Source organism: Peromyscus eremicus, chromosome 8a (genome assembly GCF_949786415.1).
Source record: "Peromyscus eremicus chromosome 8a, PerEre_H2_v1, whole genome shotgun sequence".
Lineage (NCBI taxonomy): Eukaryota > Metazoa > Chordata > Mammalia > Rodentia > Cricetidae > Peromyscus > Peromyscus eremicus.
Window position 1 is genome coordinate 69,998,155 of NC_081423.1, and position 288,358 is coordinate 70,286,512.

Below are 288,358 nucleotides of genomic sequence, written 5' to 3' on the forward strand. Positions count from 1 at the left end.
AGAGGAAAGACAGAAACACAGGATAGCCTTGGAAGGGCCTGGGTCAAAACCCAACAGCCCAGAACTTTATTCCAAAGGGCTTTTTATAACAATGCCAAGGGGCAAGGCAAAAGACCTCCCCCTTGCTAGATACAGCCAAGTGTAGACCCTTCCAAACACCTGGTACCCAGGCCTGTGGCCCAATCACCCTCTTATGCAGTCCTGCTGGGTAAAGCCACTAGGAAACCTTGGTGGGCTCCAACAACCGCCATACCATGATGCCTGCCCTTAATTTCTTTTACAACATGACATTCCAACAGGAGAGCAGTATTCAGATGCTATCTGGTAATGAGTATCAAATCTTCTGTCATAGATATTAGGCATGTGTGGTGTTCATGCATGTGCATGTCTGTATGGGTGCACATGTGAATGGAGGCCAGAGGCTGGCTTCCAGGATCTTCCTCTGTCACTCTCCACTCTATACATTGAAGAGGTGACTCTCATTTGAAGCCTGAGCTCCCACTGGGGTGATCTAGCTAGCCAGCTTGCTCCGGAAAGCCCATCCCGAGCCTGGGATTAAAAGCAGGCCACCACACCCACCTGGCATTTACATGGCTCTGGGTATCTCAGTTGTACAGCAAGATTTTTACTCATCAAGCCATCTCCTCAGCCCAAAATCATCTGATAGCCTAGCATCGTTTAAAAATAATTATTTTTAGATTTCTTTATTTTATGTATATGAGTGTTTTGTCTGCTTGTCTGTATATGCACCATGTGCATGTCTGGTGTCTTGGAAGGCCAGAAGAGGACACTGGGTCCTCTGGAACTAGAGTTATGGATGGTTGTGAGGCAACATGAGGGTGCTGGAAACTGAGACCAGTGCTCTCGAGCACTGAGCATCTCTCTAGTGCCTTGAGCATGACTTTTAAAAACATGGTTGTCATTGTGGGTAATTTCTACTGAAATTAAATGAAATGATTGACACAAAACATACACTAGTTTTACAATATGACCTGCTCTGAATCATAATGAAGAAAAATTTAAAAACAAACCATAGCCAGGCGGTGGTGGTACATGCCTTTAATCCCAGCACTTGGGAAGCAGAGGCAGGCAGATCTCTGAGTTCAAGGCCAGCCTGGTATACATAGTGAGTTCCAGGACAGCCAGGGCTACACAGAGAGATCCTGTCTGGAAAAAACAAACCAAACAAACAAACCATAAAAAGAATAATTTTTTAAAAATCAGCTGCTGGACCTAGTAGTGTAGGCTGGACCCAGTAGCACAGGCCTGTAACTCCTATAATCCCAAAAACTGGGGAGGTTGGGGCAGAAAGACTTAAAGTTCAAAGCCTAACTGGGCTATAGAACGAGTTCAGGATGGCCTGAATAATTTAGTCACAAAAATAAAATAAAAATAAAACAAAGAGAGCTCTAGAAATACAATGGCAGAGGACTTGCCTCTCTTGTGTGAGGTCCTGGGTCCAGTGTTCAGTATGGAGCAGTGGGAGATCAGCCTAGCCTGGTGGTGCAGGCCTGGAGTTCCATCACTCAAGAGGCCAGGCCCGTGAGATGGCTCAGCAGGTACATGGAACATCCCGAATTTGATCCCTGGAACCTACTTAAAGGTGAAGGGACAGAGCCAACTCCACAAAGCTGGCCCCTGACCACCATATGTGCAGCATATGCTCGCTCACACACACACACACACACACACACACACACACACACACACACACACACGCTCACTCACACACACACACACACGCATACACACACACGCACACACGCATACACACACACACACGCTCACTCACACACACACACACACACGCTCACTCACACACACACACACACACACACACGCTCACTCACACACACGCTCACTCACACACACACACACACACACACGCTCACACACACACACACACACACACACACGCACACACACACACACACACACACACACACACACGCTCACTCACACACACACACACACACACGCATCATGCAAACACACAGAGACAATCACACGAACACACACACATACAAAATAAATTAAAAAAAAGAGGCTGAGGTAGGAGCATCATGAGTTCAAGGCCAGCCTGAGCTACAAAAATGAGACCTCAGAGATAAAGAAATAAGATAAAAATGATCTCTAAGCACTAGAATTAAAAATTATAATACAGAAGAGTAAAAGTCTGCTCTAGTAGACTAGTTTACACAAGTTGTCTATCCAAATGTCAAGAAGTAACTTCCTAATTATTACTCTGTTTTCCTTTACTCTCTTTATGCTAGTGAGAAATCCCAGGTTTACTCATTTATTGATTAATTAACTGAAAAAATATGAAACACACTGGAATTACAAATGTAAAAGAAAATCAAGCCCCTTGTTTTATTCTTGGAAAACTTTATTACAGTTTAAACAACAAAGCCACAGACGGGAGATCTCGTAAGGCCATCCATACATCACAGCTGTATGTGGCAAACCCCACACGAGAGACATAATTTAGGCAAAAGACATTTATTAGTCCATATTATACTTATCTCCCAATCTGAGATCATGAAAATTTAGTCAAAAAGGTTAGAAACAGATTTACATGGAGTCACATCAGAAAGCAGAGGAAGTGATGTCTAACATTGGGTAAGTCTGTCGGTAGCTAGTCCTCAGCAGACTGAGTTCCTGAAGGTCAAGGGCAGGCTCACACTAAAAATACCCGCGATGGTGCTGTGCTCCCACCAGCTCAATTGTTACGAGGACTGCAATGTCACTTACAATCTGATGGAGGCTTAAAGAGTCAAGTCAAGCCCAAAAGATAAGAATCGTGTGTTTCTTTAGAGGAAACATAAAAACATGACTAATTGGTTCTTGTTTTAATTTACAATTAAAAAGTCTATTTGTGAAGACATAAAAAAATAGACACGGTGGCATTGTCACGCACCTGAAAAAAGACTCCATACAGAAGGACATAAGGGGACACCGTTAACAACCACAACCGCGAAGTCTGTTTCAGCCCACAGATTTGATTTCTGAGTAAGTCACAAACTTTACTTGGATTGACCTTCTATCCCCAGCACACACCTTGCCGGCTAACGATTAAACATCTGCTTCCTCCACTGTATTTTCCCTTTCACTAAAATGCACCTAGACATAACCAGACAATTCAAAGAGGCTGCAATGGCCTTCAATAATTTTTTTCCTTTTTTAATTACAAAAATTTAAAGACAGGGGAGCTCACTATGTAGCCCAGGCTGGCCTGAAACTCATGACCCTCTTGCCTCAGGCTCCCAAGTGCTGGGATTATAGGCTCACATCACCATGCCCAGCTCAATAATCTTCTTTTTCCTATATCTGATCTTGTTCTCCGTGAAGGCTAATGCCTGATTCGGCCTCTAGTCTTTGATTTCAGATTTTCAATAGAAGACTACTGCAGCACATATAGCCATCTTGATCAATGATCTACTTACATCTCATAGCCAGTTATCTTTCAAAACAAGTTACCAATGTAAAATATGCAATATTGTTGAAAAATAAATATACAGTATAGAGAAGTTTCTACATTCCCATACAGGCTTTAAAATGAGGTAATAAGAACTTAACTGATTAAACCTTTTTACCATTCTGCAAATCTCAGGGAAACAATGGTGCCACACCTTTCCTCGGATCTTTTCACGTCATGTCTCCTTTGAGTAATTCTGAGACCCTTTCTTACGCAGGAAAATTATTGAGGAAATCCTTAAGCTTTGTTGGGTAGTCTGTCATCACTCCAGTGGCTCCCAGATCAAAAGCTCTTTTGTACTCGTGTTCTTCATTTAAAACCCAAACGTATACCTGGGAATTGGGGTGTAGGAAGTATCAGAAGAAATGTTAAACAGAAAATGATTTTATATTTACCCACTAGGATCTCAGCACACTTACAGTGAACCTTATGAAGGTTGTCATTTTAAGAAATTATTAAGCTCTTTTAAAAAAACATTCCATTTCCTCATTAGATATGCACTATCCCACCCCTGACTTCAGCTGCCCTCATTTACATAAGAATCTAGCTAATGCTTTATTACTAACTGCAAGGAAGAGCATACATTTGTCCTCATTACAGTTGTCGCATCAAAGTCAGAGCTCAGACAGAGTAATAAAGACCCTGCACTGTGGCTTGTACCAAATGGGTGGGCGCTGCTATTTCAAAGGACACCAGTGCCCAGACTTACTTGGATGCCCCGGGCAGTGAGGTGGTCAAATAAAGCTTTCCGCATTAATAGGCTAGAGGGGAAAGAAAACAGAGCAGAATCAAGCACATCTTCATCCTTAGGAATAGAATTAACCTTTGTCTTCTCTGACAGCTTATAGTTTAATAATTGCTAGTTTAATCCCAGCGCTTCAGCAATACAAACGAACATCTCAAGTAATAATGGGTATTACAAATTGATTTTCTCTTTCTTTCTTTTTAAGATTTATTTACTTTTATGTACTGATTTTTTTTTTTTTTTTTTTTTTTTTTTGCCTGCATATATGTTTCTGCCAAGGTGCCAGATCCTCTGGAACTGGAGTTATAGACAGTTGTGAGCTGCCCTGTAGGTGTTGGGAATTGAACCCGGGTCCTCTGGAAGAGCAGCTGGTGCTCTTAACCACTGAGCCATCTCTCCAGCCCCCTCTTTCTTTCTTTTTGGACAGACTCACTATGTAGCCCTAGCTGGCCTAAACTCCCTATGTAGACCAGGCTGGCCTATTTGACCTCTGATCAACAGAACTCTATCTGCTTGTCTCTCTAGATGCCACCACACCCAGCTGGGTGAATCTGCTGACTGCTGGCCACCCAGAGCCTGCTCTCGGCTGCCACTGGATGCTCACAAAACCTTTCTCCTTGCAGCGCCTCAGTGAAGTGGAGGCTCCTCCCTCACTTTGCCTGCTGGAGCTGAAATGAGAGTGAGAATGAGCTAGAAACCTCTGTTCTGTGCCCAACTTTCCAAGATAAATAAGGCAGGGCATTCGACTTAAGTTCTGTGCCATCGTAGTTCCATCTTATATATTTCTGTATGTCTATTCATTGCAATTTTCTGTATCTATGAAAAATGAGCCCGGCGGCGGTAGCACACGCCTTTAATCCCAGCACCCAGGAGGCAGAGCCAGGCAGATCTCTGTGAGTTCAAGGCCAGCCTGGTCTACAGAGTGAGTTCCAGGAAAGGCAAAAGCTACACAGAGAAACCCTGTCTCGAAAACCAAAAAAAAAAAAAAAAGAAAGAAAAATGATTTTTTAAACTACAAATCACTTAAATAAGATGGGAACTAGTCATACTGGGAAATCACAAATATTCTTTTTTTTATTTTATTTTAAATTATGTCTTTATGTGTGGTGTCTGTGTAGATAGATATGTGCACACATGAGTGCAGGTGCATGTGGAGGCCAGAAGAGGGCGTCAGATCCTTTGGAGCTGGAGTTACAGGCAGTTGCAAGTAGCCTGACATGGGTTTTGAAAACCAAACTCTGCGCTAGGGCAGTCTGCATTCTTAACCACCGAGCCATCCCTCCAGGCCCTACAGATCAATCCTATTCCTATCCATTTACATGTAGCACAGTGATTAAATATACAAAAATCTAGCAATCATGAGCTTTAGCACCAATTAAAATGTATTCTTGAGGGACTGAAGAGATGGCTCAGAAGTTAAGAGCACTGGTTGTTCTTCCAGAGGACCTGGGTTCAATTCCCATCGCCCTCATGGCAGCTCACAATTGTCTGTAACTCCAAGATCTGACACTTTCACACAGCCATACATGCAGGCAAAACACCAATGCACATAATAAATTAAATTATTTTTAAAAATGTATTCTTGAAAACTAGAAATTAACCCAAGAATAAAATACAAAAAGAACACACTCCTGTGTCATACAGGAAAGAGAAGACTAATTTTCCAGGACTCCTGGACATCAGGCATCAGGAGCTTGTATGCAGAACTACACTTGGGTGGTTGTCAGGGTTCGGAGCAAATATTTCCAAGAAATGTGCCAGTAGACAGTACCCACATTTACACACCCTGTATTGCCACACACACTTCTTCTCACCATGTTGAACTGTGGGTTTGTGGAAACAGCAAGGAAGTAGAAGGGAACAGTTAGTTTTTGCAACCTTGCTAGTAACTAGCTCCGTAACCTTGAGTAAATCATTTAAGTGAACAGGCAGGTGCTTGGTTTTCTCATGAAGGTTGAGGAGATTCTCTCTCTAGGTTCCCACTAAGGTTTTGTGACTGGCGACTAAGCCGGTCCAGATGGTTCACTGGCATCCACTTGCACAGTAGGCGCTCAAGTCCTGCGTACAAATGACATGTGGACAGACTGCACCATGTTCCAAGGGTAGCACCCAATAAATACAGCTCCAGGGCCAGTGAGTTGGGCTGACAGGTAGAAAAGCTTGCCGCCAAGCCTGCCATAAGCTCTACCCCCTGGTACCCTTGTGCTGGAAGGAGAGAAACAACTTCTCAGAGTTGTGCTCTGACTTCCACACTATGCAGCATAGGCTGCCCACTTCCCACTGCACACAAAACAATTTTATTCTTTTTTAAAAAGCCAGGCATGGAGGGGCATGCCTTTAATCCCTGCATTGGTTGGGAGATCTCTGTGACTTCAAGGCCAGCCAGCCTGGTCTACATAACAAATTCCAGGACAGCCAGGGCTTTACAGTGAGACCCTGTCATGAAAAAACAAGACAAAACAAAACAAAAACAATACAAGCACACATTTATATATAGATCTCTCTCTAGAGATGTCTTGGCAGTTAAGAGCACTTGCTACTTTTGCAGAGGACTCAGGGTTGGTTCCCAGAACCCACATCAGGCAGCTCATAGCTGCCGGTAACTCCATCCAGTTACAAGAGATCCAATGCCCTCTTCTGGCCTCCTCAGGCACAAAGCATGCATGTGGTACACAAACGTACCTGCAGGCTTGCACACATATACATGCAAAAAAAAAAAAAAAAAACTTCAAAAAACATTATATATATAATATTATATATATATATTATATATCATATATCATTTATCTATATCTATAATCTCCACAGTAATAACTAAAATACTTACGTATCAGAAAGCCAGATGAGAAACTTATGACCTTTGGACATAGTGTGTGGTTCTTTTAGCCTAAGGGAAGTCAAAGTAGTACGAATTAGGAACGCAGGAACGCATCAGTGTGATAGAACAAGACAAATTCAAACTGAAGACAGTGCCTATAGATAGGCTGGGAGGCAGAGGCAGGAGGACTGTTGTGAGTTCCCAGTCAGTCTGGTCTTCATAGTGAGTTCCAGGACAGAGAGAACTACACAGTGATACCCTGTCTCAAAAAATCAAACAAACAAACAATAAATAAATAAAACTTAAGAACTAGCAATTATTAAACTCTATAAGCAACAGAGAAGACAAAGGTTAATTCTATTCCTAAGGACAAAGATGTGCCTGATTCTGCTGTGTTTTGTTTAGTTATTATTTTTGCTTTTGTCTTCTTCCAGTTTCTGAGGTCTGGAGCTGCACAGCCATCTGCCAGGAAATCTCTGCCGCACCTCTCTCCTGCCAAGGCTTCTCGGCTGCACTCTGAGTTTGTTTGTCATTTGTCAAACAGGCTTTTCATGCTCCCCAGTTCTTCATTTCTTGTTTCTTTTCTAACTTCTCCTGCCCTCGCTCTCTTCTTCCCCGCCTCCTTCCCCTTCCTTCTCTGTGTGTACTCACATATGGGCTAAGCGGGCTGAACTCCGGGACCACCAGTCTGTTTCCTACGAGCCCTTAGGTTACTGATGCAGACTGCCGCATCTGGCTTTACATGGGTACAGGGGACCTGAACTCAGGTCCTCATGCTTCTGCGGCAGGCACTTTCCCCACTGAGCCACCTCCCTAGCCCCTGCATGTGGCACCCCACTCAGTTTATGCAATTCTGGGATAAAGTTGAGGGCATCATGGATACTAACCCAGCATTCTAACAACCAAGCTGTATCTCTAGTTCCAATTTTGTTTTGTTTTGTTCTGGTTTGGTTTTTCGAGACAGGGTTTCTCTGTGTAGCCCTGGCTGTCCTGGAACTTGCTCTGTAGACCAGGCTCACCACAAACCCAGAGATCGGCCTGCCTCTGCCTCCCCTAAGTGCTGGGATCAAAGGCGTGGGCCATCACCACCCAGCTTGATTTTTGGTTTTAATAGAAACTCCGAATAAAGTTTTCTCTAACATTGGCCCAGATGGGAAGTCTTGGTCAAAATTTCAGGAATCTAAGGGATTCATACCTCAAATATTAATTATCTCACTAAATGCAATTCCTAATTATTTTATTAAGTGTCCAGTGTACTGCACACAATATCAAAGCAAATAGAAATAATATTCTATGAAGTCATACTTACTATATATGTGTGTGTGTGTGTGTGGTACATGTTCATGTGCGTTTGTGCAAGTGTGTGTGTGTACACATGTGGATGCCAGAGGTTGATGATGTGGAATCTTGTTTGATCATTTCCAACCTCTTTTTGTTTTTTTCCTTTGAGACAGGGTCTCTCCCTGGACCTTGAGTTCACTGGTTCGGCCTAGCTGGCTGATCAGTGAGTTCTAGGAATTTGCCAGTCTCCATCCTACAGTGTTGGGGCTGCAGACAGATGCTGCTGTCCTGGATTTTACATGGGCTCTGGGGATCCGAACTCAGGTCCTAGTGCTTGCACAGCAGGTACGTTACCAACTGAGCCGTCCCTTTGGTCCTTGTCATCACCTCTCAGAGTGTTCTGCTTCCTGTGTTTGTATTACAACAACATCCGCTTCCCTCAAGAGTGCACTGTGCTGTCTAGAGGACATGGTGCTCTAGTCTAGGCAGGAAAGAGCCAAACACTTCAGTAATAAATGGTTAGTCTTTCTAGTACAGCAAATGAAAACAGCTTCTTTGCAGACAAGTGTTTTCTGAGCAGAACAGGTTGGGGCAGCACATGCCTGAAATCCCAGCACTCTAGAGGCTGGGTAATGGGGTTGCCATGAGTTTGAAGTCATCTGGGCTACACTAATAAGATGTGTGTGTGTGAATGAAATGGTATTTTCAGCTGTTTTGTCTAAGAAATGTCCATGAAGACTTTTAACAAATATAATTGAGAATTGATAAAATAAACAGCTTGTCATTAAGAATTTCAAACAGTCAAAATAGCCTGCAGCAGGAGCTAATCATAAGAATACTGAAAATGGCCGGGCGGTGGTGGCGCATGCCTTTAATCCCAGCACTCGGGAGGCAGAGGCAGGTGGATCTTTGTGAGTTTGAGGCCAGCCTGGTCTACAGAAAGAGATCCAGGAAAGGCGGAAAGGCGCAAAGCTACACAGAGAAACCCTGTCTCAAAAAAACCAAAAAAAAAAAAAAAAAAAAAAAAAAAAAAGAATACTGAAAATGGGCTGGAGGGATAGCTCAGCCGTTAAAGGCTAGGCTCACAATGAAAAATATAAGAATACTGAAAATGGGCCATCGAGATGGCTCAGCGAGGTGCTTGCTACCAAATCTGATGACTCATGTGGTAGAAGGAGAGAACTGATTGCTGAGGGTTGCCCTCTGACCTCTACATGTGCAGGCACACTTAGACTGCACTCATGCACACACACAATAAGGAACTGTAATATGTAGTTTGATCATATTAATCCCCCACTACTCTTTTTTTATCCCATTCCCATGCCCTTTGGATCATTTCTTCCTTCCAATAACCCCCATCTTATGTTCCATAAACTCAGTTGAATTAGGGTTGCTTACCTGAGCACAGGCATGGAGTTACTAGAGCATGGGTGAGGTAATAGTGGCTATACCATGGGGGAAAGCCGACCCTCTCCTCCAGAAGATGTCAACTGCCTACAGCTAGGGGTGGGAAAGTCTATTTATTTTATTGCTGATATTTGCTTTAGTCTGTTTTTCCGCAGCTATAATAAAGTGTCTGAGGCTGGGATGTTTACAAAAAAAAAATGTTTACTTAGATCACAGTTCTAGAAGCACAAAAGCACAGCACTAGTATTGGTTTGCTTCTTTCCCCTCGCCCCCCCCCCCCCTTTGGTTTTTCGAGACAGGGTTTCTCTGTGTGGCTTTGCGCCTTTCCTGGAACTCGCTTTGTAGCGCAGGCTGGCCTCGAACTCACAAAGATCCACCTGGCTCTGCCTCCCGAGTGCTGGGATTAAAGGCGTGCGCCACCACCACCCGCCTGGTTTGTTTCTTGTGAGGGCTTCAAGGCAGCAGGAAAGCAGTGGGCACTGGCAGAAGGGAGGCGCTTGGATGTGAGAAGCAGCAGGAAAAAAAAACAAGAGAAAACTCATTCCCACAGGAAAGGAATTCAGCCCCCTAAATCATCTAATCACCTCCTAGGGATCCTACCACGACTCAGCACAGATGAAAACAAGCCCAAGTTTAGTGAGGATAAACCACGTGTGAACTACAGCAAAGGCTGAGGGTTGAGCTGGGAGAATCCACCCACACCCAGCACTCGATCCCTAGCACCTAAGAGTGATGGGGATGAGCATAAGCCATTTTCATTACGTGACCATTCAGTAGTAACAGGTAACTGGTAAAGAGCAGAAGGACTTACTTCAGTATGATAGAAGGCATTGGAATTTCAAAGAACTGTTCTCGAATGGGCACAAAGGGCAAGAGGCCAGTGAAGAAAAGACCAAGGATGAGCAGAACACGCTGTAGGCTGAAGAGTATAGGGATGTCTGAGTTCTAAAACACAAACAACATTATATGTTACTTTAATAGGCAGGATCATCTTATAAACCTCAGGATATATTTCCCAGACTATATGCTGACAACTCTTGCAAACATTCTCTGAATTATGAATATTCATTACAATAACAACTCAGAAATAGGTAGTCCATAATCCATAAGTAATGATCTACTTTGGAGCCCATGGAGGAATGAATTCCACTGAAGTCTCTTTGGTGCTTTTGTAACACGTGGGTCTGTTGGTTATGTATGGACAACTAGAGACTAGGAGAAACACACCAACACAACAGCAAAAAAGACAATACACGAAATGTCTGGTAATTTGGCTCCTGCTGAATATACACAGCTCACTGGGCGGTGGTGACTCATGCCTTTAATCCCAGCACTCGGAAGGCAGAGGCAGGTGGATCGCTGTGAGTTTGAGGCCAGCCTGGTCTACAGTTCCAGGACAGCCAGGGCTACACAGAGAAACCCTGTCTTGGAAAAAAACAAAAACAAACCAGAGTCCCTAGAGTGCACACATGCACATCAATACTGCTGCAAATACGTCATTGTTCTGCTGTTACAGATCATATGCAGAACATAAAGTGTGACCGTACACACCTGCACTCCCAGAACATGGCAGGCTGAGGCAAAGGGATCTCAAGTTTGAGGCCAGCCTGGGCTACCTAATAAGACCCTGTTGTAAAATGAATGAATGATAGAATTTTGTAAATTAGAACAAGAATCTAGCTCTGATTTAGAAATAACTATAGACTCACAGAAAGTTATAAAACCAGTGGAGTGTGACATGTGCTTGACTTGGCTTCTCCAGAAGGCGATGTGTGATGAGGCTGTACTAGAGGAAAGCCAGTTGACAATGATGTATGACTGCTGATTAGATGACAGATTTTAGTCAGTTTGCATCATTTTCCCTTTGTGTCATCATTTTTAACCTGTTTCCATCTGTGTGTGTGTGTGTGTGTGTGCAAGCATGTGTTTAAATTCTGTGCGATCATGTACAGATTCCTATAACCACCACAAACGAGACAGAATATTCTATCAACACTGTGCCCACTCCCTACCCGCTCCAGTGCCTGTCTCCTGGCAGCCACCAAGCTGCAATTCACATCTACAGTTTTGAGAATGTTATATAAATGGAATCATACAGCATACAATTCTTTTTTAAAGAAGGGTTTTACTTATTCATCTCTCTCCTCTCTCCTCTCTCTCTCTCTTTCTCCTCTCTCCTCTCTCTCTCTCTCTCTCTCTCTCTGTACATGTTTGTTTGGGGTGGCCGTACTTGTGCCCATGTTTGGAGGTCAACCTCATGCCTGTTACATGGATGCTGGGACTCAAACTTGGGCTTAAAGCTTGAGCAACAAGTGAGCCATCTCTCCGGCCCCAGCACGTAACTTTTAAAGATTTATATTTATTTATTCAGGGGTGGGGGGTGCTGTGTGGTGGTCAGAGGATGACTTGCAGAAAGCAGTTAGTTCTCTCCTTCCACAGCCTGGGTCCCGGGGGATTGAGTGTAGGTCATTAGGCTTGGCCATAAGTACTCCTACCTGCTGAGCCATCTTGCCACCCCATCAGTATGTAACATTTTGAGTGTGAGTGTGTGTGTGCATGTCTGTGTGTTCAAACCCAAAGCTTTGAGTATTGCTAAGGAAGTGTTCTACTGCTGAGCTATAGCTCCACGCCTCTTTTTACTTTTTATTTTGAGACAGGGTCTTGCCAAGTTTCCCAGGCTGGTCTTGAATTTACTTTGTAGCCTGGGTTTACCTTGACCTTTTGATCCTCCTGCCTCAGCCTCCAGAGTAGCTGGGATTACAGTCCTGCATTGCAGCCTGGTTTAAGGTTGAGTTTTTAATTATTTTGTTTTTGTTTTGTTGTTGTTTGTTTTTGTTTTTGTTTTTGAGACAGGGTTTCTCTGTGTAGTTTTACGCCTTTCCTGGAACTCACTCTGTAGCCCAGGCTGGCCTCGAACTCACAGAGATCCGTCTGGCTCTGTCTCCCAAGTGCCAGGATTAAAGGTGTGCACCACTACCACCCGGCTTAATTATTTTTCTTATAGTAATTTTTTTTTTTGAGACATGGTCTCTCTTTACAGACCAGACTGACCTCAAACCCAGATATTTGCTTGCCTCTGTCTCTTGAGCACTGGGATTAAAGGCACATGTCACCAGGCCTAGCTTCATTTTTAATTTATTTTTGGTATATGCATGTTGTACGTGTGGGTGTTCACGCCACGGTTCACAAGCGGCCATCAGAGGACAACTCTGTGGAGTCAGTTCCCTCCTCCCACCGTTGCCCGGGTCTGGGGATAAACGACTGAGATGAAATTGCTGATTCATACGGCGACTGTGTGTTTAGTTTTATTTAAAACAAACCCTCTTCAGCTACTGAAGAAAGCGGCTGTACATTCCCCACCAGCGACTCCAGACAGATGCGGCTCCCCAGCATTTTAATCTCGTTATCTTTTGACAGGTTGTGTGATGATGTCAAACATGCTAGCAGGTGGCCTCTGGTACATTCTCTCCCCGTGCTGACACCTTAAAGTGCCATTAGACGATGACCAGCTATGAGGGAAAACATTCTAGTTTTAAGTTCTTAAGCTCTGAAGCCATGTAGCCAGCACACGAGCTCTGTGGTCTCTCTCCTATTGTTCACAGCTACCTTGGGCCCTCGTGGCCTAGAGCGCTTAAAACACTCAGCTTAATGGGCCTCAGCTGTACTCTGAGTCATGCCATGCTGAACCCTGAGTATTTTGGTTTTTTTTTCTGCTGAGAAGGAAGAACTGTCCTAAGAGATCTTTGTATCTATCTGGAATTTCTATGTGTCATATTTTCCCCTACACTTTGATATCCTTTGTGTCCTTAAAAAAGGGCCCCAAGCTTAGGCTATAACTCAATGGTAGCATGGTATGAACCAACAAATGTATCAGGCTTGGTTGAATCCCCAGTACCACAAGTAAATGAATTAATTCTCTAAATGAAAATAAAAAGGAATCTTTAGTTCTTAAGACTTTTTTTTTGGTATTTGAATTCCAAGTTCTATGAGCTCATGAAAGTTGCTGGAGGAAATGTGGGAAATCATTTCAAAAACAAAGCAAATTTTTACAGACACATTTCCAGCAACCAGGAAATTTTCAAAGAGTGAATGTCCCAAGGGACATACCATGCGACACTCATCACCTTGGCTTGAGTATGTGTGGAAGAGCAAAAACAACTTGGAAAACAAAATAATTTGTTTTGAAATTACACACAGAGAAATTTAAAGGGCCAATAAAACAGACATTACAACACAAAGATTTTCTTTCCTGTATGATGCATACAATATTGATGGACAAATCTTTTTTTTTTTCCCTTCAGAGCTGAGGACCGAACCCAGGGCCTTGCGCTTGCTAGGCAAGCGCTCTACTACTGAGCTAAATCCCCAACCCATGATGGACAAATCTTAGTAGTATGTGATGCAGTTCAGTGAACCATATTATAACTGAGAGACTCCCTGTAGGCAGACAGACAGACAGATAGGGAAGAGAGGGGCCATGGCTAGGTAACAAACCTGTTGATTTCCAACATGGCCAGCTTCTTCTTCAACCTCCTGATTTGAGACAAAAGCCTGGCAGCTTTTGTCACCCACCAGGCCCCCTGCAGATGGACTAGCTCAAAAAATTCAGGGCCTGATCAGGACATGTCACCCAACAGCTGCAGTCTAAGCAACCATCCTGTCTTCACACTGACCAACCCTGACGGAGGGGACTGACTCTTCAGAGGCTTTAAAACCCCCGAGCCTCGAGAAGACACTGGATTTTCAGCTTTCTGAGGCCCTGCCCCCGACTTTGCAGAGGGTCTTCTTCTCTGCACGTCTGCTGTGTGCGTACTTCCTCACGCCCAGTAAACACCTTCCTTTAACTGCTGGTTCTGTCTCGGTGTTTGAGGCTGTTTTGCTGCTCCCTGTGGACTTCAGACTTTTTCTGTTTTTAATCCTTTAACAGGCAGAGGAAAATGAACCCAATCAAGACCCCCTAGACCACGTCACAACCAACATAAGCTGCCAGATGCAGTCCATCATCTCTATGAGCAACGTCTGGCTAGTTCCTTCCGTTCCCATGTGAGCTAGGAGACGAGTGGGCGTTGCAAACTCCTGTGACAGTGAGCTGTACAAACAGAGCCTGCATCCCGGGTCACTTCTGAAGCTTACCTCTTTGTAACACTTCTCCACAATTTCAGAGCTCGCATTGCCCCACACCGTCAGGTGCTCTCTCTTATACTGCTTCACCAGTTCTGAGACCTACATGGGAAAATTCAACATTTTTTTTTTTTACAGGTTCAAAAGGTTTATTTATTTAAAAAATAAAAATAAAAGTTTACTTGGTTCTCACTCCCCATCCACATATCTTTTTTTTTTTTTAAATTTTATTTTACAATACAATTCGGTTCTACATATCAGCTACGGATTCCCTTGTTCTTAAGCCTCGCCCTGGAAAAACCACCTTTGTGATCATGGTATCTCCCCTGCCAGGTAAGTATGAAAATTCAAAATTTTATGCATAGGCCTATATGTAAATCCAACTATATCGTTTTACTCTGAAAACAGGTTACAATCAATTACCTGCTAACAGATAGTATAAAACTGTGGAAAAACTGGTAAGCAAATTGGGATTATTTTATGAAATGCAAAATTATTTACCTTTACCACTCTAAAACGTATTAGAATATGACTACTCAGAAGTTGACATAAAAATAGAATATGACTACTTAGTAATTTGACATAAACAAACCACGAATGAACAACTTAAAGCTGGTAGTCAATTACAGAAACGTCAGGATGCCTGGAGCCTAAGAGAGCTTACTTTAGTCATGACCAGGCTAGGCAAGTCACTCGGAAAACGGGACAGAGGAAAGTTTGCTTTGGTGACCTTTATGGAGCACTACTTTAAATAATGCTGAGTCCCGGCCTATCTAGTTTCCTTGATCTCTATCAGTCTCTTACCTACCCAACCTCACTTAGTTTTTGAAATCAAACAATGCTGGTCCCCAGAATATCACATGTCCTCCTCTGCACACTGTCAATCTGTCACCTACTCTGGCCTTACTGAGACAATGACCCGAATGACCCTGTACCTTCTTAATCAGCACGTTGTTGTTGACTTTGATGTCGATGTTAATGGGGGTCTCAGGAAAGGCCTCAAACACTTCCTTCAGCAATGGAATTCGGTTATCTTTTCCTTCACACTTGCATGCTGAAGAAAATAAGATTTTTAAACAGTAACTTCCATTCTTAAAGGATAACTCTTACTTCTTTAATGGTGGAATTTATAATACATGTGCATTATAGGACAATGACAAATGAGGCCAAGTATAAAGGAAAGTCATGTGAAATGCATGACTCAGACGTCATCATGAGCACACGCGGGTTTCCTTTTTCCCTGTGCATTATTTGACACAGTCACAATACAGTGTGCCCTTGGGTTTTAGCCTGTTAGTTTTATGTCCATAAAAATATTTTTATGTTATACATTTATAATTTTTTTTTTTTTTTGGTTTTTCGAGACAGGGTTTCTCTGTGTAGCTTTGCGCCTTTCCTGAAACTCACTTGGTAGCCCAGGCTGGCCTCGAACTCACAGAGATCCACCTGCCTCTGCCTCCCAAGTGCTGGGATTAAAGGCGTGCGCCACCAACGCCCGGCATACATTTATAATTTTGATTTCAATTTTTATCTTATTTTTGTTTTTCAAGACAGGATTTCTCTGTGTAGTACCGGTTGTCCTGGAACTTGCTCTGTAGACCAGGCTGGCATTGAATTCTCAGAGATCTGCCTGCCTCTGCCTTGAGTGCTGTGATTAAGGGCATATGCCACCATGCCCAGCTGTGATTTCATTTTTTTTAAGTTTTCAAGATAACTAGAGTCAGATGAAGACTGTAAGAAATAATACACAGATCTATACACTCTTTGTCCAGATTTCCCAATGGCAACATCTTGTAAAACCATGTACCATATCACACCCAAAATACTGACATTGATACACTGGCTTATTTCTTGCCTTTTGGTTTTATGCTGCTTGAGATAAACTTAGGGTCTCACACATTATAGTCGGCACTCTACCACTGAGCTACATACATCCTACTGATTTTAACATTTTCTTTGTTTTTGGTTTTTGAGACAGTATCTTATGTAGCCCATCTTGGCCTTGAATGCATTACATAGGGAGAGTTGACCTTGAATGATTGTTCCTCCTGCCTCCACCTCCAAGAGTTAGGACTACACAATATAGGTGACCTCATTCAGCCTGCCATTTATATTATGAAGATATCTAAAGGTCTCAAAATACTCCCTCAAGTAGATATACAATAATTTAATTACTTTATTAATTAGAAACAGGGTCTCTCTCACTCTACAGCCCTGGCTGCCCTGGAACTCGCTATGTAGACCAGGCTGGCCTCAAACTCAAGAGATCCGCCTGTTTCTGCCTCTGCAGTGCTGGGATTAAGGATGTGTGCCACCACCGCCCAGCTAATTATTTTAATTTAACCATTCATTAGTTCAGACTGTTTTGCTATGAGATTATCATCGAAGTTTTCAGAGACTTGAGAATAATTTTCAAGCAAAACAAGTACACAAATTCAATAACTTGTTAAATTATTTAAAAATAAATTTTCAAAGAAAGATTTATTTTAGAGATGGAGAGATGGCTAGCAGTTAAGAGCATATACTGCTCTTCCAAAGGACTAGAGTTCAGTTCCTGGCACCCGCATTGGATGACTGACACTACTTATAACTTCAGCTCTATGTACTCACATGCGTGTATCCACACAACACACACACACTTAAAAATAATACAAATGGAAAAAAAAATAAGCCGGGCGGTGGTGGTGTACACCTTTAATCCTAGCACTTGGGAGGCAGAGCCAGGCAGATCTCTGTGAGTTCGAGGCCAGCTTGGTCTATAGAGTGAAATCCAGGACACAGGCTCCAAAGCTACACAGAGAAACCCTGTCTCAAAAAAAAAAAAAAAAAAAAAAAAAGAAAATACAAATGAATATTTTTTAAAGATGTATTCAGGGACTGGTACCTCTCAGCAGTTAAGAGGATTGGGTGCTCTTTCCAGAGGACCCAGGTTCAATTCCCAGCACCCACATGGAAGCTTACACCTGTCTGCAATTCTAGTTCCAGGGCTTCTGACACCCTCACACAGGCACATATGGAGGCAAAGCATCGCTGACCATAAAATAAAAATAAAATTAATAAAATGATGTATTCATTTTACGTGTATGAGCATTTTGCCTGTATGTCTATATGTACACCAAGTGTGTGCCCACCAAGGCCAGAAGAGGTTGTGTGATGCCCTGGAACCGGACTTATGGATGGTTTGCAGTCACCATGTGGGTGCTGGGAACCAAACCCAGGTCCTCTGCAAGAGCAGCAGGTATTTTTAACCACTGAATCATCTCTCCAGCCCATATCTGTTAAATTATTATCATCATCAATGTAGTTATTCAAAGAAAAGAGTAATAAAAATTATGTGTAAGGCCAGGTGTACTGGTGCACACCTTTAATCTAAGCTCTCAGGAGGCAGAGGCAGGCAGATCTCTGAGTTGAGACCATCGTGGCCTACATCGTTACAGGACAGCCAGTACTAGGTAGAGAGACTCTGTCTCAAAAACAAAAAACAAAAAAACAAAATACAAAAAACAAAAAAAAGTCAAACGATGTCCCTGAGGGCCAGTAAGATAAGATAGTTGAGTGTATAAGGTGCTCGCTGCCAAGCCTGAGGACCCGGGCTATTTCCCAGGACACACGGAACGGAGGCAAATGACTGACTCCCACATGATCTCCACACACACAGATATGACCACCTAGTCCTAGCCCCCACAATAAATAAATGTAATAATAAAAAAAACCCTTTAAAGTCCTTGAGAACAAAGCTAATAGATAAAACACAGACCCAAGAGATCAAATAGAAAGAAGCTGATTATCATATGATTAACTGGAATCAGCCATGAAGGAAGGTATATAACCCTGGGCTTTTTACACATTAAGTTCATCAGTAAATTCATTCTGTATTTACTGTTTTAAAAAATTTGAGCTGGGCGGAGGTGGTGGTGCACGCCTTTAATCCCAGTACTCAGGAGGCAGAGGCAGGTGGATCTGTGTGAGTTTGAGGCCAGTCTGGTCTACAGAGTTCCAAGATAGCCGGGATACACACAGAAACCCTGTATCGAAAAACAAAAACAAATAACAACAACAACAATAACAATAAATATAAGCTTCACATCTGCCAGTTGCCATGGTGCATGCCTATATCTCAGTCCTTGGAAGGTGGGTAGGATCAAGAGGTCAAGGTCAGCCTGGGCTGCTCAAGATCCTGCCAAGGGACACAACAGAGGCAGGTGACGGCTGCTGTGACTCCCAGTAAACATGCCTGCCAGAAGAACAAGAAAAAGCGGAGCAACTGGGTTAAGGGAAAGCGCTGAGGTGGTGGGCTTTCTGTTGTCACCAGCAAGCGGAGGGAGATGGGGCAGAGTCAGGAAGGCAAATGAAGAGGAGGAACCTGTGGCTTTGTGTCCCACCCTCTGCCCCTGGCTGTGTGCCTGGAGCCAATCCCCACTATGGGTGAGCAGCACTCACAGGCCCCAGCGCGGATGGCATTCCCTTTGCCCTGAGTCTGCGGTGGGTCCCTTTAGTGCTTTTTCCCCTTCGAGGAACCATCCCAAGCGCTCTTGGGGGTGTGTAGGGGCATTAATCTTTCCCTGTGTTTTATTCCTGTGAGGCACACTCCAAAGTAGCTTTGTAACCAAAAAAAATATTTTTAGATTTGCTTTATGTGTGTTAGTGTTTTTCCTGTACATATATGTGCTCCACATGTATGTCCGGCTGCGCTCGGAGGTCAGAGGTTATCTGATCTTCTGAAACTGGAGTTACAGATGGTTGCAAGTCAACATATAGATGCTGGAAACCGAACTCGTGTGGCTACTGGCTGTCTTATATTACAACAGAAATACAGAATGTTCCTGTCACTACAGAAGGTTCTATTTGGATAGTGATATCCTAGTTTGATAAAATAACTGTTCTCTTCTAAGTAATCAAATAAATTGCCATGAGGCAGATAGCTATCCACATCCAAGTAAGATACCCTCAAGGGACACAGGAAACGGTCCAACAAATAAAACTAATGTTAGACAGACAAATGAGACGTAGAGCCGAGCACCAGAACATTCCAGCACTCGGCAGGCTGAGGGAGGAGGATCTCGATTAAAGTCAGCCTGGGCTGTACAGAGGGACCAAAGAGCTAGGAGCCAGTGAGATGACCCAGCAGGGTCTAAAAACTTTGGCTGGTTGGCACTTGCTGTGTAGACCAGGCTCAGCGACCAACCTACCTCTGCCGGGCCCAAACTTACAATACTCTAAAACCAATCAGGAGTCAAACGCAATATAAATCATTGTTTGTGTGTTTGCTTTAGTCTTGAGCTTGGTGGCCCAACCCTTTAATCCCAGCGCCAAGCAGGCAGAAGCAAGTGGATCTCTATGAGTTCGAAGCTAGCCTGGACTACATAGTAGGACATTGACTCAAAAACTATAAAGCAAAGAACAATCAGACTGCAACCCACAGAACCAGAGAAACCATATAGCAGGGGGGACCCTAGGATGACTGTGGCTTAGAATAAGTTTTGGGTTTACTCAATCACTGGGCAAGCCTCAGTGAAACATTTCACTATTAGGATAAGAATTCGTACTGTATCAAGCTGATAATAGAAAAATAAACAAACAAACAAACTTTAAAAAATCGTTACAGTTGTTTGAAACCTGAGTACCTGCCACTACTTTTTGACGACAGTCAGGGACTGCTCAGAGGGAGGGAGAGGACAGTCTATTAGAGCACGGGCCTGGTAACTGGAAAGGGTGTCAAGTTCTAGCTCAGTCATTCACTTGTTATATGACCTTGATCAAGTTAATCTCCTCTGTGACTTCTGTTTCCTTCTCTCTCTGTAAGGGAGAGCGGGTTAGATGGCTTCAGAGGTCTCCACATTCCCAAGTTTAAGACTTGCTAAGGGGACAGAAAACCAGGAACAAAATGAAAGGGTCTTTTCATTTTGTTTTGTTTTCGAAACAGGGTCTCATGTAACTCACACTGGCCTCCAACTCACTAGGTAGCCAAAGATAACCCTGAATTTGTGGTCTTCCTGTCCCCCCCCCCCCCCAGTGCTGGGATTATAAGCCTAGATCCTCACATTCAGTTTATTCAGTGCTGGGCAAGCGCTCCACAGGCTGTGAAATTCCTAATCACAAAGGGTTTGTGGAGCCTTGCCAAGTGTGATGGTGTACTACTTTAATCCCAGTACTCCAGAGGCAGAGGCTAGTGGAACTCTGTGAATTTAAGAACAGCCTGGTCTACATAGTGAGTTCTAGGCCATCTGATGATAATAATAATAATAATAATAATAATAATAATAATAACAACAATAACAATAATAAATTCGTGGAGTTGGCTGTGCACTATAGAGGAAAAGAATAGTGCCCAGGCAAAGGCAGGCGGATCTCTGTGAGTTCAAGGCCAGCCTGGTCTACAAAGCAAGTTCCAGGACAGCCAGGGCTGTTACACAGAGAAATCCTGTCTCAAGAAAAAAAAAAAAAAAAAGAGCATTTCCTCAAATCAACACAGATTAAAGATACTTAGGTGTGGCCAGGCAGTGGTGGCACATGCCTTTAATCCCAGTACTTGGGAGGCAGAGCCAGGCGGATCTCTGTGAGTTCAAGGCTATAGAGTGAGTTCCAGGAAAGGAGCCAAAGCTACACAGTGAAACCCTGTCTCAAACAAACAAATAAACAAACAAAAAGATACCTAGGTAAAGACAAATCAAACACACGTTAGATTGAAACATGCCTTACAAATAATGACTTTCATTTTTATTTGATTATTATTTTTTATTCTATTTTAATTTATTTGTATGTCTGTGTGTCTTTTGTGGGTGCTGGAGGAAGCTAGAAGAGACATGGAATCCTCTGAAGCTAGAGGTAGGCAGTTGTGAGCAAACCAATGTGGGTGTTGGGAACCAAACTCAGTTCCTCTGGGAGGAACAACAATCACTCCTAACCACTAAGCTATCTCTCCAGGCCTTTATTTTTATTTTTTGAGACAAGGTGGCCCTAGCTGGCCTGGAACTCACAGAGATCTGCCTGCCTCAGCCTCCCAAGTGCTGGGATACTTCATCACATCCAGTAACTTTAAGTTTTTTTTTCCCCCTGGCTTTTATTTACCTTTCTTTCTTTTCTCCCCTGAGCCTCACCTGTCTTTGGTGTTTAAAGAGTATTTTAAAATGTAAAATTATGAATATGTGTGAGTGCCCGAGTGTATATATGTGTACTGCATTCCTGCAGGAGCCTTTGGAAATCAGAAGAGGGTATCATACCCCCTGGAATTGGAGTTGTAAGCAACCACGTGGGTGCTAGAAATTGAACCCAGGTTCTCTGCTGTGGGGGCCTACAGAGACTTCATAGTGAAGCCTTATTCCATCTTGACTCAGGGTCAGAGAGACTGAGTTTGCCTTGCCCCATAAGGCTGCATAATAGGATGTTTTGGCCAAAGGTGTGGTTACCAGGTGTTTTGAAAATTAAGGGTCTACACTTGTTTGTACTTTGTACCTTGATCTTGAAAGAGGGAGGGGTCTTTTGCCACTCCACGAGCTGGTATATAAAAAGTCCATTAGGAATAAACTTGAGGCGACTGTAGTATTGACCCAGAGCCCTCCCAAAACTATCTTGTGTCTCTGTCTTTTTCTTTTATGTCTATTACACTATATATGTATAGTGTATGTCTCTATTTTTCATCTCTATTATTTTTAATCCTCACTTCTCCCCTCAAGAACTGTTCGACAGGTCGGACTGGTCTCCGACACTCTGAAAGAACTTTAAGAGCTCTTAACTGCTGAGCCATCTCTCCAGCCCCAATCTTTGCTGTTTTTGAGAGTAAGTCTCCCTTTGTACTCCAATCTGGCCTTGTACTTGTGGTGATCCTCCTGCCTCAACCTCCAGTGCTGGGATTACAGGTACGAACCACTACACTAGGCCTTCAACTCTAGCTCAACAAGTACTCTACCACTGAGCTATATCTCCAGCCCCATACTGGCTAATTTAAAATCTATCTCATTTGGTATGCACAGTATTTTTAAAATGGATCTGAATAAATCCCTTGGGGCCTGTGAGATAGCTCAGAGTAGAGGTGCCTGCCACCAAGCCAGAAGACCTGAGTTCAATACGATGAAAGGAGAGAATCAACTCTCACAAGCTGTCTTCTGATCTCTGAATGTACTGTACGTCGTGACAACACACGCACACACTTAATAAAATTAAAAAATATATCACAACAACAACAAAATAACAGGGTGACTGACAGCCTATAAATCACAGAAAGTATCTTCAAATTATATAATTGACAAGGGATTAATATTCCTGGTGGAGCACAGAGGAAAGGAAGGTCTTCAGTTTGAGGTCAGCCTGGGCTAGACAGCAAGACTGTCTCTGTGAGCTGCTGAGTGTCTCCGTGGGTGACTCTGTGGGTGATGGCAATTGTCACTAAACCTGATGACCTGAGTTTGAACCCCAGAACCCACAAGATGTAAGGAGAGAACCAAATAACTTCTTCGATTGTCCTCTCAAGTCCACAAGCTCACCATGGCACAAGTATACGAGTGAACACACAGACATACACACAAACCGAAATAAACAAATGCTACTTAACAAATGTATCAGCTAAATGACAGAACCAAAAGTTTCAGAATCAGACAGGATCTACAAGAGGCCCTTCCCATTTATTTATTTATCCTTCATTATATTTATAATGGACAACTACTATAAGTAATGGTAATGCTGTAAAACTTGATGCTTTAGAAGTACAATGGGAGGAGGAGGAGGAGGAGGAGAAGAAATAGTAGTAGTAGTAGTAGTAGTACAAAGTAATCAAGTATGGTGGCTTGATTCTACAACTCCCACCACTCTGAAGGCTGAGGCAGGAGGATGGCTGTGAGTCTGAGGCTAGTCTGGGACACACAAATTCAAGGCCAGCTGACATATAGACTGAAACTATCTTAAAACACACACCCTGCTTCCTACCCTACCCCCTGAAAAGTATAAAGTATCTCCAAGAATCTAAATTCATATAATTATTATGGTATTCAGGCTTCAATTAATTGTCAAGTGAGTTTAAGCTAAGTGATATAGTTAAATCTTTAGGCCAAATAGTCTCAGAATCTCTCAGTATAAATGAATATACTTTAATGTCAGTGTTTTAAACCATAAAAAAAAAGAAGTATTACCTCTCTGAAATGGGACATCCAGTTTGCAAAGGTAAGGTGGGAGCTCCTTAAAAAGACATGATTAAAAAATGGTTAGGTCTCAAATCAAAAAGACCTTAGCGTCTCACACTATGACATAAAGATTTTGTTTCTTTAAAAAAGATTAAGACGTAGCATACATTTAAACACAGCATCCTTTAGCTTTCCAAAGGCAAAGTCATGATATAATTACTTATACACCACCTACAAGAAATCTGTATTACTTAAATTTATATAAGTTTTTAAGTTTTTGCCTCCTCACTTTTTTTTTTTTTTTTTTTTTTTTTTTGGTTTTTCGAGACAGGGTTTCTCTGTGTAGCTTTGCGCCTTCCCTGGAACTCACTTGGTAGCCCAGGCTGGCCTCGAACTCACAGAGATCCACCTGGCTCTGCCTCCCGAGTGCTGGGATTAAAGGCGTGCGCCACCACCGCCCGGCGCCTCCTCACTTTTTAAAAAGATTTGTTTGTATTATTTTTAATTATATGTAGGTGTGTGTGTGTGTGTGTGTGTGTGTGTGTGTGTGTGTGTGTATAAGTGCAGATGACCTTGAAGGCAAGAGGTGTTAGAGCCCCAGAACTGGCTGACGGAGGGGCTGGAAACTGAACTCAGACCCGCCAAAAGAGCAGTATACACTCCTAACTGCTGAGTCATCTCTCTGGGCCTTAAATTTGAACTATTGTTATTTTGTTTTGTTGTTGTTGTTTTGAGACAGGGTCTCTCGGTGTAGCCCTGGCTGTCATAGAACTTGCTCTGTAGACCAAGCTGACCTCAAACTCAGAGATCTGCCTGCCTCTACCTCCTGAGTGCTGGGATTAAAGGTGTGTGTCACCAGGCCAGGTAGAGACACAACTTTTGAGTGCTGTACTTACAGGCATTCACCATCACACCCATTACATTGCAGTATTTGAAACACGATATACATAATTAATAGTGAGCACGAAACTGCAGAAAAGCAATCGAGCACACCAACCGACTATAGCATGTTAATGTCACTTTTCTTCAGGGGACAAGAGCAGACGCTGGTTTTTGCTTCCGTTTAGCAGTGTTTACTGTTGTGAACATTGATACATTATATGACTTCAATTGTTTAAAGTCACTTCTAGTTAGCACGCCTGTGTGAGTCTGCATGTACCACAGTGCGTTCAGACAGCTTAGAGGACACAAAGCAGGAGTCAGTTCTCGCCTCCCACTAAACAGATCCCAGGGATAAAACTCGGGATTGGCAGGCTCGCCTCAAAATGCCTTTATCCACTGAGCTATCTTGCTAGCCCAGATTCTTCCCCCCCCTTTCTTTAAATTTCTTTCATATGACCACATTTTAAAAAGACTCTGTGTGTGTATGTGTGTGTGTGTGTGTGTGTGTGTGTGTGTGTGTGTGTCTAAGCGTGGGCGCCATGTGTGCCACAGTGGACATGGAGGTCAGAAGAGAACTTCTGGTAATTGGGTTTCTCTTTCCACTTGTTTTGAAACAGGTCTCTCTCGGTGCTTCTGTTGCCCTGTGCACTCTGGGCTAGCTGGCCCCTGGGCTTCCTGATGATTTTCCTTTCTCCACCTCCCATCTCATGGTAGGAGTGCTGGGACCATAGACACATAGCACTTTATTTTTCCTTTCCTTTCACCTGGCTTCTTGATCTGGGCTCTGGTGATCAAACTCGGGGTGTCTGCCTTTCCTGGCAATCACCTTTATCTGCTCAGCCATCTCAATGGCCTTTGAACAGACTTTTAAATGATGCTTTCCTACACTGGAAGGCTAAAACTAACTCCTATATTAAATGTGAGTTAAATAAACAACTTGAATTGTAATGTAATTTCACATTTGATGATGTATAATTTTATCAAAATATTTACAGAAGGAATTTTGGGGCTGGGGATAAATATGGCACAGTTGGCAGAGTGCTTGAGTAGTGCGTCTGAGCCCCTGGGATCTATCTTCAGCACCCCTGTAAACTGGCACAGTGGTTGTGGTAGTTTGAATGTAACTGGCTCCCATAATCTCATAAAGAGTGGCACTATTAGGAGGTGTGGCTTTGTTGGAGTGGGTGTGGCCTGTTAGAGGAAGTGTGTCACTATGGGGGTGGGCACTGAGGTTTCCCATGCTCAGAATACCACCCAATGTCTCAGTTGACTTCCTGCTGCCTGCAAGATGTAGAACTCATAGCTACCACTCCAGCACTGTGTCTGCCTGCATGTTGTCATGTTCCCTGTCATGATGATAAAGGACTGAACTGTAAAACTGTAAGTGTGCCACCACAATTAAATGAATTCTTTTTTTTTTTTTTTTTTTTTTTTTTTTTTTGGTTTTTTTCGAGACAGGGTTTCTCTGTGTAGCTTTGCGCCTTTCCTGGGACTCACTTGGTAGCCCAGGCTGGCCTCGAACTCACAGAGATCCGCCTGGCTCTGCCTCCCGAGTGCTGGGATTAAAGGCGTGCGCCACCACCGCCCGGCTAATGAATTCTTTATAAGAGTTGCTGTGTTCATGGATCTCTTTACAGAAATAGAAACCTTAACTAAGACAGTAGTGTGTACCTACAGTCCTAGCATTTGGGAAGTAAAAGCAGAATTATCAGAAGTTCAAGATTATCCTCAGTTCCACAGGGAGTTCATGGCCAGCCTGGGCTACATGAGACTCTTTCTAAAGGGAAAAAAAAAACGAAGCAGGTCCCCACAGATGCGTTTGAACTATACAAATTCCTTGCTGGATGCCAAGATATTTTAACCTTTTTTTTTCCTTTTTCATTTATTTTAATCACTGTCATTCTTTAAGGATTTTGTTGGTTTGGGTTTTATTTACTTGTTTTCTATTTTATGTGTATAAGTATTTTGCCTGCATGTATGTTTGTGCACCACTTACATGTCTCATACCTACAGAGGCCCGAAAAGTGTGTTGGATCACCCAGAATGGAGTTACAGACAGTTGTGAGGTACCACGTGGGTACTGGGAATGGAAGCAGGGTCCTCTGGAAGAGTACACAGTGCTCTCAACCATAGAGCTATCTCTCCAGCGCCTATTTGTTTGTTTGTTTTGAGACAGGAGCCCAGACTAGGCTCAGGCTTTGGAAAATCATGCTTCCCAAGTGCCAGGATTATAGCTGTGAGCCATTACACCAGCTTAATCATCATCATTTCCAAAAGTATTTATTGTAGTGACATCTGGCTCTTTTCTGCCTTAAAAATATTTCCCCTAAATATAATGATATTAGTTTATTTTTACTTACACAATATTTGAGATCAGAGACATTTACATTGATCCCAGTTGACCTCTTCAGATTTGCGTCATGTGACACCACGACTTGTTCATCTTTTGTGATATGGCAATCCAGTTCTAACATATCAGTTCCAATGGTAACTGCACTGAAGACATAGAGAAAATGGCCTTGGAAAACTGGTAAACACTTACAGGTGTCAGAGATGAAAACTTTGGTTTTAAAATCCAGGATACCCCACAACCACATTTATCATCATTCATCAACGTGATGTTGTAATCTTAGGACAAGCTATTACAATGTTGTGGCTTACAGTAAGTGAATCATGTTGTCTCTTCTAAAGCAGCTACGGTTAATTCTGACATTTCAATACAGTGGGAAAAAATATTTGACCAGAAATTAAGAAATTTGGGTGTGCAATTCCTGACACATTAGCATAACTTAGAGCAAGTAGATTTGCCTCTTATGGTCTGTATTTCCATACCTATAAAATGAAATTATCAAGAAATAAGACAAAGGTGGCTGCTTTTATCATCTTGATTCAACATGTTGTTAGGCGGTCTGGTGGTATATTCCTGCGATCCCAGCACTTGGGAGGAGGGAGGAAGACAGCAGAGTGAAAAGTAAAAATCAAACTCCAACAATGGATTCCAATGAAAGGGGGATCGAGAAAATGACAGGAAGGAGTAGAATAACCAGGTGAGCTGGTGCATGCCTGGGTAATCCCAGGACTCAAGGAGTTTCCTCAGCTACATAGGGTGAAGTTCAAGGACAGCTTGGGATATATGATGTTCTGTCTAAAAACAAAACAACAAAAACAAAAACAAAAAAATGAAAAGGAAGAGATAGGAGGGAAAAAAATGAATGGATGGATTTGGAAAATAATGCATGAACCAAAGAAGTATGTCAGAGACATAGAAATGATAACAGTGAAAATAAATAGAAATCCTAGAGATGAAAATGAATCACTAAACTTAAATGTGTAAGAGAAAGTTTCAGAGCCACATCAAACTGGGGAATCATAGAGGAGACTGTACACAATAGGGTATTTCACTAATTAGGATTTACAAATGGCTAATAAGTGTATGAACAGACGTTCAACAGCAAAACTCACTAGGGAAAGGATAATATAATAACTCACACCTGAAATCTTGGGAAGCTGAGGCAGGAGAATGCCTCCAGTTGAGTCCAACCTAGGCTATATAGTGAGTTCAAGGTCAGCTTAGGTACCTGTTGAGGCAGCTTGCATGGGGAACAGTTTAGTCAACACACTGAACTTGGCTTAGGTGAAGTACAGCACATCCCCCTCACTCTTCTAATTCATTTGGAAGCCTAGCTCCTTTGCCTGAAAATCACACACACACACACACACACACACACACACACACACACACACAACCTCTGAATAACACATCTAGTATAGCATTCTTCATCCCCTACTTGCATTGGGCTACGTGTATAACCCGTGCGAATAAGTTTCTCTTCCCCTTAATGACCATCAAACGTGGGCGGTCTCTATTCAAATGTATCCCTGATACATCAGGATACAGGGGAGACTGAGCCTGAACTTGTTTTCAGTGCACGTGCAATAAGGCAAAACTGTATCATCAACTTAATTTTTTCAGGTGAATCTCATATTTATCATCTGTGCATATGATGGAAATCAGATGCATTAGCCAGACATGCTAATCCCACACACCTTTAATCCCACCAGTCCATTCAGGAGGCAGAGGCAGGAGGATCTCTATGAGTTTAAGACCAGCCTAGTCTATGTAAGTGAGCTACAAAAGAGCCAGTACTACATACAGAGACCCTGTCTCAGAGAGGGGGGGGGGCGTTAGGCATGATGGTGCACATCTGTAACTCTAGCACTTGGGGGTGAAAAACAGGATGATTAGGAGTTCAAGTCCAGTTTCAGCTACATGGCAAGTTGAGGGTTATATGAGTCTTGGTTATATGTGACCTTGCCACAAAAATAAATAAATAAATAAATAAAAGAAAGATGTGAGAAAAAAAAAACCGAAACAAAACAACAACTCCACTGGAGCGATGCACAAGACTTCCTAGGCCCGAGGAGATGGCTCAGCAGGAAAGAACATGTGCTGCTGGTACAGATGGCCCAGGGTTGGTTCCCAGCACCGCTGTGAGGCCAGAAGAGGATGCTGGAGCTGGAGCTGGAGCTGGAGCTGGAGCTGGAGGCGGGCAGCCGGGAAGGTCTTCTGCAAAAGCTGTTAACTGTTAACTCTTGAGGCACCTCTCAAACCCATAACTAAAAACATAAACAAAAAACATATAAAATAAAAACTTCCCAAAAGATCCTGTTAAGAAATTGATTTGAGCCAGGCGGTGGTGGCGCATGCCTTTAATCCCAGTACTGGGGAGACAGAGCCAGGTGGATGTCTGTGAGTTCGAGGCCAGCCTGGTTTACAGAGAGAGTTCCAGGATAGGCAGAGCTACACAGAGAAACCCTGTCTCGGAAAAAAAAGAAAAAAAAAAAAGAAACAGAGAAGCAGAGACTGACAAGATGGCTCCATGAGTTAAGGAGCCACGTGGAGAAAGGAGAAAACTGACTCCTGCCAATCTACACACACACACACACACACACACACACACACACACACACACACACGAGCGCCAGGACAAACTTAATTATTTTGACTATATGCCAAATTATATAAGTATAATAAGGATTACATTGTCCTCTTCATATTTACCTATGTGGCCCAGTTTAATAACCTAGTTTGATTAGCTCTTAAGAAGCAGGTTTTGCAGGGTGTGGTGGTCCATGCCTGGAATCTTAGCACTCAGGAGGTGGAGGTAGGAGAGTCAGTTTGGAGTTATTCTTGGACACATGTCCTTTAGGGGCAGCCTAGTCTATGAGAACCCATCTCAAAAAACAAAACACCAGATTTTATATACCCAAAGACTTGGCTAACTCTGCATGTGCATGCAGTACAATTCTTTAGTCTTTGGTTCTATGCTCACTACGAAAGGTGCTGTCTTCTTTACTAATTTTTGTTTTTTGTTTTTTCAGGCATGTTTTTTGTGTAGCCTTAACTGTCCTGGGACCATTTTGTAGACCAGGTTGGCCTTGATCTCACAGAGATCTACCTCCTGGGTGCTGGGATTAAAGGCGTGCGCTGTTGCCACCCAGCTTTTTTTTGTTTCTTAAAAAAAAAAAAAAAATTATTTATTTTACATATCAACCACAGATCCCCCTCTCATCCCTCCTCCTGCTCCCCCCTAGTCTCTTCTCCCACCTCTCCTACCCCCTCCTCCAAAAGGGTAAGGCCTCCCATGGGGAGTCAGCAAAGCCTGGTACATTCAGTTGAGGCAGGACCAAGCCCCTCCCACTGCATCAAGGCTGAGCAAGGTGTCCAACCACAGGTAATGGGCTCCAGAAAGCCAGCTCATGCACCAGGGATAGATCCTGATCCCACTGCCAGGGGCCCCTCAAACAGACCAAGCTACACAACTGTCTCCCGTGTGCAGAGGGTCTAGTCCGGTCCCATGCAGGTTCCACAGCCGTCGGTCTAAAGTTCATGAGTTATCTTAACTGCTGAGCCATTCATTGCTCAAGCCGGGAAAAACAATCTTTAAGATGTCACTGAATGGTGAAAAGCAGAAACTTAGACCAAATTCTGCTGGGCTGTGGGAGTACCTCGGCCACAGAACACGTTAGCACAACAGGACGCCCTGGCTTCAATCTCTAGCACAACGGACAGACCAATCCCCCAGATTGGTTCTAATTACAAACAAAATGTTTCCATATTGCCTAGGAGTATGGGACCACCCTGGTGAACAGAGAGAGACACCCACCCCATCTTAAAAAATGGCCTAAAATTGTATTAGAATTCTTTTCTCGCTAAGTATGAGTAGGTAATGTCTTCCTTTCATTGACCTTGATTCATATCCTGTCTCTTTATTCAGAGAAGGGAAAACAGGCTGATGGTAATCATCGGGCTCCAAGACAAAGAACAAGGGCCCCAATCAGTGTCTCCTGCAGTTTCTGCCACTATGACAAAGCCTGGACAAACTGTGAATCCATTACAATAGAAACAATTTAATTCATCTTATTAAAAAAAATAACATCGGCACACAAGAGGGTCCCAAGGAAAAGCCTGCTTACAGGTTCCTGCTGAACAGAAACTACCTGGCACAAGGACACACAATCCTATTCATAACGGCAGCCACTGTAACAGTTGGCTCATTTGCTCTTTCTGCACCCAACCAATTAGCATTACTCACAGTCTGTCCCTTGTCACAGATGTCTGCTTCCAGCTCTGGAAATGGAGGCATTTTGGACTACTCAAAACTTGGACTACTTTTACAATTACACAGAAGCCAGACCCTCAAACTATAAAAAGGACATTCTATAGAGACGGCTATCATAAGTGAGTGGCTTGTAAACACCATCTCCCTTCACCTCAATGGCATCTCCCCATCACTTCAATGACAGGTAGAAGAGGCGCCCTTCTTATGTACTTACTGTTGGAAGGCAGCCATTGTGTTCTCCAGGTTTTCTCCAGCACCTGTAGAAACATGGAGTTTACATTTCATTTACTTGCCGGGCGGTGGTGGCGCACGCCTTTAATCCCAGCACTCGGGAGGCAGAGCCAGGTGGATCTCTGTGAGTTCGAGGCCAGCCTGGTCTACCAAGTGAGTTCCAGGAAAAGGCGCAAAGCTGCACAGAGAAACCCTGTCTCGAAAAACCAAAAAAAAAAAAAAAAAAAAAAAGATTCATTTACTTGTCATTTTGAACATTTTATTTCTCTAAAAATTACAATGAGCCTTTTTTTTTTTTTAGTGTGTATATGTGTGTGCATGTGTCATGGGTGAATTGGATGGAATCCTTCTATTTTTCATTTTCCATCCCCCCCCCCCCAGATAGGGTTTCTCTGTGTAGCCTTGGCTATCCTGGGACTCACTCTATAGACCAGGCTGGCCTTGAACTCAGAGATCTGCCTGCCTCTGCCTCCCAAGTGGTAGGATTAAAGGCATGCACCATCACTGATTTAGGTCAACAAGTATGTATTTAAGGGATTTCAGATAATGATTCCTTCACTGTCCATGGAGGTCACTGGTATTCCTCCAGAGCTCCTTTTAACGGCTGGAGATTATAGCTCAGTTAGTAGGGTGCCTAATGTCTACAAAGTCCTAGATTCACTCTCCAGTACTTTGTGGTACTATAAACCAGGCATGGTGGCCCATGTCTATAATCGCAGCACTTGGAAGGCAAAGGCAGAAAGACCAGGAGGTGGAGGCCAGCCTGGGCTACATCAGACAGTCTTTAAAAAAACAAAAAAAAACCCTCTCTTTCAAAGACCTGTTGTTTAATTCAGTTGTGCTCTCAGCCCACAATTCTTTCATCTGAGCTTCTTTTATGTCCACTTGAATTATGGCTATACTTACAACAACTTTAAAAGTTACCCTCTTAAGATTTTTGATGTCTAATTTTTTTGAAAGATTTATTTATTTATTATGTCTACAGTGTTCTGTCTGCACGTGCGCCTGCAGGCCAGAAGAGGGCGTCAGATCTCATTATAGGTGGTTGTGAGCCACCATGTGGTTGCTGGGAATTGAACTCAGGACCTCTGGAAGAGCAGTTAGTTCTCTTAACCTCTGAGCCATCTCTCCAGCTCCCCTGATGTCTAATTTTTAAAGCAGTTTATTCCAGGATCCATTTTAGGATAAAATGGTTTTCAATTGCTGGCTACTAATAATGCCTATTAGCTTCCTAGTATAAGAAACTATGGAGACCACGGAGGGTCAATATTTCTACTCAGAGCTCATCTACCCCAGGCACCGTATGATATTCATCCACAACCACCACAAGGTGTTCAGATTCCGGAAACCCAAAGGTCATAAAAACCGTAAAAAGCACAATCCTCTCACGGTCAGGTGGCCTTCCAGAGGGCAGCTCCTAAGAGCACACAGTAGACAGTTCATTTGAAAAGCACAGAAAGGAGCCTGTGAAACTAGGAGAGTTACAGATGCTACTGTACTGATGCTACTGATGCAATGAATCATCGAAATCACTGAAGAGATCAACCAGAAACGCCAAGCTGAATTTATATTGAACAGGCTGAAGAACAGTGAGAGGTACAGAAAGTTCGGGACACCAAAGTCAGCAAATGCTAGTTGTTTTTTTTGTTGTTGTTGTTGTTTTGTTTTTTGTTTGTTTTTTGAGACAGCATTTCTCTGTAGCTTTGGAGCTTGTTCTGGACTAGCTCTGTTGACCAGAGCTGGCCTCGAACTCACAAAGATCCGCCTGCCTCTGCCTCCCAAGTACTGGGAATAAAGGCGTGCACCACCACGGCCCGGCTAAGCAAATGCCAGGTTTAACATGTTAACAGCTACAAGGCCCAGAAAGCCAAGAACTGCATTTCTATCACACTGTCCTTTCAATGTTCAGGGTTCGTTTTTTGTTTGTTTTGTTGTTGTTTTGTTTGTTTGTTTGTTTTCTTCGAGACAGTGTTTCTCTGTGTAGCTTTGGAGCCTGTCCTGCATCTCACTCTGTAGACCAGGCTGGCCTCGAACTCACAGAAATCCGCCTAGCTCTGCCTCCCGAGTGCTGGGATTAAAGGCGTGCGCCACCACTGCCCAACTTTTTTCTTCTTTTTTTTCCTTTCCTTTTCCTTTCTTTTCAGACTGGTTCTCATGTAGTTTAGGCTGGCCTCCAGCTCACTATGTAATAGAGGAAACACTTGAACTCCTGATCCTCCTGCCTCCACCTCCCAAGTGCTGGGATTATAGCATACTTGGTAATTCTCAGGGGTTATGTTTGCAAGCCCGCATGCCTGTATGCGCATGTTTGTGTGTGAATAAGGGGATGAGGGCGTACGGCACAGCATGTGTGTGGAGGTCAGATGACAACTTCAGGTCTGCCTTCTACTGTGTTTGACGGTGTCTGTTGCTTGGCCACTGCTTATGGCAGGCTAGCTGGCCCTTTAGAACCTATCTCTGACTGCCGTCTCCTCCAAGGAGCGCTGGGATTACAGATGTGGTATACATCTGGCTTTTACATGGGTTCAGATTCACATTCTTACAACTTGCCCGGCGAGCACTTTTACTCCTGGAGCCATCTCTTCAGCCCCAACTTTCAGGTTTGGGGGAGGGTTTTTTTTTGTTTTGTTTATTTATTTTGAGATAGGATTTTAGCTGGATGTGGTGACACTCACCTTAAATCCCAGCACTGGGGGGGGGGGGCAGAGGCAGGAGGATCTCTGTGAGTTCGAGGCCAGCTGGGTCTATAAAGAGCGTTCCAGAAAAAAATAAAATAAAATAAAACGAGAGATAGGGTTTTAGCCCAGGTAGTCTGAAACTCACTAAGCAGCCTAGGCTGGCCCCCGAATTCTTAGTAATCCACCTGCCTTAGCATGCATGAGTTACCATGCCTTACATAATTGTAGGTGATACTGACCACCCCCCGCCTTTTTTTCTGAGATCTACCTGCCTCTGCCTCCCGAGTGCTAGGATTAAAGGCAGGAGCCACCATTGCCCGGCTCCCTAAGAATTTTGATGGCAATGCAGGGTGTGGTGGTGACTGTAAACTTAGCTTTATAAAGCCAAGGGATAATTGTGAGTCTGAGGCTAGCCCAGACTACTACACAGTGCGATCCCAAAACAAAATAACAAAATACCACCATCCAAAACAAAACATTAGCACTTGAGCCACATAAATTAGTATTTCTGAGCCTGTCTTTTTAACATGAACTTTGCTACAGACTTTTATGGTGCCATGTTGCTATTCAGATAACCTCTTATTTTCAGTTTTACAGGTAAATGATTTCCACATCCTTCTGTTTGCTGTAAAATTACGAAGTAAATTCCAGGAGGACTATACTTGCAGATTACTCGGACTCATATGGTGAAGCTTGCAGAGTAACTAAGGGACTAATTAAGAAACCTAGTGTTCCTCTCCAAGGAATCATTTAGTGGTAGTCCTCCCTCATGAACTTGCTCGAATTTCACTTTCTCTCAAATAATAATCACGTGACTCATAGAAACAGCCTAATTAATTTTTTGTTTCTCTAATAAGTAACTACAGTTTTCAGAGCTACAATTAAATAATTCTGTGTTTTTGAGACAGGGTCTGGTGAATTCCAGGCTAGCTCCGAACTCACTATGCAGCTGAGGATGACTTTGAAGTTCTGATCCTTCTGTTTCCACGTTTTAGTGCTGGGATTACAGCATGTACCACCATTCCTGGCTTACGTGGGTCTGGGGATGGAAACTTGGGGCTTCATGCATGTTAGTTAGGCTAGTTACCATTTCCTTAGCTCCTCCCAATTTTCATTACACATTACTTCACGTGAGTGGGGTGGGAGTACACATGCCACAGTGTGCATGTGCAGGTCAGAAGACGAGTGTCTGTGACAAAGGCCATTGCCAAAATCAACATGAAAAGGGAGGGGTTTGTGTCAGCTGTCAGCTTTCACTTCCAGGTCACAGTCCATCGCTGAGGGAGGACAGGACAGGAACTCAAATGAGGCAGGAACCTGGAGGCAGGAACCGAAGCAGAAGCCATGGTGGAGCACTGCTTACCGACTTGTTCCTCATAGCTGGCTTAGCCTGCTTTCTTACACCATCTAGGACCACTTGCCCAGGGGTGGCACCACCCACAATTGACTGGGCCCTCCCATATCAATCATCAGTCAAGAAAACACCCTACAGACTTGCCTGCAGGCAATCTGAGGGAGGCGTTTTCTCAGTTAAGATTCCCTCTTCTCAGGTATGTCCAGGCTTGTGTCGAGGTGACAAAAACCAACCAACACATCTACCATGTGAGTCCTATGGGTCAAATTCAGGTTGTTAGTCTTGGCAGCTGACATCTTTATCTACTGAGCCATCTCACCAGCCCTATTATTGGTTTATTCAGATGGAGTCTTATGTAGCCCAAGGTGGCTTCCAACTCACTATGCATCCAGGGATGACCTTGAACTCCTGATAGTCCTGCCTCAAGTGTGTGTTTTAGCCATCTCACTATATAGACCAGGTTGGCTTAAAACTTACAACCTTCCTACCTTAGCCTCCCAGTTGCTAGGACTACCCTATCATTAATTTTATTTATTGTTTCACTGTATACTTTTATTGTGTGTGTATGGGTGGGTGTTTATATCCAGAGGAAAACTTTGAGTGTCATTTTTCAATTGCTAACACTTTTTTTTTGAGACAGAATATCTCATTGGCCTAGAGCTCACCTGTTGTGAGATATTTGTACACTGTGTGAAGATGTATTGCTGTGATTGGTGTCATAAAGAGCTGAATGGATAATGGCTAGGCAAGAGTGGATAGGCAGGATTTCTGGGGAGAGAGAGGAAGAGGAGGAGAAATCTAGGCACACAGATTTCTCAACAGAGCAAGGCAGATGTGCCGCACTAATAAGAGGCTGGTGGTCCTGATGAGCAAGCCAACTATATATGGTACCCAATATGGGGCACCAGATGAAGCATTTATCTAGTTATCTTTATCAATAAAAACTCAGGAGTTAGATATCAGGGTAAGAACCTGATTGATCAGAGAAACAGTGGAGAATTAACCAGTAACCTCCCCTCTCTCTCCTTCCTCAATCCAAAAGGGCCAAGAACCTTTCTAAGCCCCTCCCTACCACTTCCTGTATCTCTCTATATGTCCTCAGTCCTCCAAAACCTCTATGGCTACTTTGGTCAGCTAGTAGCTAGCTGCACCCTCTGATTCAAAGTAAACTTTATTGACAGTCTTGGGTGTATCAGTACAATCAGAATATCCCACAACACTCACCACATAGATTATGCTAGCTGGCCAGAGACCAAAGGACCTGTCTGTCTCCACCTCCCCAGCACTGGGAATACATGTACATTCCACTCACTGTACCCAGTCTCTTTTTTTTTCTTTAATTAATTTATTTTTTATTTTATGTGCATTGGTGTTTTGCCATGGGTGTTGGGTCCCCTGGAACTGGAGTTACAGACAGTTGTGAGCTGCCATGTGGGTGCTGGGAATTGAACCTGGGTCCTCTGGAAGAGCAGTCAGTGCTCTTAACCACTAAGCCATCTCTGCAGCCCCAGCTTCTTTTACCCAGGTTCTAAGAATCAAACTTGGGTCTTCTTACCAACTGGGTGATCTCCCAGCCTCTTCTGTTTTCCGTTTATATTAATTTCCCGCCTTTATGTAGTGCTTCCTAATTACTTTCAATCAGTTAATCTTTGATAGGATAAGAAAAGGAAACATTGCACTTTGCATTTTTACATAAGTTTTTTCCTAAAAAACTTTATCTTTTTTTATGTGCATTGGTGTGAAGGTGTCAGATCCCCTGGAACTGGAGTTACAGACAAGTGAGCTGCCATGTGGGTGCTGGAAATTGAACCTGGGTCCTCTGGAAGAGCAGCCAGTGCTCTTAACCACTGAGCCATCTCTCCATCCCCTACATAAGATTTTTTTAAACATTTAATTATTTTACACATGTGCACACATATGCATGAAGTCAGACAAATTGTGTGAGTCAGCTCTCCTCTCCCACCACGTTGGGTCCCTCAGATTGAACTTGGATTGCCAGGCCTGGCAGCAGGTGCCTCTGTCTACCACCCTGCCAGTGATCTAGATTTAAATGCTATGAAAGAAAGCAATATTGGTCCATCTCCTTCTATAATATTTCAGGTGTTTTGTATATGAATCTATGTTTACTTTTCTGGTAGTTTTTGTGTGGCCACCATTATATTATCATTAACATCTCATATATAAGACATACAATGTGCTGGTGTGTTGTTTATAAAACCAACGAAAAACTATGACAACAGCTTCAGCCACAAAAAGAATCATCCTCAAAAGGAAGATTGGTGGTGACAAATACCTGGGGTGCCAGCACTCGGAAGCTGAGGCCGAATGTTCAAAGCCAGCCTGAAGTCTACAGTCAGACTATTTAAAAAACAAACAAACAAAAACACACACACACACACACACACACACACACACACACACAACTGGCAAGGGCTAGACTGGACAGATAGCACAGTAGATAAATCATTTGCTTCAGATCCCTAGAACCTGTGCACAAGCCAGAAGCACAGAAGCAGCAGAACCCAGAACCCATGCATAAGCCAGAAGCACAGAAGCAGCAGAACCCAGAACCCATGCATAAGACAGAAGCACAGAAGCAGCAGAACCCAGAACCCATGCATAAGACAGAAGCACAGAAGCAGCAGAACCCAGAACCCATGCATAAGACAGAAGCACAGAAGCAGCAGAACCCAGAACCCATGCATAAGACAGAAGCAGCAGAACCAGCATCTGGTGTGTAATCCCAATGCCCCTACTGGTAGATGGGAGGCCAGTCAGGAGACACTCCGACCCCCAACTCAAGTTTACTGGTGAGTCCAAACATAAACAAGAGGCTCCACTTCAAACAAGGTGAAAGATAAGGACCACTATCTAATGTTCTCTGACCTCCGCACACCCATACACAGACATATTAAACAGCCATCACCACCAGCTGGGCACACGCCTTTGATCCCAGCACTTGGGAGGCAGAGGCAGGCAGTCTGAGTTCAAGGCCAGCCTGCTCTACAGAGATAGTTGTTCCAGGACAGCCAGGACTATACAGAAAAAAAACCCTGTCTTGAAAAAATAAAATAAAATAAAAGTGGAAAATTGTGTTGAACTGATAAAATTATACAAAAGAATGATAATGTATTTCTATGACATAATAGAAGTCATGGTCCCAGCATAGTGGTCCAAGACTTTACTATAAACCCAGCACTGGGAAGGCAGAGGCAGAGTTCCAGACCAGCCTGGTCTACATAGCAACTTGCAGGCCAGCCCAGCCCAGCACTCCATAGCAAGACCCCATCTTTGAAAAATCTAAAACCAAAAAACATTATACTACATCAAATTTTAGACTATAGAATTTACCATTAAACTGTACATGACAAGCAATTTTCTTTCTTTTTTTTGGTTTTGTTTTTTGAGACAGGGTTTCTCTGTGTAGCCCTAGCTATCCTGGAACTCACTCCAGCTGACCTGGAACTCATTCCAGCTAGCCTCAAACTCAAGAGATCTGCCTGCCTCTGCTTCCAAAGTGCTGGGATTAAAGGCGTAGGCCACGAAACCCGGCTCCATTTCAAGCTATGTAAACCTGGTGTCACATTCACTCCAAAAGAAAATTTTAAAGCGACCGAAACAATTTTATATTTTAAACATTATGATTGAGATGTAATGAAGTCACGTTATTAAACAGTAACGAAGAAGCAAAGACGTGGCCTGTTGTAGGAAATTAGAGTGGACTCCCTTCGATCCTTATAGCAATATACTTTTGCAAGAGAAAATTAACATTTTTGAAAAATAGTACTGACTAATAAGCGAAATCATGTTTTAGTCTTTTAGAAACCCACGAACCATTGCTGGGGTAAATAGCACTGTTCAAAATGAAAAACAAAACAAAACAAAAAAACCAGGTACTAGGTTTGGATTCCTCGGAACCAGAACCCTCCAAGTTCCCTGTCCTACTTCAGTCCAAGCTCTAACTGTGACCTTGGAAAACGTCCCTGGTTTGGAGACATTTCTCTCCAGAGCTCAATTACAAAAGCGTGGAGGGTGGGCCAGGTCACTAGGCATCGCAGACGGCTCGGCTCGCTCCAGGTGGGTGACTCGCGGATCCTCAGTGCTGCCTGAGCACAAGCTCTTCCCTATGGACTCAGCCACCAGCTTGTTCCAAGCAGTCTGTGCCTGGTTCCCCCTGCGGGTGTCTCCTGGATCTGCACCGGCTTTGTGCCTGGCTGCCAGGAAGGGTCCTCGCGATCATCCTTCCATCGGCAGAGAAGCGCCCCACTTCTCGCTCCCATCCTGTGCTTCCCCTCCTCACACAAGCCCTGCCACCTTTGCTCCCCAGAGACGCCCACCAGGACTCGGACACCAGACCCCTTCCCTTTCCTCCCCTCCGGACGACTCATCCGAGGAAGCTCTCCAGCCGCTGGAGCCCATTCTTCCTCTCCGGTATCCCCATCATCTCCCTCCGAGGAAGCCACCCCCAATCTCCGCCATCGGGTTCTGGGGACCCCTCTCACCTCCGCGGTGAGAGATGTGCCTACTGATGAATCGCTGCTTCTTTTTCTGGTGCAACAACGTTGGGTATTTAAGCAACAAGAACGACGTGACCAAATACCCTCCCAGGGTAGAGAGAAGGCAAAAAGCCGCGGTGGACGACATCCTGGGTCACCACCTTCTGGGCCTCTGAACCCCACTGCGCTGCGGCGGTAGCAACGGCTGCGGCGCCAGCCGGCGGCTGCTCGAGATCTGCTCGCCCCCAGCCGGTGCCCTCGGCGCAGCGCACTTGTTCGTGCGGGCTCAACACGCAGGCGCAGCCCGACCCCAGCGCCGGAGCAACAAAGGGGCTCCGATACGCAGGCGCGCTGCGGCAGGCAGCGTTTGTCGTCCGGCAGCTGTAGTCCCATGCCTAAGTGCTTCTCACAAGATCCTGAGGCAAGAGGTTGGAAACTCGCCAGTGTTTTTATTTGTTTGGTTTTTGTTTTGGCATCCCTCAAGCAGGGTAGCCTTCGGGAAAATCTGACGTAATTGGGAAGTGTACATCAAAGGAGGATTCCAGGGCAAGTCCTAGCCCCTACTCTAGGAAATGCAAAGAATTGTTACTAATGCCTCGAATTCGTTACGTACTCGAGAAATGTTGACTCATCAGTTCGTGTAAGAAACTTGGGACTGGAAGGCGTAGCCCAGTTAGTAGAGCGTACCGATTCAAGCTCCAGCACAAAACAAATATAAATAAGGGAACTGGCAACTGAGTCGTTCCCTATAAAGACTGGCAACTACATTTTCCATTTCCCTTTTTCATCTCACACATTACAAACTCCGAAAACGCTAGGAACTACGTTTTAAGGGGATAGGGTGTTGGTTTTGCGAGATAGGGTCTTACCTAGCCCAGTCTAGATTTGAATTCACTGTGGAGTAGAGGATAGAGCTTTGAACTCCCGATTCTCCTGCCTCAGCCTCCAGTGCTGGGATTATAAGCATGCCCAGCTGTGGATCAGATTTCATACAAAGGAACTAACCAGAAAGGTTTGTAGCCGTGGCTTAATGATAGAGCACTTTCCTAACATGTTCAAGGCCTTGGGTTTGTTTTAATTGAGACAGGGTCTCACTGTGTAGACCATGCTGGCCTCAAATTCACAGGGCTCAGCTTGCCTCTGCCTTCTAAGTATTGCGGTTATTATTTTTGGAGACAGAGTCTCACTGTTCCCTTGGCTGACCTGGAACTCAATATGAAAACCAGGCTGGAGATCCACCTGCCTCTGTCTTCCAAGTACAAAGCCCTCAAGGCCAGCGGTTTGATTCCTGGTACAAAACAATCCACAACAACAAAATGACCGTGTTTAGCTCAGGCTGGCTTCAAACTCCTAGGGTGAAGTAGTTGTCTTCCTTCATCTTGCTGATTAGCTGGATCTTCTGGCAAGGGCTGCTGCACCTGATCTCATTGTTTATTTTTTATATATTTACTTATTTTGTGTGTATGGGGGTGCACATGTAAAGGCCAGAGAAAAACCTATGGGGGATAGTTCTGTCTTTCCACCATGGGAGACCTGAGGAGGCAGTTCCTTTTCCTACTAAGCCATCTTGCTGGGTCAGGTAACAGCTTTTGGAAATGCAATAAACACTTTATTTCATATACATTGACACTAGAGTCTCTAATTCTGTTAGTACAGTATTTAAAATGTATCTGGGAAGATAGAATCAATTACACTACTTTGGGTCTCAGTTTATTTTGCACGTATCTAATTGAGGGCATAGCCACAATGGTGATACGGTGGTATGTTGAGAAAAGTTACTAGAGATTGGTAAGATTTAACCACTTAGCAAATTATTTCATAATTAACATTTATGCCAGGACTGAGGGTACAGGTCTGTAATCCCAGCTACTCTGGAGGCTGAGACAGGAGGATTTTAAGTTCTAGGCCTGCCTGGGCTACAGAATGAATTCAAAGCTAGCCCCGGCTAGATACTGTCTCCAAATATTAAGAACCAACAGGAACTGGATGTAACTCAGTGGTATGCAGGAGAACTGAGGTTCAATGCCTAGTACTGAATAAAGTTTTTATTAGCACACACCTATCCCAGTACTAGACAGGCTAAGGCAGGAGTTTTGAGAGTTCAAGGCCAGGGACTAGAGAAACGGCTCAGCCAGAACACTTGGGGTTTTTTTTTTGTTGTTGTTGTTGTTGTTGTTTCACGCTGGCCTCCAACTTCAGAGCCCCGCCTGCCTCTGCCTCTGCCTCCTAAGAGCTGGGATTAAAAGGTGTGCGCCACCACCACTGTCCATCAAGAGCGCTTGTTCATTTGTTTTTGTTTTTGTTTTTTTCAACAGCTCTGGCTGTCCTGGAACTTGCTCTGTAGACCAGGTTGGCCTTACAGAGATCCACCTGCCTCTGCCTCCTGAGTGCTGGGATTAAAAGTATGCCCCACCACTGCCTGGTTTAAGAGCACTTGTTCTTACAGAGGACCTGGGTTCAGTTCCCGTACCCACATGGTGGCTCCAGTTCCAAGGTATCCAATGTCCTCTTTTGACCTCAGTGGGCATCATGCATGCATATAGTACATATACATACATATGTACACTCATACATATAAAAAATAAATAGGGCTGGGCGGTGGTGGCGCACACCTTTAATCCCAGCACTTGGTAGGCAAAGTCAGGTAGATCTCTGTGAGTTCGAGGCTAGCCTGGTCTACAGAGTGAGTTCCAGACAGGCTCCAAAGCTACACAGAGAAACCTTGTCTGAAAAACCAATAAATAAATAAATAAATAAATAAATAAATAGGACCAGGTATAGTGGTACGCACCTTTAATCCTGGCACTTGGAAGGCAGAAGCAGGTGATCTCTGAGTTCGAGGTCAGCCTGGTCTACAGAGTGAGTTCCAGGATAGCCAGGACTACAAAGAACCCTGTCTCAAAAAACCAAAAAAAAAGAGAAAGAAAAGAAAAGCATGATCTTAAGGAATATCCCAACTGAAACATCATTTTATCAGAAAGATGAAACACCAAATTACAATAAAAATATGCCTTATATTGACAATGAAATATAAAAATATGCCTTATATCGACAATGAAACAAAACAAGACAAAACAGAGCTATCAACTATACATTTTTATATCCATTCTTTTCTAGAACAAACTTTTATTAATTTTACAATAAATATCAATATAATGAAATAATGGAACAATTACTGTCCAAATACTGAACACTTCTAACCAAAACACATGTTGGTTTTGGGCAAACACAGAACACACATTTAAAAACAAAATCTCACACACACCCAAACATGACAAACGTCGGCTCCAGGCTCTGGTCAGAGACTGCCCGCGGGGAGAACCTATTGTGTCACGGCTTTCAGGATGCCCCGAAGCACCTTGTAGCTCATGAGCTGCACGTTCTCCTTGGGAGGAAAACAAGGTCCCCTCTCAGTCACATATGCATAAGGAAATCTCAAAACCCACAGGCCATCAGGTGGGAGAGTGATTTCTTGTTTTTCTGGGTAAAATACTGGACATGGTGGTGGGCCTGGTTGAACCTGAAAAACACAGGTAACAGAATTACTTGTAGATTTCTCAGTAAGAAACACCTAAACGTTGAGTGTCAACAAACAGTGGGCTCAAACCCACTGCAGACAGAGCAGCCAGACTCAACAGGAAGGCGGGAGCTGCTGGCACTTTCTTGGTCCTCACTTTGTCCCCTTGGTGTCTTACTCCCTCTGCGTTCTTTTCCACTTCCTGTTGACCAGGTTTGTTTGTTTGTTTGGTGTAGTTTTGGTGGCTGTCCTGGATCTCACTCTGTAGACCAGGCTGGCCTCGAACTCACAGAGATCTGCCTGGCTCTGCCTGGGATTAAAAGCGTGCGACAACACTGCCCAGCTGACCAGTTTTTTTGTTTTGTTTTGTTTTTTGTTTTTTAATACAGAATCTCTCTTTCCATATCCCTGGCTGTCCTGGAACTCACTCCGTAGACCAGGCTGGCCTCTAACTTACAGAGATCCACCTGCCTCTGCCTCTGGAGTGCTGGGATTAAAAGCATACACCACTTCACCTAGCTTGTTTTCTTTTTTTTTTTTTTTGACTGCACTTCTAAATCAGTAGGTGTTTGGAAAACTATGGTTAAACTAAATTCTTACTAATGGTTGTCATAGTTAAATCAATAAATATCTTGGATTTAAAAGAAATTAGGTACTGGGAATATAACTTATTGGTTAGAGGGCTCACCTAGCATACCAGTGTGCACACAAACAACAAATTAATAAATGATAGATAAATAAATAAGTGTAAACAAAAATATTTAAGCAGATATGGGGTTGGAAGGCAATTCAGTGATACAGCACATCTGGTGACCTAGACTTCTGCGAGTTCTAGGTTAGCCTAGTCTATATTTTGGGTTCCAGGATAGGCAGGGCTACACAGAGAAAGCTTGTCTCAAAAAAACCAAAATAATAAATAAATAAAAATGATCAGAACAGGCCGGGCGGTGGTGGCGCATGCCTTTAATCCCAGCACTCGGGAGGCAGAGGCAGGCGGATCTCTGTGAGTTCGAGGCCAGCCTGGGCTACCAAGTGAGTTCCAGGAAAGGCGCAAAGCTACACAGAGAAACCCTGTCTCGAAAAACCAAAAAAAAAAAAAAAAAAAAAAAAAAAAAAAAAAATGATCAGAACAAAGGGCAGCGGATGTAGCTCAGTTGGTACAGTGCTCAGTACATGAAACCGTCACTGAATCCCTAGCACTGCCTAAACTAGGGTGTGGGTATGTACCCTGCCATCCAGGCACTGAGGAGGTAGAGACAGGAGGTAAGAAGTTCAAGGTTATCCGTAACTACACAGTGAGTTTCAGGCTGGCCTGGACCACATGAGACTCTCTCAAACCAACAAACAAAAATCAAAATAATCATCATGGGCTTGGGATACAGCATAGTTAGTAAGGAAGAGACATGCCTAAAATCCCAGCACTTGGGAGGCAGAGACAAGATGATCAGAAGTTCCAGGTCACTGAAGACTTCACATCTAGTTCCAAGGCAACATGGGCTACATGGCTTGCCCCATGAAGACCACCCCCAAGAAAAGCATTACTTTTTTTGTCTGTTTAGGGGAGCGGTTTTATTTCTTACCTGGGGCATCAGGATTATCTGCAAAGGAGCATCAGGAACCACCACAAAAAGCCTCATCAGCTGCGCATAGTGTGGCTTGAGGCCTCTGCCCTGAGATGAGGACAGGATGTACAGGGGCATATCGCTGTTGAGGGCTTTTAGAGCTGACTCCTTTGGCCCACTTCCCATCACTTTCATGACTTTGTCAGGCCCTGAGCACATGAATCTCCGACCTCGGGAGTCTTCGTACTCAAAGCCAACGAAAGCTCTAGCTATGTCATCCCGCCGCCTTCCTCTGCCCATGACAACGGCACTTCTCTTTCCAGGAATGGCTTTATTTGGAGCAGGCCAGGAGTTCGTGTCTAAGTCTCCCTCATCTTCGGCTCTAGTCCTGATGACAATGTCCCAAGGCATAAGATAGTTTGTTCCTGGAACGAAGCCCTGTTGGTCCAAACCTGTATGGAAGTTGTAAGACTTGGCTGGGCCGAGTTTAACCAAAGACCAGCTGGAGAATTTGGGTAAGAGACCTTTGGGGCAATTTGAATGTAGCATGCCTGGGAGATATTCCACTGTGGATGCCTGCCGATCAACCAAGTTTGGTCTCTTGTCAGATTTGACTTCTCCTTGACCGTGAACTTCTGCATTGTCTCCTCCTGCTTGTGGGTCAGCTGGATAGGTCCCTAGGCTATCTGTTGACTGGCCCAAGCTCAAAGCTAAACTCAGGCTTGTGCTCTCCCCTTGGGTTTGAGGTTCTTTCTCTTTAAGTTTCTCGGCATCTGAGTCAGGTGGGGCAGGAGACGGTTCGTTTTTAGCAGGGGCAGGATCTGGAGTACTTGGTTCAAATACGGGGAAAGTGATATGATCCAATTTTCCACAACACTTTTCTTCCAGGAGCTATACGAAGAAAAAAAGAATATATTTATTTCAAATAATATATTCTTCTTTGTATGCTTACATAAGTAAAAAAACAAACAAACAAACAAACAAACAAACAAACCAAGCATATCACTGAGCAGAGGGCGGGTAGTGCATGCTTATAACAGTATTTGGGAGGGCAGGCTGGGTGAAGTAGAACAGAGAGTTAGTTAGCCTGGGCCACAGAGCAAGTTCCAGACCATCCTGTGCTCATCTGTCTCAAAACAAATACAACAACACACACTTTGCTCTAACAAGCAGGGTTAGCAATCAATGTATGATCAAAGAAGAACACACAGTTTTTTTCTTTGACAGTAGGTATGTGAATACAATTTTCTGGGTATTGAAGTAGTAAGAACTCTTTTTGTATTCCAAAAGAATCCAGTATGAGTTATTCCTTTGAAGCAGTGATTCAAGGCATGGCTCTGTTTTCAATCCCAGTGACCATTAGTTCCATAAGAATTAGACTCAAAGAGTCATTGGACATGTTTGCTGTACTGACCCACTTAGAAAAAGTGATTTAAAAAAAAAATTGTTTTGGCGAAGTGGTTTTTTATTTTATTTTATTTGAGACAGGGTTTCTCTGTGTAGCCCTGGGTGTCCTGGAACTCAGTCTGTAGACCAGGCTGGCCTTGAACTCACAAGTGCTGGGATTAAAGGAGTGTGCTGCCACCACCAGGCTTGGGGGAGTGGTTTTATGACCACACATTTTCCCTTTTTACTTCTGTTTAAAACCACATGAATGGAGATCCAGAGAGATGGCTCAGTGGGTAAGAGCATCTGCTGCTCTTGCAGAGGATCTCGCTTTGATTTTCAGCACCCGCATGGTGGCTAACCCCATAACTTCAGTTCCAGGGGATCCATGCCTTCTTCTGATTTCAGTAGGTACTAGGTACATGTGTGGTGCACACAGGCACATGCAGGCCAAACACTCAGACAAATTAAGTAACTGCAGCTCCAGTGGGTCCAACACCCTCTTTTGATCTCCACAGGCATGTAACACAATATACATTCAGATACATATATACTTCAATAAAAATATTACTGATGACAATGTCCCAAGGCATAAGATAGTTTGTTCCTGGAACGAAGCCCAAGATAGTTTGTTCCTGGAACGAAGCCCTGTTGGTCCAAACCTGTATGAAAGTTGTAAGACTTGGCTGGGCCAAGTTTTAACCAAAGACCAGCTGGAGAATTTGGGTAAGAGACCTTTTGGGCAATTTGAATGTAGCAAGCCTGGGAGATATTCCACTGTGGATGCCTGCCGATCAACCAAGTTTGGTCTCTTGGTTCATTTCAGTAAAAGGAGTAACAAATAAAATTGTGATTAATGGATTTTTTAAGCTAGATAATAAAGGCCTCTTTCCAAGTCAGGCATGGTGACTCCTGTTTTTAATTCCAGCACTCGGGAAGCAGAGGCAGGCAGATCTCTGTCTATACTGGCAAGCTCCTGATCTACACTGCAAGCTCCAAGTCAGTCAGGATTACATAAAGAGATCCTGCCTCAAACATAAATAAATAAATAGATAGCTAGATAAATAAATAGTGATTTGTTTATTTATTTATTTGTTTGTTTACTTATTTTTTGTTTTTCGAGACAGGGTTTCTCTGTGTAGCTTTGGTGCCTGTCCTGGATCTTGCTCTGTAGACCAGGCTAGCCTCGAACTCACAGAGATCCACCTGGCTCTGCCTCCCCAGTGCTGGGGTTAAAGGTGTGCGCCACCGCCGCCGCCGCCACCACCACCGCCACCACCACCCGGCTTAAATAGTTTTTTAAAAGGCCTCTTTTCAAATAAGTAAGTAAAAATAAATCTTTAAAAAAATCCTCTAGCTGTATCATTCTAATAGTTCATATACTAAATATATATATATATATTCATAAAGTATGGTTAAGAAAAAAAACAAACAAGAAGTGCATGTCACGAACTTGCCCTTGTTTTTATGCCACTGCCATTGCATTTCTAAGTGTTCTGTTTCTGAATATGTATTTTTACTGGATAATATTCCGTAACAAAGAGAGCTTCAGAGTCTACCTGGTAAAAGTCATAGTTAGCGGCCTTGATATCAAAGGGGTCGTCTCGAGGAGCCTGTTTCCTTCCACAGTTGCAGGCTCCAGTAGAGCGGGCTCGGCTATTGTGGTAGAGCACAGGAGGGTTCCTGTCCGCCTCTGGTTTTTCTCCTGGAAGATGCAACTGTCATTATTACTCTCACAAAGACAAGTTTACCTTGCGGTTTACAACAATCAACTCCCCACATTCTCCAGATAGTTCTCTGACATTTAAGAAACACTCACACACACACACTCACACACACACACAAATCTTAATTAAATACACAAGCCTTAAGTTTTACCCTTTTATTCAGCACAGATGATGAGACCTGGTGCCTCATTTATATATGCAATGCAAGTACTCCGTCTCCTAGCTACACCCGCTGTCTTAACCTCAAAAGGCTGAACCAGCCAGAAGTGGTAAGGCAATCTGGAGACAGAGGCAGAAGGATCTCTACAAACAAGGGCAGCCTGGTCTACAGGGAGACCTTGTCTCAAAAATAAATAAAAAGTTGAATTTCCAAGTGAAGTTTTTCCTTCTGTGTCACATCATGATGACCTTTCATTTCATTACATTCCTCTTAATTCAACAAATACTCTAAGATGAAAAGTGAACACACATTTTCTGAAACCTCATGCTTTTGAATAATTATCTACCAACTCACTAGAGTTCATTGTTTAAATACAAAAAAATGAGTGATGGGTGAGATTTTCCTTTTAGAGGTAAAAGATAAAATTTAAAGCTGGAGCTGGCAAGATGGCTCATCTGGCATCTGAGTTCCATCCCCAGGACCCACATGGTAGAAGGAGGGGACTGACTCCTGCAAGTTGTCCTCTGACCTCCACACAAATGTCTTGACATTCACGTATCTATAAACACGCACAATCTATTTATCTACACACACACACACACACACACACACACACACACACACAGACACAGACACAGACACACACACACACACACACTGAATTTTAAAAACAAAAATAAATAGATGGTATTTACTAGTTGGGTGTGTTGGCACACACATTCCAAAGGCAGAGGCAGGAGCATCTCTGTGAGTTTAAGACCAGCCTGATCTACAGAATTTTGTTTCAAAAAATCAAAAAACAAAAAAACCAAAACAATAAAAGAACAAAAACAAAGAAGGAAGAAAAACAGATTTTACTGTTAAATTTCTGCAGGGTTCTTTAAAAAACAAACACATCGCTGGGCGGTGGTGGCGCACGCCTTTAATCCCAGCACTCGGGAGGCAGAGGCAGGCGGATCTCTGTGAGTTCGAGGCCAGCCTGGGCTACCAAGTGAGTTCCAGGAAAGGCGCAAAGCTACACAGAGAAACCCTGTCTCAAAAAACCAAAAAAAAAAAAAACAAAAACCAAAAAAAAAAAAAACCCAAAAAAAACCCAAACACATCAATACATACCAAACAAGTCATCTTAAAACAAGAGTAAAAACAGTTCAGGTGCAGTAAGACCACTCAGCAGTTAAAGTCCTTGCTGTACAAGCCTGACTCCATGAGCTGGTTCCTTGGAACCCATGTAAAGGTAGGCGGGAATCCACTTCACATTTCCTCTGACCTCCACAGATGCGCTCTCTCTCTCTCTCTCTCTCTCTCTCTCTCTCTCTCTCTCTCTCTCTCACACACACACACACACACACACACACACACACACACACACACACACCATACAAGCACACAATAATAATAATAAAAGCACAGCTCAAGTTTTCATTGCAAAATGTTGGGAACTTTGTAGGTACCTGATTTAGGTAAGGAGTGAAATTTGTGCACACAGTGCTGGTCCGTCAAACTTCTCTCTTCGCAGAGCTGATGGCCGTTGCTCCAAAATTTGTAGCAGTCCTCATGTAGCTGCATGGCGTACTTGTGAAAGGCGGGACCTCTAGCATGTTGACTGTATACTCGAAGGGCCTGAGCAAGCTGATTCTTGTGGACTGTCATAGTGTAATTATGAGGCAAGTTGGATTGGTAGGCACTATGAGCCATGGGTAAAGCTTTTTGGCACCGGTTTTCTGAGAATTTCGTGTCTATATCCAAAAATCCTTCTAAGACTTTAATACTGCTTAAAATCTTAGAGGTTAGCTCTCCAGTAGGGGAGCCCAAATCCTCTTCCTTCCCATCAATAGCCACCTCATACAGTTTTGCAGCTGCTGAGATCCACTTCTGATAAGTGGGAAGTTCAAAATGGGAGGGCTGTGGGTTCCTGCCCACACTGTCATCAAAACCTTTTTTGCTCAGGACCAGCTCCACATGCTGCCACAGGAATTCTCGAAGAGTGAAGTCCACCAGCTGGCCTGAAGAACCGGAAGTGCTGCTATCGATGTGGAAGGAGAGCTGTTGCCGGCTGTGTTGTCTCATCACTTGATAACGCCTAGGTCCAGAAAGGGGTGCAGGCACCAACAAAGACTCGGGGTCCTTCACCGTACAATGACTCCTAAGTTGGTCCAGCAACATGCCGATTGGGTCCTCCTCCTGACTTCCTGGAACTATGTACACAAAGGCTTGGTTGGCAGGTACCGTAAAGAGGCAGTTGATACTCTGATTGGTCAAGACTCGACTCTTGCGGAAGATTCTATAGATCTGATCCTCCAGAGCATGCTGCAGTCTTCTTTTGGGAGAATGCTTCTTGGGCTTATCGGGATGAGCCGTATCTTGGCTCCGAGGGGGTTCCACCTTAAGGGCTCCATTGAGTTGAAAGAGGAAAAGGAGTCTAGGTGGGCAAGGTCGGCAGTTTAACTTCCAGTCTTTGCCAACTGGACAATCCTTAATGGCTGTTTTGAGTAGGGGTAGTACTTTCTGCCTCAGCCCATCCAGGGCTCGGAATACTCGGTCATAAGTGATGTCAAAGGAACAAGTCGGATGGACCAGGAGCAATATATGACAGACAGAGAAAAGGTAAAGGAGACTGAGGCACTGCAACTTCTCCTGATGCTTCCAGAACTCGTGTGTTTCTGCATGAGGTAAAGAGAGGCCTCCACCAGCTTCTCCGCTCTGGAGAGCCCGACAAGCACGCAGAAGCTGTGAATTGTCACAGATGGAAGTGAGAATAAGGTACAGAACTTTACTTTCCTGGTTGTAATAGGCCTGCAGAAGGCTAAAGTCCTGGGGACCTGGCTCGGCGTGGTTACCTTCCGCCGTAGCCATACCTCCACGAAGTGCATCCCCGGCGGCAGCCCCCGGGTCGCCGGCTCCTCCGGCCTCTCCGACGGCGACCGCTTCCGTCTTGATTCCAGGCCCTGGATCCCCAGGATCCTGATGGTGGAAGAGAGGGAAAACCTGTCGGTCGCACACAGTGTTCACCAGAGAGAACTTCTCGGAGTTCAGGCGCAGAGCCGTCTTGCCGAAGATTCCCACCACGCAGATCTCATCCTCCCTCCACGGAGGCTCGGGCGTGGCCGCCGCGTTGCCTCCGCCTTCAGCGGGGGGACCTCCGGGACTCTCGGAGCCCAGCCAGGCCGACTCTCTCATCAGAAGTTCCCGCAAACTGACCGGCCCCGCCATGGCGGAGAAGGAGATTCCTCCAGCCTCCTTCCTGTCCCTCGCTAATCCCAACCGACCCGGTCCTACTGTGAAATACCTCCTCCCCACGTCAGTCCCTGCTTTTCTCTCATTTTAGTTCCGGTGTCGTGTTCCGTGTGGTGTGTCATCTTGGCCATCCTCTGTCCTCCCACCCCGCCCCCCTCCCCCTGCCTTTTCTACTGTCCTGCTAAGGTCTTACTTAGCCTTACATTTGCTCAGTTCGAGACTATAGGGATTGAGATGTCAAAAACATTGGATGCAGTTTGCATTTTAAAGAATATGTCAAAAATAAAATCCAACTGATTCTTCTAACAGCTCAGCGGGGGTGGTTACTTATACTTGCACTTTCTTTTTAAGCTGAGGCACCAGGATTCCTTTTTTTTTTCCGAGACAGTTTCTCTGCGTTGCCCTGGAACTCACTTTGTAGACCAGGATGACCTCAAACTCATAGAGATCCGCCTGCATCTGTCTCCCCAGTTCTGGATTAAATGAGTGTACTACCACCGCCCAGCACTTTCTTTCCTTCCTTCCTTCCTTCCTTCCTTCCTTCCTTCCTTCCTTCCTTCCTCCCTCCCTCCCTCCCTCCCTCCTTCCCTCCCTCCCTCCCTCCCTTCCTCCCACCCCACCCCCCTCTGTCAAAATTGGTTTTTCGAGACAGGGTTTCTCTGTGCAGCCTTGGCTGTCCTGGACCTCTCTCTGTAGACCAGGCTGGCCTCGAGCTTACAGAGATATCCTAACCTCTGCCTCACAAATGGTAGAATTAAAGGCTTGCACCACCATCAGAGAGAGAGAGAGAGAGGGTATGTGTGTGTGTGTGGGGGAACCAAGCATATTGTCACACCCCTGTAATCCCAACATTCAGAATGGTGAGGCAGGAGGATTGCCTTGAGTTAAAGACCAGCCTTGAATACAGAGTTACGTACTTGCTCCAAAATAGGGGGAAGATCTCACATTTTATTCTATCATGTGAGATCCCAGGATGGAACTCAAGTCATCAGGACTGGGCTGGAGAGATAGCTCAGCGGTTAAGAACTTGCTGCTTATGCAGAGGATCGGTTCAGTTGCCTCATAATCACCTGTAGCTACAGGCAAAGGATCTGAAACCCTCTCTGGCCTTCTTGGGGACTAGGCACACACATGGTGCATATACCTACAAGTAGGCACTCATCATACATGCATATAAAAATGCTGTAAATAAAAAAACAAGGGCTGGAGAGATGGCTCAGTGGTTAAGAGCACTGGCTGCTCTTCCAGAGGTTCTGAGTTCAATTCCCAGCAATCACATGGTGGCTCACAACCATCCTTAATGAGATATGGTGCCCTCTTCTGGCCTGTGGGGATACATGCAGGCAGAACACTGTATACATAATAAATAAATAAATCTTAAAAACAAAACAAAACGAAACAAAACAACAGCAAAACAGTTGCTGCTCTTCCAAAGGACCAGGGTTCAATTCCCAGCGCACACACATGGCAACTTACAACTGTCTGGAACTCCAGTTCCAGGAGATCCAATGAACATAAAAATTTAAAATGAAAAAAACAAAAAAACAAAAAACAAAACACACACACACAAAAACCCTTAAAACAAAAGTTGTCAGGCAGTGGTAGCACACACCTTTAATCCCAGCACTCAGGAAGCAGAGGCAGGTGGATCTCTGTGAGTTCAAGGACAGCCTCCAGAGTGCTGGGATTACAGGCATGTGCCACCACCGCCCGGCTGGAGTAGACACTTTTACACATTGAGTTTACCTACTGAGTTACCCTAGTGGCTCCAATCTTTTTTTTCCCCCTGAGTCCTTGGCTTATACTTTTTTGTTGTTATTGTTTCTTGGGACACGGCCTCATGCAACTCATGCTGGTCTTGAAATTGCTATGTGGCTGAGGATGACCTTGAGTTTCTGATTGATCTTCCTGTCACAACTTCCTAGAGGAATACAATACCATTCCTGGCTTTTCTTAGATGCTAGGGATCAAACCAAGGGCTTTGTACGTGGTCTATCAACTGAGCTACATCCCAAGCCCCAGTACTTTTCTTTTCTTTTTTTGGACAGGGATTCACTATGTGGCCTGGGCTGGCCTCATACTTGCTATGTATACCAGGCTCACCTCAAACTCACCCCTGCCTCTGCCACCCTAGTGCTGGGATTAAAGGTATGCATTACCATACCCAGGTCTTCTCTTAGAAACAAAACAAAACAAAAAGGACAACTTTTATTATTATTATTATTATTATTATTATTATTATTATTATTATTATTATGTGTATATGATGTATGTGGAGAAACATGCCACAGTAAGAATGTGGAGGTCAGAGGACAACATTGTGGAATTGATTCTCTCCATCCACCTTTATATGGGATCCAGGAATTAAACTCAGGTCCACCAGGCTGGCTAAGCAATCACCTTTACCTGCTGAACCATAATTTTTTTTTTGAGACAAGGTTTAACTGTGTAGTCCTGGCTGTCTTGGAACTCACTATGTGGACCAGGCTGACTTTGAGCTCACAGAGATCTGCCAGTCTCGCCTCCCCAGTGCTGGCATTAAAGGTGTATGCCACCACTACCAGGGTCAAAAAAAATTTTTTTTAAGTTCAAAATGTAGTGTGGAGGTGCACGCCTTTAATCCCAGCACTCCAGAGGCAGAAGCAGGTGAATCTTTGTGAATAAGGAGCTCCAAGCCAGCCAAGACTACATAGTGAGACCCAGTCTCAAAACAAGCAAAACAACATAAATACGGGAAGCATTTGACAAGCAGTAGTTTAATGAAATTATATAATGTGCAGAGTATTCAAATTGTTACAATGAAAAAGTATACAAATTCTAAAATAAAAATTAGTAAACAATTTAGGGTTCATTTTAATACTGATACAACAGCAATAGCAGCTTTGTAAATGTTTTACCTATAAAATTTCTGTTTTATTGAGACAGGGTCTCACCAAGCTGCCCAGTCTGGCTGGTGGCCTTGAACTTACATTTCCCTCCACCTCAGTCTTCCAAGTATCTGGGACACCTTTCAGAAGCCACTATGTCCAGCCTAGCTTTTATTGTATTAAATGAACCTTCTGTGCCATAGAATGATTAAGTTATTTCAGTCACTCTGGTAAAGTGTATATTGGTTTATTAATATTGTAAACATAAGTGTCCCACAAAATACCATTCTATTATGAATCCTTTACTTTCAGTAATCATTTCCCTTATTTTTACATAATATCACACTAGCTAGCATTTTTCAAAAAAAGTTCTGCTGGACTTGGTGGTGCATGCATTAATTTCAGCATGTAAGAAGTGGAGGCAAGATCAGAAGTTCAAGGTCATCACTGATTAAATAGTTCTGGGACAGACTGGGCTACATGAAAACCTGTCTCAACAGGCCACAAACAAACAACCGTCTAGCTGGTCCTAGATATATCTTTTCTGTATTATAAACATAATGTGGATCTCATAGTCAGGACTGCCTCAAGGTGCTCAAACACTGCCCCTTGGAACTACTTTACAGTCTGATGACTCTGACAACATGATTTGGCATCTCAAAGTAATATCATTCAATGGAAATACAGGGGGGGCTGGAGAGATGGCTCAGTGGTTAGGAGCACTGGCAGTTCTTCCAGAAGACCTGGGTTCAATTCCTAGCACCCATATGGCAGCTTACAACTGTCTATAACTCCAGTTCCAGGGGATATGATACCTTCACACCAACGTACATAAAATAAATTTTTTTTTCTCAGAGCTGAGGACCGAACCCAGGGCCTTGCACTGGCTAGGCAAGCGCTCTACCACTGAGCTAAATCCCCAACGCCAAAAACTCATTCATTTTTTTTTAAAGATTTATTTATTATGTATACAGTGCAGAACACCAGAAGAGGACACCAGATCTCATTACAGATGGTTGTGAGCCACCACATGGTTGCTGGGAATTGAACTCAGGACCTCTGGAAGAGCAGCCAGTGCTCTTAACCTCTGAGCCATCTTGCCAGCACCGCTAATTTTTTTTTTTTTAAAAAGGGAAATATAGGGATTTGACCTGGAGCTATAACTCAGTGGTAGAGTTTCTTACCTACCATGCTCAAGGCCCTGGTTCAATCCTCAGAACCAAAAATATTTAAACAGAACCCTCCAGGAATTTCTAGGGGACTGCTAAATTATCTTTTGGGGTACAGTGAACCGGAAGATTAAGATTTTAAGGCTATTATCTATGTGGCTGCTTCCCATCAGACTAGAAAGTTCAGTGAACATCTGAAGTCTTGAGGGGGGGCCTTTTGTTTTTGTTTTTAATGGATAAGGGGGCCATTACATAGGGGTGGATAACAGCATCAGAGGTGATCCTGGAACTGAGGGTATGGCTCAGTGGTAGAAGCACTTGCCTAGCATGCTCTAAGCCCTGAAACCCCTCTTTACCAGAAAAAAGCGCAGTTACTCCTGCACCTTGAGTCACACTCACTTGAATGGGAATTATCCATCTATTCTACTCAGAACAGATGTTAAGGGATCCTGGCTGAAGCTATACAGTGTTCACTGCCAAGAAGACATATGTAATAAAACTATGGGACCCCAGAAACAAATTGTAATTTTTTGAGCATGGTCAAATAAGGTAGCTAAGTAAAATATAAGGTTCTCAGTTCAATGTGAATTTCAGACAAACAATAACACATATATACTCTTCTAGTTGCTGTGATGAAATACCTGAGGACAGCAATTTAAGGAAGGAAGGGTTTGTTTGGCTTATAGTTCTACCATACACTCTGTCTGGAGGGAGGAGATCAAGACAGCAGAAGCCTAAAGCAGCTGCTCACATTGCATCCACAGTGAAGAAGATCCCAGCTTAGGGGATGGTGCTACCCACAGAGGGTGGGTCTTCCCATCTCAATTAACCTAATCCAGATAATGTCTGAGAAAGTCCATCTCCCAGGTGATTATAGATAATATGAAATAGACAACTCTGTGTGTGTGTGTTTGTGTGTGTGTGTGTGTGTGTGTGTGTGTTAGTACTAGTGATTGAACCTGGAGCTATGAACATTAGACAAGTACTATATTCCTCCCTGCAAAGACCTAAATACACTTTTTTTTAAAAAATGTAAGTGGTTTTCATTTAATACTAAAGAGATATTTCTACTAGCTTAGTATGTATGTATATGGCCTTGAGTTCGATCTGTAACACTCAAATATTTATAGTTTAGTAGGACAGATTTATAAGCTTATTTGTGGTTTATCTGAAATTCAAATTTAATGGAGCATCTTATATTCTTATTTGCTAAATCTAACAACGCTAGACTGGCAAGAATGAATGAAGTCCAGTGAGAGACACAACACTACTGTCAGCCAATACACAGGCTGATAAGGACCAGGAACCGGGCTTCTCAATAAAACTGCCATGGACCACAGAGAGTCCTTGGCAAGGCATTCTGGAAAACTGAAGTTTCATGCTGAAATCATGAAAATTTTATTTGACTGCAGGAAAATGGACAGCAGATATAAAAATACAAGGCTGAGGTATAGGCTCAGGGTACATGGACTTAGCAGGTGTGAGGCCCTGGGTTCAGCCCCAAAAAGAAAAAAAGAAAAAAAAAAGGTGTCTCAGTGAGCCAGATCAAACCACCTATCTAAGTTGCTAAGTCATTTTAGAAATGTGTCATTACATTCTAGCCAGATTTGGCTCACACCTGTAATCCCAGCATTTAGGAGGATGAGAACAGAGGATTGCCAAGAATCCCAGGCCAGATTGGGCTATAATGTAAGACTCCATTTCAAGCAAACACAGGGTACTTTTGAATTTTTCAGGTCACATGGAGTTGTTCTGTGTGTTTTTTTTTTTCCCTCTAAATTAATTGTTTATTTATTTTAAGACAGGGTCTCACTGTATAGTTCTGGCTGATATGGAATTTACTATGTAGACCAGACTGCCCTCAAACTCCCTGAGATCTTTGGGCTTCTGCCTTCTAAGTGCTGGAATTGAATGCATGCATCACCATGCCCAGCTAGAGGGTCTTATTTCACGAATCAAGTGTGTAGCAATGAATGAATCAGCCTGAGATGAACAGGAACCAGGCTCTGTTCTTTATTTTCTTTTTAAAATTTTATATTTTTAGTTATGTGTTGGTGTATCTGTGTACACGTGAGTGCAGGTGCCCGCCTAGCCAGAAGAGGGCAGTGAATGGCTTGGACCTGGAGCTATAGGCACACATAAGCCACTTGAAGTGAGTGCTAGGATCTGAACTTGGGTCCTCTGCAAAAGCAGCAAGTGCTCTTAACTGCTGAGCCATTTTTTCTAGTACTCAGATTATTTTCTTAATGTCATAACTATATTTACATAATAAACTAGTTATACCATGAATATTTTTTAACGTGTTTATTAATTTTGTGTGTTGAAGGGGGCACATATAATAGTGTACATGTGGAGGTCAGAGGACAACCTGTGGGATTCAGTTCTTCCTTCCCTCCATTTGGGTCCTGGGCACTGAACTTGGGTCATTAGGCTTGGGGGCAAGTGCCTTTACCCATTGAACCACAATCACCAGTCCCTATGGAATTAAATCTGAACAGCCGCTCTAACCTAAATTGGGTAATTCCAGGATACACATTACATTGCAGATTGCACCTTCCCATCGGGTCCCCTTAACATCACGATCACCAGAAAGCATCTAAATGCTCTCTGTTTGCCACAGTATGTGTAGGTTCCATACATACTCACTCTGACTCTTCAAGCAGAATTACATTCGTAGAGCTATACATATTTTAGTACATGAAAATTTAGGGGGTTTGATCTGTCATTGTCTGGATCTCTCCATGGAGTCAGGCAGAGTTGGCCTCAGTTTTGGTCATCAAAGCTGCTTGTAGGAAGTGGCAGGGACTGAGTAGGGCTTTGAGGATGAGCCAGCTATGAAAACAGAAGTCACAGGTATAACATGAATGATGCTCCTATGACCACCACAAGTCTCCTTATTAACAAAGCCTTGATGCTTTTTGCAAGGCAGCATTGCTTTCCTAGTTACCCTCCCCAGCTTTCCTGATACAGAAGCTAACAAGCCTTTTGCTCCCGGTCTTTCTCCTTTTGCCTGAGATGTGACTATATGGGGAGCACTGCCACTGTGCACCATGAGGATAAAAGCCGTGCATTAAGGGTGAAAGAGGACGAGAAATGGTGGCTTGTGTGTGGAACCCCAGCACTTGACAGTCTGAGGCTGGACTGCTACAAGTTTGAGGCCAGCCTGGGCTACATAGTGAGATTCTGTCTCAAAACCAAAACCAACCAAACAACCAAACAAGAACAACCAAACTAAACGAAAGGAAATGGGTAAAGAGCAGGAAGGGCATGATAAAGCAGCTGCACCAGCCATGGATCTCCATTCCCCAGGGAGATTCTCAGGTGAGAAACCCCCGGAATTCCAGCTGGGGTGGTAGCCTATGCTTTTAATCCCAGATAGGAGTTTAAGGCCAGCCTGGTCTAGCTAGCAAGTTCCAGGTCAGCCAGGGTTACAAGGGAAGACCCTGTCTAAAAAACAAACAAACAAACAAACAAACAAACAAACAAAATGATTCTAGTGGTTGGAGATTTACTTCAAAGAAGAGTGCTTGCTGAGCAATTATAAGGTCCTAGGTTTGGTCCTCAGTTTGAAAAAAAAAAAAAAGACAAACTTAAAAGAAAAATGAATTCATTGTAGGCCAGCCACAGTTACATGGCTACTTGAGACTCCTGGGGGGGGTATATTTATATAAAAATATGTATATTTTCCTTTTTAAATTTTTTTCTTTTTTGTTTTTCTAGACAGAGCTTCTCTTGAGTAGCCTCAGCTGTCTTGGAACTCACTCTGTAGACCAAGCTGATTTCAAACTCACCGAGATTTGCCTGCCTCTGCCTCCCGAGTACTGGGATTAAAGGCATGCGCCACTCCCCCACACTATACGTTTTACATACATAAATGAACTGATATTTTGTCACTTGTGGCTGGGTGCAAACTCTGGGTAGACTTGCTTTACAGTTAATGGGAGCATAAGGGCTCAGTGGGAAAAGTCATTCTTCCTACTAAGTGGATTTGTGGTAACACAGCATATGGCAGAATTTCATCTGTGATTTTTGCTATAGCACAACACGTGGGTTTTTTATTATTATTATTATATTTTCATCTGTTTCCATGGTTCCTGGTACACTGTACTAGCTATTGTGTGGGGTGAGGGTAGCAAGGGTCCCAGCACTAACAGAGAAAGGAAGTGGCTAAGGCCTTCTGTGAGGCTTCTTCCCTTTAGCTCAGGAGTCTGTGGCGCTTCTGCCCCACAGGAAAGAGGAACTAGTGTTCAAAGCCACAAAGGTCAGCAACCAAGTGCAGCATTCCAGCAGGGGAGGCAGGAGATGGCTTCTCTTCAGAGCCAGTAATCCAGGAGATGAGGAAGACTAAGACAGACGGGGGTGGAAAAGAGGAGACAAAGACCAGCAACTCTTCTTGGTTTTCATGTGGCTCATCAGGCAGGTGATCATGGAGAAGGCTGTCGGACCTTTTCCCATTAACACTCGTTAAATGGAGTCTGCTAGCCAGACTTGTATTTCCATTCTGTCTGTCATCTGTCAGGCTCCCGTTCTAGAGACCACCACATTGTTATTTTTCAGTTTGTCATATAGGTCATTATGCCTCTCAGAATGGGACACTTATAAATGCTGCTCTTTTGTTGCCTAGGACTTTCTCCTCTCTGACATATATGGTAGGATAACCCTTTCCTTGTTAATTCCTATTTATTTTTTAATTGTCTCTGCCCAAAGCATTACCTTCTGAAATCTTCTAGGCTAGGCCATCTTGGCTAGATCATTTCCTGTTTTCTTGCTCTTTTTCTTCATAGCACTTACTATGGGATGAGACAATAAGGAATTATTTGATTCACATCTATATTTTCCACTAGACTGAAAGGTTCAGGGCAGCAGATCTATGTCTGCCTTTTCTAATCAGTCTAATCCTGGTACTCTAGCACAGTGCTTACCATACAGAAAGCACTTGATGAATTCTCATGAAAGGAAATTAAACCACCAGACATTTATTAACAAAGGGGAAATGATAATCCTAGCTGTATATTACAATAATTTTTCTTCACAGGTTTTTTTTTTTTTTTTTTTTGGTTTTTTTGAGACAAGGGTTTCTCTGTGTAGTTTTGGTGCCTGTCCTGGATCTCGCTCTGTAGACCAGGCTGGCCTCGAACTCACAAAGATCTGCCTGCCTCTGCCTCCCAAGTGCTGGGATTAAAAACATGCGCCACCACTGCCCGGTCTTCACAGAATTTTATACCAAATAATTAAAGCATTTTGCAAAGCATACAGAATGAGAAAAGATCATTCTTTGATTTGGTTGTTTGCCTCTGCAGCATTAGAGGCTGATCCCAGGGTGTCCCATGTGCTAGGTAAGGGCTACAACATGGAGCTACATTTCCAGCTTCTTTCTGCTGCTGCTTCTTCCTCCTCTTTCCTTCTCCTTCTTTGAGACACGGTTTCTCTGTGTGCTGCCCTGGCAGTACTAGAAATCACTCTGTAGACCAGGCTGGCCTCGAACTCAGAGATCCACCAGCTTCTGCCTCCCAAGTGCTGGGATTAAAGGACACCACCTGGTGAACAGTGTGCACTCTTAACCACTGAGCCACATCTCTGGCCCCTATTATTATTATTGTTGTTACTAAGAGAGCTACTTTGGGTAGTGGGACATGCCTATTATCCTAAAACTAGGCAAGTTGAGTCGGGAAGATTATGTACTTGAGGTCAGTCTGGTGGGGTACATAGTGAGACCCTCTTTCAAAATATATAAATAAATACTTTAGACTGTGATTCTAAATAAATTACATTATTCTCCCTCCCTCCCTCTACCCCTCCCTCCCTCTTTCCCTCCCTTTTCTCTTTTCCCTCCCTCCTTCCTTCCCTCCAATGCTTGGCTCTGAGCCAGGCCCTCATGCATGCTGGGCTACATACATTCTCAGCACTTACATAAATTATTTTTCAGGAAAACAAGCCAGAGGACTTAGTTTGGATTTTAGGTTTTTCACAGACTCACCAGAAACTTTCTCCTTAAGGCCCGAGTCATGACTGGAGTCAGTCCAGTTCCTGTTTCCATATTTTCTTTATTGATGAGAGGGGTCCCACCTGGGCTCCTATAAAAGTGTGAAAAGGTCAGAGCTGCGTTTTATCCCCACTTTTCCAACTGCCTTAGAAAGCACAGGAGAAGTGATTGTTACCTGTCTACATCGACCTTTCTCAGCAGTTTCCGCAGATCTATCTGGCTTTTACCAGGAGTACTGAGAATAAAGACATAAAAATTATAACTTTCAGATTTCACCACTTTTCCAAAAACAGGTCAGTTTTATAGACAATCTCCTAGAAAGTAGTTCTTTTTGCCACATTAAGAAAATAGAAGCTGGGCAGTGGTGGTGCACGCTTTTAATCGCAGCACTTGGGAGGCAGAGGCAGGCGGATCTATGAGAACAAGGCCAGCCTGGTCTACAAAGCGAGTTCCAGGAAAGGCAGGGATGTGATACAGAGAAACCCTGTCTTGAAAAATAACAACAACTGGGGCTGGAGAGATGGCTCAGAGGTTAAGAGCACTGTTTGTTCTTCCAAAGGTCCTGAGTTCAATTCCCAGCAACCACATGGTGGCTCACAACCATCTGTAATGAGATCCGGTGCCCTCTTCTGGCCTGCAGGGACACATGCAGACAGAACACTGTATACATAATAAATAAATAAATCTTAAAAAAAAAAAAAAAAGAAAGAAAAAAAGAAAAATAACAACAACTGCCAGGCGGTGGTGGCGCATGCCTTTAATCCCAGCACTCGGGAGGCAGAGCCAGGCGGATCTCTGTGAGTCTCCAAAGCGAGTTCCAGGAAAGGCACAAAGCTACACAGAGAAACCCTGTCTTGAAAAAAAAATAATAATAAAAATAAAATTAAAATGGCCCCAAAAGGGGCCGGTGAGATGTTTCAGTGGGTAAAGACCCTTGCTGCATAAGCCTGACAGCCAGTGTTTGATCTGTGAGAATCCATGTAAGGGTGAAAGAAGAAGACCAACTACACAATGTTTGTCTGCTGACCTTACAAAGGCAGTGGCATGTGTACATGTTCCCCTCCCCCATCATACACATACAACAATGATGAACTACTTTTAAATTTTAAAAAGAAGCAAAGGAAAATCAGCATTTTCAGTAGCAGCAGAGCATAATAGTGTGCAGTTCCTTACATTAAGACATTTTTAACTCGTGTGGCTAACACCTTGTTGTTGGGTTTCAGAGTAACACGTTGCAGGTCGGAGATAGTAACTAGTGGACTCCGTTCCTCTGGTGGTGATGGTAGAAGCTTTAACTACAAAATGAGACATTAAAGATATATATATTAAAATAGCATTCTAATGCAAATACCCCCAAACAGCAAACGTTTGACTGCCAGAGGGTACATTTTCCATGATTCAATTCTTTATGTCAAAGGGTCAAAGGCTCTCTCTCACACTCCCCATCTCTCTCGGGTTTTACTAGCTGGATCCTGTTGGTCAGACCAGGCTGGTATGGAACTTGAATAGTGTGGCCTTGAATTCAAAGAAATCCTCCTGCCTGAGTCTAGGTGCTAAGAATACAGGTGTGAGGCACCACACCCACCTACTATGTTTCTGTCTATAGTATGTCTCTCAGGCTGGCCTCTTGACTTCCTGTGTCCCTAAGGATGACTTTGAACTCCTGATTCTTTGCAGACACCTCCCAAGCGCTAGGATCATTAGTGTACACTATTGTGTATGGGTGTACATGATAGATGTGTGTGTATGTGTTTTTGTGTATGTGTGTGTGAGTGTGTGCATGGAGGCCAGGGGTCAATGCCAGGCATTTTCATTATCACTTACTATCATGTTGAGACAGGGGCTTTCACTGAACCTGGAGCTCACTAATTGACTAGACCTGCTAGCCAGTGAGTTTGGGGGTCTGACTGTCTCCCCCTCTCCAGGGTTAGGAGTATAGGTGGGGCCGCTTTTTTTCACATGGGTGTTGGGGATCTGAACTCAGACCCTCATGCCTGTGTGGCAAGCACTTTTCCAACTGAGCCATCTCTTCAGCCTGTTTTTGTTTGTTTTTTTTTTTAAGTACTGGAGAGTGAAACCAGGGCCTCATACGTGTGAGGCAAATGCTCTGTCATTAAACTGTATACCTAGCCCCAACAGAAGAACTTCTTCTATATATAAGGTTTACCATATTTTCCCAAAGGAACAGCCAGGTTTAAAAAGGAAGAAGCAAGGCGTGACACTGTGTTTCTAACACTTGTGAGGTTTAGGTGTGGTGCATTCAAAGATTTGAAGTCAGCCTGGGTTAAGTAGCAAGAAAAACATACCCGTGAGCTTGGGAGATAGCTTAGTTGGTACAGTGTTTACAGTGCTAATTTACAGTGTTAATCCTAGCACTTGGGAGGCAGAGGCAGGTGGATCTCTGTGAGTTTGAGGCCAGCCTGGTTTACAGAGCAAGTTCCAGGACAGCCAGGGCTACACAGAGAGATCCTGTCTATAAATAAATAAATAAATAGGTGTAAGGTGGAAAGTGATAGAGGAAGACACCCCGTATTAACCTCTGGCCTCCACATATGTATCCACAAACACAGAACTGTAACACTTATACAAAACACCCCCAGCCCCAAAGGAAGAAGGCCTTGTGTGTTCACGGTGACATCTTACCTTCTTCCTTTCTTCAATACTCTGTGTCTTTTTTAGTTTTACAGTGAGTAGATCTTTAACAGTTATATGCATAGGTCCATCTTTCTTTAATGGTTCAGTCTTAAAATACACGGAGAGGTTAGGATTAAAATTGGCATCAGGACATCAGTGAAATCCAAATCCAAGTTTACTTTGTAAAGATTCAGAGTTGAAAGTTAACTTGTTATCATTATTTATTTATTTATTTATTTTTTTGCTTTTCCTCTACCATTATTTTTGAGACAGGGTATTGCTATCTAGTCCTGGCTGTCTTAGTACTCCATAGGTAGCTTAAACTGGCCTCAAACTCATGGCAATCCTTTTGTGTCAGCTTCCAAATGCTAGGATTATAGGAATGTACCACCACACCTATCTCAAGTTAACTCTTTTTTTGTTTGGTTGTTTTCGAGACAGGGTTTCACTGTGTAGCTTTGCGCCTTTCCTGGAACTCACTTTGGAGACCAGGCTGGTCTCGAACTCACAGAGATGTGCCTGCCTCTGACTCCTGAGTGCTGGGATTAAAGGTGTGCGCCACCATCGCCCGAGTTAACTCTTATTTACCCTAGGGATTAAACACATTCTCTGTGAGCAAGCAAGAATGACAGGGGTATGAGTGGGTAGTGGTGGGGTGTGAGTGGATGGGGTGGTGCCAGAGCACCTTAAATTTTTTTTTTAATTTGGAGCTAGAGAGCATGGCACAGTGGTTAAGAGTACTTGCAGAGGGCCTGAGTTTTGTTCCCAGCACCCATGATGCACAACCATCTATAACTCCAGTTCCAGGGGATCCAACACCTTCTTCTGACCTTTTTAGGCACCAGGCATGTACACGGTACACAGACACACAAGCAGGCAAAACACCCATTCACATAAGATGAAATAATTTTAAAATTAAAAAAGTGTATGTATTTTAATGTATATTCATGTTTGGACTGCATTTATGTATGTGTACTACATGTATGCTTGGTGCCTTTGGAGTCTACAAGAGGATGTCAGATCTCCTGAAACTAGAGTGATAGAGAGTTGTGTCCTACCAAATGGGTGCTGGGAACCAAACTCTGGTCCTCTGCAAGAGCAGCAAAGTGCTCTTAACTGCTGAGCCATCTCTCCAGCAACTCTACATCAGAATTTTCTTTGTATGTTTGTTTTGAGACTGGCCTCAAACTCCCAATATAGCCATAAACTCACTATGTAACCAAGGATGACCTTGAACTCTGGATCCTCCTACTTGTACCTCCCAAGTGATAGGATTAGATATGTGTTTTAGCCTTGTGAATATAGCTTTCAAAATATATAATAATGGAGCAAGGCATAGTGCTGTGTGTGTGTGTGTGTGTGTGTGTGTATTTTGTGGATTACAGTCCAAGCTCCTCAAAAGTTGAAGCAAAAGATCACAAGTTACAGGATAGCCTGTGCTACATAGTGAGTTCTAAGCCAGTCAGGGCTACAAATCAAGATCCAGTCTCAGAGAACAAATAAATAAAAGCAAAAGCCTAAAACAAAACAAAGGAACAACAACAAGAAAACCCCAATAATTATATTACATTGACATATATCCGCAATGCCAGCTACTCAAAGGCTAAAGCAAAGGGATGGCTTGAGCCCACCAGTTCAAGACCAGCTTGGACAACATAATGAGACTATATCTAAGACCAAAAACAAGCCCCAACCCCAACCCCCCAAAAAACCCAACAAAAAACTTATAACTAAAATCATAATAATTAACAAAATTAAGATATAGAATCAGGCTGGGCGGTGGTGGCACACGCCTTTAATCCCAGCACTCGGGAGGCAGAGCCAGGCGGATCTCTGTGAGTTCGAGGCCAACCTGGGCTACCAAGTGAGTTCCAGGAAAAGGCGCAAAGCTACACAGAGAAATCCTGTCTCAAAAAACCAAAAAAAAAAAAAAAACAAAACCAAACCAAAAAAAAAAAAAAAAAAAAAAAAGATATAGAATCAGAACAAAATACAGTCTTCACATCTAGGCCTTTGGCTCAGCTTTGAAAGGCCTCTTGGCTTTATTCCTGTATTACAGTCTAACTAAAACACACTGTTACTGATTATTTCTTACCTGAAGTGCTTTAGCAGTACCAGATTTTCTGAGCAGCAAAGGTGCTAGGGGTGGTGGAGGTGGAGGAAGGGGAGGAGGAGGGGGAGGAGGAGGGGGAGGAGGAGGGGGAGGGGGAGGATGACTGGCTGGCTGTGGCAGTGTGGGAGGAAGTACAGTTCTGGATTCTCCATGGGTTGTTGGAGCACAGGCAGGCACGTTTATGAGTTTATCACTCACACAACACTTATGACAACAGCTTGAATAAGAAGAATTTTCTGAGATGGTCTGGAAGATACCATAATTGACAAACAATAGATTAATTTGGTGGTGTGTATTTGGTTCTTTCTTTCTTTCTTTCTTTCTTTCTTTCTTTCTTTCTTTCTTTCTTTCTTTCTTCCTTTCTTTCTCTCTCTCTCTCTCTCTCTCTCTCTCTCTCTCTCTCTCTCTCTCTCCCTCTCTCTCTCTCTCTCTCTCTCTCTTTCTTTCTTTCTTTGAGACATTTCCCACTCTGGCTCAGGCTGGCCTGGAACTCACTCAGGCTGGCCTTAAATTCAAACTGTTTCCTCAGTCGTCCGGGCATTAGGATTACAGGAATGCATGACCACTCCTGACAATAACAACAAAGTTTCTTCTATGATTCCATTGTTTATTGGGCTAGAGAGAAGTCTGGCAAGTACAAGCTTGCCGCTCTTGCAGAGGACTGCATTTAGTTCCCAGAGCAGATGGGACAGCTCAAGTCTAACTCCACTTCCAGGCGACCTGACGCCCTCTTCTGGCCATCATACCCACCCCAGCCACACCCAGGCTTTGTTTTATGTTTTTGTTTCCAATGGTGAGGATCATACAGCTAGAACATATATGTGTATAATAAATTTGTATGTATGTTCCTATATATAAGGAAAGTATATGAATATCTGTATCTCATAAGGATACTTCCATTGGCTTAATGAACTTGTTAGCTGATTAGCTATTTTGAGATGAGGATCTTGCTAATTAGCCAGGCTGACCTTGAATTCCCAGGCTCAGGTGATCCCTTTGCTTTAGCTTCCCTAACAGATGGGACTATAGGCACACATCACCAGGCCCAACTGAAAAACTATCACACTATATGTTTTAACTATAGATGAAGCATCCTATAGAATCCGAACACCATCTCTTTCTATACCTCTGTATTTAATTTATTAAATGGTATGTTCTTTTTGTTCGGGTTTTTGAGACACAGTCTCTAGCTCAGGGTGGTCCGGGGCTCACTGTGTGGTCTATGTTGGGCAATCCCCATGCCTCAGCCACGCACCACCACACCTAAAGAAAAGTGTTGACATTGACTACAGGGGGTTCTCAGCGTCCTTCTGCTTCGTTTGTTGACTTCTTCCAGGCTGAGGACTGAACATATGATACTGTGCGTGATAGACAAACACACTACCCCTGAACTACACCCCCAGGCTCATAATTGTTACATTTGCACACTCACGGCACTTTGGTATTTATTTTTTGCAAACTCTCCCTTCCCTCACATTGGGGATTGAACTGGGAGTCCACATGGCAGGCAAATGCTTTATCACTGAACTATATCCCCAGCTTAAAGTAATTTTTGTGAGACAGGGTCTCCTGTATTCCAGGCTGGCCTTAAAGTCCCTATGTTATTGGGGATGACCTTACTTTCAGTTCTTCAGCCTTGACCTCCTAAGTGCTAAGATTATATGTGTAAGCCACCATGGCTGATTCATGTAGTGCTGGGGCCTCCTGCATGCCAGTGGAGCGCTCTACCAACTGAGCCCATCCCTAGCTACTTTCTGCTGAAAACAAAAGAAGTGTTAAAGATGCATTTATCTTATGTTATATCTATGTGTATGTGCCTGCTCGTCTCTATGTGGACCGTGTGTGTAAATGCCTGCAACGTTCCGAAGAAGGCATCAAACTCCCTGGAACGAGAGTTACAGGCAGTTATGAACCACCCAGTGTGGGTGCTTGGAACTGAACCTGGTTATCTGCAAGAGCAGCAGGTGTTTTTAACCACAGATCCATTTCTCCATTCCCTCTGGCCCCACCTGAAAATTCTGATAGCCATTTCCTTCACTATTCCCCACAAAAGTTTTATTAGTTTATGTTCTTCTCAATAATGTAAGAAAGTATCTATTTTTACAAATTTTTAATTTTTTTTTGCCAATCTGATTAAGTTCAATGTTGCTCATTGAAATTCCCTTAATATTTCTATTTTGTTTGTGTGCCCAAGACCATTAATTGTCCTCAATATACATTTAAAAATAGTTTTTGATTTTAATTATGTGGTTGTGTGTGTATGTGCACACAGGAGTACAGGTGCCTACGCAGGCCAGAGGGGTTGGACTCCCCAAAGTTGGAGTTACACACAGTTGTAAGACACCCACTGTAGGTTCTAGGGACCAAATTTGATCCTCTGCATGAACAGTGCACTCTCTTGACTGGGGAGCCATCTCTCCAGGGCCCCCATTATAGTTTTGTCTTCTTCCTTTGCAAAAGGAAGTCTCTCTGCCTGACTTTTGAGGTAATACCCAAACTCAGATCCAGAGTCTTTTCCTATCCTAATAGTCTTTTCAGATAACATCTCTGGACTGGTTTGTTTGGCAATACCCACCTTCAGTGTTTCTTGGAGCTTGCATAATTCACTTTTCAAAACACAAACTTGTTGTTTTAGACTGTGAAGTTCTCTGTGGTAGACTCGGGAAGGGAAGATGGCATCTTTCAGTACTTTGAAACTCTGAAATTCATAAATAAACAAGCCTGAATCTAATGAGCAGCATGGTAAAGAAAGTGGTGTCACATACGGCTTACGTAAGCAAAGACAGGCGTGATCTCACAAATTAATCTTTTTTTTTTTTAAATATTTATTTATTATATATACAGTGTTCTGGCTGCATGTTTGCCTGCAGGCCAGAAGAGGGCACCATATCTCACTACAGATGGTCGTGAGCCACCATGTGGTTGCTGGGAATTGAACTCAGGACCTCTGGAAGAGCAGCCAGTGCTCTTAACCGCTGAGCCATCTCTCCAGCCCTCACAAATTAATCTTATCCAAGCTCAGCCTCAGGGATCTGTCAGGCCTAGGAACCATACAAGAACATACACACTAAGTATGGCCGAACAGAAACTCTATTGCTGAGAACAGGTTTATGAAACCTCTACCTGGGCTGCACAGGTCTGACAGCAACTGTATATGCACCATGCTCTGTGCGTCCAAAGGTTTACTGCATCTTTGATGCTGGGAAACCTGAAGTTCCAAGGTCGTCTTAGCCAGTTTCTGCTATGGGGTGTATCTGTTGAAGAGGTAACCACTCTGTGGAAGAAACAGTAAACAAAACAAATAAAAAACCATAGGTCGTGCATGGGCATGGTGGTGCACACTCAGAAAGCAGACGAAGGAAGATAGATTTAAGTTCAAGGGAAGCTTGTTCTACATAGTGAGTCCCAGCCCAGTCAAAACAACACAGTAAGACCTATCTCAAAAAAGAAAGAAAGGATGGCCCTGCTTCAGAGTCACACTTATAAAACCAAGTAGATCTCTGCGAGTTCTAGGCCAACTAGGGCTACATGGTGAGACTCTGTCTCAAAAAAAAAAACATCACCCCCCAACACACACACCCACACACAAAACCCAACTTAGGTCAGACTAAAAGCTTCTACTTAAATAATTAGTTGGGCTTACTTATTTTAAATTAAATGAATTATTTTTGGTGCTGGGGAGTAAATCCAAGGGTGATGCTAAGCACACATTCTAGCAGAGAGCTATACCTCTTATCACAAATAGCTAGTTTATAGTATGACTCAGAACCAGGGACTGAATGACTGAATGACTTTCTTTTCTGTTCCTTTTCTTGAGACAGGGTCTCATTATTTTGTTCAGACTGTCCTGGAACTGGCTGTGTGGACCAGGCTTGTCTTGAACTTAAACCAAACCTCCCTTCTCTGTTTCCTGAGTGCTGGGATTACAGGTATACACTAAACATACCTTTATTTATTTATAGATTAAAAAATAAATAAATGTATGTGTATGCATGCTGCACCTGTGTGACTATGTACCAAGTGTGTGAGAGCCTGCAGAGGCCAGACAGGAGGAGAAGAGATGTCTGGCAGCTGGAGTTTCAGGCAGCTGTGAGCTGCCTCTAAGTGCTGGGAATCAAACTGGGCTCACTTGGAAGAGCAGGAAGTGCTCTTAACTACTGAGCCATCTCTCTGGCCTATATATTTTTATGTTTTGAGACAATGTCTCATGTATCCTATGCTGACTTTGTTAAACATGATATGTAGCAGAGAATAAATTTGAACTCTGGTCTACCTGCCATTAGCTCCATGTGGTGGGAATATAGGTGTGAGCTACAAAGCCTGGCTCTATTTTATTTATTATTTATTTATTTAATAAAAAGAGCTTTAGAGTTAAGGATGTATAGCTCAGCAGTTGGTTTTGTTTGTTTGTTTTGTTTTTTGTTTCCATGTTTGATACCCTGAGTTTAATCTCTAGCACACAAAAAATAAATTAAAAGAAGCTGGATGGGGGTGGTACATGCCAGGCAAAGAGAGGAGACAAGAGAGGGGTTGAATTAGAGGACTTCCAAAAGCTCAAGGCCAGGGTGGAATACAGTCAGTTCCAGGGTGGCCAGGACCAGAGATAGAGAGACTTTCATACAAAAACCAACAAAAGAGGAACCTATCATCCTACACAGAGAAACCCTGTCTCCAGAAAACCAAACAAACCCAAAACAAAAAAAGAACCTATCATCAACAACAAAAGAAAGTGGAGGGGGAGGCAGGACACCAGAGGGGTATACAAAGTGTGAGTTTTCAAGAAAACCAGCACCTGGGCCGGGCGGTGGTGGCACACACCTTTATTCCCAGGACTCGGGAGGCAGAGGCAGGTGGATCTCTGTGAGTTCGAGGCCAGCCTGATCTATAGAGCGAGTTCCAGGACAGCCAAGGCTACACAGAGAAACCCTGTCTTCACAAAACAAAACAAAGCAGGAAAACCAGCACCCTACAATTCCTGGAACTCAGCTGTTCTTTCAATAATCCATTTAACTTATGGGTCTCAAAGAATAAATGACCAACCTTATTAGAACTAAGGTTTCATTCCAGTTCTATGCCCCTCTCTCATTACTTAGTTGCTAGAATTATACAATTAAAATCAACTGAAAAAGAGAAAAAATATACTTTGGGTTTGAATACAACTCCTTCTGATTCTTATTTCATTTGAATACAATTTATTTTTGGTGGGGGTGGGGTGGGGTTTTGAGACAGGGTTTCTCTGTATAACAGTCCTGGCTATCCTAGAACTCACTCTGTACACCAGGCTGGCCTTGAACTCACAGAGATCTGCCTGCCTCTGCCTCCCAAGTGCTGGGATCAAAGGTATGTGCCACCACCGCCCGGCCCAGGTGCTAGTGTTCTTAATAACTTATACTTTCTGTACCCCACTGGGGTGTGTGTGTGTGTGTGTGTGTAGGTGGACATGTGCTATGGCATGTGTGTGGAGGTCAGAAGACAATCTCAGGAGTTGGCTCTCTCCTTGCACCATGTAGGTCCCAGGGATTAAACTCAAGCAGTTGGTTTGGAGGCAAGGTTCTTCACCTGCTGAGCCTTCTCGCTGGCCCTACTTACTTTTCTTTTTTCTTTTGGGAGACAGGGTCTCCCTATAAATTCCTCAGCTGGCCTAGAACTCACAGAGACCTGCCTGCCATTGCCTCCTGAGTGATGCCATTTAAGGTTTTTACCGCCATGCCGCCCTGCTCCTTTTTTTGAGAGAGAGAGAGAAAGAGGGTGTCTCACTCCATAGTCCAGGCTGGCCTGGAACTCAAGACAGCCTTCGACTCTCAGCAATTCTCCTGCCTCAGTCTTCTGAGTGGTGAGGTTACAGTTAGCATGAGCTTCCGTGGCCAGCAATAATTTTGGTATAGGCACATTTCAAATTTTACATGGGACATCCTAAAAATGATCTATTTGGGGGCTGAAATTCAAATTTCTCTGGCTGTTCTATGCTATCATTGGCTACACTGGTAACTGTACACTGATAAGCTCTAATGTTTCCTGTCTTCTCCACTACACCTTACCTTTCTGGTGTGGGTGGTGGAGGTGGAGGGGAAGGTGTCAATAGCTTAGGCTGGACCCGAGAGGCTTCTTTCTTCTTAGATAAGTGTTTGGCTCTGGCTCTTAGCTTTCTTCTTCGCTGTTTGAATTTGGGCATGATTTCTGTAGAGAAAAATTTGAAGTAAAAAAAAAAAATATGCATATGAGTGTTTTGCCTGCCTATGTATCTGCCTTTCCACCATTTGCATGCCCGGTGCCTTCAGAGACCAGAAGAGGGCATCATGTCTCCTGGGAACTGGAGTTACAGATGGCTGTGAGCTGCGAAGTGGGTGCTGGGAATTGAATGTAAGTTTTCTAAAAGAGCAGCTAGTGCTCTTAACCCTTAGGGTCATTTCTCTAGTACCTGGAATATATGTTTTATTAAAGAATGATGTGTACATATAGAAAATATATAAACCTTCAGCGTATAGTTCAACGACTTATGATATAGGAACTTTATATACCCTCAGATACATCATCTTGGTTATTTTTGGTTTACTCCAGTTTTTTTCCTTCTTCTCCAGCCTTGGTTAAGAAATACATTGTAGTTGTGGGCATGGTGGTGTGTACCTGTAATTCCAGTACTGGGGATGGGATTTGAGGCAGAAGGATGACTGAATTGGAGAATACCTTAAAGTGATCCTGTCTCCAAAACATCTGTACACACCTGTAATCTCACCACTTGGAAGGTGGAGGCAGGTATATCAGGATTCAAGGATGCCTTCAGCTACCCTGTGAGTTCAAAGCCAGCCTGGGCACATGAGACCCTGTCTCAAAACTCTAAAACAAAACAAAAACCAGAGAGAAGAAAAGTCACCAGCATTCTAGAAATCGCTTCCCAGGGAAGAAAATGTAAACTCAGATTTAAAATGTCTCTGGAGTCTTCCTTTGGCTTTACTTTAGTCTCTCACTCTGATTTTGTTGCATTCTTTGATGAAGTCAAATGAATTTCTCTTTTTTTCTCTGCAACCCCCTCTTCCCCAGCTGGAGACCAAACCCAGGGCTTTGCATTTGTCTAGGCAAATGCTCTACTACTGAGCTAACCCCCCTCCTATTTAAAAAAGTCATTTTGAGACAAGATCCTATGCATCCCAGGCTAGCCTTCAAACTCCCATATAGCTAAGAATGACTCCTGCCTCTACCTTGACTGCTGGCGTTATCTTGAGACTAGCAATATCACATTGGGTTTTTTTATGTGCTGGAGCTTCAAGCCAAGGCTTCTGGATGCTAGGCAAACACTTTACCAACTGACTACAGTACTTAGCCGTTGCTTTCCTTATAATAGGAAAATGGCTGTAGTGGATTATGGTTTGATATTAAAAAGATAGGTTTGTGATTCAGCAACATATAATGAGCATCTACTAGATAGGCAGATGTCACAGTGGGAGGAATCATTTATAAAGTGCCCCCTTAAATGTGGAGTACATTCCACTTTTCCTCTGTCAATCTTCAATGGCCTCAACCGACAAGGAGCATTTTAGTCCCAGTTTTATACAAAAATAAGCTGAGGGTTAGATTAGATGTCTGCCTAATGTAATACAATAAAGTATTAAAACACAGACCTGTAAGTCTTCAGACCATGACTTTTCCTAGTAGACTATGGAGCAACAGTAACTTAAATAGGCTATATACAAGTACCTAAAACCAAAGACCTGTTTTAAGACAGTTATTTTGAAGCACTTAGATATTATTTAATATATTTATATTTTAATTATATATCCTTTTCTGGGAAAAAAAAAAAGTCTGGGTTAGTTTGATCTGAAGCTCCAAAAGGGCTTTGCTAGTTTTAGGTGTTCATTTCTGAGGAACAAAGATGTTGTTACTCAAGTAGCAGAAAGGAAAATGGTCTGCCTCAAACTTACAAATTTGAATAGGAAAAATCAGCCTTTGAAACACACATTTAAGGACCTGAGTGGTGGTAACAACTTTAAAAGCAACACTTGGGAAGCAGAGGCAGGTGGATCTATGTGAGTTCAAGGCTGAGCTGGTCTAATACCTTCTTCCAAGCCACCCACAGCTGTACAGTGGGACCCTGTGTCTGATAACTTAACAAACATCCATTCCACTTCTGTTCACTTGGTAACCTTTTGGAACTAGGTATTTGCATATACTTCCTCAGCATTCAGATTATCAGGACACCTCCCCACTTCCCTTTACAGGTTATAAAAACTGGGCACACGCCTTTAATCCCAGCACTTGAGAGGCAGAGAGAGGCGGATCTCTGTGAGTTCGAGGCCAGCCTGGGCTACAGAGTGAGTTCCAGGACAGGTTCCAAAGCTACACAGAGAAACCCTGTCTCTAAAAACCAAAAAAAAAAAAAAAAAAAAAAAAAAAAAACCCAAAACCAAAACCAAAAACAAAACCAAACCAACCAAACAACCAACCAAATAAACAAAAACAACAACTGGGAAGTGCCTTGGTATCAGTAGTCTAGTTCCAGAGGCTAACTCTCATGCCAAAAGGTTGTGGCAAAAGTGAATCGAAAGCATTTGATTGGATTAGATGTCAGTCAAATTTATAAGATGCATTTTTTTTTTTTTTTAAGACAGGGTCCTGTTATGTAGCACAGGATGGTCTGCAACCCAAGATCCTCCTGCCTCAGCCTCCTAAATGCTGGGATCATAGGCACAAAAGGCATACAAATCACGACTGGCTTCGAACTAGCTACAGCCCAGGACGACCCTGAACTCCTGATCCTTCTGTCTTCATCTTCCAAGTGTTAGGGTTGTGTAATTTCTTACCTGCCGACATTTCACTCATGTATTTCCTTAGCTATAGCAGCATTACATGTTTTATCCAATAAAGGAATGAAAGATACCATCACTTTCCAGTATCAGTCAGCAACGATTCTCTTTTTGCTTAAGCAATATTCTTTTTTTTTTTTTTTTTTTTTTTTGGTTTTTCGAGACAGGGTTTCTCTGTGTAGCTTTGCGCCTTTCCTGGATCTCTCTCTGTAGACCAGGCTGGCCTCGAACTCACAAAGATCCACCTGCCTCTGCCTCCCGAGTGCTGGGATTAAAGGCGTGCGCCACCACCGCCTGGCTTAAGCAATATTCTTTAAGTCTAACGAAATTGAGTGGTAGGTATCTTTGAGTGTGTGTGTTGGGGGGAGGGGGGAGCAGGAAGGTCGGTGTTAGTTATTCAAACCAGATCATATCTTTATGTTAAAGGGTGGAACAAAAAAACACAACAAAACAAAAAAACCTTCCAAGTATGAAGATTCAACAAATAACAGGACAAGAATTACATTGGCTGATCTAGCTTAGTTGGTAGAGAGCTGATCTCACATAACGAGAGACCCTGAGTTCAATAATCTCCAGTGCCACATCAATTGTCATGTTGGCACACAGGCGGGTAATCCCAGAACCGCAGAGGTGGAAGCAGGGGGATTCAGAGTTCAGGGTCATCCCTTGCCAACCTGGGTTACATGAGCCGTCTCAGAACAGTAATTAGTCTTCTGCACGAGTTGACCCCTCTGCTTCTGTTAAAACGACACCAGTTACATGAAAAGTTCTTTGTCTGGGGACTCATGTAAAGCTGTGGCAGCAGCGGAAATGACAGTTGCCATTTCATCACCAACGTTCTAAAACACATTTTTACACCCACACAAATCGCCTCTAGTCCATTTAATTTCCATTACCAATTCAGTTGGTTCACCTTGATTACTGCGGTGTGATTTCTGCCATTTTCCTATAGTCAATTTTGTTTTATTGTGAAGTATTGCTTTTTTTTTTTTTCCTGGTTCTTTCCTGTGTCTTTCTCAGAGTGACCACAGGTCTTTAGTGTCACCTAGCACAGTACCAGACATATGGTCAAAAGGTATACTTTTAAAATCGATGTCGGAAGTAACTCTGCATCAAGGAACATTGTAAAACCCCATGTCAAACATTCCTCCACAAACTTAAACGTGCTGAAGTACCGCGGGGGAGAGCATCTGGTTAAATACGTATTCTTATTCAGTAAATTTGGATGGACACCTATAATTTGCATTTGTCACTAGCGACCAGAGAAGCCAAAACCGCTAGTCTGTGGACCCACTTTGAGAGGCAATGAGTAACGAAAAAGACTGAGCAAAAGGCAATCGCTTCAAAACATATATTGCAGAGTGTTAAATAAAAATGTAGTTCGGAGCTGGGCGTGGTGGCACAAGCCTTTAATCCCAGTACTTGGGATGTAGAGGCAGGCGGATCTCAGTGAGTTTGAGACCAGACTGGTCTACACAGCGAATTCCAGGACAGTCGGGGCTGTTACACAGAGAAATCCTGTCTCGAAAAAAACAAAACAAAACAAAACAAAAAATGTGGCTCGGATGTTGCCAGCAGAGCTCTTGTCTTGCCCCAGAAAAACCTTCCCTTTTCTGCTCCATCTCCCCTACCAGTCCAGCACAAGACCCACCTCCTTTCAACCATAAGAACCCAACCACCAACAGTCCGAGCAACGGAAGATGGGACCAGGTAACAAAGAAAGATTCGTCACTGCACTTACTAGTCTAAAAGCCTGAAGATTAGATGAAGTTCGGGCTGGAGCCTCTTCCACACCTTAAAGAAAAATTCAAAATTAAATCCTTGCCGAGGAGCGACCAATCGTAGACGTGGTCTCTACAAGGTTTGTCGTCTTGAAAGGAGCCAAGCGCAGCCTGGATTACGATTGGCTGAGAGCGCATCACCTCCTGGCCAATCGGAACGGAGGCGCTTCTTGTATGAATAAGGGAAGGCGGGCGAGAAGGGGCGGGGAAGCCGGAGAGAAAAGAAGGTGTGTCACGTCGCCTAGGCCGGCGGTGGAAGCTCTTATGTCATTGGCTGCTGCTGCTTCCGAGTACACCAATCGTAAACGGCTTCCCAAGTATGAACTTGAAAGAGGAGAAGAGAAGGCAGCCAATGAGAATAATCACATATACAACAGCCAATCCTCCTACGGCGTTTTGTGTCTTTGCCCAACAGGAAAATGTGTTTCATCACGAGGGGCGTTACCCAATCGCCAATGGGCGGGCGCCGGCGGAAGGGACGAGCCAATGAGCGCGAGATGTTGAGTGACAGCTGTCCAATAGAGACCCTCAGTGCTAGCACGGCTTGCAGCTTAAGCGCCTCCGCGGTCTGAGGAATGTCAACTATTCAACATGGAGGCGGAGGTCGATAAGCTGGAACTGATGGTGAGTGGAGAGTGAAGGAAACCTACTGGGTGATTTGTTTCCTCCACCAAAGGCCTAGAGGGTGAGGCGCGATTTGGAGCCGCCGGAAACTCCGGGTGGTGGAGCCTGGGATCTGAATCGAGTTCCCTCCTGCTGCATCGAAGGGAGCCACCGCCGCCTTGGTCTCTTAACCGCCGCGGGGGAAGGGGTTACATCCGGGGAACTCGTGAGGGAAATGGCGGGAGATGTTGAGGGTGTGGGCCTTTGTAATTCCCTGGTCTTCGCTTTCACCTCCACCGGCCCCGGGAGCCGCGCCCGGTACAGACACCGTCTCCTGTATTTCCACCTTTCTCCCCCAAATGTGCCTGGAACGGTCTGTAAGAGCTCTGCGGTGGAGAGAGGTCGTTCACGTTTCCCGAAAGGGGCGATGGAGGATGAGGTGGGGCAGAAGTCCAGGGGCGCCGAAATGGGGGCTCCACTCTTCACCTCCTCGAAGGCGAGCTGGGACGGTCTGAAAGAGGACGCTAGACCTGCCCGAAAAACTTGCCCGCGGTCCCGCAGCCCCGGCTCCGTGCGGCTCGGAGGAGAGGGGCGAGCCGCGGGCACCGAGCCTGGAGCTCCTTCCTGCGGCGGGCGCGGGCGGCATCGCGCCAGGCCAGGCCGGCTGCTTTCCAGCTGCCCGCTTTCCCTCCTCTGTGCAAGTGCAGCCCGGGACCTCGGACCTCGGTGGCCGCTAGCGTGTTTGGCGTGCACTGGGCGCCCAGCCCAGGGGCCTTCTAGTTTTCTCTGTGAGGGTTTCCCCGTTACTCGTTCTCTTTATTCTCGCCCTCCCATCTTTGCACTGGACGCTTGATCTCCGCGCCTTTTTTCTTAGTTCCCGTCTTCTGTCTTCGGTCTTCTTTTGCATGATCCCTTTTCTTCCAGATTGGAATAGCATCCTCAAAAGTACAGAATGTGAAGGGATCACTGAGTTCCCCCAGGTCCTTAAATAACCAGATTAATATGAAAAGTAAAACATTTCTTCCTTCGCTCGTAATTTGTCCTTCTTCCCTCCGCCTAGGTATCCGGTGTGTCTGTGCTACTCTCTCCAAGGAATATCTTGAGTCTGTAACTTCTGCCTTGGAAAGGACTTTGGGGTGATCCTGGAAGATAGGAAGTACCACTCCCTACTCCCATTCTCACCCCAGAAAGTGTGAGGCCTCAGTTTCTTTTCTCTTGCGTTAAGGAATTCAGGTGTTTCACATACATTTTATTAGAGGGCTTTCATTAACATTGTATTTTAAACTTTGTGGAGGAGTATGGGAAGGGGGGGAGAAGAATTTTCTGCAGCTTTCATATATATATATATATATATATATATATAAAACGTGTGTATATCAATATAGTAATGTATTAATATTAACACACAACGTTAAGTATTGTTAAATATTGTGGTTTGTCAGCAGGCATGTAAATTCTCTTGATGCTCTCCCACATTATGAAGTCCTTCCTTTGGAGTAGGTGAAGATAGTTTTGCCTTGTTAGAGGCTAATTCTGTCTTTAACGGGTTATTTTCTTTAGTTGGTTGATGAATTTCAAAGCTTATCTAGCCTTTCCAGTACAATCAGTACTCAGACTTTTAAAAAATATTGAGCAGATTATCTTAAGGAAAACACAAACAGCCAGCAAAAAGTAGATTTTAGGAAGTTGAACTTTTTTTTTTTTTAGATGTTGTCTAAATTATGAGATAGCTTTAAAATTGCTTTTTGCAGAGAATGAAAGGAAAGCAGCTTTTCCCTTTGTGAGATTTCTTGAAATATACTTAGCACTTTAATTTTCCAAGTTATTTTTTCATAATCAAGGGCTTAAAAAGCAAAATCAATTTTTTAATCATGATTTTCAATATTAACTTTAGCTTTTTACTAACCAGACAGCAAAAGACATTTCATCTTCAAATGTACTATGTTCTCAAAAGAAAAAAATGTATCTATTGAAATTGTCTTTTCTAAGCCAAAGGTAAATGGTGTAAAAGTCTTTACATCACTTAAAAGATTTTCTAAGGAGCCCTTGGATGTATAATAGGAGTGCATGATGTTGTAAAGGTAATAGTTATTCTAACTCTGTAAAACATCTAATCTGAATGAATTTTTTTTTGTATTTTTCTTGTGTTAACATCAAATTCAGAAAATTAAATTTGCCTTTTAAACACATATCTTTCAAACCCAGTGCTTGGTTAGCATAGTTAAATATATTCCCAAATTTGAGTTTTGTGGCCCAGGAGCTGAGGATAAGTATCCAATGTTTCAGCTCTTTTGAGTCCATTTTTTAGCAGGTTTAATCTGTCTAAGTAGCTGAACTGGACCATTTAAAGGAAGGTCAATGAAAACAATGGGAATGTATTTTTGCATCAATCAACATTACTAATGGTGGAATAAGCTCATTGTAGGGTAACCTTTGTTCTCTGACATTCTCCCTTCACTAACTGATTGAGTGGCGTTCGTCTCCTGCCCTCCTTTTGTGATACTCCCTGGGATTGTTCACAAAAGGAGTGTAATAGGATGCTTGGATTCTATTTCTAATAGGATGCTTGGATTCTGTTTCTTGGTTTACATTTGACTTTTAGGGAAACTTATTTTATCCCTCTCATTGTTTTCTTGATATTTCTAAGTTTGAAGGGAATGGATATGCTTTTCTTCACTTCATAGGATATTTTAAGAGTTAAACTGAAAGATTAAAAATCCTCTTGCGAAAAAAAAAAAAAATCCTCTTGCCTAGTGTTAGGTTACGTTGGGTTAATGTCCTGTTAAGAATAAGTTGGTTCCCTGATACTCTTCTCCTTTATTGTATTAGCCCTCAATAAACTCTTGTGTTAAAGAGGCACAAGATTTAAGTGCTGTGTGTGTGTATTAGATTCCATAAAGATATATTGGGTATATAGTCATTTGTTTCCTTCTTTTTTTTTAAAATGAATATGAGACATGTATGTATGTCTGTGCACGACATGTGTGCCTGGTGCCCAAGGAGGTCAGAAGAGGACATTGGATCCCTTGGAACTGTTATGGATGATTTTGAGCTGCCAAGTGGGTGCTAGGAATCGAACCCAGGACCTCTGCAACAGGTGCTCTTAACCACTGAATCATGTCTCCAGTCCTTTGCATTTGTTTTCTTTGAAGTAATTACCCAGGGGACTTGCTTTCTGTGGTAGGCAACCAATTGCTTTGGAAGGAAGAGGTAGCCAACCTTACATTTCAGCAGAGAACAGAAATATTTTTTTCATACATTTGCCTCAGTAGTAATCATAGCTGGTTTTGTTAATTAGTCCTCAAGTATTACTGGTGCCCATGTCCATTACTAAAGGCTCAGGACATACTACAAAATTCCTTTACATCTGCATGTTTATGCTTGAATGCTGCTACTTACTTACATGTTAGTTGTCAGAAAACCAATTATCACTTGGGCTTTAAGTCTTTTACTCTTCAAAAAAAGAACTTCGGTAAAAATGGTTTTAGGTTTTGGATGTCTGCTGACCCAAACTGGCCACTGCACTCTGAAGTCTTTGCACGCTGAAACTTGCACTCCTTCCCTGCTCACTGCTGCTGGCGGATGCTCTGACTTTATTGCACTACTGTACCTTACAGCTAGCAGTGCAATAGTATTGTCAAAGCATCCGAAAGCAGGCCGCACACCTGCTTTTCTAGTTCTCGTCATTCAGCTTTACCGTTTATGAAAACTTTTCCATAGCTTTCAGTGCTGAAAACTGTGTAATTTTGTTACCATATATATTTTTATTTATTTATTTATTTATTTTGTTTTTTTTCGAGACAGGGTTTCTCTGTGTAGCTTTGCGCCTTTCTTGGAACTCACTTGGTAGTCCAGGCTGGCCTCGAACTCACAGAGATCCACCTGGCTCTGCCTCCCGAGTGCTGGGATTAAAGGTGTGCGCCACCACCGCCCGGCTTTTTCTCTTGTTTATTTTATTTATTTATTCCATGTATATTTTTAAAAGTCATTTGAAAAAAATAACATTAAAAATTCATTACTGTATTGCACTGAAAACTCATTACTGTATGTTTACAATCATGGCTTGTCTAAATGAATAGTACTTTGTAATTTGCTTCTTTTTGTAACAGACTTGGATGGGTTCTGGCGACTCTTAGGTCTCATTAGATTGTATGAGTTGGTAAGTGATAAATGGTCTCACGTCTGTCTACTATGGGAACACGGTGTCTTAGTGTTAATTTTGATAATATATAGGAAATGCTTAGATTTAAAACTTAGGAAAGGGGACTAGAGAGATGGTTCAGCAGTCAAGAACACTAGAGGCCCTGAGTCCCCTTCCCAGCATCCACATCTAGTAGCTCACAGCTCACAGCCATGTGTAAATCCAGCTCTAGTGGATTCGATGCCATCTTCTGGCCTCTGCAGGCACACAGATGCAAAGTCACACATTGATACAAACACAATAATAAAATCTTTAAAACTTAGACATGCTTGATTATTGTAATTACAAAATAGAAACCATCATTTTTTGGTAATGCTTAATGCACATTTTATGGACGTAAAACTCAGGATTTTAAGTGTACACTGTGATGAGTTTTGGCAAATGTATACAATCAGGTAACAACCTCCACTACTAAGATATAAAACATTTTCATCATAGTGAAAAGTTCCTTTGTGCTGTCTGCAGTTTCTCCTCCAACAGCAGTTTTCCAAACTTTCTTATGAGTGGGCTAATACATTAACTGGTCTGGTATGTTTGTTTGCCTTTTTGCACTTACTGTAAGTACTTTTGTCATTTTATCTTGTTGCATGCATTGACAACTGACTCATTTTTATTGCTGAGTAGTATTCCATTGTATAAAGTCTGACAAATTGTTTCTGGGGTTGTTTCCAGGCTTTGCCTATTATGAATAAAATTGTTGCAAGCATTAAGTGTTTTTGTGTGGACATAATTTCTTATTTCTTTTGTGTAAATACTGAGAAATGGGATTACTAGGTACTGTGAATATATGTTTGATTTTGTAAGAAATTGCTAAAATCACCTGGGCAGTGATGGCACACGCCTTAATCCTAGCACTTGGGAGGCAGGGACATATCTCTGAGTACGAGGCCAGCCTGGTCTACAGAGCTGGTTCCAGGACAGCCAGGGCTACACACAGAAGCCTTGTCTCAAAAAAATACAAACAACAACAACAACAGAAAAAAAAAAACAAAAAAGGGAAGAAATTGATAAAATCTTTTTCATAGTCTCCTTAATGATACTGAACATTTTTCGTGTGTTTATTTTCAACTGATGTATCTTCTTTAATGTCTTTCTTAAAGTCTTCTGGCATCCATGTATACATACATGTACATACATGCATCCATGTAAACTACAAACAGACACATGCACATTTTTTTCTCAATCCAAGGTCACTAATATTATTTTTTAATCCTTGGAGATTTGTGGTTTGGGGGCTGGTGATTCTTAGTGGTTAAGGGTGCTTCCTGTTAAACCAGAAGACTGGAGTTTGCTTCTCAGCACTAAGGCAGCTTGCAATCATCTGTAATTCCAACTTCAGGGGATCCTACACCCTCTTCTGGCCTCTCTGGGCTCCTTCACCCATGAGGCAAAGACATAGACACACACAAACACATAAATTTAAAAGTTTTTTTTGGGTAAATTTTAAAATATTTTTATGTGTATGTGTGTGTGCTTGCTTGGGTTGTTGAAATCCACCACATGTATACAGGAGCCAGTGGAAGCCAGAAGAGAGTATCTTCTGAAACTGGAGTTATAGATGGTTATGAGCAGTCATGTGGATGCTGAGAGCTGAACGAACCTAGATCCTCTGTAACTCTTTTAACCACTGAATCATCTCACCAGCCCCCAAGTTAAATCTTTTTTTTTTTTCTTTTGGTTTTTCAAGACAGGGTTTCTCTGTGTAGTTTTGGTGTTTTGGTGTCTGTCCTGGATCTCACCCTAGACCAGGCTGACGCAGAACTCACAGAGCTCTACATGGCTCTGCCTCCCAAGTGCTGGGATTAAAGGCATGCGCCACTGCTGCTCATCCCCAAATTAAATCTTAACAAAAAGATTTAACATGGCCCAATATTACACAGCTTATGTATATGTGTATGGGTGCTCATGCATGGTGCATGTGTTAAAGTCAAATGAGTTCTTTGGGATGGATGTAGCTTGGTGAAATGTACAGAAGGCCCTGGGACCAGATGCTGGCACTGCCTGATATAGGATAATGGAGGCACATAGGCCTCCTCTAACCCCAGCCACTCTGGAGGGATAAACTGGAGGATTAAGATTTCAAGCTCAGCTGGGCGGTGTTGGTACACACCTTAGGTCTCAGAGCTCGGGAGGCAGAGGCAGGAAGATCTCTGTGAGTTTGAGCACAGCCAGGGCTATACAGAGAAACCCTAAAGATTTCAAGCTCACTTTCTGCTGTAGCCAGCCCTAGGTATACCTGGTTTACATTAAACCCTGTCTCAGACCAACAAAAGCTTAAGTCCTTCCTTCCACCATGTGGATCCTGTGATTGAACTCAGATCATCGGGCTTGACTGCAGGCATCTTCACCTGCTGGGTTGTCATGAAATCAACGTAGCCCTAGTTTTAAGTTTTTAATGGAGCATAAATATTATGGATATTATTTGCTTTATATACTACAAGTTAAAATGAGTGTCATATATTAAAATATTCAAGAATGTGAGAATGAATAATTATGCTTACTAATATATTTTTGTTAACTAAATAATATATGTGTGCTAATTTTTAGTTCCAGAAAGCTGATTCTGATTTGGATTACATTCAATATAGGCTGGAATATGAAATCAAGACTAATCACCCAGATTCAGCAGGAGAGGTAACTGGGAAATAAGTAAAATTTTTTTGTTTTGTTTTTTTCAAGACAGAGTCTCACTCACTAAGTACCTGGCTGTCCTGGAACTCACTATGTAGACCAGCCTGACCTCAACTTCACAAATATCTGCCTGCCTCTGGCTCCCGAGTGGTGGCATTAAAGGTGTACACCACTATGCCCGGATAGGTAGATCTTTTTAATAGAACGCTTTGTATAAACATTTTCTGGTAATGCTCTAGTAGTAATACATTCTAACAATTATTAAGCACCAACCTTTTCTTGTAAGTGCTAGGTTTGTGGAGTCACAAAATCTTGTTTTGATGGAAGATTGCTCATACTGAAGTGATTATACTTCTTCATATTTTCCCAAGAAAAATAGGAACATATGTTAACAGAATGACATGTATTAAATGTTTTTTGTTTGTTTGTTTTTGCTTTTGAGACAGGGTTTCTTTGTGTAGCCCTGGCTGTCCTGGAGTTCGCACTGTAGACCAGACTGACTTTAACTCACAGAGATCTGCCTGCCTCTGCCTCCCGAGTGCTGGGATTAAAGGTGTGCGCCACCACCCCTGGCTTATGTGCCAACTTTTAAAAACAGTTAATAAACTCAGGTGTACAAGTCAGGAGGAAGCCTCTGAAGTGACAAGACAGAATATTTCTACTTCTAGAATAGTGGTTCATAATTTAAAGGGAGAAGGGCTAGTGGTCATGATAGTCTCTGGGGAAGATGATATGCTGTTAAGTTTACTTTATTATAGATATAAACTGTGATTTTTGAATAAAGTTATGTATTTTTACTAGTCATCATCTCCCCCCCACCCCCCTTTCTTTCTACTTAACATAATCCATGGTCATCTGGGAGGAACTTCACTTGAAAAAAATACCTTTGTCAGACTGACCTGTAAGCAAGTCTGTGATCATTTTCTTTTGTTAATGATTGCTGGGGTATGGCCCAGCTCACTGTAGGCAGGGCCTCCCTGGGCAGGTGGTCCTGGGTTGTATAAGAAAGCCAGCTGAACAAGTGATGAGGATCAAGTGAGGAAGCAGCATCCTCCATGGCCTCTGCTTCCATTCCTGCCTCCAGGTTCCTGCTTGAGTTCCTGCCCTGACTTCCTTTTAGGATGGACTGATTGGGATGAGGAAGCTAAATAAACCCTTTCCTCCCAGAGATGGTTTTGGTCCGTGTTTTATTACAGCAATAGAAAGCAAACCAGAGCAGTATTTAAGGTTACATTGCTTAGAAATCACTAACATTATCTATTTAATTTTGAGAAGGAGTCTTATGTGGCTTAGACTGGTCTTGATTTCTGGGCTTAAGTGAGATCCCCTTGTCTCAGCCCCCTAAGTAGCTGGAATTACAGATACATGGCCACTGCATCAGAACTCTGTTTATATACCATAAATTCATGCCTTCTAAGTATACGTGTCCATGGGAAAGAGGAAACAATGTCCATGCATCGTCAGTTGATAGTATACTTGACAGGAGACAGGAAATAGCACATTCGAATTGTAAAAATATCTATACATTAAAGAAATTAGGCTGGGCATGATAGTGCTCACCCATAATTGTCAGTACTTGGGGAGACAGTCAGGAGCATTGCTATACATTTTTAGCCAGCCTCTATCTGGGTTTGGGGCGTTTGGGTCTGCATAGTGAGACTATCAAAAAAAACAAAAAATTAAACAGCAGAATCTCAAACAAAACTTTGGTCTTTGTAAGTTCAAGGCCAGCCTGAACTTTGAACAAACAAATGCAGTAAGGTATACAATACAGTGTAGTCCTGTAGCTGTTCCCACAATAATTTAAAAAAAAATGTATTACTACCCTGGATGGTGGTGTTGTATGCCTTTAATCTCAGCACACAAGAGACAGAGGCAGATGGATCTCTGTGAGTTCGAGGCCAGCCTGGTCTACAAATCTAGTTACAGAACAGCTAGGGTTTGTTATACAGGGAAATTCTGTCTGGAATCCACCCCACCCCCACCCCGCCCCAGCCCCCAAATATTATGTGTGTGTGTGTGTGTGTGTGTGTGCCCACATGAGGTTAGAGGACAACTTTTGGAGTCAGATCTCACCATGGGTTCCTTGTATTGAACTGAGGTCATCAGGCCTGCAGGGTGAGCACTTTGACTCACTGAGCCAGATCACAGCCCCTGCTTTTAAATCTTAATTTTTACAATTTACATTGCCATACTTTTTGAACATCTTTATCACCTGATTTCTTTCCCCATTACCCTATTCCCACTTCTACCAGTTCATGGCCTCAATTAATTTACTTTCTATTCCCATAGGTGTGTTACTGTAAACATTTGACAAAAATTGAAGTATAAGTATGTGGTTGTCTTACCTTTCACTTAGCATGTTTTCAAGGTTCATCTATGTTGAAGCATGAACAGTACTTATTTCCTTTCTATTGTTAAAAGGTATCTATGGCCGGGCGGTGGTGGCGCACGCCTTTAATCCCAGCACTCGGGAGGCAGAGCCAGGCAGATCTCTGTGAGTTCGAGGCCAGCCTGGGCTACCAAGTGAGTCCCAGGAAAGGCGCAAAGCTACGCAGAGAAACCCTGTCTCGAAAAACCAAAAAAAAAAAAAAAAAGGTATCTATGTATAACTATACCAGTTTTGTTTATCCACTCATCAGTTAGATATCAGGCTGTTCCAACCTTTAAGCTATAGTGAATAATGCCTCTGAACATTCATGTACAAGTTTGGGTATACCACATGTTTTCTCTTCTGTGGCTATGTATCTAGGCATGAAATTACTGGCCATAGAAGCAGCTCATACTCTGAATATTTTGAAGAAACATCAAAATGTTCAAAAATAGTTGTCATTAAACTGATCCTTTCTGAGGCCGGGCGGTGGTGGCGCACGCCTTTAATCCCAGCACTCGGGAGGCAGAGCCAGGCGGATCTCTGTGAGTTCGAGGCCAGCCTGGGCTACCAAGTGAGTCCCAAGAAAGGCGCAAAGCTACACAGAGAAACCCTGTCTCGAAAAACCAAAAAAAACAAAAACAAAAAAACTGATCCTTTCTGTAGTTTTGAAACAGTTTCAGTATATATTCTAAGATAGCCTTAAACTTACAAAGCCCAGGCTGGCCTCAAACTTGCTGTATAACCCAGGATGGTCTAGAACTTCTTATCTTTCTACTTCAGCCTTCCATATACTGGGAATACAGACATCTGCCACTGTGTTTGGCCATGTGAATGTTTTTGAAGTGTACCATTCAGGTGGTGTTGCACACTTACCTTGTTACACAAGTATCTCTACCATCCATCTCAGCGGATTTTCTTGGCTTTTTTGTGTGGGTTTTTTTGTTTTTGTTTTTGTTTTTTGAGAGAGAGAGGGTAGCCCTGGCTGTCCTGGAACTCACTCTGTAGACCAGGCTGGTCTTGAATTCACATAGATCACCTGCCTCTGCTTCCCAATTGCCGGGATTAAAGGTGTGAACCACCACTACCTGGCTATCAGCAAATTTTCATCTTTCCAAGCTTAAAACACTGTATCCATTAAACAGTAACCTCCCATTATCCTCCCTACCCAACTCCAACCCCCAACAACTACCATTCTACTTTTAGCCTTTGTGAATTTTACTATTCTACATTTTGTATTTGTTCATTTGTGATTGGCTATTTCATACATTTATTAATTTCCTCCAGACATCCAGATTATGGGCTTTCCAAGCAGGGGCTAACAACCTGAGTTCAAATTCCTGAACCCACAGTGGAAGGAGAGAATTTACCCTTGAAAGTCATTCTGTGACCACTTGTCCACAGCATATTGGAGTTTTATTTTTTAAAACAATATTCATAACTCAAACTTGTACACACACAGACACACTATTCATCTATATATCACTGTCAGAATTTCTTTTAAAATTTTTTAAATATTTATTATGGTGAGTGTGTGTGTGTGTGTGTGTGTGTGTGTGTATACACAAACAAGAGTAGGTCCTCTGTAGCTGGGTATGGTAGTGCATACCTTTAATCCCAGTGCCTGGGAGGCAGCAGGTGGATTTCTCTGAGTTCCAGGTCAGCATGGTCTACATAGCAATTTTTAGACCAACCAGGGTTATATAGTAAGACAGTAGTAACCAAACAAATATGTGGTAGAATGTGTTGTACATATTAATTTTTAAAAATAAGCTTAATTTTCCCACTACATCATTTAACATATATTAACCTTATTTTTTCTGATGTAGAAAAATGCAGTTGCAATTTTAAAGGAATTATCAGCAATAAAGTCTCGATATCAAGCTTTGTGTGCACGCTTTAAGCCACTTTCTGTTGAGCAAAAAGAGAGTAAGAGCCGCATTGGTGCTACTCTGAGCAAGACAATGACCATGATACAGGAACTACAAAAGCACACAGACCTGGAGGTAATGTTTTTAGTTAACAGACTGGACTTGTGAAGTTTTAGTTGTGAATATTGTTTTGTTTTTTTAAAGACTTATTTTATTTATTTTGTATATAGTATTCTGCCTGCAATGTGTCCTTGAAGGCCAGAAGAGGGCACCAGTGGTTGTCAGCCACCATGTGGTTGCTGGGAATTGAACTCAGGACCTCTGGAAGAGCAGACCGTGCTCTTAACCACTGAGCCATCTCTCCTTCTCTCCAGCCCCCGTGAATATTGTTTTAAAAATAAAACCCCAGTATGCTGTGCTACATCCATGCATGGCTTCCAGACACTTGGATGTGACTGAGGTGGTGAGGGAATGAAGAAAAGACACACAGACAGAAATGCTGGGATTTGGTAGCCTGGACTACCTTAGCATCCGAGCAGCACAGTGTGTTTATTATATAGAGTTGAGCAGTGGCAGGGTAATCGCACAGGGCTGAACAATGAAGTGGGGTTTTTACATACAGAACTTATGGTGTACAGTGGGTCAAGAAGGCAGGTTTAGCTAATGGGGAGGAGCATCTCTACAGGGGAGCAGTTCTCAGGCCACATAGATCTGGGGAGAGGAAGCTATGGTGGACATTTTCTGCACACACTATCAACATCCACACTCAGACCAGGGGAAGGCTTTGCCATTCCTCCAAGGGTCTGTGGCTCTAGGGTATTCTACATGGCTGGCTCATGTGAACAACACAGATTCACTCAGGACTACAGTGGAATGTAAAATTTAGTAGTCAGTTTAAACTATTGATAGAAATCCAATTTTTTTGATTCCCGAAAATTTAATTGCTTTTCTTTTTAGTAAAAGAAGAGAAAAAAGGAAAATCATGTTGATTTGACTTGGTTAGTGAAAAGGTGTACTGTTTTGGGTGTATAACCATGGCAGAAGAGAAAACTTAAATTTACTAAACTTATAAAATGAAGCATTTCTCTTTTTTGATTTTGGAGATAGGACAGTCTCATTGTGTAGTACTATCTTGGACTCAAACCAATCCTCCTGCCTCAGCCTCCTGAGTGCTGGATGGATTATAGACATGTGCCACCACACTGGGATTCTCCTGGTTCATATAGGAACTGGTAAGTGTTTGATGCAGTCAGGCCGGGTGGTAAACATCTAATCCCAGCACTTGGGAGGTGGAGGCAGCAACAACAAAAAAGTCCTCCCCCCACCAAAAAGAGTTGTAGGCCCATCTGATCTATATGGTGAGTTCCAGGGCCAGGCAGTGAGACTCTTTCTTAAAGAAAAAACTCAACAACAAACTGTTGAAGGCCAGCCTGGGCTACAGAGTAAGATCCTGTTTCAAACAACAACAAACCAAAAAAACAAAACAAAACCAACCAAACAAAAAAAAAACCCAGAAAGGGCTGGAGATGTATAGTGCTTGCCCAACATGCATAAGGCCTCTGGTTCAGTCCCTGGAACATGGTGGGCTACATGTATTATCCCAGCACCTGAAGCAGGAGGATTGGAAGTTTGAAGTCATCCTTGTCTACAAAAGGAGTTTGAGGCCAGTCTGATATTCATGAGATCCTGTCTCAAAAAATGGAAGGAGGGGAGTGAGGGGCAGGGGAAGCATCATAACTAGTAAGACATCAAATGTTGATGGTACACCCCTGTAATCTCATCTCTTGAAAAACTGAAGGACTGTCATAATTCCAGGCCAGTTAGGGCTACATAGCAGGACACTGTCTCAAAAAGCAAAAAAACCAAAACAACAAAACACACGTAGATGATTTCTTGATCTAGTTTTTGTTATTGGTTTTGTTTGTTTCAAATGCATATATCCTTGGCTGGTCTGGAACTCAATATGTAGACCATAGACCAGATTGATCTTGAATTTAGAGAGATCTGCCTGCCTCTGCCTTCCAAATGCTAGGATTAAAGGCATCTACCACCATGACTGCCCTGTCTCTAGACCTTTCAGTGTATGTGTTGGGGGATCAAACTTGGTGCCTTGTTCATGCTAGGGAAGTACCCTACCATGGAGCTGTATCCTCTGGGTTTTTGTTTGTTTTGTTCTGTTTTTTTCTTTTATATTTTATACAAATGCTACTAAATCATTCAAGTCTCAGTAAAAAATCTTAGTGCCTAGCTCAGTACCTGATGTTTTTATACAACAACATGTGAGGAGTCTGTACACATCAAGTCGTAAGTTCACAATCACAAGGATTCTTAAGTCAAGTAAGATGGAGATGATGCTTGGAGAGGATGAAGAACGAGAAGAAGGATGAAGAAGTAGATCCATGCGTACTCGTTCCAAGAAAGGAACAAAAACCCCCAAAATAACAGTTACATCAAACTTCAGACTGATAAAGTTGGCCTTAATTCTAAGAAAAAGCCTTTGAGGACTTTTTTTTTTTTTTTTTTTTTTTTTTGGTTTTTCAAGACAGGGTTTCTCTGTGTAGCTTTGCGCCTTTTCCTGGAATTCACTTGGTAGCCCAGGCTGGCCTTGAACTCACAGAGATCCGTCTGGCTCTGCCTCCCAAGTGCTGGGATTAAAGGCGTGTGCCACCACCGCCCGGCTTTTGACGACTTATTAAATTTATGGCCTGAGAATTCTTCCCTAGTAAGCTTAAGAATAACAGGGATTTATTGAGAATATGTTTTGCCATATTAATACCATTCCCTTGGAGTAGATTTCTGCACTGTGTGGGTTGCAGAATGTGTTTATAATTTTATATTATAGATGTTGGGCCAATGTTGATCTGTCAAACCAGCTGTATAGAAGAGTAGTGGGGTTCTGAGATGTTGCAGAATGAGGCTATCCAATAACCACATGTGGCTATATAAATTTAAAAGTGGTTACATAAAATTGAAAATTCAGTTCTTCATTTCCTGTTCAAACTGCAGATACAGATTATTTCCAGCATCATGGAAAGTTTTATTGGATGGTGCTACCCTGGAGATGCTGATTCTGTAGTTCTGTCATGTTCCAGATTTGGCAGTCTCTCTAGAGATGACCTATATAATTAGGCCAACTTGTAACTATTTCAGAGGTTTGAGCTGTAGCTTGTGTTATTTTCCCATATAACCCTTTTCTCAGCCAACCTGTTGGTGTTCTGTGAAAATCCTTTATTGGTTATCTCATTCCCTTTTGTTTCGGCTCTTGCTCCCGCCTGCTTTGAGTGGATAGTTACTTGTTTCCTCATCTTTCTTATTACCTATCAGTACTTGCTTTGCTTTTCTTTTTCTGTCTCCCCCCCCCCCCCCATAGGGTTTTTCAGCCCTGGCTGTCCTGGAATTCACTCTAGACCAGGCTGTCCTCAAACTTACAGACCTGCCAGTTGCTGCTTCCCAAGTGCTGGGATTAAAGGTGTTTGCCGCCACCACCGAGCTTCTTATTTTTTAAAATGTTTTTTGAGATGAGGTCTTCAAAATGTAGCACAAACTTATTTCTCTGGGGAAAGTGTCATACTGTTTTGGTCCAAATCTCTTCCAAATATGGTATCCAAACATTAATTTAGTTCTATTAAATGATAGTCTTTAATTTGTTTGATTTCTTTTTTTTAACAAATTATTTATTTATTTGTATTTTATGTGCATTGGTGTTTTGCCTGCATGTGTGTCTGTGTGAGGATGTCAGAGCCCTGGAACTGGAACTACAGACAGTTGTAAGCTGCCATGTGGGTGCTGGGAATTGACCCCAGGTCTTTTGGGAGAACAATCAGTGCTCTTAACTGCAGAGCCATCTCTCCAGCCCAGTTTGTTTGATTTCTTGATTTTGTTTGTATAGCCTAATTGCAAATTCTTTGAAAGCCCAATCATGGTGTATAAATAGCTAAACAGCTATTGTTTTCCCTTATCTTTCAGTTTCATGATTACATATATAGTATAAGCTTACAAACACATCTGTGCAACAGAGCAACGGACGTTTGACTCATTTAACAACCTCTGGAGGCTTTTGAACTAAATACTTTGTCATTTGTTTTCTAGCTAACTCCACTGACTGAAGAAGAGAAAGCTGTGACAGAGCAATTAAAATCTCACATGCCAGACTTATAAAGACATGGGATTTTAAAACGGACTCTAATGGAGAAAAGATCAATTCCAAAGAGATTCAGCAAGATGTCTTGTTCATGCTTGATGTCATTAATCCATTGGGGGGGGGGGGGCTGATGAGGAAGATTGAGATTTTCCTTGAGTGTCAGGATCGTGATGCTTTTCATAGGAGAGAAAATTGTTCGAAGGGTAGATATCATATGACTAAAAGCCAAAAAGGATGGAATGGGAAGAAGATTGAAATACTGATGCCCATAGTTAGTTTTGTGGGTTCAGGTAATGAAATCTCTTAATACTATTTTAATCTGTTTTCTTTTTTATAGTTGGGATAATTTTAGACGTTTTGGGATTTTGTATAAGAATATTTATGTACATTTCAATCAGTGTGTGAATGGAGAAAATACTTGTATATTATAATTATTCAGGTGTTGTTTACTTTTTTGAGACAAGCTCTCACTATGTAGCTCTGGCTAGCCTTGGGGCTCACTATGTAGACCAGACTGGCATGAATCCTAGAGATGCCTGCTCCTGCCTCCTGAGTACTGGGAGTAAAGGCGTACACTGCCACACTGGGCACTGTTTCGTTCTCCCTCTCTCTCTTTTTGAGACAAGGCCTTATATATCCCAGGCTGGCTTCCGAATTGGTGTTGCCAAGGATAATCTTTTACTTTGCTACTTCCAGAGTGCTAACTAGAGCCTGAGCATGCTAGGCTAGCTCTGCACCAGACGATCTATATCTCCAACCCTGTAATTTCTTTTTTGAAAATGTACATTATAGACGATAGCACATTTTTAGTTGTGTGTCTCTGATGTCTAGTATTTCCCTAACTAATATAATTCAAAGACTGTTTTTTGTTTTTTTTTCCTTCCCATTGTTTGTTAATAATAAATGAACTTGTTTTCAAATGCTGTTTTAGACTTTCCATCTAGTATTGCAGTAATGTTTGTTATCTATCTTTCAGTCTAATTTTGTAGTTGTTCTTTCTATATGAAAGGTAAAACACTGAAATCACTGACTTATTTGCTACTATCTATTGTGTGTGTGTGTGTGTGTGTGTGTGTGTGTGTGTGTAAATCAATTTCACTATATTTTTATGGTTCTTGAACCTAGGGTGTCACATATACTTGGGATGCGGTCTACCACTGAGTTATAGCCCTAAATCTCTTTATTTATTTACTTTTGAAACAGAGTCTCACTTTGTCCAGACTTGCCTAGGGTATCTTGGTGAGCTGGCTGCCTCAGTGCTTTAATGGTGGGATTACAGGAAGAAGAAACCATGCCCAGTCTTTTTTTTGAGTTAGAATTTTACTGCATAGCCCTGGTAGTCTGAAATGTGTTATGTAGACTAGGCAGGCCAAGAACTCATAGATCCCCTGCTTCTGCTCTGATCAAAGGCTGGCCCTGTTTTTTTTTTTTTTTTTTTTTTAAAGATTTACTTTTATTTTATGTACATGGGTATTTTGCCTGCATGTATGTCTGCCTGTTCATGCCTCGTACCCAGGGAGGCCAGGAAAGGGTGTTCATATTGGTGAACTGCCACGTGGGTACTGGGAATTGAACCTGGATCCTCTGGAAGAACAGCAAGTGCTCTTAACTACTGCGCCATCTATTAAGCCCTGTTTTTGTTGCTGGCCTCGAACTCACAGAGCTCCTCTTGCCTCCTCCTGAGCGGTGGGATTAAAGGTGTGTGCCACCACTGTTCTGGGACTGGTTTTTTTTTTTTTTTTTTTTGAGAGGCTCTCACTGTCTAGGCCTTGCTGTTCTGGAACTAGAGATAATCTTACTCAGTCTTCTAAGTGCTGGGATTACAGACATGAACTTTTATACCTGCTTTAAAATTTGTTACAAGCACAGAGATCTGCCTGCCGCTGCCTCCTGAGTTCTAGGACTAAAGGCTGTGTAACCACATCCACCCTGACAGACACTATGTTGAGAGCAGGTCCCAGAATATGGTGCATGATGGCCTGGAACTCAAGATCTTCTTGCCTTAGACACTTGGGAATGAGGCTGCTAGCACCACAGCCAACCAGTTTAAAGAATACACTGAAAATGCATAGAAAACCATTTTTAGTAGGCAGAAGATCAAGAAGATAACTATGATCAAGCTGGTCATGGGGTTTCAGGTGAGCAAGAATTGGTTTCAAACAAAACCAGCAAATGTGTATTTTTCCCCCCTTTACATTTATTTTCCAATCCTTAAGACTTTATGACTCTCAAATATAACTTCTAGCCCTAGGCCAATATTGCCAGTAAAATTCTCAACCTGAACATTTAATGAATATGTTCAAACTGCTTGTTCATTTGTAATTTTGTTAGTGTCCACTCTTCTGTTAGCTGGAACTGAAACCATTTTAATGCATTTTCATCCACTTATCTATATAATAAAACCTAAAATTGGTCATAGTTTCCAACCTCCATGTTATATTACCTTAATTTTTACTACTCTAATTTAGAATTATTTCTTATCTACATGCTAATTTTCTATTACTGTAGTATTTTTCTGTTTTAATTTATAATAGTACTCTTAAGATATTTAGAAATACAGGTATAATGTATATTTTCCAGAAATAATCTGCAGTCAATTTATTCTTTTCTATATGTATTCACATTGAAGTTTTAAAAAACAAAAAAGGTCAATAATCATACATTGTATTGTAGCTGTATATAGTTTTGACATTTAAAATATATTTTTTCATGACATAGATCATATATTCAATATTCTCTTAAATGTTTATAACTACTGTATGGCTATACCATGATTTTGCTCAGATTTTTTTTTTCCGAGACAGTATTTCACTGTAGCCATTGCTCAGTTTTTTATTGACAATCTGTATAATTATAAATTACAAAAGCAATAGCATTTTGGGAGATGTGTCTTATGGAGAAGGGCAGAGAAAAGTCAGCCCCTAAGTGCTGCCTCAGTTTTTTTGGTTTTAGGATGTAGCCCTGCCTGGCTTCATGCAGATTCTCAATCTTCTGCCTCAAGTTCCCAAGTACTAGCAGACTTCCTAATCTAGGTTCTGACAAATGACCTTTAACTTGGCCAACTACCAATTTCTTTTTTTGCCCAAGTTAACTACAACCTCACTGTACTTGGGATCAAAGACCCCTAATGAGTTGCAGATTTCGCTAATGTTTTATTTTTACGAACTGTCCTGATAACTATTAGTTTTGGGGTTGGTAGGCAAATATATCATAATTTGTTTTTATTGTGTATCATATAGTTTCATCTGATATACTTAAGGGCAAGGATTTCTCCATATTTTGAGAATCCCAAGTGCCATACTGTTTTCCACAATCAAATTTCTTTTTGATTGATTTTTGAGTTTGAATATGGAGCCCTAGCTGGCTTGGAACTCACTATGTAGACCAGGCTAGTCCTGAACACTGAGAGCTCTGTCTGTTCTGCCTAGTCATTAAAGGCCACGATTCAAGGATAAAGACATGCACCAACACACCCGGCCCCTACAATTTTTTGAGGTAAAATTTAAACAACAAAATTAGTAATTTTAAAATGTAAACGGACTGTGGTGGCACACCTTTGTAATATTCCAGCATGGAGAAGGTGGAGGCAGGAGTTCAAGACCAGCATCTTCTACAAAGCAAGTTTCAGGTTAGTGCAAGCCACATGAGACCCTACATGAGAACAAAAACAGAAAAGGTACAATTGAGGACATGTTAATACAAATAATTGTGCAGCTATCAACCTGCATCTAGTTCCAAGACCATAAATGATTTGAAGTGAAAGCATTTTCGGCCCCTGCTTAATTTTCTTAAATTGTGTGTGTGTATAGATTATTTTGGGTTATGGTCACATGCGTGCACATGATCTCTGGTTTCTGAGGTGGCTGGAAGAACACGTCTGATCTCCTGGAGCTGGAGTTAAAGCCTGTGAGTCCAAAGGTGAGATTAGAAACTCTGATCCTCCCCAAGAGCAGCAAGTGCTCAACCTCTGGGCCATCTGTCTAGCCTCTGTAAATCTTTTTTATAGTTCATGTGATTTAAAAAATTGTTGCTAACCACTAAAAGTTTCTAGAGTATTCTCTAGATTGGAGTTTATAAATAACTATGTAATGAACTCAAAAGAAATCGTAAGATTTAAGAATTTGACCTACACCTATTGTCTCACACACCCTCAATTATTAGAGGCGATAGCCTAGGAAAGCTGAATACAGTCTTTTTATGTTAGTCCCAGGCAGCAGAAACAACTCGAGCAGCAAGAAAGGAGTAGTGGGTGGGATGTGGGTCCAGTCATCTCCCCAAAATGAGCCAGCAGACCTGGTAGCTCGCCTGCAATCCTATATATCCAGTCCAACACCAGCTCCAGACACCTTGTTTCGAAATAAAAAATAAGCCAAAACAAAAATCGCCTGTCCATCACAATCGGGGCTTTCGAATAGAGGAAACGAAGTCTAAGAAAAAATACTTGAAGTTTGCTTTTCCTCTCGGGCGGAAAACAAACACCCTAACCATGAGCCCGCGACTCCAGGGTCCCCTCAAGTGAGCCACAGACCACTGAGACCCGCACAGAGGGAGCCTGAGAGCGCAGATAAACCTCCCGGTCCCTAACGCTTGGGGGCGTGGCTCCAACTAAGGACCCCAAGCACACGAGGTGGCCGCAGTCTTCCGGGCGGTAAAATCTGAGAGCCCCGGGGCCTCGCGCCGTCTCCAGGCACGCCTCCCGGGCGCACGGCCTCCCCAAGTCTCGTGTGCCGCGCGCACCGCGGGAACCGGGGCCCGCCTCTCCTCGCCCGCCCCGCCCCTCCTCGCCCGCCCCGCCCCGCCCGCCCCGCCGACTGCGCGTGCGCGCCGCGCTCGCCCGGCTGCCGCGCCTCTAGCTGCCCTGGTTACGGTTGGTGTTTGCGAATTCTCCGCAACGCCGGTTTTGCCGCGGACCGGGCCGCGGCCGTTCCACACGCGCGCGCCGCCGTCACGTGGGCCGAGGCTTCCCACGCGGACACTGGCCGGTGGCTGAGGCGGGAGGAAGGCGCTGCGGCTACCGCTAGCCCTCCCTCACCGCCCCAGGGCTGGCGCGCGGATAAAAATGGCGAAATGGGGGGTAGCCGGCGGGGAACCTGACGGGATGGGGCACGGAGGTGGCACTGTTGTGGGAGCCTGCTGAGGTGGGCGCAGTTGACCTGGCCACCTCGGGCCGGCGGCGGACAGCGCGGACCACGGACTCCGAGGGTCGCCGAGGGCCCTGCCGAGAGCTGGAGGCAATGGACGAGCAGAGTGTGGAGGTGAGGGGCGTTGCGGAGGGTGGTGGCTGGGCTCCCCTCCATCGCCGAGCCCTTCCCATCCGGGGCGCCATGCTCTCGCCTTCCCTGGGGGAGGCAGCCTCTGCTGGTCGCCAAGAGGGAGGCTGGCCCCGTGGTTCTGCTGCCCTCAGGCTGCCAGGTGCTGAAGCTGTTCCGCAGTCAGGTGCTGAGAGTTTGCAGCGATGCCTTGGCACCTCGGCTCGTCTCGGTTTGCAGGTGGAGCCTCTCCAGAGCAAAATTGCAAATTCATCGGAAGGGCTTGCCCCGCTTTCTCGCCACGACTTGCTCAGAATGATTAAACATTTTTCACCCTCAGCGGTACATTTTGTAGGATACACACGCACCTCTCCAATATTCTACTGTCTTAATGGCTGGTTTCCAGCACTGATTCTTATGACTGCATGGTTGGGATATTTCTATAAAGGCTAGAAGCATCAAAAATGATTGCCTTTTAGGGATACAACTATGCTATGTAGTAATAATTAAAACTTGAACCTTTCAGTCACTAAAATACTATATAATTTGCTTATAAAAAGTAAGGGGGTCGGACATTGGTGGCGCATGGCTTTAATCCCAGCACTTGGGAAGTAGAAGCAAGCGGATTTCTGTGAGTTCGAGGCCAGCCTGGTCTGCAGACTTGAGTTCCAGGAGAGCCAAGGACAGCCAGCTAAGGCTACACAGAGAAAACCCTGTCTCAAGAAAAAAAAAGGGGGGGGAGAGGGGAGCGTAACTTACTGAGCACTTCACTTGAAATTAACCCAATTCACCCAATGGTTTTTTTTTTTTCTTCCCAGAGCCATTTAGAGTCCACATCTCTCAGGTTCCGGCTTGCAGTCATGATTAGCATCATGAGTAATTTTCTACTTAATTGCTTTTGTGAAAGTTGTATAAAGGTTTTGTAAACTTTTCTTGATTTTAGGAGGGCTTAATTCTTATGGGATGGAGTAAAAACAAACGTTGTACTGCAAAAATAAACTTAAAAATACAGTAACAATATATTTAGCAGTATTTTTAGTTCTTTTAAAATTTTTAACTTGTCAGTTACTTTCAAGATAGATTCCTCTGAAACTTGTGGAGAAGAATGGTGTTGTGATTTTTTTTTTCTGTTTACAACTTTTAAAAAAGTTTTCTGTTTACATTTTTTTTATTGTTCACTAGATGTCATAGAAATGACACTAAAATTTTTAGTGGATGCAGATTCTCACATATTTAGTTGATTCCATCAGGACAGAAATTCAGATTCTAAATTAGTTTCTCTTTGGGCCGGAGTACTTTGCCACCAACCTAAATATCTTTATAAATATTTATTTATTTTGAGTGTGTGTAGATAAGCATTCATTGATGTGCTTATGTGGCGGTCAGGACAACTTGGAGTCAATTCTCCTATATTGGGGTGCCTGGGATGGAATTCAGATCTTCGGGCTTGGTGGTAGGAGCCTTTGCCTGCCGGGCCACCTTGATAGCTCCTCTTATCTTTTTAAAAATTTCCTCTTGTTTGGATGTCATGGCATACACCTTTAATTCCAGCCCTTGGGAGGCAGAGACAGGTGGATCTCTGTTTTCTAGGCCAAGATGGTGAGCATAGGGAGTTTTCAGGCCATCCAGAGCTATGTAGTAAGACTGTCTATCTCTTACAAACAACAACAACAAATTCTCTCTTGTAATTACAGAAGCCATCCCTCTCCTTTGTGGAGAAGTGAAAAGTTGTCATTGTGTATTTAGTCATGGAGTCTTCCTTTATTTCGGTTACACGCACACCTCTTTTTGTACTATTAAGTATTTCTACATGCTATATGTGTAATGGCCATAATTAACCTAATGTACTCCAGTGAAAGTATTCCTATATAAAATATATGTTTGCGTTTCTTTTTTCTTTTTTCTGGTTTTTCGAGACAGTGTTTCTCCATGTGTTTTGGTGCCTTTCCTGGAACTCACTCTGTAGCCCAGGCTGGCCTTGAACTCACAGAGATCCTCCCAAGTGCTGGGATTAAAGGTGTGCTCCAGGCCCCTTGGCACATTTTGTTTTTCTTATTGTGTGTGCGTGCGCGCGTGCACGCTTGCTTGCTTCAGGGTGCAGGTGTGTGTGTGTGTGTGTGTGTTTATGGTGCACAGATGGAGGTCAGAGGAGACCCATTGGTGATTACATTCCACCTTTAGTTTGAGACTGGGTCTCATTGGCCTGGAGCTTCACCAGTTAGCCAGGCTAGCTGGCAGTGAGCTTCCAGGGATCTGCCTGTCTCTGCCTTCTGTCTTGCCATAGCTGGGATGGCACACACCACCACCACATTGGATTGTACCCTGATTCTGGGGATCCTAGATTCTTATGTTTTCAAGGCAAGCACTTCACTGACTTACCCACTTTCTTAGTCCATATGTTTTTCTAGAACCATCATCAAGCTTATTAAAAGACAAGCATGTTTTCTAGATGTTCTGACTCACCAAAGTTCTGATAGGGAGTATAGTTAAAACTGAGGCCTTATCAGCCCCAAGTAAGTGTAAATGCTGAGTGAATTTTCTTTCTCTTTTCTTTTTTTTTTTCTTTTTCTTGAGACAGCATCTCACTGAGTAGCCCAGGGATACCTGGAACTCACTGTGTATAGTCTCAGAGTGACAGAGATCCAATTGCTACTGCCTCCTGAATGCTGGGATTAAAGTTGTGCACCACTATGCCTGGCCTTGATTGAAGTCTTTTTATAATGCTCTTTACTCTTGACTTAGTGTAATGTGGGCACCGGATGTCTTTTGTTTTCAGAGCATTGCTGAGGTTTTCCGATGTTTCATTTGTATGGAGAAATTGCGGGATGCTCGGCTGTGTCCTCACTGCTCCAAGCTTTGTTGTTTCAGCTGCATCAGGGTAAGTTGTATTTCTTTCTATGTGCGTTCAGTTCTTATTGTTAACTGTTTTGTTTTGTTTTTGTAAGACAGGTCTTACAGTGAGTGTAGCTCTGGTTGGTCTGGAATTCACTATGTAGACTAGGTTGACCTCAAATTCAGAGGTTCATCTGCCTCTCTCCTGAATGCTGGGAATAAAAGAGAGCGCTATCGTGCTTTGTGTATTTGATTTATATATGCTGTACTGTAAGTATTAACCATGTTCCTTTTTCTTATTGTGTTTGCATCCCTTTAAAATGTTTCTTTAATAAATGTTTCTCAATAGAGCATGATTTTTTAAATGTCAATTATGTGTATATGTGTGTTGCTTGCATATATGTCTGTGTATTATGTGTGTGCTGTGCTCTTGGAATCCAGAAGAGGATATTAGATTTCTAGGGAGCAGAATTACAGAGAGTTGTGAGCTGCCATGTAGGTGGGTAGAGATTGAACCCATTGGGTCCTCTGGAAGGGCAGCCAATACTCTGAGCCACTGAACCATTACTCTAGCCCAATAGCACCAGGTGGTTTTTTTTTTTTTTTTTTTTTTTTTGGTTGGGGAGGAGTGTTTCGAGATGAGGTTTCTTGTGTAGCCCTGGCTGTCCTGGAGCTCACTCAGTAGACCAGGCTGGCCTCCAACTCAGATCTGCTTGCCTCTGCCTCTAAAGTGATTAAAGGCATGCACCACCAATTTGTATTGCTTAAGTATTTTAGAGGTGAATAAACAATAAGTTATGACATCTAAGAAATGTTCAAAGAAAATGAGTATGTCTAGAAGCAAAGCTTGCTGTAATTTTAACTTATTTGCACTTTTAAAAAGTACTACACTTATTTTATTTTTTGACAAGTCTCTTTTCTCTTTACATAGGCCAGTCTAGCCTGGAACTTGATACGTAGACCGAACTGACCTTGAACTCACATAGATCTGCCTGCTTAATCCCAGCACTCAGGAGGCAGAGGAAGGAGGATTTCTGAGTTGGAGGCCAGCCAGGTCTACTGAGTGAGTTCCAGGACAGCCAGAATACACAGAGAAACCCTGTCTACAAACAAACAAACAAACAAACAAACAAACAAACAAACAAAAACCCCAAGCAATTTTTTTCTCTATTTTCTTATTTTCCTATAAAGGACAGAATAGGGCTGAAAAGATAGCTTAGCAAGTCAAGTACTTGCTTCCAAGTATGGTGATCTGAGGTCAGTTCCACAGCAGAAGAGGACCGACTAGTTCAGGGTGTCCTGACCTTCACAAGCACACAAGGAAAAAGAAAAATAGAGAGAAATGTCCCTTTGTCAAAATAGTTTCTGTAACACTTAAACGATTTTCTTCTAGTCACAGGACTGGCAAATATTGGAGCTGGAGTAGAATCCAGTGAGTCTGTTTTAGAGCCTGCATTGCTACTAGTATGTGCAGGTCTAGGTTACATATGAAACTAGTTCTCACCTTGATTAAGCGGGAAATTTAATCTTTATTAGTGTTGTTTCCTTAGCTATAGCATTTAGATGTGTAATTGGCCTCATGACTAGTTGGGAAATAAATGAAACAAGCCAAAGATAATTGAAAAATTAGAAGATATTATCCACTTGTGAAGTTTTATTCTAGTAGTTTATCACCCAGTCCATGGTAGTTTACATTATGAAACTGCAGCTACAGAGATTAATTGGTTTCCATCACTATGGTGAATACTTAGTGGAGTCTATCCAGACTGGATTTCTTTGATGAAGGGTTTGAGGGTGCTTGAAAGTTTTGCAAGTGAATGTGACCTCTGGTGATTGTGTTGTACCTGGTTGATTGTTTCTTTGTTATCTGTTCCTTTCCTTTCTTTCTAGATGCATTTACTTACTGGGAGAAATTAGATTCACTTTTGCAGCTCTAGCTATCATCTATATATGAGTCCTGCATCTAGTCCTTTAGCATTGAGTTTATTTATTGTGTGTGGTGGTGGTGTTTAAACCCAGGTCCTTGTACATGGTGACCAGCAAGCACTCACTTTACCACTGAGCAATGTTTTTAGCACAGTATTGACTTTTAGATGTCTTACTTCATTTCCTTCCAGAATCTTGAACTTTACTCAAGATAAATTGTTGATGTTATTTTTTCAAACTGACCCTGCTGTCTTTTGTTTTGCCTATCATTCAGACTGGAAACCTTGGACAGCAGTGATTTTTATGTCAGTTACTGTTAGTGTCCTTTGTATCTGTCCTACAGCTTTCCATTAACATTTGGGAGAGAGAAGTATATCTCTTCATCTGTAGATGATTTATTTTCTCTTTCTTTCTCTTCTTTCTTTTCTGTTTTGGTTTTTTTTTTTTGTTTTTTCGAGACAGGGTTTCTCTGTGTAGCTTTGTGCCTTTCCTGGATCTCGCTCTGTAGACCAGGCTGGCCTCGAACTCACAGAGATCCGCCTGGCTCTGCCTCCCGAGTGCTGGGATTAAAGGCGTGCGCCACCACCGCCCGGCTTGTTTTGGGTTTTTTGAGACAGGGTTTCTCTGTAGTCCAGGCTGTCTTGAAACTCGCTCTGTAGACCATGCTGGCTTCGATTTCACAGAGATCTGCCGGCCTCTGCTTGCTGAGTGCTGGGATTAAAGGCGTGCACCACCACTGGCGAGTTATTTCTTTACCTTAAGTCCTTGCTTATCTCTAGTTCACTTTATATCCTTTTACCATATTACTGTCCCCATAAGTGTCATTTTCTCTGTCAGAAGCCTTGGAAAGTTGAAGGGTAGGGTAGTTGCAGAATATTAGCCTTGTGTTCTGGCTCTCTGGATCTGATCCCAACCTTTTTTTCACTGTGTCATCACCTTACTCCAGAACCTGGGCTAGCCTCAGACTCAGTCTTCTTGCCTCTACCTCACCTCCCAAGTTCTAGGATTGTAGGCAGATATTCCTACACAGGATTATCTTGGCTTTTTTTTTTTTTTTTTTTTTAATAAATTTTGTATATGTGTGCTCACAGGTATGTGGAGATCAGAGTCAACTTTGGAAGTTGGTTCACTGTGTTGAGGCTGATTATCTTTTGTTTTTGTTGCTATGATCCAGGCTAGCTGGCCTGAAAGCTTCTGGGCAATTGTCTCATCTATGCCTCCCATCTTCCCATAGAAGTGCTGGGGTTACATAGTTACAACCCCACATTCAGATTTTTACATGGGTTCCAGAGGGTCAGCTCTGGTCATCCAGCTTGTGTGGCTCATGCTTTACCTCCTAAGCCATCTCCCTGGCCCCTATCCTGGTCCCTATAAATGAATGTAGTATTCATTTATTTATTTATTTATTTATTTATTTATTTATTTATTTTTTATTTTTTTGGTTTTTTTTGAGACAGGGTTTCTCTGTGTAGCTTTGCGCCTTTCCTGGAACTCACTTGGTAGCCCAGGCTGGCCTTGAACTCACAGAGATCCGCCTGGCTCTGCCTCCCGAGTGCTGGAATTAAAGGCGTGCGCCACCACCGCCTGGCCTGTAGTATTCATTTATAACTATTAGTTGCTTGCCTTTTTGACATGATTCATTGACTTCCCTTGTATGTATGTGAATATAAGTGCTATGAAGAAAAAAAATAAACAGGGTTTCAAAATTGCCCTTTTGTTAGCCATTTTAAATATGGTAGTCTGGGAAGTTCTGAGGAAATAATATTACAAAAGTGATCTAAATGAAATGTGAGAGGAAATTATGCAAATATCTGGGGTAAGAAATCGCAGATAAAAAAGTTAGAAAGGACAAAGAGCAGTCAGAAATATTGTTGATGTGTTGAGAAAGAGTCAAAAAGCTGCTATGGCTAGAGCAGGGTAGATTGTGAGAGGGTTAGGGACAAACTTAGAGAGAAAACAAAGGGGGTGGGTAGGGAATTTGGATTTTGTTTTTGTTTTTTGAGTCAAGGTTTCTCTCTCTAACCCTGGCTCTCCTGGAATTGGCTCTTTAGACCAAGTAGGCCTCAAACTCAAGAGAGTTCCACCTGCCTCTGCCTCCCATGTATAGGGATATTACTTATCCATCAATTCAGTATAACTGATTCTTCTCTTTAGCTATGAAGTATAAGTAAAAACACCTCAAGTATTAGAGAAGGGATGTTTTGTAGACAAAGAAGTTCCTGTGTGATAGGGCATGGAGGGACCACATAGGTAAATACACAAATAATGATTCCAAGAGTGTAATATGTTGCAGCAAGTGGCTTGTTTTACTGGGAGAAAGCAGCATATTACAACACACACACACACACACACACACACACACACACACACACACACAAAGAAAAAAATAATAAAACAAAACAAAACCCAGGGCTGATAAGATGGCTCTGGGTAAATTCCAAGCCTAATAACCTTAGTTCGACTCCTGGAACCACATGGTAGGAAGAGAGAATGTACACATACATGCCCAAAATAAAAAGTATAAATTTTAAAAAATGGTCTAGTCACTTCTTATTAACAAGGCTATTGCCTAGCTATGTAGTATATACCAATAGATAAGTTATAAAATGTTAGAAATACAGTGAAAGGGGAAAGTATGGCTTGCTGCAGGAGAACTTGGCAGTTATCCTGGTTAGGGTTTCTATTACTGAAGAGACACCATGACCACATCAACTCTTATAAAAGAAAAACATTTAATTGGGGTGGCTTACATTTTCAGAGGTTTAGTTAGTCCATTATCATCGTAGCAGGACAGGCAGCATGCAGACAGACATGGTGCTGACAGCTGAGAGTCCTACATTTTGATCAGCAGGCAACAGGTAATGAATTACTGAGATACTGGGTGTGGCTTGAGCATATATGACATCTCGAAGCCCGCCTCCACAGTGACACACTTCCTCCAACAAGGTCATACCTATTCCAACAAAGCCAGACCCCCTAATAGTGCCACTCCCTGTGAGGCTTATGGGGACTAATTACATTCAAACTACCACAGCAGTGGTATGTAAAATAGTGTAGCTAAGCGTGGTGTTTAAATTCTTGCCCACAAAAGACTGAGTTAGGAATCTGTAGTGTTTGGAGTTAGCCTGAACTACATAATGAGTTCAAGACTAGCTTGGGGTATGTAGCAAAATCCTGGCTGAAAAAAACCAAGGAAAAATGTGTGGACTTCCTGGAAAGCTCAGGACGAGAAGTGTCATAGAAACTAAAATCTAAATGGTGAGTGGGATTTTTCTAGTTGAGCAAAGTTTGATGAATATGGTGAATAGAGAAGGAAACATTTAAAGGCTTAATTTACTGGATCATAGGATGTGACTGAAGAGGTGTAGCTGGACCACTTCTTGAAGGGAGGTATGGGAAGCTAAGTTTTTAGTAGATGAGTGGTCTGCTCAGAGGAAGAAACCTGACCCCAGCTTCATTTGTGTTTGAGGGCCAAAGAAACTTTGTTCAAGATTATTAAGATAGAAGGATTCTTTTCTGTTTGCTCTGCCCTCTTCCCATCCTAGCTTTCTTTGCTAGGGTCTCACGTAACCCAGGCTGGCCTCTGACTCACTATGTAGCCAAGCTGACCTGTTTCTGTAAGTTTCTCCCGTCCTAACTCTGCAGTCCCGTATTTCTCCGGTCCTGCCCAGCCCCGAGGTCCTCAGCTGCTTATAAAGTAATTACACAGAGGCTTATATTAATTACCTATTCTATGGCCTGTTGGCTCAGGCTTCTCGCTAGCTGTCTCTTACAACTTAACTCAACCCATGACTATTAATCAATGTATCACCACGTGTTCTATGGCTTTACCTGCATCCCATTACATGTTGCTCCTTGGATGGATGGCGGTTTGGTGTCTCCTCCCACTCTCATTCTCACTATCTCTCTTGAATTTTCCTGTCTGGCTCCATCCTGCCCTGCCATAGGCCAGTGCAGCTTTTTTATTAACCAATGGGAGCAACACGTATTCACAGCATACAGAAAGACATCTCACAGCACTTCCCCTTTTCTAGCTAATCAAAAAGGAAGGTTTTAATTTTAACATAGTAAAATTATATAATAAAACGGTTATCAAGCAAGAATTACAGTTACAATATCTAGTCTATTTGTATTTGGCAAAATTAAAGAAAATTCTATTATCTGTCCTATTTTGTGAGTCTAAAGTTTTATATCTAATTTATCTTTTATCATGACTAAGGAAAAATTATAACTAGTCTTCAACTCCATCAAAGACCCCAGAAGGATATAATATTACCTAAGGAAAGAGGAAGTTGCATTGCAAGCAACTTCAATAATTCTAAAATGACAGAAACATCTGGCTACCTGGACAATCATCCAAAGTTCCTCTGTAACATTGGGGCATCTGTCTTCAGCCTACAGGCCTAGAGTCTCTGGCATAGCTTATAGTGAAGGCAGAAATTTTAAGGACCGTTTCACCCATTTTGGCAAAGTTCATCAGTCGCTTCTCCCTTGTCCTATACAATGTCTGGTAGTTTCTTCTGTGAAGCAGGAACCTGAAGGATCATCTCACCTTGCAAAATTTAGTGGTCACCTTCCTAACGAGGACTATGGGGGTCTAGCCCCTCCATAGTCCCCTCCCAGGGTCCAGGAAGAATCTGCAACCAGCTGATAATCTTTGATGAAAAGAAATGAATCTATGTACATGAAACACCTTAGTCCATATACTTTATTATTCTGTGTCAGTTACAAGCTTATATTCTGCTCTCATATTTAGCTCATTTCTTGCCTGATTTCTCTCTACACTTATCTGCGGTCCCCTCTAGGTTCTATCTTAATTCCTTCATCTAGTTCTGCCCCTTCCAGGTTCTCATCCATCCTTGTTCTTTCCCATGTCATCTCCTCTCCCATCTCCTTCTCTCTCCTCATCTCCTTCTCTCTCATCTTGTTCTTCCCATCTGGCTCTTCCTCATCTTCCATCTTGTTCCTCTAGTACTCTCTTCTAGCCCTTCAATCTAGTTCTTCCCCATCTCAGTTTGTTCCTCTCAAGTTCTTACCCCATCTAGTTCTTCATTCTCTTTTCTCTTCTCTTCTCTTTGCCCTGGAAGTCCTGGTATATATACACTTACAAGCAGTATTCCCCTTGGCAGTGCAAAGCCAGGCTTCCAGGGTCAAACAGAGGGGTGATAAGAATCACATAGAGGGGCAATAACCGTTAATTATCATTTTGCAACACCCAAAGGGAAGTGACCAGTGGGGAAATGAATTAACTAAAGGCTAAATTCGGGTAATAACTAAGAAGAGGGATCTTATGTGCTCAACTATAGTCTTAAATGTGATTAGTAGAAAATGTTAAGAATCTATAAGTTGGGTCTGGAGAGATGGCTCAGTGGTTAAGAGCACTGACTATTCTTCCAGAGGTCCTGAGTTCAAACTCCCAGCAACCACATGGTGGCTCTCAACCATCTCTGGCGCTTATAATAAATAGCTAAAATCTTAAAAAAAAAAAAAAAATCTATAAGTTGCTAGGTCAATGGGAGAAAATAAAACTGTCTTCGTTTTTCCCTGTGGCTCATATCTGTCAAGCTATCTGCCATTTTCCTGCAGGGTGGGGGAAAGTGTGCTCAGTCACTAGGCAACCTGTGTACAGCTAAATGCCTCTGGTGATAGTTAAAGGGAGATCTGGAACTAGAGGTAAGGTTTGGGAAAGGAGGAAGTAAAGCTTAATTGGCACATCCGCCAGGCCTTCTCAAACAGGTAGCCTGGATGCTTAAGTCTGTTCTTAGAGAGTACAGAGGTATCTCTGATAAGGTACTTTCCTCCATCTGGGCATGGACCTGGCCAGATGCTGCCAATGATGATAATTACAGGGAGGCTTGAACTGGGGTTCTGGCTGAGCATAGACTGTCAGCGCAGAAGGTTATCTAAATATTCCTAGAAGTGGTTAGGTAAGGAGTTAGAGGTCTATAAAGTTAATAAGGATGTAAGAAAGGAGGGTCCGAGCTAAATTGTGTAAAGCTATTACTTAACATCCACCTGACCTAGGCGCTGTCTCCTTGTGGAATTTATCTTAAATCAGGAGACCTGCATGTGTATAGTTATTACTGCTAGTCCTTGAAAGTGGCCAAGGGAGATACCTGATTCAGAGAAAGCCTTTCCTGAGGCTGTTCTCCAAATACCTGGAATGTGTATGTCCAGAGAGTGATCAGTCCACACTGTTAGCCCTTCTTAGGGAAAAGTCAATTGGGAAAAACTATGAAGGCACACATGATTTTCATAACAGAAGACAGCTGATATATAACAAGCCAAGTAACACCAAAAACTCCTTGGAATTTGGCTTCCTCTGGAGGAATTCCCTGATCCCTCCAGGTAGTGACTTTTTCCATAACCAGCTGAGTTCTTATGATATAATTCCTGCGGCCCGCAGCACCTTCCTATGGGTCCTGCGTCCTTGTCAAGCAGTCTAGGCAAGACATTTTCTTGACCAAATGACTAACTTTTGCCATAAAGAAAGCAAACTCCATATGGAGTTTCTTCGATGCCATCATCCCCAGCCATTCTAATTGCTTGAGTGTTTTTCTTTTCGGTTTTTTTTCTTTCTTTTTTTTTTTTTTTTTTTTTTTTTTTCCAAGACAGGGTTTCTGTGTAGTTGGGTGCCTGTCCTGTATCTCGCTCTATAGACCAGGCTGGCCTCAAACTCACAGAGATCTGCTTGGGCTCTGTCTCCCGAGTGCTGGGATTAAAGGCATGTGCCACCACCACTTGGCATTTTCTTGTTCTTTAAGGTTTTCTTAGGAATCTCACTTAATGTTAAAGCGCTTATCTTTTATAGGTGATCAAAGTGAAAGTAGGCTGTGTAGGATTGTTTACCTCAGATTGTATTTACCAGATAAAACAAAGTTTGAAACTCTTACATTAGTGTTTGTTTTTTTTAAATACTGTGACAGCACACCTGACTTAAACACCTTACATTGGGAAGGGCATATTTTTGGCATCCTGGTTGAAGATACAGTCCATCATGGTGGGGTAGTTATTGTGATGGAAGCAGATCCAGCCATGTCAGCAGGAATGTGAGGGAGGTGAATGCTGGTGCCAAGCTCACTGTCCTTTTTCCTTCTTATTTTATATAGGGTCCCTGTCCATGTGATTTGTGCCATCCCACATTAGTCTTAGGTCTGTCTTCCTTAAACCTCTCTGGAAGTACCCCTCACAGTCATAGCAGAAGTGTGTCTTCTCAGTGGTTCTCAGTTTAATCAAGTTAATAATTAAGAACATCCGCTATAGCCATTAACAGGTTTATAGAAATGTGTTTATATAGCTGGGCTGGTGGTGGTGATGATGCACGCCTTTAATCCCAGCACTCGGAAGGCAGAGGCAGGCAGATCTCTGTGAGTTCGAGGCCAGCTTGGTCTACAGAGTGAGATCCAGGACAAGTGCAAAGCTTACACAGAGAAACCCTGTCTTGAAAAACAAAAAAAAAAAAAAAAAAAGAAAGAAAAAGAAAAAGAAATGTGTTTACAGTCTTAATATCTCTCTGTTTTAGATGTATTCTTTTTAAATTTATGTATATGGATGTTTTATCTGAATGTACATCTGCACATCAGAAGAGGGCATTGGATTCTATAAGACTACAGTTATAGATGGTTGTGAGCTGGCATGTGGGGCCTGGGAATTGAACTCCAGGACCTCTGGAAGAGCAGCCAGTGCTCTTTTTTTTTTTTTAAAAGATTTATTTATTTATTATGTATACAGTGTTCTGTCTGCATGTATGACAGCAGTCCACAGTCCAGAAGAGGGCACCAGATCTCATTACAGATGGTTGTGAGCCACCATGTGGTTGCTGGGAATTGAACTCAGGTCCTCTGGAAGAGCAGCAGTGCTCTTAACCTCTGAGCCATCTCTCCAGTCCGCAGCCAGTGCTCTTAACTGCTGAGCCATCTCTCCAGCCCAAGTGTATTCTTTTATTTTAAGTATATGAATGTTTTTCATGCATATATTTCATGTGCACCCACTTGCATGCTTGGTATCTGAGGAGGCCAGAAGAGGGCATTAGAGATTACAGTTGTGAACCACATTTGTAGGAGCTTGGACTCGAGCCTGGGAACTCTGGAAGAGCAGTTAATACTTTTAACTGCTGGACCATCTCTCCAGCCCCCAAGTATTTGTTTTATGTATGGGTTACAACTGTTTCCATTCAGTAATAATTTTTGTTGATGTCTTTGAGACAGAGTCTTGCTGTGTAGTCCTGGCTGGCCTAGAATTCACAATGTAGAAGACACTGGCCTCAAACTTGTGATCCTACTGTTTCTACATTCAGGTTGCTAGGATTAGGGGCATGTTGTCACCACACTGAGCCTCAGGAGTAATTTAAAAGATGAAATTATGGGCTGGAGAGATGACTCAGCTGTTAAGATAACTTGCTGCTCTTCCAGAAGATCTGAGTTCCTAGCATCCCTCTTCAAGGGGCTCACAACTGCCTGTAACTCCAGCTCCAGGGTATTCAATACCCTATCTGGCTCCCTCAGTCAACCCATGAAATTAATAAAATTTGGGCTTTTTATTACATCTATCTTAATGGTGTGTGTATGGGAGGGACAGCATATGGAAGTCAAAAGACAATTTATGCAAGTCAGTTTTCTCTTCCCACCATGTAGATGAGGAGAGTTGGGATTCAAACTCAAGTCTTCAGGCTTGCCAGTAAGCTTCCTTACCCTGCTGAGTCATCCAGGTTAGGGTTTTTGTAGAGATGTTATTGTCTCCAGAAACTTTTGTTTTTGTTGTTTGAGACAGGGTTTCTCTGTGTAGCTTTGTAGCCTGTCCTGGAACTCCCTTTGTAGACCAGGCTGGCCTCGAACTCACAGAGATCCGCCTGCCTCTGCCTCCTGAGTACTGGGATTAAAGGCGTGCACCATCACACCGCCCAGCTTGAAACTTTTTTATAGTTGTAAGAAAAACCAGAATTTCTGGGTGTTTTAATTACCAAACATTATATATAAGACTTGAGGAGGACCGGCCCTAGTGCTTACTCGTGTTTTTAGGTCTGATTTACATGCCCATAATATGTACCTTAGAATTAGTTTGCTTTTTACAAAGTAAATTTAGTACTACCTTAAACAACGTGGTTTGTAATTAGTTAGGAAAAAAAAATCATTGTGGCTTATTTTTTGAGGGTAGAGTGACGGCATTACTTTTTTTTTTTTTTTTTGGTTTTTTCGAGACAGGGTTTCTCTGTGTAGCTTTGCGCCTTTCCTGGAACTCACTTGGTAGACCAGGCTTGGCCTTGAACTCACAGAGATCCGCCTGCCTCTGCCTCCCGAGTGCTGGGATTAAAGGCGTGTGCCACCCACCGCCTGGCTGACGGCATTACTTTTATAAAGATTACATCTTTTGTGAGATCTAGCTAGCTCTAGAATCGCTTGCTTTCCCTATGGGAGAGTAGCCTGTTAACTATTTTGGGATAAATTCTGTCCCTTTGAAAATTTGTTCCTGTAATGATAATGATGAGAGAGAGAGAGAGTAGATTGCCTGTTTATTTCTGTATCTCTAAAATAAATTTAGGCACTAGAGAGTTAAACTCATTAAATGTAGTTTGTAATGATTAGATCTATAAAGTAATGGTGTTTTTGTAATCAGAATTTAATTATTTTGCCTCCTTAGCGCTGGCTGACAGAGCAGAGAGCTCAGTGTCCTCATTGTCGGTAAGTGTTTTTGCTGTTGATATATATGGAAAATGGTAAAAGAAAGGACAAGCCACGGGGGCAGTCAGAGGATGCCCTGGGATGTCCAGAGGCAAAATTCCCCCTTCCCCCTCCACCCCTGCAGTTCTCCACATTTCTTTTCCTTAGGGGATAAAGTTGAATAAAAAATGATGAGTAGATTTGGAAACACAAGTGCAGAAACTGTCTGTATGTCTGACCAAATTTCAGGTTTGAATGTAATTTCAGGTTGAATGTGTTATTTGTGGTTGTAGTGCTGTGCCCTTGTTTTTCTTACATAGGTTATTGTGTGACTTCTTAACTTTTGAATTTAAACAAAAAGTGTAATTGGGGCTTGGTAGCTCACACCTGTGATCCCGAGCACTGGAGGCTGAAGCAGGAGGTTTGCCATGCATTTGGGGCTAGCCTGAGCTATAGTGTGAGACTTGATCTACTGGACAAAAAGAATCCTTTCAGAAAAAATGGACAGGCGTGTTATTCTTATATGCAAGAGGTGGTGTATATTCTTACATACCTTTTTTTTTTTTTTTTTTTTTTTTAGGTTTTTTTGAGACAGGGTTTCTTTGTATAGCCCTGGCTGTCCTAGAACTTGTTCTGTAGACCAGGCTGGCCTCGAACCCAAAGAGATCCACCTGCCTCTGCCTCTTGAGTGCTGGGATTAAAGGCACAAACCACCATCGCCTAGCAGTTATATACCTTTTCTTAAAGCAGACAAATATAGTAACTTACTGTTTATGATTCTCTTGCTTGCCATTTGTTTACTCTTTGGGATATGTTCTCATGTAGCCCAGGCTGGCCTCCACCTATAAGGATAAACTTGAACTCCTGACACCACGTCCTGAAGTGATAGGATTTACAGGCGTGTGCTCCATACCTGGCTTTATAATTTGCTTTTCCCCCCTCCTAAAATCAGTGGAAATATTTCACTGATGGTGTGTGTGTAAGTCATTTAAGCATGTGTTTGATAACTCTATAAGATTATGTTGATATTGAGAAATGTTTAGCTTGTTTCTATTTCTCGTTATTTAGGCAATGGTGCCAGACTGCCACCTTTTACTCTTCTGTTTGCTTTTTCATATTAGTTTATGAGAAGAGCAGCACTGTAAATGAGAACTTGCTGTAGTGATTGTACTCTTCTACATATAGTATAGTGTGGCCACCAGCTGCATGTGCTATGGGACATTTCAATTGTGTCTAGTGTGACTAGTGACATTTTATTTATTTGTTTATTGAGACTGTTTTGCTATGTAGCCCAGGTGGGCTTTGAACTCATCCTCTGGTCTCAGATTCCTGGATGTTGGGGTTATAGGCATGTGTTACCATTTTTTTAAATGAAATAGCCATATTTGGCCAGTGATTGCCATTTATTTATCATTGTTTTGATGGTCTATGACTTGAATCCAGGAATTAACTCATACTAATAGCATTATACGCTGCCACTGAACTATGTACTCCAGGTCCATGGCTATCATTTTGTACAGTCCAATTTAGGCTAAGAAATTAAAAATTTATCATCTAAATTATCATTGTTATTGTTTGGATAGTGCATTCGTCGTGTGTGTGTGTGTGTGTGTGTGTGTGTGTGTGTGTGTGTGTGTGTGTGTGAGATGTATGAATGTGATAAAATAAGTTACAAAGCATATTTTTCATTGCCTCTTTGCTTTTTTGACAGAATGCCTCACTGCGTAGCCCAGGCTAGCCTGGAGCTCATTATTTCACCCAAACTGGCCTTGTACTCTTCAGTTCTGTAGCCTTAGTGATAAGATTACAGATGAGCTTTTTCATACCTGACTTTTATTATTGTTTTAATATTGTGCTCTCTTTTGAGGAATACCTACTTTAGAAAAATCTTGGATGTCTGTGCTGGAACATATACATGTATGGATTTTCTTTTCAGTGCTCCACTCCAGCTACGGGAACTAGTGAATTGTCGCTGGGCAGAGGAGGTGACACAGCAGCTTGACACTCTCCAACTGTGCAGTCTCACCAAGCATGAAGAGAATGAGAAGGACAAGTATGTGCTCGGTCCTTTGGTTCAGGAATTAATAGGTTATGCCATGTGCTGTTTTAATGACGTTTTATGTATCCGTATGCATACACTTCTATAATTGGCTTGGTGTGTACTTGCTCAAGAATGTCTGTGTATGTATTGGGTCCTGGGGATTGAACCTAGGGCCACATGTATGTGAAAATACTCACTGACTTCAAGATCTAATGACACTATATTGATAGTGTTCTCTTTTTTCTATAAGTGAGAAAGTTAATGTTAGTTAACCTTCTATATGCTTTCATTTGTTGCTCAATATCTAAAGTTTTTCTTTCTATGTTGTTTATTTAACATCTATTTCATGACCTCTCGCCCACAGAGGCACACAAAAGCACTGTGCTAGATTATCGGATACAAAGGCAAATGAATAGGTTAATTCTGTTTAACTGATTAACAGGAACACAGCAATAATACAATGAATGGTACGGTCTTGTTAGAAAGTACAATGGGAGCAAATTGTGGATAAAGAATGAGTCGTTTTATAGTACATGTTTACAAATATTGGTCATATCTATAGGGTTATTAGGAACAGATCAAAAGTGGAAAGTTAGGAGAGATTCCAGGAATGTCATATTTAAAGTAACTATTTATACACAGTGTGTTAAACTACTAAGTTTAACATTATTATTATTATTTATTATTATTATTACTACTACTACTACTACTACTATTACTACTACTACTATTTTATAGAGCTAGGACCATGGGGCTAGAGAAATGGCTCACTGGTGAAGAGTGCATACTGCTTTTGCAGAGGACCTAAGTTGTATTCCTGTAGCTAGAGTTTTCCTGCCTGGCCCACAATCAGGACAAATCTCTTTCACCTGCCAGTCCCATAGCCACTCAGACCCGACCAAGTAAACACAAAGACTTATATTGGTTACAAACTGTATGGCCGTGGCAGGCTCCTTGCTAACTGTTCTTACAGCTTAAATTAATCCATTTCTATAAATCTATACCTTGCCATGTGGCTCATGGCTTACCGGCATCTTCACATGCTGTTTGTCATTGTGGCGGCTGGCAGTGTCTCTGAATCAGCCTTCTACTTCCCAGCTTTATTTTCCTCCTTGTCCCGCCTATACTCCATGCCTACCCACTGGCCAATCAGTGTTTTATTTATTGACCAATCAGAGCAACACATTTGCCATACAGAACATCCCACAGCAGATTCCTATCACCCACATCATGTGGTTCATAACTCCCTGTAACTCCAGCTCCAGGGGGATCCAATGCCTCTGTCTTCCATGAGCACCTGCATTTAAATGAACATACCCACAAACAGATACATGTACACGTAATTTAAAGTAATAAAAAATAATGAGTCATTTTTTTAAAAAGAAGAAAAGGAACTGACCCACAAAAATGAGAGGTAGCTAAATTGGATTATTCTTATTTGTTTGGCTCTTTTTCTTTCTTTCTTTTTTTTTTTCTTTTCTTTTTTTTACTTTTTAACTGCAGGCTTTTGCTGTGTATCCCAGAGTGACCTTAAACTAACTTTGTAGTTTCACTTTGTAGTTAGCCTTCCTCTGCTTCAGTCTCCTGGGGAGAGATTACAGGTTTGTGCCACTTTGCTCAATTGATGCCTCGCTAGTCCTTAATTAAATAAGACTGGGTGTTATTTCTACTACTGTTCTAGCTAAACTGTGCTTTTTTCCCTTCTTTTTTGTTTTTTTTTTGAGACAGGGTTTCTCTATGTAGCTGTCCCGGAACTCAGAGCTCTGCCTGCCTTTACTCCCAAGTGCTGGGATTAAAGGCGTGCGCCACCATGCCTGGCTTACTAAACTGGACTCTTAAGGCTGTTACTTTTAGCGTTGTGGTGGTCATACCAAAAAGTGATTTAAATATAATAACACATTTCATCAGTGACCTCTCGAATATTTTTCCCTGTAGAATGATGAGATATCACTATTTGGAAAAGGTTTTTTTTTTGGTTGGGCTTTTACATTTTTATTAGTGCCTCTCATAAAAGGAATAAATGTCCTACAGTTTCCTAATCTGGCAATCTTCTGTTTTGTTGTAATTTTGAGCCTTAGCTTCTCAAATGTATTTCAGATATGTGCCACCATACCAAGATTTTGGTGTTATGTAATATACCATGTAAAGGAAGGCTCTATATTGATATGGTAGATGACTGCGTGGTTTAAACAGTGGGAATTTTTTTCCCTTCTGTAGTTTTAGAGGCAGGAAATCCAAGATCAAGGTGCTTGATGAAGGGTTGGTTTCTGGTGAAGCTTCTATCCTTGACTTGTAACTGGCTGCCTTCTTTCTGAGTCCCTTTGGAGGTTAAGGCTTCAACATAAGAATTTGTTGGAGAACACAGTTAAGTCTGTAGCAGAATTGAACTTCATTGTTTTATATGTGAACATCTGTATTAAGAGAAAGTTTTAATTGAATTGTTCATTTATAGTGGCGACCTAGTATTGACATTGTGCAGTTGATATCTCTCGTTTGTTATTATTGGCCAGTTGCAGGAAAGTACTTATGCATATACATACATGTGCTCTTGTCCGAAGGTTAGTCTTTGTATTAGGCAGTAATGGGATAGCATTTATTGTATATAGTGATGACAGGAAGTGGGGCATGTAGTTTTTTTAGAAAGGAATCTGTCATTTGCTTGTTTAAAGTTTAATGAAAAAAGTACTTTAACATTTTTGTCCATGTGTAATTATTTAGCCTAATTCTTAGAAGCTGTTGAATACCTTTTACCTTTTTTATGATGCTATAACCATTTCAAATTGAGTGATCTGTTTGCCTTAGCTTAGAAATTTCTTGGAAATTATATTTCAGTTTTAATTTATAACTGCCTTTTCTTTTCATATTGTATAGATGTGAAAATCACCATGAAAAACTTAGTGTATTTTGCTGGACTTGTAAGAAGTGTATCTGCCATCAGTGTGCACTTTGGGGAGGAATGGTGAGCAGAACAAATTCAGCATGTTCTCTTTGGTTTAGATACTAGAAGGAATTGATAGCATTAGTTGATTTAGATGGAATAAAGTTATCATTTTACTTTGATGAAAAATGTACCTGTTTTATGCATTTTAGAAGTATTGTGCCTCCTGCTGTTCCAGAAGAACCTCTTTGGTCAAGAGTGTTGATATAGGATAAATACGGCTTTCATAGCTTAATGTATATAAAATATATATTCACATTTAACTTTTATTTTTCTCCTTTCTTCTTTTCTCCTTCCTTTTTTTGTGGTGTTGGTGATTGAACCCAGGGCCTTATGCTTGCTGGGCCAGTGCCATACCAGTAAGTTACATCCTCAGCCCAGGACCAGTGTCTCTGATTTGAGTACTGGTCAGTTGATCTTCAGACTTTAGACGCTTCTGAAGTAATGAAGTATTATTTAGTTTGTCTTTCTAATCTTGTTCAGAGGCCCTCACTGTTCCCAGGGTTGTTGCCTACCCCCACCTTAGCCTCCATCCAGAGGTGACTACAAGCATGCAATTCCTTGCTTGGCTTAAAAGATGTTTGATTTTTTTTGAGACAGAATCTCACTATGTAGGCCAGGCTGGCCTTAAACTTCAAGTCCTTCTGCTTCAGCTTCCCTAGTGCTGGGGCTATAGGCGTGTAGTATGTCTGGCTAAAAGATTTTTTTTTAGATTTTTAAGATTTATTTATTATGTATACAGTGTTTCTGTCTGCATGCCAGAAGAGGGCACCAGATCTTCTTATAGATGGGTATAAGCTACCATATGGTTGCTGGGAATTGAACTTGGGACTGCTGGAAGAATAGCCAGTGCTCGTAACCTCTGAGCTATCTTTCCAGCCCTAGCTAAAAGGTTTTTAAACCAACTTACCTTTATCAAATCTGAAGTATTCATAGTAGCCTCCTAGAAGTTGCTTAATAGCCAATTAAGTCATTTATATTCAGTATAACAACATAAATAGGTTGAGATTAAACACAATAAGAGTTTTTGTTTTTGTCAGTGCTGGAGATTCAGAGCCTCCCATATGCTAGTAAAGGTGTTCTATCAATGGGCTCTAACCCTAGACTAAAACAATAGATTCTTAGTGGGAGAAATGAAAGTTTATCTACATCAGTAATTGCCTAAGTCTCAGGTTAACTATGAGACCTGATCATTTTGTGTGGCTATTGGGCAGTGTATTTACAGAGAGTATGGCAGGCTGAGCTGGTTGAGTAGTGCTCAGTCCAGAGAGCTTTGTCTGAGTTTGAATTCTAATGTACTGACTGGAAAAAATTTAAGTTACCACAATTTGATGTTGAAGCAAGTTTTATAAGAGGCTCAAGAGACACTCTCAGAATCAGCATTTAAAAAAATCCACATCAGGCAGGGTGGTGGAAAAATATCCACATCAGCCAGTCGTGGTGGTGCACGCCTTTAATCCCAGCACTCAAGAGGCAGAGGCAGGCGATCTCTGAGTTCAAGGCCAGCCTGGTTTGCAGAGTGAGTTCCAGGACAGCCAGGGCTACACAGAGAAACCCTGTCTCTCTACATCATATAGTTGGAGAGTTGGTTCAGCAGTTTAGAGCACTTGTTGCTGTTGCAGAGGACGTGAGTTCAATTCCTAGCCCCACCTGATGACTTATAAGCATCCATAACTCCATCCATGTAACCATCTGTAATTCCAGTTCCAGGGTATCCAAAATCTTCTAATCTCTCTGGGGTACCAGGCATACATGTGGTATACATACATACATACATACATACATACATATATACATACATACAGGCAAAACATTCATGCATATAAAATAAAATCTAAAACAAAAAAGAAATCCACATTTTTATTTTTTTTTTTTTGTGTGTGTGTGTGTGTGTGGAGACCATGGTGGGATGCTTATGCTAAACAAGATGCCTCTGTCAAGGTTTGTCTGTGGGTTGTCCTAGAATTCTCTATGTAGACCAGGCCAGCCTTGAACTCAGAGATTAATCTGTCTCTGCCTCCCACGTGGTGGGATTAAAGACATGTTTTACCATAGCTGGCTCTGTTATTTTCTTAATGTCTAGTATTTAGATTCTTGATGGCATTGCTACATTTTCTAGATAATTTTTTGCAATCACTGGCTTATTTTAAGAAAATAAAGGTGATATTAAAAGATGAAATTCATTTGAAAATAATTTACCAGTTTATCATTGTCCATAGAATATTAAAGAGGAATGTAAATGTAATTGGAGTGTATGAAACCTCCTCACACTACTCATATTGATTTCTGTAGCATGGTGGACACATGTTTAAACCTTTGGCAGAAATTTATGAACAGCATGTCACTAAAGTGAATGAAGAGGTAGCCAAACTTCGTCGACGTCTTATGGAACTGATCAGCTTAGTTCAAGAAGTGGTAAGATTACTTTTACATGAGATTGATAACCTTTTTTTTGATTCTGTGGTATATATTCTTATATAACTTCTGTGTTCAAATCAAGATTTTCAAAGTTTAAAGATTTGATGGGGTGATAAACCTCAAGTCTCAGTCAGCTTCAAACAGGAATTTACACCCAGAGCTATGGCATATAGGGATCAGCTAAAGCTATAGAATTGCCTCTTTCTTTCTTTCTTTCTTTCTTTCTTTCTTTCTTTCTTTCTTTCTTTCTTTCTTTCTTTCTTAGTTTCTTTCTTTGAACAAATGTATTCTTTGTATGTTTCTGTGCGCATGTGTGTGAATGTGTGTGTGATGTGTGGGCATTCTTTTGCTATGGTGCGTATATGGAGGTCGTGGACAACTTTGGGGATTCTGGGGAGTGAACTTAGGTCGTCAGTATTGTACAGCAATTCCTTTAAGACACTGAGCCATTTCCCAAGAATTGTTTTTTATAGATAGAGAATCAGTAGTGAATTCAAAAAGTGGACTTGTTACAGAGTTAAATTTACATCTAAGTAGTGTTATTATTGACACTATGTGTTTTTGTTGGGGTAGTGGTACATGCAAGGCCTGAAGTCATCCTCAGGTGTCATTCCTCAGGAGCCATCCACCTTGTATTTTGACATGGGTCTCTCAGTAGGAATTGGAGGTCAACAATTTGGCTATGCTGGTGGGTCAGCAAACCTTAGAGACCCTGTTTCTGCCTTCAACAGCAGTGTGGATGCTGGGGCCAGACTTAGGTTCACATGCTCATATAAAAAGCATCTTACTAACTAACTGAGCCATCTCCCCAGCCCCAGTGTTGACTTTTATAATCATTCAGGTTTTAGATCCTCAGCTTTTGGGAGGGTTTCTGCTACCAGTGAGGGAACTCTCTTTTTTCTTTCAGATTTATTTTTTGTTTCATGTGTATGAATGTTTTGCCTTCTTGTATATATCTGAACTATGTGCATGCCTGGTGTCCTTGGGTTCAGAAGTGGGCTTCAGATTCCCTGGAACTAGAATTACAGGTGGTTCTGAGCCACCATGTGGGTGCTGGGAACCAAAACTGGATCCTTTGCAAGTGCAGTAAGTACTCTTAACTGCTGAGCCATCTCTAGCTCCTGAATGAACTCTTTTGTGTATGTTGAATTAGGCTCCATAGAGTTTAAAGAGTTATTATTTAACTATGAAGATGTCATATGTAGGGTTGGGGAAATGGCTTTGGAGATGCAGTATGTTGGGATGGGGAGATGGCTCAGGTTGCTTGATGCTCTTTCAGGGGACTGGAGTTCAGTTCATAACTGCCTGTAACTCCAGCTTCTGGCCTCTACAGGCATTCTCAACATGTGGCATATACCCAGATAGACACAAACTCATATGTAAATAAAAACTGAAAAAATGTTATCTGGGTCAGTTTTAGTAAGTTATTTGTTATTTATAATTTTTCTTTGGAAAAATGTGATAAATTTCAAACAAGTACTAAATATCCTTTTGGAATATATTCTGTTTAAAGTTGCCAGAATGGTTTTTTTTGTATATCATTACTAACCTACCAGCAAGTATTCTTTACCTTTTGGGAATCAAGAATGAAATCATTTGTAACATTTTTTCAATATAAAATAGCATTACTGCATTGCATGCATGCTACAAAGTCCTTTTGAAAAACAAGCTAGCTGAATTGATTTTTTGTTTTTTTTTCTTTTGTTGTTGTTTTTTGTTTTTGATTTTTTTCGAGACAGGGTTTCTTTGTGTAGTTTTGGTGCCTGTCCTAGAGCTTGCTCTGTAGACTAGGCTGGCCTTGAACTCACAGAGATCCACCTGGCTCTGCTTCCCAAGTGCTGGAATTAAAGACGAGTGCTACCGTTGCCCAGCACTAGCTGAATTGATTTTTTTTTTTAAAGATTTGTTTGTTTATTATGTATACAGTGTTCTGTCTGCATGTATCCCTGCAGGCCAGACGAGAGCACTAGATCTCATTACAGATGGTTGTGAGCCACCATGTGGTTGCTGGGAATTGAACTCAGGACCTCTGGAAGAATAGTCAGTACTCTTAACCGCTGAGCCATCTCTCCAGCTCCCTGAATTGACTTTTTTTTTTTTTTTTGGTTGATTTTATAGCCTTGTCTATCATTAATTTCTCTTGGCAGCATTAGGAGGCTATTCTAGGTTGAGAGTCCTACTTATATATAATAATAGCATGTATAGACATTATATTTTTTATTTTTTGTGGTACACTGACTTGAAATCTATTGCATATATTTTGCAATCTTGGAAAAACAACTGTCTTTTTGTACGTATTCTGAAAACAATCTTTATAAACTAGAGAAAACACTGGATTTAAAGCATCTTTTGTTGGGTATGAAGACATGTACCTGTAATCCCAGCACTGAAGAGGGTAGATGGAGGCCAAAGAACCAGTTCAGGGTCTTCAACTATATGTCAAGTTCTAGTCTTGTCTGGAATGCATGAGATTCTTAAAAAACCCAAACAAAACCAAATCTTTTCTGTTTTAGGATATGTACTGGTCAGTTTTGTTTAAATGTGTGTGTTAGTGTATGTGAGCATGTAGTCACATATCCTGACATTCTTGTGGAGGTCAAAGGACAACTTGCAGATATCAGCTCTCTCCCCTGTATGGCTCATGGGGATTTAACTCAGGTTGTTAGGCTTGGTGGGCAGTGCCTTTTCCTGCCAAGCCATCTCTTAGACCCTTTTGTTTTTATAAAGTAGTTTCTTATCTGAATGTGATTGGGACTAGTTTTATGTTTCCTAAATTTTGTTTGTCTGTTTTGAGACAGGGTTTCATGCAGCCCAAGATGGTCTCAGATCTGTAGTTGAAGCTAGCCTTGAACTCCTGGTCTTTCTGCCTCGACCTCTCGTGTACTGAGATAATAGGTATGTGCCAGCACACCCAGTCCGTTGTGGTTATTTGGGAGCCACTGCTGGGACACACACAGGAAAACTCCACCTACAGTAAAGACCTTTTTATTACTATATTTGTTAAATTATAAGAAACTTAATTATACTCTTTATTTTGAGAGCTTTATTACATTTATTTGTGTGTTTGTTTGCACATATAGGTAGGTGTTTGAGTGCATGCATGTGAAGGCCAGAGGACAACTTGCAGGAGTTGGTTCTCTCCTACCATACGGGTCTTTGAATTTGAACTTGGGTCATCAGGCTTTGTGGTAGGCACCTTTCCCTACTGAGCCACCTCACCAGGCCCTAATTGTGTGTTTTTAATAATCTTTAAAATGGATTTAGTGGAATTTACAACTTTTTTTTTTTTAACATTTACTGTGTGTGTATGTATGTGTGTTTGTACACCTTTCTGTGGCCTAGGTTTGGAAGTCAGAGGACAACTTGAAGGAATTGGGTCTTTCTCCACCACGTAGATGCCAGGGATTGAGCTCAGGTTGTCAGACTGGGTGGCAGACATCTTTATCTCCCAAGTCAACTTGCTGACCCCAAACTTACAGGATTTTTTTTTTTTAAAGCAGTTTTACCTATACAGTACAAACAATTAAAATTTTGGTTATGAATTTTAAAGAGGTAATTAACTGATTTTAAGAGTAATCACAGTGATTGCATTATGTTCTTATTTATCTTCTAGGAAAGAAATGTAGAAGCTGTAAGAAATGCAAAGGATGAGCGTGTTCGGGAAATTCGGAATGCGGTGGAGATGATGATCGCACGACTAGACACACAGCTGAAAAACAAGCTCATAACACTCATGGGTGAGTGTGTTTAGTCTGCTGGAGGACATGGTACCCGACCTTGTTTGTGCGTCCATCTTTGAGGAGTCAGTTGATGAGTTGTTAGGACTAGGAAGGAATCTTAGGATTTTAGGCAACTCCATGTTATATAACCTGGACTACAAGTCTGACTTCGGTTGAGAAATGATCAAATAGAAAACTTTTTCACACCTTTTATGTGAAAATCCTAAATAGTCTGTGAACCTCATTAGTAGGTAGCTTTTTTTTTTTTTTTAACTCCCACAATTAAGAAAACAATTCGCTATCAATGTCCCTTTTCCTTTTATTGTGTCTTCTTTGAAAGTGAAATACTAGGCGGGCATTGGTGGCACATGCCTTTAATCCCAGCGCTTGGGAGGTAGAGAGGCAGGTGAATTTCTGAGTTGGAGGCCAGCCTGGTCTACAGAACAAGTTCTAGGACAGCCAGGGACACACAGAGAAACTCTGTCTTAAAAAACCAAAACAAAAAAGGTAAAACACTGATGTTTGTGAATATGAGCCATTGTCTCAGCTTTTTCTGAGAGTTTTAAATTCTAGGTGTTTGATTTTAGATTTAAAGTCTTACCTTAAATCTTAAATATTGCTTATTCTTTGGGTTCCTCAAAGGTTTCCTCATTCTTCTTTGTTGGTTTTTTTTGTTGTTGTTTTTTTTTTTTTTTTTTTTTCGTTTTTTTTTTGGTTGTTCATTTTTTAATAAGATTTATTTATTATGTATACAGTGTTCTGTTTGCATGTTTGCCTGCGTGCCAGGAGAGGGCGCCAGATCTCATTACAGATGGTTGTGAGCCACCATGTGGTTGCTGGGAATTGAACTCAGGACCTCTGGAAGGGCAGCCAGTGCTCTTAACCTCTGAACCATCTCTCCAGCGCCTCATTTATTTTTTTAAAGATAGGGTCTCACTGTGTAGCCTCAACCAATCTAGCCTAGAACTAGCTTAAGCTGTAATCTTAATTTATGCAGTGTTTTACTAATACAAAACTTGCTTTATAATTTTCATTATAACCCAATATGCTATATAAAATCTTTAATAAAGTATAAACAATATTTTGTGCTTTGTGTTCTTTTCAAGATTTTGACTATATCTTTCAGTTTGGGTAGGTCCCCAGCTGTAGTCAGTCATGTGTATGAATGGTCCTACTTTTTTTAGGCTTCTAAATATATTTGGAGATGGGAGAAGTGACACATGCCTGTAATCTTAAAGTTGGGAATTGGAAGCAGGAAGATCAGGAGTTTGAGGTCATGTGCTTTCCTACATAGTGAGTTCAAGGCTAGACTAGGGTATATACAATAAAACCCTGCCTTAATAACAAAAAACATTCTTTTGAAACTCCTTTACCTTTAATAGACCACACAGAGGGCTGGAGTTTAAACTGGAGATTTTATATTTTGTTAGTTTGTCTTGGGGTTTTGAGACAGGGTCTCGCTGAGTGGTCCAGGCTGGCCTCATATTCACTGTGTAGCTCACGTTAGCCTCAACTTTGGTGATCCTTTGCCTTAGCTTCCAAGTGTGATCACTGGTGTGGGTTACCATACTCAGTAAGACTTGAAAATGAGTCTTAGATATGTTGACACACACCTACAGTCCTAGCTCTCAAGTGACTAAGGCAGGAGGGTCATGAGGATCCCTCTGGGCTACACCATGAAAAGCCTTCTTCTCATAAAGTCAGATTAGCTGGGAAGATGGCTCTGCAGAAAGTGCTTGCTAAGTGAGGCTGCTGACATGAGTTCAAGCCCATGAATCCATATAGAAGGAGAAGGGGAGAATCAACTCTACGTACATAGTTGTCCTCTGAACAAACACCCACATTCACACCCACACATCACACACACACACCCACACACACACACACACACACACACACACACACACACACTCTAAAAAAAGACTCCTGCCAGGCAGTGATAGCACATGCCTTTGATCCCAGCACTCGGGAGGCAGAGGCAGGCAGATCTCTGAGTTACAGGATAGCTAGGACTACACAGAGACAAACCCATGTTGTCACCCCACACCCCCCCCAAAAAAGAAAAGACTCCTATTGGTGTCTGACAAGATGGCTCAGCCAGTAAAGGCTCCAACTGCCAAGCCTGATACTCTCAGTTCAGTTTGCACGGCCCGCTTCGTGGAAGGAGAGAACTGATTCCACAGTTGCCCTGTGACTGCCACACATGCTGTGGCCTGAATGGCCCCCACAATAAAAGAAATTTAGAATTTACCCCTCAGTTTTTTCTTGGAGACAAGGTCTCTCATTGTGTCCTGGCTTATTTGGAACTCACTGTGTAGGTCAGGCTGGCTTCAAACTCAGAGATCCACTTCCTTCTGTCTCCTGAGTGCTAGAATTAAAAGCACCACTACCCCTGTTTGCTTAAAATAATAGTATTAAAGCAAATAAGCTACTTAAAGTATTTTTCACTTTTAATATGATTTTGAATAATAACCAAATGTATACTTACATGTAGCCTTGCTTTTTGTTTATAAGTTTGCCTAACTTCTTTAGTTAACTAAAAATCAATTATGTCAGCACTATAGATTTTTAAAATTTAAGGAATGTATGTGTGTATTTGGGGTGTATGCTTGTGTGTGTAAATACAAAAACTTGTGTGTGCGTATGTAGTTAAAGGTTAAAGTTGGGTGTCTTCCTTTGTCCCTTTTTTATTATTTTTAACTTTTTTTTTTTTTGGTTTTTCAAGACAGGGTTTCTCTGTGTAGCTTTGCACCTTTCCTGGAACTCACTTGGTAGTCCAGGCTGGCCTCGAACTCACAGAGATCCACCTGCCTCTGCCTCCCGAGTGCTGGCATTAAAGGCGTGCACCACCACCGCCCGGCTATTTTTAACTTTTAAAAGATTTATTTTACTTTTAATTATGTGTGTATATTTGTACATGCTAGTGTGGGGAAAGAATCCAGAAGAGGGCATTAGATACCCCACCCCCAACCCCCAGAGCTAGAATTGGTAGTTGTGAGCTGCCCTGACAAAGGGTGGTAGGAACCAAACTTTGGTCCTCTCCAAGAGCTGTACATGGTCTTAACCACTGACTCTCCAGCTCTTCCACGTTATATTTTTGAGGCAGTATTTCTCACTGAGCCTGGGATGCTCTGTTCTGGGTGTCCTGACTGATCCCTGAGTTCCCAGGATATCCTTGTTCCCTTTCCCCTTCCCCAGCCCTGGGTACAGGCATACACTGCTGTCCTTGCCAGGTCTAATTCCTGTGCAGTAGAATTTTACCCTTTTAGCCAGGGTTTCTCTGTGTAGCCTCGGTTGTCCTGAAACTAGCTCTGTAGACCAGGCTGGCCTCGAATTCAGAGATCCTCCTGCTTCTGCCTCCTGAGTGCTGGGATTAAAGGCTTGTGTCACCACTGCCCAGCTTTTTTTTCTTTTTTATGGGGGGTGGGGTGGGCGGTTTGAGGTTTCAAGACAGGGTTTCTCTGTGTTGTTTTTTGAGCCTGTCCTGGATCTCGCTCTGTAGACCAGGCTGGCCTCGAACTCATAGAGATCCACCTGGCTCTGCCTCCCGAGTGCTGGGATTAAAGGCATGCCCAACAAAGCCCGGCTTGAATTACTTTCTTATTACGAAAAGTTACTGTATTTTGTAGTTTTTTTCCCTCTAGGTTTGTGGAATGACTTTGCCTTTTTTTTTTCTTTTTCTTTTCCTTTTTTTTTCCTGAGACAGGGTTTCTCTGTGTAGTCCTGGCTGTCCTGGGACTTGCTCTGTAGACCAGGCTGGCCTCATTCACAGATATCTACCTACTACTCCTGAGTGCTGGGGTCACAGGTGTGCTCCACCACTGCCTGGCTACCTTAATTCTTTTTTTTTTTTTTTTCCCTTAAGAAAATTTTTTTCATTCATTTTACACACTAATCAAAGATCCCTTCTCTTCCCTTCTCCTGCCCCCACGGACTCCCCCTCCCAACTCACCTCCCACTCCCCCTCACAAGAAGGCAAGGCCTCCCATGGTGAGGCACATCCAGTAGAGGCAAATCCAAGCTCTTCCCCTGGCCTTAAGGCTACACGAGGTGTCCCATCATAGGTAGTGGGCTCCAAAAAGTCTGTTCATGTACCAGTGATCGATTCTGATCCTACCACCAGGGGGCCCCCCAGCAGATCAAGCAACACAACTGTCACCTTAATTCTTAGTAGACAGACTTTTTGTTGTAATTTAATGTAAACATCTTGCTAATTTATTAACTACATCCCTCTTTTAAGCCAAAGTTAAATTTTGGGAAGAAATTTCAGAGTAACTGAATGAAGTTGTTATTGTGTCTGCCAAAAGGAACATCAAGTCTAGAAAAAAAATAAATGTTCCATTTAAAGCCCATTTTCACTGTTATGTTTAATTTGTTTTGGGATACCGTAGATTCAACCCAAGACTGTCACTGTACATTTCTTTTTTCTTTTTTTTTTTTTTTTGGTTTTTCGAGACAGGGTTTCTCTGTGTAGCTTTGCGCCTTTCCTGGAACTCACTTGGTAGTCCAGGCTGGCCTGGAACTCACAGAGATCCGCCTGGCTCTGCCTCCCGAGTGCTGGGATTAAAGGCGTGCGCCACCACCGCCCGGCTCTTTTTTCTTATTTACTAATTTAGGTAGTGTCTCAAATAACTCAGGCTGGCCTCAAATTGGCTATATAGCCAAGTGTGACCTTTCATTCTTTTTGTTTGTTTTATTTGAAACAGGGTTTCTTAGTGGATCCTTGGCTGTCCTGGAACTCACTCTGTAGATCAGGCTGGCCTCAAACTCACAGAGATCCACCTGCCTCTGCTTCCTGAGTTCTGGGATCATAGGCGTGCGGTACCTGCTGATGACCTTGAATTTTTGATCCTTTTGTCTCTACCTTCTGAGTGCTTCTGAAATTAGACATTTCACCATACCAGTTTATACCCAGCTGAGCATTAACTTAGAGCTTTGTGCATGCCAGACAAGCATTCTACCAAACTCTAGCCCCAGCCCTGTAAACTTTTTAGATAAATTTTGTAGTCCTAAATTGAATTTTGCCTAAAAATTGGGCTACCTCCAATGTTCTTTTTCTAAGCTACCTTTTAAAAATAGTACATTCTGCTGGGCAGTGATGGTGCACGCCTTTAAACCCAGCACTTTCGAGGTAGAAGCAGGTGGATCTCTGTGAGTTCAAGGCCAGCCTGGTCTACATAGTGAGTTCTAGGACAAGTTTCAAAGCTACACAGAGAAACTCTGTCTCCAAAAGTAAAACAAAATCATATTCAGCTTCTTTTTTTTTTTGTTTTTTTTTTTTTGTTTTTGCGAGACAAGGTTTCTCTGTGTAGCTTTGCGCCTTTTCCTGGAACTCACTTGGTAGCCTAGGCTGGCCTCGAACTCACAGATATCCGCCTGGCTCTGCCTCCCGAGTGCTGAGATTAGAGGTGTGTGCCACCACCGCCCAGCCATATTCAGCTTCTTAAAGCTTTAGGAAAGTCATTGGGGGTAAGTAATGAAGTTTTGCTCAGTTGCAGTGGATCTCTTTTTACTGAGTATGTTCATAGGAAGTTATCTCATTCTTAAGTCTGTAGTAAACCTGAATGTTGTTGTTTTGCTCCTTTCAAACAGGTCAGAAGACATCTCTTACTCAAGAAACAGAGCTGTTGGAATCTTTACTTCAGGAGGTAGAGCATCAGGTGATGAAATACATTTGTTTATGTGCTGCTGAGTGAGCATTAAATATTAAATAGAATGAAATAGTCTTTGCTGGGCATGGGATACAGCTGTAATCTTTGGGAGGCTGAGGCAAAAGGACCATGAGTTTGAGGCCAGCCTATGCTATATAGAGCTTTTGAGGCCCTCCTAGACCACATAGTACCTAGACTTCATCTCAAAAAATAACGTATTCATCTTTTTTTCATCCCTATTTGTCTGTCTGTCTGTCTATATATTATTCCATTTATCTTCATTCATTTATTTATTGCATTCATTCTTTCTTTTATTGAGTGATTGAGGTAGGGTCTCGTACTGTGGCTTACGATAGCCTCAGACTTTTGGCAATCCTGCCTTTGTTTCCAGTAGGCTTTGATCACAAGGTGTGGTGATTTGAATGAGATGACTTATATTCTTAGGCATTTGAATTAGTCCACAGTTGTGGTGCTGTTTGGGAAGGCTTAGAAGGTGTGGCCTTACTGGAGTAAGTGTGTGATTTGTGGTAAGCTTTGAGGTTTAAAAATCTCCTGCTTTAAATGTTTTTCCCCTAGCCTTCTGCTGGGGGAATGGAAGAGGAGGGGATAGAAGCTATGATAGCAAAAGATCTGCCTGCTGTAGTGGAGATTTTTTATAGAGTAGGTATTAGCTGATTCTTAAGATTTCTAAATGAGGTTTATGATGATGTGTCAAAATAGGATTACTTTTTTTTTTTTTTTAGACTTGGAACTTACTATGTAGACCAAGCTGGCCTTAAACTCTCAGAGATCTGCCTGCCTCTGCCTCCTGAGTGCTGGGAATTAAAAGTATGTACCATTATGCCTGGCTGGAATTACTTTTTGTTGGGAATAGCCCATAGACATTTGTAAATTTATAAAAGGTAAAATTTCACCATATGATTTAAGTGATAGCTTTAAAATAGATGGTTATTGCCATTTACCTAAATATATTGATTTTTTTCCCTTAAAATTTAGCATTAAGAAAATACTTTTATTGCCATTTACCTAAATATATTGATTTTTCCCTTAAAATTTAGAAATAAGGAAATACCTGTTGTGTTTTAGATAATAGGTATTATTTTAGGCTTAAAAAAATATTTTAAATTATATGTATATGTGTGGGTATGTGCCTGTGAGTGCAGGTGCCTGTGGAGGCCAGAAGAGGGCATCAGATTCCCTGCTGTACTTATAGGTGGTTGTGAGCTACCCATTGTGGGTGCTACAAACTTTACTTTGGACTTCTGCAAGAACAGTACATACTTTAGCCGACTCTCCAGCCCCATTTTAGATGTATGGGATATAACAGTAAACAAAATGGAATAAAATTTTTCCTTATCAAATTTATTGGGGGCAGTTAATAAACATAATTGAATAAATAAAACATGTCATCTCGTAAATATCTGATACATTCACTTGTCTTGAATTTGTTTTTTGGAATGCTTATGTTTTAAAGGTTTTGTGTGTGTGTGTGTGTATGATTGGTGTATATTTGAATGCTGGCATAAACTTGCCAGTGTGCACAGAAATGCAGGTCAGAGTACAGCTAGGTTTTGGGATTTAGTGCTCTTCCACCATTGGTTCTGATAGTTGAACTTGGGTCATAGTGGTAAGCACTTTTACTAGTGAGCCACCCCACTGGCCTAGAAATGCTTGTGTTTTCCTGTGTGCCTGTTATGCAGCTTCCTCCTAAAGTTCTCTTTATTGGAGATTTCTTCTTTTCCTGTGTTGAATCTTTACTTCCTGGTTTCCACAGCTACTGTGGACTCTTGGGTTATGCATTTGCTTTGGTTTTGCACTTCTGGTAGCTTGCCAGGATAGCGAATCAGAATTAACTTTATTGCATGTCTGAAAATACTTTTATTTTGTCTTTATATTTGATTGCCAGTCTGAGCAGTAAGATTTACTACATGCATATTTATTTTCTTCTCAGGGCTCTCATTCTTGTTTGTTCCTTTGTTTGAGACAGGATCTTGACACATACTTAGCCCACGCTGTCCTGGAACTTGCCATGTAGCACAGAATGGTCTTCCTCTCATGATCCCCTTGATTCAGCCTTCCAAGTGCTAGAATCATAGGAGTGTGTCCCATATGCTGCACAGTAGTCCAGAGACTGTTTTATCCCTGACAAAGAGTTAACTGGCAGCCTTTTGCTGGAGGAACAGGGTCATTTTAGACCAGCTGCAGTGTACTCAGTGTCTGAGGATGTATGCATTTTGTTTTAAACAACTGCTGTTAACCATAATACATGTGTTGAAAGTATGTGATTTGATATGTTTGACAAATGTGTACATTTTAAAATCATCACTGTTGTCACAATGGTGAACATACACATTTATTTTTATACATCTTTGTATTTTATTCATCTATACTTGTCTCCATGTAGCTTCCAATTTGGTTTCTGTCGTAAATTGATATTTTTCTATAATTATATGAAAAAATGGACTCTTACACACTCATTTTATGTTTTACCTCTTTCAGCAAAATTATTTTTGGGTTGCATTCATGGTACTGAATACATCAGTAATTCTTTCATTTTTATTGCTTAGTGTTCACTTTATATAAACATCACATTTGCTTTTCCATTCAACTGATTATGTTCATTTGGGTAGATTATAACAACAAAGGCTTGTTTGGGCCTGTTACATTCTTGTACAAATCTTTCCATGGATATATATTTATCTTCTTGTTATGTCCACTTAGTACAGATGGCTGAATCAAATGGTAGATGTCTGGAAATAATTTTTTAAAATTAATATTTAAAATTTTTTTAATTATTTAATTAAAATTACTTTTAATTAAAAAAATTTGTTTTGTTTTTAATTATGTGTGTAGTATATGTATGTGTGTGAGTGTGGGTGTGGGTGTGTGTGCATGCAGAGGCCTGAAGGGGTTGAGTCCCTCTGGAACTGGAGCTACAGGTGTTTGTGGGTCCTGGGAACTGAACTCTGGTCCTTTGCAAGAATAGTACATGCTACTAACTGCTGAGCCATCAGTCCCAAGTACAGCCCTTTATTTTTTAAGTAATTGCCGATGGTCTTCTGATTAGAGTTGCCTATTTTATGTTCCTACCAGTATTGTTTGGATTCCTTTGCAATACTGTTAGCACATGGAACAAATCTTCTTAATTTTAGCTGTTCTCATGAGAGTGTCTAATCATTGCTGTAATTTCTATTTACCTGTGACTAATGATGTTGAGAATCTTTTCTTATGCTTACTTGCCATCCATATTTGTTCACGCTCTCTTCAAATCTTTTGCCTAAAATTTTATTGAGTTCTTTTATTTGTTTTTTTTTTGGTTTTTTTTTGGGGGGGCGGGGTTTCGAGACTGGGTTTCTCTGTGTAGCTTTGCGCCTTTCCTGGGACTCACTTGGTAGCCCAGGCTGGCCTCGAACTCACAGAAATCCGCCTGCCTCTGCCTCTCGAGTGCTGGGATTAAAGGCGTGCGCCACCACCGCCCGGCCCTTTTATTTGTTTTTTTAGGTTTTTGTAATTCTTTGTTGTTTGTCTTAACTAGGATTATATTAGCTTTCTTGTCTGTTACTTTGACAAACTAAAAGAAGGAAAGGCTTATTGTCATACTGTCCATGGTCCATTTGGACCATGGTCTAGTACCTCTGTTGCTTGGGGCTATAGCAAGGCAGTATGTATATCATGGTGCAAGAAACCTATTTAACTAATGCCAGGCGGTGGTGGCACACACCTTTAATCCCAGCACTCGGGAGGCAGAGCCAGGCGGATCTCTGTGAGTTCGAGGCCAGCCTAGTATACAAAGTGAGATCCAGAACAGGCTCCAAAGCTACACAGAGAAACCCTGTCTTGAAAAAACAAAACAAAACAACAAAAAAGAAACCTATTTAACTTGTATAACTTGTAGTAGTTGGGAGTGAAGAGCGTGGCCAGAGTTCCAACATTCCCTTTAAGACATGGTCTAACTCTGATCCATTGGGCTTCAGCTTTTTTTTTTTTTTTTAAGATTTATTTATTTTTTTTTTAGTACATTGGGGTTTTGCCTGCTTGTATGTCTATGAGAGGATGCCAGATCCCCTGGGACTAGGGTTACAAACAGTTTTGAACTGCCATGTGGGTGCTGGGAATTGAATGTAGGTCCTTTGGAAGACAGCCAGTGCTCTTAACCTGAGCCACCTCTCCAGGTCTGGGCTTCACATCTTAAATGTTCTGCCACCTCTGGTAGCTCTATAGGTTGGTGACAGTCTGTAGCACCTGGCCCTTTGGGTAAGTTGAGTATCATCCATAGAGAATTTTAAAGTTGTATTTGTTTGTTAGAGCTGCTGTGATAGAGCCCCACTGAATGCCACTGAATGGGATCTTGAACAACAGAAATTAATCTTGTCATAATTCTAGATTCTGGCAGTTCAAGGCCAAAGTGCTAGTGGGTTTCATATTTCCTGAGGTCTCTTGCCTTGGCCTGTGGGTAATGTCCTCTCACTCTGTCCTCATAGATGTTTGTGTGCCGAGAACTCTGGTTGCTTCGCTTGAGCTTAATCAACTCATCCTCAAATACAGCTGAGGACTAGAGGTTTAGGCCTCCATCATATAAAATTGTAGATGATAAAAGATACCGTTCAGACCACAATAATACATAGTTTTACAAAGCTGCCTCATGATCTTTATAGCCAGTTGAAACAAGCAGTGGTAGACTCTTCCAAATTGTAGTGTAAAGTGCTAGAACTTCAGACTGATTTTGTTGAGTTCAAAATCCATAGTCTTTTAACTGCCATAGTATTTTACTGCATTAGATTTCTCATTCCTTTTTATAAAAGATTTATTTTAGATGGTATGTATGTCTGAGTGCCTGCATGTATGTATGTGCACCACATGCATGTCTGGTGCTTGAGAGGCCAGAAGAGGTAGAATCCCCTTGGAAATGAAGATATAAGCTGTTGTAAGTCACCATGTGGGTGCTGGGAATCAAACCCAGGTCTCTGCAAGATAAGCAGGTGCTTTTAACTGCTGTGCTATCTCTCCAGCCACAAAACCAAAAAAAAAAAAAAAAAAAAAAAAAAAATTCTCATTCTTTATCTCTGTCTTAATATTTCAGGAACTGATAGGATTGTGTGTATGAGATATGTGTATGATATCAGCATTTCTAGTGGCCATATATAGTTAGAAATGCTTGTTGTGAAAGGAGTATCTGCTCATTAATATATAGTATATAATATATAAAGTAGTTTAACTGTATCAGTGTGAAAATATATTTGAAGTTGCTTTTTTTTTTACTTAACACTAAAATAGGGAAAAGTTGATTAAAATCCTATAAATTTAATGATTTAATTGTTAAAATGCAAGCAAACCTAGATTCTCTAAAGTTTCTTAATTCTTCAAACCTGCTTTGAAACTTAAATTTTTTTCTTTAAATTTATATGTATGTGAGAATTTCTGCTTATGTATGTACCACATGTGTGCCTGGTGCTCAAGGAGGCCAGAAGAGAGCGTGAGATCCCCTGTAACTGGAGTACTAGAAAATTGTGAACCACCTTACAGGTGCTGGGAACTGAACCTGGGTCTTCTGCAAGAGCAATAAATACTCTTAACTGCTTTTAACTGCAGAACAATCTCTCCAGTCCCTATTTTTAAATTTTTAAAAAGATTTTTTGAGATAGAGTTTCATGTAAGCATAGGTTAACCTCAATTTTGTCATGTAACTGAAGGATGTCCTTGAGTTTCTAATCCTCCACCTCCCAAATGTTGGGAATGCAAATGTGCTAACAGGCTCAGTTTTCTGCTCAGTTGTGGGTTAAACATAGGGCTCCTTGCATGCTAGGCTATTACCAGCCCAGTTACATTCCTACTCTTGAAAGTTATTTTCTCTTTTCTTTTCTAGATTTTTGATACAAGGTTTCTCTATGTAATAGTCCTGGCTGTCCTGGGGGAACCTGCTTTGTAGACCAGACTGCACAGAGATCCACCTGCCTCTGCCTCCTGAGTGCTGGGATTAAAGGCATGCACCACCAATGCCTGACTATTTTATTCTTAATTTCATTCTTTCTTTTCCTTTTTTTTTTAATAAATCTTTTTTTGAAAATTTTTTATTTATTATATGTACTGTGTTCTGCCTGCATATATATGCCTGCATATCAGAACAGGGCACCAGTTCTCATTATAGATGGTTGTGAGCCACCATGCGGTTGCTGGGAATTGAACTCTGGACCTCTGAAAGACTACCTAGTGCTCTTAATCTCTGAGCCATCTCTCCAGCCTAATTTCATTAAATAACCAGATTGATATTGTTCAAATCTTAGATGGTCTTTTAATAAAAAATCCAGAGTCAGATATCAGGGTGAAAACTGAAAGATCAGAGAAGCAGAGCAGCCAGCCACTAGTTCTTACCTCTACAAAATCCTCAGCCTAAAGAGTGAGTTCTTGTTTTCTCACGCCTTATATAACTTTCTCTGCCAGACATCACTTCCTGGGATTAAAGGTGTATGTGCTTCCCAGTACTGGGATTAAAGGTGTGTGTGCCACCACTGCCTGGCTCTGTTTTAAGTGTAGCCTTGAACTCAGAGATCCAGATGGATCTCTGCCTTGTGAGTGATAGGATTAAGGGTGTATGTTACCACTGCCTGACCTTTATGTCTGATCTAGTGGCTAGCTCTGTCCTCTGATCCTTAGGCAAGTTTATTAGGTACACAATATATCACCATAATTAGCTTTGTAATTATCCACTGTTTTTTTAAATATTATTTTTAATACACTTTAAATAAAATATAATTAATTAAAAAAAAAAACAAGCTAGACAGTGGTGGTACACACCTTTAATCTCAACACTTGGGAGGCAGAGGCAGGCAGATCTCTCTGAGTTTGAGGCCAGCCTGGTCTACAGAGCGAGTTCCAGGACAGCCAGAGTTGCACAGAGAAACGTTGTGTCGAAAAAAACCAAAAATATATGTAGATATTAAATTATTAGCCCTTTTCCTTTGCTTCTTCTAACCCCTCCCATGTTTCATCCCTTCTCCTCCCAAGCTTTCCCCATATTGGTAACTTTTTCATTTTTATTGTTGTGTATGTGCACGTGTGTGCATGTATGTGTGTGTGTGCAGTACATTTTTGTTTGTTGTGTGTATGATTTCAGAGCTGACCTTTGTATTGGACAATAGTTTAGGGGCCTCATTCCTTGGAAAGGCTAATTCTTCTCAACAGTCATTAGTTGCCTGGCTGCTCTGAAACTGACTATGTAGACTAGGCTAGCCTTGAACTCACAAAGATCTGCTTGTCTCTGCCTTCCAAGCAACAAGATTAAAGTATGCACCACCATACCTGGCCTCAATTTTTCTTAGTGAAAATTCTTTTATTTATTTTGAGACAAGATTTCACTATGTAGCCCTGACTGACCTGGATCTTGATATATAGACCAGACTGGCCTGGAACTCCCGTGTGGACTAGTCTGGTATAAAACTCAAATCCTGCTTCTGTATCCCAGATTCTGAGATTAAAGGTGTGGGTTACCACACCTGGCCCTTTTCATTAAAAATTTTGAAGTGCCATTGAAAAATATTTTTGTTGGTTGAGATACTCTTTTTTCCTCACACAGCTGCGGTCTTGCAGTAAGAGTGAGCTGATATCTAAGAGCTCAGAGATCCTAATGATGTTTCAGCAAGTTCACCGAAAACCCATGGCATCCTTTGTTACCACACCTGTTCCACCAGACTTTACCAGGTATGACAGTTTTAAAATTGTATTTCCATTTTAGGTTTGTATATAAAGGTATATACTTCAATAAGCCATTTTTCTTTTTCTTCCTTTTCTTTTCCGTCTTCTTTTTCTTTTTTTAGTTAAACAGATGAAATGTAGATTTATTAAGGAAACATGAGAAAATATTCTGGAGCATGAAAGGGGCACCAAGAGATACTGAATAAGCTTTTTTTTCTTGACTCATTTTAAGAAATGGTCTCATGTAAACAAGGGTAGTCTTAATTAAACTCACTATGTAACTGAGGCTGGACTTGAACTCCTGATCCTCCTGCCTCCACCTTCCAAGTGTTGAGGCTACAGGTGTGTGCCAACATAACTAGCTAGCCATCTCCTTTTAAGGTACTTAAAAGTAATAATGTAGTGAACTCATAAATCTGTTCCCAAAACATATGATAGGCCTTTGAGCTGGCTCAGTGGGGCTCTTTGACTACGTGGCCTGAATTGGATTTCCCAGAACCTGCTGGTAGAAAGGGGAGAGCATAACTCTAGGGATGTGACGGACTCATACTTTTGTTGTAAAGGTAAACTGAAAGGGAATTAGACATAGTTTTCTTTAATTAGAGCTCCATTTTCCATAGAAAAGAACTAATCTTACTGACTTCATGGGTGTCTACTCTCCTTTTCCTTTGTGTGTGGGGTAGGAAGTGGTTCCTGGACGCTGTGGTGCTCTTGAGGGCCAGAGGACAGCTTGGGGAGTCTCTTCTCTCTCTTCACCATTTGTAGCTAAGGAATTGAATTCTGACAGTCTGGTTTGGCAGAAAGTTCCTTTACTGCTGTGCCCCTCAAAGGCCCTATTCATTCTTTTATTTGCCTTTTAAATTAATATGTGTCTTGTTAATCAAAACTTAAAAGTACATAGAATACCAAAAAGTTATGTAGGTGACATAGAATCTCCAGATTTTAAAAGAAGTAGGAGGAAGCAATTAGTAGAAAAAGTTTGCAATCTTAGTACCTTTTTTTATTTTTCAGCTTGGGCTGAATCTTCAAATTCTTCTCAGCAGCATACATAGAGTCACATTGAGTCATTAAATTATTTTAAAAATTAATTTTTATTACCCCAGAGACAAGGTCTTATTGTATAGCCTTAGCTGGCCTAGAAATTGCTGTGTAGAGCAGGCTAATCTACCTCTGCCTCTTGGGTGCTGGGATTAAATTCATGCACTGCACCCATCCTAGATTAGTAGTGGTGGTGGTGGTTCTTCTCCTTCTCCTCCTCCTCTTTCTCCTTCTCCTCCTCCTCTTCCCCCTCCCCCTCCCATCCTAGATTAGTGGTTTTCTTTCTCTCTCTCCCTCTCCCCTCTCCCCTCTCCCCCCTCCCCCTCCTCCCCTCTCCTCTCCCTTCTCCTCCCCTCTCCTCTCCCTTCTCCTTCCCTCTCCTCTCCCCTCTCCTCCCCTCTCCCCTCTCCCTATCCTTCTCTCTCTTTGTGTAGCTCTGGTTGTCCTAAAACTCACTCTGTAGACCAGGCTGTCCTCAAACTCAGCAGAGATCTGTCTGCCTCTACCTTCTAAGTGCTGGGATTTTGTTCAATTTATAATCATACTGAAATTATGACAACATATTATAATACTGTATATAGTACAGCTTTATGTTAAGTGATGTTTTAATGACAATGCCACAAACTACCCACATGATCTAAGGATGATTGGGAGCAAGACATATTATCCTTTAGCTCCCTCTGCTTACAGTTTAGTTCTCTTTAGACTTAGAGAAGATTATATGGAATTTAAGCTACTTGATGTCATCTTACCTTGCCAAGAATGTGGTACTGTGCTAACCCATCTCAGTTTCCCCTCAATTATATATTCTAATCTTCTCATAAAAGTATAGGAGAGCTGGGGCCATAGCTTAGTGATAGCGTGCTTGCCTAGCGTGCTTGAGGATCCCTACAACTAACTATACTAAATAACTGAAGTGTATAGTGGGTATTTGCTAGTAAATAACCTTGAAGTAAATGTTTGCTCTATCTCTATTCTAATTATAAACTTAGGGTTTATGAACTGCTTTGATTTAATGCTGTGCTTAATAAAGACTTGGAAATATTTTGTAGGTACTACTGCCTTCTAGTTTTCAAGATAATACCAAGGATCTTGTTTTGTTTTTTAACTAAATGGAAACTGTAAATTAAGATAATTGATGTTTTCATCTTGTTTCTTTTTAGTGAATTGGTACCATCTTATGATTCAGCTACTTTTGTATTAGAGAACTTCAGGTAAGAGGTTTTGAGAACACTGTTTTTTTTTCTTGTGTGTGTGCAAAGTAAGAGCCAAGATGATCTTATGTGGTAGGAGTGAGCTAATGAAGTCCTTAACCAAAGTTCCCTGTTAGAAGCAGAGCTGGTCTGGAGTGTGCATACCGAGATTCATTTTTCATCTCAAAAGGCAGAAATGTTTGGATTTCAGAGTTTAAAATGTTTGCACATAGAGCTGGATGTGGTAGTGCACACCTTCAATCATAGTACTCTGGAGGCAGAGGCAGTCAAATCTCTGAGTTGAGGGCAGTCTAATCTACAGAACTAATTCCAAGACAGCCAGGACTACACAGAGAAATCCTGTCTCAAAAAAACGGGGAGAAAAATGCACATAGATAATGAGATATCTTGGTTCAATCTAAAGCAAAATGTATTTCTGTTTCATGTATACATTATAACACATAACCTAAAGGCAATTTCATTTCATGCAGTATCTTAAGGGACTGTGCATGAAGTTGGGCATACATTTTCTACCTGACCTCTTTGTTGGATCTTTTTTTTTTTTTTTTTTTCTTTTTCAGGACAGGGTTTGTCTTTGTAACAGTCCTGGCTGCTGTCCTGGAACTCACTCTGTAGACCAGGCTGGCCTCGAACTCAGAGATCCACCTACTTCTGCCTCCTAAATGCTGGGATTAAAGGCGTGCACCACCACACCTGTACCAAAAGAAATAATTTAAAAAGAGAGCACACTTAGTTTTTGTATAAAAGCAATAAAAATTATGGAAAGAAGGCTGCTGGGTGCCTGTTTTTCTATACTAAAAGTAAAGAGTTATGGACAAGAGGCCATTATTGTAAGAAATATAGAGGCTCTTTTGTTAAACTACATGTTTTCTTTGACTTTGCTAATTTTCTCTAGAATTAGAAACTTTAGTCAATTGTCTATTGTAGATGGAGCCTTCCTGCCTGGCCCACAGTCAGGACAAATCTCTCTCACCTGCCAGTCCCACAGCCGCTTAGACCTGACCAAGTAAACACAGAGACTTATATTGGTTACAAACTGTATGGCCGTGGCAGGCTTCTTGCTAACTGTTCTTACAGTTTAAATTAATCCATTTCCATTAATCTATACTTTGCCACATGGCTCGTGGCTTACCGGCATCTTCACATGCTGTTTGTCATCGTGGCGGCTGGCAGTGTCTCTCTGACTCAGCCTTCCACTTCCTAGCTTTATTCTCCTCCTTGTCCTGCCTACACTTCCTGCCTAGCCAATGGCCAATCAGTGTTTTATTTATTGACTAATTAGCAACACATTTGCCATACAGAACATCCCACAGCAGTCTATCATCTATCCCCCGTTCCCCCATTTGAGACAGGGTCTCACTATATAGCCAGCTAGCCTTGGAACTTGCTATGTAGACCAGGTTGGGATTAAAGGAATGCACCATCGTACTGCCTTAGAAGTAAATATATGAAATCACAAAGACTATGAGAGAACAGGACAAAGGAAATTAAAAATATGAGATCTTTGGGAAATAATGGGAATAGGTGCTGATAACTAAAAAGCCATTTGTTTTTCCCCATGGTGGTGCTGGTGCTGGTGCTGGTGTGTATGTTTAGTATATACTTGTGTGGCTTCATGTGTGGAGGTCAGAAAACAACCTTAGGTGCTATCTTATTTATTTATTTATTTATTTATTTATTTATTTATTTATTTATTTATTTATTTATTTATTTATTGGTTTTTTGAGACAGAGTTTCTCTGTGTAGCTTTGTGTCTTTCCTGGAACTCACTCTGTAGCCCAGGCTGGCCTCGAACTCAGAGATCCACCTGCCCCTGCCTCCTGAGTGCTGGGATTAAAGGCATGCGCCAGCACCAGCACCACCCAGCTATCTTTTTTGTTTTTAAATTATGTGTATGTATGTGTCTGTGAGTATGCCCTGTGTGAGTGCAGGTGCTCAAGGAGTCCAGAAGAGGGTGTCGGATTCCTTGAGCTGGAATGACAGGCAGTGTAAGCTACTCAATGTAGGTGCTAGAAACTGAACTTAGGTATTCTGAAAGAACAGTAAATGTCCTAGAATCTTTGCAAATGCAGTAGGCTGGCAGGCCTTCAAGGCCCAGGGATGCGTCTGTCTCCATCTCCCCAGTATTGGGATTGCCAGTGCAAGCTACCGTGCCTAACAGTTTTTAACTTAGGTTCTGGGGATGGATTTAGGTCCTTATGTTTGCAAACAACCTTTACTACCTAAGCTGCCGCCTCAGCCCATTTTGTTGTTTTTAATGGTATAATTTTGTAGCTAAAAGCCTTGCTGAGTTTTCCCTACAAATATTAAGGGTTGATACACATTCTTACTTCTCCATTAAAAAATTATGCTATTCAGAAGTGGTCTGTTTTGTTTGCTTAATCATTTGGGGTTCTTAATATTGGTCTAGGGCTGTGCACATGTTTAACATGAGTTATACCATTATTTCCCCATGTTTTTGTTTTTGAAGTAGTAAAGAATGCTTACTGAAGCAGAATTAAATTTGGAATATTGAGTTTCCCTTAGATGGCAGTTTTTGAGTTTTTGTTGGGTTTTAGTACAGCTTAAAAGATACTGCTGATGTTAATGTTTCAGTATCATTAATTCATAATGTAAGTATATCCACACTTAATTAGTGACAGTTTGACTTGTTCAGTCACCTTCTGTTGTTCAGTAGTTTACATATGAGCTTAAGGTGTGTAGTTGGTTTTTGGTTTTGCTTGTTGCCATTTCATAATAGTTTTGATGTTGGAATTTGGTTGGTTTTCTTTCTTTTTAGCACTTTGCGCCAGAGAGCAGATCCTGTTTACAGCCCGCCTCTTCAAGTTTCAGGACTTTGCTGGAGGTTAAAAGTTTACCCAGTAAGTTTTCCAAATTTCTAAATTTTCAACTCAATTTTGAACTTTTCTTTATTGTTTTGAACTATACTAGTTTACTTAATAGAGGAGTATGGAAATTAGCAATTTTCTATTTATGCCATTTATTACTAAATTTGTAAAAATATATGTTAAATATGAATATGTAAGCTCCAACATCACTAAATTTTATTTCTGGTCTAAAGGGAGAAAAATATGTTTAGAAGACAGTTTTAGGGGCTTGAGCAATGGGTCAGCAGTTAAGAACAAACACTGTTGCTTTTAGGACCAGGGTTTGATTCCCAGCACCTATGTGGTAGCTCACAACATTTATAACTCCAATTTGAAGGGAACTTTCACTCTCTTCTGACTTCCAGGGCACCAGGCACACACGTAGTACACAGATATGCAGGCAAAACATTCATACATATAAAATAAAAAAATTTTGAAAGATATTTTTAAAAAAATGGGGGGGATTGGGGATTTAGCTCAGTGGTAGAGTGCTTGCCGAGCAAGCGCAAGGCCCTGGGTTCGATCCTCAGCTCCAAAAAAAAATTTTTTTTGGTGGTGTGGGGGGGGGTACGCAGAATTTCTCTGTGTAGTCCTGACTGTCCTGGAACTCTCTCTGTAGACCAGATTAATTCAGATAAAAGGCTCGTACTACCATGGTACCCAGCTGAAATTTTTTTTTAAATTTATTTATTTTATTCTGTATGTTTATTTGCTTGTATGTATGTGTAGCACAATGGTGCCTGGTGAAGAGGATGCTAGATACTCCAGAACTAGAATTACAGATGGTAGTAAGCCACTATGTAGGTGCTGGGAATTAAAAGTTTTGTAAAGATCATGAAAACAACAAAAAAGGATAAAGAGCGGGCAGTGGTGGCACATGCCTTTAATTTCAGCACTCAGGAGGCAGAGGCAGGTGGATCTTTGTGAGTTTGAGGCCAGCCTGGTCTATAGAACAAGATCCAGGAAAGGCACAAAGCTACACAGAGAAACTCTGTCTCGAAAAAAACCCCAAAAAAAAAAAACCCAAAAAAAAAAAAAAAAAAAAAAAAAAAGATGATTCTTTATCTTGTAGCTCAGTTGCAGAGTACTTATCTGCTGTGCAATATGCAGTACTCCAAAAGAAAATCACAGGTACTAAAACATATTTAAAAATATGCTGATTGAATTTAACTGAGAGTTTAATTTTAAATTTAATTTAACTTATAAAAATTAAATCAAATATTAATTTTAGATTGAATTAAATATTTAAATTAACAGTTTTTGTGTATATGTAAGTGCCTATATTTATGTATGTGTGCCCCTTGTAAGCGCAGTGCTCTTGGAAGCCAGAAGAGGGTATCAGATCTCCTGGAGTTGGAGTTACAGATGGTTATGACCTACCATATGAATGCTGAGAATTGTACTTGGGTCTTTTGCAAGAGCAGCATGCTCTTAACTGCTGAGCCATCTCTCTAGCCCCACCCCCCTGTTCCTCTTATGACAGGGTCTTGCTATGTAGCTCAGGCTGGCTTAATCCTTAATGTGTAGTTTAAGTTAATCTAGAATTCATGATTCTTCTGCAGTAGCATTCTGAATTCTGGAATTACAGCTATAAACCATGATGTCTGGCATTAGATATGTTCCTTTGGCAAGAATTAGTGTTCTTCAGGATTAAGGCTTCTCAAACCACCAAATGCTTTTTTTTTTTTTTTTGGTTTTTTGAGACAGGGTTTCTCTGTGTAGCTTTGCGCCTTTTCCTGGAACTAACTCGGTAGCCCAGGCTGGCCTGGAACTCACAGAGATCCGCCTGGCTCCGCCTCCCGAGTGCTGGGATTAAAGGCGTGCGCCACTACCGCCTGGCGAATTAGTGTTCTTTTATTATGAAATGTCTTGTGTTTACTTCTGTGGTATCGATAGCTATTGATAGTCATTTTCTGTGTCATTTCTTTTTCATTTAATGTTGTAAAGCTTTCATAATGAGATGTTTCCCTTCTCTCATTTGGGTACCTACTAATATCACCCGTATCTCTCTTCTTCTCCCAATTTGTTTACCAGCTTTTCTTCTGAAGGCTACAATTTTAACTATTATGAACTCATATATATATATATATATATATATATATCCCCACTGAATTAGGGCCCATAAATCCTCAAAAAAATTTTTTTTTAAAGTTTTATTTATTTGTATACAGAAGAGGGCGCCAGATCTCATTATAGATGGTTGTGAGCCACCATGTGGGTGCTGGGAATTGAACTCAGGAACTCTGGAAGAGCAGTCAGTGCTCTTAACCTCTGAGCCATCTCTCCAGGCCCCTGATCCTCAAAAAATTTTAAATAAAATTGCAAAAATTACAAAAAATAATAGGACAAATGATGTGACTATGACACAAAGTGACAAATACACAGAATTATCCTAGATAATTTATCATACACAAGAAACAAAGAAGAAATGACTAGAGTCACATCCAGTAGATGGATAAATCTGTGTATTTGTCACTTTGTGTCATAGTCATATCGTTGGTCCTATTATTTTTTGTAATTTAAAGTTTTTTGAGGATTTATTATTTCTATGTATATGGGTGTTTTATCTCCATGCCTGTGTACCTATGTGTATCATGAGCCCCCATGTGGGTGCTGGGAATTGAATTTGGTCCTCTGGACGAGCAGCCAGTCTTTTAGCTGTTCATTCATCTCTCCCCTTCCCCCACAAAGCATGAGAACATGATGTGGCTCCAAAGCTTTTCAACTTGCTAGACACCCTTCGCAAAGACCAGTCTGTTTTGCCCATTCACAAGCTGACACACAAGTAGGAGGTCTTCCCAGCCAGGGATTTCCTTCCTCAGCAGCCCTGGAACATTTGCTCCTTTGAGACTGAAAGGGCATCTCATGAATTTTGCCAACTATGCTAACTGTGTCTTGTGCATAGCCGGACTTTTGGCTTAGACTGAGTGGATTTATTAATGATATAGCAAGCAAAAACAGAAGAAAAAACAGCAAGTTGCAGATTTATGCAACAGATAAATAGTAAAGTATCATCAAATCAGGAGTTTACAACATCCTGCAGATAAACTAGGGTTGCCTGACTGAGGGAGCAGACAAAATTGAGCTGGAGGTTTACAAACACCCAGCAAAGTGAAGTGCATGAACCAGTGAGTTTATTGGGATTACTTAGAGATGTATAGATGAGGTTTTACTTGCAAGATCACTCAAAAGCAGCTGCATCAAATTGCAGAAGCTGCATCCCTGGAGCTCTCTTGAGGGCAGCTGAATGGTGGGAGAATCACTGTTCACTGCATCAATAACCATGGAGAGGAGGCGTGTGGGTTTTTGTTTTTTGTTTTTTAAGGTTTTAGTTTCCTGAGACTTGTAAGTTTTGTTTGCTTTTGAGTCTTAGGAACTTTGGTTTTTCAAGACAGGGTTTCTCTGTACAGCCCTGGTTGTCCTGGAACTCTCTTTGTAGATCAGGCTGGCCTGGAACACACAGAGAGATGCCTGCCTCTTGTTTCCCACGTGCTGGGGTTAAAGGTGTGCACCAGCACCCCCCAGCTGAGTTGTAGGAATTCTCTAGGGTGGAATGTTTCAATTTGGAGGCAGAACAGAGACAGGTAGAGTTTTGTGTTTTGGACCAGCTTTGTCCGAGTGTGAGTTAGGGCCAGCCAGGACTAAGTACTGAGACCCCCATCTCAAAACCAAACAAAAGCAGAGGCAGGACTTTGAGTTTGAATCAAGCCTGAGCCTTAGAGTGAACTCCATTCTAGCCTCCACTAGTCCATGAGATCCCATCTCAAAACACTAAATAAGGGTTGGGGATTTAGCTCAGTGATAGAGCACTTGCCTAGCAAGCTCAAGGCCCTGGGTTCGGTCCTCAGCTCCAAATAAATAAATAAATAAATAAATAAATAAATAAATAAATAAATAAACAAACAAACCACTAAATAAACCTTGAAATGCTCACCATTAAATAGGTCTCTGTTGTTTTCTACTTCTCCTAGCCTCTGATAGGTTCTATTCTACATTGTTTCTCTGAATTTGACTCCTGTAATACATAAGTGGAATGAATCATATAGTAATTTACTATGACTGGCTTATTAGGCTCAGCATAATGTCCTTGAAATTCACCATTTATTTATTTTTTATTTGTTTGTTTGGTAGCATAGAATTTTCATTCATTGATAAAGATGAATAATACCTCAGTATATATGTATTTCACATTTTGTTCACTGATTTTTTTTTTTTTCAACTGAGCCATCTTTCTACTCCTCCCTCTTTTTCTTGAGATGGTCTTACTATGTAGCTCAGGCTACCCTCACCTCTTGGCTGCTGTAAATAGAGCTGCTGTTAACACGGATGCCACTCATCTCTTTTAAGAAACCATCTTCAGATTTTCTTGTAGATAAATATTCAGAAGTGGAACTACTGGGTCATAGAGTAATTCTGTTTTTATTTTTTAAGGAAACAGCATTTGGCACCATTTGCATGTTAATATCAACAGTGCAGGAATGTTTCATTTTCTTCATGGACTTGTCAGCTCTTCTTTCTGCATTTTCAAAAGTGTCTGTCCTAATACTAGTGAGGTCATATTCATTATGATTTTAGTTAACATGTCTTAATAATTAGTTCATGTGCTTGTCCACTATTTGCATATTTTTATAGACATATCTACTCACGTCTTTTGCCCATTTTTAGTCAGGTTTATATCTTTTCCTGTTGTAGGAGTTCTGTTTATACTGAATATCATCCCTTTATTTTAAAAATTCCTGTTTAAGTGTGGGAATGTAGCTCAGTAGACTACTTCCCTAGTATTCATGAGGTCTTCGTTTTGATAGCTGATATTCATTTTCACCCACTTTGTAGTGAAAATAAAGTCATTTGTCTTTTTTCATTGAGGTTTTGTTCTTTCTCTAGATTGATTTGTAAAGAGTAATACATGGTAAAACTATTTTTATAGTTTTTAATATTTTCCTTAATTTGTTAATGTGGATTTTTTACTTTTTTAATGTATAAAAGTTTAAAATTGATACAGACTAACATCTGGGCTTTTAAATTTTTCATTGGTTTTTTAGCTTACATATATTTCTCAACCCAGTTATTAGATATTAGTTTGAATTTTGTTTGTTGGCTTCATTGTTGCTTTAATTTTTATATTGGAGTTGATGTGTAGTTTGTTTTGCATAACCTCTTTTCCTACTTTAGGATGGAAATGGAGTTGTGCGAGGCTATTACTTATCTGTATTTCTGGAACTATCAGCTGGCTTACCTGAAACTTCCAAGTAAGTGATTTTTTTGGTGGGGTGGGGTTTGAAACAGGGTTTCTTGGTATAGCTCTAGCTGTCCTGGAACTCACTCTATAGACGAGGCTGGCCTCAAACTCACAAAGATCCACCTGCCTCTGCCTCCCAAGTGCTGGGATTAAAGGCGTGCGCCACCACCGCCAGGCCAAGTAGTCGATTTAATTAACTACTTTAATATAAACTTACATGCTTCATGTCTTCCTTAGGGTTCTATTGCTGCAATGAAACACCATGGCCAAAAAAGCAAATTAGATAGGAGAGGGTTTATTCAGCTTATACTTCTCTTCAATGAACTACATTAATGTTTCCTGAATTCATGATCCTCCTAACTCAGCCTCCTGAGTGATGGAATTATAAGTGTGCAACACCATATCTGGCCTCTGTAATTTTTTTTTCTTTTAGTATTTGTGATAAGTAATTTACCCTACTACATTTACTGGATAATTTTTACAGTAGTACATTTAATAAAGTTCTTTTGGGTTGATATGAACCATCTGCTTACAGCTAAAAATGGAAGAGTAAGAATAAGATACAAACTTTCTGTTCTAGCGTTACATCAAACAACATTTTTTTCTGGATGAATTAGCTAGTGAAAGCAGTTTTCCTGAGATAAGAAACACTCAGAGTAGCTCTGTGATTGTTCTTCCTTAAAGCCACAAGAGTTTGGGGTTGCAATATATGATGGGGGAAGTGAGGTGGAATAAGGTAGGATCCGTGTATTTGGCAAAGTAGCTGAAAATCCAAGAATACCAACAAAGCTAGGGTGCATTGTGTAGAACACAGAGATGACAGGACTCCAGACATTGTGTAGATTACAGAGATGACAGGACTCCAGACATTGTGTAGAACACAGAGATGACAGGGCTCCAGACATTGTGTAGACTACAGAGATGACAGGACTCCAGACATTGTGTGGACTACAGAGATGACAGGACTCCAGACATTGTGTAGACTACAGAGATGACAGGGCTCCAGACATTGTGTAGACTACAGAGATGACAGGACTCCAGACATTGTGTAGAACAGAGATGACAGGACTCCAGACATTGTGTAGACTACAGAGATGACAGGGCTCCAGACATTGGGTAGACTACAGAGATGACAGGACTCCAGACATTGTGTAGACTACAGAGATGACAGGGCTCCAGACATTGTGTAGACTACAGAGATGACAGGACTCCAGACATTGTGTAGACTACAGAGATGACAGGACTCCAGACATTGTGTAGACTACAGAGATGACAGGGCTCCAGACATTGTGTAGACTACAGAGATGACAGGGCTCCAGACATTGGGTAGAACAGAGATGACAGGGCTCCAGACATTGTGTAGACTACAGAGATGACAGGGCTCCAGACATTGTGTAGACTACAGAGATGACAGGGCTCCAGACATTGTGTAGACTACAGAGATGACAGGACTCCAGACATTGGGTAGAACAGAGATGACAGGACTCCAGACATTGTGTAGACTACAGAGATGACAGGGCTCCAGACATTGTGTAGACTACAGAGATGACAGGGCTCCAGACATTGGGTAGACTACAGAGATGACAGGACTCCCGACATTGGGTAGAACACAGAGATGACAGGGCTCCCAACACAAGGAGAGAAATTTGTAATATATGGGGCACAGGTATAGTACTGAGGACGGCTTTTGTTTAATAATAGGGAGCGATAAGGTCTAAACTGAATGCTGAGCTCAGCCCACCTGACAAATGAGATCAAGACTCACAAGAATTAAAAAAAAAATATTCTAGGTAATTAACTGCATCCTGGAATTAGGAAAGTGGATACAATTACAAGGGAATCCATTAAAGTAAAATACACAGTGTAGGCTGTTCAAATATACCAGTAGACAAAAACAAACCATGGAGTAAATGAAGAGAATTGAAATTAGCAACTGATACAGATTTGAGAGTTACAAGAGAGTGACATTAAGACAATTACAACTATATTTCGTTGGGAACCAGGCCAGTCCAAGGCTTTCTCACAGGCACTGATAAAAGGACAAAAGGAATGCTAGTTCTGTGCCCAGGAGCAGAATTGGCAAGGTCCAGTCTGGGGTTTGGTCCAGACCTCAAAGCTTTGAGTTCTTGGGAGCCTGACTTGTCCCTCTGTAGGAACTGGAGTTATCAGTCCCGAGGTCTGTGACACATTTGAGATCGCCTCTGTTCCTTTGATGCAACATTGTTTGATTAGCTTCCTACTGACTTTGCCCCAGTGTAGGAACACTTTCTGCTGATTCTGTCCTGTTTTCCCCTGTAAACTGTATGTACTTCTTGCTTCTTATACTACTTTTTTGTTTGTTTGTTTTGAGACAGGGTATCTACATAGCCCTGGATGTCCTAGAACTTACTATGTAGACCATGTTATCCTGAAACTCACAGAGATCCACCTGCCTCTGTTTCCAAGTACTGGGATCAAAGGCGTGTGCTACCTGGCTGATGCTGTGTGTCTTAATAAACTTGGATGGCATGAACCATCAGTTTATGCAAGACCTCCTTGTTGTATGATATTTTGTTTGTGTTCTGACAAATAAAGCTTGCCTGGAGATCAGAGGGTGGAGCTAGCTCCTAGTTAACTATAGAGGCTAGGCAGTGGTGGCACATACTTTTGATCCCAGCATATGGGAGGCTCAAGTCTTTGATCCCAGCACATGGGACGCTCACACCTTTAGTCCCAGCACTAAGGAGGTGGAGACAGGAATATAAGGCAGGTGGAGACAGGATCTTGGCCCCATTTGGTCTGAGGATTCATAGAGACAGGATGCCCTATTTGTTCTGAGATTTGGTAGAGGTAAGAAGTCTCTGGTGGCTGGCTGCTCTGCTTCTCAGGTAATATTGTATCCTTCTGGGGTCTTTGTAGTTGAAGACTAGTCATGGTGTTTCATCATAACAATAGTAACCCTAATTAGAACACAGAATAACTTCTGTTTTAGGGAAGAAAGTCCTCCCTACCACACTTTTCCCCCCTTTTGTTGTTGTTTTCAAGTGAGGGAGTCATAATCAGGCTGGTGTTAAACTTGATAATAGCCAAGGATGCCTTGAACTCATGATATTTCTGTCTTCATCTCCCAAGTGCTGAGATTGCAGGTGTGGACTACCATATCTGGCTGAGAATTTCTTTAAGGAGTGAGTAGAGTTTTTCCCTAGAGAGGTTTCCCTCCAGGTTCCTGTCTTGTTTGAGGTCCTATCCTGACTGCCTTCAGTGATGAACAGTGATATGGAAGTGTAAGCCAAATAAGTCCTCCCTCCCTCCCTTGCTTTTGTTGTGGTGTTTATTCGCAGTGATAGTAACCCTGACTAAGGGTTACTGAAATTATTCTCTTTCTGTAAATGATATCATTTCTGAAAGGATCAGCTGGACTACCAAGTTTATTTTTGTAGAATTACTTATTTTGACTTTGCTGACTGTACTAATGGTGGTGTCTGTATTTTAGGTATGAATATCGTGTAGAAATGGTTCATCAGTCCTGCAATGACCCTACCAAAAATATCATTCGAGAATTTGCATCTGACTTTGAAGTTGGAGAGTGCTGGGGCTATAATAGATTTTTCCGTTTGGACTTACTTGCAAATGAAGGATACTTGAACCGACAAAATGATACAGTGATTTTAAGGTAGTTTGAGATATTTGATGTTGTGACTTAAATTATGGGAGAGTAACGTCATCAAGAATTTCAAAGTTTATTCATTTAACAAACATAAATAATTGAAAGTCACACTAACTATCACTTTTATTTCAGGAGTTCCATGTAGTTAGATGAATATAAAAAGTGAAAAAATGGTTTGACACCTACTTATTGATTCCATGTAAAAGGAAAATATCACCAGATCTGATGCCTCATCACTGTAATTTGAGATGTAGAGCCAGAAAGAGTAGGAGTAACAAGTTTGAAGCCAGTCTAGGTTACAAGAGACCTTGTTTCAAAACAAACAAACAAACAAACAAACAAACAAAAAAAACCAAAAGATTTTAAAGATGGCTTATAGTTTGAGCATAACTAACTAAAAAATCCAAAATGCCCCCAAATCTGAAATTTTGTAGTGCTAATATGCTACAGGTAGAAAATTCTGTACTTGACTTCATGGGAAGAGTCACAGAGTGATGCTCTACTCATTACATTGCCTTCAGCCTGTTGATAGAACGCATAACCTAAATCTGAATTCTGAGGTGGGAGGGTCTGGAGTTTAAGTTCATGCTTGCCTACCTAGGGAATTCAAGATTTGCCAAGACTATGTGAGACACTGTCTGAAAGAGAAAGACAGAAAGGGATGGAGGGAGGGAGAAAAAACAGAAGAAAACTGTCATTTTTTGTTTTTTTTTCTTATGAGGTAATAGTCTTACTTTTTAATTTACCAAAGGAAATGCTTTGTTGCCATTCCATGTTACAGTCACAATTCAAACATAATTTACCAACCTACGAAGTGACAAATTTCCCCCTTAATATTTTTATTAGTATATATTAGTTAAGTGTAATGGATTTCATAATGACATTTTCATACATGTTTTTAATGTATGACAGTTTTGATCATATTTACCCCCTACCTTTTTTTGAACCCTCTTGCTCCTTGCTAATTCCCTTTCTCTTCCCATTTAGCCCCTTTCTACTTTTTTTTGCTAATTTTGTTTAAGATTTTGGTACAGTTTTTTATATACTTATTGGAAAGTTAGGGCTTTTCTGTACCTCTGGTTTTTTTTTTTTTTTAAGATTTATTTATTTATTATGTATACAGTGTTCTGCCTGCACTCCAGGAGAGGGCACCAGATCTCATTATGGATGGTTGTGAGCTACCATGTGGTTACTGGGATTTGAACCTGGGTCCTCTGGAAGAGCAGCCAGTGTTCTTAACCGCTGAGCCATTTCTCCAGCCCTTTCTTTTTTTATTGTTTTGTTTTTTGAGACAGGGTCTGGCTGTCCTGGAACTTGCTGTGTAGACCAGGCTGGCTTTGAACTCACATGCATCTGTCTCTGCCTCCCAAGTTCTGAGATTAAAGGTGTGTGCCACCACACTTGGCTTTTCGGTAACTCTAAATAATGTGTTTTATACATTTATTTGTTCATTAAAAGAGAAATGGAAAAAATTTCCTGCTATTTTTTATCTTAATGGCACAATAGTAAAAACTAATGTGCAGGAATGACTAGGAGTTTCATCCACCAGTCAAAGAAAATACTTACAAAGCTTTTCTCATGTTTGCCTATGAATACTAACTAGGTAGTCTGCACTTAAAGTAGTGATTTAGTGTTAGGTTCTGCCTTCTCATACATGAGTATCATTGACCAGAAGTAGATTCTGGTGCAGTTGACTATTAGTATTTTCTTACATTAGGTGTAAAATCTTACATAAAACTAAATTGTTTCTATTTGATGGTTAGTTTTTATTGTAGACTCACCTGGAAGGCAGTCTCACCTCATCTACTAGAGCTTGTCAAGACTAGGTTAGCCTGTGGGCATGTCTGTGGGGGATTGTCTTGATTGTTTTCAAGGAGAGGGGAAGACCTGCCAGTTCAGGGTAATACCATTCTCTTGGTTTGAGTCCTGAGCTGTATAAAGGAGAACGTGAACTGAGTGCAGCATTCATGCAGCTTCTGTTCTGCCTGCTTTTGAGTGTGGGTATAATTACTTCTAATTTCCGCCTTGACTTCCCAACAATAATGGACTATAACCTGTCCCATCTCCCTTCAAGTTGCTTTATTGCTTATTTTCTGTTGCTCTTACAAGTGCCTGAGACAATCAGTTTATAAAGAATCTGGTTCACAGTTTTGGAGTTTTCAGTCCATGATAGATTAGCCCCATTGCTTGGAGTATGTTACCACACTATGGTAGAAGTGTTTCATGAGGCAAACCAGTCACTTCATAGCCTAGATTTGGAAGAGTATGGTGTCTGGTGTCCTCTTCAAAGGTATGCTCCAATGACATGAATACCTTCTGATAATACACTAAAGGGAACATCCTTCTATGCTTGGGCTTTTGGGAGCGCGCTTAAGTTCTCAAGTGTGGCAGTAGCTAACACAAGAATGGCAAGTGGAAGGGCCGGAAGAGGTGAGAGAAATATAGACTTGTTGCCTTGTGGTTCTTTCCTCAAAAATGTAGTTAAATATATACTACGTATGTTCTTCACTAGGAGGAATCATGTTTGACTCTAAGAAAGAGGTTTGTTTTTAGTAAATATTAAGAAGACTTTTAAAAAAAGACGAACAGCCAGGTGGCAGTGGTACACACCTTTAATCCCAGAACTGGGGAGGCAGAGCCAGGTGGATCTCTGAGTTTGAGGCCAGACTGGTCTACAGAGTGAGTTCCAGGACAACCGGGGCTACACAGAGAAATCCTGTCTAAAAAAAGAACAAACAGGCCTGGAGAGATGGCTCAGTGGTTAAGAGCACCGACTGTTCTTCCAGAGGTCCTGAGTTCAATTCCCAGCAACCACATGGTGGCTCACAACCATCCGTAATGAGATCTGGTGCCCTCTTCTAGCCTGCAGGGACACATGCTGGCAGAACACTGTATACATAATAAATAAATAAATCTTAAGAAAGAAAAAACAAACAAACAAAAAGACCAAGAAAGTATAGTTTTAGTTAAGACAACTGACATTTAGAGCCATATGTCATTATGGTTTATGAGTACACACATGAATAGTGGATAATAGAAACTCTGAATTCATCTGAAGTGGTTCTTCATCAGATGTGAGCTGTAGAGTTTATATGATTCATAGATTCACTGTTTGGATTATTCTTCATGTAGAACTGTTCTTTAAGGTTTCAGGTACGCTCACCAACATTTTTTCAAAAATGCCGCGATCAGCACTGGTACATTACTCAGTTGGAAGTTGCACAGACTGGTTATATTCAACAAATAAACAATCTTAAAGAGGTAAGGCAATAACATCTGTTCTAATTTTAGCACAGCCTATTGTCCTTTTGGCCTGCTGCTTTTTGAATTTGATTTTTGCTATCCATTTTAATATTGTGGTAAAAATCTGGTTATCCTTTTCTCCACCCTTTGAGCCTCTAGAGTCTGCACTATTCAATTGTGTAGCTATGTTTAGCTACATTAGCTCAATTTATTTAACATCATCTATGTTATTCCTTATTTGTAGTAACTTCATTTCAGGAGCTTGTGTTAGGCACTGTAGATAGACAATATTTTTGTGCAGTGTTGTGTTGTGCAGTGCCACACTGGTTTGAGATCAACATTGTGTTACTCTCAGTAACTAAGGTAATTGTCTTCTATATGCTGTCTTGGATGTAAAGATTCAAAAGTAGAATAGTTGACTTTTTTTTTTTTAAAGTTATTTATTTATGTTTTATGTTTACAGTGTTCTGTCTGCATGTATGCCTGCAGGCCAGAAGAGGGCACCAGATCTCACTGTAGATGGTTGTGAGCCACCATGTGGTTGCTGGGAATTGGGAATTGAACTCAGGACCTCTGGAAGAACAGCCAGTGCTCTTAACCTCGGGGCCATCTCACTTGTGTTCTACTTGTCTCCTCCAGGACCACTTTCTGCATGTCCCCTTAGCATGTCCCCATCTCTTCAACTCCCAACATTATGCTTTTTTTTTTTTTTTTAAACTACGAAGACCAGGCTGGAGATCACCCTGCTTCTGCCTCCTGGTTGCTGGGATTAACGACATGTGCTGTCAGGCCCAGCTTGTAACTAATTTTTAATGTAAACATTGTTTGCTTTGCCACTGAGACAACTCTTACACTTAATATTGATTTGTCCTGTTCTTATTTTAAAAGAGACTGACTATTGAGCTGTCCCGAACTCAGAAATCAAGAGATTTGTCACCACCAGATAATCATCTTAGCCCCCAAAATGATGATACTCCTGAGACACGAACTAAGAAGGCTGGCTCATGCTCTGAAATGCTTCTGGAAGGTGGTCCTACTTCAGCTTCTGTAAGAGAGATCAAAGAAGATGAAGAGGAAGAGGAGAAGATTCAGAATGAAGACTATCATGTAATAATAAATTAAGATTGGTAATATATATGGTAGGATTGTAGTCTCCACAATATAGTATAGGGGATACAATATCCTAAAAATCTTGTCCACTAGTTTTCATTATTGATGTATACATGTTCTGTACATTTAATACTTCTACAACATTGCAAGGTTATAAAAGTTTATTATGAAAGACCATTATCTGAAACTGTGACACATGGTCTAGATTTTTAAACTATGTTCTTTTGGGAACTGGAGAGATGGCTCAGTAGTTAAAAGCACTAGTTGCTCTTCCAGAGGACCCAGGTTCAGTGTCCGCAGCCCACATGGCAGCTCACAACTGCCTCTAGCTCCAGTTCCAGGGAATCCTGCAGACATACACAGACATACATGTACACCAATGTACATTTAAAAAACATCGTAAAATGACTTTTTTTTTAAATATGTTCTTTTTTCCTTTACTAACTGGTAGGTACTTTATCTGTTCTGTTAAGATGGCTTATGATTTGGGATACTGTTAGTTTTTGCCAAGTCAAATAATAGCCAGAATAAGAACTGACTAAGTGGCTTTTGTTTGTTTTTAGTTAAGATTAGTAGTACAAAGTAGATTTTTCTGCAGTTGGTACTTTTAAGATGGGAGACATGGGTTTTATGTTTCAATGAGGATGCCCTTATGAGGAGAGATTGATGATAAGGTTAAAAGCATTGATTAGCTAAGGAAAGAAAGAAAATAGGGCTCAGACTGAAATAGTCTGCTTTGATAGGTTGAGTAAAATGAATGGTAGAACTTGTAGATAAGGCAGCTGAAAGTTGGAGAAGGGGTTTTTGTTCTGTGCAGGTGGGGGCAGGGCTGTGAGGATGAAGAAACTCGGAGGGGATACTTAGGTGATAGACTGATAGATTTGGCCAAACTGGCCATGGGCTACAAAAATACTCTGTAACAGAGGATGACCTTGGATTTCTGGTTTTGTTGCTTTCTTACTTTCCCAAGCCTGAGATCACAACCATGCACCGTTACACCTGGCTTTAAGATGTAACTTCGTGAATATGTGAATTATTCCTAGTTAGTTTGAGGACCTAGCTCAAATTGATAACTATAAATCAGTAGTGGTACCAGTCAGTAGGGTTGTGTAGCTTTTCTCTAGAGCACTTAGCAGTATAGACATAGGATCTGTGCTGGTAGATCTCTGCTTAATGTCCTAGATGGGATGACTAACTGAATAGAAATATTAAGAACAAAGATCTTGTTTTGCACTTGCTTAACATCCTAGCACTCAGGAGGCTGAGATAGGAAGATTGCATGAGTTTCAGACCAGCATGGGCTACATAATAAGACTTTTGACTCAGAATTTTAAAAAAGGAGTGAAAAGAAGTGTTGCCTTGTTGTAGCATGAGCTCTCAGATGGAGATCTGGATCTTGATCTTGCTGGGGAAGATGAAGTGAATCACCTGGATGGCAGCAGCTCCTCTGCGAGTTCCACAGCAACAAGCAATACAGAAGAGAATGATATTGATGAAGAGACCATGTGAGTGTCCCGTGTGAGCACTTTAAGTAGGAATTTTTTGAAGCACTCTTTAGTGTGGAAATGTTCAGCACTTTTTTTTTTTTAAAGATACAACCTAGAAATAAACTAGGCCTAAGCTAGAAGTTTTTATTCTTGCTTTATTTCTTTATTTAAAAAAAAAAAAACAAATACTTTTTATTGGACAAGAGAGATAGCTCAATGATTAAGAGCACTGGCTGCTTTCCCAAAGGACCTGGGTTCAATTTCCAGCTCCCACATGGCAGCTCACAACCGTCTGTGACTGCAGTCCCAGGGACTCTGATGCTCTCTTCTAGCCTCTGTGGGCACTAAGCACTCAAGAGGTACACAGACATATATACAGGCAAAACACTCATACACATAAAATAAGTACAATTGTTTTATAAATTAAAAAGAAAGTGTAAGTGTGTGTGTGTGTGTGTGTGTGTGTGTGTAACATAGGCATGTGGAAGTCAGAGTTCAACTTATGAGAGTTGGTCTTCTCCTTCCACTCTGGGTCCCAGGGATGGAATCAGATTCTCAGGCTGCACAGTCAATGATTTTTACTCACTGAGCTATACCACTGGCCCAAGCCTGGGCTTGCTGATCAGGCTAGACTGGCTGTTGTGTGTTTTCTGATAGTGTTTTATTGCCCGCTTCTTTCCTTAGTGGGGAAAGAAATGCAAAATCAACCTCTGCTCTCTGAACCTAGACTCAGACAAAGGTATGCTTCTCTGTCCTGCTTTAGAAACTGAGCTAACTGGATGTTGGGAGAGTGTGCCTTAGCTCTTAGCTAGTCTTGTTAGCCCTGATGTCTCTGCTGGATGAGTAAAGTGTGGCAAGCATTATCTAAATGTGAGCATTCTCTGGATGCTTTCACCCAATAGATACTCTTCTGAATACAGGTCTGGATATAAGGGTGCAAGTCGTCTTGGCCACACATACCTGGCCTTTGGCATCAGGTTAGGTATTTGGAGACAGAATGAGAAATGCTGGTGGTGTCTTAATCCCTTCCAGCACATTGAAAGGCATATGCTCTTGGTTATATTAGTCTAGAGTGGAATTTCTTGGGGGCTGAATTAAGAGGGAAAGAAGATTAATCTTGGTGTAAGTACAATTTATGCTCTTTTGGGGAGTGTGTATTTTGAGACAGAGAGCCACTATGTAGGCTTGGTTGGCCTCGAACTCAATCTGTATGTAGTCCAGGCTGGCCTCAACTCAAAGAGATCCACCTCCACCTGCCTCTTCCTCTTGGGTGTTGGAAATAAAGTTGTGTACCACCATCCCCACACTTATTCTCTTTCTTATTACCAATATTAATACTTTTTAAAAAATAGATGTTTCTTCATTTTATTTCTGTACCTTTAGGAATATTTCCAGGGTACTTCCTCCCCCCCCCCCCCTTTTCTAACGAGCTTTTTTTTACCTGCGTGTGTATGTCTTTGTGCCATATGCATGGCCACAAGCACCTTTTACCTGTGAGCCATCTTACACAATACAGATATTAATTGCATTTCCTTTGTGAGAATTATGAGTTATTCTGAACATGATGGGTTTTGTCTCTTCTCAGGTCTGGAGAAAATGATGTAGAATATAACAACATGGAGTTGGAAGAGGGAGAACTCATGGAAGATGCAGCTGCTGCAGGACCTCCAGGTATAGAGGCCAGGCTCCACGAGTCATTCTGACTATTGTAGTTTAGTGGAGGGTAACCACTGATGTAAATGGTTCATGGTATTAATGCAATACTTAGGATATTGAAAAGAAGAGTAACTAACGTCTATAAAATATTCTTCTGTACCAGGCTTGTTATGAAGCACTGTTTGTATACCATAAGTATTTCTAAAATTCCGAGACAGATTTTTTAAAGTCCTCATTTATTTATTTGTTTATTCTGTTTCTTGGCATGGGATTTCATTATGTAACCTGATTCTCCTGCCTTGACCTTTCCAGTGGTGGAATTATAGATGTAGACCACCACACCTGGCAAATTTTACTTTATAGTTACAGAAACAGGTGCACAGGTGATAAATGTATCATAGTAATGAAAAATGTTAAAAGAGAAATGGGTATGAAATATATAGAAGCATTCTGTACCTTTTCTGGTTTGGTTTTTTGTTTTTTTTTTTGTTTGTTTGTTTTTTTTTTTTTTTTTTTTTTTTTTTTTTTTTTGAGACAGGGTTTCTCTGTGTAGCTTTGTGCCTTTCCTGGAACTTACTCTGTAGCCCAGACTGGCCTCGAACTCTCAGAGATCCACCTGCCTCTGCTTCCCGAGTGCTGGGATTAAAGGCATACACCACCACCTCTCTGCTACCTTTTCTATAATTCATACTTTTCTAAAAATTGAGAAAATGATTCAGTGATTAGAAGCTAGAGTGGGATTGTGTACAGCATTCCCAAACCCCTGGGCCACCCAGTTTAGCTAGAGTGAGATTGTGTACAGCATTCCCAAACCCCTGGGCCACCCAGTTGCACAGCAGCAAAACATAAAATCAGAGACCTTGTTTCAAAGTGCGTTTGTCTTCTGATCTCTATAACCTTATTATAGCATATACACACATATATTTAAACACAGACATGCACACACACGTGCACACACAGCGATACAACATTTCTAAAGCAAATTGACATTGATAAGGTTATGACTCAAAATATTTGTTCCTTTTTTATGTTTTTGTTTTTTTGAGACAGGATTTCCTTATGTGGTCTTGGATGGCCTGGAGTTCAATATATAGAACAGGCTGGCCTTGATCTCACAGAAATCTGCCTGACTCTGCCTTTCAAGTGCTAGGATTAAGCCTTGACCTTGTTATGTATTTGTTGTTATTGTTTTAGTTTTGGTTTTTGAAACAGTGTTTTTCTGTGTAGTCCCAGCTAGCCTGCAACTTGTTATGTAGACCAGGCTGGCCTTGAACTCACAGATATCTGCCTGTCTCTGCCTCCCCATGTTGGGATTAAAGATGTGTACCACCGCACCCAGCTTATTATGTAGTTTTTTGAGCATCTTGAATGAATATATTTTTTATTATTTTTGTATATATGTATTTACAGGATTTCACTTTGTAGCCTAGGCCTGCCTAGAACTCAAGTAGCCTAGACTGGCCTCCAAGTCACAGCAGTTCTGGGTTGCAGCCTCTTGAATGCTGTGATTATAAGCATGAGCCACCACACCTGGCTCATGAAAAGATTCTTATTTCTCATCATGTTTTGGGATTCTTCAGTTATTTCTTCAGATAATTCTTTGCATTTTTTTCTTCTTTTGTGACTGACTCAGTTATGTGTTGCTACTTTTATGAGGGTCCCATGTATTTCTTAAACTCTGGTTTTTCTTTTGTGTTTTGTCTTTGTAAAAAATGCCAAATTAAAACCATAGTAAAAAACCACTGCATATTGGCCATAATGGTTAATATATACTTTTTAAATTGCTTTTTTTTTTTTGAGCAAGTTTTCATGTAGCCTGAGTTGGTTTTCGAATTGTTATGTAGCCAGAGATGGCTTTGAATTCCTAATCCTTTAACCTCCCTCTTAGGTGCTAGGATTACAGGCATGTGTCACCAAACTTGATATGGTTGCTATTTTAAAACTGGCAGTACTAAACATTAAACATATGGAAAGATGGGAACTCTTTTACTTTCTCATGGGAATGAAAACTTTTACTTGCCTTGATCCTGTCCTGCACTGAGTTGTGTATCTTTTTCTTTTAGATTTATTTATTGTGTATACAGTGTTCTGCCTGCATGTATGCCTGCAGGCCGGAAGAGGGCACCAGATCTCACTGTATATGGTTGTGAGCCACCATGTGGTTGCTGGGATTTGAACTCAAGACCTCTGGAAAAAGAACCAGTGCTCTTAACCTCTGAGCCATCTCTCCAGCTCCCTGAGTTGTGTATCTTATCTTATATACATTTATGGTTGTGTGGTGCTTCAGAGGAGGTTGGTGATTACTCTTGAGTCTTAGTCATTGTTGTGATGTTCGTTTGCTTGACAGTATGGTTCCTCTGTGCTTTCATTATGAACACAGTCTAAGACACAGATGTGCAGACAGGTTCTCGACCATTAGTTGGGATTTAATAAAACATGGACAGATATGTACAGTATGTTTTCTCTATTTCTTTTGTAGGTAGTAGCCACAGCTATGTGGGTGCCAGCAGCAGAATGTCAAGAAGAGCCCATTTATGCTCTGCCGCTACCAGTAGCTTATTAGACATTGATCCTTTAATCTTAATACATTTATTAGATCTTAAGGACCGGAGCAGTATGGAAAATCTGTGGGGCTTACAGCCTCGTCCATCTACTTCACTTTTGCAGCCCACAGGTAAAATAATAATGTCTTTTCTTTTTCCTTTGGTTCTCTGGAAGAACTGTCGAATTTCTATCTGTGTGTCTCATCTGAGTATTGGAACACAGTATGTTTCCCTAACCAGTCTACCACCCCTGCGCACGCGTGTGTGTGTGTGTGTGTGTGTGTGTGTGTGTGTGTGTGTGTGTGTGTGCGTTGCGTGCGTGCATGTATGTGTGTGTGTGTGTGTGTATGCCTATGTGCATGCGTGCTCTTGCACTTGGGATTGAACTCGGAATCTTGTCATGCTAGGTGAGCTATACCTATAGTTCTCCCCCTTCATTTCCCCTGTCATTGCTCAAGAGTTATGTCAAAAACAAATTTTAAATGGTTTTAGGCTAGGGTGTGTAGCTCAGAGGACAGTAATCACCCAGCACACACAAATCCCTGTTTGTGATTGATCCCTAACACTGCAGAAAACAAAAGAAGAAATTTCTAAGTATGCCCAGCTGATTGTTTGATCCATACAGAGAAGTACAGTTGTCTTCTTTGTGGATGGATTCAGTTTTTCAGGGTTGCCTTTCAAGGGGAAATGTGTCTAAGTTGAACATGGAAATAAGTTTGTTTAATTGTTCATTAAATGAAACATGCATATCACTGCCATGGTGGCACATACCTGTTATCTCAGCATAATAAAGACTGAATCATGAGGATTGCTCTGAGTTTAAGGTTAACCTAAGCTACATAGTGAGTTCAAGGCCAGCCTGGACTTTTATTGTGTGACCCATTTCAAGAAATCAAACAAGGGCTGGTCATGGTAACACACATCTTTTATTCCAACAGTTGTGAGGCAGTGAGTCTGTGAGTTCAAGCCTAGCCTGGTCCATATACTGAGTTCCAGGCCAACCATAAGATACCTAGTGTAAGATTACCCCCCCCCCCCCCGCGCGCGCACGCACACACACACACAAGTGAACATCAAAACCTGAGAACATGTATATTAATGCATAGTATTATATGCCAAAGTTAGTTAAAAGAAAAATAGGCTTTGTAGTAAGACAGAGATTTGTATAGTCCAGTCTAGGCTCTTTGAATCTGAGATATCGCTGTTTTTACACACAGTGATTTCCCATTAATGCTACAGTTTAAAACCCAATTAGGGCTGTTAGTATAGCTCAGTGGTGATGTGCTTGTCTAGTGTGTGTACTTGGACGCTTAGCTTCACCCCTAGCCTCCCATTCCCAGGGTTGGAAAAGCAGCATTTTTGTTGAAATGAATGCTTTCTACAACATCCTTGGTATGTAACAACACAGACTGACCTCTCCCTTACCTTTCTAAATTGTAGTATTGGATCCAACCAGGGGTATAGACAGGGATTTTGGTGATACCTCAAAGCAGCAGAGCTCACTTTCTGAACAAAATCATAGAACTTCTGTGTAGAAAACAAAGCCTGAGTCACCTCAGTGGTCTGGAGGTGACAGCCAGAATCAATTCCTCTTTTTCTTAAAACATACTTTCTGCAAGTCTTGCCCCTTGGTTTGAAAGATTATCTTCAACTAGGTTCTAGAACAGTTGCTTTTCATTTGTGGTTCAAGTACATTTTGTGTGGAGGTTCACTTAAATCAGTGGCTTTCTACCTTCCCAATGCGGCAACCCTTTAATACAGTCCCTCATGTTAGGGTGACCTCCAACCATAAAATTATTTTGTTGCTACTTCATAACTGTAACTTTGCTACTGTTATGTATCATAGTGTAAATATCTGATTTGCAGCATATCTGTTATGCAACCCCCTAGAGGGTCACAACCCACAGGTTGAGAACCATTGGCTTAACTGATAATTGGTGGTATGTACAAAGTCCAAATGAAGCAGGTCAAATCTGGCTCTGTAATAAACATAATTGACATAACTTTAAGAGGAACAATTTTACAATTTGATTTATAAATAGATCTGATAGGTAAAATAATGGTATTTTAGATATTGTGTGTCATTGGAGGATATAGACTGTATTAACAGTAACATCTCTGCTCTGGAATGTTTAGTTTTTTATGGAAAATTAATAGTGAAGCAACCTGAGTTTTAAATCCAGTCGGCTAAAATAAGGATAACAGCAAGAAGGACATGGGGCAGATAATGAAAGGAAACAGCGAAGTCTTGGATCTAACTTTGGATCTAACCTGTGGGTTGAGACCCACATGTATCAGATATCCTGTGTATCAGATATTTACATTAAAATTTATAACAGCAGCAAAATTATAGTTATGAAGTAGCAATGAAATGATTTTATGGTTGGGGTCACTACACCATGAGAAACTGTATTAAAGGGTCACAGCATTAGGAAGATTGAGAATTCCTGATGTAAGCCATCTTCTAGTCTCAATGCCTGTTCTTTGGTGATACCGTGAAACACTTTACTGCATTTGACACATTAAATTTGTGGGAACGAATGAGGTCATGAATATTAAAATTGATATGAACATGGTTTTTCACTTGCTTTCTTTTGAAGCATCATATTCTCGAAAAGATAAAGAGCAAAGGAAGCAGCAGGCAATGTGGCGAGTGCCCTCTGACCTAAAGATGTTGAAAAGACTCAAAACTCAAATGGCTGAAGTTCGGTGTATGAAGAGTGATGTGAAGACCACACTGTCTGATATAAAAGGCACTGGTGTTGCTTCTGGAGACATACAGACAAACCTTTTTTGTGCTGATCAGGCAGCTCTGGCTACCTGTGGACCTGAAAATTCTGGTAGATTACAGGATTTGGGAATGGAGCTCCTAGCAAAGTCCTCAGTCGCTGGCTGTTATATACGCAACCGTAAGTGAAGAAGTTCCTATAGTGTAATTTCTCCCATGTGCTTTGTGAAACCACATGACTGGTTGTTTTCACTTAACAGTCTATCAGTATCTCTGTTCTAAAGATTTAAATTAAAATGATATATTTTTGTGTATGGATATTTTGCCAGAAGGTGTGCCTGTGTAACATGTATGTGCCTGGTGCCCACAGAGGCCAGAAAGAGTGTCTTGAATTCCCTGGACCTGGACTTTTAGATTGTTGTGGGCAACTGTGGGTGCTAAGACTTGAACCCAGGTCCTCTGCAAAAGTAGTAAGCGCTCTTAACCACTGAGCCATCTCTCCCACCCTTCTTATGAGTTAAAATAGCCTTTTTTCCTCCATCCAAAATTGAGTGACATTTTTCTTTTTTAAGGAATTTGTGTGTGTGTGTGTGTGTGTGTGTGTGTGTGTGTGTGTGTGAGAGAGAGAGAGAGAGAGAGAGTGTGTGAGTGTGGGGGGGGGGAATGTACAACATGGTGCAGTTCAGGAGGTAAGAGGATAACTGTGGAGTCAGTTCTTTCCTTCCACATGTGGATCCCAGGGTTGAACTCATGTCATCAAGCTTTAAAATGGTGAGTGCCTTTACCAGCTGAACTACCTTTCTAGTCTATTCTAATATTTTCCTTTATATGATGGAACTATAGTTGGACTTTCTTTGTGCTACTAGCTCCCAAATACTGACACAGAGACTTATTATTAATTATGAAAGCTTGGCCTTAGCTTAGGCTTGTTCCCAAGTAGCTCTTAAAACTTAAATTCACCCATTTCTATTAGTCTACCTTCTGCCACTTGGCTCATTACCTCTCCTCAGTACCATGCGTCCTACTTCCTCCGTGTCTGGCTGGTGAATTCCACCTCTATACTTCCTAGAGTTGCTCTCTCCTTGGAAATCCTACCTATCCTCTCCTGCCTAGCTATTGGCCGTTGAGCTCTTTAATAAACCAATTAGAAGGTGCCTTGGCAGAGGCACATCTTCACAGTGTTCAAAAAGATTATCCAACAACTCGGAACTAAGGATTTTTGATTGCTAAGTCAGTGCTTAGCATTAAAGGACACTTCATTATCCTTATAGATCCTGTATTGTAGTGATAAGAATCAGACAGTAAGGTATGTAAATAAATGAGTGAAAATAATTTTAATGAAAACTTACTACTGTGAAACAGTAGATAAAGATTGTCTTATTTTTTGGGGGGTATTCAGAGAAAGTCTCTGTAAAGAACATATTTGAGCTGAACCCTTCAAATGCCTTGGGGAATCAGTGTTCTGTATAAACAGGACAGAAGTGCAAATTTACTGGCACAAGATTCAGTTTGAAGGGTTGAAGGGAGACTAGCTTGAGTGGGTATGGTGAATAAGGCAGGGCAGACCGAGAGGTGAAGTCAGAGATAACGGATTAACTCGAGATCTGATAAGACTTCAGTAAGGAGTTTGAGCTGTTTATTTGTTCAGAAAGCTGCATTGTGGAGGAAGATTTAATACCAACCACTAGAGTAGCTGGTATGAATTTAGTAGTATAATCTGGAGCTAAAGCCCTCAGTAGGTAGACTTGCTCATAGCCTGGCAGCCCTCTTGGACTGAGTTTCCCATCCTGAGTATGTAACCAATACTGTTGTAGATGCAAAAAGAAAAGTTACTCTGTTACATACAATGCATGTTTTAGGCCAATAGGATTCAGTTCTTTGTCACAATTTTAGTTATAAAAGGCTGAATAGTTGAAAGACAGAAACGGAGGATATTTTTTGGCCTAAGCAACTAAGTGAGAATGCTGTCATTCACTGAGGAGCAGCAGTTCATAGCCAAGTGTACTAGTGTGTGTAGGTGACCCTAATCCTAGCACTTCAGGAAGAGGGAGCAGGAGATCCCGAGTTTAAGGATGGTTTGAGCTATGTGCCAGAATTCCAGGCCAAGAGGGGTGATGGACAGGTCCAAGGCAGCAGACGACAGTCCATCATCCCAGGACATCTGTCTACCTCAGAAGTCCCCTTCCCTACCCCCCCAGGAGTCAACCGACACCCACCAAGTCAGCTGGAAGCAGTTTTTTTGGGAGAAACGACGTCCCTATTTCTGTTCACCCTCTTTTTTATAATCAAAACGTCTGGAATGTTAGGATTCTGCCGCTCCAGCTATATGACCGCACATATGCAGTTCAGTAGCTAAGCAGGGGGTCTTACGTCTTACGTCATCAGTGCGCTGCATGAGTGCACAAATGCACACAGTGCGGTCACGCAATTAGTGCATGCGTGGCATAGCTCCATAAGCCCACATGCGCATGTGCAGGAGAGTCCTTAAAAAGTCCGTCACAGACTCCTCCCCTCTCTTCTGCTCTCTCCTCCTACCATAGGCCTGGTCGCTCTCTTTTTTTTTTTTTTTTTTTTTTTTTTTTTTTTTTTAAAGATTTATTTATTTATTATGTATACAATATTCTGCCTACATGTAGGCTTACAGGCCAGAAGAGGGCACCAGATCCCATTACGGATGGTTGTGAACCACCATGTGGTTGCTGGGAATTGAACTCAGGACCTCTGGAAGAACAGCCAGTGCTCTTAACCTCTGAGCCATCTCTCCAGCCCCCCTCCACAATAAAGCTCTGAGTTTTGTTGTGCCTTGTGACCTTTCTCGCACGGTAACAGCGCCACTTATTTAAAACCAACATTCCTGCCTCTGCTGGGTTTAAAGGCGTGCACCACCATACCCAACAGTGTTGGTGATTTTAATGGAGAAGAGAAGTCTTGGCAGTGAGGCACTAATCAAACATTTAGAGGTCTGGTGAAGAAAAGGGATTGAGAGGCTGACAATGGAAATTGAAAAAAACCATTAAAACAAGTGAAAAACTAGATGGTGTATTTCTAGAACTGGGGCTGGAGAGATGACTCAGTGGTGAGGAGCACTAGCTGTACTTCCAGAGAACCCATGTTCAATTTCCAGCACCTGTATGGCAGCTCACAATTGTCTGTAACTCCTCTTCCAGGGGATCTGACACCTTCATACAGACATACATGCAAGCAAAACACCAATCAATGTTCATAAAATAAAAGTAAATTATTTTTAAAAATTTTAAGAAAACATTCTAAAAAGAAGTGTTACCACCTATGCTTTATACTTTTGAGAAGTATCAAAAGTGTGTGGAAGAGCACACCGGTTATATGTGAGATGAGAAAACAAAGCTTTCTTTAAAAAGTTACATGTGAACTAAAGAATGTGAGGGGCTGTGTGAACTGAGAGAGAGTTTGGTATTGGGCACTGCCTATGTGTGTTCATTTTCCAAGTCATACATGCTATGAAAAAGGTATGTTAGGGGCTGGAGAGATGGCTCAGAGGTTAAGAGCACTGGCTGCTCTTCCAAAGGTCCTGAGTTCAATTCCCAGCAACCACATGGTGGCTCACAACCATCTGAAATGAGATCTGGTGCCCTCTTCTGGCCTGCAGGGATGTGTGCAGGCAGAACACTGTATACATAATAAATAAATAAATAAACCTTAAAAAAAGAAAAAGAAAAAGGTATGTTAAATTATGGTAAAGTATATATCATGTAAAATTTGACATTTTAACCTTTAGTTGGGGAAGCATATGTGTTAAAATTTTTGGCAAAGTGTACATAAACTAAAATTACTGTTTCAGTCTTACAGTTGAGCAGCATTAGCACTTTGGCATTGTTGTATTGTGCGTCCCTCACAACCATCCATCTCCAAGAGGTTTTCCTCACTCTAAAACTGCATCCATTTATCGGCAATCCCTCATTTCTCTACTTCTGGGGCCTAGGGATTGTTGCTCTCTGCTTTCTGCCTCTGAATATCTCTTTTAGGTATCACATACGATTGGAATTGTTGCAGCATTTGACATTTGGGGGTTTTGTTTGGCTTCTTTATTTCGTGTATCTCCAAGGTTCATCCATATGATGGCATCTTGCAGAACTTCTTTCTTCCCAATAGCAGAATTGTGCTGTATTGTATATAGAGAACACATTTTGTTTATCTATTCATTAATCCTTTGGACAACTGCATTGTTTGTATCTTTTGTCTCTAAACATACATATCTTTCTTTTCAAGCCCCCTTTTAAAACTCAGTGGCATTGTTAGATTATTCTATCCTTAGATTTTGGGGCCAGGTTTTGGAGGGACATGCTTTGCTATTTTCTGTAGCAGACACACACACATTTGTTTTGTTTTTTTGTTTTTCGAGACACGGTTTCTCTGTATAGTTTTGGTGCTTGTCCTGGATCTCACTCCATAGACCAGGCCAGCCTGGAACTCACAGAGATCCATCTGGCTCTGCCTCCCGAGTGCTGGGATTAAAGGCGTGTCCCGCCACCACCACTTTTAACAGGGTACAGGCTACAGGTTCCAGTTCTCTAGATGTTCACCAGGACTTATTATTTTCTGTTTTTTTTTTCTCTTTTTCTTTTCTTTCTTTCTTGAACTAGCCTTCCCAGTTAGCATAGAAATAGAATCTTATTGTAATTTTCTTTTGTATTCATTTTCAAGATAGACTTTTGCTATGCAGCCCGGGCTGGCCTCAAACTCCTGAGTGATCCTTCTGCCTTAGCTTACCCAGTCCAGGGATTACAGTTATATACTGTAAGTGGAAGTTTCTGTCCCACCAGCAACTCCCAAATACCCAGCATCTGCTCCCCAAATTACCACACAGAGGCTTATATTAATTATAAATGCTAGGCTAATAGCTCAGGCTTATTACTAACGATCTCTTATACAGCTTAAAATAACCCATGCTTTTTATCTATGTTTAGCCACATGGCTTGGTACCTTTTCTCAGTACGATATTCTCATGTTGCTTCCTCTGCATTTGGCTGGTGACTCCTGACTCTGTCCTTCTTCTTGCCAACATTCTTAGTTTAGTTGCCCCACCTATACTTCCTGCCTGGCTACTGGTCAATCAGCATTTTATTAAACCAGTTCAAGTGACAAATCTTTACAGTGTACAGGAGGATTATTCCACAGCATTTCCCCCTTTTTGTCTAATTAAAAAGGAAGGTTTTTAACTTTAATATAGTAAGATTATATACAACAAAGTTATTAAGTAAGAAGTACAGTGACACTATCTAATCCATTTGCATTGGCAAAGTTAGAGAAAATACTTATCTTATCTTGGTGAGTCTAGTTTTGTATCTAACTTACCTTCTATTAAAACTAAGGAAAACTATACTTATATCTATCTAGTCTTCAACTCCATCAAAGACCCCAGAGGGTAAAATGTTACCTAATGACAGAGACATCAGGCTGCCTGGACAGTCACCCAAAGTTCCTCTGCAATGTTGGGACATCCAACTCCGGCCTACAGGCTTTGCATTTCTGACAGACTTTCCTGTGAAGTAGGATTTTTGAAGGACTATCTCACTTGGTCTTGGCAAAGTTCTACTGGTCCAGTTTGGACAGTAACTGTCAGCAATTGAGGCAGGGGCAGTTTCTTTGCCCGCATGGCTAGCTTTTGTCACAAAGAAAACCATCATCCTCTTTGAAGTAATTGGTGCTGCCAGGAGCAGATTTGTCTCACTGTCGAGAAAAGTCTAAGTTCTTAAAACATTTTAAATGCCATATTCTGTAGATCTTTGAAGTGTTTGAAGATTGCCTATTTATCTGAAATATATCTCTGTATGACCTTGAAAACCTAACTAACATTAGTATAAGTTTGCTATTATAGATGACTATTAATCTGTATTTTTTGTTTTGTTTTGTTTTGTTTTTTGTTTTTTTTCGAGACAGGGTTTCTCTGTGTAGCTTTGCGCCTTTCCTGGAACTCACTTTGGAGACCAGGCTGGCCTTGAACTCACAGAGATCCACCTGCCTCTGCCTCCCGAGTGCTGGGATTAAAGGCGTGCACCACTACCGGCCGGCTAATCTGTATTTCTTAATTATATTACATTTTTAAATGAGCTGCATAAACATAATACCCTAAACAAGAGTAGAAATATACATACAGTATAACAAAATTCACTTTAAATTTGTATCAATAAACCAAAATTCATACCAATGTAAAATATGTAAGATTAATAGTTGTATTTTTTATTAAAGTAGATTCAATAATCTACCCTTTAATCCTATTATTTCTATATCCCCATTTTCTCTTTACAACAAGATCCCTGAATCTAATTTTTGTTCAGTTTTTTTTCTATTACTGATAACAACTTGTAACCAACCCTCTAAACAATGACAAATACCTATAATTTATTTTTGAGAATATGGGCATAGTCCTCTAGATTACTTCCTGTTGATTGGGGGCCCTGGTAATCCTTGGGGGACCCTGAGAAAATTCATAAGTCTTGACTGGAGTAGTCTGTGAAGCTGGTTCATCTCAGCCAGCAGCCTTGAAGCTGTTCGGGATGCAGAACTCAGAGGAAACTGCAACAGAGGCACTCTGAAACATTGGATTATCTGGGTGATCCATTCCCTTTGAAATTTTTTAGGGGGTCTTCCTCAATCAAACCTCATTTTTGTTAACCCAGAATGAATCCAGAGCCTCTCATTTCCTTTGGAAATAAAAGCATAACCTCTTCTCCAGTGTAACATATCTTTTGACTTGAATTTTGAAGTCAAGGCATTTTCAAAATAAATAGGTTGGATTAATCCAGTAACATTTATAATCAAATGTCTCTTAGCAGCTGTTGCTCCTTCCTCAACAGTCAAACAATTCAAAGGTAGTACAATAGCATACAGTATCCAGACTGTGTATTTTTCATCTTTATGTGGCTTTTTTTTTTCATATTACTTTACTCCCTTTTTAAGGACTTCGTTATTTTAAAACTATATATTTCTTTTTTTTTAAAAAGATTTATTTATTTTTTATGTATACAGTGTTCTGCCTGCATGTATACCTGCAGGCCAAAAGAGGGCGCCAGATATTACAAATGGTTGTAAATCATCATGTGGTTGCTGGTAATTGAACTCAGGACCTCTGGAAGAACAGTCAGTGCTCTTAACCGTTGAGCCATCTCTCCAGCCCAAAACTATATATTTTTTTTATGATTGTCTATAGCTTCTCTTTACTCTCCCAAGCCTATGCTTATTTTTAAACATACTGTAAACCCTTTAGAGGGTTTTGTTTGTTTGTTTGTTTGTTTATTCCTACCACTGCTACCAAGTAGCATGAAGCTTGCCACACACAAACCCCATTCAAGTGCTTTGTAGCAAGACCTCTCAAAAGAGCTGACCATGCTGACAGCAGGAACTAGTAACCCACATCTTTTTTTTGTTTTTTGTTTTTTTTTTTTTGGTTTTTCGAGACAGGGTTTCTCTGTGTAGCTTTGCGCCTTTCCTGGAACTCACTTGGTAGCCCAGGCTGGCCTCGAACTCACAGAGATCCTCCTGGCTCTGCCTCCCGAGTGCTGGGATTACAGGCGTGCGCCACCACCGCCCGGCATATAACCCACATCTTAAAGGAGCCATGCTTCTGCTTGCTGTTAGCAAACAGAACCCACTGAGAAAAAGTAATTACCTAGAAGCTGTTCTTGACTCCATTCTTGTGTGTCTAGAATCTTATTTTAAGCGTTGTCAGATTTTATGTGGAAATTTCGGCCCCATGTTAAGTGCCATATATAAGCTGAAGTTTCTGTTCCGCCAGCAACTCCCAAATACCCAGCTTCTGCTTCCCAAATTACCACACACAGCCTTATATTAATTATAAATGCTCGACTGGTAACTCAAGCTTATTACTAATGTTCTCTTACACTACTTAAATTAACCCATAATTCCTATCTATGTTTAACCACATGGCTTGGTACCTTTTCTCAGTATGATATTCTCATCTTGCTTCCTCTGCATCTGGCCGGCAACTCCTGACTCCATCCTTCTCTCCCTAGCATTTTTAGTTTTGTCACCCTGCCTATGTGTCCTGCCTGGCTACTGGCCAATCAGCATTTTATTAAAACAATCAGAGTGACAAATCTTTACAGTGTACGAGAGGATTATTCTACAGCAATATACCATAATGCCAGACCAAATGAGGTCTTTTTATGTGTGTTTTTCCCCGTCTTCCATATACTTTCAAGCTTCATACATGTTAAATTATGAGTTAATAATAATGCATTCTTTTTGCTGGTCAAAGATATTTTGTTATATAGTGCACATGCTATTCATCCACTATCAGTTGATATATAACACATTTGCACTTTTAAACTGTGATCAATGATGTTACTATGAACATGTATTATGTTATCATGTAGATAATACTTTATTTTGAGTGTACACTTAGAAGTGGACTTGCTGGGCTAAATGGAAAAACCATCTTTAACTTTTTGAGGAATTGCCAGTGTCATACTATTTTCAAAACCTGCAGAATTTTGTACTTCTGCCAGTCATGATTTCAGCTTCTCCATGTTGGCTATAACACTTGCTCTTGTCCCTCTTTGTTGGGAGCCCTTGATGGTCAGAGGTTGCAGTCTGTCATGGCTTGGCAGGTCTCTCAAAAGCTCAGTAACATCAGGGACTCCCTCCCCAGTGAGACTTGATGGTCTTTACTTGCTCTTACCTCGAGAATGTCTCTATGCCTGGAGGACTGACCTTATCTGAAAGCTATCTCTAAGTCTTGATGCCTGATTTATCTCTAGTATGACCTTGGCTCAGTTTCCTGCTAGAAGCTTTCCCCCCTGCTGCACCTATGGTAATTAAGACTTGTACTAGGAGCTTTGCTATAGCACCCTGTGCCACATATGAAACCTTATGATAAAAGCAGCCACTTAATGTAAATTAGGGTTTGTCCCCAGGCTCCCTAATCATATATATATATATATATATATATATATATATATATATTTTTTTTTTTTTTCTAATCTTATATATTTTCTGTAGTCTGGAATAAAGTTGAACTGATTCACTGAAATTATCTCCCAGGGGGCTGTCTCCATTGTATTCACAGCCAAACCCAACCCTGCTCTCCACTTCAGCTCCCTCCCTCCTTGCAGACCTGCAATCCCTGAGGAAGAAGGAGAACCACATCTTTTCACGTTGCCAATTGAATTGTCTTGGCACCCTTGTTAAAGTCAGAGCATAAATGTGAAATGCTTATGGATTCTCAATTTTGATAGACTGTGGGGCTCATATATCCTAGTTCTATCTACAACATGTTCCTGTGCTCATCCCCCAGCCACCCACCTTTGTTTGAGACTGGATCTCACTCTATAAACCAGGCTGGCCTGGAGCTCACTGTGCAGTGCATTCAGGCTGCCCTTGAAGTTAGGACATTGCTCCTGTCTCAGCTTCCCCAGTGCTAGGAGTTGAGGTATGCCACACTGCAACACTGCCCCTCTGCGCTTACTTGCTCTTGTCTTTTCTTTTTCCTTGTTTTTGAGGTAGCATTAGAGGTTTTAAGAGATTTACATTGATGCTAAGCCCTGAAGCTGTCAGAGGAGAGCGGCCATGCCCACTTAGTCCTGACTCCAGAGCTGAGGATCAGTGGTAGGCTGTGAGCCCAAGGCTCTGGAGTCATCCCTGGCGGTGGGTATGGGAGGCAGTCTTCTGTTCGAGATTGCTTTTGCTGTTCTAGATCCCTTACATTTTCATAGAAATGTTAGGAACCTGTTATTATTATGTACATTTACTTAGGGAAGGAGCTTGTGGAGGTCAGAGGACACTTTAAAGGAGTTGTTTCTCTCCTCTCACTCTGTGTGTTCCAGGGGTTGAACTCAGGCTGTCAGAGTTGGCCACAGTGCCTTTATCAGCCGAGCCATCTTGCCAGACTCTGTCTAGATAATGATGGTTTTTTTGTTTGTTTGTTTGTTTTTGTTTTTTGTGTTTTTGAGACAGGGTTTCTCTGTGTAGCTTTGCGCCTTTCCTGGAACTCACTTGGTAGCCCACGCTGGCCTCGAACTCACAGAGATCCGCCTGCCTCTGCTGGGATTAAAGGCGTGCTCCACCACCACCCGGCTAGATAATGATTTTTTAAACAACAGTTAAAAAAGGCATTTTTATATAGATTGTGTTGAATCTGTAGATTAATTTTGGAAGTGTTTCTTTAAGAATATTGTCTCAGGGGCTGGAGAGATGGCTCAGAGGTTAAGAGCCCTGGCTGTTCTTCCAGAGGTCCTGAGTTCAATTCCCAGCAACCACATGGTGGCTCACAAGCATTTGTAATGTGATCTGGCGCCCTCTTCTGGCATGCAGACAGAACACTGTGTATATATAATAAAGAAAAAAAAATGGTTTCTTTAAAAAAAAAAAGAATATTGTCTCAGTCTGAACACAAAACTGCCATTCATGCTATCCTTATTTTCTTTCTGTAATGGATGGCAGTTTTGATATGCAAATCTCATTAAATCTGTTTCTGAATACAATGTCTTTTTGACATTGTAAAAGAAATAGATTTCTTTTTTATGTTATAAACTTTATTATAAAAAACTTGCAAATGAAAACATCAAGGGTTATGAGAGGATATAAACTAATTTTAAAGTTCTAATTCTGTCATAGATTTCTGGTTTTAGTGGTAAGATAAGTGCACAAAACATGTTCAATACTGAAAGTGTAAAGTTTAACTCGAGGCTCCACAGGTTCCCTCTTCTAAATGTGCAGGACTTCACTGAGTTGTGTAGTCTTTGGGGCTGCTTAATTCTGGGGTGTGTTGTTTGTGATAGGAATAGTTTTTAAAGTTTATCTTGAAATTTTTTAATTTTTATCATAGTCTTCGTTAGGACAAAGCCAGACTTGCTAGGCCTGTCGTCAATAAATCTGTTGTGCTTTTCTGTTTGTCTTGGTTTGGTTTTTTGAGACAGAGTCTCACATAACCCAGGCTGGCTCTGAATTCACAATCTTCCTGCTTCTTGCTGTCTTTTTATTATTTATTATTTTGTAATTTCTTGAATATGCCTGCACGGCTGATTAGTCCTTGCTGTGGTGGTGATATTACTATCCCATCCTGTGTCATATCCCCTCCCTCGTCCCTGTCCTGTCCCCGCCTCCCCTCCCCCCCCTTTATTTTAGGCTATATGTTTTGTTGTTGCTACTACTTTGGTTATAACTTATTTGGTCACAAATATTTTGAAATAATTATAATTATGATGTTTCAAATTCAGCATTGATTATCCCTTTGATCTATCAAGCCCAATTTCCATTTGTTTAGATTATAGCTGTAGTTCTCAGCCTGTGGGTCATGACCGCTTTGGAGGTCGAATGTCAGATATTTACATTACAATTCATAACAGTAGCAAAATTACAGTTATGAAGTAGCAATGAAATAATTTTATGATTGGGGGTCACCACAACATGAGGAATTAATAAAGGGTTGCAGCCTTAGGAAGGTTGAGAACCGTTGCATTAGAGGGTTACATTTTTGTTTACACTTCATTGTCTTAATTAATACAACTTTCTAAAAATGAGATTATAGTTAATCTTATTAAGATTCTATTTCACAAGCAACAAAATAGAATTACTTTTGTCACAGAATGCTAAATAAACTGTCAGGACCACAGAGTGCCCTGTTATTTTGGACATTGTAGACAGAAAACCATCCACGTGTAGTGAGGGTTAGACATTTCTCTGACTATATTGTGAGTTATGTGACATTTTACCATATTCAGAAATGCTTCTAAATGTTTTTGCAGCCATAAATAAGAAGAATTCACCCAAGTCAGCTCAGGCCATAGCAGGCAGTCTGTCACTCCGAAGAGCTATGGACTCTGGAGAAAATAGCCTTTCAAAGGGAGACTGCCAGACTTTGTCTGAAGGTAAATTTGGGGAATTTGTAATACAATTTTACTGGGCATATGCTTGGGAATTGATGTGTTGTAGCTTTAACCTTGAAAGGCACCAAAGAGGCTAAAATTACAGTTCAAGTTCTGATTTTGTGGGACCTTTTATTGTTTATTTTTCACGAGTTTGTTTTTTTTCTTTTGTCTTATTTTTGGATTTAAATTATATATTTATCTGCATTTGATAAGATAAAAAGATTTTAATTATATATTTATCTGTATTTGAGAAAGTTTTATCTCTTGATTTTTCTGTCTCGGCCTCCTTAGTTCTGAGATTGCCAACATGTGCCTCTGGGCTCCAGTATTTGAAGTTTCTTGATCTCAAATCAGAACAGTGTTTTCAACTAGATTTTCTGGACTTGTCAATTTTTAAGTAATTAGTCAAAAAGATTGGGAGATATATATATATATATATATATTTTTTTTTTTTTTTTGAAGTTTTTCATAGTTCAAAATGTACGTATAGTAGGCTGGAAAGATGGCTCATGGCTTAGAGCACTTTTTTGTTCGTGCAGAGGACCTGGGTTCGATTACCAACACCCACATGGTAACTCACAACCATCTGTAATTCTACTTCCAGGGGATCTGATGCCCTCTTCTGGCCTCCATTAACACAGGCACACACGTGCACATTTATACATGTAAACAAAACCACTCTTACATTTAAAATTTTTAAAATTAAGAAAATTATGCAAATAAAGTAACTTTCTACACTAAGAGTCTTTCATGTTTATTGTCTTCTCCCTCCTTTCCTGAAGGCTCCCCAGGAAGCTCTCAATCTGGGAGCAGACACAGCTCTCCCCGAGCCCTGACACATGGCATCATTGGGGATATTTTGCCCAAAAGTGAAGATCGGCAATGCAAAGTTTTGGATTCTGAAGCTGTGGTGGTTGCAGTTTTCAATGGCTTACCTACTGTTGAGAAAAGAAGGAAAATGGTCGCCTTGGGGTAAGTAATACTCTTTCATTGTTTGGAACTTGATGTCTACATTATAATGAACAAAATTATTTCTACTTTGGTAGTGTTTGAGGTGTGCATTAAGTTTTTTATTGCATTAAAATGTCACTCTGTTTGAAAACGATGTCATTCTGTGGCACTCTGGCACTCTCCTCTCCTAGCCCACCCTCAAGCCCTGCCTGTGACAGCAGTCCTCCCGCTGAGTGCTGTTTTACAGACGTGAGCCAGCACCGCCAGCCTAGGGTTCTCTGTCACTGACAGCAGGAAAACTTGAGCAGCCTCTGCCTTGGGAGATGTGTGTGTACTTGAACTTTACATGTTGCCTTGTTTTAATCTGTTGTGCATCCTTCAGAGTGCATGTGCTGGGCCATGTGTCATAAGTGAGTCACAGGTTTGTGTGGAGTAAAGTACTTCCAGTAATTGTATTGAGTATTATTGTTATTTTTGTTTGTTTTGAGAGTGGGTCTCATATAGCACAGGCTAGATCTTCAGCTCTTGATCTTCCTGGCTTAACCTCCCAAGTGCTGGGATTATAAGCATTAGCCACATGCCTGGGTTCATTTCCTGTTTTTAAAACACTGCTTTGATCTCATTCATTTTCTACCTTTTGAAATCATTCTCTAAAATGCTAGTTTGGAATTTCCAGAAAAGATAAATGGTGATTGGCATCTTTATCTTTATTCAAAACCCATCATGTCAATTAAATTTACAACCATTCCAAAAAAAGTGATTAAAGAATATATTGTCGGGGGCTGGAGAGATGGCTCAGAGGTTAAGATCACCGACTGCTCTTCCAGAGGTCCTGAGTTCAATTCCCAGCACCCACATGGTGGCTCAAAACCATCTGTAATGAGATCTGGTGCCCTCTTCTGGCCTGCAGACATATGTGCAGGCAGAATTCTGTATACATAATAAATAAATAAATAAATAAATAAATAAATAAATAAATAAATAAATAAATAAATAAAAAGAATATATTGTCAGCTGGGTGGTTGTGGCGGCGCACGCCTCTAATCCCAGCACTCGGGGGAGGCAGAGACAGGTGGGATCTCTGTGAGTTCGAGGCCAGCCTGGGCTACAGAGTGAGTTCCAGGAAAGGCGCAAAGCTACACAGAGAAACCCTGTCTTGAAAAACAAACAAACAAAAAAGAATGTATTGTCTATGGATGTGTTAGTTGAGCCATCAATATTCATCTGCTGATCTGTTACATAAACATTAAATATGTTTCTAATTTAAATAATGGAATAGTTTTCTGTGGAGACTTTGGAAAGGTCTTTATAGGAAGACCAGCACCTTATGTTTGGCTCATTACCAAATCCAGAAGGACAGACAGAGGTTTAATTTTGTTTTTAACTCAGGATTCAACAGTAGAAAAGAAAATCACTAGAGAGCCTGGCATGGTAGTGAACTCTTGTATTACAGCTACTGAGGAGACTGAGGGCCAGAGGATTGAATGTTGGGGCTCTGCGTGGGCAACCTTGCAAGATCCTGGCTCAAAATAAAATTTTCAAAATTGCCTAGAGATACAGCTCAATGGTAGAGCATATCTTAGCATGTACATTGCCATTATCATGGTTTAGTCCCTAGTATGGGGGGAGGAGAGGGAGTGTCTAGGGGAGGGGCAATTAGGAAACTTACCTTCCCTATCACCTAGCCTGATATACACATTTCTTTCAAGTTAAAGATACAACTAGCTTGCTTTCTTTTATTTATTTATTTTACTTTTAAAAATATTTATATGTATAGACATTTTGTCTGCATGTATGTCTGGTGCCCATGGAGGCCAGAAGAGAGTGTTGGATTCCCAGAACTAGAGTCACAGACATTTGTAAGTTGCCATATGGATGCTAGGAATCAAACCTGGGTTTTCTAGTAGCCAGTGCTTTCAAACACTGGTCTATCTCTCTGTCTCCTAGCTTTCATATTTAATTTATTATAGAGGTATCTGTATCATTTAATCATAAACATTACACATACACACACACACACACAGAACCTAAAATTTTGTGTAAAAGGTCAAAGTTCTTTCACAGCAGTTGAATTATCTACACAAGATTGGGCCCATCAACACCCTGTCATGGAAGTGGGAGGTACAGACTGTGGCCACCCACCCACCCCCACTCCCACTCCTTCAAGTTTAAAATAGTTAATAGTTGATGAGGAAGAGAAAGAGTCTTCCGTAGTAAGGTGCCTATACTCTGAACAAACAAACCCTTACCCATGCTGCTATAAGCAACCTTAATGAAATTAATTGCTTTCCCAAAAAGGAAAAAATAAAAGACATTAAAGTAGAAGGTGAATGTCTTAATTACTATTCTATTGCTATAACTAGACACCATGACCAAGGCAGCTCTTATAAAATGAAAGCATTTAATTGTGAGCTTGCTTAGAGTTTCAGAGGGTTAGTCCATGCTCACCATGGTGGGACACACACAGGCATGATGCTGGAGCAGTAGCTGAGAGCTCACATCTGAGCCTCAAGCTACAGGAGAGAGACAGAGACAGGCAGACAGAGATAGAGACTGGGCCTGGTGTGAGCTTTTAAACCTCCTCCAACAGAGCCACACTGGCTCCTAATCCTTCCCAAACTGTTCCACTAACGGGGGACCAAGCATTCAAACATAGGAGCCTATGAGGGGCCATTCTTATTCAAACCACCACAATGAGCTAGTTAGGAATACGATGTCAGCCTGCTTCATATGGATGCTTTCCTGCTTGTGACTTTTCTTCCTCCTTGCTTCATTTGTAGTAATAAGGCAAAAAAGTAAATAATAATTAAGGAGTTCCCAGTGAAAATGGGAAAAACAGTAAGTGGAAATTGTTTCTATCTCTGCCCTCACTTAGCCCTGCTGCTCTCAGCTTTTCATGTATGCTGTGCCTTCTCTGTTATGTATATTAAGCAACTGTGACTATCTTCACCAGTAGTATACCTTGATTTCTTACTGATGCTTCTCTCAGCTTTTCAACAGTAGTGTTTATATCTATTTTAATTGATAGTGATTGACAAACCATTTTAAGAAATAGCAGAGAGATCCTGCATACTTTGTCTTTGTCCCCTACTGATAATATTTTGCAAAACTATCCACACATTGTCATAAACAGGATTTGGTAATCTGCCATTTCATAACCTTTTATTCTGAATCTTAAGTGAAATTTAAAAAAAAATGGAAATTTAGTACAATACACAAATAGAAAGGAAAAAAAGAAAATATAGATTATTGTGTCACTTATTAGACATTTGAAAATATGTTTTTCCCTCTTTGAGGGCTAACGCAAAAGGAGGTCGCCTGGAAGGAATGCAGATGGCAGATTTGGAAAGTCATTCGGAAGCTGGGGAGTTACAGCCCGCACTGCCTGAAGGAGCATCAGCTGCCCCCGAGGAAGGTGAGGAGTGACAAGAACAGTCAGAGGGTCAGTGAGCAGGAGACACTGAGTCCTCAGTGACTGTAATAGTAGGAAGTGATTGGTTAGTAAAAACATCACAGAAATGTAACAGACATCTTTGAACACCAAATTAATTGGCCACTTTTTATGACTTACAAGGACGTTGTATACAGAGAACAGCAAAAACGGCTTAAGTTACTGCACAAAAGGTCTGTCTTGGGTGGGCGTGGTGGGACACGTCAGTAATCCCAACACTAGGAGGCAGGAGTGGCCAGATTTCTTTGAGGTACAGGCCAAACAGGTCTACACATTGAGTTAGTCCAGCTAGGGCTACATAGTGAGACCTTCACTGTTTTGTTTTTGTTTTTTAAAAAATAGGTTTGGGTGTGGTGGCGCACGCCTTTAATCTCAGCACTTGGGATGCAGAGGCAAGTGGATCTCTCTGAGTTTGAGGCCAACCTGGTCTACATAGTTCTAGAACTGCCAGGGCTATATAGAGACCCTGTCTCAAAAAAAAAAAAAAAAAAGAAGAAGAAAAAATGACCAAAAGAAAAAGAAAAGAAAGGAAGGAAGGGGGAAGAAAAGAGGACAGAGAACATACCTTACCAGATACTTAAGTGCAAAATCTCCAGAACTGCAGATAGTTCACCTACTTAGTCAATAATGTACACCTACTTGCCAATCACTGAATTTTGACTAACGACCGAGACACAGTATTATAGGAGACATGTGCACCCTAAACAGCTGATTAGGGGATAGATAAGAGATGACTCAGTCATTAACAGCACTTACTCCCTTTCCAGAGGACCTGAATTTGTTTCCCCAGAGTAAATGTCTGGTGGCTACAACTGCCCGAAACTCCAATCCCAGGAGTTCATACAGGCTCTCCTGGCCTCAAGGGATGCCTGCACATGCATGGCATACACTCATGTAGACACATACACATAAATGAAACTAAAAATCTTAAACAAAACAAAACACAGTTAATTAGAATACTGTTAATCTTTTGTTTGAAGTCAGTTTTGATTAATGTCTGCAAATTGCTGTTTTTTAAATTTATTTTTCATCATGTGTATGTATGTGTGTCTGTGTAGGTATGCACACATGTGTACCAGTAGGTGCCCATGGAGGCCAACAGCATTAGATCCCACTAGGGCTGAAGTTACAGGCTGATCTGCCTGATTGTGGGTCCTGGGAACTGAACTTAGTTCCTCTGTAGTAGAGGTTCTCACTCTTTACCACTGAGTCATTTCTCCAGGCTTTCTTTGCTCTTACAGGAAAATTCCCCACTTTAACTATTTATAAAGTTCCCTATAACAATCTCCTTCAGCTCTACAAACTTACCTCAGTTATAATGTTTAAGATTTCTTCCAAGATTGTTTATCTGATAACAAATAAGATACTTGGTTATTTTTATCAATAGAAGTTTCTTAAGACAATGCTATGTCAAGCCGGGCAGTGGTGGCGCACGCCTTTAATCCCAGCACTCGGGAGGCAGAGCCAGGCGGATCTCTGTGAGTTCGAGGCCAGCCTGGACTACCAAGTGAGTCCCAGGAAAGGCGCAAAGCTACACAGAGAAACCCTGTCTCGAAAAACAAAACAAAAAACAAAAAAACAAAACAAAACAAAACAAAAAAAAGGACAATGCTATGTCCATTGCCCTTGCTATATTTTATAAGTTAGCAGAAAAGAATAACAGCTTTCAAAGATATTTTGATTTCTCCCAGTGAAACCATAACTTTCCTCTTCATTTGAATTTCAATCATTGATGAGCTGTTGTTCAGAGTGGCTATATAGGTACTGGCATATTGCTTCTGGCTGTCCTGTAGGAGAGCAGGTGTATGGTGGCATTTGGGGGTTTTCTTTCTTTTTTTAATGCATGTGGTAGGGAGTTAGTTGCACATGTGTGCGGAGGACAACCTTGGATATTGTCTTAGTTACTTTTCTGTTTCTGTGATAAAACACCATGACCAAGGCAACTTATGAAACAAAGAGTTTAATTGGGCTTACCATTCCAGAGGGTTAGAGTCCATGATGGCAAAGTGAAGACCTGGCAGCAGGAACAGCTGAGAGCTCACATCTTGATCCACAAGCAAGAGGCAAAGAGCCCACTGGGAATGGTACTTTCAAAACCTCAATGCCCACCCCCAGTGACACCCCTCCTCCAACAAGCCCACATATCCTAATCCTTCCCAAACAGTTCCACCAATTGGGAAGCAAGTATTCAAGCATATGAGCCTGTGGGGCCATTCTTATTCAAACCACCTCAGGTATGTCTGCCGGTTCCACACAGCTTGGTCCTGGAGCCTGCACAAATACAGGGAATAAAACAAAGACAGACACACAAAGAGAAAAGTTGGGTTATGTGCACTCTGATGGAGTGGCTCCAACTACAAATCAACCTGGAACTTCAGTCCATTTATTATGTGCAGGAGGAAGATCTAGTCTCAGTCGGCCAGCAGGCTCCAGCTGCAAACACCCATTCACACACTGGTCAGTTATTGCTAAGCTCTCATACTTGGACATACTATCAGCATTTGCACTGTGACCAGAGTAAGGCTTTGCCATACCTGTGAGCTGCAGCCCAGGGAGAAGGCTATGCCAGTCCCGTAGGTCTGAGGCATGGGCTATGCCATGCCAAACAATACACATTCACTCAGGGCTTTCTCGCCTTCCCACAGCCGTCTTCCTCCTTTATGATGGCTTCTCACCAGTGTGACTATATTGTTTTTTTTTTCCATGGGTTCTGGGGATGAATTCAGATTCTTGTACTTATAAGGGAAATATTTTAGTGAGTCATCCCTTGACCTCCTTTTTAGCACTAAATGTGTTGGTCTTTGCTCTTAAATGGTAGTCCTCCACTGTTCTTTCTCTCAGTAGGAGAGATTAAGTAAAACGTAACTTCACTGTATTGATTATTAAAATATGAAGAAATGTTACTGCTGGAGAGATAGCCTAATGGTTAAGAGCATGTACTGCTCTTGCAGAAGACCTGGGTTTGGTTTCCAGCACCCCTGTCATTCCAAGGGATCCAGTGCCCTCTTCTGGCTTCTGTGGACACTTGCACATACATGCAAACATGCACAAATAACTCTAAAATAAAATTTTAAGAATTATTTTTTAAAGAAAGAAATATTACTGCTAGTGATCTTTTGGGGGAAGGAATTTTGGAAATTAGCTACTTTCCAAATGTCTGTGCACATACCAATAATAAATTATAGAGACATGAAATCTTAACAGCATGTGTTGGAATTACAAACTTCTTTATGTGTCATTTATAAAGTTCTTTTAGTTTGCCTGATTCTGAATTTATGCCGGTTCTGGAACAATTTCTGAACCTGCTATCTGGTTTGGAGCTATCTCTGCCTTGATACTGTTGCCATTCTGGACATGGTTAGTTATTATTGTAGGGAGGATGTTCTCTGCCTAGAATGCTTAACAGCATCCCCAGAGCTTTAAACCACTGGGTACTAGTTACAACCCAGATTGTGTCCACACATTACCAGATGTTTTCTGGGAGATAAAATCACCCCCAATGAAAGACCACTGGTCAGCATAATCATCTGACCAGGGGTGATAGTCCTTGAGAGTCCCTTGCATAGTGGGATGTAGTTACTAATAAAACAAACTGTAGCTTTTTAAAAAAAAAAAAGATTTATTTATTTATGTATACAGTGTTCTGTTTGTATGTATGTCTGCACACCAGAAGAGAGCACCGATCTCATTATAGATGGTTGTGAGCCACCATGTGGATTCTGAGAATTGAACTTGGGACCTCTGGAAGAACAATCAGTGCTCTTAACTTCTGAGCCATCTCTCCAGCCCAAACTGTAGCTTTTTTAAAGTATGTTGTATATGTGTGATAGAATGAGAGGAGCAGAGAAACATTAAAAACAATGATTAAATATTGGAGAGACTGGTTAATAGCCTTTGATAATTTTGAGTGATAAGTGCTCTTGATAGGGTATATAAGGATCTGAAAGTATATCATCATAACAGTTGGTATTTACTAAGTCCTTACTACATTCTCAAAATTAGTCTTCATAGTCATTAACTTCTTTTATTCCTGATTTTTACAAACAAGTGATTTAAAACTTAGAATTGCAACTTACCTTGCCCAAAGTCACTTTCACATCTCTACATATCTGGCCTCTTGTCTACCCTTGGAAAACTCCTCCAAAGGCTGGAGTAGAAGTTAGTCAGGTGATTAGCCAGGAAGTTTGAGGCCACCGTGGAAGCAGAAGGCAGATCATGGGGAACTTCCTTATCTAGCCCTTGTAGAATCTGGACTTTGTCCTTTGCATGGGATTAAAGGCAGGAGTAACTTCATACATAGAATTGTGTGTTTTAGTTTCTACTCTGGTTACAGCGTGGGGAGTCATTGTTGCTGCTGGAATGGGATTTGGAATTGGGCACATGAAACCTTTGAAGAAGCATGTTAAATAATTGAAATGAAGAATGACTTGAACTTGTTGTTTTTGAGACAGGATTTTACTGTGTAGCCATGCTGACAAAATCTTGCTGCCGTAGCCTCCCAAATGCTGGGACTGCAGGTGGAGTTGAACCTGATTTTTGTCTCCTGCTCTTCAGTCCATCTCACTCTTCCGTGTGGATATCTGCTTATCTGGAAGCACATGTGTTAGCTACTTGTTTGACGTACTACCTGGTGGAGTAATTGAAAGGAAGAAGTATTGGTTTTGATCTCTAGTTTGAGGGGTTCAGTTGCTCATAGTTGAGAAAGACTGTCAATGGGAGAAGGAGGCCGCAAACAGAGAGATGAGTGTTGGTCAGCTGGCTTTTTCACTTGTGTTCTTCCCAAGACCCCAGTCTGTGAGGTGGTGCTGCCTGTGTTTCAGGTGACTCTTTCTTCCTCAGTTAAACCTACTTGGAAACACCTCCACAGACACACACATAGATGTATCTCCTAGGGGATTTTAAATCCAGTAAGTCAACAGTGAAGATTAACCATCATGGGCCAGGGATGAGCTTGGTAAGAGTGCTTACCAAACACAGCTCTGGGTTCAATTCCCAGCATTACATAAACTATACATGGTGAGTCTGCCTGTAATCCCAATTGGGATGGTGGAGGGAAGGAGATCATAAATTTGGTATCATCCTTAAATTTACCATATAGCAAGTTCAGAGCCAATTTAGATTATATGTTACCTTGTCTCAAAAGAAAAACAATATTAAGAATATTGCATGTATTTGACATTAGTTGCCAGAGTCCAGCTCCAGTAGGGTTCAGGTCCCAAAGAGGAGGCATGGAGTTGGCGAGGGAAGGAGACTGACCCAGTCTGGGGGAATCAGGATGGCTGCCTGTTTATTGAAATAGGCTACACCTTATATACTCTATAAGCATATGCATCGTAGTTTAACCACAAGCAATATTGAAAGCAAACTTAATGATTCTGGAAGGAAAGCGGTCATCCATGTCATTACAATATTTTTCTTGAAGCAAAAAACAATACATTTAACAAGAATATAAATACCTCTTGTCCTTTAAGGTTCAGTAACCCCCTAGGTCCCCTCTTAGACTTCTTCTTGCAGGTCAGGAAGTGTTAGACATTGACTCCTGAGAAACAAACCCATAAGAGTGATTTTTCATTCATCAAGGGGCATGACATAGTGTTTGTACCATGTAGCACAAAAGCATTGAGCTGTTTTCTAACTGCATTCCTTTGTGCTGTAGTCTTACAATATGGATTTGTTCCCCTCATATGCTCCTAAAAGGGAAGGTCCTGACATCTTACTCTTTTTCCATTATACTGTACTATTCTGATACCTTCAATGTATGTGGCGGGGGGGGGGGGGGGGGGGTGTCAAACCAATCTAATTCTTAACAGAATCTGTTGCTCATGGGGCATACTGGATCTCGCCACACTCATCCAGTAAGCCACCAATTGTGGGCACTATTCTATACTTATTCACTGAACGCTTGCCCTAAATGGCTTCAGGCTCTGGATCTGGGCCTGTTGTTTCTCTCTCAGTTGTGTGTTTTTTCATCCCTGGGACCAGGTATGCCCAGTTAGTAAATCTTTAACTTCTCTATTCCTGGTGTAATCAAGGAGGCCATAGTAGGACATCCTGTTTGGGGAGTAGGTAGAATTACTATGCTATATAGTTCCATGGAGGCGGGGATTTTTTCCAAAGAAGTTACTTTGTTTAAAGAGACTGCCATTGTATATTTTCTCATCCTACACCAAAGCTCACACCACATTTCCCAAAGGAAAAGGCATAAGGAAACTCCCGTAACACACAGTAAGAATCATTAAAAATTAAAATCAAAAGTTGGTAGATCTAGAGCTGGGATTCACAATGTTGAAACACTGGAACTGTGTGAAGCAGCAGTGGTTGCCATATGGTCCACACCAATTAGTATTTAAAGCAAATTGAGGTCTGGAGTGATGGCTCTGTGGGTAAAAGTCCTTGCCACACAATAGCCTGACAACCTGAGTTCACTCCCCAGAACCCATAGAAATAAGCAGCTGTGGTAATGTGAATCCATAGTTCACAGGCTAGCCCTCCTAGGATATGCAGTGGAACAGAAAAATGAGATCCGACTCCAAAAACCAGGAGGCCAGCAGGATGGCTCAGTAGGTAGACACTGGCAAACCTGATTAGCTACATTCATTCCCCAGGACTCATACAGTAGGAGAGAACCAAATTCCTGTACATTGTCCTCTGACCTCTGCATGTACACTGGTTTGTGTGTACTTGTGCCCGCACACACAAAATAAATAAAAATGTAATTAAAAAAAATTTAAACCCAAGGTTTAAAAAACTAACCCCTAAAAGTTGCCCTCTGACATACATACATGCTCACAATAGTAAATAAGAACAATAAAGAAAAATAAAGTTGGCTGGGCGGTGGTTGCGCATGCCTTTAATTCCAGCACTTGGGAGGCAGAGCCAGGTGGATCTCTGTGAGTTCGAGGCCAGCCTGGTCTACAGAGCGAGATCCAGGACAGGCGCCAAAACTACACAGAGAAACTCTGTCTCGAAAAAACCAAAAAAAAAAAAAAAAAAAAAAAAAAAAAGAGAGAGAGAGAGAGAGAAAGAAAAAGAAAAAGAAAGTTGACAGATTGGGAGTCAGAGGCAGTGGGTCATAAGTTTGATTCTAGCCGGGGCTACACAGTAAGACCTTGTCTCAACACAACAAAACCATTTTTTAAAAAAGGAGTTTGCAGCTGATCCTAGGCTTAGTCTTAGTGTTTGCTTCATCTCATTTAAGATCTGCATTGCACGTTCCAAGGTTTTAAAAGCATGTGATTCTCAGGTCAGACTGAGGAGGTGGTCAGTGTCCCCCAGTCGCAGACTCTGCCATTGTAGACATGCTGGGCAGAAAGATTGCTGTGAGGAGCTGCCTTCCCCTGAGTCCGGGATAGATGATGTAAAAGGCAGCTTGCTGAGGAGGCTGGAGGGGAGCACAGTAGACACATGGCACTCCAGGACTTTGTTTATGCTGTGGATATTTTTCCACCGCCAGCAGAAGCCAGTGCTCAGAAAACCTCATTTTCACACTGTAAGCTTTAGTTGAGTAGGTTCGTCTTAAATCCATAGTTTTCAAAAACAAAACTCAAGAAAATAAATGCCAAATTTCAAGGGGTGTGTGTTATGATACAGCCGGCAGGAGGCCGAAGCGGGTTGGGCCACTGTGCCCTGATGGATGAGGGAGACAAGCCTTGCAGATGTGGCAGCGGGTGGCATGTCACAGGGGAAAGTCACTCACACCCCAGGCTCAGCATTGCATGGAAGTTTATTTTGAGGGGAGGGGAGAGGGAATGGAGGGAAGGAGAAAGGAAAGAGAGAGGGGGTGGGGTGGGGTTGCACACCCAGGGGGAGTAGAGAGAGGGAGGGGAGAAGGGGTTTTCCTTTTAAAGGGGACTTTACATCAGGACACAGGGTGGGTTCCCAAGGGACAGGCCAGAATGCCAGCAGGGTGGGGAACAAAGTTCTTTCCTTGTGTCAGATGGAGGAGCTCTTCTGTCATGTCTCTGTGAGGAGGAGACTGAAGAAACTTGAAGGCCTCATTTTTCTGCTTTGTTACTAACTGGGAGTTTGGGAGTACTAAAATCATTGGAGTTTTGTTTTGTGTTGGAGCCCACTAGGTTTCCTAGTGGCTGTACCCAGCAGGACTGCATAAGAGGTTGACTGGACCACGGGCCTGGGTACCAGGTGTTTGGAAGGGTCTACACTTGAGTGTAATTAGCAAGGGGAGGTCGTCTGCTCCACCTCTTGACATTGTTGTAAATAGACCTTTGGAATGAAGTTCTGGGCCTGTTTAGATAAGGATCCAAGCCCACTCGAGTCAGGATATCCTGTGTTTTCTCTTACCTCTATTTCTAACTAAGTCTCTTATCCCTCATTCCTCAAGCGTTCCTGGGGTAAACAGTGGTGGGTGCTGGTCCCCCCCAGTTTTGGTTGCTTTTAGATTTGGGTTTTTGAGACAGTCTCGTTATCAGACTAGAACTCAGAGTCCTCCTGGCGCAGCCTCCCAGTGCTGGGGTTATAGGTATATGTCACCATGCCTGGCTCCCAAGTAGTCTCTTACTTGCTCTCCTGTATCAGTGGAATGTAATTTTTTTTCCTTAGACATGATGGTCATAAATGGATCCATTCCTTTCTAACTGGGACCATATGGGACAGCCTTATATTTGTCTTCTGTTTAATGGTTTGATGCTGGCAGCCTAGCTTAACCCCACCCCACCCCACTCCCTACCCCCTCACCCCGCCATATGCCCCATCCCTGTTGATAAGTGTAGAATTCTGTAGGCTGCAGACTGAGCTCTGCTAAAGCAGTACAGGTCTCTCATTTAGTCAGGGATATTCATAATACCCATTTCAGGGAAAAGGCTTAGCACAGCTATTAAAAACATTGCTAGCAGACTAGCTAACAGAAATAAATTATACAATCTGTGATGGCTTGCTATCTCTGATCACCTTTATCAAGACTATCAAAAAAAAAAATCAAGCACTGGGAGGTGGTGGCACACGCCTTAAATCCCAGCACTTGGAGGCAGAGGCAGGCAGATCTCTGAGTACCAGGCCAGCCTGGTCTACAGAGTGAATCTTTCTTTCTTTCTTTCTTTCTTTCTTTCTTTCTTTCTTTCTTTCTTTCTTTCTTTCTTTTTTTGGTTTTTCGAGACAGGGTTTCTCTGTGTAGCTTTGCACCTTTCCTGGAACTCACTTGGTAGACCAGGCTGGCTTCAAACTCACAGAGATCCGCCTGGCTCTGCCTCCCGAGTGCTGGAATTAAAGGCGTGCACGACCACCGCCCAACTGAGTCAAACAGTAATGAAAGTAGCACTCTAGAAGTCTTCCAAGTGAGACAACATATGTAATTATGATAGCGTGGTTTCAGAGTTAGAAAATTTAGTTGTTCAATGTGGGCATGCCTCTGTATTTCTTTGTAGCCTAGGCTAGCCTCAGATTTACTATGAGACTGACCTTGAACTTTTGATCTTCCTGCCTCTACCACCCAAGTACAGGGATTATAGACATGAGTCATATGCCTATATTATGCTGTTTGGAATGGAACCCAGGACTTCAGCAGAGCTACATCCTAGCAGCTGCCTTTCACTCCCCCATTGAGACAGGTTTTCACTCTTTGTAGCCCAGAATGGCTGAGAACTCATAAAAGTTATGTGTTGTTGATTGTTTTTGCTCTTTTGAGGGACCTACCACCCAGCTCCCAAATAAATCACATGGAGGTTTATTCTTAATTATGAATGCTTGGCCTTAGCTTGAATTGTTTCTTGCCAGCTTTTCTTAACTTAATTATCCCGTCTACCTTTTGCCTCTGGGCTTTTCCTGTTCTCTTACTTCTGTAAGTCTTACTCTGTGGCTTGCTGGGTGGCTGACCCCTGGAGTTGTCCTCCTTCTCTGCCTACTTCTTTTTTTCTCTCTCTGATTTCTCCTTCTACGTATTCTCTCTGCCTGCCAGTCCCACCTACCCTTTTTCCTGCCTTGCTATTGGCTGTTCAGTTCTTTATTAGACCCATCAGGTGTTTTAGACAGACAGGCAAAGTATCACAGCTCCACAGAGTTAAACAAGTGCAACATGAACAACTAACACACGGTAAAATAATGTTCTACAACAATTCTGCCCCCTGAGCCTCTTGATGCTGGGTTTACAGGTGTGAGCCTGTACTTTTTTGTTTTTCTGCCTGTGTCATCTCTGAATTCGAAGTCTCAGTGAATTGGCTTAGCTTTTCTGAAAGTGACAAGTTGCTTCAGTTGTAATTTTGATAAGAACTCTGAATCACATCCTGGAATTTCTGGGGAGGGTTGTTCTCTGTATCACTATCAACAAGGAAAACCTTTCTCAGAGCCAGTCAGCAGCTTCCTAACTTCATCTTGTATCTTTTTTTTTAAAGCTTTATTTATTTATTTTATGTATGAGTGCTCTATCTGCATATATACCTTTATTTCAGAAGAGGGCATCAGGTCTCATTACAGATGGTTGTGAGACTCCATGTGGTTGCTAGGAGTTGAACTCAGGACCTCTGGAAGAGCAGCTAGTGCTCTTAACTTCTGAGCCATGTCTCCAGCCCCTCATCTTGTATCTTACTGTTCAACCTACAAGGGAAATTGGTAAACTCCAGTCATTTGGTCCCACTCTGTTGCTCTGTACAGCCTTGCAGAGGAGGGAGGACTCTTAAACAATGGTAAGTGTCCTTTAGAACAGTGGCTCTCAACCTATGGGTCATGACCCCCACAGGGTTGCATAGCAGATGGCCTGCGTATCAGATATTTGCAATTCAAAACAGTAGCAAAAGTACAGTTATGAAGTAGCAACAATAATTTTATGGTTGGGAGTCACCACCACATGAGGAACTGTATTCAAGGGTCGCAGCATCAGGAAAGTTGAGAACCACTGCTTTAGAAGGCAGTGAGAAGGGCAGCTGTAAAATATTAGTAGGTAAAAAACAAATTTCCTGCTTCTCTGTGAATTTCAAGCATCTGATATTGTTAAGAGAGATGTCTCTCCATCTGGCTTCAGCTGGCTGACATAGACCCTTTCAGAATTTGTTACAACTACAGGTTTTTCTCCTCATTGTAGTATTTCTGAAACATCTTATAGTTAATAATGTCTCATAAGCACCATCAGTGAGGGAATGGTACTGAAAGGTCAGGTGTCCAACTGCAGTTTGGAGACTCAGTCTGTGTTTTCAGGAACCAGTTCCACGAGGGACCACAAGGTGGGAGCAGGGTTTCACAGATGGAGCTAGGGTTGGTTCTGTTGTTTGGCATTGTGGTTCATGTCTGTAATCTTAGTACCTGGGGAGCCGAAGCAGGGGGATTACCTCAGTTTGAGGTCACACTGAGCTGTTGTTAGTTTTAGGCCAGACTGGACAATGGAATGAGACTGTGATTGTCTCAAAAACAAACCAAAAAAGGGAATACTTGTATATTCCTCTTCAGAGCAAGAATGTTGTCATGTGCATGTGTTCTTTATGAAAAATGGAGAAGCCAGTCAGTGGAGGTGTGTGCCTTTAATCCCAGCATTCAGGAGGCAGAGGCAGGCAGAACTCTGGGATCAAGGCTAGCCTGGTCTATAGAGCAAGTTCCAGGACAGATAGAGCTGTTACAAAGAAACTCTGTCTCGGAGGGAAAAAAAAAAAAAGTGGAGACATTTAATAACGTCCAGGTGCAAACTTTATTCTGAACACTGAAGAAGAAACGTAACCTAGATTCTTGAAAACATACAGGTTTTTTGTTTGTTTGTTTGTTTGTTTGTTTGTTGTGTGTGTGTGTGTGTGTGTGTGTGTGTGTGTGTGTGTGTGTGTGTGTGTGTGTTGCATTGGTGTTTTGCCATGGGTGCCAGGTTCCCTGGAACTGGAGTTACATACAGTTGTGAGCTGCCATGTGGGTGCTGTGAATTGAACCACAGTACTCTGGAAGAGCAGTCAGTGCTCTTAACCACTGAGCCATCTCTCCAGCCCCCTCTATGGTTTTCTTTGGTGGAAAATTTTTTAAGTTTAAAATTTTCTTGCTTCACATACATTGTTTGCATTGGTTTGGGTGTTTTTTGGTTTGGTTTGGTTTGGTTTTTTCAAGGCAGGGTTTCTCTGAGTAGCAGCTCTTGCTGTCCTGGAACTCACTCTATAGACCAGACTAGCCTCAAACTCACAGAGATCTGCCTGGCGGCCTCCTGAGAGTTGAGACTAAAGGCGTGCACACCACTGTCCAGCTGCATTGTTTGCACACCTTTTTTGAGACTCCTACTTCCCTAGTTATTCTTGATCTGTCCTAGAAACTTCCTCAGAATTCTTTGACATTGAGAATTTGTGACAAATCTAGAAGTCTTGTTAGAGAACCCCAGTGTCTGTGTCACCGTGGCATTGATTACTGATGTACTTTCTGGGTTCTAGATTGTGTTGGGGACATTTGTGGCTGATCCAGTGGCAGGGGTTCATCCTGGACATTTTTATGTGACATCATGAAACCTGAGTTGGCTAGTTTGCTTCAACGATTGACTGCAGCAATATTCCTACTCCTGTTCAATTTTCAGAGTCCTTAAGAAGCTATGCCATGATTTTGTCCAGAGTTTATTGCTGTTAAATGAGAGCCTTCCCTCCCAAGAAGGTGTCTGCATTTGCTTTATCCATATAGCAGTAGCTCCTGAACAGTTCTTGTGGTGAATTTCTGAGATTTTAACCTTGGATTTAAATCCCAAACCGAAAGGCTGCACATGAGCTAAAAGCCAGAGTGCGTGCTTGGTGTGTGTAAGCCTTTGGAGACACTGCTGACCTTAGTTTAACATTTTTGTCCTCTTAATAAGCCTGCCATAAACACAAAGTTCCTTGCTGTTTCTTTTTTAATTTTTAAAATTATGCTTGTTTGTGTCTACTGTATGTGATGTGCCAATGGCTCCCATGTGGAGGTCAGAGGAATCAACCTAGGAGTCTACTTAAGGAAGTTGGTTCCCTTCCTCCATCATCTATGGGCCCTTTTACTCTTCTTGTACCTATGGCAGACTTGTGTTTTTTATTTTGTGTTCTTTCAAAGAGAATTTTAGTTTTTGGAGCTGGTGAGATGATCCAGTGGGTAAGGGCATTTGCTGCCAAGCCTGATGACCTGAGTTTGATCCTCAGAGTCTACATGCACATGCGCACACACATTCAACCCCCCCCCACACACACACACATACACAAAAAAAAAACAAACCCAAAAACCAAAAAACAACAACAGCAACAACAAAACCCCTGCAAACCACACACTTTGGAAAGAAGACTTGGAGGAATGGAACTGGAGCTGACCTGGAAGCCTCCTCCCTGAAGACTCTTAGAGCACCAGAAGGCATTACCAGGGGAGAAAAAAATGGACAGTTCTGTCTAGCTGTGACACCTACAAACCACAACAATGACCAGATAGCAAGATATCTGACATGGTACAGTAGTAGCACTTCAAATCCTGGGGTAACCAATAGCTGTCTATTTGCACTTCAGGCCCTCTTATTAGGGGGATTTCATGCTTGGTACTGTAAATCTAGCCAGCATCTGTGGCTGGTAAGGCCATGGGCCCTAGAGTCCTACTGCCACGTCCCTAAACTAGTACAATTGTAACTGCATTCTAAATACTTATCCTTGTGCCTGAAGATAAATGTAGCTCTTACCTACCTGTACCTCATCATAGAAGCCTCTTCCTGCAGCAGACAGAGACATAGGAAGCCATGACTGCTGAAAGTGCAGAGAGCCGCCTGGGGGGTGCCCGGCCCCAGCTGTTAACTTCTAATACAGACTGAAGGCTCGGCATACACTGCAGAAGGGACAGAAAGGTGTGTGGTTTTCCGAGACAGGGCTTCTCTGGGTAGCCGTGGCTGTCCTGGAACTTGCTGCTTAGACCAGGCTCAGAGATCCGCCTGCCTCTACTGCCCAAGTGCTGGGATTAAAGGTGTGCACCACCACTGTCCGGTGGGACAAAGTGTATTCCATATATGACAGGGAAACTATATACAATGGAACACTATTGAGCTTTAAAAAAATCAATGAGGTTGGGGATTTAGCTCAGTGGTAGAGCACTTGCCTAACAAGCACAAGGCCCTGGGTTCGGTCCTCAGCTCCGAAGGAAAAAAAAAAAAAAGAAGCATTTTGGGCTGGAGAGATGGCTCAGAGGTTAAGAGCACTGACTGCTCTTCCAGAGGTCCTGAGTTCAACTCCCAGCAACCACATGGTGGCTCACAACCACCTGTAATGAGATCTGGTGCCCTCTTCTGGTCATACATGCTGTATACAAAATAAATAAATAAATCTTTAAAAAAAAAAAAAATCAATGAAATCACATCATTTGCGGGAACATAGATTGAACTGGAGAGTATTGTTTTATTAAATATTGTTTTTATTAAAGTAGGCACAAAAAGAAAAAATAACACATGTTATCACTTATATGTAGAAGTTAAAAAGTTGATCTTGAAGCAAAAAATAAAATAGTGGCTACCAGAACCTGGAAGAGGGTTGAATGGTGATGGAGAATGAAATGATGATACTTAATGGACATAAAGAAACAGTTGAGCAGCAGGAATAACTTACAGTGTTCCAAAGTTCAGTAGGATAACTGTGGTCGACTATGATTAATATAATATTTTATAATAGCTAGTAGAGAGGATTTGAATGTTCCCAAGACAGATAAATGATACACAGCTAAGATGGTAGATATGTCAACTGCCCTGGTCACTACATAGTATAAATAGGTATAAAGTAACATACTACACCCTGTGTACAATTACTAGGTGTTAATGAAAAATATATAATTGAGTCTCTAAAGTCAAAATTGATTATACATACAAATATGAGAGAGACAAATAGATTGGAAACCATTTACTACTAGAATTCTTGGAATTTTCTATGCATTTCTATTACGTATGCTTGTGTTTGTGAATATTTTTGGCTGGAGACTATTAGTCCTTATAATAAGCCAGATTGAAAGAGTGCCTGTTTTGGGGGGGTTTGTTGTTATTTTGTTTTGTTTTTACAACTTGTTAAGGAAGTTTTTAATGTGGAAAACTTTTTCTCACTATACTGAAATTCAAACTGGCTTCACAAAACTTTCAGGGGTTAGGGTACTCAGTTCTATTGAGGGAAAAAGTACAAGTGATGCTTCTAAAAAGCTGCAGAGAATTGACGTTTGTGTGGTTACTCTTCAATAGGGTTCTCAGCTCAGTACATACGAGCTTTCTCTTTCCTGTCACCAAACAGTAGATTCTTACCAGACGTGTTCTCCCCTTCTGCCTGCCAGGAATGAGCAGCGACAGCGACATTGAATGTGACACTGAGAACGAGGAGCAAGAAGAGCACACGAGCATGGGCTCCTTCAATGATCCGTTCCTGGCTCAGCCCCCCGATGAAGGTGCAGCATGTTGTCATTTTACACAGGTTCATAAAAGCATCGCTGCTGCTGCTGCTGCTGCTGCTCTTTCTGCCTCTGCTGCTGCCTCTGCTCACTCTGTTCTGCTGCTTTTACATCTTGTTAAAAAATTACTGTCATTTGTGAGAGAATATTCTATGGTAGATGATATGGTAAGTACCGAGAAAGTTGTCAGGCTATGTTTGGCCAGTTAGTCGCCTGAGTGCCACTTCCTGTGTGGAAAAGCCTGCAGCCTGGTGTTGTGTAGCTTGTGGCCAAGGGTACCTGAGAACAAAGAGTTTCAGCAGGGACAGTGGGCGAGCTATCGCACTTCAATTTTCAGCCCGCACCCTGTGATAGGAAGTATTGCCTGTCTCTGCAGAAGTTTCATGTGAATGGGATTTTTAGTTTTTGTTTTGTATTTTTACCTCTCTTCAGAACTTTTTCTATTTTCTAGCATGCTGTAATTTTTTTTTAAAGATCTATTTATTATGTATACAGTATTCTGCTTGCATGTGTGACTGCGCATCAGAATAGGGCATCAGATCTCATCACAGATGGTTGTGAGCCACTATGTGGTTTCTGGGAATTGAACTCAGGACCTCTGGAAGAGCAACCAGTGCTCTTAACCTCTGAGCCATCTCTCCAGCCCCCATATGCTGTAACTTTAAAAACCCCTTTTATTTCTTATGTATGCATACAAATCCTGGAATCAGTTTTTTATTCCTTCATATTCCCTCAGAAAAGAATTCTTAGTGAAAAAACTGTACAAGAGAAATCTGTTAATATTTTTCCCTTCAAAAAAATTATTTGTGCCAGGAGTGGTAGTATGTGACTTTAATCCTAGCACTCCTGATTTTAGAGGCAGGCAGGTCTGTACATTTGAGACCAGCTTGATTTACAGAGCAAGCTCTAGGACAGCCCTGTGTTTTTTAAAAAGTCATGTGTATGTGAGTATGGGGTTGTGCATGTCAGCGACTTCATAGAGATGAGAAGACCACTGCATGGAGTCAGTTCTCTCCTTCCACTTTTCTTTGTGGCGGTCTTCCTTGTTTCTGCCATTGCACTCGACTCCAGACTAGGTGGCTTCGAGATTCTGGGTGACTCTTGTCTCTGCCCCATCTTGCCATAGGGATGCTGGGCTTACAGATGTGTTCCATCAAATCCATTTCTAAGGATTTAACTAAGGTTGTCAGACAAACAGCAAGCGTTTATACTCACTGAGCCATCTCCCTGGTCCTTCCTCTTTTAGAATAGCTTAATTTTCTGTGCTTTGATGGGATGATTTCTCATGCACAGATACAGATACAGTATTACAGGAAAGTGCACTGTGAGGTACCAGGCTTATGCTGGGGGTTCCCGTCTCAGTACAGTGGCAAGTATTTGATGGTTTCACATACTCTGGCATCTTCAGCAATTCCCTCTGCTTCTAAAGAAGTGTCCGGGTTTGAGGCAACTTGCTTTGAGCGCGAGTGGGATTCTGCAGTGATGATTGCGCAGTCAGTTAGTTGAATTGTGCGAGGAACATCTGTGTCCATGGACTCTGAGGCTGGAGAGTGTCGCCATCTCTGTTTCTCAGGCAGTGTTCCAGAAGGATGAGGTGTCTCTGTGGCTTTCCTCTTCTAATTGTGGGTGTCTGTACCTGTTTTGTTTTTTCCTCTTACTCACATTCAACTTAAATCACAAATTCTCTGAAGACAGAGACTTGTTCTCCACCTAGCACATCTTTATCAGTCTGTAAGACATTTGGTAAGATCACGAAAGACCTGGGCAAAGAAAACATACCTTCTGACATTCTTTTTTTTTTTTTTTTTTTTCTTTCAATTTTTTTCTTAGATTCACATTCCAGTTTTCCTGATGGTGAACCAATTGATCCTGAAAATCTCCACTTCAGTGCCGATGAAGGCGGTGGAAGGTAATTGCCAGACACGAGAACCAAGTTACAAGCTACCTGGGCCCTGAAATTTGGTGGAAGTTGGTGCTCAAAATTGTCAGCAGTCAGATAATCAGATTTAGTGTCCTTTGTTCGTCTTCTCTACCTGAAATAGTAACTTTGAACCTGTTAGAAGGAACACAGTTCTAGTATAAAGACAGTAATAGTACGTGGGGAAAGATGAAGCAGGGGAAGAGTTCCTTCTCATGTAATGAACCAACAGTGTAGTGCTCCGTTAATTTAGCAAATTAGCGCATTAACAAAGGCAGCTTGTCTGCAGTACGGAGAGCCTGCAAAGTGCCAGGAAGCACCCAGGGGCAGTGTGTGACTCCGTAACTCGTTCAGCATCAGTGCTCTTCTGTCTTTGGCTCATGGTTTAGATGGCTGTTTTAAGTTTTCATTAGTTTGTAGTTTCATTAGGGCCTGTATAATAGTGAACAGAAAACTTGCTTCTGAACAGATTCTACTCAATGGATACTTTCCCTGAATAACTATAGCAACACTAGACTGACTCTTCTCTTTGAAATATGATACTAGCCTAACTTTTATTTCTTTCTTTCGCTTGTTGGAGTGCTGGCACACTGGTTAATGGCACACCTTCTTTCAGTTGTCTGACCTTTACAGGTGTCATTTAAAATGAGTTAACTCCCTGTGGATTGGTTCTGTGAAGACATGGAAGGTCACTTAAAGTTTTTTTTTTTTTTTTTTCATCTTTTCTGCTTCCTGAAACACTACTGTAGTGCAGCTAATATTTTGAAACTATTTCCATTGGCTGGACTTTGATTTCAGTGAGTGCATCTAAAGATTTTTGTATATTGCAGTCTTACATCAACATGAAACTGTGTGTAAGGCTTTCTCTCATATCCCCGATTAGCCCCAACCCCAAATGATTGCCAAACTTTGCCATTGTGCTCCCTCGTTTGTGTTTGAGCTATTACATGTTTGTGAAAGCTGCACTTAAAGCTGGCAAGAGATTGTTGAAGAAGCATGGATGTGTGTCCACGAGAGTGCTCTCCCTGCTTGTTCCAGTGATGATGGTTCATTCCGTGTTTGATGGCTTGCTCAATGCTGTGACTCATAGTTGACTTTTTTTTTAAAACAGCTTGCACTTTTTGTTAATAAAGTTAACTTGAGAAAATGTGCCTCTGCAATTTATTGAAAGTGGGACCAGAAGGCCATTTTTTATTTTATTGCAGTGGCTGCTTAGCAGTAGAGACGTGATTGGCATTTTGTTCAAAGAAGGGTTGGGCTTCTATTCTAGATTTCCTTTTAAAAACCAAAATAAATAAATAAATGACAGAAGTGGAATCTATAGAAAGAATAATTCTTTTTGGGTTTTGTTTTGCTTTGTTTTGTTTGGTCTTTGGTTTTTTTAAGACAGGGTTTCTCTGTGTAGCCCTGGCTGTCCTAGAACTCACTCTGTAGACTAGACTGACCTTGAACTCACAGAGATTTGCCTGCCTCTGTTTCCAGAGTGCTGGGATTAAAGGTGTGCTCTACTACTATGCCCAATGGAAAGAATAATCCTTGCCCTATTCCCTAGCAATCCTACATACCAAAGTATCCACGGAGGTGGTATTTTGCTTTTGGTGTTTGGCTAGTATTGGGAAAGGAGCCCAAAGCTTTGGCATCTAGGCAAACACATTGTAAACTGTAGTGTCCAGCATAGCCAGTGTTTTGATGATGCCAGGAGCAAGGTGTTCTGTGCCCACCTTGGCTGTGCCCGAAGACAGGTAGGGAGAAGAGGGGCAGCGGCACGAGAGTAGACCCACACTGCCCAGTTTACCCTGTCCTCTTGCACCCCTGGTTCTCTAGTAGTCAATCTTCCCTACCTCTCCTAAAAGAACGGTTTCTCTTTTATGTTGGATGTAATTTTTATTAGTTTTTCTGTTGTACTGCTTTCAATATAAGGTGTGTCTGTTTTGTGTTCGTGTGTGCTCATGTGTCTACAGGTGCACATATGTGTTGAGGTCAGAAGATAACCTCAGGTGTCATTCTTCAGGAGCCATGCACTGGAAACCTTTTCATTTTACTGGAAACCTTCTTTAAGGACTTACTTTTTATTGTAAGGATTCTTTAGTTTTCATTTGTGTGTGTGTGTGTGCATTTGGGTATCTGAGGAAGCCAGGGGGCACTTTAAAACCTTTGCAACTGGAGTTGAAGGCTCTTGTGAGCTGCCTGATTCGGGTGTAGGTGCTGGTGCTGGCCATCTCACTAGCTTCAACCTTACTATGTAGCCCTGGCTGGCCTAGAACTCTGCCTCTGCATCCCAAGTGCTGGGATTAAAGACGTGTATGTGAGCATATTGTTTCTGAACAGTTTTGACAGCTTGATTCATTGAGTCCCTCAGTAATCTTTAAGACAGACAAGTTCTGCATTGTCCCCACATGGGAAATTGAGGGACATTGTGTGATGCTTTTAAGTTTGGACGCAGTGCTTTTTGCAATTTATCTTGCTTAACAAAACACAAATAAAGCTTAAAGATTGTCCTATTTTGTTGTTGTTTTTTTATTTTGAGATAATTGTAGATTTCTAAGAATTAAGAAAATGTGAGAATTCCCATCTAGCCTTGACCCATCTTTTCCTTTAGTTAGTACAATATGTAACCATACCACAGCAATGATCATGTAATGAATCTTGTTTGCAGTACTTTTTTTTGTTTTTGAAGCCAAAGTATGTCTAGTCTTATCATGGATGACATGGATGACATTGACTTTCTGGTCCTTTTGGTCCTCCAGTCTTCTACTCAGGAATACTGGGATTATAGGCCTGTGCCACCATGCCTAACCAGTGCTAGGGTTTGAACCCAGGGCTTTGTGTATGCTGGCAACTGAGCTGCATCCTTGCTCTACATTCATCTTGCTCTTTGTAATTTGTTTGGTTTTGAGACAGTCTCATTGTGTCTCTTTGTCTGATTTGGAACTCTGTGTAGACTAGGCTAATCTCAGATTCATAGAGGTCTACCTGCTCTGCCACCCAAATTTTGGGATTAAAAATGTGTGTCCCCATGCCTAGCTCTAATATGTCCCATTATTACATTCTTATATTTTAATCAAAGGATGCTAAAAGCTCACCTTGTATTTTCCCTACCATAGTGGGACTATGTAGCCCTATCTGACCTGGAATCTTCTTTGTAGACCAGGTTGGCCTTGAACTCACAGAGATCTACCCACTTCTGCCTCCCAAGTGCTAAGATTAAAGACATGAGCCACCATGCTCAGCTATAATTCAACTTTTATATGAAAATCATGTTAGAAACTAAATATGTGTGCTTACTGTTACTGTAGTATCATCACTCCTCAGCCAGTGGGTAAGTATGCATATAGACTTTTTTTTTAAGCCTGTCCTTATGTAGCCCAAGCTGTACTGGAAATTTTAATCCTCCTGCTTCAGGCTCCTGAATACTAAGATTATGAGCATGTGCCTTTATACCCAGCTAAAATAGCTTTTTTGATTTTTGTTTTTGTGTGTGTGTGTTTTTTGTTTTCTAGAGAAAAACTGCGCGTCGATACCTACATCAGTCTGATCCCATAGGGCTCATTGTAGGCTTTGCTCCTATTTATAATAGCCAACCATGTGAAGCCTGAATCATTGGCTACAGGGTATTAGCTATTTCACTTGAACAAGCTCATTTTTTGTTTTTTCTTTTTTGGTTTTTCAAGACAGGGTTTCTCTGCATAGCTCTGGCTGTCCTGGAACTCACTCTGTAGACCAGGCTGGTTTGGACTCAGATCTGCCTGCTTCTGCCTCCTGAGTGCTGGGATTAAAAACATGCATCACCATGCCTAGCCCTTACTTGCTCTTTTTTTTTTCTTTTCTTCCTTTCCTCTTCTTCATTTCCTCTTCTTCCTTCCTTCCTTCCTTCCTTCCTTCCTTCCTTCCTTCCTTCCTTCCTTCCTTTCTGTCTTTCTTTCTTTCTTTTTCTTTCTTTCTTTCTTTCTTTCTTTCTTTCTTTCTTTCTTTCTTTCTTTCTTTCTTTCTTTGTTTTTCTATTATTTACTAATGATATGTCTGACTTATATCTTTATGAGGAGAAAAACCACCTTGAATATCACTTGTGTGTTTTTGAAATGGGGTTGTGCATTCTGCCCAGGCTGGCTCAAGGGATTCTCCTTTCTCAGCCTCCTAGGTAGCTGGATGCATGCCCTGGCACCCAGCTGGTGTATCATGTCAAAAACACTTTTTCAGTTATTTGAAGTTCTTGACTTCAAGACTACTTTAGCACCTTTCTTTCTGCTCTCTGTATTGTTATTCTTTGATTCAATGTTAATGTGGTTAATCATGACAGTCTGCAGCCCCAAGATTTCCCTGTGGTGGCCCTTTGTAAGTAACACTTCCCTCAGACTTCTGACTACCACTGTTCTTTGTACTTTTAATTTTCCCTTTTCCATAGTGTCATATAAATAGACTCACAATGTACAGTCACATAGTAAGTAAAACACAATTATGTTTACCCATCTTGTGTGACTCAGTTCTTAGTTTTCTGTTTGTTTTGCCAACTAGTATTCCACTAGCTGTTCCACTGGAATTCATCTACCTACTTAAAGAATGTGGGTCATTTCCAGTCTAGCATGTTTCTGATCAGACTTTTATGGGAGCAGTCTTCATTCTTAAGGAGATTTTATGCCTATGAGTAGGACTGTCAGATATGTGATAATATAGATGGCTGTTCTGACCCATGTTCTGGCAATAGCCTCTAAATCCTTGGACTCTCCTACGTGACGGGAATCATTTATGGTTGGAAGCTGGTAGTTTATTCTAACAAGATGCCTGAGGATAGGGTTGACAACACTAGAAAGCCAATGGTGTGGTATGTTGATAAGGTTCTAGAGACCAGGTAGCTGATGGAATTACACACACACACACACACACACACACACACACACACACACACACACACACAATATGGGGGCTCTAGAAGCCTGAAGGAGTGTGCCAGCTTTGCAGCACCATGTACATCATTGTGCCAGGAAGGTCACCTGCTGGTACAAGAAGCATCACATTTGGGACCCTCAGAACCTCCCCAATGTGTCTTCCTTCGCTGGTTCAAAATTGCATGCTTTCTTCAGAATGAAACCATGATTACAGTGCCTTCCCGAGTTCTGTGCAGTGTTCTAGTGAGTTACCAAACCTCAGCTTAATGGTGGAAACCCCCAAACTTGGAGCCACCTGGTCAAGTGTAAGGGTGGCCTGGGGATCCTGAACTTGAAGCTGGTCTTTGAAGCCGCTTGTAGAAGACTGTGCCCCAAACCTGTGAGTTTGGCCTAAGTTCAGGAAGTTGGTGTCACAATTCATTGTGCTGAGTCAGTATAAGTATATGCTGAACTGTAAAAAGCAGATAAACTTCTGAGAGGTACTACATTTTGGCTTTCTGATCAATATTTACAGGAGTTTAAAACAACAAAACAAAGACAAACTCTTCTCGAAGAAGCTTAAGAGCAAACGGGAAGTAACGTTAGCCACTCAAGTAGTTTGGGCTGTATATCCATTGCACCACTGAAAACGTTTTCTCTGGCTGACACATGAGCAGGCTGAGCCCCTGGTGCTTCTCTATCCAACCAAAACTACAGCCCAAATACTATAGGCAGGTGGCGTCTCCTCCTCGTGTGCCTCCTCTAGGAGACTGCAGTGTAGACTTGCCTCATTGAGTCTGCCTCCACTGGGGAGTCCCTAGCAACTTTATGGGCTCTCCTGCCCCTGTGTGGTAGCTATGATACCCCCACTGTGAAGGCAGGGCCTTTTCATATCCAGTTAAGCTCTGACTTCTCACCTAGAAAAAAGATTTCTCCGAACTTAGATCATTCTTGACAGCACACTTTTTTCCATTTTCCAAAAGGGACCAAAACAAAACAAAAACCTGGATAGAACCTGTGTGTCGGATCTGTTTTTTGCACCATGAGGTCAAGACACCTTTTCCTAGAGATTCTGTGGTGGGGTGTCATCCTACAGCTAAGCTAAGAATACTAAACCCAACTGCTCAAGGAGGAACCCTTTGTTACTGAACAATATTTGAACATTTTGAAGAGTCCAAAAAGAAAATGATTTATTTGAAATACAAATAAAAGTTCTTCGATAAGTTTATTCTGAGGCCAAACAAAAGTAGGCTCCTAAAGCACAAAGAAGTGTCCTTTATTAGTTGTTCTTAAGGTAACAGGCATCCGGGTGCAGGTCAAAAGCTAATGGTGGGGGAGGGGACAACCTTATAATCAACTCAGCATCTTTCTTCCTGTGCTTGGACCTAGCCAAGGCCACATATGTTGGCAAGTGCTTTACCTTTGAGAGACCCTAACCCCAGACAGTCATTTCTGATAATTTGGTAACATTATTAAAGTCTTAATTCAAATAATGTTTATATTAGTGATTCACTTAGAGTAATTATATGGCATGCTGTTACTTCAGAAAGAGTTGTTTGTCTTAATTATCAAATTTTAGAAATTTTTCAAACATAAATAACAATTATTAATCAAAATGTTCTTTACCATCCCTGCAAAGCAAGCCCCTTCAAGTAAATCTTCCTTTCAGAACTGTTTTTTTCTTTATAAAGTTATGCTAAAGCCTAAATGAGAGAGAAATTAGGATTGTTGTGACTGTGAAATAAGTCTCGCTGGTAAAGGAGTCGCGATGTGTTAACTGGGTCCATCCCTTTCAGTGGTCCTCAGCCTTCCTACTGTTGCGACCCTTTCATACTTCATGCTGTGGTGAGCCCCAACCGTAAAATTACTCCATTGCTAGCTACTTCATGACTGTCGTTTTGCTACTGTTTTGAATCGTAATGTAACTGTCTGTGTTTCCTGGGGGTCTGGGGGCCGAGACGCACAGGTTGTCAACCATGGCTCTGCTTTAGATGCACATGGCCTGCAGAGCTGGCTTCACTTCTTTCTGTACACTCTTCTTCCGTAATTGTTCCTCATCAAACCCTCCTGAAAGACAGAGCCACCACTCACTGGTTCTTTTTTTCAAGACTGAAATTCAAGGGCATGAAGAGAAAGCTTGGGCATTTGGGTGCAAAGATCTAAGAATAATGTCACTGGAAGATGTGAGGAGTCATTGCTTAGCTCAGGGTGGGTTCACCTCTCCTACTGTCTCTTATACTGGCCCCCTTTTGTTACCCCAGTTAAACCAGTAGGGAGCACCAGAAGAAAGCCCCCCTCCCCTGGTTTTGTTGGGTGGGTGGATGGTAATAGTTAAAGCGTCACTAAGCAGATTTGCAACTTTCCATGTTTATAAGGGGAAAGAAAACATCCATCTCCAGTAGTGGTGTGCACCCTTAATCCCAGCACTCGGGAGGCAGAGGCAGGTGGATCTCCAGGTTTGAGACCCGTCTGGTCTGCATAGTGAATTTCAGGACTGCCAGGGATACATAGAAATAAATTATTTTTAAAGCCCCCTGGAGATTGTGGGGGTTTTAAGGCTGAGGAATCTGCCTAGTTTACGCACCAAGTAACTCAATACTTTATGAATAAGACAAATAACCAGTGGTTTTTAATTGCTGAGTTTTATTAAGATATTGGCAAAATTTTGACATACTCCTTACCTGAATAAACAGTTTTAATAAATAAAACATGAAAGATCACTTATGATTACAGCTCAACTCAGAAGTGATCTGTGGAGCGGGTCTGTAAATCATAACTTGACTCACTTCACTCCAGAGAGAATTCTTTGCAGAGAAATGTCATGAATAAGAGAAAGCTTGTCTCTCACCACAGAGCACCTAGAGAGATTACAATGATGTATCTGCATTATCTAATACATCAAAGATAATAGAGTAGTTCCTTTTCAAGAGCGACTGCTGGGTCACTGGACTCCCTACCCTTGCTCAGGTTTCTAGTTAGTATAATAAACAGGCTTAACTAGACCAAATGCTGCTGGAGGATGCAACAGCGGTTTGTTTTTCAACCAGTACTATTTGTATAATACTGGCGTATCGTTTGTTTTGAAGAAACAACCATCTTTGTATAGATCAAAATAGAAGAGTAGGGGTTTTGTCTTTTATCCTGCTTTTGAAAGGTAAAAAAAAATCTTTTAGTAATTTGTGACCCAAAGAAAAGTTTTCCCAAACAAAGATTGAACAAAACTGTAGTATCCTCTTTTGTAGCCTTAGGTGAAAAAGCTCATTGAGTGAGCAAATCGTTGAAAACTTAAAATCATTTAGACCCTTTTCTCACAAAGCTCCAGTAAGCCTTTGATGGGGAGGAAGTATGTGAAGCACAGCCGCTTCTCTGCAACACTGAACTGCATCCTGTTCATCTGCCCCTTGGATGTTGCACTTCCTACTGGCACAGTGTTCTAGCAGTGGAGTGTGGTGGTCATGAGAATGCAGTGTCGATGCTGTACCACTGTCAATGTGGTCAGGAGTAGACTTAGTGTTGACGTTACTGACATTGTCCTTTGAAAAGATGTTACTTTCAAGGTGCCTCCTACTTAAATTAAATGCAACATGGACTCTAATTGTATTACTTCAAGGACAATGGATGGCACTTGTAGGTAAAGAAAAGTATATACATGTTTTTCTGTCTGACCTCTGTTGTACAGACATAAATAGAATTAATAGCTCCAGTGTTTGGTGCTGTAATGTTGCCAAACTCAGATATCTTTCCAATGTACATACCTAAAAAAAGTGAAAAAGGAAACCTTTGAAATTAGGGACTGATGCCCTTTGAGACTCACAGTGAATGTACAAGGAATAGTAACCTCAGTTGGTGACTTGAAGTCTGCTTTCCTATCGGATACTACACTTTCTTGTCTATATTTGTTTTGCTATTTCCTACTATAACAAAACTGGTTTAGCAAGCAAACAAACTGATGCAGATCATGGTAATGAAAAAGGGATACTGCCACTCTTTAAGGATCGAGTGTTGAACTTTCACCACCACTAAATTGCACAATGAAATAGAGGTACAAAACACATAATTCACAGACTATACCTCAGCATTTACAGTTAATATATATTATATAGATACTTTATATCTGTCTAATATTTTTACAGTCACCAGATACACCATCATTAAATATAAGTTACAGAAATGTATAGATACCATTAGTTAGAGGGTTACTTATTGCTTACATTAGCAAGCAGCAAATAAGGGCAGAGGATTTGAATTGAAGGGAACTACTTCCTATCACCAGTGGCATTAAGGTTTAACACTGCATTTCACAAAGCACTGCTTCTCGTCTGGTTTATAGAACCAACAGCAGCATGTATCAGGCCAATAACCACTACTTTAATATTATAGAATGTTAAAGGACTTACCGTACAAATGGTACCTAACTACCTTATAAATACGCACATTGTGAACAAATGAGTTAGTTTTTACAATATTGGTTTATTAACTTGACCCACTCTAGAAGTACTTTTCTCTATTTTCTAGAGAGCTAATGATATGAGAAATGGAGTTAACACTGCTGTGTAGTCAGACCTACAAAATCCAGACCTTTCCAAATGGGTCTGTTTGCCCTAGCTTCATCCACTCATTTTTTTACCTCATTGATCAAAAGCCTATCACCTCATTTTTTTTTCTCCTTATTCTGATCAAAAACATTACAAATAGATAACCACAGAAATTCTTCTAAATGTACTTAGCTATTTTGGGATATGATGTACACCTGTTGTCTGCTGCCTGTTTTTTTTTGTTTTGTTTTGTTTTGTTTTTTTTGTTTTTTTTGTTTCTTTAGAAATTTGGTTTGAAACTGGCCCTGCACCTGATGGGTTGTCAGCATGATCTGGGCTTCAAAAGGTGACAGACATGAAGACTGGCCCATTTATGGGGCAAGCATCAGAAAGATGATGAAGTCCTAATACTGTTGAGGTGGAGCCATATTCATTCCTTCTCAGCGGTGTGTCACAAGACTAAGAGAAGAATAAGTGACTCCAAGGTCAACAGAAAACAAATACTGAAAATCTCCACTGAGACTCAAATTTTGAAAAATAAAAGCTGTAGGTTAATAGTTTGACCATTGCTGAAGAGAAGCTGGGTTTTGGTCTTTAATGGTTTGATGTAGCTCTGCCAGTACCTGTGATATGTTAGTCATCTATGTCTGTGGAGTTTGAGGATCTTAATCCTCTGTGGGTCTGGAGAATGCAACATGAATTGTGGCGTTCCATAGAACACAATTAGGAGTGGCTGTGCCTCAGCAGGAACCCTGAGCGGCGCCTCCACTGTGCGAGCAGTGCCTCCAGCGGCACTGGCTAGCTCATGGGTGATGGGGTAGGGAACATGGGAACATGGAAACATTCATGACTGAGATAAACCAGGCTGCCTCACTGGACAAATCTGTAGCGTTTTTGCTATCTTTCGGTGAAGACATGTTTCTGGTTTGAAACTGTAGAAATGGCAAAAAGTGGATGATTCAAAACTATAAACTATAAGTATTGAAATGAGAAGCACATGACCTGTCACTGTAGTCTGAAGCGGGTAGCTGGACTCTGGCTCGTCTTCCACTTATAACTAAACAGCCCTGGCCCTCAGTAATCTGCATTCTCCTGTGCACGTGGCCTCTGGGTTCACACTCAGCCTCCTTCATACCAATTACTTCATTTCCTTGGGGAAAACAATTTTAGAGAAGTTAAAACTATCGTTTTCATTATTCAGACTACATTTTATATTATAGTTATATATGCCTTTGCTGTCTGTAAACTTTTAAAAAAAGCAGAAAATATAGAAGTGCTATTTTCACAACTCCTTTTAAATGGCATTTGAGTCTTCTGTTGTACCTGACATCATCTCTTAAACCACTTTTATTCCTGAGATGAAGGTACTATGAAGAACAGCATCCTAGTTACTGCCAGCTGACAGAGGTCTCCGAAAATGAGTAACAAAATTCCACCAAAAGCACCATAACAGTTTATGAGACTCTCAGATAACTAAAACCTTGTGAAATATTTTCATTAAAAATATTCATAGTTGCTTTTCATTTTCTATGAAAAATAAACAAGTTATCTTACTGCATACTGCCTCCCAAGTCTGAGAATATGACACTTTGGTACTGGTTCACTGAGTCCTTGATCAGCAGTTTAAGACCTGTGTGGCTTTAATCTTTCATTCACCCAAACAACTGGGGAGGGATGCCTCATGGTCCCCGGGATCTTGAGGGGCATTTTCCCCAGAATTTAATTCTGTACTGTTTCCTTTGGATTGGGCACATCAGACCAGATACTTGCGATTTTCATACCATATATTCTGACTGGAATAACTTCCAAGCTTCCACTAGTGACGTGAAGGGATGGTGGAGGGGGGCTGTATGTAGGTAGAGACACATCACAGGGACCAGTTGTATGAGTTTGCTAGTGAAACCGCCAATACTTTTTTTTAAGATTGAAAACACTATTTTGAATTTCCTAGAGATCTATGTACATTTAAGGATTGAGCCATCAATGGATTCATAATGAAGCACATGTACGTTAAAAATGTCTACCTTGTTTCTACTCTGATAGTTGTATTTTTTGAGAGAGCTAGCTAGCCTACATTGAAGAAAAGTCTTATATTTTATAGCTCCAGGGAAGGTCTGGGCATGGAATATCGTTACACTTTCTAATCTTCATGTTTCCACTATATCCTTCCCAGCTATTTTCCCTCCATGGCAAAGAACTTCTTAACATCTTGTTTCTCTTCCCACTTCGAGTAAGTGAGGAGAGGCTAATGCCTATTTTGTGAGAAGGCTCTTGAGCAGAAAGAAATGAATAAAACTTTGGATTAAACCTGAATGCACGCTGCCTTTTGGAGTAGTGGTGGCGTAAATGGTACAATCTAGACGCTGTTTTCCCCAGGGATTTGAATTGTTCATTTTCCAACCCAGAACAGACAGGAGACAAGCTCTCCATTCTGCGTATCTGTTGCCCTGTTGAACCCAAATTAAAAGAAGCCAGAAACTCTCCAGCACCACTCCGTTCAGGCAATGAAGACTTGACTGATTTTTCCTCCATTATTAGCTCATTAAGATCTGCTTTCTTTGGTGCACCAGGACCAATCATCTCAACTGGTGGCAAAAATTGGGTACTGTGAGGTTTGCTTGCTTCTATTTGTGTGAGATCTAGGTAGTCTGGATCTTCCAGCACGTTGATTTGGGGCCCTGGGCTCAGGCTAGTTCTATCAGTGAATGAATCCACACGCCCCTCATAGCCTAGATCGGCTGGTGCTGAGCACTGGTGCTGAGGCCAAGGGCGTTTGCACTCTCCATGATTCTCCTTATCATCCCCACCATCTTCTTGCCCTCCTTGAAAAGAGTTGTCTGTCCAATCTGATTCCTCACTAACATTTACAGCTTTGTTCATGTCCCTCAGGAATACCACAATAACAGTGATGTTATCACTTGACCCTGCATCACGAGCTGATGCTACTAATTTGTGGGCAACCATGCTGCTGTCTCCATTATTCTCTTTCAAGTGGTCAGACACAACCTTCACTGCCTCATCAGGGTTCACTGTATCATAGAAGCCATCACAGGCCAGAATGAGGTAGTCTTCAGTCCCATCCAAAACAGTTGAGGCAGAGTCTGCATCTCCACAGATATATGGCTTATGTTCAGCATCTCCTGTGGGAATTAGAAGGGAAGACCATCAGAAGGCAGGCTGTGGTTCACCTAAATGTTTAGAAGGCCTGTGGTCAGTACTATGGATTGATTGTAACTTGATGAGAAAATTTTATTTGAAACTGTAATTGAAACACTTCAATTCTGTGTTACTTTGATGTTGCTATACTTTAATCCCAGTTTAAAAACTATAAGTTGCAAGGTTCAATTCCTCATCAGTTGTATACATTCGACCTTGTGCCTCTGGCTACAGTTTAGGCTTTGCTGACTAAAGCAACAAGTCACATCAAATCTAAATTTGTTTGATGTACTAAAAATATCAGTCATACATGGGAGAAGTGTTGGTTCAGTAGATCTGTTCTCTTACTGGTGATTAGGTTTGATTTAATTGCAACTTGAGAACATTGAGGGGGAAATCCTAAGTTCTGGCTGTTTTCCTCATTAAACAATTTTCTGTCCCTTTTTTTTTTTTTTTTTTTTTTTTTTTGAGAAATCAGTAAGTAGGTTATTGTTGTGAACATGGAGAAAGGGTTGAGTTACAAGAGATTTAAAAACCAAGTGTGACTCTGCATAAAGCCAGGGAAACTTGTGGGCTTTATCCACAGTCCCACACAAAGAGCTAGGATATGGACTACTTTGTTTCTGGTCCACTTGGCTTCTCTTTGATGCTGTTTTACTTAATATCTGGAGAACAGACAGAAAGTCCACAGTAAGTGTCCTCTTGTCTTCATAGATGACCCACCGTTGTTGATTGCTTACCCTGACCTCATACACTTACTAACAACGTAAGCAGACACAAGGCAGTGTTAGGGAGTGATGTCCAACACACCAGAGGCCTTAAAGCCTACAGGTTTCTCTCACGGCTGCTGAGATCACCCATCTTCCACCATGATTTTGGAACTTTAAGATACAGAAATGACCAGATTCCTGCATTGTTTTCATCAGTTATTTTTCTTTAGACACTTGGAAAAGAGCGACCAAACGATATGTGAGGTAGTTAGTGCCCTATAACTTAGTGTTTAGAATAACAGCATGGTATCAGACTGCCTCGCTCCAAATCCTAACTCCCCCACTTGTTACCTACAGTTCTCATTAATTACACCTTCCATTGCACTAGAAAGAAGCAGGCTGTGATGGTTAGTTGTTGCGAGCCAGACACAACCTAGATTTACCTCAGGAAGACTCTCAGTGAAGGATTGCCTAGATCAGGCTGGTCTGTGCGCATGCCTATGGGGATTTTTTTTTTTAAATTGGGTTAACTGAAGTGACAAGACCCAGCCCACTGTGGGCAGGCAGTACCATTCCCTGGGAAAGCCAGCTAAGTACTAGAAGCCTCTCTTCTTGATGTGACCAGCTGTCTTAAGTTCATACTACTGTGATTGTGACAGTGTGATGAACTACAACCTGGAATTGTGAGCTAAACTAACTATGTTTGTCCCTCAGGTTTCCTGTTGTCAGGACATTTTTATCACAACAGATAGGAAGTTAAGACAGTGGCCTTATTATGAATAATTCATTATTTCTAGTATCTGCTACAGGTTCCCTCTTACCTCAGATTTCTTTCAGACATGTCAGATAGGCTCAAACAGTTCAATAAGAACCCTGTGATAAGCTATAAACTGGGCCATATGCTGTATCCAGCATGTTGAATAACTAGATATTAGGAAGATGGGTATTTCCTGGATATAATTATTTAGGTTAATATATTTGTAAATAAGAAGCAGAGGCCTTTTGACCCTCCATATTCTTAGCTTCACTCCTGTTCTCGCACGTATAACTCTCATCCACTATCCTGCCCACTGTTTTGTTTTGTTTTGTTTTGTTTTGTTTTAAAGCCAAGGTCTCATTCATATAGCCCAGGCTAGCCTCCACCTTGCTTTGTAGCAAGGCTGCCCCTGAATGTCTCATCCTCTTGCCTCGACCTCCCAGCTGCTGGAATCATAAAAGCATGGTTTTGATTTCATTTATTACTATGGTGTCCCAATAGACTACTGAAGCCAATCATAACTTCAAAAGGTAAGAGCAGCGTCCCCACTGGTCCACTTTATTTAATTTCCCCTATTCTACCTGATTCAGATATTATTTTCTGAACTCTACTTCTAAAAATAAATGTGATCTGAGTTACACTGTTCCAAAAAAAAAAATCTTGTTTTAGTGCTAACAATTAAAAGGCCAGTGCAACTGTTGGTTTAGAACAGAACATACAAAGATTTGCGCAGAGGAAATAGTGCCAGAACTCTGGCTTTTCACCCGCTCCAGTGTTGAGTGTCAGATTCATGGCATTTCGCCCCCAAATTTGGTAGGAGGGCACAAATACCCATCTCATGGTGGAGATGGCAGCCTGTTGGCTTCAGCCTCCTCTCTCCATATGCTAGGAAACTCAGAAATGAAGGGCTCATGGGGTGAAACAATTGGAAAGATTTGCATTGTCAAAGCTTTGAGTATTGTTTGTTTTTTAAGTGGAGTTGAACTGTTTACCCCCTTTCCTGTCCCTTTTAAAGCCCATTCCAGTGAGTCTCCCAAATCTTCCTTATTGGTCATCTTGGCACATTCATTAATTTCTTACTTAAAAGACAGTTGTAAGATTTGAATTTCCTGCCGGGCGGTGGTGGCGCACGCCTTTAATTCCAGCACTCGGGAGGCAGAGCCAGGCGGATCTCTGTGAGTTCGAGGCCGGCCTGGGCTACCAAGTGAGTTCCAGGAAAGGCGCAAAGCTACACAGAGAAACCCTGTCTCGAAAAAAACAAACAAAAAAAAACAAAAAAACAAAACAAAACAAAAAAAAGATTTGAATTTCCTCAGTTTTCCTACAAACAAAACCAAAGGAAAAGCCCACAGCCACCACCACCACCACTTTTGGCATGGGGGTTAGGTGGAGTTGACCTCTATACACTACCATAGTCAGTTATTTTTGGTCCCGTCTCTCTGGATCTCAGGCAAAGGTCTCATTTTCAATTCTCTACTTACTCTCTTCCTGCAAATATATTCAATCCTCCTTTGTCTTTTTCACACCGTAATATGTAGCCTGGATTACATGACACTGACTCCAGGTCCTGTCTGCCTCCCAAGTGCAGGAATTACAGGCATGTGCCACCATGTCTGTCTTCCCATGTCTTAATTAGTATGTGCTTATACTTACCCACTTAAAACATTTCTCTCAGATGCTACCAGCTATTTCCTAGTTGAGATTCCATTTCTTTTTAAAAACTTGTTTATGTGTACAGATGTGTACCTGGCACCTGAATATGTTAGAAGAAGGCATTCGATCTCCTGGAACTGGAATTAACAGACTGTCGTGAGCTATCACGTGGGTGCTGGGAATCAAACCTATGCAAGAGCAACAAGTGCTCTTTACTGCTGAGCCATCTCTCCAGCCCCTAATTCCATTTCTTTTTAAGACACATTTCTCATAGGACCTCTGCAGCCCTTCACTACTCAGGCCCAGAAGCCCTCTTTTCCTGGCATCTGAGATACTGCACTTGTCTGTCCTTCATCTTTTCCTGGTTTGTTCTTTGATTTAATAGTGCAGCCATCATGGCTAAGAATGTACTGGGCTCAGTTCTGAATATGGTACATATTCCGTCACCTCACACATGAATCAGGAACTGGGTGCTGGTACTCTTACTTTACAAAGAAGCAAACTTGTACTGAGACAGTTCACTTTCCAAGATAAGTAGCCTGTAAAATGGCAGAGACCACTGTGTTACCCTTAGGTCATGGGTCTCATCTTGGCATCTTCACACAGTAAGTGTTTTCTGGGCAGTGTTACTCATACTTGTAGTTTCAACATTGTGGGTGTACACGATAGATAAATGCTGTTGCCAAGATGGAATGAGTTACTAAATCCTTGTCTCCAGCTCAACTTTCAGCTAAACTCCAGATCTGTATTTCTATGTACATACAAAATCTCTTCCAAGACATCCCATCAGTACCTAGAATTGAAAATATGTCCAATTGAACTCACCCCCTGCCAACTGCTGTTTCTTTATTACAGATGCTTTATCGTCTTCCTACTCCCAAGTCAGAAACCTGGAAGTTAGTTTTCCTCTTCCTCACAAACTATCATCTGTCTCACCAATTTATACCTCCTCCGTGTCTCCCTTTTTAGATGTCCTCGTCTCCAGCACTGTACCCACAGCCTTCTACATGATCTCCATCTAAGCTCTTCTTCTGTATTCTGTGCTGTCACCACAAGTGCTTGAAAAGACAAACCTGGTTGTGTGGTCTCTGTTTATTCATCTAGTAAATCTAGACTATGTGGGTCAAACCTGAAGCCCATCACAGGCCTGCAGGGACATTCCTAATTGACCACTCCATCGTCTGCTCTTGCCTCTTGTACCCATTTTTATTCCTAAAAATATTTTCCATTCCTGGGGTTTCCTCCCTAAACATAGTATGTCACCCTCTCCAACTGAAAAGTCACACTATCTGTGATGTTGACCCTATTCCATCTTAGGCTGTCTTTTACTCGGACGTGCTTACTCTGCTTCCGTTTCACCTTGTATTCTCTTTAGAGTCAAGGCCAGCATCAACTTAAGATGTCTCTGTAGAGATCCATGTCAGTCTCCTGACAAACACTGTCTGAAGGAAGATGAAGAGGTCTTGACCAGCTCTAGGTGTCAAAAATAATTGTATATAAGAGTATATTTAAAGCTCGAGAATTCCCCCTTTGGCCCTGTTCCAGAGCACCTAATAGCTCCCTCATTGTGAGGTAACTGTTCTTCATGAGCTATCTGTACTCTTTTAGCTCTGGACGTCTCATTCAGCTCCTGATGCTCATATCTGGGGCACTTCACAGCTAGCCAGCAGCACCTTTTCAAAGAGTGGGAAGAGTTCAACTCACGGATCAAACCAAGCCAGATCTTTGGTAACAAGAAACTAAATTTGGTGATTCGATATGGACTTTGTCTATGCTAGCTCTATGTCCAGTTACTTCTTTGGGGAGGTAAAGATTGGAGGGTTATGTATGCATGCATATCTGCTTCTCTACCCATGAAACACATGCTTATTTTTCAAAAGCTGGCGATCCCAAGCAGTCAGCCCTAAGCACGGACACATGAGCAGCACTAAACGGACTCACAAGGCTTACATGTGAGTCTGTGTGTTGAAGAAAAAAACCAGCTGGGAAGTGAGGCTACGCCATGCAGCCTGCAGCACACAGCAAGACAAAGGCAGCCATAGCCAGTTCCTTGAAGGTACACCTCATTTTCCTCAGCCATCTCTTGAATAAGCAGCTTTGCCCTTTTAAACAGTCTACGTTTTAGGGAGAGCAGTTCTGGAATGCTTGTAAAGGCCTGGGAGTGTACCTGGGTGGGTAGAGCCCTCACCTAGCATGGATGAGGCCCTAGATTTGCTCCCTAGCATGGATGAGGAGAAAGGGGCGAAGAAAAAATGAACTTGAACGGAAGATTATCTGACAAATTATATTTTCTGGGCCAGGTGTGGTGGTACACACCTTTAATATCAGCACTTGAGGCAGAGGCCAGCCTCGCCTACATAGAGAGACCCTTTCTCAAAAAAACTTGTATGTCCCATATTTAGAAAATAGTTTCGTATAAAAAGTGTGTTTCCAAGAATTTTGTGCATGTCATTTTATAATTTACCAAAGAAGAGGTAAAGATAGAAACAATATGAAGTTTGGAGAGCCCTTCTGTTTTCTGGAAACGTGGAATGAAATCATTTGTTTTAAGCAGATTTGTACACTAACTTGGAGGCATGTATTCAAAGAATAGAAACTGATAAATGCTACATTCCTTGAGATGATTCTTACTTTATAACGAATATAAATGTATAAATAGCCAGGTGTACTTAAATAATTAAAAAGGTATCCAGTTGTTACTTTAAACAGTGATAAGCATTCTGAGCATATAAATTGGCATCTCAAGTTCCTTCATATCAAAGTTAATACAAGACAGAGAGCTAGAGGATTTTGGAGAAACAAAATGAATGTTTTTTCCTACCTATAGCTCTGGAGACTGATAGACTTCCATTCACCCTCCAGGCACCAAACCAAACTACACAACCTCCAAGGGCCTCAATTCGCTGCTTTTCATCCTAGAGCAGTACGATAAAAAGCAAACACTTGGATTCAGGATTTATTCATCCACTTTACAGTAAACAGATAACTGCCATCTCTGTGAAAAGGCTTTCTGTATTTCTCCTTTAGGAGAAGGGCACAGTTGCTGAGATCAAAGGCAATAACAGTAACAACACTCAAAGAATCCTAATTAGTAACCACAAAACTGCCGTTATGACATGCTCTGTTAGAACAGATCATACATACCTCTCTGTCTGGTTTGTGTGGTTTCATTAGTTCAACAGCTTGGCCCTTTCTTACAAGCATAACCTGGGAATCGCCCACCCATGCCACGTGGAGCATGTTGCCTCTGATAAAAGTCACTACTCCTGTGGTCCCACATCGTAAGCTCTGAAAATAATTGAAGACCAGAGTCAAAGAAAATAAAAGACAACAAATTCTCATTGAGAAGCAATTTATAATTAATACAAGCTGCATTTGAGAGACTATTAATAATATTTCATATTACAAATTCATATTTCTCAGAGTATTTTATTTTATTTTAGAAATAAGGTCTCACTGTGTAGCCCTGGCAGCCTGAAACTTGCTATATAGACCAGGCTGGCCTTGAAATTACACAGGTCTACCTACCTCTGCTGAGATTAAACATGTTCATCACCATGCCTGGTTCAGAGAATTTTATGTGCATTTATACACACAAATCCACTTGATCTGTGATACACTGGACAGGAATGATTATCTGTTTTGTTTTAAGTACAGATTTTTTTAAAAACTGGGCTTGGGTACTGGAGAGAGATGGCTCAGTGATTAAGAGCACTGGGAGTTGGGGATTTAGCTCAGTGGTAGAGCGCTTGCAAGGCCCTGGGTTCGGCCCTCAGTTCCGGGGGGGGAAAAAAAAAAGAGCACTGGCTACTCTTCCAGAGGACTGGGGTTCTATTCACACAGCCCATATGGCAGTGACCACAACCGTGTATAACTCAGTCCCGAGCAGTCTAATACCTCCTTGGTCATTTCATGCATGTGATGCACAGACATACATACAGACAAAAAAAAAACCATACTCATAAAATATAAATTAATTAACTAATGAATTTTTAGAACTGGATCAGGTGAGAAGGCTCAGAAGGTAAAGATACTTTCTGCCAAACCTGATGGCCATAGGTCAACCTCTGACACACAGCCTCCTGAAGTTGTCCTTTCCTCCACATGCACACTGTGGCATACATGTACGCCCCAGACACACACACACACACACACACACACACACACACACACACGAGTGGGAGTTTAAAAACATGGCATATTTTGTGACTTGTCCAAGGGCACTTGAAATCTCTGTTCTTCCTAGTTCACTGTTAAGTCCGTTCCACCACTACCCCCTTTCTTTTTTTATTTGTTTATTTTTTTTTAATTTTTTAACTTTTTTTGGTTTTTCAAGACAGGGTTTCTCTGTGTAGCTTTGCACCTTTCCTGGAACTCACTTGGTAGTCCAGGCTGGCCTCGAACTCACAGAGATCCGCCTGCCTCTGCCTCCCGAGTGCTGGGATTAAAGGTGTGCACCACCACCGCCCGGCTCTTTTTTTATTTTTTAAGACAGGGTCTGACTATCACTCTGGCTAGCCTAGAACTCACGGAGATCCTTTTACCTCTGCCTCCTAAGTGCTGGGACTAAAGGTGAAGGCTGCCACACCTGGCAGCCTTCTGTCTCTGTCTCTCTCTCTGTCTCTCTCTGTGTCTGTCTCTCTCTCTCTCTGTCTCTGTCTCTCTCGCTGTCTCTCTCTGTCTCTCTGTCTCTCTCTGTCTCTGTGTAACAGCTCTGGCAGTCCTGGATCTCTCTCTGTAGACCAGGCTGACCTTGAACTCACAGAGATCCGCCTGCCTCTGCCTCCCAAGTGCTGGGATTAAAGGCGTGTGCCACCACTCCTGGGCAGCCTTTTTCTTAGATGATTCCAGTCTAGTCTGTTTCATTTCTGATCTTACTGGGTAGTCAGTGAGGTGGTGTAGTTGTTGGCGTGTGTGTGTGTGTGTGTGTGTGTGTATGTGTGTGTGTGTGTGTGTGTGTATGTACACAAATGGTACAGAAGAAATGTTCCCAGTCTCTGGATATTATGGAGCCAAGACAGCATATACTCGCTGAAGAAGATGCTTATATACCTTTAAAAACAAAAACCAGAACAATCTTCCCCGAGGTATTTTTAGGGAGCTTTGATTGGAAACAGTGCATGGAGAACTAACAGCCTGGGGTTTCACTGCAGTAGCTACCACAGTACTTAAAGCTCTTGATCCTGCTATACTAAAATGACATCTCCATTTGACATGAGTCACCACCAAATGGGCATGACTCTGTTACTAAGGACCTGGCCCAAATTAGAACAAGTGTGTCAGGGTGGTGAAGGGCTCCTTGTATCCAATGAGAGAAACAACTTCTCTTTTTCCCTATATAGGAAAAGTTTGTTATAAATCCTCACCCACCAATAAAATGTCTTCCCACACAGAATGTTCAAAAGCTCAGCCCTCTGGAACACAGGATAAAGACACTTGAGTGCATATGCCCTGGAGAGAACAGGAGGCAGGGCTGCTTCTCCACAGGAATAGCTGCTTTTCCCAGCGGTAAGCAGCACGAGAAGCACAAGGAGGAGAAAGCGACCCTGAGAGGACCCTGAATCGTGGGACAACTATTGGCAGGACTGAGACACAGCACCATGGACAGCAAGGGAGGGAAACATGGTCAGGAAATAGAGAACGGCAGGGAGGATTTTAAAAAAAAGATGATGAAATGATCAATGTCTCACACTGACTAAATACAGATTACCCCACCCCCAAGGCTCACCTTGTCCCCAAGCTGAGGGCCAGCAGCCTCCAGAGAGGCAGGGCCAGCAGAGTGGGCTGAGGTCAGCCCCCAGGGCTGAGGTCCCTTGGGTTTTCTTGTGCCGCCCGCCCCACCTCTGCCTGTGGCTCCTAGTTGTTACTGTTGTCATTTGTGTGTGAATCCAAGCTAGGGCTCAAGCTAGAGACTTCTCTCTCTTTACCATATAGTTCTGGATTATTCTTTCACTAATTCCAAGCCTCACTTTTGCTTTGCAGCATAACTGTAGGAGCAGGGAAATGGATCAAATACTGTTCTGAGCTTTTCATTTTAGAAGTTCACGTTTGAGTCATGTGGCAGCAGTGTTAACTTTTTGTGTATATTTTAATATGTATTAGTTTTGAAAAATAAGAAATGTACCTTTTTCTCAAAATCCAACATAGAGTGATATAGGTAATTATGTTCCATTGCCCAGTATGATATACATATGGTTTTGTTTGTTTTACTTTAGACTTTAATATAGAACTCAGTTTCATTCAGAGTAAACTGCTTAGGTCTGAGGAGCCTTAGCAATGTAGAACATGAGTTCTGTCTTGTCTTCCCATTAAGAGAGAGTCGGTTCAAGGGTCATCTAAGGAGTCTCCTCCAGATGGATGCTCCCTGGAGATAGACAGTGACCACTGCCTACTACTGCAAAATGAAATGCATGGAAGCAATCCCACTTTCTGTTTCAACTAGTGTTTTCAAGAGTCTGCAAGAGTGCCTAGAGAGGAGGGCCAAGTTCGAAGCTGACAGGTAGTGGGGGAAAGAAGCAAAAACTCACCTGCCAAATCCAGCAGCAGTTACACACAGGGGTCAGAAAACCACAGTCTGGCTTTTCTTTACCGTGTATCATTGTGCCCCACAAAATTATTCCTCAGGAGGGAACTGGATTAAGAATTGAGCAGAGTCCAAGAAGGTAGCTGAAGTGAGGTTTGTGTGTTTGCGTGCATGTGCATGCTTGTGTGTATAGTTTAGATAATGTGTACCCAGAAGGAGAAAAGGCCAAACTAGCCCTTCCCCCACAGAGACTGGCTTGAGCTCAGCTGGTGCACTTCTAGCTGGTGTTCACAAGGACGTGGGCATACCTCCCTGGCTGCCTTCTGCACAAACCGCTCATCGGTGACACGGAAGGCCCGGCACAGAGCCTCAGCAGGATCATGGGGGAACATCTCCTGGCGCACTAAGTTAACATGTAGGTGAACGGAGGCATAAATGGCAGCATCCACTCCCCCGTGGCCATCAAACACTGCAAAGTAAGCTTGTTCCTCCTGGTCCTGCAGAGACACAAAACCATTAGGGAATGGGGCACAGTACCACCCAACCAGTCAACGGCCTGGAAACGTCCGTCCTCTACTGTGTTCGTCATTCAGATAATGAGACTAATGTTTCCCTTTGCTGACATGCCGATGAGCTGCTGAGTACCTGTGATGCTAGGGCATCTGTGTTTACACACACAGCCCTGGAACACATCATGCCCAATTAGTGCAGGCTGGAGCGCCCTCTCTGTGAAACTTGTCTTGTACCATGGAAACCACCCACATGCATTTGCTTCAAAATCATAGTTAGAGGTTGTGAGGAGGAAGAGGAAAGAAGGTATGAGGAAGAAGTGAGCAAAAGCTGTTCTGGATTGAGTACTTTTTCAAAATACCAGAGAATAATAGAAAATAACTGGCTTTCCAGTACATGGAGATAAAAACATACAAGTTATGCTTCTTTCCACACCGGTCCTGGTCACCCTGAGTTCCTTCCATAAACAGTGGAGTCTCCAAACTTGTTAACCAACCAAGTGCCCTGTGTGGCTGGTGATTGTGCTTCAGCCCCAGCCAAAGCTTCAGGCTCTCATCTAAAGGGCAGCTGCCAGCCTTGGCCCCGGCCTTCTGCTGTGTCTTGATGTCCCTTGTCCAGTGCCACATGGTTGGCGCTCTCTCCATTTTCAGCTCAATGTTTGAATCTCAGATCTGTTGGTGATCTGTGAGTCACTCGAGTGTCGCTGGTTACTCAGCTCCCTTTAGGCAGCAGTAGCTGATGACTTCAGTTGTGAGTCTTTACATTCTCTTTTCTTGGGAGTCTGGGTTTTGTCATTGACTTCTGAACAGATCTTTTCTTTGGGGGATGTTTTGTTTGTTTGCTTGCTTTAGGTTTTTGGGTTTTTTCTTTTAATTTTTTATTTTTTGCAACAGTGTCATGTAGCCCAGGTTGATTCAGAAGTGCTGAGGGGATGCCTCATTCTCCTGTCCTGCCTTCACACCCTTGTCAGACAGAGATAGAACACAGGTATCTCTGTGCTTTGAAAATGTCTCTAACAAAAGCACTGCATATAGACGTCCTGAGAATAATACTAACTCTCAGAAATGGTGAAGTCATATCTATTACAGGCACTACTTGTAATATGTCTTGCATTTCAAGCAAAACAATCTATAGTGCCATTGAAGATTGACTAAACAGAATTGTCTAGAAATAATCCTGACACTTAGAATTTACATCTGGACTAAAGTAATACATGGTTTCAAACAACTCTATAACATCAGGGAAAACAGCAGCCAGGTGGAGTCTTTGGAGAAGTAAGTATGAAGTCCAGGCCACGTTCATCATGGACTCTCCGCATGTGTGATGTTCTAGGTCTGACTGCCAGCCCTGCACAAACTTTCTTTTAAAACAATGTAGATTCTTAAAGGAAGAAATATAATAATGACAATTTATTAAAATAATAAAAATAAAGTAACCCCACTCTCATAGATAACCCTTTATATATTTGTGGCTTGGTTTTGTTTTGGTAATAGTGTTAATTAGGACTTTGGGTATGTGAGCCAAACTTTTTTTTTTTTGGTTTCAAGACAGGGTTTCTCTGTGTAGCTTTGGTGCTTTTCCTGGAACTCGCTCTGTAGCCCAGGCTGGCCTCGAACTCATGGAGATCCGCCTGCCTCTGCCTCCCGCTTGCTGGGATTAAAGGTGTGTGCCACCACCGCCCAGCGACAAACATTTTATGTGTGTGTGTGTGTGTGTGTGTGTGTGTGTGTGTGTGTGCGCGCACATGTGCATGCTTCGGTTTCTGACACAGGGTCTTGCCTTGTAGCCATTCTCCTGTCTCAGCCTCTAAAGTGCCGGACTACAGGTGTACACCACCACACCTGGCTCTGTATTTTTAAAGTAAGGTCTATACTATATATGAAATTTTATGTCCTATTTTATGTCACTAGCCTTTCTGCATGTCATGAAGTATTACTCAAAGACATTATCTGGAATAGATTATGAGACACATTTCCTTTAATGATTTTTTAGATCATTTCTGATGTTTTTAGTAATAATGTTGGAACACTTTTATCAAACACATATTTATGACTTTGCTGTATTTCTGTTGTGATGAATTTTAAACGAAATGATGTTATCAGATGAAAAAGTATGAGAATTTGCAAAGTTCTAAACAAACATAGTTTAATAGCCTTCGGTACCTGCTTCAGTGCAAAGGTGAGTCTTTCTTAGGCTTCTGACTAGTTTTCACATTTGGAGACAAAATGAAAACCAACCAGGTCAACATCCTGCATACCCTTCAAGTAGCTGTAGTTTTATGGGGACTGTTAGGCGGTGGCCCTTGGGTTCCATTTGTCCCGACACAGCACTGGGGACAAGGAGAGCGGCTGCTGTCGTCTCAGCCCCGCCTGCCAGCCTGTCACCACTGCTCCCTAGCCCTGGACCGTTGGCTGAAGTTTCAAGTTTGCTGCTAAGGGAAGGAAACAGTATGCTGGGTATAAATGACTGCACTGCGGTCTCCAAGTTAGGGACTTGAAAGAGGAAAGGACAGGTGAGTGGCAGGCAGAGCTGACAACCCCACCTCTGTGTGCATTAGCATAATGCGTTTAATAGGGAAGGAGAAGATAGCAGGAAACTGGTTATTAAGCTGACAAGGCTCCTATGGATCTCATCTGTCAGTCACAGAGATTTGTGGAATGCAATTCCAACTACTTCCTATCTCCGAGACCCAGATTTTAAAAAGAAAATCACATGAAATCAAAGTGTCTCAGCCTTAAATTTATTCTTTTATGTTGTGTTTTTTGTTGCTTCAGCAACATGGTATTCTAAGAATTCCCTAAGTCACTTGACTTCACTACAGAAATATTCTCCTTTTCAAAAAGCGTTATTTCGATATAATGGTTTTCTTTGGTTGGTAATAAAATAGCCTTAGAAGCTTCCAAAGAAACTGGTAACTTCGCTTGCTTTCCTAGATAGGAACTGGCTGTCCACAAGAGATTTCTACTCTCCCAATTTTGAACCATGTGAACCTATTAAAAATAACAATGTTCCCAATTTGGAATGATTTGAACTTATTCAAAATAACAAAACAGTTGTATTTTCTAATGCAGTCAGCCTTCCTCCAGCCTATGAGTGACAGGACCCCAGTCCTTTTCTGGAGGACCATGTCCCACCCACTCTCGAATGCCTTTTACCTCTAGGTTGAAGAGCATATTAAAGTCAGGGATGCAGACGTGTTTGTCTTCCATTTTCCTTCGCATGTTTTTGATGGCATGGATTGACGTTTCATAATAAATCTGAGGCCTCCTGCGCAGAGGGAAGTCCTTCACCCAGCTGCAGCAAATCTCGTGTAGTTTGCTGAAGACAGAGCGGGCCAGTTTCACTGTCTCGATCTCTGTGAAGGAAACAGACTCCTAATGAAGAGCCATGTGACATGCTTTCCACTCCCTGCTTGGGAAGGACAGAAGTAGTTCCCCCAGTCATGTGCTCCTTAACTCAAGGGAAAGGAGTCCTGCTTCTGCGTCTACCTAGTAGAAAGTCCTCAGCTGCCACCAAGATGACCCTCTGTGGCAGAAGACCCCAGTCAGACCAGGCTTGCTCACAGCGACATCTCCAACCCTCTGCCCTCTAGGCCAGAGCACCCTTCCCTGTAGATGGCTGCTTTGGTTATCACATGGAGTCAAGCCTTCTAGGCTCAGAAGGAAGACTGCAACCGGAAAGGCACATGAAAACAGCCGACAGACTACTGGTTCTCGCTTCCTTTTCCTGATCTCTTAGATTTTCTCTCTACTATAGCCAAGGGACCATCATTGGGAACTGAGTTATATATTTTCTTTGAAATATTTATTATTAAATTTAGGCAGTAGTTTAGCCAATAGGGTAACTAACATGTTAAAAGTTTGTTTATTGGGGGGAACAACCTGAATTCTATCTGTGTGTATATGGGTGTCTTCACCTAAGTGTACTACTTTGATTTTTTAAATTATTATTATTATTATTATTATTATTATTATTATTATTATTATTATTATTAGGGTCTCATTATGTAGCTTTGGCTGTCCCGGATCTCACTCTGTAGACCACACTGGCCTCGAACTCAGAGATCGCCTGCCTCTACCTCCAGAGTTCTGGGATTAAAGTCATGCGCCACCATGACAGGCTTTATTTTTATTTAATTTATTTATTTAGTCCAAGTCCTGCTGTGTATCTCAAACTGGCCTTGTCCTTGAATTTGACAGTCGGGTGGGTTACCATCTATTCAAGCTGTCGTCCACTCAGTCTGTAGCTACGCAACCAAGAGATCAGGTTTTCAGTACTCTAGATGTTCCTTCTGTATCTCAGGTTGAAAAAATACTCCAGAAAGTTGCTTTACTAAACCAGACACAGCTTGGCAGCCTGAGGAAGTGTGTGGTAGACGGGCAATGGCTCCAGCTGCTTCCTCTAGCCTAGAACAGAAATCCCAAAGAGAGACTGTGTGTTCCCTGCAGCATGGAAGGAACTCGGACTCCATTTCCTTATTTCCATCCGTGCTTTAGCCTTGAGTCTGACTCCGTTTCTCCTCTCATGCAGAATTCTTATAGCATTTCCCTTTGTTTTGTAGGGTTGGGGACAGAACTCGGGGCCGTACATGCCAGGAGCACTGTGCACGCAGTGTATCATTTTGAGACAGAATCCTATAGAGCCCAGGCTAGCCTCAATCTTAGGATCCTCCTCCTGTAGACTCCCAAGTGCTGGAGTTGGCTTTCCAATTGCAAATTGCCACATCTAGCACAGACTCCCCCACCCCTTTTCTGCACAGGGTCTCCCTCTGTTCCCAGGCTGGCCTGGTCTCACTCACTTGCTTCAGCCCCCTGAGCACTGGTATCCTTCCAGCTCCACTTTTTTCATGATTATATTCAGAACGCTAGTCTCAAAGGTTTGATTTCTGGTTTTCTTTATTATTAATATACAGCAGTCGTAGTTGATGGCTTTTGAGCCCTTGAACATTTTTCTGTTTGTTTGATTGTTTGTTCTGGGACAGGCTGGTTACCACAGCCCGCTTCCAGGCTCTCCGGTGCTCTAATTTATGGGCAGGCACCACTGTACCCAGCCTCCCCTTCCCAAGTGTACGTTACTGAAAACCAAGGATACATTGGAAAGAGAAATGAAGTTCAAGGAGCAAATATTCCCTGAGGAGTTATATACAAGAAATGAACAAGCCGACAAACAGCCAAATATTTCTTTTGCTTTAAGCAACTCCAAATGTTTGCTTTTTTTTGTTTGTTTGGGTTTTTTTGAGGCAGGGTTTCTTGTGTAGCTCTGGCTGTCCTGGAACTCACTCTGTAGACCAGGCTGGCCTTGAACTTTTGAACTTATAGAGATCCACCTGGAAACTTCAAGGGGATTGGGACTGGGGGAAATTAATGACATGTTCTCAGAATCCCAGCTAATGATATAAAGTGTTGACTATCTTTTGGTGTGTATATTACTGTCACGTACACCCACACTGTTCTGTAAGGGAGCTAATGAAACATAAATGTTGGGCTGGAGAAATGGCTCCATGGCTAAGCGCACTGGCTGCTCCTCCAGAGGGCCCAAGTTCAGTTCCAGAGGCTCTAGCGCCCTCTAGCCTCTGGGCAGCAGACACAAACAAGCATGACATTCATATGTAAAATAAAAGATAAAAGATAGTTCAGCAGTTAAGAAATACTGCTCTTGGAGAGGATCCAGGTTTGGGTCCCAGCACCCACACGTCGGCTCACAACCATCTGAAGCTCCAGTTCCAAAGGTTCCAATACTCTCCTCTGGTCTCTGAGGGTACCAGGCACGAATGACATTCATGTGCAGGCAAAACACTCATACACATAAAATAATAAATATTTTTAAAATTGTTTGTCTTTCAAAGGTTGGATGACTGGGTATGGCCCAGGAAGCCCCTCTTGTCCAGAGCTTATATAGCCCAAGCTGGCCTGGAACTCCCTGTGTAGACCAGGCTGGCCTCAGATTTGTGGTGATCCTCTTACCTCTGCTTCCTGAGTGCTGGGATTCCAGGGGTGTGGCACCCTACCCAGCTTCTCTAAGGCCGAATAGCCAATAGTCTGTCCCTGTCTCCCTGGCACTCGCTCCTTGTGTTCGTATTTCACTTTGTTCACACCAGCTATTGTAACTTATTTTTTGAGATTTATTTTTAATTATGTATCTGGGTTGGGGGTATATGCATGTGAGCACTGAGACCAGAGTCCTTAGATCCCCGGAGCTGGAGTTAGAGATATCTGTGAGCCCCCTGATATGGGTGCTGTGGATTGAATTCAAGTTGTCTGCAAAAGCAGTACACACTTAACCACTAAACCCTCTCTCCAGCCCCTCTTATAACTCTTGAACCACATTTTGTATCAATAGATAGTACTGATGGCATTTATTGGATATTCCATGTCTCTAGAATATTTCACAAGGGTAAATTTTATTAAAGCATATAGACTATTGTAATTGTATTGAAAAATGGTACAACACCTAGCATATAGCAGAGGCTCAGTTAGATGAATCACTAACCCTTAGCACATCTACATAGTCCTTGTTTGTCTGTCCTTCACTGGTGTCCTCCTGTTCTTCCACAGTGACCATAAAGTATACTGTAGTATCAGAAGGCTAGTTTTCCTTTCTGTTAGTGTTAATTTTATTAATTTTTATTTTATTTTTGTGTGTGGTGTGTTGCATGTATACATACATGTCCGTGTGTGGTGTGGGGCGAGAGGTCAATGTCAAGAACCTTGTGTTGTGTGCCACCTTACTGTCTGAGACCGGGTCTCTCTGGATCTGGATCTTACAGATGGCCAGTGAGCTCCAGGAGTTCCCTGTCTCCACTTGCCCAACGTAGACTTACAGAGGCAGGCCATGCCGAGCTTTTACAGAGTTGGGGTTCTGAACTCAGGTCCTCAGGCTTGCATGTTCCTGAATGGTCCACCTTCCCAGCCCTTTACCATTAATTTTGAAATATGTAATTTAGCCAGGCATGGAGGCCCAAGACTGTAATCTATCACTAAAGAGGTAGAATAAGGAGGATCAGGACCAAGGCCAGCCTCTACTACAAAGTAAGTTTGGGGCCAGCCTGAGCTAAATGAAATCCTGTCTCAAATAGAAAAAAAAAAAAAAAAAAAAAAAAAACCAAAAACTTTTTAAGGGGTTGGAAGAATGGCTCAGTGGTTAAGAGCACTGACTGCTCTTCCAGGGGACCCAAGTTAAATTCCCAGTACCCGTATAGGGCAGCTCACAACCATCTCTACTCCATTTCTAGGGGATCTAATGCCTTCTTCTGGCCTCCATGGGCACTGTGAGCACATGGTGTACAGAAGTACATGCAGACAAAATACTAATATACATGAAACTTAAAAAATACTTTGCAGTGAAAGAGATACCATGATAGAGAGAGACCTCATGGAGATAGAGAAAAACCCGTACTAGGGAAGGTGCTAGGAATCCCCAAGGATGTCCCCAGCCTGGGCTACTAGCAATAGTGGAGAGGGTACCTGAACTGAGCCGGCTTGCCCCAGAGATCAGACCGTGAATACCCTAACTGTCATCACAGAGCTTTTCTCCAATGACTGATGGAAGCAGATGCAGAGAACCACAGCCAGTCACTAGACAGAGCTCCAGGAGTCCAGTCGAAGAGAGAGAAGAGGGATTCTATGATCAAGTGCATCAGGATCATGATGGGGAAACATGCAGGAACAACCAAACCAAACTGGAGGGAACTCATGAAAGTTGGATCAATGGCTGTGGAGCCTACGTGGGACTGGACTAGGCCCTTTGCATGATTAGTGCCTTGTTCATCATCATCAGAGAAGCATCCTCCTGCCATAGATGGGAACAAAAAAGAGACCCACAACTAGACATCATGCAGAGAAAGAGAACTTGGAACACTCAGCCCTTAATGGGATATGTGCATCAAATCCCTCCCCTCAAACTCATGAACTTAAGACCAACAGCTATGGAGCCTCCATGGGACTGGACTAGGCCCTCTGCGTAATGGAGACAGTTGTGTTGCTTGATCCGCTCAAGGGGCTCCCTGACAGTAGGATCAGCATCCATCTATGGTGCATGAGCTGGCTTTTTGGAGCCGACTGCCTATGGTGGGACACCTCGCACAGCCTTGGGGCAGAGGGAGGGGCTTGGACCTGCCTCTACTAAAAGTACCAGGCTCTGCTGACTCCCCATGGGAGGCCTCACCTTCTTGTAGGAGGGAATGGGGGATGGGTTGAGGAGGTGGAGGGCCGGGAGGAGGGAAGAGGGGGATCTGTGATTGGTATTAAAATGAATAAAAATTTTCTTAAAAAAAAAAGAAAAGGATTTTTTGAAACAACCCAGAAGAGGTTTTAAAAGGCCCTTCAGTGGGGACCTCACTGCACATGCTATAGGCTCTACCCAGTATGCTTCTCCCCACTGTAATGTGTGGGCCAACAGTATCCCAGCAGAGTTCTCAAGGGGTTGAACGACCCTTTCACGGGGTCACCTGAGACCACTGGAAAACAGATTCCTACAGTTTATAACGGTAGCAGAGTTACGGTCGTGAAGTAGTAATGAAATAATTTTATGGTTGGGGGTCACCCCAAAATGAGGAACTGTACTAAAGGGCCACAGCATTAGGAAGGTTGAGAACCACTGCTTTAGACCCGTATGCAGTTCACACATAGTGATTTGTGCTAAATGGATAAGGATTTGCTGATAGTTGAGAATCTCAACAGCATGGAGACATTTCTCTGTAGCCCAGGCTGGCCTCGAACTCACAGAGATCCGCCTGGCTCTGCCTCCTGAGTGCTGGGATTAAAGGCGTGCGCCACCACCGCCCGGCCGCATGGAGACATTTCTAAGGATCACCTAGAAAACAATTCAAACAGTGTGGCCAGTGACATCATTTAAAAAAAATCCATGGCACTTTTGTCACCTGTGGGGCTCAGACAGTTCTCCAGAGCCAGCATGGAGAGCAGCACTGTAGTCCTGAGACAGTCTCCAGCGGGAGTGCTACAGAACATTCGGATATAAATAATAGCCACTTGAGATGGAAAAATAAAACAAAATAAGGGGCGTGAAAAAGTGAAAACCGTCCAAGTAGCAGTCCACCCCCTCACAGCTGTAAATGACTCGTCAGTCGTTAATGTCACTGTGCCGGGCTGGAGCTGAGTCAGCCGTCCCCCCGCTGCACTGAGGCAGAACAGCCTCTCTCACCCCTTCATTACAAGGGTTTCACTTCGTGCACCAGCACCAGAGGAAAGACTGTGCTTTGTAGAAGGAATTCTAGTCAGTGTGGCTCCGGGACAGCTTGCTTCCAGGTGAATCAGTTATTCTCAGTAAAAAAAAAAAGCAAGGCGCAGTTCCCTCCTTGACAGTTTCTGTCACAGTCTGGAGAGAGACAGGAAGAAGGGGAATGCCGCACAGTCTCTGGACTGCCTTTCTATTTATAACAAACACTTTGTTCCCTATGTACCATGTTGATGGGCAAATGCTTTGAGTAGAACAGATGGGCCGGGCACGGTAACACACGCTGTGATCCCAGCACTCAGGAGACTACGGCAGGAGACTGAAGCAGGGTCGTGAGTTGAAGGCCAGCCTAAGGTACACAGTTGAGACCTTATCTCAAAGCTAATAAATACCAATAAAATATTACTCTTAATATTTTGGAGTAGTGACCTAGGGATGTTACATAGTTGGTAGAAAACATACTTAACCATTTAAGATACCTCAGGTTACATCCCCTGCACCAAAACCAGAAGTGCATGGTGGGGTAGTCATGCTCTGATTTTATAAAAATAGTTTTTTAACTGCTTTCAAGTGTGTGTAAGCCCAATCCATTAACTGGAGCTGGCCGATGTGGCGGCACATGCCTGTAACCCAGCTGCTTGGGATGCTGAGGTTGGAGAATAGCCTGGGTGAGTGTGGGTGTGAATGTTGAGCTATCAGCAAAAATACACAATGGTGAATGCAAACAAATAACATTATGCATCTGTCAGAGCTCCATGTTTTAGTAGCTATAAAGCTTCACAAGATGGATGAGTTTTGTTATAACTATTTAAAACTTTTGTATGCTTTTACCTGTATTCAAGATAAGCTAAACCTCTTAGAATACATAGGTGCATTTGGGGTGATGCAGCCCTGGATAAACAAGACATTTTACACAGCTTTTCCTCCAACTCTGGTTTTCTCATCCTCTTACTTTATTGTGCATCAAACTTTTTTTTTTTTTTTTTAATTGAGACAAGGTCCTTGACTGAGCCGGTCTAGAACACCTAAACTCAAGTGACCTTCCCACCTGGGCCTCCTAAGTATCTGGGGCTACAGGTCCATGCTTCTGAGCCAAGATATTTCCTGCAGAGCACTACCCACAAGACTTGTAGTGAGTTTAAACAAATAATGGAGAAAAGTGCTTACCCACAGTCCCTTCTGTGCCATCCGTCTCCTTTGGGATATAGTGAGCAGAAAGGTCACTCTGGAGGACTTCATCTGAGGTGGCCCTGGCTAAGGCAGCAGCCAGAAAGGAAGGGCAGTTACTGAAAGAGAACACAAGGCTACCCTCAGTAAGAACTCGGAAGGGATGCTTTAACATGCCACCACACATGCCACAGTGTTTTATCCCAGAATCGTCCGTCACATCCAGTAAATGACTGCGTGCATGTTATCTGACAGACTCCCTGCTAGGCATTGGATGGATAGTGATGGACATCACAGGCTAGTCCCTGACCAGTAGAAGTCACCATCTGGCTAGGTAGACAGGTAGTAAGCAAGTCAACTGGAAGGATTCAACTGGAAAGAGAGAAGGTTTGTGAAAGGAACAGTGAGGTGACCCTGTCTATAGTGGTACCTCCCTAGACTGGGTGGCCAGTCATGCCAAAGGCTGAGTTATGAGTCAGTGGAAAGGCGGGATGAAATACTTCAGACTAGCATGTGCACAGGCTATAAGAGCGTGGGAGAAGTCACAGAAAATTTTGAGCAGGGAAGTACCACCGTGAGATATGAACTAAAATATTCCCTTGATTTGCTGTGCCAAAGGAAATCAGAATGTAGCGAGAATGAAAGATGGTAAGTACATTGTGAAAATCCATGGGAGGAGGAGGAGGAAGTGGGGGACCAGGAGTAAGCATGAGAAGCGGGGGAGGAGGAGGAGGGGGGCAGGAGGACGGACAGAGGAGGAGGAGGAAGAGCAGGAGGAGGGGGAGGAGGGACAGAGGAGGAGGAGGAAGAGCAGGAGGAGGGGCAGGAGGGACAGAGGAGGAGGAGGAAGAGCAGGAGGAAGCACAGGAGGAGGAGGAGGAGGAAGAGCAAGAGGAGGGACAGAGGAAGAAGAACAGGAGGGACAGAGGAGGAAGAGCAGGAGGAGGGACAGGAGGAGGAGGAGGAAGAGCAGGAGGAGGAAGAGCAGGAGAAGGGACAGAGGAGGAGGAGGGGCAGGAGGAGGAAGAGCAAGAGGAGGGACAGAGGAGGGGCAGGAGGAAGGTCAGAGGAGGAGGAGCAGCAGGAGGAGGAGGGATAGAGGAAGAAGAGGAGGAGGGTATACTTTGGAAAACTTTCTGACAGTTGTGTTGAGGTGAGGGAATGGCTGGAGGACTGAGAGGGAGTCCCTGAGTCTGTGTGAGCAGCTCCGTGGAGGACGGGAGCCAGGACAAGAGGGTTGAGGATGCGAGTTAATGTAGAAAACAAGAGTTCAACTGGAAACAGTGATGAGATCGTTTATAAAGCTGTGCAGTGATTAACTGGATTTTCAGAGAGGTGCTCAGACGTTAGGAAATCAGGAATCACAAACATCCAGATGTTCTTTAGAGCTGTAATCACATAGGGAGAATCGAGACAACGGCTTTCTCCTTTGGAGCGGGAAGGCTGCCCTGAGCCGTTTTATATGCTATGGAAAGTGGGGCAGGAGTCTTTGCCTTGTTAGTGCCAAAGTTTCCAGGGTAAGTGCAATTGTAGTTGAGGAGCTGTATCATGGCATCTCACTAGCACATAGAGAGGTCTTAACTTTCAAGCCTGAGCCTGACGCCATTGTGAATGAGTTTTGGGGAGACACTAGGGGAGGAGGAGGGAAGCGTAGCCTGTGTGCATGCGGTGAACTGTGACCAGAAGGCTGTGGCAGACTGTTTCTGTGTAGCAGGCCACAGCAGTGTTTTTAGTCCCACATTTTGTATTTGCATGCGTGGCTCTAACTCAGGGCCTCGGGCATGCTATCCAAGTGCTTTACCATGGAGTCCCAGCTGCAGGCCCCACGCTATTTTAGAACCTTGTCATTTCACATAAAGTTTGTTACTCTTCCTTTACATGTGCTAAGACTTGGGAACGACTTTTCTTTTTCCTTTTTCTTTTAGGGCATAAGTAGGCTCTTTGGCTATCCTGGCTTCTTGCTTTCTTCCTCTCTCTCCTTCTAGATTGCTTGTTCTTGGAATACAGAAGCCATACTGTGAGGAAGCCCAAACCAGCCCACTTGGAGAAACGGCATGTACAGGGTCACATGGATATGAACTGAGGCCCCTGTCCACAGCTAGCAGCCATCATCAGCTACCTGACGTGTAAGTGCACAGAGCTGCAGCCTGAGGCTTCAGATGTCATAGAACAGAGATGGGAACTCCACTGTGCCGATCTGAAATCCTGAGCAAAAGAAACTATAGTATAATAAATGACCTTATTATGCCACTAAGTTTTGTCATAATTTGTTAGATAACCACTGTAACTGAAAACTCAGTATTTTTAAAGCTTGCTAGAAGATAGGAACCTATAGAGACTAAAAAGAGCCAGGCGTGGTAGTGAATAATCCCAGTACTCCAGAGGCACAGGCAGAGCAGAGGCAGGCGGTCTGTGAGTCAGTCCAGCCTGACCTACAGAGTGAGTTCCAGGCCAGCCAGGGCTACACAGTGAGACCCTGTATCAAAACAAATAACAACTCCTGCCCTCCCACTGCCCCCTCCCAAAGAAGGTTGAAAAGATAGAGGAACTTAAGAGGACAGGTCAAAGGAATTGATTGATTGTAGGGGGGAATGGCTGCTCAGGGGGTCAAATGTGGAAGACAAAGAAATACTTAACTAATAGCATGTAAACAAAGTCTTCAGTGACTGGGTACCAAGATCATTTAATGGGGGGGAAAATACCTGAAAAAAAACGGTACCGGGATTAAAGGCGTGCGCCACCACCGCCCGGCTCGAAAAAACAAAACAAAACAAAACAAAAAAATGGTACGGGGGGTGGGGGGATTAAGTTTGATCCTCATATATAAAAACACCAATTCAAAATGCATTGCATGGGGGCTGCTCAGTGATAGAACGCTTGCCTAGTGAGCACAGACCCTGAGTTCAATCCCTAGCTGCTTCCTCTCTCCCCTAGAAAAGAAGAGATGAGTGACAGAAAGCATTAGTATGCCATCAGACACCGGGACTCTGTATATTGCTGAGTGGGTACAGAATGATACGGTTGCTTTGGCAGCACCCTGAAATTCAAATATAAAGTTATGATTATGGCTCAGCAATTCTTATCCTAGGTATATGCCTTAGAAATGAAAGCACACATCCACACAAAGGCTTGTATATGGATGTGCATCACAGCAAAAATAAAATGCAGCAGATACAGAGAGCAATACCTTTTTAATATTCATTTTATGAGTAGGGTGCTTTGCCAGCATGTATATCTGTGTACCATGTGTGTGCCTGGTACAAGTAGAGGTCAGAAGAGAGCATCAGATCCCCTGGAACTGGAGTTGCAGATGGTTCTGAGCTACCCTATGGGAGCTGGGAATCACACCCAGGAGCTCTTAGGCTGCCGAGCCATCTCTGCAGAACCTCTGAGTGGAATATCTTTTAGCCATTAAAAGGAGCAAAGCACTTATACACACAACAGTGTAGATGAACCTTGAAAATATGGTAGCAGAGGGCTGTACTACAGACCACATATTATAGAAATGTAGTCATATGAAAAGCGTATATTAAGTAAATCTGTGGAAACAGAAGTGGTACTTCCGGGATGAAGTCCAGTCTATACCTGGAAATCCCAGCCTCTGACAGGATGAAGAGCAGTGCCTAGGATGGACAAAGAGGAAGGAACTGGGCGGTGGTGCACATCTCTAATCCCAGCGCTCGGGAGGCAGTGGCAGGCAGATCTCTGAGTTCAAGGCCAGCCTGGTCTCCAGAGTGGGACAGCCAAGGTTACACAGAGAAACCCTGTCTCAAAAAATGGAAAAAAAAAAAAAAAAAAAGGAAAAAGAGGGAGGGGGCGGGGTGGACTGGCAAGCAGGTAGCATTCGTGTAGGTGGGTTTTTCTATTTGCTATTAGGGCAGTAAGGGCGATCCCATCTACCGGTGTGACTAAGCACCCCTCCCTCACAGGGGCTGTGCCAGGCACCTCTTCTTCAGATATATATGAACAGGAACTGTAAACCCAAGGGAGGTTTCTCAATGAAGTGTGAAGCTAGACCAGCTTTCAGAACCTGCAGAAGAACCACCTATGGATCTGGTTAAAACGTTGTGGGCCCTCCCACCGAGGTTCTAACTCAGCAGGCCTGGCTGAGGCCTGAGAATCTTCATTTCTAACAGATCCCTGGAGAAGGTAGACGGTGCTAAGTGACTGGTGACGTTCGAGATGCCGTAAGTGCGTAGTTCCTTCCATCTGTGTTCCTGTGCTAGTGTGTGTGCAGATAAAGACTCTTGTTTGCCAAGATTTGGGGTTTACAGGGGGGCACAGTAAAGTGAAGAAAAGACATGGGAACTGCATATCTTTTTAAGGGTATGGTTATGATGATGGACCTTGGACTCTTAAGTTGTCCAAGAAAGAATAAATGTTGTAAACCAGTGTGGTCTAAATGGAAAGGAAGAGTTGTGGGTGAGAGTATTTGGGTTCAAAATCTAGGGCATGTGTTATAGTCTGAGAGCGGGATGCCTGCCTGTGTGGAACATCTCAGAGCTGGTGCAGTTGTTATTAGGTCAGGTGAGGCCAGAGACCTGGGCCAGAAACATGGAATTGCAGGGCTTACACTCCAGACCCGAGGGAAGATAAATTTTCAAGGTTCCTTTTTCATTCCTTAGCACCTCTCTATCAGTGTGTGTGTGTGTGTGTGTGTGTGTGTGTGTGTGTGTGTGTGCAAGTCTGTACAGTGTGTTCTTTCTCAGGATGGCTGTCCACTTACTTTTTCTTTTTTTTAGACAGTCTCCTCCTTGGAGTCTGGGTCATTGTTTTGGCTGGACTGATTGGTGAGTGAACCCTGGGGCTCTGCCTGTCTCTGTGGCTCCAACAGCAGGCACATGCCAACGTCGAGTCCTCATACATGCAGATACTCCCCGAGCTCTTACCGGTACTTTTTTAAATTGCAGATTATGATCTTTAATGAGTAATATGAAGTCATTGCAGTTGTGACCTGTTTGTCTGTTTTAACAGCATTGAGCATTGACCTAGGGCCTCTTGCTTGTTAAGCAAGTGCCCTCTCACCTGAACTATGCCCTTTAGCCCTTTTTCATTAAAAAAAAAAAAAAAAATGACAGCTGTTCATTCATTCATCTATTCGGTGGGGTGGGGGGTATGCAAGTGCCATGGTGCACTCGTGGAGGTCGGAGGGCAACAGGAGGTGATTCTCCCCTTCTACTATGTGGGTCCTGGGGATGGAACCCAGGTTGTCAAGTTTGGTTGCACCTGTAACCCCCAGGCCAGTGGTTCTCAACCTGTGGGTCATGACTCCTAGTGTCGCATATCATAATTCATAACAGTAGCAAGATTACAGTTATGAAATAGCAACAAAAATAATTTTCTGGTTGGGGTCACCACACCATGAGGAACTGTTAAAGGGTCGCAGCATTGGGAAGGTTGAGAAGCATTAGTCTTGCTGACCTTCATTTTATTTTGACGTGAGGTCTTACTGCACTGCCCAAACAGGCCTCAAACTTTTGAGCTTCTCGAGGGGCTGGGGTTTCAGGGCTGGACCACCACGCCTAGTTGTAACCAGCTTGTCTCCGCTCTGCTTTGTTCTGGTTGTAGTTCTGAGTGTGGCCTTCAGCTCCATACATGGTAGGCAAGCACTACAGTTGAGCTAACTAGTATTCAGGTGTGTTGGAAGGTCATTTTTCATAGCTGCTGCTCCTTACCAAATGCTATATAAAATCATCTCCTTCACTGCGTCTAGATTATTGACCTTCTCGTGAGGAGTCAGAGGTTCTTGGTACCCACACGGATTGTCTTCATGTCTTTCCCGCTTTTACTCTGATCTAATCAGTTCTTTTGTTTGTTTCAAAAGCCACATTTTAAAATGATCTGAGAACCTCACTGTGATCTAGCTCCCTAGAGTTCCACAAGACAATATTCCCTTTTGTGTAATGAAGCCATCAGTCTAGTCTCATCAAAGGTAAAGACTGTGACAACTTGAGAGAACAAGGCACACACCATTAATCTCATTAATGTGTCATTTGCAGTACATTTTTAGTTACAGTTAATGTACTTTTTTAACTTTTGTCAGACAGAGTGAAAATATTTTCAGTGAAGTAGGGAGGAGGATTAGCTCACTCAAGTGAGATCTCAAACATCACCTCCGTCAGCTCTGTCTGCACGTCAGAACATGGAATCACCCGCATGAATCATCTCTTATGGTTTTGACTGAATTGAAAGAAACTGTTTCTGAGAAATCAGAATTGCAAATGTCTAAAGTGTGGTCACATCAGAGGATACTTGATACACCTCAGATGCAAACTTGTCATTAGTGTTTGTCATTTGAAGAGAATTACCAAGTGACTAACAGGATAATAACACAGAAACTGCTTTCCTTCATAATTTTTCTTTTTTTTTTCTTTTTCTTTTTTCTTTTTCCAGAGCTGAGGACTGAACCCAGGGTCTTGTGCTTGCTAGGCAAGCGCTCTACCACTGAGCTAAATCCCCAACCCCCATAATTTTTCTTAAAATGCTTAGAAGATGTTGAAGTTTGGCAGAGGTAGAGAGCGTAGCAAATAGCAGGAGACAGCCAATACCAGCAGTGTGGACCGAGTCCTGGTGTGGGCTAGGGAGACGGGTCAGCAGTAAGAGCACTGGCTGCTCCTCAGATGACCTGGGTTCAAGTCCAAGCACCCATAGGCAGCTAACAACCATCTGTAATCACCATTCCAGGGGCTCCAGTGTCCTCTTCTGGCCTCTGTAGGCACCAGGCATGCACACAGTGCACAGACAAAACACTCACACACATTAAATAAGTAACTAAACGAATGGAGTCAAATGCTGCTGTATCGGAAGCACTGCTGTCACTTGGTGTGACTTGACTTTGCCAGTGCTGCTGGCCTTTGGGTGGCCTAGGTCCTCTAAAGTCAGATTAATCATGTTAGGGTCCTCAAACAATAAAAAAGTGCAGCTGTTCTTGTTTGATGTAGATAGATAGGTAGATAGACAGACAGACAGATAGATACATAGATACACAGATAGAGATAGCCATAAGACAGATTCTTTGAAATACTTTCCATTCTTACTTCTAAGCAATTTAGATCCTATGTACAAAAAGAAATGTTTTCTACACAGGGGTTTGTTACTTTTTTTTATCTCAAACACCAAAGTACAGATTTTATATATTCATAGATAGAAATAGTCTCTTGTCTATTTTGTTTCTAAGTCATATATTATATACACATAGACACTTTTTGAACAATGTTGAAAAAATCATTAGAGGTCCATTTATGTTTAGTTACAAGAAGGAAAATATTCTACTTCATTAAAGCTACTTGTATCAATGAATATATACTTGAGATTTTGTATATACTTATTTTTTCAGTGCTATACATTATAAAGCCAAAAGGTCAGCCTCATTAACATCAGAAACTGAGCTCCGTAAAAAAACACACACACACACACACACACTTTAAGGTAAACGTTTCTCAAACCCATGCAAACCCCCCAGAAAACTATGGTTCCTGAATGCCCTGGCTGTCCCTTCTCGGTGCTCACACTGGCTAGCAGCATTGTCTTTCACTTCTAGGTATTTATTTGGAGAGGTCAATCTTGCCTTCAATTCTACTTCAGGAAGAAGGACTGGGTGTTGCTCACTGGTAGAGTATATGCTCAGACTGTATAAGGTCTGGGTCCCCACCACCTCAAAAAAGAAAAAAACATCTGCTCGCAGACATGTCTGGAGACTTCCTTCTTTCCTTCCTTTTTTCTTTTCAAACAGTGTCTCACTATGTGGCCCTTGCTGGCCTGGAACTCCCTGCGGGGATCAGGCTGGCCTAGAAGCACAGAGATCTGCCTATCTCTGCCTTCAGAATGCTAGGATTAAGGGCAGTGCTATCACATACAATGTGGTGGGAAAATGTAATTACAAAGTACAACTGCATCCTAATGACCTTTAGTAGCTGAGCACTTTTCAATGCTTATACGAATTTGTTTTAGTGTCTGGGGCAGTATTCTAGAAAGACGCATATTAAATCATCCTGGGAACCACCGGATATTATCAGAAGCAGGGCTGAGCTGAGCTTGGCAATAGAATGCATGCTTATGCACAAGGCCCTCGGTTCCGAAACACAGGAGGAGGGAAGGAGTCAGGATTAGCAGAGTAGCAAGAAAGTGAAATTTTAGTACCGAGCATGTTCGTTTCTTGAGACCTCTAGACGTGGTAGATACTTCATACACTCAGAAATCACTGACATTGTAAAAATTGATTTCTCTATGTTGCTATGAAAATAAACAAAGCCGAGACAGGCCTGGGAGTACAGCATGGCACAGCACGTACAAGACCTGGTGCTGGATTTGAGAGAGAGGGAATGGACAGTGAACTGAGTCTGTAATGACTCTGGCGCCCAGACGTACTTGGTTACACCTGGAGAGACTGCAGTCCCCCCAGCTCCTCCCTGAAATGCTGTGGAGCTGACTTGTTGGAGACAGGAGGTTAGAGCGGAAATAGGAGAATGTAGGAAGGCTCACTCCTGTGAGGGCCTCAGGAGATGCCAAGCCCCAGGCTGTTGTTTCCTCCACTGGAAAAGTAAGAAAATGGGGTAACTCCTAACTCTTCCAGGCCTAAAATGCCACCTCTGTAATTCTATTCCGAGTAAGTATTGGTTTTCATTTCAAAGGCAGCTGAGAAGTATAAAGTGGTGCCCAGTGGCACATAAGTGTACTCACAGCTCTGGAGAGCAAACAGCAGGGTCTCTGGAGTCTAGACACTAGTTAAGATAGTCTGGGTACCAAAGTAAGACACCAACTCCAAATATTATTTCTATAAGGATATAAGGATATTCTGCTCTATGTAGTAGGTATATTCTTAAATCTGGATGTGCTGGGCGTAGTAGCACACGTCTTTGATTCCAGCACCCAGGCAGCAGAGCCAGGTGGATCTCTGAGTTTCAGACTAAGCTGGTCTACATATGGAGTTCCAGGACAGCCAAGGTCTGACTCCATAAATAAATGAATATGCATTTCCATTAGTCCATCGGTCTTGGTCTTGACAGTGTCTCCATTAGTTAGGACAGACTTCTTTGGACTTTGTGTAGCATCTATGCTATAAACTTCATATGGAACAATACTGTTACCAAGTACTGTGGAGCTTCTATTGTTTTGTTTTGTTTTGTTTTTGAGGCAGGTTTTCTCTGTGTAGCCCTAGCTGTCATGGAACTCACAATGTAGAACAGGCTGGTCTTGAATTCACAAAGATCTGCCTGCCTCTGCCTCCTGAGTGCTGGGATTAAAGGTGTGAGCCACCATGCCCAGCAAAGAGCTTTGTATTTTAAACAGCAACCCATCCTCCTCCCTCTTAGAAATATTTCCAAGAGTTTATTATTCGGTCTCCACCTGTGGGCTCTCAACAGTATGCTTTACGTTAGTGGCTCTGTGAGCACTGAGTGCTATCTCGGTATAAATAGATTAACACACCGTAGAAACAATCAATTTGCTTCATTTTCAGATATCAAGGGTGGAGCTCTTCTCGATCGATTTGCTAGTATCATGCACAGCAGGACAGTATACATTTTAAGGCTGCAAACTGAATAAACCAAGCCAGGAAGCACTTTGATTACAATGCCAAACCTACACAGATCACCAAAGACGTTATTAGATAAATTAGAGGTTTAAAAGTACATCCTTCCTGACATTGGCAGTGTGGGCGTCTGCACATCACAGCACCCACAGCTGTGTTTCGGCAGGCTGGGCAGAGCCCTCCTAAGGTAATAGAAATTCTGGAAGGTGGGACATTGCCATCAGTAACTCTGAGAGATGCCACTGAGCAGTTCCTAGCCCACGGGACCATGGCGGTGGGTGCTGTCTCCTCAGCATGTGTCTGCCCGGGTGATGGCGAGCAACGCTCATTCCTGATCACGCCCATCTCCTTTAATCATAAGGATTTTAAGTCTAAAATAGCACATCCAACTAAAAATAAAGAAGGCAAATCCTCTACCTGACAATATTCTTTTTCTTAGTGGACTGTGTGGAGTTAATGGGCTGGATTTCTTCTGTGGGCTGTTCTTCTTTGTCTGGCAACCCCTAGGCACACCACCCGGAGTCAGACGGTGATGCCCACACAGCACTGGCTCTTTCATTCTCTTGTAGAGATCTAACTAATGCCTACCCGGTGCCTCGCTCCTGCTGCTCCGGGTTGGGGTTCACAGCAGAAGTCTTCCTGCTGTGCCTATCGGCACAATCTCAGCAACTATTTTTTGCTCACACTGACCAGGTTGACATTCAAGGGAAACCTACAGTATCCCAGGTTTTCTGTGAGTTCTAATTAGCTGCTGCAAGGTCACCCAAGACTAAACTAACAGTAGTACAAGATCACAGAGTGAAGTTGTCCTAGCAGGAAATCCTGTCACCTTTCTCCCAAAAGCAGACTGAACTGAACAGCCTGCGTCCTCTTTGCCAGAGTGTCCCCATGTGATCTTCCTCCTGCTGGATCCTATGTGCTCAGGTCTGTTCCCTCAAGGGCTGTAGTTTCTTCCCCGGGTGTCTGTTCATGGCACCCTCCTACTTACAGGGTGCTGTCTGCTCTGACGGGTGTTCTCTTCCTGGCTCCTGCATCCTCTTTTGGGGCGTGTCTTTTCCTTTTACACTAACCTCCGTCACCTCCGTGTGTCTTCCACACTGCACGTTCATCTGCTTTGGAAAGCGCTGCCCAGTGCCTGTGCCCGTGCTCAGCACAGTACTCACTGAAGAGATTCCAGTGCATCTTCACTTAGAATGAGTGTTCCCTTAAATTATGTACTTATTAGTGGGGACAGGGAGTGTGTGGAGGTCAGGGGACAGTTATGGGGTTGGTTCACTTCCGGGTTTATGTGCTGCTGAGAAGGTACGGAGTCAGGGAAGGAAGTACTTCCAGAAGGAACTTGGATGTGTGAGCGCTGTCGTCCAGAGTGCTTCCATGCCATGCCACTGAAATCCATGAGCCGAACCTGTCACTGCGTGCACTCTGGATGGGGTTTAGAGACACTGGTTAAATGTAAGTTTGTAACAACTGAGTGATTTGGAGAGTTAACATCAAGTCAGCTAATGTCTGATGTATTTATAATTGCCTTTCAGTTTTCCTCCTGCTCTCTGAATTCTTCTCAGGCACCAGGCAAAGTTTGGAGCAGATTGCAGAGTCCTTCTCTCTAGTTTGAACAGCATATGTGCATTCACTAAAATTTAAATAAATCTCTGAGGAGGGAAAGTTGTGCTTTATGTTCCTAATTTATTTTAACAGTATAGTTTACATAGAAATTCCATTCTTTCAAATACCTGACTTTTAAGTCATGGTAGACCCTCAAGTGTATTCTAGGAACAGAGGTCAGAGAAAGAACTTCGGCCATTGAAAAAGAGTGACGCTTTACCCTGTTCTTTTGAGGGTCTTTTGTTGTTGCTGTTGTTGTTGACTTAGGCGAGGAGGTGAGACAGGTTCTCTACACAGCTCTGGCTGTCCTGGAACTCACTATATAGATCAGACTGGCCTCGAACTCACAGAGATCCTCCTGCCTCTGGCTCTAGAGTGCTAGCATTAAAGGTATGCCACCATGCTTGGCAAATTTCTCCCATTTAAGACCTCCCAAGGCTAAAGGAATTTTAAACAATGAGTTGACATCAAGCTGACTTCCCATTGATAGAAACCAAACAGTGCGATGAACAGAGGAGCCCCAACAACATCCCTTACTCTGGGAAAACCTACCTCCTACTAGAAACACATTGAGCAAACAACATGGGTTCCGCAGGCGATTGTACTTCTCTTCATGCAGTAACTGAGGGACTGCTGTCAATGATGTTTCCATTAATCATCAGTCCATTGTGGAAAATGTCAAATTACACAAAATGTAAGATACTTGTGTTCTGGGATATTTGTACACTGTGTGAAGATGTGTTGCTCTGATTGGTGTAATAGAAAGTTGAACAGCCAATAGCTAGGCAGGAGGTATAGGAGGGACTTCCGGGCAGAGAGAATTCTGGGAAGAAGAAAGGTGGAGTTGTCAATCAGATGCAGAGGAAGCAGCATGGGCAGTACAGAGTAAAGATAACTGAGCCACATAAAAGAACATAGATTAAAAGATATGGGTTAATTAAAGTTATAAGAGCTAGTTGAGACAAGCCTAAGCTAAAGGCCCAGCTTTCATAATTAATAAGAAGTCTCTGTGTTATTATTTGGGAGCTGGCTGGTGGGACAGAGAAAGACTCACTACATACTTTTCCATTGAGATCCATATACTCAGTGCTTAGATTCTGCCATTAATACTGTGCTCTCCATCCGTTGATTGTCTCAGTATACCTTACTTTTCATGCACATTAAGTGACTTACTGATGTCAGTATACTTCCTTCTAAATACCTCAACGTGCATGTCATTAACTAGAATTCAGTATTTATTCACAGGTTTTACTAAAATCTATATTACAGAATGCACAAATTTTATGTCTATTCGTGGAATATTAATAAATGCATGTATCTGTGTACCTCAGATCCCTACTAGAATACAGGACCACCAGGCTCCTTTCCGGTCAGTTCTCACCCCTAGTCTCTCTCTGTTCTCCTTTTCTCCACTGTAGATTGGTTACTGTGTCTTTCTAAAATTTTATAAATACATGTATTCTTCTATGTAAGGTTCTTTCCATTCGGCACAGTGTTTTGGAGATTTACTGATGTTATGCATATTAATAACATGCTCTTTTCATTGCAGAATAGTTTTTCCTTTATTACTCCATAGCTGGTTCATTCTCATGATGGACATATGAGCTGTGTCCAAGTTTTCACTGCAAGGAATAAAGCTGCTGGGAACATTCATGAGTCATCTTAGATGTGTTTTCATTTCTCTTGGGTAAATACTTAGAAGAGGAGTTAATGGGTTAGAGTAGGTGTATGTTTTGCCTTTTTGTTATTGTTCTGTTCCAGACAGGGTCTCACTATGTAGCCCTGGCTGTCCTGGAATTCACTCTATAGACTGGCCTTGAACTCACAGAGATCTGCCTGCTTCTGCCTCCTGAATGCTGGGATTAAAGGTGTGCGCCCCTACTCCCAGCATGTGTTTAGTCTTATGGGAAGCTGCCAGGGTTTCCTGGAGTACATTGTGTATGCACCTACCTGCTCTGCCACATTTTGTCAGGGGTTTTTGTTTTGAATCAAGGTTTTCTTAATGTTGTCCAAGCTGGCCTCAAATGATCCTCCTGCCTCAGCTTCCTCATCACTATGCCACCATGCCCAGTTCTTTGGTGGGTGTATACTGGTATCCTCTTGTAATACTAACTTGTTAAGAAAATGTCTAAGAACTGAGAGGGTAAGCAAGTGAGAACAAAGTAGAATGACAAATATGTATGAAGATGCCATGGTAAAACCCATACTTTGAACGCTAACCTGAAAAATTAATTTTAAGAGAGGAAAATAATGACGGGCTGGGAATCCAACCCTTCCTAGCATGGGTGAGGCACAGCTCTTGGGGGAACTGAGATAATACAATAAATAAATAACAGTAATACATTATAATTTCTTTCTTACATCGAATCATCCTGGAGCTGGCGTCACAGCTCAGTGACGGCACTTGCCTGGCACGTGGAAGGCTCTAGCATCAATCCCCAGCAAAGCAAAATGGACCATCACATAGTTCCGATGGTAACAAGCTAATGCTCTACTGCAGGGCCGAGGAGAAAGCTCTGTTGACAAAGTGCATGCTTTGCAAGCCTGAAAACCCACGTTTGCCCCATGTACAAAGCTGGGCACAGCAATGCCGTCAGCCATGCACACCTGTGATGCCAGCCCTGGGCAGGCAAAGCCCTGGGTTCACTGGCCAGCCTGTGTGGCCTGACTGCTGAGCTCTGTGTCAAAGGAGGTGGATGGTGGTCCCGAGAATGTCACCTGGCCTCATGTAGTACATAGTACATGCACCCAAACACACACACACTCCACATACACATACTCCACATATACACATACACACTCCACCTATACACACCACCTACACACACACTGCACATATACACATACACACACACACACTCTCAACATATTCTCTCTCCCCACGTCTACACATACACTCAACATATTCTCTCTCTCCCCCCACATATATACATACACACACAGAGATAAGGAACGTTTCTGTGTCTATACCAAAGAGTAACTTATTTCACACTGAGACTCTTTCGTGTTTCTGTCTGAATTTACCCAGACGTTGTGGTTTTTAAATGGCCACACTGCTAAGTGACAGGCTACCCTGGATTCCTTCTCCAGCTTTCGGAATCCTCAAGGACATGGTCATGTAAATTTGGTGTTTCTATGTAGGCAGAAAAATAGCCATCGATATTTGATATTTGTAAACTACCTTGATAATCAACACCTTAATAATCTGGAGCTTAAAACAAAAATACTTACCTCTGGGTCACAAATGGATTCTAAAATGATGGAAAATAGAATAGATACTTCCAGAACAGACTGACTCAGGTGGCCATATGGGGAATACAGCCTAGACAAGAAACGTGATTTTTATATTACACTAATAACTAGTGAATTTATTCTCAATTTCTGGATGCAGAAAGAAAAAGAAGTCTCCAAGGAGGGTGGAAATAAAGTAGACACTGAAACTGTACCACCAGCATGTACATACAAAGATACTTTTTAAAATACTTGTAATTGTTTTCATTTATGTGTCTGTGTGCTGCAGCGTGTGCGTGCCATGGGTGTGCTGCAGCGTGTGCGTGCCATGGGTGTGCCGCAGAGTGTGCGTGCCATGGGTGTGCAGGTACCCAAAGAAGCCAGAAGGTGTTAGAGCCTCTAAAGCTAGCATGACAGGAATTTTAAGATTCCCAAATGAGTGCTGGGAACTGAACCTAGTCCTCCTGAGGAGCAGGAAGTGCTGGACTACATCTTTCTAGTTCCAAAGAGATTTGTTGTTTCTGTTTGTTTGTTTGTTTGATTGATTGATTGATTGATTGATTGATACAGGGTCTCACTATGTAGCACTAGCTTGCCTGCAAGTTGGTATGCAGATCAGACTCACCTTGAACTCAGAGAGATCCTCTTGCTTTGGCCTCCCAAGTGCTGGGATTAAAGGTGTGCACCACCACTGCCTGGCCCCAAAGATAGTCTTTTTTAAAAAAATAATTAATTTAATTTTATTTTATGTGCATTGGTGTGAGGGTGTCAGATCTCCCGGAACTGGAGTTACAGACAGTTGTGAGCTGCCATGTGGGTGCTGGGAATTGAACCTGAGTTCTCTGGAAGAACATCCAGTGTTCTTAAGCACTGAGCCATCTCTCCAGCCCCAAAGTTTAATTCTTTCTTTTTTTTTCCCCGTGAGACAGGGTTTCTTTTTCCATGTAGTTTTGGTGCCTGTCCTGGATCTTGCTCTGTAGACCAGGCTGACCTTGAACTCACAGAGATCCACCTGCCTCTGCCTCCCGAGTGCTGGGATTAAAGGCGTGCACCACCAACGCCCGGCAAAGATAGTCTTAATATGACCTTTCCATAAATGACGGCATTAGAGCCTGGCATGGTGACTCACGTCATGAGGGTGACGCACATCATGAAGGCGGATCTTAATCCAGCATGTCCGCTTTCCTTTCAAGGAAGGGAAACTTGAATGGGGATGAGATGGCCCGTGCCTGTAATCCAGTGACGCAGAGTTGCAAGGTTGAAGCCATCATGGCCACACAGACTCCCTGGCAGAGTCGGGGAGGAACTCTGAGTGCAGGTACATAGAATGAAGTCTGTGTGAAGACAGGAGGAAGCTACAGGCTAAGGAGAGAAGCCTGGAAGACTACACCGAAACCTGGACCGGCTGTTTAATAAGCCATGGCGCCCACAGTGCCTTGTTCCAGCAGTTCTGACAGAGGAACAGCAATAGGGAGCTTTCATATTAAAATGTGCCAGTTACCTTTGCAAGCCTTTGTTCTTTTATTTGCAGACTCATTTCTTTAGGGCCCTGACCGTCACTAATTTAATAGCTGCTCTAGTTGGAAATCATTACAAAAATGTGAACTGTCTGCTATTGTGGGGATTAACAAGGCAACTCCACGTAGAGGTTTATTTTGGGGTAACTTACAGCCAGTAAAAGGTTGGTTACAGGATCTGGAAGAGGTGAGGTGCAGTCCAGTGGGGTTCTCTGGAGAATGAACTCTGCTTGGTCTGCCATCCAGCATCCAGGATCACGAGGAACCAAGAGGGCCAGCGTGTCTGGATCTCAGGTCTTAAGGGCTCCTGTCTCGGCCCTGCCCCAGGGGCAGGTCAAGGTAGGCATGGCAGTTACCAGAAGCCTCACTAGGGGTAGTACTTCCAGGTCAAAACTGGAACAGCTACCCACTACAGTCTGCCTTAGAAAAAGTACTGAGAGAACATGTTGGGGCCTGGGCAGATGGCTCAGTGGGTGTGGGTGATTGCTCTGTAAATCTGAGGGTCTGAGTGAAGTCCAGACCACCCCGGGGAAGGTACAGGCATGGCTTCAGGAGACATACACCGTGCTTCCTGCTCGGGCCTCCATGAGTGTGTGCACGTGCACACTCACATGCATTCAATACACACACACACACACACACACACACACACACACACACACACACACGGAACATGTCAGTGTGTGTGTGTGTGTTATGTGTGTGGTGTATACATGTATGATGTATATGGGTGAATGTGTGTCAAGCATGCATGTGGAGGTCTGAGGATAGCTCAGTGGAGTCTGGACTCTCCACCATGTGGGTGCTAGGGTTCAAACTCGGGTTTGAATGACGAACACCTTTACCCACTGAGTCATCTTGCTCAGTGATCTACTGTGTCCTAGTTTGCTTTCTGTTGGTTTGATAAAAAACACTAACCAAAACCAACAGTTCTTGGGTCTCCATCACTGAGGGAAGTCAGGGCAGGAACTGAAGCAGAGACCATGGAGAATGCTGCTTACTGACTTGCTCAGCTTGCTCTTTTATATGATTCAGGACCACCCACCCACCCACCCACGCACCTACCCACAGTGGGCTAACCCTCTAAATCAATCAGGCGAAGCACTTGCCTCCCAGACTTGCCTCCAGGCCAGTCTGGTGGAGGCATTGTTTTCAACTGAAGCTGTCTCTCTCCACACAACTCTATCTTGTGTCCAACTGACAAGGGGTAGACTTGTGAGGGCAAGTCTTGGTTGTCAACTTGACTCCAGCTGGAATCACCTAAACCCCAAGCAGCTGTGTGACTCCTGTGAGGGATTTTCTTGATCAGATTTGAAACAGGAAGATCCACGCTTGGCCTGGGCCACACCTTCTGGTGCAGCCCGATAAAAATATGGATGAGGGGAGCTATGCCTGCTGCCTCTTTATCCTCACTCTCACTGGCAAGTCCACCTCCCCTGTTGCTGTGGCATTCCCTCACTTGTATTATAGGCAGTTTCTTTATACTTCTAACATAGAAAGAAGGCCAGGAACCCTTTACACCTTCAGCACTAGACTGGGACAGCTGAGACATCCAGCCTTGTAGACTGGCCAACTACTGGATTTTGAGCCAGTCTGGTGTGGACAGCCATTGTTGGCTACCCAGAGGACATCGTGTTAGCCAATCTGATAGAGCCCACTTTAATGTATATACTCATTCTATCAGTGCTGTTCTTCAGGAGCCCTGGCTAATACCCATTGAACTTCATCCAGCTCTACAGTGTGGGATTGTGCCTCAGTAAGCATCTCTGGGGCCTGCATGTCTTCATGCTTCGGGCCTTACAGCGGTTTGTCATCAAACTATAAAATTGTTCTTCAAAGTATAACCTTGATAAATGAGGTATGTGAGAGACTTCCAAAGATAGACCACATTACACAGTGTTAACCAACACTGTGTTTAAGGTGATACTTATAGTAACAAAGGCACCTGGTGTGTCTATTTTAAGAAACCGGGGACACTGAAGGAAGTACAATACAAACACTCCACCAAAACACCCCACATGCCCCAGAAAAGGCTCCTGCAGGCCCACAGCTAGGCTGCGAGTCGGCGGCATCTCCACACCGTACAGACGGGCTTTACTTGAAAGCAAAGCCATTTATTACAAATTGTCACTTTCTGGCAAATCCCAACGATGTTTAAAAACTAACCAAAGTTAAAAACAACATAAAGTCTCTAAAAGTGACATTAGTCAAGATCTTTTTTAAAAACCGAGTTTGGGGCTGGTGAGCCAGCTCATCAGATAAAGGCGCTGCCACCATCCAGGTGGCCTGAGTTTAATTCCAGAGCACACATGAAGAGCAGACTTCTCCTCAGTGCATCCGACCTCCTCGCATGCACTGCGGCACGTGTGCGTGCCAACACACACATACATAAAATGTAAAAAACCAAAACTAGAATGTTGCTGTCATTTGTTTAAGTACATATTTTTATATATTTGAGCTCCTTTATTTACAGTCAATTCAGAACAGTAGGATTTTTAATGTATGGAATTTGAAGTTGTAGATGTTCTGATCTAAATAGTATTTTTAAATAGTACTTTTTAAAAGTCTGCTTTTCCAAAAAGTTTCAAGTGACTGACTCTCCAATTGATAGAAACCTGGCAGAGTTCATAAAGGATGAATATTACATGCAAAAATCAGACAGCACAGCACAGTCAACTGTGGTCTCCACAAGTCTTGTATTGTTTGTCTCTGCTTTTTCCCACTGTGTGTGTGTGTGTGTGTGTGTGTGTGTGTGTGTGTGTGTGTGTACATGTGTGTGTGGTATGTGTATGTATGCAGTGTGTGTATGGGTGCATGGGGGAGGAGCACACGTGTGGATGTGCGTACATGTGGAATTGAGAGGCCTGGCGTAGGGAGTCGTCCACGATCACTCTCCCCCTTAGTCACTGAGGCCATGTCTGTCAAGCAAAGCCAGAGTTCGCAGACACAGCTGGTCTGGCTGCCAGCCTGCTTTGGGGACCCACGGCCTCGGCCTTCCAAGGCCATGCTCACCCAGCATTTATAAGGTCCTGGGATCTCAACTGCTTCCTCACACTTGCACACACGCACCTTAGACACACAGCCATCCCCTAGACCTGGACTGTGCTGCTTTATTCTAGCATAACTGTACACACGTGCATGCACTTACTGAGTCAGTAACAAGCTCGCTTTTAAACACCAAGGAATGTAAAAGGACTGATAACAAACAGGACCAGTAACAGTCTCTCTTCTCCCATTCCCCAGAGACAACCTGAATCAATTAGCAAACTTTTAAACTAATGCAGACCACTTAAATCCCATTAGCATGGGATTCCCATTGCGGGAGAGGAGTGCTGGAAAACCAACCAGTGCTCACCGAGTGCTCATTAGACCCTTGCACACGTGTCTGCGGCATTCTGCGCCGCAGGAAGGGAGTGTGGAACCAGCCAGCGACTGACAGCAGCAGTGCCTGAAGGAAACAGGGTGCATATACCCTCCCTTCCAGCCAACAGGAAGAATGAAGTCCCGTCCTCTTCAGGAAACTAGGTGCAGTTGAAGAGCATCGTATTAAGCCACTTAAGTGTCTCAGATAACAAATACCATGCTGTCTTTCATTTGTGGTTCCTAGACATTATCTAGATATATAAAATCATCTATGGACACATGGCATGTGAAAATTGTCCAGGGGAACAGAAGGGACCCCTGAGAAGGCCAGGAAGCCAGCTGTGGTAGCTTATGTCTTTAATCCCAGCACTCGAGAGGCAGAGTCAGGTAGATCTCTGAGTTTGATCTACAGAGTGAGTTCTAGGACAGCCAGGGGAAAACAGAGAAACCCTGTCTCGAAAAACCAGGGAGGGGGCGCAGGAGTGGGAGGGAGTGCTTTATGAATAATATATACTTGTGTGAATGTGCTAACAGTAATAATATTTCTTTTAAAAATGTAAATCAGTAGGGCTGGAGAGATGACTCCATGATTAAGAACACTGTTAATGGCTTTTCCCAGGGACCTGGGTTCATTTCCCAGCACCCACCTGGCAGCTCATAACTGTCTATAAGTCCAGTTCCAGGGATAGGACATCCTTTTCTGGCCTCCCTGGTATCAGACATACATTCAGACAAAATACCAATATACACAATAAAATAAAGCTTAAAAAAGATCAGAGGCTCCTCCAAGATCAAGTGACCCCTGAGAACCAGAGCCCCAACTGGCCTAGGCAGTACAAGAGCGGAAATGGTTTAGAACAATATAAAGTGTCCTGGCTGTGGCTCAGTGGTAGAGCTCTTTCCCAGCACCTGCAGAGCCTCGGGCTCCCATCCCCAGCACTGCAAAAAGTAAAACGAAAAGGAAAGCCAAGGCACCATCAATTTTGTACTTTGATAACATACCACCTCACTGTAAGATGCTAACATCACAGAGATCTAGGGAGGGCACAATGCCTTTCTACCTTCAGATCTGCTTATTGCAAACCCCAAACCTGATCAAGTGTAAGTCTGAAATTAGGCAAGTCATGTCGGGGTCACTTTTTTGTTTAAGCACAGGGCTCTGAAGGGAGGGACTGTCTGCTGTTGGAGGCATGTCAGTTCAGCGACTGTCTCCATGCATTCTTCACATTCTTCCACCAGGCTGTCCACGCGGTCTTGACTGGCTCCTCTTCCTTTCCTCACACTCTAGCTGTCCCTCCCGCTTCCTCCTGAGAGCCGGAAGTGTGCAGGCATTGCTTTCCTTTAAACTTAAAACAACCTCTTCATGGAGCTCTGAACCAAGCCCTCTGGGAACCAGCTGTGGAGACGAGCATTCTGCTAGTCACGGCTTTAAAGATGGACCAGACACCTTGGTGCATGACAGAACTCACAGGTGGAGCTCATAAAGCAGCCTGGCCTCTGCTGCATCTAGATTCAGTTTGACAATCGAGAAGGACAGATCATGGCCAAGTTTACATCATGGTCAAGTCTGCATATCTGTAAAAACTATTAGGGATGGTGGTATTTTTTTTTTTTTTTAAAGAAACCTTCGTTTTAAAACCATACACTTCTTTTAAGCCGGGCATGGTGGCACACACCCTTAATCCCAGCACTCCGGAGGCAGAGGCAGGCGGATCTCTGAGTTTGAGGCCAGCCTGGTCCACAAAGCAAGTTCCAGGACAGCCAGGGCTGTTGTACAGAGAAACCCCACTTTGAAAAACAAAAAACAAAACTATTTTAGGGCTGGAGAGATTGCTCGGTGGTTAAGAACATGTACTGCTCTTCCAGAGGCCCCGAGTTTGGTCCTCACATTGGGTGACTCACAACCGCCTGGAATTTCCGCTCCAGGTAGTCCAATGCCCTCTTCTGGTCTCTGGGGTAACTGCTCTCATGTGCTCATACTCCACACAGACACATACACATACATAATTAAAAATAAACTTTGCGGTTGGGGATTTAGCTCAGTGGTAGAGCACTTGCCTAGCAAGAGCAAGGCCCTGGGTTCGATCCTCAGCTCTGGAAAAAAAATAATAAAATAAAATAAAATAAACTTTGCACGGCCAGTTGGCTCAGCCGGCTAGAGTGAGGTGCTATAAAAATAACCCTTAAAGCCACCATGTGAATGGAATCTTGGGTAATCTGACTGAAAAAATTGTGTTTTAAGTCCTGGCATTTTCCTTATGAAATGCCATGAGGGCTAATTAACACTTTTCTTACTGTAAAAGGGAAACACTTCTCCTATTTTTAGCTGTGTCTGTACTCAATGTGCATCCTCAGAGGGGCTCCATTTAAGCTGATTAAAATATAAAACTTTGCTGCATGCTAGAGCTCAAACCCTGGGTCCCACACATAGCAGGCAAGCATTCTACCACCGAGCTACACCTCAGGCCTTTACAGGCCAGGAAACAATTTGTAAAGGACTTTCATTATTATTAATATTATATTACTATTAATGGATTAATTTTTAATTATTAATCAATATTCAGTATTTCAATTTGTAAAAGAATTTCCTACTAGGTAAGATGTTATCTGATCCTTATAGACTGTTGGGGCTTACCAAAGATCATGTAAAGACAATGCTTGGTACAATCTCTCTTCAATAAACAGTCTAAAAGCCAACAGAGTAGAGTGTTCTCTTGCTCTGTTTCCCTCATCCTGTGTAATACTGTTATGACATCATCCTCCATAAGCCTTCGGGTATAAGTTGCTTGTCACTATAGAAACTACACCAGAAACCAGTCAGACGTTAGGCTGCTATGCAGAGCACTCCTGCCTGCAGACAGAAAGGTTATTAGACGAGGTCGGTGGCTTGTCCTTTATCTAGTTCTTTTGTGTGTGTTGAGGGGTCTCATTATCCCAGGCTGGCCTTGAACTTACTGTATCTAAGAATGACACCTGATCCTCTGCCTCGACCTCCCTAGTGCTAGATTGCAGGTGTGCACTACCACGCCAGGTTTTAATTTTGTTTTAAAACCTATTATATCTACCTTACGGGATTTGAAAGTGAAATTCTGTGTGACGACGCTTCCCACACACCACTTCCCACACGGGTGTGTGGTGTCACCTGTCGCCAGTGAGCGACATCAGGGTCTCAGTGGCTTTGAGAAACTGTCTGTAGTCGTTGGAAACCGGAAAGCACCTGCTCGTGTGCTGACCTTTCTTCTCCTGTTGGGCCCGGGTCTATTGCGACCACAACGGTTGCTGTCGTTTGCTGTCCATTTTAGACTTGTCTTCCTAAAGAATTCTAGAATGATCTTCCATTCTGTGTACTCTGGGTTTTCCCTGAGGCCATGCCCGGATGTGTGCTGTGGTTAAGCTTATCATTCAGCATTTCTGTTAAGGGCACATCTTTCTAGAATTCATGTGGAAACAGACAGCAGCTCTCCGCAGTCACCCTCACACAGCTTGGTGACTCTCCCTAAGTCTTGCAGCAGAGCCGAAGCCGGTGGCACCGGACGGAAGCCATGGCCAGGATGTGATTCCATGGACGGCTGCTCTAGTGTTCACTGTCCACTAGTTCTTAGGAGACTGACACGCACCTTGTACGGTTCTGCTTCTCAATTAAAAAATAATTTTTTGCTATTCAAATTTTCATTTACTGACCCTGTCAGTCTTTTCAAAGTCAAAATGTAATTTTTATTCTCTGGTCCCATGTGGAGAGGCATTTACAGAAATTGCAGTGAATTACTCAACCCTTAGTTTAAATTTTATTTCAACCACGGTGAACAAAAGCTTTGTCCTCGGTATTTTCCACAGAATTCTTTAGAATCGTTCCTCATCTTGTCAGCATCAGGAGCCAGGCTGTGGTTCCCACCTTGCCCCCTGCTTCCCTATGCCGTTATTTCCAACGTCCACGTGCCTTTCTCTCCTCTCTCTTTTCTTTCCTCTTGTTTAGTTTCTGAACTTAGCAGTGGGGACTCCACTTGGCTGTGCTCACAGCAGGTAATGAGTACCCTGGTGCTTGCCGGCTTGCTTTCTCTGGATGGTTACAGAGGAGGAGGGTAATTAAGCTTTTCTCAGCCTGCCAACTGCACTGGAGGTTGGTGGGTTGTTTTTTCTTGTATATTTAAGGCTTATTTAAAAATAGTTCCTTCAAAAACTGAACTATTTAACCAGTAGCATTCCTAAGGGAATATTCCTTTATCAACTAGAGATCACTTAAGATTGCTGGAATTTGTGTCAAGTAGAAGAAGCCCTGTTTCCCGGAAGACTACTCTGGATGCCGGGCAGTTTCATTCCCATTTGTTAATTTGGCTAATCTTTCTGACTTTAGAGTTTATGATTTTTTTAATATTTGTTTGTTTGTTTGTTTATTGTGTATACAGTGTTCTGGCTGCATGTTTGCCTACGTGCCAGGACAGGGCGCCAGATCTCATTACAGATGGTTGTGAGCCACCATGTGGTTGCTGGGAATTGAACTCAGGACCTCTGGAAGGGCAGCCAGTGCTCTTAACCGCTGAGCCATCTCTCCAGCCCAAATTTATGATTTTTAATAGAATATTTTTATATGCCATCAATTCTTTTTAAAGATTTTATTATTTTTAATTATGTGTGCTTGTGTGTGTCTGTGTATGCTCAAGATTTTGACATCTTTACCTGTTAAAATGCATTACAGCTTATCTACTTTACGATGTGAAATGCAAGGCAGGAGAGATGTTCTTCCAGAGGACATGAGTTTGTTCCCAATACATAGGGTGGCTCACTGCACCATCTCCTGGCCTCCCAGGGCACCTGTACTCATGTGCATGTATCCATACACAGAATCTAAATTCTTTAGATTTGTAACAAAATTATTTAATCATAATAACGGTACTTGATACACTCATGAGGCATGAGTGAAAAATGTGTGAATTCAAAGTGTTTACAAATGAACTGTTGAACATACATGATTCAGTGAAGGCCACTGACACTGCTGAGAAACTTGTGGATTATACAAAAGCAGATACAAACAGTCTGTTTTTGAAAAGCCAGGAGCTCTGCCCCCTGCTTTTCCTGTCTCCCTTTCCCATGTGATACCACAAAATAACTATAATCTTTGGTGGTAAGTAGTGAATAATCATGGAAAATGAGAGAAAATGTCAAAAATATAGAATTATTTTGCCACTATATGTAGTATATTCTTTGTTTTGTTTTGTTTTGCTTTGTTTTTCAAGACATAGCTTCTCTGTACATCCCTGGCTGTCCCGGAAATCTCTGTAGACCAGGCTGGCCTTGAACTGAGATGCCTGCCTCTGCCTCCTGAGTGCTAGGGCTAAAGGCGGGTGTCACAACTGCCCAACTTGAAATGTGTATTCTTTAGTGATCATTCTGTGGGAAATCATAGAGTGGGTAAAGGTTTTGGTTTGACTCAGACTATGACACCCCAAAGTACAGTGCCTTGGGGTGCTCTGAACTGGGGAGACTGAAGACCTTGGAAGTTCGGTCCCTGTGCTTTCTCCTGCCTCTGTCCCGTTCCCTCTCCTCCTTCCCACCACCTCTGCAACTGAGTCAGAAGAGCCAGGACAGCTCTTCCCCAAAGTATGTCACAGAAACTATAATTTCTCTCCTCAGATCAAACCATAAAACCCAGAAGGGTCCATCTTCCCTTCTTCCTTGAAGACCCTCCCAGAGTCCTACACACACTAGAGGAGGCAGCCTCAGAGAGCCACAGAGAGACGGACAGGCCTCGCTGGCCCTTGGGTCTCTAGCCATTAGATGAGACAGTTTTGTGAGATCATTTCCACATGGCTGTCCGTCATTCATCAGACCAAAGCACACAAACAATTTCCCCGGGTCTTTATTTCAGAAGCCGCCTGTGTCACATAAAACTTTGAGGAAATACATTCATTATGCTTTTCTCTTAGTAATCTTGTCTTTTGTTGCCCGGTCAGCCACGAGCCTTTGTGATGGATGAGGGGAGCTGTTACCTTCCGCTCGCGCTTGTCAGCCTTGTTCCCAGGTTCCGCTCGCAGTTTCTCAACATGACTTAGCATTGTTGCCGCTAACCTTGACCTTCGGTTAAGAAACTGTGTCCCAGGCTTCTCCAAGTTCTTTTCTTTGGAAATAAGCTGGTCCAGACTCAGTGCTGAGGTGGAGTTGACCCTTTGGGCATGTCACTTACTTGTTTTTCTTCTAAGCCCACAAACACAGCCTCGTCTTTTGGCAGACATTATCAGATAAACCCAAATAGGAAAGAAAGAACTCCATGGAGCACCCGGTCAGGGCTCCATACAACCGCAGAGCTCACAGAAGTGAGGAAGGACTGAGCAGCTGTCGGGACTAAGTACAATGGAACACCCCAGATTGGACCCATCCCCGTCCCCCACCCCCTGTCCCTTCTCCCCACAAGTAGTCTAGCTCCTAGAGTGCTTTTCAGAAGGTCCTTGCCTACGTCTGTATTTGTACGTGGTTTGCCACTAGCAATGTCAAAGGACCCAGTGGAAAGTGAGACACAAATTAAGTCTGAAATTCAGTTAATAATAATTACCAATGCAGGTTTCTTCATTTTGTCACATGATAATGTAAGATGTCAGCATTAAGGTAAGACTATTTGGGAGGTGACTAGGACTTAGCTTAATGAGATAGTCCTTGTTTAGTGTGTGCAGGGCCTGGGTTTGATCCCTCTGCAAACAATAAAAAGCCACTTAGTTTGGACGTTGGAAGGGATGAGCTGGGGGAGGCGGTGAGGTAGCAGGCTGCATTGTAACAGAGCACGGTGATGTGTGTGTATCACCACACTAGACAGGTAGGAAAAGACCACAGTGAAGCCTACTTGTATGCTAACTTGAAAATTGGGCAATTTTCAAATGCAAAATCTTAGTCCCCTCAAAAAAAAAAAAGGACACTTGAGAAATGGAACGTTTTAGGAACTGTTTGCGGGTAATAGGAGAAAGACAAAGGGAGTCCATTAGAATTCTCGGCCTCGTCCACTCCGCTCCTCCCCAGCCACGCAGCCCATGCAGCGCTCAGCCATGCCCACCCTTTGCCTCTTCTCCTTGGCCTGGAGAGAATCTCTTCAGTTCACATCCACGCTTCCTTCAAGTCTCGACTAAATGTAACAGCAGGGCTTTCTCATTCACTGACGTTAAAAATGGAAAGAACAAAACCCAGCCACACACCTGATGGCGTTGTTTCTCCATCACTTACTTGTCAATGCTTATCTCCCCATCACCCTCGTAACTGAGCTCCCCAGAAAGGAACAGTTTTTCCTCTTGTATGAACTTGGGGCCATTTTCCATCCTAAAGTTTAAGTTTTTTTGGCAAGTATACAAATGTCTTCATAACATTTCTGTACGTGTATATAGCTGTGTTTCGCTCATGTTCACCAGTCCTCATCCTCACTTTTCCCTGGCCCCTTCCTCCACACAAGCAGTTCCTGAGCTAGTGGAATGCTTTTCAGAGGGTCCTTGCCCACAGCCATGTCTTGAAAAGGTTTCCTACATTTTCCTCCAGCAGTTTCAAGTCTTATGGTAAGGTGGAGACTTCAGGGGTGAGTATGGGTCATATAGACTTTGACATCGTCCTTTCCTATTTGTATCCCTTTTCTTTCTTTCTTTTTATGGCTTCAGCTAAGCCTTCGGGTGCCTTGGTGAGGAGGTCCAGAGAGAATGAACACTTGTCTGGCTCCTGACTTCGGAGGAAAGGCTTCAGTTTCCCTGTGCACCGTGCTGGCCACAGCTCGTTCATGGCATACCACGTAGGGCTATGTTGCTTGTATTCTTAATTTCTTCAGGGCTTTTATCATGAAGGGATGCTGAACTTGACACAGAGCTTTTCTGAAAACATCTATTGAGATGGTCTGTGATTTCTGTTCCTGAGTCTCCTTATTTACTATATTAGTAGTTTATTTCTTCAACTTTGAACCATCCTTGCATTCCTGGAATGAGCCTATCTAATCAAATAGTACATTTTTTCTTTGACACTGTAAGGAAACCTGAATAACTGAATAGCTTCACTTGCAAAGTCTGAGAATTTCTCCAAATTAATACCAGACATAAAACCATAAATCCAGGAAACTTAGAGCACCAAGCAGGAGAATGCCCCCCCCAATAAAACTCCTACATCTAAAAACGTAATTTTGAACTACCTACAGAACAACAAATATAAAGGAAAAGAATCATAAAATCGGGCAGATGGGCAGGGAGACCCACAGTAAGAGCTCCAGCTCAGGGCTGGAGAATGAGCAGTGGGGAGTGTCCTGCCTGCTATGCACGAGGCCTGGGGTCGGTTCCCAGCAGCACACACAACATCAGTTCTAACAAATAATATTGGGAACAACTATGTAGTAGAATGTTATTTTAACCTGTGTTACTTTTGTTTATATTGCATTTGTTTAACTCTGTGAAGCTGTGTTACTGTGCTGTGTAAAACATCTGATTGTCTAATAAAGAACTGAACAGCCAGCGGCAAGGCAGGAGAGGGATAGGTGGGGCTGGCAGGCAGAGAGGATAAACAGAAGGAGAACTCTGGGAGGAGAGATCGAAGAGCAGCCAGAGGAGGAGGACTCCAGGGGCCAGCCACCCAGCTACACAGCAAGCCACGGAGTAAGAGTAAGATTTACAGAAGTAAGAGAACGGGAAAAGCCCAGAGGCAAAAGGTAGATGGGATAAGTTAAGTTAGGGAAAGCTGGCTAGAAACTAAGCCAAGCTAAGGCAGGGCATTCATAAGTACAAATAAGCCCCCGTGTGTGAATTTATTTGGGAGCTGGGTGGCAGGGCCCCCCAACAAAAGAGCCAAAAAACTCCAACACCACCTTTATGTTCTTATTTATATACCTGCATCTGCATAACATGCTTCAGTGTACGTAAGTAAATGTACATTAAGTGTATAAGTAAATGTACACCAAGTGTGTAAGTAAATGCACATCAAGTGTGGTGAACGGCACAGTGACATGGAGGGAAGTCGGGGGCCTGCCACATCCACTCTCGGCAGATGAAGGCTTACTGGGTTTGCTTTATTGTAGTGGCAGATCCTGTGCTTTTTAAAAACAGAAGGTTGGTGACAACCCCACATGAGCAAGTTCCCCATGCCATGTGGCCAGCAGCACATACTCACTTCCTGTCTTCTTGGCTCATTTTGAGAATTCTGTGACATTTCAAACTTTATTATCATCTCCATTTATTATGCTGATCTGCAGTCAGTCATCTCTGGTGCTGTTACCATTGCGATGGTTTTGGCATGCCGTGAGCTGGGCCTATGGAAGTCTGAACGTAACTGGAAAGTGCTCCAGACTAGCCACCCCTGCTTTTCTTCTGTCCTTAGGCCTCACTATTCTCAGAAACACAATAATATTAAAATTAGGCTAATAACCTAACAGTGGCCTCTAAGTAATCAAATGAGAGGGCGAATCATACATCTTTCAATTTAAATCAAAAGCTAGAAATGAATAAACTTAGTAAGGAAGGCATGTTGCATGCTGAGATGGGCCAGAGGCTGGGTCTTTCTGCCAAACAGTCAGCCAAGCTGCAGATGCAGAGGAGGAGGGCACAGTGCCGCTCCAGTAATCACAGAGACACTGAAAACTGGAAGCCTCCCACTGATGTGTAGAAAGCGTTAGTGTCTGAGTGGAAACCAGCTAGCCACAGCATTCCTTTAGCCAAACCCCACTCCAGAGCAAGGCTCCAGCTCTCTTCAATTCTACAAAGGCTAAAAGAGACCAGTTGGAGAATCTGCAGCTGAGAAGCAGGTTCATGAGGTGTAAGGAAGCATCTCCATCACAGAGGAACACAAACTCAGAAGGGGTTTATAGCTAGGTGGTAATGCCTGCTTGGAGTGCTTGAAAGCCTGGATCTGATGCTTAGCGCGCGCACGCGCGCGCGTGCCCACAGACACACAGACACACAGACAGACACAGTGAAATGCTGATGCAGAAGCGGAAGCAGGTTATCCAATAGATGTAGCTAATTTAGATAGCTCCATAAGGATTAGTAGCCTTGGAGGCCATGGAGGATGGACCCCTCCCTTCCTGTTGGTTTTTGATTTCCTGTTTCCCTGGTAACACTAGAAAGGTGCACGTCAACTTCTTAGACCTGGTCAAAAGGATGAGCTGCCTCTGGCCTGTTCTAAAGATTAGAACATTACAAACTACTGTCTCTCCCCTTAAGAGTTAACACAGCTGGGCCTGGCAGGGAGTCCACCCACCATGGGAAATCTGATTCACCAGAAAACATGCTGAGACAGGACAGGAATAATTATCTTATCCCCTAATGAGATAATGGATTTATCCTTTCCAAGAGCCCCCTTAGTGGATCTGCTTACGGAGCCTCTGCTGTGGAGCCCCCACCCCACCCCCACCCCCACCAAGTTACTCGGGAATGAAGCTTCTCCTGGGCAAAGGGCTAAGCATGACCCCCTTGTCACTCTGGGCTTCTCACCCATCTGCTGAAGCACCCCGCCTTTTCCTCCTTGGGGCTTCCTGCCAACCTCAACTGCTGTTGTCTTGTCCCCTAACTCAAAAAGGGGTGAATTCTCTCTCCCCTCCTCCATCCCGCCCTCCCCAGCAGCTGCTGAAATTGTATCGTTTGCTCATCTGTTTCTTCCAAACCCTAATAAAACTGCCCTCAAGTTTCCTTCCAGTCTGTTTTCAAATTATTTATTAAAGAGTCTAAGAACCCTGAAAGGGAACCCCCCATTTCCCTGGTAATTCTGAGGTGGTTTCTGAAGGTGGCAACAGAAACAACAGGTTTTCGGTGTGTAAAACACCTGTTTGCTGGAATAAATGCCTGCAGGACTTCGATGGCCAGAGAGAAGCCACTGGCTTCCTGTTAGAGAGCAGTAAGGTGGGGGTCTTAGGTGAAGCCAGGACTTACTGGCCATTCCTCAGATCCTTAAGAATTATACAAACTCACCATCTGTGTCTGTTATCGGGACAGTGGCACTTGCATGACAGTGTGCCTGTGCATGATGTGGTTTACTACCAAAACAGAATTCTAAAGAGAAGCTCAACTCATATGCCAAAAAGGGAAAGAAAATGGAGTCATGAGATGCTTGGTTACAATTACAAAAGGCAGAGACTTGAGAAGACAAAAATGGGGAAAATAAACAAACAAACCAAGAGCAGGGAACAGAAAACTAATTAAGTGATCAATCAATAAACAATAACTTAAGTGGAGAGACGTCTGTGCTCATGGATTTAAAGGTTTAATATTGTTCTTCCCAACTTTCTTTTTTGTTTGAGACAGACTCTTGCCATATAAAACTGTAGTCCAGCCTGGTGTGGAACTCACCATGTAGCCCAGGCTGACCTTGAACTTGTTGCAGTCCTCCTGCCTCAGCCTCCCAAGGGCTGGGATTATAAGCGTGAGCCACCACACCCAGCTGCTCTTTCCAATTTGATCTAGAAGGTTCAATGCCATCCTAATCAAAATCCAAACAAATTTAAACCTCAACAATAGGAAAATGAACAAACTGATTTTTTTAATGGTCTAGGCATAGAATGGTAGCATGTACCAGCCTGGGCAACATGCTGAGACCTCATCTCAAAAGAAAAAGAAGCCGGGCGTTGGTAGCGCACGCCTTTAATCCCAGCACTCGGGAGGCAGAGGCAGGCGGATCTCTGTGAGTTCGAGGCCAGCCTGGGCTACCAAGTGAGTTCCAGGAAAGGCGCAAAACTACACAGAGAAACCCTGACTCGAAAAACAAAACAAAACAAAACAAAACAAACAAACAAACAAACAAAAAAAGGAAGAGTGGGGAAGGAAAATAAAGAAGGAAAAAGAAAGAAAAAAAAAACAAGAGAAATAACTCAGGAGCCTGTGGGGACTGTTACCATAGGCTACAGCAACCAGCAGAAAACGTAGGGACACACAAAGCGCTGTACATAAATGCTGATAGCAGTTTTCATAATCGCTGTGGTGGTTTAAGTAGGAAAGACCTTCCCAACGGTTGTGTGTTAGAGGCGTAGTCACCCTCTGGTGGCACTGAAGAGGGGGGAGAGGCTCCTCAACAGGACACCTCCTGTGGAGTTCCTTCCCACTGGATGGACTGGAGGCAGAGCCTGGTTTGAGGAAGCGGCCCCCAGGGATGTGGCTTCTCCCTGGCCCCACCCATCTCTCATTCTGCCTCCTGTCCACCAAGGAAGCAACTCTGCGCTCTCTGCCTGTAGCCCGCTACGCTACTGTGTCGCCATGCAAAGCCTAGAGTCACATGACCAGGCCCAAAGCCCCAAAAACTTTGAGCCAAAATAAATCCTTCCCCACAGTTGTGTCCTTAGACACTGTCACGTCCGTGGAAGCCGAGTAACACAACAGCCAAAACTCGGACCCAACAAGAGAACCTTATAGGTGCTAGAGTCTGGTCCCGAGTGTCCCCCAAAGGCCAGGGGTGTGCTCTTCCCTGCACTATTCTCTCAGTTCTGCAGTAGGCCAAAAAATTATTTAAAAAACAAAACAAAAACAAAAACTAGTCTCAAATAAGCAAACAAAAGCTCGAAGTACGCTGGAGTTTACATAATGGGGCAAAGTGGGAAGTCAGAGCCTGTTTTCAGTGTGTACACGGTGGGGACACCGTTAAGTCACAACTGTGGACTGGCGTCACCATAAAATGACTGCAACCAAACTATGTGTTGGGTTTTTTGTTGTTTTTTAATTCATTGTTTTCTTTGAGATTGTTAAATTTGGTAGGAGCATGTGTTGTTCAGATTATAATGGTGCCAAATCCATATTCTGGTCTTCAGTTTCAGACTTTAACTTGGACTATCAGAGTCTAAGAGCTGGTTTTAGAGCTGACAGCCATTAGCACCCACCTCGTTCTAAAGAGTTCTGCATGGCATCTGGCAGTATCCTCAGCTTTACCTATAGCTGAGCGCCGCAAGCCTGGAGTGCTGACGTCAGCAGCCAACTGCTTCCTATATCACACTCCCATTCTCCGCCAAACTGTTTATACAGCAAGCAAGGTTGCTAAAAAGCAACCAGAATGGTTCTCAGGAGCAAAGAGTGTCTTATCGCAACTATCAAGGCACAGCTCAGATGACATCAAGGTGAAGAGTCACTACCGGCTCATGGCCTCCACCCTCTGGCTGCAGGCTGTCAGGATGGAGGCCTACTATGTCCTGAGCTTTTCCAGCTGAATCTAAACCCATAAGCATACACCATACGATGATCCCTTTCTTGTGAGGGGCAAAGGAAGGTACATAACCCTCTGACCACCCACAAGTAGTCTGTGGCTCATTAAAAATATTAAGACATCATTCTAATTTGCCAGGGTCATATGTAATATTTCGGGCTTGGCATTTCCTGGCATCTCTACTTGCCAAGCTAAGAGATGTGACAGAGGTAAGTCCCTTGCTCAGTCACACAGAGTAAGTGGGGTTTAACAAACTCTAGGAGGCGCCCGGTAATCGGCAGGAAAGAGTCGTTTTTATCCTGCAGGCTGGCATCTTTACACTCAGATCTGATTTATAGGTGTCTCCTTCAGTAGACTGCATTCGCCCCAAAATCCCAGAGCCTCACTGCACACCACTGTTCCTCTTCCTGAATTAGCTGCTTTTTTAGAAGATTTTTATCAGCTCTCACATTATGGCCAAAAGCCTGACTTTGAATCCTGAATAAAATCTGCATTCTGGTGTTCTCTGTGTGACCTTGAACAAGTTACCCAAGCTCCAGAACCTTTGCTAGTTTGTAAAAGGAAACTGCTGTCTGTATTTCAGGATAGAGAGAATTACATGGCATAATTCATGGAATTCAGCACACAGAGTTATGGTCATCACTGCTGGGTCCAGCCTCTAGTAAATGATCAATAATAATCCTGTTTCCCTTGAGGGATTGCTGTGGTATGGGATTTTCCTACCAGTTCCTTTTTTAGCCCCTGTGCTTAGCATCATGAGGACATGAAGTGGCACTAAGGGTCTCCTTTGTGCTCTGCCACTGTCAGCGCTGTCCTGGGCCTGCTCACACTGTCACACACTTATCAGAATATGCAATCTTCTTGTTTGTTTAGGGTTCCTCTCCAGCTCCCCCTCCCCAAGGTTTCTCTGTGTAGCCTTGACTGACCACGGACTCAGAGACCCACCTGCTTCTGCCTCCCAAGCGCTGGGACTAAAGGTGTGTGCACCACCACTGCCCAGCTCTGGCTTTCTCTTTTAGTGTGTACAACTCAATGGAAGCAGAGACCTCTACATTCCCATTCACAGCTGTTTCCTAGTACCTGGTAAATAAAGTCAGTACTGAACAGTTCACTGATTTAAGAACTAGCAGGATGAATGAATGCATGCAGGAATCAGTGAATGTGCAAAACATGGTCTCCTTTGTGACAACCTGAGTTTTAAAGGGAGTCCGCGCTAAATAGGTTATCTCCACACAACATCGACACAAGCTGCAGAAATACAAGAGAAGGCAGGAAAGGTGATGTCTCTCCGCTCTTCAAAGATTGCTGTGCTTTGATTCCCGGGCAGCGTGCGCTTTTGCTCAGTGTGAAGGGGGAAAGTCCACCGATGGCCACCCAGCCTTTAAAGTGCCCGGCACTCCGCAGCATTGTCCATTGGATAACTCACCTAACATTCAGCACGGGAGTCCTGAGGACCCCGAGGCACGGGGGCCGCCAGCCACCTGCCAGAGGACAAAACCAGGCACTCTGCACTGAGCCATCCTAACGAGTCCTTTCTCAGAATGTAATCCAAACACTTTCTTCTTCAATGAAGAATAGGGTGTTTTGGAAGAGGTGCATGACCAGTTGCTGTGTTTACTCTTTGTGGTTGTCAGATTCCAAGACTGCTTCCGTGAACTCCACCTCTCAGCTTCATACCCTCCTATACGCCCTTCCCTGCGTGGTACCTGGTTCCATATGTGCAACACATAAATGCTGAAGTGAGCATCTGTCATATGGAGACGAGATGACAAAGGACTGACTTTTGCCCTCGTGGCTGTCCCCTCTCTCTTGGATCACTCATTCTGAGGGAAGCAAGCTGCCACGCTTCAGGCTGCCGGATGGAGGGGTCTACATGAGAATCGGAGCTGCCAGTTACCAACAACTGTGATCTTGGAAACAGAATCTGTAAGCCAAAAAATCTCTGAAATAACCACAGTCAGTCCTGAGAGGAACTCTAAGCCAGCAACAAACGACTTAGCCACTCTAGGATTCCTGACTCTCAGAGATGACATGAGACCATGGTAACTGGCAGTGGTGGTGGTGGTGGTGGTAGTGGTGGTGGTGGTTGGTTGTTTGGCTTGTTTATTTGTTTGTTATAAGACAGGCTCTCAGTTTGTAGCTCTGGATAGCCTGGAACTTCCTATGTAGTTCTGGCCTTGGACTCACAATGGTCCACGTACTCTCTGCCTCCCCAGTAGTGGGATCAGAGGTGTTCATCACCCCGCCTGGCCCATCCTCAGATTCCGTACTACTCTTACATCAGTGAGAGCAGAAAATGGAGAAGGAGACACGTTCTTCTTCATGTGCCCCGTGACTGATGTGAAACTCCATCTTACCAGGTTGAATAATTCAAAGTCGGGTTTAACTTATGAGAAGTAAATGTGTATTTCTTGCATAAATGAACTTTACTTTTCCAACTAAACATGGCAGTACAGGTCTATGGACGTCCGCACGATCACTGTAATAAGTGGTGTTTTCTGTTGCTCGTCATCTGTGTTTCTTTGGTGCTTTAAAATCCGACGTCAGAATGATTACAACGCTGGTGTCTAGAGAGTCTGGGAGTTCTCCTTTGGATACAAAGTAATGTTGTTTGGAGCAGCAGAGCCGGCCACTGCTTCCAACAAGAATGTTGTGACTCTAAGTGCAATATTGTCAGGAAAGCTTAAATCTGGATTCCTGAAATAGTATGAATATTTGCATCCAACTATGTGAACCAATAGAGAGACCGAGAGAAATGCCAATCTCATTAAGTGTTCCTTAGAAAAGTGTATCCACAAAGGCTGATGATTGCTGTGGGAACTGTTTCATATCCCACACACATGACAAAATAAATAATACCTGCTGTGTCTTCCTTTACAACAAAACACTGAACTCCCTGTAGCCTTAATCCACATCAGCGTGGCAGGATAGCTGGATTAGCCGACAAATCTCACAAAAGAAAACACTCACACCTGAGCACATATCTTCCTCCACCTTATCTCCCCCGGGGAGCTACAGCAAATGCCAGGTTGACTGGAGCCTCTCTGGGCAGTGAGAAAAAACAAGCTCACTCACTCACAGCAAAACCGGAAGTTTTCACCCAAATTAACTATAACTCTGTGGATTTGTTTATTATGTTTGCTTTCATTTTCTCCTCCTTTGTCTCACCCTCATCATTTGGAATTTTTTTCCCCTTGGTTTTGTTTTTTGTTTTTGTTTTTTTTTTTTTGAGACAGGGTTTCTCTGTATATCCCTGGCTGTCCTGGAACTCACTCTGTGACCAGGCTGGCCTCAAACTCAGAAATCAGAAGTCCACCTGCCTCTGCTTCCCGAGTGCTGGGATTAAAGGCGTGCGCCACCACCACCTGGCTGCAATAATATTCTTTTTAAAAAACAGTTGATTTTTTTTTTTCAAAAAGGAGTGACCAGTGAGAGCTTCCTGATTAGAGCCAAGGCTTCTGCCATCATATTAAGTCTCTGTAAAGTTGTTGGTACTGGGGACTGAACTCTGGATCTTGGCATACTAAAGACATGTTCCACTTCTGAGATACACCCATAGTTCTGTGGCCATTTTTTATGATTTTTTTTCTAGTTAGTATTTTCAACCTTGATTAAACCACATCAGACTCTGAGAAAGAACAAAGACCTCTATTATACAATCAAGAGACCAAAACTAAGAATCCATGGAGAGGAGAAGCAGAAACACTCAAGGTAGAGAACACAGTCCATGAATTACAGCATAACATTCCTGAAATCTGGAGAAATAATCCAATATCCAAACACAGGAGCCATTTATAACTTCAAATACCTCTCCAGACATGTAGTCAAAGTGTCAAAAATACAAACAAACTAGTAATATTAAAAGTTGTTATGGAAAAATGCCAATTCATTTACAAAGGTAAATACATCAGAATAACACCAGTTATCTCATTAGCAACGCTAAAAGAATAATGTATTTCTTTTTTCAAAAGTGTATGCATGTATGTACACCAATGTAGTGCCTGTGGAGGCCAGAGGCATCAGATCTCCTGGAGCTGGAGTTACAGGCAATTGTGAGTTGCCTAGCATGGGTGACCAAGTAAATAGAACTCGGGTCCTCTGCAAGGTCAGTACATGTTCTTAACTCCAGAGTTGTTGCTCTAGCCCCTGGACCAATTATGTCAAGCCTTGAAAATAAATAACTGCCAACCAAGAAGTTACTATTTAACAGGAGGAAGAAATAAGGCCATGTCAGGACAATTGGAGACTAAGGCGTTTGTTCATGACCACCAGGCCAGCACAGCAAAAGGTGCTTACGCAGAGTCAGGAAGCAAGACAGTCTCAGTTCTGAGAGCACAAGGAAGAATATGCTGTCTGAGAGGAATGGGTGGACTGCAGAAGACTGAGCCAAGACTTCACCATGACTGACACGAAGTCAGCAAAACCCTATAATATCAACATAGATGCGGGGGGAAAGCAAACAACCAAACCAACCACAAACATTAAGTAACAGAGAAAAGAAAAAATAGATTGAAAAATAAGATTGTTCCCAAGACATAAATCTGTGGGTAAAGATGCCACAGAGTCAGCAGATGGAAGAGAAGAGAAGCAAGCAAAGCCAGACAGGTGTATGACTCCAATAGCTGACAGCACAGCGCAGATGCCAACCCAAGACTAGAAGAGCCAGAGAAGGGCGCTAACTACATACTAATAAGGAGAAAACGCAAGATGGGATAAAACTGTAAGCCAGGCGGTGGTGGTACACACCTTCCATCCCAGCACTGGAGAGGCAGAGGCAGGCAGATCTGAGTTCGAGGCCAGCCTGGTCCACAGGTGAGTTTCAGGACAGCTAGGGCTACACAGTGAAACCCTGCTTCAAAAAACAAAAACAAAAATTGTAAATATGTAGACATCAAATGTTGAGGTTCCCAATTTAATAAAACACACACTAGTGAGCATGGAAGATCAAACAGGTTCTGAAAGAACAGTGGAAGACTTCAACACTCCACATCATTTTTAGTTAAGGCACCCAAAGCAAACACACACACACACACACACACACACACACACACACACACACATCCTACCTACAGTTGTGTGCTCTACTCAGGATCAAATGGACCCAGGTGTTACCTACTACCCTGCAGACAAGGAACACACATTTCTTTAGTAGTCCATGGAACCTTTTCTAAAATAGATCACATTCCAAGTCTTAAAGCAAACCTTTTGTTGTTTTTGTTTATGATGGCTTACATTAAAAACTCAGCAAAATATCAAATAAGTAACTAAATGTATGCCCCGAGGTCTCAGAAGGACAAAAACATCCAGGCATAAGCCACATGATGACTTCCAGCCATCCTGGGTACATGTGACTCTGTGTCAAAATAGAAAAGAAAAAGCAAAACAAGCCCCAAAGCATTAGACAGCAAGATATAATAACCAGGGCAGCAAGGAGAATAGACATGTAAACAATACACAGGCCAAAGAGTCGGTTCCTTGAAAAACCAAGCAAGACCAGCAAACCCTACCTAGCCACTCTAACCAAATTTTATAAATTTAGAAATGAAAAAGGAAATGTTACAACAGCTTCCAATGAATAAGCCAGAGGATCGCTGTAGATCACTTGGAATATTATATTGCTCCCTGGAATGGAAAATCTAGAAAAAATGGATAAATTTCTAGTCAGGATATGTGTCTAGATAGATAGGTTATATACCTATCAAAACTAAGCCAAGAGATTATGAACAACCGAGGCAGATCCATAACAAGGTTGAAGCACACTAGTCTGCAGAGAAACGTCCAGGCCTGGAGGAATCTGCTGCTGAAATCTACCAAGTCTTTTCAAAGGGCTGATGCCAGTGCTCCCCAAATTGTTCCACAGACCAAGGAGGGACAGGATGCTACCAAACCTGTCCTGTGAAGCTAGCAACACCTCGATACTAAAACCAGAGGCTACAACAACAAAACGAGAGCCATGGGCTGGTATCTCATGAGTAAAAGTAGAAACAGTCTCTATAAAATACTTAAGTACGTAAATGTAACAGTAAGAAAATAATACAAAGGTTTCATTCCAGTGAGGTAAGGATGATTCAAAATATACAAGTTAATAAATGCAATATCACACTTAAAAAGACAAGATTAGAAATCATATGATCACCCCAATAAATGGAAAAGTCTAACTTCCCTTAAGTATAGAAGCCCTGAAGACACTAGGAGTTAAAGGAACATAATGAACACATATAGGGAACATAAGGAAGGCATGTAGGACAAGCCTGCAGCCAGCAGAACACTAAATGAAGGGAATGAAAGTATTTCCTCTAAATCAGGAACCAGACAAGTATATTCACTTTCTCCAGTCCTCTTTGATATGGAACTTGAAGTCTAGTTAGACAAAAAGTAGAAATAAAAGGGATGTAAATAAGAAAGGAAGAAGTCAAATTACCCCTATTTACAGATGATATGATCTTCAACTTAAAAGGCCTCATAAACTGTACCAGAAGTCTCTTAGATTTTATAAACACTTTCAGCAAAATATCAAGATACAAAATCAATATACAGAAATCAGTAGTGTGGGATTAGAGATTAGCTAAATGGTAGGGAATGTCCCTAATGAACAAAGCCCTGAGTTCAGTCTCTAGCACAGAAAAAAAAAAGTCGTATCTTTCTGTTTATCAGTAATGAGTTTCCCAAAAAGGAAATAAGGAAAAAAATTCACCCACGACAGTTTAAAAATTACCTCTGATGAAACCTGGCCAACTATTTTAAAACACTGAAGACATTTATAGAAGACACTAGAAAGAAAGAATACCAGTGACGGGTCAGCAGAGTTAATATTGTGGGAATGCCTTTATTATTGAAATGATCTACAAATGCAAAGCAATTCTCCATTAAAATTCCAATGACCTTTCTTCACAGAACTAGGGAAAAAAAGAATCCTAAAATTGAAATGGAAGCAAAAGACCCTCCTAAATAGGCAAAGCAATCCTGAGCAAAGAGGGTTTAGGAAGCATCATAACACCTCATCTCAAACTATGCCACAGAGCCATAGTAACAAAAACCAGTACAGAAACAAATACACAGACCAGTGGAATCCAACAGAGGACCCAGAAAAAAATAGATAGATAAAACTCACTCAGGTATGGCCAACCTAATCTTTGACAAAAGTGTCAAAAAACAGATTAGAAAAAGACAGCGTGGCCCCACTCCTCACCTGCCAAAAGGTGGTATGAGAAGGGAGAGAAGCCCTCCTTCCCCTCCAGGCCTGTGACAGGAGGGAGAGCTGGCCCTGCCTCTCACCAGCTACAGCACCAGGCAGAGTGGCCCCTACACCTCACCTGGGCAACGCAGTAGAGCTGGCCCTGGTGGTGTAGGTGTGGGCTAGCTGGGCCCAAGGACATGAGAGCAGGAGAACCATCCCCTACCTCTTGTTGCTTACTACATAGGGTGACTTAGCCCAGTTTAGATCATGCTGGTTAAGGATGTGAGGGAGCTGACCAACCCTGCAACTACCCAGACCCAGAACCAGGGCTGTGAGTTGGCCCATCCCATCATCCATCTATGATCTGTTGGAACACATGAAGGGGCTGGTCCTGCAGACCCAAAGTTACAGGATCTCCATGACACAGGACAACAGGTACCAAGAGAGAGGGTCCATGTCTGTGCTATAGCTAAAACCAGAGGCCTCTAACCGGACCAATGACTCTTTGCAATGAACACTTGCAAGAGTAATGATATATTGACTAAAGTGTATACTGTGTGACTTACTGTGTCACACTACAGCTTCCACGACAAGATTTTTTTCTTTTAAATCTTATTTTATTTTATCCTGGAGGGGAGGTTGCTAGGGTAAAGGGCAAATGGGAAGAGATGGGGAGATGAGTGGGATTGAGATGCATGATGTGAAATTCACAAAGCATCAATAAAAAGTTAAATTGGAAAGTTAAAGTTAAAAAAGAAAAAAACAGCTTATATAACATGGTGATAGAAAACTGGATATCCACATGTAGAGTAAAATTACAACCTGATCTCTCCACACAAGAGTAAATTCTTTAGTTATGAGCTCCTATTAAAAATAAACAAATTACGTATTTCTAATATTCAATGGCACAAAGCAAACATCTGCAGTCCAAAGGAACCATCAGAAAAGGCAAGACTAAATCCAAGCAGGGTGAACCCCAAACCCTGGAATCGGTGTCCAGTACCCTGTAAGGCATCACAGGGCAGGCATGACAAGCTCTGGCCACCCAGCTCTGCCCCTTGCTGGCCAGTTCTACCGTCCGCCTCTGGCTTTCCTTAGCAGATAGCCCATGTTCCTGGCACTGACAGTATCTTGAAGGCCCGTTACGACAGAGGCCTTACCTTCACAGCATCATGCACAGCCCACTGGGACACATGCTATACATGGCCTGCCTCGGGGTTCTGAAACCTTGGTTTAAGCCTCCATGAGTGCAACTCCTGTATTTTGCATGCCTGCAAGAAAAGTGTTGCATGCCTCTGGTTAAAACTCAGAAAACATTTCCCTAGGTAGGATTTCTTTTTCAAGGCCTATGAATTGAACCTAGGGACTCAGGCATGCTAGATAACACTACCACCAATGTCTCTCCCCAGTCCCAAGCACTCTCCTTTCAGATAAATGCTTTTCAAATGGGTTTTTAATTGTATACCCTGGAGCGTCAGTTGGTGATGTCTTGCCCTGGTGGCAGCATCTCCTGTCCCAGTAAAAACTTTCTTCTTAATTGTGCTACTCTAACAGTTACAGCTGCCTTGGCTGCAGTCAGCTCCCCACTCTGTGGACGACTGAAACCGCTTCATATTTCCTAGTCAAAGTGCACCGTCTTCACCCATTTCTGCTCCACTTGCTGGTCTTTCTCGTCATCCATCTGGCAAAGAGCAGTGAGCAGTAACCATGGCACAGCTTGAATGCTCTGCTGTCTGAAATTCCTTCTGCAATGTGTGCCATTATTTGCTGTTTGCTTCGTTTGTTTGGCTTTTTGAGACAGGGTTTCCCGTAGCTTAGGCTGGCCTTGAACTCCTGATCTTCCTGCTGCCACCTCCCAAGTGCCCAGATTATAGGTGTGCGATGCATGTCTGGCTAATCTGTTACTTGTAAATTTTGCCTCATTCAACTTTCAGGTTATGGGCCTAGTATAGACATGTTTTGCCAGGATGTAAATGAATGGCCTCTAGGCCAATTCCTGGTAAAGCCCCTGGGTCCCTAGGAAACCTCATGAACACCTTCTTTACTATTCACATTTCTACCAGCATTTTGGTTTTTGAAGATCCCATCAGAATATGGCTATTAGCTTCTGCTTACAGAGTTCTCAGGCTCCTTTAACCCACAGCTCGAGACTCTTGCACATTCTTGTACATCAGTTCCCACAGCCCATGAAGCACATGGGTTAGATGGGTTAGGGTGGTTCATGACAGTCACACTTCCCAGCACCCAATTTCCGTATTAGTTATGTTTCTCATCGCTAGGACAAAATACTTGAAACAGCTTCAGGGATGGTGGGTTTGTTTTGATTCACGATCCAAGAAAGTCCAGTCCGTCATGGTGGGAACGCATGTCAGAGTGCATGGCAGTTCACGGCTGTGGCAGCAGGAATTCGAAGCTGCTTGCTTACACTTCAGTGGACCAGGAAGCAGACAGGTCAGGCAAAATTGGGGCTGGGCCATCACCTATAAGGCGCATCCTTTGGAACCTCCTCCCTCTACCTGGACTTACCTCTTACAAGCTCTACAATTTCACAAACCAGTGCCACCAGCTTCGGACCAGGTATTTAACCACATGGACCTACAGACATGTCATATTCCAACCAGTAACACTAAGCATGGCGGGACAATGCCTGAATTCTCATCACACAAGAGGCCAACTCCGAGTATCATGAGTTCCAGGCAGCCCAGGATATAAAGTGAGACTGTGTCTGAATAGGTAAGTAAATAATGGAGTGAGTAAACATAAAGGCAGCCTTTCACTCTTCTCTTCCCTCTCACACATTGCCTTCGCTGGGATATAATTAACGCATCAAGGTCTTGTTTCTCATGGTCCTCTTACTACAGCCTTTCAATACCCACATCAAAGACAGGCCAGGATAAGCGCCCTAAGACTGCAGCTGCGCGGTCGGTCGGCAGTCAGTGAGGGATGAGCTGCACCAGCAAAGGCCGGCTGCAGTGTTCATTGTCAGCACTCTGTAATGGTTTTGTGTGTGCCCGATTGCCTTCCTGTTCCGCGTCAGGGTCTCGCTGTGGACCCAGGTAGTCTCCTGCACTGCCGCCCCAGTGCTGGGATTAGGAGCACGCGCCATGCCTGCCTCAGAGTTGGGCTTTGCTTTGTTTCAGTACACGGAACTGTAGGAGGAAGCCAGTGGTTGCCTGGCTGAGAGCTGGCACACACTCTGCCCCCACCCCACACACCAACCAGACAATAAACGTGTCAGGGAGCTGAACCAGCACCCAAGGGAAGGGTGAAAATCAAGGCCATTATTATTATTATTAATGGGGTTGTTATTGATGCCTACCTTGTTCCTAAGTCGGGCAGTGGTTGGTCTGTGTGACTGAAGTTCCTAGGTTGGGGCCGGGGAAGCCACACCTGCAGTGAAGATTCTGTAAGGTCGACGGACCGATCAGAACTTTGCAACTGTGGAAGGCCGAATGTCGCAGAGCTGGAGTCAAGTTATTTCAGGTTCTCTTCAGCTACTCAATAGCCATTTGCTGCCCACCTCTGTGGCTGACCCGTGACTACTAGGTAACCCTCTCGGGTTAACAGGACACTAGCGTCCACCAATCCAAAAGCTAAAATGTCATTAGATAACATCTAATGACCAGTGGGATTTTCTCTGCTGTAGCCTTCCTACGTGATTATTCCCATCAATATGTTTGAAAAATGCCTTGAAGGTTGGAAGTCATGGTGCACGCTTTTAATCCCAGCTCTCAGGAGGCAGAGGCAGGTAGAGCTCTATGAGTCTGAGGCCAGCCTGGGCTACAGAGTGAATTCCAGGCCAGCCAAGTCTACATAGTGAGTCCTCATCTGAACCTCCACCCCCACCCCCAAAATACAATTTTTTTAAAAAAGCCTTGATTTACAACTTTGCTCTGTAACTATAAAAACTTCATGACACTTTCTACACAGGGACATGGCATGTGAGGCAACCTGAAGCCACGTTCCTGGGTCATGGCCAATTGTACTTGGATCAAGAATAAACTATCTCTTATTCCCTTTGATGTGAGAGCTGTGCTTTTTGTAGACAACTGTAAGAGATGTTACAGCTCCCTGAAGGTCCAGCCACAGGCAGTTTGAGAGCTGCTGCTTTTATTTTGTTTAGGTTGTTTTGTTTTGTTTTGTTTTGTTTGAGACAAGGTTTCTCTGTGTAGCCCTGGCTGTCCTGGAACTCATTCTGTAGACTAGGCTGGCCTTGAACTCACAGAGCTCCGCCTGCCTCTGCCTCCCGAGTGCTGGGATTAAAGGCGTGCGCCACCATCCCAGCGAGTGTTGCTGTGTTAATGAGGATCTGGCAGCTGCCCAAACAGCCCCTTCCCCAGCTGTCCTCACACAGCTGTTTCAAACATTTCATTCACAACCCTCTGCTGCAGACACCTGGAGGCAGCTGTAAGCCAGCTGCAGGTGCCCAGAGAAAACTGATCCAGCCATGGGACACCAAAGCTGGGCTGTGGCCTTTGCTCCAGAAGACTCTATTGCTATCCTAGGTGTTCCCACACCATACTGAAAGGGCTCTAGGCGAAGTCACTGTAAAGTGACAACTCTAGATGGCTACAGAGAACCTCACCTGCAACTGCTCAGACCGCCTCACCCATTCCTGCTTGGGATCTCCTATCTGATTGTCTCCATATGTGTGACCCCACTTCTCCTCCCCCCAGACTCATCAGGTTGAGAGAGACTATCCTCCTGTGCACCATCCTGTGTTCAACAATAGGTCCCAATAAAAAGCTCTCCCCAAGTACTTTATTGCATACTTTATCTAGCGGTAAATCCTGCTGAGCTGCTTGTACACAAGCCTTCTGTAGCAGCAACAGCTAGAAGGAAGCTGCGGAGTTCTGGAGAGCTTCTGGGAAGAGAGCCTGCAGAGCCGGAGAACTGTAGAAATGCTGGGAAGGTGAGAGATGGTGGAGAGCTGAGACACAGAAGCAAGAGGAGAGGCTGTGAGGAGCTGAGATGGTACAAGGTGTGAAACTGCAAAAGAATGGAAGATGGCAGACCAGAGGCTGCTGGATGAGCTCCAGCTATCAGAAGAAGCCGCCAGAGTGGCTAAGAGCTGAGGACCCACACCACCACAATACTAGCGCCAGGGTGCTGAGCTACTCTCTTTGAAAAGCCTGGAGCAACAGGTCTAAATGAACAGCACTTCAGAATACCTAAGCTTTGAGAATGTAGAGTTGTTAGTCTCCAGCTTTGAAGATCTAGGCTTTTTGCCTAGTCACAATTTCTAACTGAACAGGAAAGGAAAATCTTAGCCATTTGTGAAAGAACTTCTCAAAGATAACCTCTCTCTTCCAGTGCTCCATTTGTAAGCTGTTAACCACAGCACAAGAAAAGATGACTGGGCAGAGTTCGAGTAAGTGCTGGTGGCAGCTGGACTCAGTCCTTCAGATGCTGGGCAAAAGCTCTATCGTGCGCGTGCACACCCACATGCACACGCACACTCCCAGTCCTTTGTGTTTATGTGTTTGGAGGTGATGGGCACTGAACCCAAGATCTCACACTTGTGCCCCACCATGGAACCAACCCCTACTCCTCGGCAGGCAGGTCTATTCTAATAAACTGTTTCTGGAAACATCTAAGAGCTTTTCATTCCTTCAGCTACTTCCCCATGAGTAGAATATCAACTTTCATTCTCCTGCTATATGCCAGCTTCTAACTTACCATTCCATACGAGATAAAGTTTTTACTTTTTTGTGAGTGTGTGTTGATGGGCATCACACATGTGGTCTGCCACTGAGCAGCACTCTCAACCCCTTAAAAATCGAATTCCGTACGTTTCAGGTACAGGATTAGAAATACAGACAACCTAGTCATGAGCGAATGCATTTTGGTTTGCCAGTTCCAATTTCCTGTAAAAACAAAACCCTAAAAATACACCAGTATATCACCATTATAGCAGATTTCAAAGTATTACTCTCTGGTTATGGATTCCCTATTAATCTGCATCTTAGTTCTCTCAAGGGGAGAAAAAAATCAAACCAGAAAGCAACATAATGTTTAAATATGGTGGCATGCTACCTAATCTACTGGGAAAATGAATGCACAGTCTTCTAATTAAATGTTCTGAAATTCAATTAAGAGCTTATTTAGTGGATCTGGAGAGAGAGCTCTTGCAGAGGACCCAAGTTCAGTTCCCAGCACCCATTGTGGGAGTGCTCACAACTGCCTGTAACTCTAGTTCCAGGAGATATAACACCCTCTTCTACTCTTCATGAGCACCCATACTCATGTGCAATGCAGACACACACACACACACACACACACACACACACACACAAATAAAAGAATTTAAGGGCCAGGAAGATGGCGGCTCAGTGAGTGAAGGTGCTTCCCCTGCAAGCCTGAAGAACTACATCCAGTGCCTGGAACTCACGAAAAGGTAGGCGGAGAGACCTGACCCCATGCAATTGTCTACATGTGCATGTGGTGACATATCCATGTCTACACACACATCATAAACATCATTATAATACTAACTAGTACGGGGCCAGCAGATGGCTCAGCACATAAGGATGCTTCTCCCCAGACTGACAGGCTTCATTCAACACCTGGGACCCACATGGTGGAAGGAAAGAGCCAATCTCCACATGTTGTCCTCCTCTGACCACCCCCTCCTGACATAGAATATTATTTTGAGATGTGTTACATTGTTTATGTATGTGCAATGTATGTTTCTGCTGTGAAACATTTGTTTTAATGATACAGAGATGTGTTGCATTCTTTTATGTTGCATTTGTTTAACTCTGTGAAGCTGTGTTACTTTGCCTGTCTAAAACACCTGATGGTGTTAATTAAGCGCTGAATGGCCAATAGCAAGGCAGGAGAAAAGATAGGCAGGGCTGGAAGACAGAAAGAATAAATAGGAGGAGTAACCTGGGAGAAAAAAAGAAGGAATGAGAAAAGGAGGAGGAGGAGGAAGAGGAGGAGGAGGAGGAGGAATACATCAGGGGCCAGCCACCCACCTACACAGCAAGCCACAGAGTAAGAAATAATGAAAGGTAGCCGGGCGGTGGTGGCGCACGCCTTTAATCCCAGCACTCGGGAGGCAGAGCCAGGCGGATCTCTGTGAGTTCGAGGCCAGCCTGGGCTACCAAGTGAGTCCCAGGAAAGGCGCAAAGCTACACAAAGAAACCCTGTCTCGAAAAACCAAAAAAAAAAAAAAAAAAAAGAAAAAAGAAAAGAAATAATGAAAGGTAAACAGGAACAGAGAAAGGTAAAAGCCCAAAGGCAAAAGGGTAGACAGGATAATAAAAGGTAAGAAAAACTGGCTAGAAAAAAATCCAAGCTAAGACTGGGCATTTATAATTAAGAATAAGCTTCCTTGTGTGACTTATTTCGGAACCGGGTGACAGGTCCCCTAAAAGAGCAAACACAACCAACAACACCCTCCCCATGAAGATCTTAAATGAGGCCTGGTAAGATGGCTCTGTGGTTGACAGTGCTGGCAGCTCTGTGGACTGGAGTCCAGATCCCAGCACTCAATGGCTCACACGTGTTGTAACTCCAGCTCTAGGGAATCTGATGGGTCTTCTGGCCTCTGTGGACACTTGTACATACACACAAGTGAACACACACACACACACACACACACACATATACACACACACACGTATAAAATCTTTCTAAAAATTCTCAAATGAGCTCTTCTAGAACATGGTACAAATCATACATGTACTACTGAGTGAATGGTATTTGGGCCTGCAAAAAAAATTGAAACAAATGAAAACTCATGTTCCTAGTACATTTAAATCATAAAACACAGCTGATCCCACAGTCAATGGGTAGAACTAGATATCACATTCATAAGAGATAAACATGGACCCCTTCAGTCTCTTGATCACTTGTAAAGTAGCTGATACTCCATAAAGACCCTTTAGAGCAGTGGTTCTCAACCTTCCTAATGCTGCGACCCTTTAATACAGTTCCTCATGTGTGGTGACCCCCAATAATAAAATTATTTTGTTACTACTTCATAACTATAATTTTGCCACTATTATGAATCATAATGTAAATATCTGATATGCAGGATATCTGATATGTGACCCCTGTGAAAGGTTCATTCAACCCCCCAAGGGGTCACGAGCCACATGTTGAGAACTGCTGTTTTCTGCTGTTTTTGGGAAAGTCTTTGTTCAGTTCATTAAAAACTGCACACATGCTAACTCCTTGGGATTCCCACTATGATCCAAACCAGCTGGGTTCCACGTCACAGCATCATAGGTGAGCTGCTCCCTCCACTCTCCTATGAAGGACATGAAAGTATTTATCCGCGTTACATCACATCACCGAACTGAAGACATGACGCAGGGATGCTCTCTCTGCCTTCCTCTGCTTAAAATCAGGAGAGAAATTCACAAAGACAAAAGGGTTGTCTACACAAGCACTTCCCACCTAAAGGCAGGGTAGAAATTCTCTACAACCTTAATCAGCTCCGAGACGGTGCCAGAGTGTGGGAGCAGACTTTACTCCATCAGTTCATTTCCCATCTATTTTCCTTCCCACAGTTTCCTGTCTTTAGAAGCCTGACTGCTTTCTTTGTCTTCCCTTCTCTGAAATATATTGGTCTTTGTTGAGACATTTATGAGCAGGACTCTGGACAAGCACTCCATCACTGCGCTGTGTCCCCAGCACTGTGAGCAGGACTCTGGACAAGCACTCCATCACTGCGCTGTGTCCCCAGCACTGTGAGCAGGACTCTGGACAAGTACTCCATCACTGCACTGTGTCCCCAGCACTGTGAACAGGACTCTGGACAAGTACTCCATCACTGTGCTGTGTCCCCAGCACTGTGAGCAGGACTCTGGACAAGCACTCCATCACTGACTGCACTGTGTCCCCAGCACTGTGAGCAGGACTCTGGACAAGCACTCCATCACTGCACTGTGTCCCCAGCACTGTGAGCAGGACTCTGGACAAGCACTCCATCACTGCACTGTGTCCCCAGCACTGTGAGCAGGACTCTGGACAAGCACTCCATCACTGACTGCACTGTGTCCCCAGCACTGTGAGCAGGACTCTGGACAAGTACTCCATCACTGCACTGTGTCCCCAGCACTGTGAGCAGGACTCTGGACAAGCACTCCATCACTGCGCTGTGTCCCCAGCACTGTGAGCAGGACTCTAGACAAGCACTCCATCACTGCGCTGTGTCCCCAGCATTGTGAGCAGGACTCTAAATCACTGTTATGAGGGTTTTTTTCCTCTTGTGGTGAAGAGGAAGGATCTATTTTGGCTCACAGTTTAATAGTGGCGAAGGCACGACAACATTCAAGGAAATGGGTGCCACTCCTGTTGGTGACAGTGGGAGTATGAGATAGCCTGCCCACATCTTGGCATATAGCTAACAGAGACCTTGGGCTGGAACCAGGACCAGCTATAATCTTCTAGCCCCATCCCTCTTGCCCTACTCTTGTAAGCTAAGGCCCCATATTTAACAACCTCCCAAAACAGCATCACCATCTGGAGGCTAAGTATTCAAACACATGAGGTGTGGGGGATAGTTCACATTCAAACTGTCCCATCCCGCCCATGGTTCCCGTAGGCTGAGAGCCATCTTACAGTGTAAAACGTATTCCGTACAACTTCAAAACTCCCAACTCTGTTCAAAAGTTCAAAGTCTCTCCTAAGACTCAGGCAACCTCTTAACTGTGGTCTACTATAAAACTAAAAACAACGAATTATGTACTTTCAATACATGATGCATGGAGTGAGCATTCCTATTCCAAAAGGAAGGAGTGTGTTACAAGGAAAGATCAGACCATGCAAGACAAACAGGACCCTGCAGCTCTGTGTGGCGTCTCGGGCTTGAGTTGGTATCATTGTGGTATGTCTCAGTTACCTTTCTATTGCCATGATGAAACCATGCAAGGCAACTTACTGAAGAAAGCATTTAATGGGCTTACAGTTTCAGAGGGTGAGTCCATGACCACCATGACAGGGAGCACGGCAGCAGGCAGGCATGTGCTGCAGAAATAGCTAAAAGCTTACTTGAAGCATAAGCACAAGGCAGAGAGAGAGCTAGCTGGGAATGGCGTGGGATTTTGAAACCCCAAAGCCCACCCCCAGTGACACACTTCCTCCAACAAGCCACACCTCCTAATCCTTCCCACATAGTTCCACTAACTGGGACCAAGCATTAAAATTTATGAGCCTATAGGGGCCATTCTCATTCAAACCCCCACAGGCTCTAACAAGCGTGAGTAGCTGTGCCTGTCTAGTCTTCCCACATGCAGCATACACGCATTCTCTCTGGAGCCAGTTCTACATTTTGTCTTTAGCTTTTCTTGGCAAACATCCCACATACCTGGCATTTCCAACATTGTGCTAGGGTCCCTACCACAATTTAGGATTCAGTTTCACAGCTTCATGCACAACCCACCCAGGAGTCACATGTGAGCAATATGACCCTGCTACACATTGCCAAGCACAGACAGCTGTCTGGAACCTTGGTGCAAGCCTTCAGGATCCCCGTGACTCTTGCATTCTACGTACATGCAAAACTATTATGTGGATGACGCCACCTCCAAGTTCTGACACTGGCTCAGTATATAGTCTGGTCCCCTTAGATAGAGAGACTCCCAGCTTACTCTAGGAGACACTTTCTAGGTATCCCTGCTCAAGCAAGATCCCCTGGAAACTAAGCATTGTGCTGGCTAGCTTAAACTGCCAACTTGATACAACCTACAATCACTTGGGAAGGTCTTAGTGAGGACTGTCTAGATCAGGTTGGCCTGTGGGTGGTTTGTCTGTAGGGGATGCTTTGACTGTTAACTGACATCGAAAGACCCAGCCCACGTGGGTGGCACCCTTTCATGTGCTGGGCCCTGAACTGTGTAAGAACAAAGGAAGCAGCAAGCAAGCAAACGTCATCCTCTCAGGCTTCACAGGGAAGCCTCTCTCCCCCTTTAAGGCCCCATCAGGTTTAGACCTCCATGTACTGCATTGTTTCTGTCTAATCCTCTCCCTCCAGCTTCAAGGCACAGCCCAGCCTCGAGGCCCTTTAATTCTAATAAACCTCAGACATGAAGGGAATTGGGAATTGTGTCAGCCTCCTTTCTGTACTGACCACTGCTGTTCATCTTTTATTACAGAAACTAAAACTTAATTACGTTCAAATAAGCTACTAGATAGAGTTCTTGGTTCAGCCAACTGTCCATGAATCAGGATGCAGAGTATTGTACCAAATTATGAACAGGAATCTACACGTTTTCACATAGGCATTTGTAAAAGTGAAAATAAACTTTTAGTTGGATGTTTCATTTTAGTGTGCTGAGCTTTGCTTTGTCGGGCGGGCATCAAACTGGCAATACTTGAGATGCTGGTTTCCGAGTACAGGGTACCCTGTGACTGGGAAAAAGCATCGTTTCCACCAGAGATGAGGCAAGAAACATCAAAGTAAATTTGGGCCCTAGCTCTTCCATTGCAGGTGAGATCCAGGGGCCCCTTGGATCAGCTCATGCCCCCTGTGCCAATCCCTGCTCTTTCCCTCAGCCTCTCTTTTTTCTTCCTTCAAGAGACCTCAATGAGAGCCAGCTGGACCACTCTTGGGCATATACCCAAAGGATGCTCAATCATACCACAAGGACACTTGCTCAACCATGTTTATAGTAGTGTTATTCATAATAGCCAGAACCTGGAAGCAACCTAGATGCCCCTCAGCCAAAGAATGGATAAAAAAAATGTTGTATATTTACAGAATGGAGTATTACTCAGCTGTAAAAAACAATGACATGAAATTTGCAGGCACATGGATGGAACTAGAAAAAAATCATCCTGAGTGAGATAACCCAGACCCAGAAAGACAAACATGGTATGTACTTACTCTTAAGTGGATATCAGCTGTAAAGTAAAGGATAACCATGCCACAATCCACAGCCCCAGAGAGGCTAGGTAACAAAGGGGGGCCTGAAGAGGGATGCATGGATTTCCCTGGGAAGGGGAAATAGAAGAGATCCCCTGGGTAAGCTGGGGGCGGAGCCGTATGGGGGAATTGGAACATGAGGGATCGGGTTGGGTGGGTGGGGGCAGGACGGAGGGGGAGAATAATGAAAGAGATGTCTTGATGGGGGTTGGGGGCATTCTCAGGTTAGGGAGAAAACTGGTGCCAGGAAAACCCCCAGGAATCCACAAGGATGACCCCAGCTAAGACTCCTAGCAATAGTGGAGAGGGTGCCTGAACTGCCCTTCTGTCATCAGATTGGTGGCTACTCTGATTGTCATCAGCGACTGATGGAAACAGATGCAGAGACCCACAGCCAAGCACTGGGCCGAGCGCCGAAACAACTAGCCTGGGCTGACAGGAGCTCACGGACGCTGGGCCAACAGCTAGGGAGCCTTCGTGGGACCGACCTAGGCCCCCTACATATGTGTGACTGTTGTGTAGCTTGGTCTATTTGTGGGACTCCTAGCAGTGGGATCAGGGTCTGTCCTTACCGTTTGAGCTGGCTTTTGGGAACCTATTCCTCCTCATTCTGGGTTGCCTCGCCCAGCCTTAACACAAAGGGAGGAGCTTAGTCCTACCTCAACTTGATATGCCATGCTTTGTTGACTCCCATGGGAGGCCTGCCCTTTTCTGAACAGAAACAGAGGAGTAGATGGAGGGTGGGGTGGGTAGAGGGGAGGGAGGGGAATGGGAGGAAAAGAGGGAGAAGTAACTGGTCAGTATGTAAAATAAATGAAAAAAAGTAATTAATTTAAAAAATCAGACAACCTTAAAGAGAGAGAGAGAGAGAGAGAGAGAGAGAGAGAGAGAGAGAGCGCTTGCTGATAAGTAGAGTAATTAACACTGGTTTAGAGAACACACACACACACACACACACACACACCACTGAACAAAATACACAGCTATTTCTTTTGTACTGGATGGCTTGAAAGTGACATCTATCTCTCAGGTTCAGAATCAGCCAATTTAGTATACAGCTATTTTCTTTCAAGCCTATTTTTCTGTTTATAGTTAGCTGAATAGAAAGCACCTCCATCACTTTTAGAAAGAACCATTGTATAAGTTAGGACATATACCAAATCCCTCTTAGTGGATGGGAGGAGCAGGATAGGAGTCAGTGGGCAGACAAAGCATGACTTGATTCTGTCTATTAATGCATTAGTACTTCATGTACACTGGACATACAAAGAGGTAAGGGCTAAATTAGCTAATGTAGCATTCTATCAAGCAGAGCGTACGTAGTTCAATAGTAGAGCACTAGCCTAGCCTGTGAGGCCTGAGTTGGAGCTCCAACACTGTAAAACAAAGACCAAATAAACAGAAACACTTCAGGGTATATTGTACCAATGTCAGTTTTCTAGTTTTGATAACTTCTTAGCTGTCACTGGAGGAAAGTGGGTGAACTTTATACTCTGAACTTTGTATGCTTTCGCAATTTCTATGTAAGTCTAAAATTAGCTCAAAATTGAAGTTTAGAATTCCTTTTACTTATGAAGAAAACACCTTTCACCCCATGCCCTACATTATTTTAAAAATGGGGCTGACACCAATTACTCCAACTTTTTGAAAGCGCACTTTATGACTCCTGATGACCCCAGGAGTCAAGGGCTGAGGGACCACAAGTTCAAGGCCTGCATAGCAAGTTCCAGGTCACTCAGAGTTCCAGAGGAGACACAAAAAACAAAAACAACAACAAAAAAAAACTACATAAAGCAAATATACACACACAAATCAATGTATGATTTGAGTCTGTGAATATAAACAGAGAACTTCTGGAAGGCTGAAATTTTTCTTTAATTTCAACAAGATAAAACCCTGAGATAGAGAACAAACCTGGACTTGGGTTTATTTTTGTGAGCCATTACAAATACACAGTGTTTCAAAGGAAGATGACATGTCTTCCTCTGTGTTCCCAGAGCCTAGCTGGAATCCTCTTTCCATTCTGGGATCATTCTTCAAGAACAGTTAGTTCAGAGATTAATGACCAGGGTACCGCAGAAATCTGAAACAGTGTCCTCTGAGGAGCGAGCGGGGCGCCACCTCTGGAGCCTCCGGCCTTGCCACTCTGTCTCCATGGTGCCCATCCCCACCATATCACTGACCTCCACACAACCTCAACCCAAGTGGCATGGCTCTTTCTCGTCTCCATATTCCTCCTTGCGGCAGCTGCCAAGATGTATAACTTACCTGGCCTGAGGTTTCCCTTTTAAACTCTAACTGTCCTTGAGCTTAAAACAAAAACCATGAACAGAGGAACAAAGTCATGCTTAGAGAAGACAGCCAAGTTCTGATCGCTGTCTTCAAATCTGCAGAAGGTTCTCATGTGATGGCAGCACTCGCCATACTTAGAACAATTGTATGGTAGAGAATTGGGATCATTTGCTCCACAGAGGCAAAGAAGGATAAGACAATACCAAAAAATAGTTCATAGAAGATGCGGACAGGCTTAGAAGATGATGAGTTGCCTACTGGTTTAGAGAATGAAAGCGGAGGGATAGTGTTGACATTTCAGGACTGCTGGCTAAAAATAGCAGACATACACATCCATTTATCTCAGCAATGTTCTGAAACGTGAAACTGAAATAACAGAGAAACACAGAAGATGGATTAAAAAAGGAATGGTGATCTTTACTTGGAGCAGAGAAAGCTTAATCCTCAGTATCCAGGATGGGGGTACGACAGCAAGGACCTGCTGATTGTCATCAGAGAACTACAAAAACCTAAGGAATTGGAGACATTGGTTATTTGAGACAGCCAGAGTGAGGATGCATGGACAGTAAACCCATGAGGATACCTAAGATACCAACCCTCCCATGCCACCAAACAACTGTTCCTCCCTCAGACTAGAGGAAAAAGAAAAGGTTCACTTTCTAACGAATTACACCGACAGCTCTATCTTCAAAGACAAAAAATATAGTTGGGGCTGGAGAGAGGGCCGGAGGGTTAGGGGCCTTGCTGCTCAATCATGAGGACGAGAGCTCAGATCCCAGCACTCATGTAATCATATGTGCACACAGACACACACACATACACACACACACAGACACACATGCATACACATAAACAGAATACATCATCTTTCTTTTTAAAGTATAGTAAGGTATAAAGGTAAATCATTGTACTGAAAATAAGGACACTATGTGAGACGTTATATACAAACAGCTGTCTTCTCCCAGTCAACTCCTAAAACACTGTGCAGAGTCTAAAAGCCTTAAGAAATGAAACAGAGGTTGCATACAAATAGGGCGAGGACTCAAAATGCTATCATGTTTTCAATAACAACGGAAATAAAGAGATGATAGAACAATGCCTTCAAAATTCTCTAGGAACATGATATACAGACCTAGATTCTATACCCAATTAAAATATAAATCAAGTGTGGGGGGGGGGGATAAAGACATTTCAGATTGGTACAAAATCAAAATGCAAAATCCTTACAAGTGTGAATCTTATGAAAAGACTATGAAAGAATATGTGCCAGTCAAATGAAAGAGGAAATCAGAGAGAGAAAGACATGAGAACCAGAAACCCTGGACTTCAATTCAGGACGACACAAGGGACTTCCAACATGGTGGTAGAGCCCAGAACGGAAGCCGCACAGGAGCCCACACCAGAGCACCCTAAGTGGGTGTCGACTCCAGCGTGATTTTACAGTTACATCACAGTCTGAAACAGAAATCAGAAGTATACAGAAAACTATACAGTACAAATGAAATAGCACTGATCATTAACTCCAGGGAAAAATAAACCATCATACAGGAAGTAAAATGTAAACATAACATATAGTGGCTAGGCTGTAAACAGAATTCACACAATATAAACAATGTAAATGTTATTTTGTCCTAAATTATGACACAGTTACAGAGGGAGGTCTGGGAGGGCAAGTGGTAGCAGCACTCAGAGAAGAACTTTATCTTTATTTTTTTCAGAGTAGGAAAGAGATAAATCCTAAAGGAAACAATTTAGATCATTTAAAACGTAGTTGCCACAAAGGAAAGCCACGGGGTTGAAAGAACAAGATAGACCACTCCTTCACTATAAACCTAGAGTACACTATTCAGCTTTATTTAAAAATGCATGTATTAGGGCTGGAGAGGGCTCAACAGTTACGAGCACTTACTGCTCTTGCAGAGGACCCAGGTTCGGTTCCCAGCACCCACATCAGGCACCCTACAACCACCTGTGACTCCAATCCCAGGGGATCCAATATCCTCTTCTAGACTCTGAAGGCACCTGCCCACGTGCACACACTCCCCCCACGTGCACACATTCCCCCTCCCCCCGTGCACACACTCCCCCCATGCACACACTCCCCCCACATGCACACACTCCCCCATGTGCACACACTACCCCACGTGCACACACTCCCCCCACGTGCACACACTCCCCCCACGTGCACACACTCCCCCCACGTGCACAGATCCCCCCACACCCAAATGCACATATATAATAAAAGTAAACCTTGGGGCTAGAGAGACGGCTCTGGTTAAGAGCCCTTGCTGGTCTCCTAGCAGACCTGAGTTTGGATCCTAGCACCCATGTCTGGAAGCTTACAACTGCCTGTTAACTCCAGCTCCAGGGTGTACAAAGTGAAGAAATGACTGCTCCAAGGTATGGTCGAGGGGGAGGTTTTTCTAGTAGATAAGAAAGAGAATACAGCTAGAGACATCTGGAAGAGTCCAGTGCATGGAGAGAAAGTAGACTGAACAGAGCCAGCAGACTGGACCAGGCCATGAGGGGAGAGAGGGAAGAAGAGGGGGAGAGGGAGAGAAAAGAGGAAAGAGACTACCAAAGGAGAGGGGTCAGGAGAGAGCATGGCTGAAGTGGCAGGTTACATAGGAATGACAGCTGGGGGAGGAAAGCCCACAGCGGAGAAGCTGAGAGCAGGGGCGAGGTGAGGAGAGCTGAGAAAAGCCACAGGTACTGAGTGAGCATGGAAGCCGGCATGTGCTTTGGTATGCTAATAGACACCACAGATAGCCATCTGTCCTTCTGACAGTGATGAGGATTGGCGCCTTTGGTAGAGGGTGCCAGAATTTAGGGGAGTGGAGTTTCCTTCGGACCTGACACGGGGGACCAATGCTTTTTGGGCTCTGCAGGCACCAGCAAACACATGCCATATACATACAGATACATGCACATAAATAAAAGTAAATCTATAAAAAATGTCTGCATGACAGTGAGTACTGCTTTTGACTCTCTGGGAGTGGGATGGCAGGGTGTGCCTGCATCCTAGTACCCAGGACACTGAGGCAGGAGCTCAAGGCCCATGGAGGTACATGGCAAATTCAAAGCCAATGTTGGCTATCTGTCTAACCACAACCACCACCCCCTCCCCCCTACACACACATTTCTAGCAGATGGGTATAGCTCGGGGTCAAAGCACTGCCTAGTATTTTCAAGGTCCTGAGTTTTATCACCAGCACCAAAACAGAGAAAACGACACTGATTATAGAATCTTACTCCCAGACTCACTATATAGAAACTGGGTTTTTTTTGTAGAATTTTTTACTTTTAAAGAAATTTTTTTATTCATTTTACTACCAACCACAGATCCCCCTCTCATCCCTTCTCTTGCTCCACCCCTTAGCCTCCCCGCCCCCTGCATCCCCTCCTCTAAAAGGGTAAGGCCTCCCATGGAGAGAAACTGGTTTAATTTTTTAAACATTGATTTTTATGTGCATACGTGTTTGCCTGTGTGTATGTATGTGGTACCATGTGCATGCAGGTTTCTACAGAGGCCAGAAGAAGGTGTCAGATCTCATGGTACTGGAGTTACAGATGGTTGTGAGCTGCCATGCTGGTACCGAGAACTGAACCTGGTTTCTCTGCAAGAGCAGCAAGTGCTCTTAACTACGAAGCCATCTCTCTAGTTTGCAAAGTATTTATTTTTGAATTTTGCTGTCAGTCCAGGTTGGCCTCAAACTTGCAATCCTTCTACTTAGTCTCTGACTGCTGAGATTATAAGTGTGCACTACCACATCCAGAAGGATCAGCTTATCCACTGGCCTTCAAAGAGTACAACTCTAAGTCCGGTTGGATGAGTCTTTATGGTGAGATCATAGATTTAAAGTCCAGTGCAGTCTTCGCCATATTCCATGGACTCAGAAGCATACCTTGGGCCTTAGCCGACAGATTTAAATAAGCACGCAACTCAGTACAAAGAGGACCAAAAGGACAGTTTGGGTCTGGGGGCATAGCTCAGAGGTGGGACATTTGCCTAACATACTGACATCCTGTGCTCCACTCTCAACACTACGGAAACAGAGTTGAGAGAGGGAGGGCTGATGGAGGACGCAACGGGAGGGGAGAGGGGGTTAAAATGGTCAGCACACTCTACTACTGCTACAGCAAACCCTTCAAAGAATACTCAAGCCTGTAATTTAGTGGGAGACTCTCTTGCTGAGCTAAAACTAATTTCTCTTTTAAAA

General features: G+C 42.5%; 6 protein-coding genes across 18 annotated transcripts; 2 read left to right on the forward strand and 4 right to left on the reverse strand.

Moving 5' to 3' along the window:
* Nucleotides 1–2,483: 2,483 nt before the first annotated feature.
* Gdpd1 (glycerophosphodiester phosphodiesterase domain containing 1) lies at nucleotides 2,484–40,506 on the reverse strand. Of its 3 annotated transcripts, none has more exons than XR_009380688.1 (11): nucleotides 40,231–40,506; nucleotides 31,680–31,722; nucleotides 27,203–27,338; nucleotides 23,970–24,015; nucleotides 15,783–15,901; nucleotides 14,860–14,949; nucleotides 10,538–10,671; nucleotides 7,048–7,107; nucleotides 4,185–4,236; nucleotides 3,630–3,807; nucleotides 2,484–2,754 (listed from the first exon to the last, which is right to left on the reverse strand). XR_009380688.1 is itself a non-coding variant. In XM_059271438.1 (10 exons), exons 1-10 carry the CDS (start codon nucleotides 40,370–40,372, stop codon nucleotides 3,685–3,687), a joined length of 945 nt encoding a protein of 314 aa, XP_059127421.1. In that variant the 5' UTR covers nucleotides 40,373–40,505; the 3' UTR covers nucleotides 3,572–3,684. The 3 variants fall into 3 exon arrangements, 1 of the variants encoding a protein (XP_059127421.1); XR_009380687.1 differs by having other exon boundaries at nucleotides 3,577–3,807; nucleotides 40,231–40,505; XM_059271438.1 differs by lacking the exon at nucleotides 2,484–2,754 and having other exon boundaries at nucleotides 3,572–3,807; nucleotides 40,231–40,505.
* A 2,669-nt stretch (nucleotides 40,507–43,175) lies between these two features.
* Smg8 (SMG8 nonsense mediated mRNA decay factor) lies at nucleotides 43,176–51,880 on the reverse strand. The gene is made up of 4 exons (XM_059271437.1): nucleotides 50,028–51,880; nucleotides 48,249–48,394; nucleotides 45,322–46,194; nucleotides 43,176–43,744 (listed from the first exon to the last, which is right to left on the reverse strand). The coding sequence occupies exons 1-4, from the start codon at nucleotides 51,784–51,786 to the stop codon at nucleotides 43,547–43,549; spliced, it is 2,976 nt and encodes a 991-aa protein (XP_059127420.1). The 5' UTR covers nucleotides 51,787–51,880; the 3' UTR covers nucleotides 43,176–43,546.
* Nucleotides 51,881–58,135: 6,255 nt separating this feature from the next.
* Nucleotides 58,136–77,494, reverse strand: Prr11 (proline rich 11). Of its 3 annotated transcripts, XR_009380689.1 has the most exons (11): nucleotides 77,116–77,494; nucleotides 72,615–72,753; nucleotides 69,700–69,850; nucleotides 69,152–69,274; nucleotides 66,559–66,822; nucleotides 64,473–64,571; nucleotides 63,003–63,124; nucleotides 62,005–62,064; nucleotides 61,824–61,920; nucleotides 60,560–60,636; nucleotides 58,136–58,678 (listed from the first exon to the last, which is right to left on the reverse strand). XR_009380689.1 is itself a non-coding variant. In XM_059271439.1 (10 exons), the coding sequence occupies exons 2-10, from the start codon at nucleotides 72,746–72,748 to the stop codon at nucleotides 58,610–58,612; spliced, it is 1,119 nt and encodes a 372-aa protein (XP_059127422.1). In that variant the 5' UTR covers nucleotides 72,749–72,753; nucleotides 77,116–77,482; the 3' UTR covers nucleotides 58,136–58,609. The 3 variants fall into 3 exon arrangements, 2 of the variants coding, with proteins under 2 accessions (XP_059127422.1, XP_059127423.1); XM_059271439.1 differs by lacking the exon at nucleotides 60,560–60,636 and having other exon boundaries at nucleotides 77,116–77,482; XM_059271440.1 differs by lacking the exons at nucleotides 60,560–60,636; nucleotides 77,116–77,494 and adding an exon at nucleotides 76,049–76,185.
* A 160-nt stretch (nucleotides 77,495–77,654) lies between these two features.
* Ska2 (spindle and kinetochore associated complex subunit 2) lies at nucleotides 77,655–93,893 on the forward strand. The gene is made up of 4 exons (XM_059271441.1): nucleotides 77,655–77,779; nucleotides 84,507–84,593; nucleotides 88,791–88,967; nucleotides 92,922–93,893. Exons 1-4 carry the CDS (start codon nucleotides 77,747–77,749, stop codon nucleotides 92,988–92,990), a joined length of 366 nt encoding a protein of 121 aa, XP_059127424.1. The 5' UTR covers nucleotides 77,655–77,746; the 3' UTR covers nucleotides 92,991–93,893.
* Nucleotides 93,894–97,850: 3,957 nt separating this feature from the next.
* On the forward strand, nucleotides 97,851–232,680 carry Trim37 (tripartite motif containing 37). Of its 9 annotated transcripts, none has more exons than XM_059271443.1 (25): nucleotides 97,852–98,228; nucleotides 100,999–101,100; nucleotides 112,617–112,657; nucleotides 114,573–114,689; nucleotides 117,549–117,636; nucleotides 119,908–120,030; nucleotides 123,647–123,770; nucleotides 129,345–129,412; nucleotides 136,974–137,098; nucleotides 139,294–139,344; nucleotides 142,124–142,205; nucleotides 147,384–147,460; nucleotides 150,923–151,102; nucleotides 154,243–154,357; nucleotides 155,228–155,446; nucleotides 156,818–156,954; nucleotides 158,522–158,607; nucleotides 161,072–161,266; nucleotides 163,736–164,044; nucleotides 175,605–175,727; nucleotides 176,510–176,699; nucleotides 179,975–180,093; nucleotides 195,334–195,444; nucleotides 197,278–197,356; nucleotides 203,211–203,391. In XM_059271443.1, the coding sequence occupies exons 1-25, from the start codon at nucleotides 98,208–98,210 to the stop codon at nucleotides 203,374–203,376; spliced, it is 3,048 nt and encodes a 1,015-aa protein (XP_059127426.1). In that variant the 5' UTR covers nucleotides 97,852–98,207; the 3' UTR covers nucleotides 203,377–203,391. The 9 variants fall into 9 exon arrangements, with proteins under 9 accessions (XP_059127433.1, XP_059127426.1, XP_059127429.1 ...); XM_059271448.1 differs by lacking the exon at nucleotides 203,211–203,391 and adding an exon at nucleotides 223,664–223,770 and having other exon boundaries at nucleotides 97,853–98,228; XM_059271449.1 differs by lacking the exon at nucleotides 203,211–203,391 and adding an exon at nucleotides 207,047–207,080 and having other exon boundaries at nucleotides 97,853–98,228.
* On the reverse strand, nucleotides 207,563–230,543 carry Ppm1e (protein phosphatase, Mg2+/Mn2+ dependent 1E). The gene is made up of 6 exons (XM_059271452.1): nucleotides 230,431–230,543; nucleotides 223,227–223,426; nucleotides 219,870–220,058; nucleotides 216,183–216,326; nucleotides 215,860–215,953; nucleotides 207,563–209,902 (listed from the first exon to the last, which is right to left on the reverse strand). The coding sequence occupies exons 2-6, from the start codon at nucleotides 223,290–223,292 to the stop codon at nucleotides 208,851–208,853; spliced, it is 1,545 nt and encodes a 514-aa protein (XP_059127435.1). The 5' UTR covers nucleotides 223,293–223,426; nucleotides 230,431–230,543; the 3' UTR covers nucleotides 207,563–208,850.
* Nucleotides 232,681–288,358: the final 55,678 nt, after the last annotated feature.

Bases quoted from the DNA above. Each gene is read 5' to 3' on its own strand.
- Gdpd1 (XM_059271438.1), bottom strand. From the start codon at position 40,372: ATGTCGTCCACCGCGGCTTTTTGCCTTCTCTCTACCCTGGGAGGGTAT. The intron at 14,950-15,782 runs GTACAGGGTCAT...TTTCCCATGTAG, and splicing joins ACAACGTGCTGATTAAGAAG to GTCTCAGAACTGGTGAAGCA. The intron at 10,672-14,859 runs GTAAGCTTCAGA...TTTGTGTTTTAG, and splicing joins TGGAGAAGTGTTACAAAGAG to AACTCAGACATCCCTATACT.
- Smg8 (XM_059271437.1), bottom strand. From the start codon at position 51,786: ATGGCGGGGCCGGTCAGTTTGCGGGAACTTCTGATGAGAGAGTCGGCC. The intron at 48,395-50,027 runs GTACCTACAAAG...TGCATCTTCCAG, and splicing joins TCACTCCTTACCTAAATCAG to GAGAAAAACCAGAGGCGGAC. The intron at 43,745-45,321 runs GTAAGAAATAAA...TGTGTTTTTCAG, and splicing joins AGATAATCCTGATGCCCCAG to GTTCAACCAGGCCCACCACC.
- Prr11 (XM_059271439.1), bottom strand. From the start codon at position 72,748: ATGCCCAAATTCAAACAGCGAAGAAGAAAGCTAAGAGCCAGAGCCAAA. The intron at 69,851-72,614 runs GTAAGGTGTAGT...TTTCTTCCACAG, and splicing joins CCACCACCCACACCAGAAAG to AGTGGTTACCTCTTCAACAG. The intron at 69,275-69,699 runs GTAGAGGTTTCA...TATGAATTTCAG, and splicing joins GTCAGACCTGTGCAGCCCAG to AGTTTCAAAGTACTGAAAGA.
- Ska2 (XM_059271441.1), top strand. From the start codon at position 77,747: ATGGAGGCGGAGGTCGATAAGCTGGAACTGATG. The intron at 84,594-88,790 runs GTAACTGGGAAA...TTTCTGATGTAG, and splicing joins ACCCAGATTCAGCAGGAGAG to AAAAATGCAGTTGCAATTTT. The intron at 88,968-92,921 runs GTAATGTTTTTA...TTTGTTTTCTAG, and splicing joins AAAAGCACACAGACCTGGAG to CTAACTCCACTGACTGAAGA.
- Trim37 (XM_059271443.1), top strand. From the start codon at position 98,208: ATGGACGAGCAGAGTGTGGAG. The intron at 123,771-129,344 runs GTGAGTGTGTTT...CCTTTCAAACAG, and splicing joins CAAGCTCATAACACTCATGG to GTCAGAAGACATCTCTTACT. The intron at 195,445-197,277 runs GTGCAGCATGTT...TTTTTTTCTTAG, and splicing joins GGCTCAGCCCCCCGATGAAG to ATTCACATTCCAGTTTTCCT.
- Ppm1e (XM_059271452.1), bottom strand. From the start codon at position 223,292: ATGCGAAGGAAAATGGAAGACAAACACGTCTGCATCCCTGACTTTAAT. The intron at 215,954-216,182 runs GTATGTATGATC...GTACTGCTCTAG, and splicing joins CACACAAACCAGACAGAGAG to GATGAAAAGCAGCGAATTGA. The intron at 209,903-215,859 runs GTAGGAAAAAAC...TAATTCCCACAG, and splicing joins ATCAGTCTCCAGAGCTATAG to GAGATGCTGAACATAAGCCA.